General features: G+C 50.8%; 11 protein-coding genes and 1 long non-coding RNA gene across 12 annotated transcripts; 6 read left to right on the top strand and 6 right to left on the bottom strand.

Annotated features, from left to right (window-relative positions):
• Positions 1-7,343: 7,343 nt before the first annotated feature.
• On the top strand, positions 7,344-11,190 carry TSPAN1 (tetraspanin 1; the record flags this gene model as incomplete). Its single annotated transcript, XM_084266152.1, has 7 exons — positions 7,344-7,400; positions 8,443-8,649; positions 9,013-9,087; positions 9,771-9,869; positions 10,202-10,342; positions 10,801-10,884; positions 11,137-11,190. 7 exons carry the CDS (start codon positions 7,344-7,346, stop codon positions 11,188-11,190), a joined length of 717 nt encoding a protein of 238 aa, XP_084122278.1.
• A 6,255-nt stretch (positions 11,191-17,445) lies between these two features.
• POMGNT1 (protein O-linked mannose N-acetylglucosaminyltransferase 1 (beta 1,2-)) lies at positions 17,446-31,265 on the bottom strand (the record flags this gene model as incomplete). The annotated part of the gene is made up of 21 exons (XM_084265893.1): positions 17,446-19,847; positions 20,138-20,247; positions 20,699-20,834; positions 21,008-21,052; positions 21,418-21,482; positions 21,643-21,768; positions 22,064-22,192; positions 22,486-22,558; positions 23,121-23,179; positions 23,325-23,366; positions 23,512-23,595; positions 25,005-25,080; positions 25,379-25,449; positions 25,930-26,057; positions 26,529-26,627; positions 26,905-27,022; positions 27,686-27,799; positions 28,215-28,280; positions 28,588-28,703; positions 29,087-29,195; positions 31,155-31,265. The coding sequence occupies 21 exons, from the start codon at positions 31,263-31,265 to the stop codon at positions 19,745-19,747; spliced, it is 1,980 nt and encodes a 659-aa protein (XP_084122019.1). The 3' UTR covers positions 17,446-19,744.
• A 1,325-nt stretch (positions 31,266-32,590) lies between these two features.
• Positions 32,591-36,849, top strand: LURAP1 (leucine rich adaptor protein 1; the record flags this gene model as incomplete). Its single annotated transcript, XM_084266056.1, has 2 exons — positions 32,591-32,782; positions 36,169-36,849. The coding sequence occupies 2 exons, from the start codon at positions 32,591-32,593 to the stop codon at positions 36,847-36,849; spliced, it is 873 nt and encodes a 290-aa protein (XP_084122182.1).
• A 319-nt stretch (positions 36,850-37,168) lies between these two features.
• On the top strand, positions 37,169-38,802 carry LOC311193516. The gene is made up of 2 exons (XR_014617393.1): positions 37,169-37,368; positions 38,421-38,802. It is a non-coding gene; the product is annotated as an uncharacterized lncRNA (long non-coding RNA).
• A 17,169-nt stretch (positions 38,803-55,971) lies between these two features.
• RAD54L (RAD54 like) lies at positions 55,972-143,709 on the top strand (the record flags this gene model as incomplete). Its single annotated transcript, XM_084265871.1, has 22 exons — positions 55,972-56,007; positions 56,628-56,767; positions 56,820-56,964; positions 124,196-124,368; positions 124,957-125,128; positions 125,268-125,351; positions 126,382-126,501; positions 127,270-127,330; positions 129,059-129,194; positions 129,983-130,052; positions 132,469-132,757; positions 133,136-133,260; positions 135,088-135,238; positions 137,011-137,137; positions 139,230-139,304; positions 139,589-139,719; positions 139,822-139,932; positions 140,070-140,193; positions 140,512-140,590; positions 140,678-140,857; positions 142,214-142,377; positions 143,508-143,709. 22 exons carry the CDS (start codon positions 55,972-55,974, stop codon positions 143,707-143,709), a joined length of 2,895 nt encoding a protein of 964 aa, XP_084121997.1.
• Positions 143,710-144,392: 683 nt separating this feature from the next.
• LRRC41 (leucine rich repeat containing 41) lies at positions 144,393-152,929 on the bottom strand. Its single transcript, XM_084266372.1, has 10 exons — positions 152,833-152,929; positions 152,660-152,746; positions 152,174-152,244; positions 150,268-151,414; positions 149,621-149,866; positions 148,558-148,722; positions 148,114-148,212; positions 147,525-147,647; positions 146,533-146,608; positions 144,393-145,316 (listed from the first exon to the last, which is right to left on the bottom strand). The coding sequence occupies exons 1-10, from the start codon at positions 152,918-152,920 to the stop codon at positions 145,082-145,084; spliced, it is 2,337 nt and encodes a 778-aa protein (XP_084122498.1). The 5' UTR covers positions 152,921-152,929; the 3' UTR covers positions 144,393-145,081.
• A 284-nt stretch (positions 152,930-153,213) lies between these two features.
• Positions 153,214-154,563, top strand: UQCRH (ubiquinol-cytochrome c reductase hinge protein). Its single transcript, XM_084265997.1, has 4 exons — positions 153,214-153,342; positions 153,430-153,453; positions 153,695-153,856; positions 154,309-154,563. Exons 1-4 carry the CDS (start codon positions 153,301-153,303, stop codon positions 154,339-154,341), a joined length of 261 nt encoding a protein of 86 aa, XP_084122123.1. The 5' UTR covers positions 153,214-153,300; the 3' UTR covers positions 154,342-154,563.
• A 958-nt stretch (positions 154,564-155,521) lies between these two features.
• On the top strand, positions 155,522-158,923 carry NSUN4 (NOP2/Sun RNA methyltransferase 4; the record flags this gene model as incomplete). The annotated part of the gene is made up of 6 exons (XM_084266427.1): positions 155,522-155,623; positions 156,025-156,452; positions 156,607-156,761; positions 156,900-157,054; positions 157,660-157,784; positions 158,506-158,923. The coding sequence occupies 6 exons, from the start codon at positions 155,522-155,524 to the stop codon at positions 158,777-158,779; spliced, it is 1,239 nt and encodes a 412-aa protein (XP_084122553.1). The 3' UTR covers positions 158,780-158,923.
• A 665-nt stretch (positions 158,924-159,588) lies between these two features.
• Positions 159,589-169,360, bottom strand: LOC311193651 (vitamin D3 hydroxylase-associated protein-like; the record flags this gene model as incomplete). The annotated part of the gene is made up of 15 exons (XM_084266553.1): positions 159,589-160,110; positions 160,663-160,808; positions 161,069-161,177; positions 161,633-161,672; positions 162,129-162,172; positions 162,577-162,676; positions 162,856-162,953; positions 163,843-163,968; positions 165,003-165,127; positions 165,347-165,387; positions 165,858-166,064; positions 166,449-166,582; positions 167,274-167,417; positions 167,750-167,863; positions 169,151-169,360. The coding sequence occupies 15 exons, from the start codon at positions 169,358-169,360 to the stop codon at positions 159,985-159,987; spliced, it is 1,764 nt and encodes a 587-aa protein (XP_084122679.1). The 3' UTR covers positions 159,589-159,984.
• Positions 169,361-175,416: 6,056 nt separating this feature from the next.
• LOC311193650 (vitamin D3 hydroxylase-associated protein) lies at positions 175,417-187,037 on the bottom strand (the record flags this gene model as incomplete). The annotated part of the gene is made up of 15 exons (XM_084266552.1): positions 175,417-175,669; positions 175,963-176,108; positions 176,976-177,084; positions 179,300-179,339; positions 179,991-180,034; positions 180,571-180,670; positions 181,350-181,447; positions 182,188-182,313; positions 183,083-183,207; positions 183,839-183,879; positions 184,318-184,524; positions 184,850-184,983; positions 185,305-185,448; positions 185,791-185,904; positions 186,828-187,037. 15 exons carry the CDS (start codon positions 187,035-187,037, stop codon positions 175,541-175,543), a joined length of 1,767 nt encoding a protein of 588 aa, XP_084122678.1. The 3' UTR covers positions 175,417-175,540.
• Positions 187,038-189,645: 2,608 nt separating this feature from the next.
• FAAH (fatty acid amide hydrolase) lies at positions 189,646-199,924 on the bottom strand. Its single transcript, XM_084266416.1, has 16 exons — positions 199,745-199,924; positions 199,334-199,612; positions 197,972-198,085; positions 197,178-197,321; positions 196,743-196,876; positions 195,433-195,639; positions 195,033-195,073; positions 194,359-194,483; positions 193,976-194,101; positions 192,784-192,881; positions 192,324-192,423; positions 191,967-192,007; positions 191,115-191,154; positions 190,558-190,666; positions 190,084-190,229; positions 189,646-189,992 (listed from the first exon to the last, which is right to left on the bottom strand). Exons 2-16 carry the CDS (start codon positions 199,493-199,495, stop codon positions 189,864-189,866), a joined length of 1,716 nt encoding a protein of 571 aa, XP_084122542.1. The 5' UTR covers positions 199,496-199,612; positions 199,745-199,924; the 3' UTR covers positions 189,646-189,863.
• A 31,511-nt stretch (positions 199,925-231,435) lies between these two features.
• On the bottom strand, positions 231,436-253,142 carry DMBX1 (diencephalon/mesencephalon homeobox 1; the record flags this gene model as incomplete). Its single annotated transcript, XM_084266266.1, is given in 6 exon segments — positions 231,436-231,836; positions 232,300-232,654; positions 233,858-234,036; positions 238,156-238,321; positions 252,964-253,035; positions 253,038-253,142. Coding segments are annotated over 6 exon segments (1,278 nt in total).
• Between the last annotated feature and the right edge of the window lie 9,634 nt (positions 253,143-262,776).

The following is a 262,776-nucleotide window of genomic DNA, read 5'->3' as shown; positions in this document are numbered from 1 at the left end:
CCCTGGATGAAGATGTAGAATTTCAGATTTGGGTTTTTTTTTTCCCTCCCCCAATGCATTTTTAAATATTCCCCCAGAGAGGCATCTTTCCCAGATGGAAAGGCTGTGCAGCTGTCGACCTGCTGCCCCCCCAGCTTCTCACAGGACCCCCGTGGAGGAGGGATGGATGGAGGGATGAGGAGCAGCAACCACGGAGCCGTTCATCTATCCGGCTGTCCGTCCATCCATCCCGGCTGTCCATCCGTCCCTGCTCGGTCCATCCCGGCTGTCAGCCACCCAGAGCCCTCCCGTTCCCCACCCCCCCTCCCAAAACCAGACTTACCGGGCGCAGCGGCTGCCCCGGCGGGAGCGGAGAACGGGAGCGGAGGATGAGAGCGGAGCCGGCTCGGCCCCGCCGAGCTCCGGCGATGATGTCAGCGTCCCTCCTCCCCCTCCCCGGTAGCCGGGTACCCCCCCACCCCTGTCACCTCCCCCCGCCGTGCTGCGGCGGGGGGGAAGCGTGCCCGGCTGCCGGGGAGGGGGGAGAACCATAGGAGTGTGTGGATGATATCATCCCCGGATGCAGCATCTCTGCTCCCAAATTGCCTCCGCTGTGGGATGGGGGGTGTCTCCATCCATCCTTACAGATGCTAAGGGCAGGGGAGGACCAGCACCCCATGGATACCCCCCCCCCCCACACACACACACACACCAGACAGCTCTCCTTGCCCCAGCACCCTGCCCACCCACAGGCAACCCCATCCCTTAACTGGGATCCAAGCCACTCACAGGATGGGCAGGAGCTATGGAGAATTTCAGCCCAGGGATGCCCCAGTTCTTCACTCTGCTCCTGAGGATTTGCCCATAAACACTCCTTGGGCCCAGGGTAAGGACTGGGCACCTCATGAAATGGCACAAAGTGATGCTGCAAGGGCTCCTGCACGCAGCCAGGCTCCTTAAAAATTAACAAGGCAGCAGTTAAAATAAAATGGGGCAGAGAAATTTGAGGGAGATTCTTGTGTTGGAAGGGCCAAGCTCAGCCACACCAGGGACAGGCAGCCAGCCCGTGGCAACAGCAGCACGGTTGCATGCAGCAAGAGCATCAGTTCTCAGCTCATTTCCAGCTGGGGTACACCCATGCTGGAGGCACCTCTGCCCTCAGGTGGTCCACATCTCCTTGAGTCTCCACATGGGCAAGCCGGCCAGATGTTTGATTGTGAGGCTCAGCATGGCCATTCTGATGTTCCCAGAGGTGCAGAGGCTTGGGTTGCTTTGGGTTTTTTCAATCCTTGCTTCTCATGCTGATTTCTCCAAGCTGGCACTAGCTTCTTGTCTTTGCTGCAGGTTGGGCATCCTAAAAATAGGTGGTACCTAAAACATAAGCTGTGGGAAATTCACACTGGCTGAACCCAGGCCAGCACTGGAGCAGCGCAGGGGGGGCACAGAGTCCAAGAGGGCACCCCAGATACTGGGAAACAGAGGCACAGAGACCAGGAGATCAAGGCAGGAGACATACAGCCCTTCTCACCCACAATTTCAGCAGCTCCCTTCCCCCTCCCTTTCCCCACAGCACGTGGCCCAACTGTGCAGGGCAGCAGCATCCCAGGGGATTTCGGTCCAGCTGCCTTTCCTTGGGCAGCACACAGCCCCCACCACCCTGGGTCCAGCCAGGCTGATGCCCTTTGAGGGATTAAAGGGGTTTTTCTCTCCCACACCCCACTCCTGCTGCCACAGCAGCTGGGAGGGAACTGGAGTCACTTCTGGCAGCCAGATGCTGCCCCCCCATCCTGCTTCCCTTCCAGGGGCTGCCCCACTCACATCCCCTGTGCCTTATTGGGGATGATGGGGGGTTGCTGAGGGCCTAAACCCCTGTTTGGTCTCCCCAGCCTGACAAGCTAAACAGGGGCAAGCACAGTACCATCCTCCCAGGAGGAGATTAAAGCTGGGGAGGCTGATGGGTGCATCCACAGCTGATATTACCACCCATCCTACCCTAGGATCAGCCCTACATACAGGCCAGAAACTGACACCATCCCAGAGCTCTGGGGCAGGGGAACACCTCAGCTTCACACCCACCATCTCTTCTCCCCAGGCTGCTGGGTGGGATCCCTCACTCCCAGCAGCACACATCCTCTCCTCCCAATGTACCCCAGGGTCTCCAAGCCCAAAGGCACCATCTCCTGCTAGAGCCACCATCTCCCCATTGCCAGCCACTCCACTGGATGGGGCTGAGCATCACCCCAGCCATCCCCAGCACAGCCAGCTCCTGTCCAAGGGTCCCTTCTCATTGCTCCCCTTCAGAGACCCCCCCAGAACACCCCTTACCCACATATCAGCTGTGCTGCAGGAGGATCATTCCTCAAACTCAGCCACCTCAGGTTGCTCCCACCTTACCCCAGAGGGGTGGGTGCACCCCACAGAAGGGCAGACAACCTCCAGACAATGCTCTGTAAAGAAGTGAAAAGCACTTCAGACCTTCACTGCTATTTATTGAGCAAGCAGATGAGCTGCCTGCCAGACCCTGATTAGCTACAGATCCTTCCTAATTTGCCTAATCAGCCGTGCTCATTGCAGTGGGAGCTTCACCTTTGACTTGACTGTCTGTTGCTCTTCTGCCAGGTGTGTGAGAGGAGGCATCCTTGTTCCTTGCACCTCACCTTCCCCTTCAAGCTCTCCTTTGCTCACTGTCCCTATAACCAGGGATGGGCTATGGCAGGAAGAGGGACACATCTCCTTGCTGGGGTCCCTGTGCCCTGCTGCAAGCCCCTCTCCTCCCCTAGCTGCAGGGACAACCCTTGATGAAAGCACCTCCAGGGGATTTTCATCAGGCATCAGCCTCAGCTGCCTGCTCCATCCTTCCCAAAGCAGCAGGGAAGAGGAACTAACTTCCTAACTATCTCCTACCCCTACTTCCTCTTCTCAGGGACTGCCCAGTGCCATCCCATCCAGCCCTGAGAGGTACTGGCTGCTCTGTCCCCATGCTTCCCACCAGTGGCTGGGGGAAGTTAGCCACTGTGAGTAAATAGAGCATAAATAGAGTTGTTAACGTGCCCGGCTGGAGGAAGTGAGGCTGTGAAACCGGGCTGAGCCCTTCCCAGCTGGAGAAATCAGAGGCAAACGATGTTTGATATCTGCTGACATTTTGGAGTTGGCATTTTTTGTTTCATCTGTTTCCCTCTTTCAGAGGTTGCCACACTTTGCTTCTCTTCTCTTTAGGAGCAGGAAAACATCCTCAGTTTTCTCCCAGGGTGCCCAGGAGCAAGCTCTGGCCTCTGTGGGTTTGGGTTTAGGAAGAGACAACTGCTTCTTCAAACAGCCTCCCAGCTCGGTGCCTGCGGGCAGCCAGGAGCCCTGTGCTCCTACAGCCACATGCTGCCACATGCTGCCACTGCCACTAAACTGCCAGGCTGGGCTGGGGGTACACCCAAGCTTGGGGAGGGGGACACTGGAGAAAGCCTGAGGAATTTAGGGGAAGGCTCAGGGCACGGCCCGGGGCTGGTGAGGGGCTCTTTCCTGTGGCCCTCCACAGGGGTGAAGCTTCACAGCAGAGCAGGTGCCGGCAGAGAGACTGCTGTGCCAGGCAGGGAGGGCATCCCAGCACAGCACAGTCCCTCATCACCACCTCCCCAGGCAGCGGGCACCAGCAGAGCCCAGCACCAAGCTCTGACCCAGCTGGGCCAGGTCCTGCACCCTGACCTATGGTGGGAAAAAGCTCCATTGACTGGGCAGCCCCAGCTATCCTTGCTGGCAAGGTGACAGCGAAGGCTTCACAGCCTGGCTCTTGTCTGCAGCAGCCTCCAGAGCATCAGCGATCGTGCCTGGGGTTGTCCTGACATGACCCTGCAGCACAGCCCTCTGCATCCCCCAACACACCCAGCTCGGCTTGAGAGCAGCTGGCGCCTCTGCATGGCTCTTGTTAATTAATTCGTGAGGGATTTACCGGCCTGGACACATGTGAGAAACAAGAAAACCTGATCTGGAGGGGTGCTGGAAGGCAGCCAGCGGCAGGGCAGGCACGGGGGTGGGGCTGGGGACATACACACGACTCACTGCAAGGGGTAAATGCAGAGGAAGAAGCTCAGCCTGACACACAGGCAGGGGTATGTCACCTAACCCCCCTTTTAATTGCATTATTAACATGCAGCTGGATATGATGTCATGATTAAAATCATCTACGTAAGGTGCAGGGCTGGATCCTTACCCTGAGGGGCTCATGATGGGGTGTGTGTGTGGGGCACTGCTGGGACAGGCTTGCAGCCCCTGCTTACTGCTCCTCGTATTTCCACCCCGTGGTCTGCGTGGCACGGATCCCAGCAGCAGATGAGGCAGGTCCCTGGTTTTGGACTGGAGTTGTGGTTTCCTGCAGAAACGGGGAGGGTTCCCCTGAGTGGGAGCTGCAGCCACGGGGAAATCAGTGTGGCCTCACTCCCCAGTCCCTGCCAGGCTGGAGAATCGGTGATTTCCCCAGTTCTCCAGCCAAAATGCTTTGAGTCCTTTCAAAGCTGAGAGCTGAAACATTTCTAGATGTCCAAAACTTTTGTCTCCCATAGGTTTTCATTCCCCCTCCCCAGGAGGTGTGCAGTGATGGATTCAGCACAAATTCGCAAGATTCAGTAACTTCCCTCTGCAAAACCAGAGCTGGGTTCACCTCCAGCACATCGCAGTGTGTCCATCTGTCCATCACTCTCCGGGTGACTGGATGCTGGGCAGACAGATGTCTGCCAGCCCAAAACACACATCTGAAAGCCCTTTTCAAGGTGCTCACCTGGCTGGGGCTACCCCGAAATCCAGTCAAGCCTGGTCTGGTGTCTAGTCTCTGTGGCTGGCGCTGCTTAGGGTTTGTTTACTGGGAGGGGAACCAAGGCATGAGGGGGGGGCGATGTCCCCTGGTCCCATCTGAGTCCCTGTGGATGGCATGAAGCCAAGCAAGCTGGGCTCAGCACCCCAATGGCCTCCTCACTGGCAGATTGCTCAAGCTTGTTAGCCTTTATGAATTGATGCAGGAGGCTGAGCGGGCTCCAGCAAGCCCCACTGGCAGGAGGGCTGCCCAGGCCCCCCATGCCCTGCTAGGTATGAGATGCCAGTTTGTGTTCCCCCCATCCCCAAGCAGATGCTTTGTTAGCATCACAGGCTAATTCACCTGTACAGAGGGATGGAGGCTGCTCTGACATCCCACCTCGGGGCGCCCAGCAGCTGCCTCGCTTGAGCCCAGAGTAGGAGTCTCCTGATGCGGGGAGGGAGGGATGGGGAAGGCTGTGCCTGCAGTGAGCCCGGCTGCTAACTAGAGGAACCCAAAGCCCAGGATCATCAGCAGGGTGGAAATTCATCACTTGAATGCTCCAAGATACAAACAGAAGAGAATGGAAGAGGCACAAGGCTGGGAGCAGAGCTTGCAGCAGCTTTTCCTCAAAGGAGAGCCAAGGGAGGGGTGCTCGGTGCAGCCACCATGGCTGGATCCTGTCACCAGGCTCCCTTGAGCATGGACCAGTGTCAGGGCTGGGGACAGAGGACCTTGGGGTAACCGCTCATGGCCACTTTTGAGCTCTCAGCCTCCCAGGGCTGTGTTGCTGGGGAGGATCTGTGGTACCCACATGCCTGGGGAGAGGCATCCCCCTGCTCCAGGGAAGGGGATGCTTGGGGTCCGGCTGGGCGGCGTGTGGGGATGGGGACAACAAGGTGGCCATGGGGCCCTGCTAGGCAGGAGGGATGTGGGAATGTCACTGGGCTTGTCCTGCTGTGGCCAGGCCAGGCCTTCCTGGAAAGCCAGAAAATCCAGCCCCAGCTCCCTAATGGGGCTCAGATGGGTGGCGCTGGGGAGTGGCCAAACCCCAGGCTGCGGCACTGGGTGCTGGGGAGGCGAGTGGAGCAGAATATAGATCATCTTTGATTTCCCCCATGGTTGGGATGGTTGGGAATGAGGGCAAGTATTTACATATTTGCCAGAAATTATTTTGGGGGCAGGAGTATTATATGGGGTCAGGCTGGGATAGGGCAACTCTTGGGAGAGGGGTAATACAATGGGGGTCTTCATGTGCGTTTAGGGACATTCCTTTGGGAGAGGGATGAAGGCTCAGCCCCTCACCCTGAGTGACTTTGTGGCAGCAGTGGATGGGGAGCTGCAGGGGAGGGCTGAGGCTGCAGGCAGTGAGGAGGAAAGGGTTAAAGCCCCCAGCTCCAGCACAGGTTGCCCAGAAGGTTGAAGGCTTCCCCAAAACGCTGCTGGGCTTTGGCTGGAGCAGCAGGGCTGACTTCATCCTGCTGAAATGTATCATTATGGTCAGGCAGGGAATTCACTGTGAAGTTTTGGGGGAGCTTGGGTGTGGTGTGGGGTGTGCTGAGCACCCAGAGCCTGCGTTCACTGCTGCCCTTGCCGAATGAGGGTTCCCCAGCCACCTGCATCACTCGGGCTTGGTTTGGGACACATGGTGGGTGCCAGGGAGGTAATCAACCCCAAGACCCTGCCCCAAAGCCATGCTAGGTGGGTGAGGACCACCCCCACGGTGAGGCCCGGGGCTGCAGCTTTCCTCCACGTGCTGCTTTCCCCCTGCTGCAGCCCCGCTCCGCGGGAACCAGCCCTGCTTCCACGCGTCTTTCCAAAGAGGATCACTTTTGGCAGCCCTTGGGCAACCAGAGGTCTCTGCAGACCTGCTCCAGCCTTGGCACCTGTTACAGGTGACACTGTCCTCTCCTGCCATCGCCCTGCCGTGTCCCGGCCGGTGAAATTCTGCCGCCCTGCCCCCTGTTCCCCCTTTGCCAGCTGCCCCTCGGGGCGGATCCGGGTGCCCTCCTCCGCCTGCCTCAGGCTTAGCCCCGGGGACTGGGGTTTGGAGACATCCCTGCCCGAGCTCACGGTAGCAGTGGGACGGGGACACCACATCGCCCACGCCAAGAGGCCCCGGCGATGGGCACGGCCGGCCGGGCTGTCCTGGTGCCCCGGGGCGGGAAGCTCCGGCGGCAGAGGGCAGCAAGTCACCAGCCACCCAGGGGACACGGGTGGCTTCGCCACCTCCAAGGGGGTGGCCCCGGCGGGGCCCGGGCGGGGCGGGGGAAGTGGTTGGGGGGTGGGGGCTCCAGAGGCGGGGGCGGCCCCGGGACCGCACCCGCTTAAAAGGAGGCGGCCCGGGGCGGGGGCGGCAGTGCGGGCTTGGCCGGGGTGCTGGGAGCTGCTCTCTCCTCAGGTAGGCTGGGCTCGGGTTTGGGTAGTGGAGCCCGTGGGTTGCCTCTTCCCCCCCACCCCACCCTGTCTCTGGGGAGCCCCCGAGCTGCCCTCGAGGGGGGCTAAGCCCTGCTCGCAGCAGAGCTGTGGTTGTTATGTGCTGGGGGCTCCCCTTTGTGACATCTCTCTGCTCTCCCCAGGTGCAAAGATGGGGTGCTTCACCTTCATCAAGGTTATGATGATCCTTTTCAACCTGGCCATATTTGTAAGTGTGCCTCAGCTGCTGTCCCTGCCCGGAGGGGCTGAGCCTGGCGCTCCCTGGGCACCCCCATCAGCCCTGGGGAACTGGGATGGGGGGCTGGAGTCTGTGAGGGCACCTCCTGGGTAGCACCCTGGGCTGGCTGTGGGTGGGTGAAGCCTGCCTGTGTGGGCTCTCCTGCTTCTCTGTGTCCCTTTCTGTGAGAATGGAGTGGGCAGTTGGGTGTAGGTGGGACTTGTGCTCCTGGGACCTCAGGATCAACTGTATGCCCCAGGGTGGGGGGCCACTGGGTCCCCTTTTGGGGGATTTCTATCTCTGTAGGTGAGCAGCCTGTGTGTGCCACAGTGACCTGTGGTGTTGGAGGCCTGTAACTCAGAGCATAGGGTAGTGGAGCTCCTGAGAGTTACCCTGGGTCTGCAGGAGCAATGGAAACACCTGGAAGGGGATGTGGTGGGATACAGCCTTGGGAAGGGGGTTGGTGTGGAGCCTCCAGGTGAAATGCTTCCTCCTTAGAGCCCCTGGTAGGGCTTGAGGCTGGTGGGGATGGACAGGCAGCTGGAGGGCAAGGCTGGGGCAGGCTGGAGGAAGCCCAGGTCTTTTCAGGAGCATGTGAGCATTGGGTGAGGGGCTGCTCAGCCCCTTTCTGGGTGAGGGGGCAGGTTACCTGGAGAAAGGAACTTGTGGCAGCACGATGGTGACCCGGCTCTGAGCTGATCTGCAAGGGCTTCTGTGGGGTCAGGGAGCGGATGGTGACACTGCTGGCTTGGCTTCTCTGCATGGAGCTACTTGCCCCAAAACCCTTTGGGCTGGGCAAGGGGACAGCTGTGACACAGCAGCAGGGGATGTGCTGGGGGTGGGCTGTGTGGTGGGGTAGTCCCCCACCTGGCTCCCTCAGGTGTGCAGTGGGAACAGCCCAGGCTGCCCCCAGCAGCCACAAAGTCTTCTTTTGGTACAGCAAAAACTTATGGAGGGGAGAAATGCCTGTACCAGGACCTTCCCCAAATCCCAGATCTCTGCCTGGGAGCTGATGTTGTCTTTCTCCTCCCAGCTCAGTGGCGGGACGCTCCTGGGTGTTGGCATCTGGGCCACAGTGGATCAAAAGTCGTTCCTGGATATATTTGGATCACTGTCCTCTAGCATCCTACACGTTGTGAATGTGAGCTACTTCCTCATCGCCATTGGTGCCATCCTGCTGGTGATTGGCTTCCTGGGGTGCTACGGTGCCCAGAAGGAGAGCAAGTGTCTCCTAATGATGGTATGGACCTGACACCTCCTTATTGAGCCTTGTTTGAGCTGGTTCTCTGGTGGGGGGAGATCTGAGGGATGCATTTATCTGTGGAGATGTGCTCCTTGGATGTTCCCATGTAGTGGAAGGCTGGGTGGTCCTTGGAAAGGTCCCTCTTGGACCGTGTCTGGAGAGGTCAGCCCCATGGAGATAGAGGGTTGGAGGACCCCAAAGTTGTTCTGCTTCTGCCTTGGAGCAGAGCTGAAGGCAATGAAACAGGGCTTGAGCCCTGAGGTAGAGACCTGCAGCCTGTGGGAAGCAGATGGGTTGGTTCCTGGGGATCCTATGGACTCTGACTTTTATTTTGATCTCCCTCCCCTTGATGTATCCTAGTTCTTCTCAGTGGTGCTGATCATCTTCATTGCTGAAGTTGCTGCTGCTGTGGTGGTTCTGGTCTACACGGGTCTTGTAAGTGGCATATCTGAGTCTTGGGTTGGGTTGATCTGGGGGAAAAAGGGAGACTTTGGGAGCCCGGCAGTGCTGCCTGTGGATGGGGAAGGTGACAGGTGGGCACTGCTGGCTAGCACCAGTTATATGGGCAGGCTGGGGCAGCCTGGCTGGGATGAGGGGGATGGGAACAGGGATTCTTGGTGCCCTATGGAAATGGGGGTTTGGTACAAGTTTCACCCACTTGCTTTAAAATGCCTTAGTCCAGTACTAGCTGAGGCTTGGCACCTCTGATGGTGGAGGTACTTGGGAGAGGAAGTCCCTGATGCTTCATGCTGAGGAAACTCAACCCCTTATTAAGCACCTGAGAAACCACCTGGGGAGAAAAGTGACTGTTCCCACCCTGTGGGCTGTGCCTAATGAGGCACAGAAGTCAACCACAGGGCAGGCGTCATTCCTGGCTCACTTGGTTACGCTGCTTATCAGATGACTCAATGGCTCAGTGGCCTCGGTGCCATAATGTGTTTGTTAGTGGGGAAGGGGCCAAGATGTCCTTGGCCCAAAGGGACAAGGTGTGACGGACTCCTGGTTGTGCTGGGTCTGGCTGGTGTCCTTCCTGCGGGCTGAGACCAGGACAGGGGCTGTCAGCTCTGTGGTGCTCCACAGGACACTCTCTGATGGTGTTTCTTGGCATCCTCTTCCAGGCAGAGACACTGCTGACAAATCTGGTGACCCCTCTCCTGAAGGAGAAGTATGGGGTGGATGACCGTCTCACACACAACTGGAATGTCACCATGAAGGAGGTGCGTGGAGCCCCCTCCTGTGGGTCAGGATGCTTCTGGTGGTGCACACCTGGGTGGGTCAGTGGGATGGGGACATCATAGTGGTCTGGATGTGCGGATCTATCACCACCTCATTGGTGTCCCAGGTACCTGGGACCTATCTGCTTGGGATTTAGTGGTCCTGTTGCTGTAGAGTCTGGTGTGTGGAACAGAATCCTGTGGTCCATAGAAGGCCCTGAGCACCACTTTCCCAGAGCTGGGATGAGCTGGATCAGTGGGGTCCAGACTGTGTCCAGCCTAGGAAGGAGACCTGCAGGATGCTCTCTCCATCCCTTCCTCTCTTTCCCTCATAGGTTGGTTGCTGTGGCCTGAATAACTACACAGACTTCACCAACTCCACCTGGTATCACATGCATAACACCTACCCAGAGCCCTGCTGTGGGGACAACGTGCAGCCCTGCAATGAGACGCTCGCTGCGGAGAAACAAGTCCAGGTACGGAGGCACCAGTGGCTCTCTCCTTCTGTCAGAGGCTGGTTTGGGGTGGGCCCTGGTGTGGGAAAGGAGCCCATGTAGGTCCTGTGGCCCCAGCTCTGGATGTGGTAGTCCTGGGGGATGTTGTGGTGGCCTTAGCTTGAAGCAATGGGACAAGCAAAACTGCTCCCACTGCTCCAGCCCTGAGGGAGCTCTGCAGCAGGTTGGCATGCCTGGAGCTGGGCATGAACCACTCTGCCTCCCTGGGTGGCTTCCTTATCCCGTATCCTCCTCCCTGCTACCCGCCCAGAACTGTGCTTTGGCCTGAGAAGACTTGCCCCTTGAAGTCCCCTGAGCTTCTCCATGGCTGTGCAGCTCTGGGCTGGAGAACTGCACCTCCCTTCCTGGGGATGCTGTTCCCAGGGGTCAGGGGGTCGCCAGCCCTTACTCATCCTCACCTGCATGGTTGCCTTTTGCAGGGATGTTTTAATAAGCTCTTGGACGAAATCAAGACTAATGCAGGTGTGGTGGGTGGTGTGGCTGCTGGCATTGCTGCCTTGGAGGTGAGTGCCTGAGCATCACTGAGCTCCTTCTACCTGGGGGTGAGCGGTGGGGCTGGGCCTGGCCTGGGTGGCTGAGGGGCTGGTGGGGGCTGGTGCAGCCCTATGGACCACCATCTGCCCCAGCCTTCTTCCCTGGGCACACCCGGCTCTTCCTCTTTGCATGTGCTTGGGATGGGTGCTATGGGCTGTGACCCAAACCTGGGCTGGGGGGGGACACTTTGGGGGGGCTGACTTGCCTCTTGTCACCCCTAGGTTGCAGCCATGGCAGTTTCCATGTACCTGTACTGTCACCTGGATCAGAAATAGCTGCAGGAGGAAGGAGGATGGCCTGTCCCTCCACCACACTGGGGTGCACCTGTGGGGTGTCATGTTCTCAGGAGGGGTGGGTGGACCCCATTGCTCCCTGGGCCTGATGCTGTCCTGTGCACTGTGATTTATAGCTGTGTGTTGATCTACTGAGCTGGGATCTGTAGAGTTCATGTGTATATTTTTGTACTGATATGGCATGCTTGGGTCTGTACATAGTTGTGGGGGGGAGGGGGGTGGGGATGGCTTTCTTTTGAAGGGACAAGGAGGGAGCTGCTTGGTCTGTGTGGTGGATAAAGCAGCACAGGGGCTGATCAGGGCTGCTGATCTGGCAGTGGCACAGCCATGTCTTCCTTCAACCCTTGCCAGCATGTGCAGTGACTTTCCTGCATGATGGGGGTGGTGGGGGGGTGGAGGGCTGGTACTGGGGCTGGTCCATGCCCCCTTGCCTCACCCCATGGAACTGGGGCTGATACCCAGCTGAGGTGTTGCAGGTGCTGACTACACCCTCAGGAGGGGGTGCCCATCTTCTGCCAGCCCTGTCACTGAGGTGCCCCTGAAGTGGTGCTGGCTGGTCCCTGCCCTGGCATGAAGCACAGTACTGATGGCCCCAGCCCTGTGGTGGCTGGGGCTGCCCTGCACCCCCTGTCACATCATGGCCAAACCCCTCTCCATGTTGGAAAGAAAGCCAAATAAATTTGTCATTTTGGAGATGTAATTTCTGGAGTCTGAGTGCTGCCTTCAGTAAAGAACCGGGGGGGGTGGGGGGGGGCGTGGTAGTGGGGGGAGCCCTGCCTGCAGCCCCCCTGTCCTCCCAGTGCCACACACCTCACCTGCTCAGGTGTGTGGAAACAAACACCCTGTGTTTCCACAACAGCTGGGGAGCGGCAGGGGCCTTGCAAACCCTCCCTGCCCTCAGTACTCTGCAGCCCTGGGCCAGGAACAGAGCCATGGCCTGGCTTGAAAAGTGGGGGGTGGGCTCTGGGGCTGTTGTACTGGTGTCCCTATCACCCCCAGGTACTCCTAATCGGGTGTTTGGGAGGGGTTCTACCAGTCCCATCTCCAAGCATCTTTGTCCAACACTACTTAAAGTCCCTCAATGGGTGTGAAGGGGAGAGTTCATAGGAGGGTTTCCAGCACCCCTGCCCCCCTCCTTTCCCCAAGCACCCCCTCTGCTTTCAGCACTGGAAGGGGATCCTGCCTTGAGCATCCACTCACTGTGACTCAGTTTCCCCATTTCAAAAGTGAGGCCAAGGCTGGTGGTTTGGGTGGTGGGTGTTGAGGGCTGTTTCACCCCATTTTAGACATGAGGCTCCCTTCTTCCCCAGTTAAGGGGCAGAATGGGAGGGTTGTGTGCTGGTGAAGGACGTGGTGATTAGCAGTGGGCCAGTAGGCCAGTGTGCAAACAGCCTCCTCTGTGTGCTGCATTGCTCTGTGCCAGCCATGGCCCACCCCCCTCCCCTTATCAGCTCCTGCACTGGGTACAGGGCTGCACCAGGGCACTGCTGCAGCTCCTTGAGGCCTGGCATCCCCCCCAGTGCCACCCAGCACTCTGGCTGGAGCAGCTGGGTGGCCAGAGGACTGGCAGAGGGCCCTGCTCTGGGTAACTCAGCCTTGGGGCTGCGGGTTCTGGCCCTGCCCTGCAGTAAGGTGTGGGTGACGCTGACAGAAAATCGCCTTCTCTTCCTCCTCAACTGGAAGGTCAAAGTCTCTTTTCCAGCATAAACTGCTGACCTCACAACTGATGTCAGGACTTCTATTCCTCTTCTTCCTCTCTGAGCACATGGGAACCACCTGCTGCCTTGTGCTGCCCAAAGCCCTTCCCAGAGGTGGTGGTGTGCCCGGGAGCCACAGCGATGCCAAACGGCACCAAGCACTGCCCTTGGGCACTGCTGGGCACACCTGGCCTGGCTGTATCCCCCTCTGCTCCCTCATTTTGGGGCTGCTTTGCAAATCTGGCTTCTTTTGCTGTCACCCCCATGGGGTGGAGTGGGCTGGGGGGGTGGGGGTGGGGGGTCAGCCAGCCAGGAGCCTCTTCCCTGCTGCAGGGTTTTTTCAGAACAGGGCTGGCAGTTTCTGTGGTGTTGAGTTTTGGCAATAACTCTGTAACCACCAGCTGGGTTCCTCCCCTCCATCTGCCTGGGAAACTCGAAGGACCAGTTTCTCCTCCCTGGTGCGATTCTTCCCATCACCCTTCCCGGGCTCTCTGCTCCCCTGGCAGACAAAGGGCGGTAGCGGTGGGTAAGCCAGGCTGGTGCAGCCTTTCTGGTGCTCCTGCTGAGCCCCTGCCCTCTGCTTCCACCACCTGAGCTTCTGGGAGAACAGTTCATCCCAGATGGTTCACCACCAGCCCACACACCCCTCTCATCCCCACCAACCCGTGTGGGTGTCACCAGGTATCTCCACACACTGTAACCCTCAGACTCACCCGACTGCCCCAGACTGGCACCCCAAAACCTGACACTTATGCCATTGGAGAGCAAGACCAAAAATACTGTGGGAGCACATAGTAGCACAAAAACACTTCCTTATTGACCCAGGGAAGGTGTCCTTGGGCTTGAGGTACACAAACAGGGTGTGTGCTGGGATAGGGGTTTCTCTTCTCCACCCATGAGAGAAGAGAACAGAGAGTGGGGGACAGCAGAAGGGTAAAGGCTCCCTGGGCAGCACCCTGCCACCTGCCTGAGTCTGGGTCACTGCTGTCTCCAGCCATGCACCCTTGAGTGCTCCCTGGCTGTGGGCTCCCAGTGTGGGCAATAAGCCCTGTGTGGGTGCCAGACACCCGCACCAGTGTGGGCAGAAACCCTTCAGGACAGAGGTCACAGTATTTCCTCTCCCAGTCGCAGCCTTGGGAGAAGCCCCGGGGGGAACAGCAGCTTTTGGAGCCAATGTGGGGAATTCCCCCTGCCCGGGCAGGCTCTGGGCTGAGCTGCTCCCTGGGTGGCAATAAGGAAAAGGACAGCGTGTGCTAGAGGCTGGGCTGGGTGGATCCGGTCCCCCCAGCAGCCTGCTGCAGGGTGGCATGTTTAGGATCCCTGGGGACACAGGGTGGGGAAAATGAAGGGGTGAACCTCCCAGTTGTGTAGGGAAGACAGAGATACCTGCCTTCCAGGCCTGGCATCCCCATGGGGTGCTGGCTCTCGTCTTGCCCCACCACGATGGGTGCCCCACACGAGCCAAGTCCTAGGAGATTCACAGGATGTGTTCACCACCAGCATCACCTGCCCTGGGACACACCATGCCAAGCCCAGCGTGGCAGAGGGGTGTCTGCTGGCCGGGAGCAGGAGGAGGAGGAGGAGCAGCTCTTTGGGTTTGTGCTGCTAGATGGAGGGAATGGGAAGCCAAAGCAAACTAATCCGGTATGGGCTGCCCAGGAAGTTCCTGCTGCAGGGGATGTCCCCCACCTGTCCTAACAGGCTGGCCAGGATGTTCCCGGATCGGGGAGGAGAGAACGTCCTCAAAGGGCACAGGCTGGCCTGGCATCACTCCCTTTGCCAGGCCTTCCTCCCCTTCTCTTCCTCCTCCTCCTCCTCGCCACAGATAAACCACCCTGTGTGCTTTCTGGGCAGTGCCCTGACCCGGTGACTTGCCGGGCTCTGAGCGGCGGCACGGGCAGGGCTGTTCCGAAGGCAGCAGGAGCCCGCGCTGGACACGGGGCATTAATCATTAACACAGCGCTGGGCAGGACGCGGCGTAACCACCAGCCCAGCAGCAACTTTAGGCTCCCAGTTGAAGATTAATTCGCTGTTGGGCGTTGTTAGAGCTGCGTTGAGGAGCTGGGAGGGATGGCACGGGCTGTGTGCAGGGGAGGCTGTGCACCCCCACCTCCCTGCCAGCCAAGGGGAGAGGCCAAGCAGACCCCCTTCCTCAGAGCAGCGTGGGCACCTTGGCATTGCAGGGTGCTCTCAGCACCTCAGAGGGAACTGAAAATTTGGGATCAGGTCCCTGAGATGGGATGCAGGTGTCTTGGGCAGAGTGACACTGCCTCCCTCTCACACAGGGATGGGGCCAGCACGTCCCAGGCACTGTCATCCCTCCAGCGCCAAGATCCCTCCATCCAAGAGGGCCTTGCCTGTTATCCCACAGGATGCTGGCTGGAGGGTGCTTCTCCCCATCTGTGGGGCACAGAGGGACCAACGTGCCATGGGACGGGTCAGCCTGGACATTGTGTCCTACATCCAAGCCCATCATCAGAGCACAGGGTCCCTGCCACAGAGGGGACCTCTTCCCCACCACAGAGGTCCTGGCCAAACAAGCCTAATACATCAAAATAACCACCAGAAATTATGCAAAATTCCCCTCCCCCGGCAAGCTCTGGAAAGGTCAAGTTTCATGCCAAGGCTGTTTTGCTTTTGTTTAATTATCAGCCAGTTCCTGGGACATGGAGCAGCCCAGACAGGTTCTCCTTTGTACAGCTGCACAAAGCCAGGGTGGCCAGGCTGCGGGGGGGCTGCGGGGGGGCTGGGAAACTGCAGCTTGGGCGGCACATGTAAAGCTGGTGTCGCATGGGGCTGAGCGGTGGGAGCTGGCACAGCATCAGGCTTCCTGCAGGGAGTGGGTGATGGGCCAGGTGCCCGACTGGCTCCCAGACACCCAGGGATGCTCCAGCACCTGCAGGCTCAGCCAGTGGGTGAGTGGGACCCTGAGAAAGGGCACAACAGTGAGTGACCTGGCTCCTCTAAGAAGCCACCCAGGGACTGAGATCCTTCAGGCAATGAACCATGACATCACCGTCACCCAGGAGTCAAAGTGCTCCAGCAGCCTGGCACCAGTACTCCCTTTCAGGGGGTTAACCTGCTTTTAGCATCACCCCTCTGTTTCGGGGGGGGGGATGTTCTTATGAACATATCAGCTTGCAACTACCAGCTCCTTAACATGGGCAAGGTGTGGCAGATCTCACCCCAGAGGTCTCTGCCCATGGGCATCCATCCCAGCAGCTGAATCATCCCCAGCACCTCACAGTTTGGCCTTGGCAGAAGGCAGATGTGGAGAGGAGGCTGCCAGGAGGTGAGAGCCCAGTCCAGCACCTCTAAATTCCTGGGATTGAGGAAAAAGCCTCTGGGAAGGGGATGTCACACTCAAAAGCTGCGCTTGGCCCCAGGGAGGGAGAGGCAGCTGCCTGGGAAGAAGCAGTGTGGCTGCTGAGAGCAGGAGGCAGCTGGTACAGGATGTGGCTGGTCCATGCTGGTGGCTAAAGGTCTCCTGTTGCAGTTTTGTTTGGGTCCTATGGTCTATGCCCCAGCAATGGGTGCACCTCCCATGTTCTCAGGGTTCCCTGCCCCATGGGGGCAGAGACTGGGAGAGGACTCTGGGGCCTCCTTCAGACGTCACCCACACAGGGCAGGCCCTGTGGCTGTTTTTCTCTCATGGCAGGACCAAGCCTGCTCCTCACCTGGCTTTCCTTTCACCCCTGCCCACACCTCAGGGCGAAGGGAGGAGCAAAGGCTGCTGTGCTGTGGAGGTGGTTTTGGTGGAGGTCCCTCCTGCAGCCCCTGCTTTTGCTTTGCCATCCCCAGCCACAACCAGGGAGAGGCTGCACAGCTCAGGAGCTGGGGCAGAGGGTGGCAGGTCCTGGGGTGGGATGATATGAACTGTCCTGTCCCAGCTCCATCCGTGGCTGGTTGATGGCAGGGGTCTGGTCTCTCCAGATACAGTGGCCTTTGCTGCTGCTGTGATCTGGGACAGGTGGTTCTCTCTTCCAAGACCCCATTTCTCTCAAAGGAAAGAAACCCAAATCCACCAGAGAGGCCAGAAACGCAGCCCAATCCCAGGGAGCTCAGGCTGCTGGATGGTAGGGGGCAAGCTTTGGGGCCGGCAACTCGCTGTCCCCCACCCCAGACATGCAGCAGCTTCACCCTGATGACTCCCAAGACCAGACCAGTGGCTAAGGCTGAGGGGCTGTTGCTCTGTGGACAGTAGCTGGGGGTCCCATAGGGAGCACAGGGGCTGGTCACCCCAAGGGAGAGTCCCTGGGCAGCTGGTTGGAGTTTCCATCAGTCATGGAACTGAGGATTAAAATAAATACAAGTGATAAAGCTTAAGAAGGAAACAGCTTGAAAACTTGCCCCAGCCTCTGGCACAGTGGGGCATGGAGAGCCTCTGCTGGCAGGGCAGCCAGGGGCAGGGGCCTAGGGTCACCCTTAGCACACAGCTCACACCCAACCTGGATGCCCTGGAGGACAGGGCTTTGTCCTTTCCAGGCAAGGGGTCCTGGGCCATGCATGACACCAGCCATGAAACACAGGAAGCTCAACAGCTTTGCAATGTTTACTCTTGAAAAAATAATTCAATTCAGAAAGCAGCAGCCCTGGGGATGCCCACGTACCCAGCCCTACCACAGCCACCACCCTGGAGCCTTGCTGGAGGAACAGGGAGGGAAGGATGGATGGAAAACAGCCCCCAGCAGGCCCACCATGGTGAGGGAGAGCTCAAAGCCCACCATTCAGGACCTGCTGGCACTGAGAGCAGGGAACCACGGCTCCCTGAGTGCTGCAGTGTGGTCAGCAAAGGCAGGGCCAGTGCCTGGCTGTAGAACCACCTTGTCCAGCCCCAGGGGGAGGCCAAGCCTGAGCCCTGCCAGAGAAGGGGGAAAGGAGGTGCATTTAGCTTCAGGGAGAAGGGAAACAGGGCCTTGGGACCAGGGATGCCAAGGAAAGGGCAGCATGGTAGAGTGCTGTGGAAGTTTTTCCAAAGCAGAGTATAAGGAGGGAGCTGCTCTCCCTGGGAAGGAGCAAAGTCCCTTTCCCATTGCACTGAAAGGACCTACTTCACCCCCAAGGGCCAGCACAGAGGGCCCTCACAGTATAAACTACCTGAGGGGCAGTGCTGAACCCAAGCCCAGTACCGCAGTCTCAAGGGTGCCACCTTGCATTCTCCCCTTGTTTCCCTCCTGCATCCATCCCACTAGGGTTTCTGGGACAGGCATGCTGGGACCACATCCCTGGGGTCATGCTGGAGCTGTGTTGTGTCTACAGGGCTCATTTTGGCCACAGAAGAGCCAAATTCCCAGGTTCACAACTATTCCTGCGCTGGGCAAGGGAGGAAGGAGGGGAACAGGGGATGGAACTAGGGGAACAAGAGTCAAACCTCCCACGCCTGCCCCCATGCAGGGTGGGGGCTGCCTGCTCTCCAAGCTGCCTTCCTGCTATCCTCCCCTTCCCACAAACAATAAATAAATAAGTTAGTGTAGTGTAGACACCCACGCTCAGATCACAGTGACAAAATGAAGGGGAAGAGCCTCTGCGACCACAGGGAAGGGGCTGAGCAGCAAACCCTCTTCCCACGGGCAAGCCAGAGCATAGCACCCCTGGCTGAGGTCAGGGGACCTGGGCAGAGGACAGATCTCTTGCTGCATGGGTAAGATGTGGAGGTATACTGAGCAAGGAGACTAGGCCTGTCTCCAGTGGGGGGGGACACATTAGTAAAGAGCAGCTGAGGATGGCAGGGGGGCCTGGGGTCCTTCCTAAGGCACAGGAGGGGATATAGGGACCCCCTCCCTCTCCATGAGGGCTGTACCACAGCAGGAGAGCCATGCTGCCCACCACAGCTCAGCTCACAGCTTCCCTGCTAGCAAAGTACCACGGTAAAGGTGCGGATTCTGGAGAACAAGCCTCTGCCTTCAGCAGGAGCTGGGGGTACCTGGCCAGGGAGGAGGGACAGTCAGGGTAGAGTACCACAGGTAAGGACCACGCCAGGGCACAGCAGCATCTCTTGCTTCAGAGGACCTGGGTCCATCCCACCCCTGCAGCTGGGGGAATGCCCGCTGGCTGCTCCCATCTCGCTCTGCAAGGCACTTTCACCCCCCCAACTCCCATCACTTGGGGGGCAGGGCTGCTCCCCACAGAGAAGGTGGGGGAGGATGGTCTAAGCCACAGCACACAGCCTGGTCCACTTCCATCTACAGTCATGGCCAGCTCTCAGAGCTGCAGAGAGGGAAGGAGCACACAACCACCCTTGTGCTGGGTGTGGGGTGTCCCCTACACACCCCGCACTGAGTTTGTCTCCTCTTCAGTATCGTCCAACCCCATGTACAGTCTTCAAGGTGCATCGGTTGTGCAGGAGATGAAGAGATGGTGTAAGATAACCGTCTTGGCCACCATCTTCCCCACTGGGCACGGGGCCAGCCAGGCAAGAGTTAATAAATAACACCCAGCTAGAAGGCTGCAGCACCTGTCCATGAGCTTGCTGCCTTCTCGGGACTCGGGGACCAAAAAGGGAAGCAGAGGCATTTCTGAAGGTCGCCTCTAGCCCCCAGCTGAGCATCCTTCCTCCAGCCTTGCCCAGCTGGAGGACAAGGGGAGCAGAGTTAGTAAAGAGTCTGTGTTAAAAAAGACCAGTTCCTGGGATGGGGGGTGGCGTATCTACATACCCTGTCCCACGAGAGGGAGGGGGAGACCACAACAGGGGCGCCGGAGGGAGCCCGAGGTCTCGTTCCGAAGCCTGAAATGGGAGTCTGTGTCTGGTCACCAGCCTCTGAGAGCTGCTGCCAACTCTGTCTCTGCACCACAGAGGTGTCCATCTCCTCCCGGTCCCCCTCGCTTCCCAGCTGCCAGCCTCATGTCTGCTCTGCCGCAGCAACCGCTGGCACTGCCACCGCCCCCTCCTCCTTGGCGGGGGGCTCCATGTAGATCGGTGTCACCGATGAGGGCTTCTTGGACCTGCAGGTGAGGAGACTGGATGGGAACAGGTAGGGGTGGTGGTCTCCCTCAGGACCTCAAATCCCAGCAGCCCTGTCAGCCTCCCTGGCACGATCTCCTTCCCACTGGGACATTCTAGAACCAGCCCTAGGACACGTATCCCTGTCCCTCCTCCCACCACAATGATTCAGAAGAGGGATGGTATGCCCCAGGATGGGGCTGGGAGAGAAGCAGGTAATACAGTGCCCTGGGCAGGGGACAGTGCCATGGGGGAGAGGGGAATAGCCAGGTTACTGTGTCCCAATACTCACGAGTAGGGGGAGGCAGGGACCCCCACCACCAGGAAGTGGTTCTTCTTGCGGAAGAGCCGCCACAGCCCTTTGTGATTCCCACGGACGTCCAGGTCCCAGATGTGGAGGCACTAAGATGGTGGGGAGGAAGGAAGAGGCATCAGAGCCTAGGGACAGATACCAGGGCCTGGTGTCCCCTGGCATGGCAAGAGCCACCACCCCACCCTCATCAAGACACAGCAGAAAGGATGGCACCCTGGTTAAGGCAGCACCTCTCCGGCCATCAGCAAGAGAAGAAGGGGAACCTGCTCCCATTCCTGCCTCAGGGCAAGTGACAGAATCATTCTGACAAGCTCAGGTCCTGGGATCCCACATAGGGAGATCCTACGACATCTCCACTGAGCCAACATCTGCCCTGGATGACCCAGTACCTTCTGTAAATGCCAGAAGCCTAAAAACCACCCGAGGGCAGCAAGAATCCATTTGCTGAGCCGCATCCAAGGCTATGGACAGACCCAAGAACAACAGGCAGATGTTTCCCAGCAGTGCAGGGGTAAGGATGGGCCATGTCAGGAGCCTCACCTTGGCAAGCTGAGTCCACGTGGTGAAATCTGCTTCCTGCTCCATCCTGATGAACATGACATAGACCTTGCCCTCTGTATCAGGCACAAAGGAGTCCTCACAGGGGTTCTTGCTGTGGTCCAGGACCTCAGCCTCACTGTGGAAACAGAACAGGGGGAGGAGACCCCACTTTCTCCCTGTTCCCACTGCAGGGTACTTCAGATAGGCAAGCAGTAGCAGGGGCTGCCATGGCCACCTCCACCCCTTTTCTGTCCCAGTTGGTTCACCCATGGTATCCCATGTGCTCCCAACCTCCCTGCAGGCACTTACCCCAGGAGCCGATGAATTTCAGTCTCATAGGCATCCTTCCTCAAGCTGTTGAAGGAGAGAACAGAGATCAGGGCAGAGTCACATAGTTTGATACACAGGGATCATCCCAAGACAATCCAAATTTAAGACTGGACCAGTGTAATACAAAAAGGCAGGTTGGAGCCAATGAATAGAGAGCAGGAACTGCCATGCAGCCTGGAGGATGTGCCAGTAAGAACGTGACCCTTCACCATGTCCACCATGAGCACAGTGTAGATGGACCCAACCTCCCAAAACTCAGTGCAGAGGCTGGCATGCTGGGGCTGGAGGTTAAGGCTCTTGATACAGAAGGGATATGTCCCCAGCACAAGGGGACAAGGGTTCAGGTCAAACAACTGTTTCATCCAGATCTCATTCTGACCAGCACTCACCTCTCCACATTTTTAAGCTGGACATTTGGAACTGTGTTGAACTTGTGCTTCTTGAAATAGGCTTCCTGGGGTGGGGGGGAAGAGAGAGGAGGGAAAGAAAATGTGGTTCAGCTGGGAGCCAACAGTACTTAGAGGTCACCTCAAGCATCCCAGCTACCTAGAAAGGTGGCAGAGACAGGGCTTAGCAGCAGGACAGGGGCTTGGGGGCTGAGGGAGGTCACTCACGTGGAAGTAGCCGTTCATGTTGAGCCCCACGATGCCGAAGTGGTAGGAGCGCGAGATGTCGGGGATGATGCACTCCCGGCCCTTACGCTGCTCTGGCATCCGCATCCACATGTCCCAGTCCCAGAGCTGGGGAGGGGAAACTGTCACTAACACTTGAGTTTGGGGACGTGTTTTGGTAGTGTGGCCATTCAGGGAGCCTTCTGGCTGCCTGGGCTGTGCCAGCCAGCTCTGTGGCTGGTTAAGTGGCTCTCAAGTTACAGTCTGTCCCAAATCCATTCTGCTTGGGCACTTTTCCCAGCAGAAGCTCAGGGAGAGCCGGGGCCCTGCCAAGACCTGCACCCACAGCGACTGGATGAGGATCAGGGGCTGCTGATGGGCAGAGATAGGGGTGCAGAAGACAGGGTCCCTCCAGGGTACTCACCTTCTCAGGGGTTGGCCACTTTGGCTCCAGCTCGTCCTTGTAGAGACTCTTCCGGAGCACCCAGCCCAGGCCTGGCATGGTCTCCACACGGTACAGGAGCGAGGGGTCCTCAGCTGTGTGCTCATAGCCCTGCAGTGTTGTGGGGAGCATTGAACACCCTGAAGGCACCCCTACCCTGCTAAAATAGGAGGCATCCTGCTACATGGACACCTCCAGCACAGGGAGCTGGGAACAACGACTGGGAAGCAAACATCAGGGACAGGGTGGTGACTTCCAGTGGCACTTCCGAACAGGGAAGACAGACCCACATAGGATGATGGTGGGGACAACACCCTGCGTTACAGATGGAACTTGGGCCCCAGCCCAATTTGGGAACACTGCTGAACAGAGGTGTCCCTGCTTCACCATCCTCCCTGACCCACCTGGTCGTTCCAAGCTGAGATGCAGTACAGGCTCTCATCCTCCTCCAGAAGGTGTATTGACTGGCTCAGAAAGCTGAGAAAAGAGTTGCACAGTCTCTGGTCAAACATCCTTCCCTCAAGCAAACCAAGGCATATTCTCCACCAAGGGACAAGCCACCCCCAGCTGCTGGGACTGTTTAACCCATCTCATGGGCTGAGAGGGCTGATGTTGATGTGACATCAGGGGAGGAACACCCAAACAAGCTAAGCTGCATCTCACCATGGAGAGGGGACAATATTGTCTCCTGTTTCACAGTTTCTCCTCCTTAAGAAGGAACAGGAGCCCCATTAGGCATTGCCTCTGTCCTCCTGCTATAGGGCAGTGCCAATCAACATGTGTAAATGAATCAGCAGCCCTAAAAACCAAACCAGGAAAAGATCCCAGACCCTGAAGGCACTCTGCACCAAGTGCCAGGACAGTGCATTCCAGACATGACCTCTGTGCAGGCAGAGCTCAGTTACAGCTGTTGCCTGGTCACTGCTCAGCCTCAGAGAGGTGAGCTACAGCATGGCAAGGATCTGGCATCTCCTGAGAAGCTACAGAGCTCCAAGGAAATGCCCCACCCAAACAGGAGCTCAGGGACCCACAGCTTTACCTGAAGAAGTCAACAGAAATGTCAAGGTCTTCTTCCAGAACCACAGCGAATTTCGCATCCTGCAGGGCAAGGAGGGGCGTCAAGGATAGAGCAGAGACACCAAGTGTCCCCTCCCTGTGCTGTGCCCTACCCCACAGGGCTGATTCCAGCTCCTGTGAGATGGGGTGAGAAGCTGCACAGGGCCTGGGCAGAGGCCTTACTCACCGGGAACAGGTTGAAGGTTGCAGTCAGGCTGGCTTTGTAGTGCTACAAGACAGATCATTGCCTGTGTTACCAGCAATCCCTGGGTCACAGGGAGGGGTAGCCTGACACAGGTGTAGGGCTAAACCTGCCTCCCTTGGATGCTACCCCAGGTTGCAGGAAATAACCTGGAAAGGGAAGGATCTCTCACCTGGGACACTCGAGCATTTTTAATGCTGATAGGAGTGTGCTGGATTCCTGAGAGGCCAAACAGCTCCACAACATCCATCGGCTCCTGCCATGGGAAGGTGCAAAGGTCATCACATGTGTGGGTCTGGAGACACTGTCCCCACCCTCTAGCAGTGTCACATCTCTAGGACACCAAGAACACACCTGCAGGATCTCCCATGGGTGGGTGTCCTCCTGGGGGCAAGTGAGGCTCCAAATGATGCTCTGCTGAAGACCCCACAGCAAGGAACACACCAAACCCTCTTAAGCCCTTAAGTTTCAGCATACATTTCTGTTAGCCCTGCTAGTATGCAGACTCAGAGTTGTATCCACAAATACCTGAGAAGCCCAAATCCCCAGTCATCCATGGGCAGTGCAGAAAGAAAATGGGTACAGCCAGGGAAACCTACTAGCTGCTTAATGCCCAGAGACAATCAACTTAATTTTCTCTCACAGTTGCCAAGGAATGGACCTCTGACCATGCACCTCTGCACTGGGCTCAGAAGTAATCCACATGTGGGCTGACATACCATATCTCTGCCCCAAGACGGCCCCAGCAAGACCTTTTCCATCCTCTTGTTGCCCATCCCACCTCCTACTCAACAAATGGGAGTAGGAGCTCCCATTATGCCAACCATTTTCCCTTTCCCTGGCATCCACCATGGTAGCACGAGCATCCTGGCTGCCCCCTTGTAACTGAGGGATGCTGTTCCAGTTGCTATGGCAATGGATGCTGCTATCTTTAACCACTCTGATGTGCTGCAGCAAGCCTGCATAAACACAGCAGCCCCACAAATGGGTAGTGGTGGGAGAGGCCTGGAAGGAAACGAGCCTGTTCCCTTCCCCATCTCCATCACAAGGCGACCGGACTCGGGCTGCTGAGAGATGAAGGCCAGAAAGCTGCTGAGACCTACTGTGGTGACAAAGGCCTGTCCCAGAGCACATCCTGCTGCCAGAGAGCCAGGGCTTGCAAAGGGACCCTCTGGAGCTTTGTAAAGTTGAGCTGCCAGGAAGGTCTTTGCCCTCTGAAGAGCCAACTCTCCTCTATCTGGCTGCAGCTTTCATAAGCCTTGTGAAAACAGACTGGTTTGGGTCTCTTCACCTCTGACTGAGAGGAGAGCTGGCCTAGTTTGTTCTGCTTCATGTGAAGAAGCTGGACAGGCAGTGTTACACCCAGACTGGTGATAGTCTTTAAACAAGAAAGGAGGGTGAGTAGAGCTCAGCAGGACGCCCTCATTCCTGCACACCAGCCCCTTCCTGACATGGGGATGGAAAATCTGGGCTTTGGGAAAGGCAGCTTTACCCACAGCCATGGCTTGGCTAAGCTGACTGACTCTGCAGGGGAGCAGCTGAGGAGCAGTGTGAGCCACAGCAGGAGGCAGGGTGAAGGGGCTCCCAGCCTGCCACCCACCAGGGACCAGGTCAGCGACTCACAGTCTCAGCTGGGGGACCAGGGACCTCTGGGAATGCTCTCACCTCGTAATACCCATCAATGAAGACTGTGATCATCTGTGGATTGACGCCCTGAGCCGACAGCAAGGAGCGCAGCATCCTGGGGAGAGAGTGAGGGAGCTGAGTGCACAGCCCCAGTGGGCCCAGGCTGCTCAGCAGAGGGGTACAGTTCCCTTGGGGTGAGGGAAAAGGGGTTGTAGTGAGGGGACAGCAGCTACTGCCCTTGGGCTCTTCCCTTTCCCACAACCAATCACCCTGGGATCTGTCCAAGCAGCTCTGCCAGCAGATGGTACTGCAGGAGGAGGCTGGATCCTGCCAGCTGCATGAAGGGAAGGGCCTGTGCCATGCCTGGCCTTGTGGCACAGAGCAGAGCAGCTGTATGCCCTGGAAACACTTACCTGTACAGGTAGTTGGGGCGGTTCCCTGCAATAACAGCTACAGGCACATCGAAGACTTTATTGTCTTTGAGCTGGAAGAGAAAAGTGTCAGTGGTGCTGGGGGAGGCCATGCCACCAGAGCTACACTGTCCTACCCCTTGGCTCAGGACCACATGTACCATACCAGCTTTCCTCCTTCATCCCACCCAGATCACAAATCCCAACTCACATCCACTTGGAGATCTTTGACCAAACCCTTCAGCACTGTGCCAAGGACAGCCCAAAGGCCACCCATTATAGCTGTCCTGCCTCCAAACATACAGGCTCTGCTGCTCACCTTTAAGTCCTTAGAGCCACGGTAACCTAGCAGCTCAGGGCAATGTCAGGCAAGGGAACTCCCCTTCCCCAGCACGGCCTGACCACTCACCTTCATTCTGCTGGAGTTAAGGGCCTGCCCAGGGGAGTTTTTCACCACTTAAGGACTGGGCTCTGCACCTGAGCTACAAATGCACCTGGTCCAGCCCAGCCCTCCCTCCTGGAGCCTTCCCTGAATACTCTGCCCCTGCACTCACAGGATCAGGGTTGAACTCGATGGGTGTGGGGTCTTTGCAGCTGCAGACACTACCATAACCTTCCACTTTGCTGCAGAACCTCTTCCGGCGGTGGTTCAGCTCTGTGTCAGGCCAATGGCACTCAGCATCTGGAGGCAGCAAGGAGAAGAAACAGACTGCTCACTGCCATGCTCCAGGCTGTACTGCCACATGGATGGCTCTCTCAGCCATCATGAAGCCAGTCCTTATTACTGTCAACCACAGGAGCAATTCCGAAGCCAACCCTACCATATGGTCTCTCTGAGCAGCAACTGGTCGTGCTCAAAGCCAACAGTCAGAAAAGATTCAACAAGGCCTGGTTTGGAGAGGTGACAAATGGCCAGACCATGTCACCCCTTCTCCATCCTCACCCATCTCAACAACAACCATGTCTGGAACTGTCATGGAGGCGGGAAGGAAGCTGGCCCCGTTTTAAAAGTTATGATCCCCATCTCTAGCAGCCTTCAATCCCTCCTGGGATGTTGGTAACAGACCTACAGCTGTGACTAAAACCCCCCAGGAGGGGTGGGCAGACATGTCACAGAGTTACCTGGCACCACAGAGCAGATCTTACTTCCTACCTTCCACAGATGTCAGATGAACTTCTGTCTTCAGCAGTACAGGGTCACCCCACGTTGAGAGGGCAGGCGACTTGGCATGCTTCTCCCCGTAGACTTCTCCTGGAGCAGGGACAAAGGGTCAGGATTGTCTGGATAGGGTCTGGATTGTCTGTGTCAAGACATGCCTGACACTTGTTTCCACTGGCTTCTGGCAAGCTGCTGAAGGGACATGCTTTGTCTCCATCCCCTCCCTCATCCCCCTGGGAACAGAGCTGCTGCTTTCTGTGACTTGTTCCCTGCTCATACAGCACACTGGGGATGGGCTTAGTTTGCCTTCACCTGGCTTCCCCCCCAAAAAAGGAGTCACAAACCCTTTCCCAGCCTGTGCTAGACTCACCTCCCTTCTTCCCCACAAACGTCCACATGTCTCTCCAGCTCAAGAATGGTGCAACTTGGCTCCCCAGGCTTTTCAGGACATTCTTGGCTGTGTCCTTGAGGTGAAAGGAGCCTTCATCCTGGAACAAAACACAGCCCTGCAGCTGAGGTGTGGCTCCTGATGCAGACAAGGAAAGTCTCCTATCAATGCAAACGAGGTGCAAGTCCCACTCCTACCGAACCTGCCAGAAACCCTCAGGTGCTGGTTCCTAAAGTCTCTGGGCCACTACACCTGCTGGTCACATCATGACCTGCAGGAAGGTCAGAGGAGTTACTGACCCCTGTTTCCTCGAGACCAAGTTGTTCTCAAGCACGGCCACGTGTTCAGCAACACTTGACACAGTTAAACCTAAATCCTGAAGGAGCATGGTGCTGCTCAGGTGCAGCCCAGAGCCAGCACAGTCCAGACTGCCCCCCAACAAAGCCTGCAACTGGGACCCTTTTGAGTGCCACCACATCCTTGTATTTCCTCGTGCCCATTCTCCACCTAACCTCTTGTTTATTGCTGCAGGCTCTGATATCTGCTCTTTGCCTTCCTGCCTTGCTGGGCACACAACCCTGTCTGTAGTAACAAGAGGGAGCGAGGGGACAAGGGGGAATGATCCAGCCAGGGAGGCGCAGCTTGGTGGAGATGTGACTTAGTCCTGGGAATGCCTGATAACATTCTGGAGACAATGTCCCAGGCAAGCTTTAGGTCATCCTGACTCAAGTTGACTTTTTCTTCTGACACTAAGGTCACATACCTTAATGGTGAAGATCAGGATCCGGCCCCGAGCAACCATGTTGAGGAAAAGCACCATGGCTTCATCTTCATGGGGAGAGTAGGTGTCAAAGACCCTCTTGGCCATCACATGACCCTGTTGGTATTCAAATGCCACATGCATCTTTAAATGCTACATAGCCAGGACACATAAAATTATGGAAATCTGTCCTGGAAGTCCCCAAGCAACCCAGTGAGTTACTTCTCTGGTATGCCCAAACTCAGCCCTCAGGCCTTCACACACAACGTAAGTGTGCTGAGGTCCACGGGACAGCATTACCCAACCTCACAACTCCTCTCTGACCTGCTCCCCAAAGACAGCTAGGCAAGCACAAGAGAGCCTCTGCAGGACCCTGTGGGTGGCCAAGTTGTTGCTCTGGAAGCTACAGGCAAACAAGCACTTGGGCACCTCTCTCCTGGCTGTCCTCTGCCACAGGCACCCAGCAGTTAGAGAGCAAGGACATGCACCCCCCAGCAAGCCAGACAGATGCAGACGTGTGGGGATGCTTTACCGTAGCCTGATTTAAGACGATGACGTGGATCCCTCTTCCCTGCTCCCGAGCCTCATCTTCCAGGACCTGCAAGTAGAGGAGCAATGAGAACTACATGCCAAAGCCTCTTACTCCCTGCTCATTCAGTACAGCAGTGCCCCCAAATCGGGGGTAAGTCTCTCTCCTGTGAGATTTGGGCTTTGCTTGTGGCCGTGATGGATACCAGAGTAGAAGACAACGTGGGACAACACCTCTGCAGTCCTTTAGGCAGGAGGGGAATCCACTCTTGACCTTTCAAGCCACTGAAGTGGCCTCACCACCCACTGCTTGAGGCTTCACCCATTCAGCTCCACCCATCCTCTGCTCACAGGGCCACTCAGCACCCAGCACTTACTGTTGTCCCATCCACAGCCACGTAGACCTTCGACCGGCTGGAGTACACCTCAACATCCAAGACCTTCTTGTTGCTGACAGGGTGCCTAGGGACCTCCACATTCAGCATCTCATCATCTACAGGGGAGAAATACCCAGTCTCAACCAGCCAAGGCACCTCTGGCTTGTCCAATCAAGCCTCCAGTAGGTCATGGCCACCAGGTATCCCAGCCCAGCAAGCCAGGGGTCAGAATCTGGGAGGAAGGCAGGTAAGGGAAATCCAAACCAGCAACAGGTGTGTCCTCAGCTGTCCCCATATATACCTCTGAAACCAAATGTGCTGAAGCCTTGAAAGCCAGACCAGGAATGGGAACAGCCTTTTCTATTCACTTTTATTAAACCCACTGCACAGACCTCTCTTTCGTGCTGTGACTGGCCACAAGTTTGCCCTGACCCAAAGCCATTGCTTCCCTCCCTCTGATTTCCCTGCTGTCAAAGAAAAGCAAGATGCTGCCTCTCACCATAGTCCTGTGCAGACTCCTCTTCTTCCTCATAAGCAGCTCTCCTGGTGTCCAAGATCAGCTTGATGTTCACAATTACAGTCACAAGCAGGAAGAGGACAGCACCTGTCTGCAATGTAGGATGCTTTGTGTTACCAACTTTTAAAGTAACAACCCCAAGATCAGGCTACCTCCTTGGCAGAGGCTGCAAGCTTCCCTTGGGGTGCCCTGCAAGGCATCAGAAGCATCTGCCCTTTGCCTTTTCCCAGTGGAAAACAGGGAAAAGAGAAAGAAATACAGGTGACTGAACTTTAGGGTGAAACATTGATTGGCTGGAAAGCAGTGAACTCCTGATACACAAGAATTAGCATGCTTCCAATGTGTCCCTGCTTCCAGATCCATGAGCAGATTCCTGCTAAAATACTGCATCAAGCTTGAGGGTCCCTGAAGGGAAAGAGTTTGGCAATTCAGTTACAGTTCCCACAGTAAATTTAACCTCTGTGCCTCCTGCAGCATCACTACTCTTGTCTCTCCCTCTGCAACTAGAGGAGGTATCCAGCATATTTGGAGGGAGAGGAGATGCTGTGTGACTAAAGCAAGGCAAAGGCAAGAAGCTGAAGTCTGACTTTGGGAAACCAGAGTGTCAGGGGCTGTGGAGAACAGGCTTACTATCTTGGATGCTGACACAGAGGGCTATGGGAAGGACTGGGCCTGTGGAGCAGCCTGTGGGGAGCCCCGACACAAGCATCACTATCACCCATGACCCCACTGCTTCCAGACCAAGGGGAGGGAGAAAAAGACTACAACATTTCTACAAGCACTTCTATTTATTACCACACATCTTGATTTTCTCTTCCCCAGTTTCAGTCTTTTTCCCATTATTCAGGCACACCATGAAGCAGAAACTACTCCAAGCTGAAAGAACCTCTTCTGAGACAGAGCCACACAGGAAAGCTCAGACCACCAACATATCCCACACTGGGAAACGATCTACCTGCAAGGTCCAGAGGCCTTAGAGCTGCAGTGCTGGCAAGGGATGCAGGATGACCTGAGCTGAAAGGCAAGGCCTCAGCTGAAGCAACTTCTCTTTACTCGACCAAGGGAGCTTTGTAACCCAGGGTTCCAGGTGAGCCTTCACGGTGGAAAGGTGACAGCAGCATGTAGGCCCAGCCACTGCAGACCTGGCTACTCCATGTCTTTGGCTCTAGCTTAGATATTTCAAGCTCAATTTTCAGTGCTGTGTTTTAGGCCACAGCAGTGCCATGAAAGAGAGAGATGACATCAGACCAGCTCTAGCACACTGCCCCCAGCACGATGAGCAATGCCTGCCTGAATGACCAGGCCTGCTCCCAGCAGCCCAGAGGACACAGCACTGAGCAGTCTCTCCTTCCCCTCAGAGCCCTCCTGAGCCTTCATCCTCCCAGGCACACGCAAACCCCTCCACCGCTTCCTCCCACAGGAAAGCAACTGCCAGATTTCACCGAGCTCTGCCCATTTCAGAACCAGCCCCTTTTCTGCAACTTGCTGCCATGGGGCCAAACTCTTCCTGTCCTTGTGCCCCCCAGACACCCCCCAGGACACTGGCTCTGTCAAGGATTAGCTGTTTTAGAGCATAGGCAACCAAGCTTGTGGCTTTCCCAGACGCCAGCTGCCTCTGGGGCACGAGATCCCATTACTCAGCTCTATTTTTTCTATCCACCTGTTGTGCCTCACACCAGGTTGGATTTACAAACTGAATAGGGCAGGGCTGGCTCCCTACTGCAGGCTGAGTCCAGCACAGGTCCTGAACCAGGAGGGGAGAAATCAGTGAGGTTTCTAGCCCAAGGACACCTGGATAATTGTATCTCCTGCTGCTGCCACCCAAGAGGTCCATTTACACCTGGAAGGAGCTGCTAGACATGGCAGACCCTTCCCAACATAAGCACAAAGACACTGGGTGTAGCTTTCTAGGGGTCAAATCATGCTTCCCCAGCATGTTAGGTCACCCAGCACTGCCAGTGGACCCACCTCCACCCACGCTGCTGCTCATAAGCTTGTAAACCCTATAGATTATCCTCACTAATCCACCATGGGCCGGTGGGTGACTCACCTGGCACAGCTTCCGCAGCGCACGCTGGTTCATCAGCTTGTACTTCCAGGCAAGGTACCAGCTCCGCTTCTTGTGGGGCTTGATGGTGGGGTTGGGGTTCCACTCGTCCATAGTCACAGGGGCTGGCACAGGGGCAGCCGCGTGGGGCAGGGGTCAGGATGCACTCTGCTCCGCTCCTGTGTCCATCAGGGCTCCCTGCGGGACAAGACAGGTGCAGGGTAAGGGAGGTGAGCACTTTCAAACCTTCTGCCCGGCAAACATGGGGTCATGAATGACACTCCTGCCACAAGCAGAAGCCCCACTGAGGCTCCCTGGCTGCCAGTCCCCAGCCCCATGGGGAGCGATCTGCGAGGCCAGGCAGCAGGAAGCCCCTGAACCCAGGGGCCAGGGAGGATCTCTGCTCCAGACCAACTCCTTAGCGAGGCTGCTGCGGTGTGCTGAGCCCACTGCCACCCACGAGCTGGTGACAGGCCCCAGCCCAGCCAGCATCACTGGGCATATGGGTCCTGGGGGTCCCTGGTGGGGACAGGCACCATCCCCACTAACGGGGACGCGGCTAGCCTGCATATGGAGGCCAGAGCGGGAGATCCTGGGGCTGCAGGGCTGTCCCCGGGTGGGCCAGGCCCACCACACCGGGCCCGGTGCAAGATGTGGAGGCCTGGCAGAGCCGGGAGCCTGGCTGGAACCTGCAGCAGGGCCAGGCGGGGAGGGGGAGCACCGGCTACGGGGCGGTGAGCACCCCGCAACCCCCTGGGTGGGGAGAGGGGGGGAACCAGAGCCCTCGAGAGAAGGGCAAGGGGGCCACGGCGAGGCGGAAGGGAGGTGCGGGAGTATCGCAGGGGGAGCCGGGCACTGGGGGAGCGTGGGGGGCCAAGGCTACGGTGAGGGGTCGCGATGGGGAGGGAAGAGCCGAGCATCCGCAGACGGAGGCGGTAAGGAGCGGCGGCCCTCTCGGAGAGCGGCAACGGGGGGCGGGGAGGGGCGGGCAGGAACTCCGGGGCGGCGGGGAGCCCGGAGAGGAACCCGAGAGCGGGGCGGAGGGCGAGCACCGGCCGCGCTACTCACGGTCCGCGCGGGGAGGCGGAGGCTGGGGCGGGCGGGGGGCGGGCGAGGCCCCGGCTCGGCTCGGGACTGCCGCCGCCCCACGAGCCCTCAGCGCCAGCGGGGCCGCGCCGCTTCCGGCGCCGCAGAGAGGCCGCGAGGGGGGGGGGCGGAGCCAACTCCGGCCCCGCCCCGGTCCCTGCCTCCCCCGCCCCGGCGCCGCTCTGCGCTCCCCGGCGGACCTCGCCGACGCGCGGCCGCTCCCGCCCACCGCCAGGCAGGTGGAGGCGGATCCCGGGGCGGGGCCGGCCGGGCCGGGCGGGGCGGGAGCGGGGCTCGGGCCGAGGTGACAGCGCGGCCGCCGCCCCGCGCGGCGCTGCCGCCGCCCCACCCGCATGGAGGGCGGCGGGGAGGCGCTGCCCGCCGACCTGCGGGAGCTGGCCAGCAAGGTGGGACGGCGGCCGCCCGCCGGGCTGCTGCGGGGGTTGCGGGCCGAGACCGCCCCCGCACCGCCGGCGCCGCCGGCACCGACCCGCGGCTCTCGCCTGCCGCTCGCCGACCGCCTCCGGGCGCTCCGCCTCGAGCTGGTGAGTCCCGCGCCACCGGAGGCTCTGCCTGCCGCCCCCCGGTAACCGCACCGCTCCCCGGGGTAACTGCACCCCCCTCCCCCCGGTCACCGCCTGCCAGCCCCCCGGTAACAGCCCCCTGATAGCGCCCCGCGCCCTGCCTGCGTTTCGGGGACGCTCCCCCGCAGCAGCCCCCCGTTCTCACGACCCCTCGGTCTTTCTCCGTTCCCCGGCCCACGCAGCTTCTACCCCCGCACTCCCCCCCACTGCTCCGGGCTCCCCCGGAGCGTCCTACCCGCCCCGTCCTGCCCGCCTCATCACACGCACCCCCGGACCCCGGCTCCGGCGGGCACCGGGGTGTCACAAGGATCGGGATTTAGGGCAGGGACCTTCGCCAAGGGCACGGTGGCTGGTCCGGCCCTGCCACGTCCTGTTCTCCCCCTGCCCTTCCCCAGGGTGACAAGGCACAAGCATCACCGGGAGCTTTCCCGGGGCTCTCCCTGCCCGGGGCTTCCTCGGAGGCTCCGGTGGCAGCCTTTCCCGGGCACCGTGGGAGTGCCGGTTGGCGGCTTTCTCGCCTCCTTCTTTTCGTGGAGGGAGCAAATACCGGCGGTGCCTGCGCCTCCGGGAAACGTGGCGAGATTGGGCAATGGGTTCAAGTTCTGCTGGGGGAAGGGATTCTCCCACGCACATACGAGCTGAGCGAGCGGGTGGGAACGAGCATCCCTCTCCACAGGGAACCAAGCGAAAAGATGCCCACGTCCCTGCCTGCCAGCCCCGGGGCTGGGGACCCACCCAACCTGAGCCCGCTCCACCCACGCTTTGGCCAAATCGGTGCTCCCCACGGGTGTAAAAGCTTTCATCCTCCATCTGCTTTCATCCTCCCCTCTGTGCCGGCTTCCAGGCTGAACTGTGACCAGAGGAGAAAGGTCTGCAGGCCCTGGGTTGCTCACAGGGGGAGGAAGCAGGGGTGGTGGTTGCCCTGCCCAGGTGTAGGCAGGAGCCAGCCCGTGGCCTGCAAGGCCTGGCTTTGGCTGTGCCTTACTAACCTCGGCTCAGAGAGGCTTTGCCTTTCTCTGCCCTGGCTCTTCTCTCTGGCTGGTGAAAATGCAGGGACACATCACACCCAGGTCAGCCGCCTGGGAATGGCACTCGGGTACCCAAAGCCCAGCATGGGACCCCCCCTCCAGTCTCTCCATCCCCATGAATGGGAACCGAAATCCCACCCCCCAGCAGAGACCAGCAAAACCAGTGCTCAGAGGGGAAACTGGCCTGAGAGGGGTGGTGGGAGGATAAGATACAAATTCCCACTCTAGCCTCCTGGTCTGAGGAGGACTATTTATCCCCTGGGGCTAGGTGTCTTGGAGGGAGAAGATACCTGCAGGTTTCTTGCACACTGGGGAGGGGAGCGGGACTGTATCCCCTGGGAGGGGGGGGGATATGCTGTCCCTAGAGAACATGGGGAGGAGTGTGACGGTCTCCTTTGAAAGATGGGGGAACGTTTCTAGATGTGGGGGAGGATAGTGGTGTGTGATGCACACAGGGAAACTGAGGCACAGAGCAGTGCAGAGTGTCACATCCCAGAGCAGGGATCCAGGTGGGTCTCCTCTCCCTGCCCCGCCACAAACTCAGGACCATGGCCACTTTCCTTCCCTCCAGATGCTGCTGCTGCTCTGGGTCTGGATGCCAGCAGGCACCGCATGCCCTGTGGGCTTTGGGATGGGTGTGGGCTTGGTGTGGGGTACCCATTGCTGCATCCAGAGGAATATAGAGAGCAACTGGACCTATGTCTCTTCCTGCACTAACCTGGCTTTGCTGGAGAAGGGGTTTCTTGGGGTGTCACAGGGGTGGTCAGGCTGGCCTGAAGTAGCAGCATATCGCTGCCCAACTCTTTCCAGCAAACGATAGGGAAAGTAGGGAGCGTTTCCCCTCCCTCTGCTTTCAGGGTGGCTCCCCCAGCATCTGTGACAGCTGCAGTTGCATGAGACAGAGAAGAATGGGGAAACCCCCGTCAGGGGTTCCCAGCCTTCCTCCTCCCGCATCTTCCTCTGGCCAAGGCCAGATGCTTTAGCAGTGCGTGCAGAAAAGTCCGTTGTAGGCAGTTTTTGAAATAACTTGCCTAGAAAGGAAGTTTCTGCACTTTGAAGCTGGCTCCTGCCCCAGTTCTGGCACACTGCTGCTATTTTTTATTTAAATCCAGCTTGAGGAGCATGGGGAGGGGATGGGGGTTGGTGTCGGGTCTCTACAAATCTTTGCCCCCTCTTTTAGCGTCCTCTGGACTGAGGTGTCATGTGCCAAAACCCTGGCTGGAGTTTTCCCAGGCTCCTTCCTCAAATCCTTTTGTCGCTGCGCTTGCCATGGGACCGGAGATGGGGATCCCGAGAGACTGGCAGGTCACCCGTGGGCGGGTGGGTGACTCTGAGGGCACCGGATGCTGGGGACCGGGCGCTGTGCTTAGAAAAGATCCCAGGGGACCCCGTGAATTTCCATAATTTCCATAATTTCCATCACAGCTTCCTGGTGCTGGGGACATGGTTTGTGTTTTAGCAAGCCCACAGGCATCAGCACCTCCCAGGCTGCCTGTACCTGTCCCGCAATGCCTTCCTCTCCCTCTCGTCCCACTGCTGCCTTATTTTATTCCCTTTCCTGGCAAAATATTTGCATCCTGAGCAGGGGAAATCCAGTGGCTTTTGGCGGCCAGTATCACACGGACAGGAATGTCTTGGCATGCGGGGCTTTCCGCTAGGAAAACAGATGTTTCTGCAGCAACTGAAGTTTTGCAAAGAGCTTCTTTCCCTGGCTCAGAGGGGCAGGAGTTGGTGAGATGAGTGGCCAGCAATGCCTGTTCCCCCCTCACTGTTCTCCCCTGGTTTGGGAGTGATTTGGGACTTGGGCTCCAAACCCTCCTGAGTGACATTGTCATCAGGCTTGCATCAAACCCTAAAAGGAGGGAAGGAAATGCATGAAGGAGCCTGGTCGAAACAGTCTGGGGAGGTGCTGACAGTCCAGACAGATCCAAGCAATATCCCTGCACGTTGCTGCCTGGTCCCTCCTGCCCTGCCAGCTGCTTCCCAGGGCTGGGGGGATGCTCTGTGCTCATATCTGCACCCAGTGCCTCCCATTCCTTGCTCTCCCCTTAGGAGACAGCAACATAAGCGCCCTGGATTTATTTCCCCAAGGGGGTTGGTAACCGATGGGTTCCCATGGTCTTGTCCCCAGGTCTTGGATGGGCTTCCCTGAGATGTTTCCCTGCAGAGTGTTCCCCCGCACTGTGCTGTTCACCAAGCAGCTTGGGAGACCACAGTGACACCTCTTCTGGGGTGTGCTGGGACTCGGGTCCCTCGGCCACCCAGCATGACCTCGTCCCCACTGCTCAAAACCCCTGCGCTCTCTGTCTCCCCTGCCAGGCTTACCTGCGAGCAGTCGATGTGAAGATCTTGCAGCAGCTGGTGGTGGTGAACGAGGGCATCGAGGCGGTGAAGTGGCTGCTGGAGGAGAGGAGCACGCTGACCAGCCGCTGCAGCAGCCTGGCCAGCAGCCAGTACAGCCTGGTGGAGAGCCAGGCGGCCTCGCGGCGGGGCAGCTGGGACAGCCTGCAGGATCCCAACGACAGGCTGGACAGCATCTCCGTCGGTAGCTACCTGGACACGTTAGCGGATGACATGGATGAGTATTCCCAAAACGCCGTTGAAACCGCCGCTGCGTCCACACCGGGCAGAGCCCTGGTCAGGGCGGAGCAGGATTGGGTCAGGATCGATCCCGAGAGGGGTCTTGCAAAGCAAGAGAAGGGCAAAGCGGAGCACGAGTGGCCCCACGTGGACCTCTCCCCGCCTGGGCTGCCCCAGGATCACCAGTTTACTAAGGAGCCCAACGGGTATTTGGGCCAGGAGCCGCCTTCTCTGGAGCCAGGCAGAGACACCAAATTGCTGTCGGGGTCCGGGGAGAGGCTGGGGAAGGGGAACCCGGGTGGGAAGTCTCGGAAAGCTGAGGCTGACTTTGAGAACTGCAAACTCAACAGCAAACTGCACCTGGAGTACGATGCCCACTGGCGCTGGCTCCAGTCTCAGGATGATGTGACGTTCTTGTAGCCCATGACTTCACCTTCCCAGTCCAGCTCTCCCAACTGACCGCTCTGCTTCACTTGTCTCTGCTTGGGGGAGTTGGGGCGGCTGGGGAGGAGGGGGACAGGCTGGTTTGGTGGGGTTGTGCTGTTCTTCTGACCCTCCTGTCAGCATTTGGTGATGCAGCCCTAAGGGATGGGGTGCCCACCCTGCGGTGCATTTCTGGGAGAGGTGAGATGAGATGGGTCCCTGTAAATTTAATCCTTTGCTCTGGGGTGGTGCTTGCAGGTGGCTGATCACTCCTCTGGTGTCCTTGATATTGGTGGCGGGGAAGGGTTGGTGGGGAAACCTGGGACAGTGGGACTCCTGGGGCCTCTCCCCTCTAATCCTCAGCCTCCTGTCTGCAAAATCTGGGGAGCCTTTCCAGAGAGGACAAGCAATACTCCCATGCATCCACAGCTTGGTGGCACCAGCGTGCAAGGTGCAGGCAGGACCATCAGCAGGGCATCCCTGTCGGATGTGCTCATTTCCATCGTCATCTTACAGGTCAGTGTCCGTCCAGGGCAGAGCTGATCTGGGGCACCTGGAGTTTGGCCACAGCATATGGTGGATGCTAAAACTCCCTTCCCTGGCCAGGCCTTGCCTGGTCCCTGTGAAGCCAATCTGGAGCATGACAGGGTGGTCACTGTACCTGCTCCCATTGGGCTGTGGAGCCTTTCTTTGTCTGTGCCCTGCAGAGGAGGGATAACTCTGCAGATTTTCCTCCACGATGTGATTACACAAGAAGGGCAAAGCAAGGGGTGGGAGGTGGAGATCCAGTTCTCCCAGTTTGTTTCTGAACTGTCTCCTGCCTTGGGACCATGTCCTGCAGGCACCCCAGGATGTGGCAGCATACTGAGCTTAGACCCCGAGACTCCTTCCCCCTGGCGCAGCATGATGGGTATAATGCCTGGGGTTCTCCATCTGTGTGATGAATGGTGCCAGTTCTCTGCCCCCTACCAGCAACCAGAAACACAAGGCTCCTCTGCCAGGGTGCATTTGCAGCAACACTGCTCTGGAGACCTCTTCTCTGTCCTTTTAGCCTTGGCTTCTGCCTGTGCCTTTTACTGTCCACCCACCATGCCTCCCAGCAGTCTCCTTGCTCCTTGCTGGCTTGTAGAGCATGGCTTGCAGCTGGAGCTGCGTGCGAGCTTGGGCAGGACCTGCTGCCTTCACCACATGATGCAGGGAAGGACCTGGGCATAGGCCCCCTGCTTCAAGGAGAGGGGCTCTTCCACGCTGGCTCTTTCACAGCCCACAGGTGCCTCTGTCCCTGGCTGTGTGCTGTGATGGCTTTGCTCTTGCTATGGTGCAGTTGTTCTGCCTGCGCAAGTTGCAGCCTGTGTCTCCTTGCTGGGGTGGTGGGTGTTGGGACAACATCTCCCAAACCAATGGGAAGCCAAGAGAGAGAAGACTTGTGACTCTAGATGCAGATGTGAGCTGGACAGGGTTAGGAAGGTGGTCAGGCACATGAGAGGTTCAGCTGTCTTTGAAGCAGCACCTACAGTGGAAACTACCCTCCGTGCTGAGACCCCTGAGCACCCTCCCTTCCCCTGCAGACCCTCAGAGCTTCCCTGGGAGAACATGGCGAGCAGGACAACGTCCAAAATTCCCAGAGATGGCACCTGCTGAGGACTTGGGGGAATCCCAGCAAACCAGGACCGGGTTGTGCTACACGAGCATCCCATGTGCCTGCTGCAGAGCAGCCGTGCTCGGCTTGCTGTTGCCTCTGAGCAGCTCATGGCTCCCTGCGTAGCTCCACCACTGCTGCTGAGCCACCGTGTCCCCCAAGGCTGGCTGTCCCCCGCTTTCCTTCCAGCCCTGCATGCGATGAACCAGCCGAGGGGCCCGTGGGGAGACGGGGTAACTCCTCCAGTGCTGTTAAAATCTTTCTTGACAAAAAATACCTGGCTTAATAAATTGGTTGCGTTTCTTCCAGGCCATGCTGGTGGTGCTTTGCCGAGCCCATGGGGGTTTCTAGGAGAAGGTGACAGCTTCCATCTGATATGCCCTCCTGCTGCTGGCCGCTCTGCAGACAGGGCAGGTTTAGCCCCTGGTCCTGAAACACACATGGACCCCGTGTCTGGGAATCTGTCCCTTCTCACACCAGGGTGGTGACACCTAAAGTCATGCTTCCTGAAGCAGCTGAGAACTGGAGCATGTCTGCTGGTAGTGAGGATGCTGGTGGGACTGGATCTCCAGGACATGGGGCATATTGAGCTTGGCTGCACTATGTATTCAGCTGCAGATGGCAGCTTCTCCCTTCCTACCCCAGATTTTCCAGGGCAGCGCTTGCTGGGATGTGTTTGCCAGCCCTGCTAGCAGTGCTGGGGTCTCCCTTTGCTTCCCTTGTTCCGCCTGCTCCACCCAGGACACGCAGGGTGGGTCTGGGTGTAGGGGCAGAGACTTCTCCAGCCACAGCTCTGATTTCAGGCAGTTGGGATTTGCTCCTGGGTGGGTCCCTTTAAAACCACTGGAGCTGGTGCTCATGCAAACATCAGCCTGTCCAAAGAAAACGCAAGCTGCTTATCCAGGCCTGCCATCCCAGCCTCAGTATCCGCTGCGGCTCCTGGCTTTCAATCCATGAGCTTTTGCAGATGGATGCTGGAGCCAGCAGGACTCGGCAGGATTTCCCTGTTTTCGGCTGGGATGAAGAAAAGAAAATTTAAAAAAAAAGATTTAAAAAAAAAAAAGAATAAAACCTTAGAAACAAAATGCCCAGCCCATTCCTCTTCCAAACCCTGGAGCCCAGCAGTTATGACTCTGTATTGCTGCAGGGTCCCCGATCAGCCTTTGCTGGGGCTCCCCTGCCTGGGCATGGGCTCATCAGCTCAGTTTACAAGAGCCAGAGTAACCCCATAACCCCAAAATATGGCTATTTTCCCGAACCCTGTCCCTTGGAGCTGGAGGGATGGATGTGACCTTCTCCCACAGCCTTCCTTCATCCCTGGCTCGGTGGAACAGAGGGGTCATCTACCTCCAGGCATTTTCCCAGGCACACGTGGAGCCATCCCACCCTGGAGAAGCACCCTGGGGACCTCCATCTTGCTGAAAGGTGGATGCAGCAATGGGGTGCAGAGCACCCATGGGTGGGAAACAGCCAGCAGACCTGCAGCCTCTCTGCTGGCCACGGCCTGGGGAGGAGCTGTCTGCCTGGCCCTGCCTGTGGCTGCCCTTGGGCTGTTCTTGGGCTGCTCAGCGCCAGTATCAGGTAAGAAAACAAGCAGATAAAGCAGGCAGGATCCCAGCCAGTGCCAGAAAACACCCACCTCTGATATAATAAAAACACCAGCAGGCCAATTTATTTATTTTTTTTTTTAGATATACGCAGAGATTAGACTATCTTAACGAGGCAGTAAAACATTTTAACAGCTCTCCCTGCTAGTTATTAAAATGCCCCCTGGGTTTTCCCCTCCCTGCACACAGCTTGGCTCTGAAAGGACCTGCCCCCTGAGTCCTGCAACCCTCTAAGCAATTTGTTTATTCCTACGGGAAGCCAGGGTGAGAATAACCTTTTTCCCCAGGGGAGAAGAGGCTGGTGCCTGTGGGGTGGCATCCAGCCCCTCTGCCAGCCACTGTGGCCTTTGGTCTGGCAGCCCTGTGGCCCCACACAATCCCATGGGCTTGCTGGTGCATCGCTGTGGGGTGACCCAGGGAGTGGGGTAATCTATGGGTGCAAAGCACAGCCTGTGGGGTTGGCTCCTGGCACCCCAACCCCCTCTTTGAGGCTGTGCCTTGCTCAGTGGTCAGACGCTGGGAGGAAAACTCTGTGTATTAGGGCTGCTCTCAAATCCACCCTTTGGGCTGAGCACAAGCACCAGCTTGTCTCAAACCTTCCCACTGTGGCTCTGCCTCTGGCACCGTCTGCATGGAGATGAAAACATGAGAAAGGTCCAGCTGAAGCAAGTCTCACCCAGGTCTGGCAGCATCCTGTCTACTGGCTCCCCTGAGCTGAGCACAACTGCCATGCAGGGTGCTGCCTGAAAATTAAACCCCTCCAGAGAAAGTTTTCAGCCTGAGCTGGTGATCCCCAGGGTGAGCCACACGATGCCCAGATCATCTCCAGTTCAGGACAGCATTCAGACCCAGTCCTGGGGGACCTGGCACCCAGCTCTCCTTCACACAGCACCCTCTCACCCAGCCAGCTCCCCACACCCTGCCCAGGTCCCTGGGTACAGGTTAGATCAGCTCGGCTGAGGGTTCTTGTGTCCTGGGTTTTCAGCTGGTTTCTAGCTTTTCCTTCCCACTGTTCCAGGGCTACAGGTTTCCCAGAAAGAAGCCTCCTTCAGGTTTTGTCCAGAGAAGGAGGAGATGTTCCCCAGCGCCCGTCTCGCAGTGTGTGCCCAACCTCTATTACACACCGGAGCAGCCACACCAGGCCGGGGATGCCCTGACTGCTCCAGGGCGGTTCAGGTGCCAAGCAGGACTCCACAGTCACCCCCTGCCTCCTCCCCACTTGTAAGACCCCCCCAGGGCCTGCTCTCTGTGCCAGCAGCTGGGTGACTGGGAGGACAGTGAACGCAGGGACCAAGCTGGAGTGCAAGCCAGGAGCCAGCTGAGCCTTTGGGGATCACCACCCCCCCCCCTGCCCCGGCTGTTCCCTGCCCAGGCTGGCAGCTGGCCAGGCCTTTGCTTTGGAGACTAATCCTCCAGCTTTAAAGCTTCCCGGCATTCCTTGGGAATGAAAAACAAGCGTGACCGCTCTGGGTCTCGTGGGCGTGTGGGCACGGGTGGGTGACGTGCCAAGGGCAGGCTCAGGGCCTGGGGACGCTGGGTGAGGAGAAGGATTGGTGGCACAGCTCTCCTTTCCTCCTCCCTGGGTGGTGGGCACCCACCCCAGCCCTTCAGGGTCCCTTCTCCTTTCCACTTCCACTCAGCCAGAGTCCCCCCGCTTCCCAGACGGGGCTGGGACCTGGGCTCATCCCTGCTCAGTGCCACTCCAGGGGCGATGCCAAAAGCTGTGTGTGTGGAACACCACACGCCAGCGACACCAAAAGCTGCGTGTGCCCAGGAACTGCCTGTGCTCCTGCTGCTGTGTCCCGCCCCCAGCCCTGCCCCTGTCCCCGGCGGGGAGGGGAAGAAAAATCTGAATTGCTCTTCTGAGAAATTAATCTGCTTTCACCCTCTTAGCGCAGCCTGACCTAGAAGAACCCCTCTAACCCCCCTGTTTCACTCTCCCCCCGCCCCCCCCCCTTCATCCCCGTGGGGTGTTTAAAGGGTAAATTACAGTAAATGTATTGCAAAGAGGCTGTGGGAGACAGGCCAGACCTGCAGCCGAGGCAAAGAGGTGCAGGCAGGGGCTGGGTGGCTTTAGGTCTCTCCTGTGAGACCCCCTGGCCCCGGGGGTTGGAGAAAAGTGATTCTGCTGTGGGCAGTGAAAAAGGAAAGGTCAAAGGTTAAAAGATGTGTTGGGTTCCCCTGGCAGGGTGCAGAGCCAGGGGGACTTTTGGCTGGAGAGAAGTAAAAGCTGAGCTGCTTACAGGAGAAGTGGTGTGGCAGCTGGGAGGACAGCTGGGACTGGCAGGGGTGGCAGGGATGCTGTGGGGCCAGGTCTGATGGCCCTGGGATGCACGGCCACCTTGCAGAAGGATTGTCCCCTCTCTTGGGATATGTCCCCATCAGGGACACAGGGGAGCAAGGATGGGGACCAGGACCAGGACCAGGGGACCATGTCCCTAAATGGGAGAGAAGCAGCTGCATCACTCGCTGTCGGCTGTGGATGGACATGGTCCTGACAGGGCTGGGGCTGAGGGTTGCGGGGACATGACAGCCCTGGCCACTGGAGCAGGGATGGGAGGTGGAATATGCCTCTCCCAGCACACACCCTTGCCCCATCATACCTTCTGGCACTTCATTTCACATCCCTTATCCACAGTCACCTCTGTCCCCAGGGAAGAAGCCCGGATGGCCCAAATTACATCTCTGGCTTTGTGGGTGTAGGTAAAAGAAACCAGCCACCTCTGCACCAAACCCGCCCTGATAAACACCAGAGCTCGTGTCTCAGGGGTTACATCCAGGCAAGGAGCTTCATCAGCCTTTTAAAGCTCATTGGCAGCCCTGCACAGGGCTCTGCTCCTGTGCTGTGGGGCCAGCAGTGCTATCCCCCTGCCTCAGTTTCCCTCCTATAAAAGTTTGGGGGGGAGGGAGGGGTGTGGAATTAGAAATCCCCAGTCTCTCCCAGCTCCTCCTTCTCCTCAGGGACTTTCTCATGGCTGTACTGAGGGGTTGGTTCCAGCTCTACAAGTGTTAAAGCAGAGTGAGGAGGCCTGGCTACTGCTCTGATGCTCAACCATGCATCTCTGTATGTCTGTGCCTCCTTGGCAGAGTGCTGTGACTGGGAGGGGGATCCAGTGCCTTCTGCAAAGGGGTTTTGAGCCCAAAACTGGCCCAAGATGGGACCTGTGCCCTGGAAGAGAGGCGATACCAGAAACCAAAGGTGTTTGAGGGAGTTTTTGGGTAGCAGCCTCAGTTTTGGAGGCTGAGCCCTGGGCCTTGAGGCAGGAGGCTGCAGGTGGTGTGAGCAGCAGGGATTATAGCTGCTAAAAATAGTGCTGACATCTCTCACCCCTGCTCCCTAAGGCGCTTAGGAGAGGAAAGAAGGACTTAAAGAGCAGCCTCCTGCACTGAAAGGGTGCAGTCCCTGGAGCAGTCAGAGCAGCCAGCACCATCAGCCAGCTTCCCCCTAGGCACCCCTCAAACCCTCCCCCAGGCAAAGCACCTCCCAGTACCTCTTCCCAAGGACCTTCTCCCTGGGACCTGGTTGTTGGATGGCCAGACCCTTGTCTCATGCTTGGAGGATGTGGGGGACAAGGATAAGGCTGAGGGGGACACGTGATGACAGCCCATCCTGCAGTGGGGGTACTGGTGGGTGAGGAGAGTGGATGAGGTTGCTGTACTGTTTGCACCGGCTACCAAACAGGTCTCCCTTCCCCATCCTTGCAGCCTCACTCATCCACCTGCCACACCACTTCAGAGGTCCTCTGAGGGTGCTGGAGATGTCCTGCAAAATGCAGCCAGCTGCAGGGGCGCTGGCTGGGGTGAAAGCCATTGATTTTTTGGAGGGATGGGGGCTGCTTTCAGCCAAAAGCCACTCTCTGCCTCCAGTCTCTGTATGTGAAATGGCTCCCTGGCTTCTCCGGACTCTGCAACAGGCTCTCAAGCATCCTCAGAGTTCAGCACTAGTGTGGTGCCTGGTGACATATTTGGGGACAAAACAGGGGGAAGGCAGGTGCCAGGACACAGCGCCAGGGATCTCTTCTTGCATCCCTGCCAGAGAGGGGCTCCAAAGGAGGCTCCAGGCTCCAGGAGGCTGAGGAGGGGTGCGGGCAGAGGGCACTTCCTTGCCAGCCCCTTCCCAGCCTTGAGCAGCCCTGTAGACCCCGGTGCAGGTGGCCACAGGAGGGAGCTTGGCTCCTTCCTTCTCCTTCTGCTCAGAGGACAGTGGCCTGCGGTGGGTGACAGCCACGCTGGCCCCGGATGGCAGCTGCTGCTTGGTGCAGGAACATCTTTACAGGGTCAAACCGCATCTTGTGGTACCCAGGATGTCTCAGGAAGGGAGCAAGAACCGGGCTGGAGCAGAGGTGGTTGCCTCCATCCTCAGGAAAGCCTCCACCTTATTTCCAGCAGCTGGTGGGCGATGGGCCCCTTGTGCAACCACTGGGGCTGCTGCCTGCAGCTGTGGGGGGACCAGTTGTTCTTAGTGAGTGGCATGTCCCCGTGGCAGGGACTGGTCCCTCTGAGAGCAGTGCCACTGCCAGACACATGGCCTCACTGTCCCCCACAGCAGTGGGTGGGGACACCTCATCTGGGTGCCCCCGATGCCCAGCCATTAGATTTTGAAATGGCAGGGGAGTGTGGAAACCAACCCCCCACCTCCCCTCGCCGTGAAATCTCCCGTTCACCAGGAATCTGGACCTTCCCAGTTTTCCCAGCCCACAGCCAGCTCTGGTGCTGCCACTCCCAGGGGCTGACAGACCCAGGACCACCCTCCCGCATCCCCCCGTGCTGCTGTGGCATCGCTGCCCAGCTCCCCTAGACATCCCCAGTGCAGGAGCTGGCTGTCAGCTCCCAGAGTGGTGGCATTACAAACCCAGGGCCGAAAAAAATGCGAAGAAAATGGTGGCAGCAACGATGTGTCTGATTGGAAATGGTCAATTACTGGGGGAGGTTCACGGTACCGTCGCTACTGCCTTTGCTTGCTGCAGTGTGGACCGCTGGTAATGGCTGTCATTAAAAGCCATCAGAGCAGCAGGTTGGAACCACATCCATTTTCCATAGCTGCTTTCAGAAGGGGAAAATGGCCTCTGTTATTAGGGGTGTGCTGGGGAGGATGGGCTCCTTTCCCTGAAGGCAGAGCCCCAAATCCTGAACACTGGGGTTTTTTTGCTGGGATTGGGTCTCTGGGCTATCAGTGTAGCCTTTTTTTAAGTTCAGGAAAGACGGAGAGATCAACGGGATCTTCATAAGGAAGAGGCACTGGGACCAAGAAACGAGCTTAGTCTCGGTGCTTCTGCTCTGCAATACAGAGAGATGATGAATCCTGGTTTAAAACCCTGAGCAGGACAAGAGCTGACCTTAAAATACCAATGAAACCATCAGGATGCTCACACCTGGGAGCTTATCCCACTTGGTTGGGAGCTCACCCCCCACCTTGGCTGCTGCTGGCTTCCCCTGAGACCCTTAAAAAGAGGGTTGGGAGGGGGTCTGCCTGGAGTTAGCATTGGGGAAGGATGCCTTTGGGCAAACAAAAGGGGCAGGACGGTGCCCTGGCAGGGAAGAGGAAGGCACCCAGGGAGACAAGGAAGGTCTCTTCTCCCCTCTATCAGACCATTCACACATGTCTGACACCCACATTTCTCACGCAGCTTCCCCATCTCCTTTGCCCTTTTCACCACCCCATCCCCAGGAGAGCCGCATGCCAAAGGACTCCCTGGCCCCTCTTTGGCTTATTTCTCTTGCGAGCTTTGTTTGGTGAGTGTATTTTGCATTGGGGTTGGGTTTTTTTTTTGCTATTCACAGGGAAAACAGGGAGGCCATGAACCCATGGGCAGATGTCAGGGTACGACTGACAAGCCCAGGAGAAGGGGTGATGCTGCCTTCCCTGGCAAGGTCCTTAGAGGCTGGAAAAACTGGGGCGAGGAGGGCTTTGCTTCATGGTGCTGGCTCTGCCCATCCCTTCCTCTTGCTGCCCGGTCCTACAAGTTGGCTGCTGCATCATCCTGCTGCGTCATCCCGCTGCTCCATCCTGCTGCTCCATCCCTCCGCTCCATCCCGCTGCTCCATCCTGCCTGGCCTGGCCACCAGGCCAGTCACGTCTGCTGTGGCAGGTGGCAGGTCTCGCCGATGGCAATGACCACATCCTGGGGCTGGCGGTCCCGGCGTCGTGGCGCCTCGGACATCTCGCTCATCTCATTGACGCTGTTGCTGATGCAGTTGACATCGCTCTTGTTGCTGTTGTCATCCGGGCTGGGGCCGAAGATCCAGTCTGGAGGAGGGAAAAGCACAAGACAAGCCCCTGGTTAACTCTGGATGGCTCCTGAATCAAGGCTGGATGGGAAATCGCTGCCCCCTGCTACATCCTACCCTCACTCCGGGTGTTCACCCTCCAGGAGGGTCCTTTCCCCACCCCTGCCCCTCCAGCCTCTTTCAGTCGCCCAGTACCGGGGTCTTTGCTCTTCCCAGTGCTGGGCTGGTTTTCAGGCTGCTGGTTTCTGTAAGCTCTCTGTGCAGGCAGAGTGTCCAGAGAGCAATTGTTTTTTTCTTGGTTTTCCTTTTTTGTTCAGCTCCATCACCACTCCAGCAGGGTAAGCTGGTTGTGCATTGGAAGGGCAGGAGAAGAACCACCACAGTCCCCCCACAACTACCATGGTGCCATCAAGAGTGGTTGGGGAACTAGGTACAGATGTGCTCCAAAGGCTTTTGGGGAGCTCTGGGTCTGCCCTGAGGCCCAGCTGAGCTAGCTTTCACTTGCATGGTCCCTAGCCCACACCAGAGTGTGAGCTACTCATCAAAACCCTTCCCCAAGGAAATCAACCAAGCCTGGAAGGCTCATTTGGTCTTTCTTTTCCTTTATAGCCTCCGTTTTACTTGCATTTACTGGATTTAGACCAAAGCTGAACACTCCACTGGCTGCTTCCCAGCCTGGTCCCGCAGCCCAAGCTGAATCCATGCCACCTGGACCCCCTCCTCCTGTCCCTGAGACCTCCCAGGCTCACCCAAGCCCCTGCACAGTTGCTTGGCGTGAGGAGGATCCGGAAGGCAATAACAAGATTGCCTCTCACAAATACTATTAAAGGGCTCGGCTTGCTTTCCTTGACGTCAGCCGTAAAACTCCGGTGGGAGCAGGGGCTGGTCCGGCAGGGAAGAAGGGGAATAACCTGTAGAAAAAGAAGTGACAGGTCCCCATATATCCTGGGAGCTGCTGGGTGAGGGTTGCAATGGGCAGTGAAGACCAGGGCTTTGCCTGCCTGTGAGGAAGGGAGGTGGCATTTGGTGACCAAGCAAGGTACCTCTGGGGGCATTTACAGGCAGCAGAAGCAGCCGGAGCTGGGCACAGCACTGGGATAAAGGTGGAAAGAAACACGGAGGACGGGTGTTTTGGGAGAGTGCTGGGGGTGCTCAGCAAAAGCCACTTCCATGGGGACAGGGACGTGGTGCATCCTCACCGAAGGGGAGGTGGCTGACCAGGGAAAGCGGCTGGCGGGAGGCTGCCGCAGGCTAATTCCCGAGTAAGTGCGGGCTGGATTGTACAGGCTAATCCCAACCACTGCTTCCCTGGGAATTATTTCTGGAGCCTGCTGGATCTAATTACCCGGTAATCTGCAGGAAGATGTAATTAGGCTGTCATTAGAGGGTATTTACTGCGATGCTTTTATGATTTGACTGTGTAAGTAAGGAGTGAAGTAATTACACAATTACACGTTATTTGTGGCCATTTATGGCCTGTAACTTCAGCGGGTTGCCATGTGCAGAAGAGGGGATCGAGGCCCCGTGGAGCTGGTGGAGGATCTCCCGCAGGCAGGACCCTGGAGAAACAGCCATAAAGATGTCAGTGCCCTTGTCTCCCCTGCCAGCCCCCCCCCAGCCGGCTCTGTCCCAGCCGTGCGTGCTCCTCCCCAACTTGCTCAGGCTGTGGGTGAGAAACTGGGGTACCCCTGGGTCCCCTGTGGGATGTCTGGGGAGGGATAAGGGTGGGGAGAGAAGGAACCTGTGCATCTTTGGTCCTCTCACTATAAGACGGACATCAAGGTCCTTGAGAGTATCCAGAGAAGGGCGACTAGACTGGTGAAGGGGCTGGCAGGTAAATCATATGAGGAGCAGCTGAGGGAGCTGGGGATGTTTAACCTGGAGAAGAGGAAGCTGAAGGGAGACCTTATCACCACCTACAACTACTTGAAAGGAGGTTGTAGAGAGGTGGGCGATGGTCTCTTCAGCCAGGTGACAGGAGATAGGATGAGGGGGAATGGCAAGAAGCTGCTCCAGGGCAGGGTCAGATCAGATGTTAGGAAAAAATTCTTCACTGAAAGAGTTGTCGGGGCCTGGAACAGGCTGCCCAGGGAGGGGGTTGAGTCACCTTCCCTGGGTGTGTTTAAATAAAGGGTAGATGGGGTGCTCAGGGATATGGTTTAGCATAGGACAGGAATGGTTGGACTTGATGATCTTTAAGGTCTTTTCCAACCTTGTGATTCTGTGATTCTGTGATGTGATTAAACGTGGTTCTGATGCAGAAGGACCTTTGCAGGGGGTGGGATGCACAGCCTCATGTCAAACACAAGCACACTTTAGAAACCTCAGATAATGAACCCCGCAGGGGGTTGTAATTGGGTGATGGGGGTTATGAGGGGCTAGGAGGCCAGGGACAGCAGGACCAACTGAAGGCAGCTGAAGCCTTGAGCATCACAACAGGTATTTCGTGCTCCATGGCAGGGGGGTCTGCATAAGCCACAAAAATCGGACAGAGTTGGCACCAAGAGGAAAATGAAATCCTCTTTTGGAGCAAAGTCCTCATTCAGATTCACACATACTCTAGCTAGAAGGCAGACAAACTCAGGCTGAACCGGTGCATCCAATGGACCTGGGGCACCTGAGGGCAGAGCTGGGGAGAGCGGGGGTGCCACAGTGTGCTCCTGGGGCAGTGGCACCCCTGGGCCCAGGATGGTCACACTTTGGAGGTAAGGAAAAGCATCGCCTGCCCCTACCCAGCCTCTGTGAGGAGCTTGTAACACATGCTGCAAAATCAGGGCACACACACAGGCACGTATGTGGATGTCTTGGATAAAAGGGAGGGACAAAGTGACTTCCTCAGCCAGGCTGGGGGGTGCAGCACATAGCCCAGAGACACCCCTCCCAGTTCTTTGGGTTCCTCTGAGGCTCAGCGTGCCTGCTGAGGTCTGGCAGGGTGAAAGGCGAGGTGGAAAGTGCTGAGATAGGGTGAGATCAATAGGGAGCGATTGATCCAAAGCAGCTGGGGAGAGGAGATAGGGTAGACTGGGTAAATCAGGAGCTGCAGAATGGCATCTCCCCTTACAAAGCAGGGTGGTGTGGCACAAAGTGTCCCTGCAGTGCCTGAATCTTTGATAGCATCCCTGGAAGCAGCACCCTTGGGACATGCTGATCCAAGGGGGCAGAAAAATACTGTTCTGGGCTGCCCAGATTTCACAGCACTTTACCCCTCCTCATACTGGTGGAATGAGGGATCATTCTTGCTTGGAAACCCCTTCCAGCGCAGGCAACGGGGAGCAGCTTCCTGCTGCCTGTGTGCACAGGGGTGCAGGGATGCTCTTCATCCAGTCACATCCCAGTGGGTTGCACCAGTTTGTTGGTGACAGGATGGGATGTCCATGAGACACTTCAGCCACTGAAAAGAGACATCCCTGACAGGAGAGCAGGAGGAGGTGGAAGAAAGGGCTGGAATTTAAATGCAACCCGGTGGGTGAGACATTCACACTCCCTGCAGAGATGGGAACAAGTAACGGAAGAGGAAACATGTTAGGTGAACAACCAAACTCGTGCTCTAGTTTCACTTGCTTTAAATGGAGCTGGGCGTGAAAACAGCTGCCAAAAAAGCCCTTTTCCCAGCAGCAGGAGCAGAAGACCTCTTTCTTTGAAACAGGTCCTGACCCAGCCATCACTTTCATACTCTGCAGCAGGGCAGGACCGGCTGCGTCCCGATGGACATCAGTTCAAGGGTATCCCTCACGTGTCTGACACGATGCAGCGGTCACAGCTGGACACTGTTTCATTGGCAGGACAGACTCTGCTTACTCATTAGAAAAATCAGCTGATATCTCCAGGTTTGTTCTGCTGGAAAAATCTCTGTCTGCCTCTGTCAGTAGTAACCTGTTAGCCAGAAGTCCCCCTATTCCTCCAGAGTCATGTCTTTCTAAGTTACCTCGCTATTAGAGCCCGTTCCTCCCCTCCTGTTAGGCAGACATTTCTGAAGTTAGCTGTGCTGGCTGAGGCAAAACTGTCCTGCATCCTGACATGGGACACGCTGCTTTGCTGATGGATGGGTAAGGTCACTGTCCCTCTGCAAAGCTGTCACCAGCATCAAGGGTCTGATGGGGAAAAGGGGTGACATGGAAATGGCATTCCATTAATCATGATATTCTCTTTAAAATAGCTTCTCTGAACTAGTATAACTCTGGAGTGAGCCTGGATTTGACTCCAGTCCCATCTGCAGCATTGCTGCTCTGGAGCGCAGGTCTTGGAGCCTGTTGGCTAAAGTGTGGTACGTGGGAGGTGGGATGTTGTGGGGGATGCTCAGGTTTGTTGCTCTCTGCATCCCCCAGACTCAGGCATTCACCATGGAGGCAGAGCAAGGATGGCCAGAGGGTGAGGAGCCGTGCTGAAGTCCCAGCTTGAGGAAGTCCAACACTTGCAGAGGAGTAGAAAGACACAGTCCTCAACCCAGGGACGCGATGCAGCCATCACTGGACCATGCAATGGTGGGAATGGAACTGCTACTATGGGATGGCACATCCCCGAGGCCAGCCCTGGTGAACCCCCAGCAGCACTGTCCAGGAGCCATCTCACTGCTCGTGCTTTATGCTTCGAAGGTCTGGTTGTGAAAGCAGCTGCCCAAAAGCGGGGCCACTTCTGCCTGCTTTTCACAGGGCCAGATCGCTGTGGGGCTTGCCTGGCCAACAGCTGCAGCCCACAGCCACGGGGATGCCAGGGCAGATGCAGGGATGGGGCATCTGCCCATTACTAACCCGGTGAAAGCCACCCTGTGGCAGCCGCTGGTAGACATCAGCACCCCTAAAACAGTGGCTAAGGAACCTCTAATGAACCACCATGCACCAAAAGGGAAACTGAGGCAGGAGGTTAGTGTCAGAGGTGGGTTAGCACCAAGGTAAGGAAACAGAAGGGAACCTGACGTGGTTTCTTCTCACAAGTTTGGGAGGCAAAAACCGAAAAGAGGACATAATTCCTCTCTGATGGGCTGAGGTGCTATCTGCAGTCCCTGCCACGGGCTGAGCTATCCTAAGAACCTTGTGGTTCTGTGTGGAAGCAATTAAAAGCGGATCCTGAGTCCCGGCAGGATCACCCAGCAAGTATTTTCAGCAGCACTACATTCACACACAGTTTCTCTGTTTAAGGAGATGGTTTCCTAAAAGCCTGGAATGTGGTGGGTGGAGAGCATAGAATCATAGAATCATAGGGGTTGGAAGGGACCTCGAGAGATCATCGGGTCCAACCCCTAGATAAGGCAGGAAAATAAAAATATGGCTGGTGGGTCTAAAGGGCAAAGGAAAGAAAGACTCTGCTCAGAGACTGGCTTAGGGTTTTGAGCAGTCCTAAAGCCATTGACCAGCACAGTCCCACAGGCTTCAGGGAACCTGCTCTGCCTTACCCTGCTGAGCATCTGTCCTGGGGCCACTCCTGGAGGAAAAGTTTAATCTAGGTCTCCTCCAGAGATCAGCAATGCAGAGGAGATCTCAGCTGAACTGGGTGACCCTGGCAAGGGACTCCCTGCAAAGCATCAGCTCCCACGCAGACCAGCAGACCCTTCTGCATGTCTCCCGTGCAGGCAGTGGGATGCTTTCTTGGGGACCACATGCACCTCGGTCTCCATGCCAACCGCTTTGTTTCCAGTCAAACTTTCCCTCCTTCTTCCCCCTTTTCTTTTCCCCCTCTTTTTTTTTTTTGTGGTGTGTTTAAACAAGGGCGATATTCAGTGAACTGCTGGAGGAGGGAGGGCGGGCTGATTCCCGGGGATTGCAGTAATTAGGCGCTTCCTACGTTGGCGACAGGCTTGTCATTTGCCAAGGTGGCACTTCGCTGCAGCGCTGTCTCCAGCAGCTCTCCAGTGCTCAGGAGTTAAGCCGCTTTCCCAACGTTTCGACCCAGATTGTCTTAGCTGATAGTCAGGTCCCATCCATGCTCACGCAGAAGCCATCCTCCCGCCTCAGGGGGTTGTATCCTCCCTGAGCAGAGGTGCCTGAAGAGTTTTGGGAAAGTGGCAAACACGAGACTTTGTCAGCTCGGAGCAAACAAGGAGGGACTGGGGACAAATGAAGGTATTCCAGGCTTTCCTCGACCAGGTTTCTCCTGGGAGAGCTGAACACGGTCCCTGTCAAAGCCCTGTTATCCATATCAAGGTGCTGTGAGGGATGAGGACAGACAGGATCCCCACCCTGGACGTAGGGGAACTCTGCCTCTTCCCTCTCTCACAATACATCTTTCTCTCTCCTCCGATACAGCCTCCCATTTTCCGCTCCTCTCCACGCCGCTGGGCATCGCAGCAGCGTTCATCTCTCCCCAGGGATGCCTGGACAAGCTCTAATTGAATTTTTCGGAAGCAGCTGTGAGAGAGGTGTTGGCATGTCAAATGTTTGGATTTCGCAGGGGGAAGGCTCTGCCAGGAAGAGCTTGGCAGCATCCCAAGAACCCCTCCACCATCCCAAACTGAGCCCGGTGGTCACTTCTCCTGGTCTCTGTGAGTGAACGGGGCTGGGTGATGCCTTGACTCCCCCCAGCCATGTCCTACAAGCTGATATTGAGGAGTCAGAATCATCCTTGATGTCTCCAAGTGACTGCTTAACATAGTGATTAACTATTCACACTTTAATCTCCCCGAAACAGACTCCAGCCCTTTGGCATCTTCTTTCCATCTCTCTCTCTCTCTCCTTCTAAATATGATTAGCACAGAAACACTGATAGCAGGGGTTGGTTCTGCTGCCGAGTATATAAATCCAGGCGTTGTGTTAAGGCAGCTAATAGACCAGCTTCTTATTTACTATCCCTTGGTCCCTCTGTCCTGTCCCTGAAGTCATTTTATGCAAACTCATTCAAATGAAACCTTCTCTTTAAAGGCTGCTGCTTGGCAGTGTTAACAAACAGAGTCTCGTCCGCTCTCCTCCGAGGACTGGCTCATTTTAAGCGTATAAACGGTGTGAAGACAGGCCTAGAGTGCTAAATAGGACAAGCTGGAGGCGGCCTTTGGCACTGAAGGGTGCTGCTGGAGTTTGGGAACTGCCTTCTCCTCCCTGCCTGGCTGGGGCAGGAGCTCACGTCAGGATTTGTGATTGTAACTTGGGAGAGATGTCACCTCTACCTGGGACAGGGAGGATGCTCAGTGAGGGCATTCAGCTGGGAAAGGGCTTCTTCCGAAGCTGTCCCTGTGCCTGCCCAGCCCTGGGATGGCCACGGTGCTGCAAAAGGCTGTGGAAGTCTCGTTGCAAAGGGCTTTGTGAGGGATGGGACATCCCGCAGACCCCGTCCCGCACCGAGGCAAAAGCAAAAGGTGCCCAAGGTCACCAGGGAGCGTCGGTGCTGCGCTGGAAACAGCACTGCAGGGATGCAGGTGCCTCCGACCATGGCTTCAGCTTCTCTCTGTGCCTGGGGGGCCAGGGTATTTATGTGAATTTTGGCCCTGCTTTGCAGTACCTACCCAAGGGGTGGTTTTCAGCCACATCCGTACTCTCCTGCATCAGGGACCCCAGCAACTGGGGCAGGGGTGTCTGCTCCATGGAGGCACTGTGACTGAACCAGCTTCTGCCTCAGGGAGGTTTCTAACCTGCTCTGACCTGGCCCTTTGAGCATCTCAGGGCAGGAGCCTGTGTATTTTTAGGTGCTGTCCCTGCTGCCTACCTTTGTTGGGAAGACAACGCTAAATCAGATGAGTGGCAGAGCCAGGAAGCTGCTGATTAAGTGTTATATTTAACACTTTAAGACAGTATCTGTTCCCTTCCAGCTGGGGCAAAGAAAGACTCCGCAGCAGCAGCAGCTCCCTGCCATTTTCCTGGCTGAGCCTCATGAGAGACCCCTGGCACTGCTCCCTGCCAGGAGGTTTGACCCTTCTTGTCCCAAATACCTCCTCCCCAAATGCCCATGTCCTAGATCTGCCAGTACCTGCCAGGTCAAGACCCCCTGCCCCTGGTCTTGGCTTGCCCTCCCATAAGCACAGCATGGGTGCTGCCTGTTCTGAAGGCACCAGCTGGAGTTTTGGATGGGGTGTATCATCTCCTGCATCCCAGGAGCATTGGGGGAATTGTGAATAAACACATGGATTTTGCTCCAGATGAGTGTGATCTCCTTCCCACTGCAGAGATGGAGCCTACAGGGCTTTGTCCCTGTCTGGGGGAGCAGGTTCAGAGCAAGGGATGTGCAAAGGGATTTCAGCCCTGCTCCCCTGCAGAGGACATTACTCCCCAGAGCTTTTGGAGGGGAGAGGGTATGCACATATGCAGGAGCCAAGAGCTTAAACCCCACTGTGGATCCCTCCTGGCCCCCCATCCAAGCTGGAAAACTGCCACCAGCTCCCTGCAGCAGGGCCCTGTCCCCAAAAGGACACGGCTGGAGCCTGGGGGCCAAAAGCATTGAGGATTCAGAAGGGAATGAGCACATTTGCACTGCCCAGCACCACCAGCCACACCAATTACAGGACAAACATTAGGAGCACTGCTGAGGACTTGCAGTGAGCAGCCAGGCACCTCTGCCTGCACTCCTGCCTGCCCACGATGGCTGCAGCCAGCGGTGTGACACGCTCCCGTCCCCCGTGCTGAGGGACCTCATTCAGCAGCAGCAGGAAGTAAGGGAAGAGCCAGGAAGACAGATGTGATGGAAATGGGCACTCTCTGGGCTATCACCTGACAGATTTGCTTCAGCAGCCTCAGAGGCCGTGACGGGTGCGCTGGGTGCTGCACGAGGGCGCTGGACTGCTGAGCTTTGGTTCCTGGGAGTTTATGGATTCAGGGGTGACTGATACAGGGTTAAGCTTTTCTTTCACAGTGCACTACTGGGTTGTTACCCTGCACCCAGGTACCTGCTGCCATGAAACTTCTCATCTTGGAGACCTCTAATCCAAGCTCAGTTGAAAGTGGCCGATGGGTTTTGCAGTCGTTCAGCAGCACAGACGGATGCACATACACACTCATACACAGACACACAAGCTTCACGTCTTTAGGAAAGGGGCTAAACCTAAGGGTTTTCTCTGGGGAGCTGATCACCATAACACTTCAGTTTGGAGAACCCAGCACAGCAGATAAACTCATGCTCTGGTGAACGTGGAGGGGTCCAATCTTGGTCTACAACCCACTCAAATCAAGGAGAGACACCTGCCAGCATCCCCAGGCTTTGTGCCAGGCTCTTGTGTGACCACATGCATGCAGCGCGTGATGCCCACACTCACCTATAAAGTCGTGGATGAGGTCCTTGATGAGATGCCCGACAATGGCGTATGCCACTGCTACCACCACCAGAGCTGCCATGAGAAGGTAGAGGACAGCCTTGGGCAGAGGAATGGCGTCTCGAGGAGGGGGTTTGTACTCCTTGTAAAGCTGATCATTGTCCGAGTACGAGTACTGGAACAAGTGGTCCAGGCCAGCTGTGAAGTTGCTGGAGTTCATAGACTGGCTGTTGGACAGGTAGTTGTCCTGCTCGGGGTCCTGGAGGACACTTACCACCGAGCTGGTGGTGGCTTCCACTTGCTGTACCAAGTTCAGAGTCTTGTTAACGCTGGGGAGGATCTGGGAGAGGAAAGTGCTCCAATCTTTGATGGCACTGATGTTGCAAATAATCATAATTGCAATGAGGAAAGAGATCTCCAAGCCCAGGAGATTTAGAAGAGAGAGAAAGAGGTGAGACTGGCTGTGCTTACACCGAACCATGTACCGCAAACTGGGCAGAGCAGGTTTTGCTGGGGTAGGTTTCTCATTTGCAAATTCTTACATGATCTGCTAGGGATGCATCCGTGCTACGTCGATCCTCACTCCTGGAAATTCCCACAGCAAACCCCTACGGGCATGAAGTTCCTTGGGAAAAAGTCGGTGCTGGAATGATGTTGATGGATATCATTTTTGTGCCTCGGCCGCCTCTCCCTGATGCTACTCACCGACGAAAACCGGGGAGACGGGATCCTGTAGGTATTTTCAGTCATCTGGAAAAGGAAGATAAATCGCCCTTCTCCAGCTCCTTTTCACAAGCGATGGTCCTTGGAGAGGCAGAACCCCCCCCCTTTGCCGTCCCACAGGCTCCGTGCAGGCGTGCGGTGCCGTGCCTCTCCCCGGAACGCTGCCCGAAGTGTCCACACAAAGAGACACGTACATCCAAACCCCTCAAAGTTCAGCTGCTCCGGGTGCGTGACGGAGCTGGTGGCACGCAGCTCCCGGCCGGGCCAGCCTGGCTTTCAGCAACTTCTTTTCCCGGCATCTCCTGATGGATTCCTTTAATAAAAAAGACAAAAAAACCCCAGTGAGAGACCGCAACGGCGACGGCGGGGAGCCCAGCCCGGTCTCCGGAGGGCTTTCGGGCTTTACCTTAAGGACTTCCCTCTGCGAGAGGACAGCTCCGCTCGCCTGATGATGCTCCGGCGGGTTTCATTCAGCGCCCGGCTCCCGACGGACCTTCCCGCAAACAGCGGCGGATCCGGCGCCGTCTGCGAGGCGTGCGGGCTGTGTGTGCGGTGTGTGCGTGCTGTGTACACACTCCTCCCCTCCCGTCCCTTCGCCCCGCAGCCCCGCTCGCTCTTCCCCGCCGCCCCGGAGCCGCCGGGAGCCCGGCTCCACGCACAACTCCCCGGCGTGCCGCGAAGCCGGCAAAGCCCGGCCGGGAGCGTGGGCTCAGCCTCCGCCGCTGCCCCCCGCCGACTTAATCCTTTCGGTGCCAAAAGACGTGCCTTGATCCGGCCGCTGGATCTTCCCAGGGAGGCGGAGGGGAAGGTGGGGAGCAGCCGGAGCGTGTGCGTGGGTTCACTGGCGGGGAGAGAGGGAGGGAGTTGGGGGGGGGCACGGCCGGCGCGTCCCAGCGGCAGCCCGGGCTCAGGCAGCGCTGGGGACGGGTCTGGTGTCCCCTCGGGGACGAGCCCCCGGCTCCAGCCTGGCCGTGAGTGCTGAGCACAGCCTTTGTCTGGGAGCTGCGCCGCCGGCAGAGAGAAATCCAATCGCGGGCGCTGCTGGGAGGAGGGCGGACATCATCAATCCCACCACCAGCATCCCAAGGGAATGATGCTCCCCGCAGCCCTGCTCCCTCTCCCAGCCAAGTTTTGATTCACAGAAAGCCCCGAGGATTTGGGGCTGAGCTCCCAAACCAGCTCCCCTCGCTGGTTAGCTGTCTGTGGAAGCTGGTAAGAGCCAGCCTGTCCCTGCTCACCTTGATGATGGGGTTAAACTGGTCCAGGTTCCCTATAAACACATCTCTACATCCGCCTTGGCTGTGGGATTTGACTGGGGTGCTGGCTTGGTTTGAAGGTACTGGGACTTATTTAAAGAGGAGGAGGAAGAGGAAATCTTGCAGAGAGGTAAATTGTCTTTCTATATTTGGAGGTGAAAATAAATCACAGCTCCATTTTTCACATCTACTTTTTTTAAATTTTTTTTTCCTTTGGTGCAGCTTCCCCATGTAAGAAATAGCTGTCACAAGGGCAAGGAAACCACCCCATTAGGCTTGAATTCAGCCAAATGGAGCTTCTGAGAAATAATAGCAAAAGATTAACTTTTTTCGTGTGCGCGTTGCCAGCCAGCAGCAACCCTGCCAGCTGCCTGGGGGCTGGAAGGGGATGGAATAAAATGGCAACATCTCTCTCTTACAATGAAATCACCAGGGCTCAGGTAGGCAGATTGTGCAGCTCAAGAGCAAGGAAAATGTGGAGGAAAAAGCTTTTCTGCCCCCCTTGGAGTGTTCACGCACCAGGTTGCAGTGATGCCTGTCCCACAGGACCATTTTACAGGGTCTTAAATTTCTTCTCACAAGTGACAAAGCTATGTCTTGTTATAGCAACACATGTTCTGCAGTGGGACACATCCTGGTGTCCCCCTGATCACGATGCCTGGGGTTGGAGCTGCCTCCAGAGCATGAAGCCTTAGGGATGCTTTGAGGGCCAGGGCAGAAGCCAGGACCTATGGGCAAACATCTCCTCTCTCAGACTCTGAGTCCTGCCACACCAGATTTTATGCTTCCAGGAGGGAAAATGTGGCAAGATTATGTATTTTAAAGAAACTCTTCAATGCAAGACAAGTTTTGGGCTCCACACAGGGGTACCACAGTGCAGTCTAGCTTCACCCTGGACCGGAGGCACATCTTTGGCTGGGGTCCCAAGGAGGAGAGGACAACCCCTGGGATGTGCCCACTGGTCCTTGGGGACTGAAGCTGCTCTGAAGCTGTATTTTCACCGCAGCTGTTTGGTGTTAGCAGTTGCCATGGCACCAGTGCATCAACCGGAGGGAAAGGGAGAGTGTCTGGTCTGGGCTGAGCCATCCCTGTGGCTTGCTCTGGGTGCCACCGAGCCAGGCACGCTGCCACCACGCTGTGCCCCTTTTATTCCCAGGAGGGGATGGAGCGGAGCGATTTGGGGCAAAGTCTTTGCAAAGGTGTTTGTGTGTGTGTGATTAACAAGAGGAACTGAGGGCAAAAAGGGATTTTCTGGCTCTGGAGGTCTTAAGGTCCTCACCACCTTCAAGTGCTTTAATTGCACCTGGGTTGGAGTCCCCAGGGAGCTGGGTCAGAGTCTCTGCCCTGTGTGATACGAGTCAAAACAGCCCAAACAGAGGAGGTCATAGGTGATGAGGGCTGTCTGAGTGAATGCCTGGACAGGGTTGCATGGGGGAGGCTGCCTCCCCACCATTAAAACCAGGATGGTAACAACACTTTCTTGCTTGCCATACCATCAGCCAACTGTTTTTTACTCCTTTAAAAACAAAAAGGAGAATGTACTGAGACCTGGCTGACTCTTTCCCCTGCCCAGTGCCTCACAAGTGCCAGCTGAAGCAGCCACAGTACTGAGCCACTTCTGAGCCCCTGCACCCCACTGAGCTGGGGCTGTCAGGGCTTCTCTGCCTTTGGGCACCCTTGGAAAGCGGGGACCCCCAGAGACCTACTCTCAGAGCCTGCCCAGACTGCTCGGCAGTTTGGCGGTTTGGATGCTGATGATCCTGACCCTGCTCCCCACGGCCAGGGGCTTGCAGCACATCTGGCACAGCTGGAACAGCTGGCACAGCTCTGTCTCCCACGCCTCACAGCCAGCTCTCCGGGAAATGCGTGGCAGTGAATCAGCACGTCGGAGGATGAAGCAAACCGTCAGCTGGTGGCCCTCTGCTTGTCTGGGGACAGCTGGTGACAGCAGCCCCAACCTCACCCCAGCCGGACAGGATGAAGGGCAGCACCCCTCCGTCTCCCAGACCACCGCTGAGCACTTCTGGGAAGAGGCTGGGAAAGCACTTGGGGGAGCTCTGAGGTCTGCTGCAGGCGCTGAATTAATTAAAGGGGCTTAAGGGTGAGAGAGAGAAAACTAAACCACCCTCCACCTTTTGCATTTCCCTTCACTGGAAGTAAAGGCGGCCTCTTCAATTCTCATTAACACCCATATCAATTCAAAGTGACTAAATAGATGCTTAATTGTTTGTTACACACCCTCTGCATCCTCTGTCTGAAAGGGAGGCTTTATTTCCACGATTACAGTTTCCATCCCATTACAGAGGGAGAAAGCACGAGGAAATACCAAAGTGTGGATTTTAATAACCTTATATTTCAAACTGTCTGTTATTAAAAAAAATATATAATGTTTGCATTTGCTGTGATGGGGGGAAGATTAAAAGGATTGCCATGGATTCCACTTAGGGAACACTGCTAATCATTTCAATAAATCACTTCAAATAAAAATCACAATCTCCACGATTCTACCCAAATGCCATTTGGCAGAGGGGTTGATTATGGGAGCAAAATGAATTTCAGAATTAGCTGCTTGTCCTAATGCAATTGGACAAATTAAATTTAGGGATACACATATATCCAATGGCATGGGTATCTCATGCAGAAGAGTGGTGTTTTGGCCCATGGGAACAAGAACAAATAATGTTGTAGTGGGTCAAGAAAGCTCTTGTCCCTCATGATGGATGCTGAGTGTTCGTTTCAGCTACTTCCTCAGTATTTTTATTTTATGGCTTACTCTCTACGTAAATCCAGTCAGAGCACTGGTGTTTTATTTCCACACAGGCAGGATCAAACTGACTACTGGGACATGCCTTTGATGCTGCTGGTGTCCGTGCAGAGATAAATACTCCTGCTCTGACACATTGCGAGTGATGCCCTGAGCAGACAGTCTGGTTTCTTCTCTGTGACTGGGACCAGACCCCAAGGTTTGTGTGGAAGGTGAAGCCTGAGGTTGTCCCACAGCCTGGCTGCTACACCACAGTGGGAGATCTGCCCCTGCCCACGGCTGTGTTGGTGGTACGTACAGGTTATGGAGGCAATGGGCTGCAGATGTGGCAAGGACTGTCAGGTGCAGAGTGAGCCCCAGGGTTGGGGAGCAGTGAAGGAGCTCATTGCTGAGAAGTGTGTCACAGCACAGGAAGGCTTTGTTCCAGAAAGTTGGCTGAGAACAAAATCAGGAGGTGCAGCTCCAGCCCAAGGTGTCCATCTGTACTTTTGAGCAGGATGTCTGTCTACTCAAGGGTGATTTTTCATTCTCAAGGGCTTTTTGGTGTCTGTCATGCCCTGGCTGCCAAGACAGCCCAATCCCCACCAAAGATGCTGCTGCACCTCTGCAGCGGAGTATGAAGCACAAAGATTTACACCCTCATTTGGCACAAGGTACAAGGGTCTCCACAGGACTTCTTCAAACCATTCAAATTTTAGCTATGCAGGGTGACATCGATATTCCTCTCTAGATGCTAGCTCGTGGGGCTGAGCAGCTCATAGAATCATCATGGAATCACAGAATCACAGAATCACTTAGGTTGGAAGAGACCTTTTAGATCATCGAGTCCAACCATAGCCTAACTCTGACTAGTCCCCCCCTAGATCCTGTAAGCACTTCATCTATACATCTTTTAAATTCCTCCAGGGATGGTGACTCCACCACCTCCCTGGGTAGCCTGTTCCAATGCCTGACAACCCTTTCAATAAAGAAATTCTTCCTGATACCTATCATGCCTCAGGCTCTGCAGCCTCCCCATGGATGAGGCATGCTGACCTTCATCCATCCCTGGGCTGGTCGGATGCTCTTCCCCATCTCCCTGCTATGGTTGTGCACAGCTGCTCTGCTACACCCTGGAGCAGCAACTTCATTTCCAAGCAAATCCCAGACCTGTTCCAAAGTTTTGTGGGCAATCTTCCTGCATGACCAGAAGTTGTGAAACACAGGCTTATCCCGGATTGCCATTCCTGGCATTCCTCTCACCCAGCAATTTCTGCTTGGAAAAAAACAAACAAACAAGGAACAGCAGCAGTTTTTAGCAGATGAATCAGAATGAGCTATCTTTATCTACCTATAAATAAGAACACCTTTTAAAAAATACTTTTTTTTTTTAGATGCTGTATTATTCATGCTCTCAAAGCTGAAGAAGTCCAGACTGTAATAACAAATGACATCCAGCACATGCCGCATTAAGCACGATGCTTAGGAAGACTCTTCCCTATCTGCTGCCTGGTAAACAAAGTGGGGTTTTAACTCTGCATGTGGCACCATCTCAACGGACAGCTTGGCTTATTCTACTTCACTTCCCTACCTCAAAAAATGTCAATGGGCTTGAGAGGCTGGAGGCATGCACAAAAATATCCAGCATTAAAAGCTTGCTTTGGGAAAGAAAAGGGAACATTTCTCAAGTAAACAAGTCCAGGCCATCAGGACTAATTGCCATGGTAGGGAGGTGGGAGGAGTAAATTATGTGTTCTCTTTCCATCCCTAGAAAGCACTGCTTGGCCACAGAACAGGTAAAAATAGCTGAAAATTATTTGCAGGTCTTAGCTATGGGTGATTCTGATACATGTGGGCCAAACAGAACAGGAAGGCTTCATCCCAGCAGGTGGAAAAATACTCTTTCCCACATCCCTCTCCACAGCTTCACTATCCTGAAATCCAGTGGGAAGGTGAGCCAGGCTGTTGGCATCCAACACCTCCCAAAGCCTCTCCAAGAGTTCTGGAGGGAGAAAGAAGCTGTCAGTCTCTATGTTTTCTGTCTTCTCTGCTGTCTACACCAGATATATAGAGCTAAAGTAAAAGAGTCACCGGCTGTTTCCTTCAAGCAAAATGCTGTCGAATCCATATGGATGCAAACCCTGCCTGAGTCTTCAGTGAGTGTGAAAGGGCATGACTGAGGCATTGATCCCCCTGCTAACACGTGGGCTCCAGGATGGAACTTCCAGTGTTGAAAAGTAGCAGGTAAGGTAGAAATGCAGAAATGAAATGAAATGTAGCAAGGCAATGAGGAAATCTTACCTCCTTGCTTAGGGACACAGGTCAGTGGTTGGACTTGATGATCTTAAAGTTGTTTTCCCATCAATCCAAATCCATGAGTCTGCACCCCCCTACAGACACACACCTGGGGGCTGGGGGTGTAGCTCTGCTGCTGTCTGTCCCCCACAAAGTCTTTGCTCTGGTGTTTCCTCCTCCTAGAGCAGGACCTGCTTCTATCATGGGACCTCTGAAGTCATGCTGATATTTCAGGTGCAGAGGAAGAGCTGAGTAGGGTTGAGCGTGTGAGATGCAGCTGGGTTGGCAGGCAGGTTACAAACACACTCTGTGACTCCTGATTAATCTGCCACCGCGTCCCAGAGGTGATGCAGAGCTCTCTTCTGCATTGCAGATTGTGCTCCCACCGTGCCCTTTCCCCACCATCTTTCATAACCCTTACCTGCCCTTTCCAGGCACCCACTCAGCTCAGCGTCACGCAGTGCATTGCATGCCCACTCCATACGTTGTCATCTGCTCCAGTTGTTTCTGTGTCTGCAGACTGCTCCTGTACTCAAAGTTGGGAAATCCACCCCTGGGGCCATGTCCTGGCCACCTCTGCCAGGCCAGGCACGCTGGTGTTGAAGGACATCCCTTTCTTGTGCTCCAATGTGATGTGTGCAGATGGTTGCTCACGGCTGAGACCATCCGGCTGCTATAGGTACGTGGGTGCTGGAACAGAGAAGAGATGTGGGGCACAACCTGGGCTGAAGGCTGGAACTGGATTATAGCACCCCACTTCCGCATTCAGGTCAGGGAAGATGAGAGAACTCCTCAGGAACTGCTGCAGCCCCGACTGAGTGGCAGGAGCACGAAGAAGCTCCAGCCTGGGCTGAGCTCTGCTGTGTCTCAGCAGGGACATTGCCTGGAGCACCCTGTGGTGCTCCACCTCGAGCGGCGACACTTCTCTTGTCAGCAGCAGACAGTCGTGATTGGCTGTGGCAGCAAAAATGCTCCCTTACTTTGGGACAGGATCAACTCAGGAGCAGAACCAGCGAAAGTCAAAAAATATGTGTTGACAAGTATGGAAACCACTGTTAACCCACCCACAACCAGAGGTGTGACCGCATCCCTTCCATCTGCATTTTGTGATGAAGTGATGCTCGCTGTATTTTAACAATGGGCTCGCCTGACGCTACCAAAGAGTAACTCAGCCAGGGAAGTGTTCCCTTCTAGGAGCTGAAACCCCAGGAGAAGGCTGGATTAAGACCGACAATTAAATTCATAATGAATGGGGAACGGTTTTGTTGCAGAGGCTGTTAACACACAGCCATGTAGTCCTTTGATCCTGCACTTTACTGCTATGAGGATATTAAACGTCCACTAATGTTCCATTAAATAGTCCAGAGCTCACCAAAGCTCTTGGCTTTCAAAAAAGTTGATTGCATTGCATGTTCTCCTGGCTGAACCTGCTGTTCTGAAGATGAAGCTGGTCTCTCATTAGCAAGGAGCTATGCAGTCAGACCTTGTCAAAGAACCACAGAATGTTAAGGGTTGGAAGGGACCCCAAAAGATCTTCTAGTCCTTCAGTGTCAGGTTATAGTTTGTCCTGGTGAATCCAACTCGAGTCTTCTTCACTGTATTTGGAGTTCACATCTTGCTCTGTCCCATCAAGCACAGAGAGCTGCCTACTCCCTTCTTCCCTGTAGCGCTCTTTGATGGTTGCGATGGACAGAGGCATCTATAGATTAGTGTAAAAGTGACCTTACATGCTTTATTTCTTTTGTCAGAGAGGAGAGAAAAACCTAAGCCACATTCACTAAGTCCATGCACATTTAGACATTTCAGGAAGAGCAGGTGAGGGGTGGAGCAGCAGCTCCTCTGTTCACGGTGCTGCTGAGCTGCGGTGAAATCACACACACAGACCTTGTCTCCAGATCGGGTCCCTGCTGAAGATGACCCTGGGATGTGACCTCTGAGGGAGCACTGACACTGAGATTTCTGTCTCTAAACCAAAGCTGGCTGTGGGGCTGTGCCCCAAGGGAAGGACATTCACAGTCAGACATTGTGAGCCTACAGTTCCCATCCTCAGCCATACGTGTCTGCTCTGTTGCCCTGTGCAACCACTGCCTCCTCATGTCAACAGAGCAAAAGCCTCACCTTTACAGAGCTGAATGCACCCTGTGCATTGCATCCCACTCCCAGCCCCGCTTCCCTGCCCCGAGGCATGCTGCACACAGACCTTCTGGCCTTAGATTAGTTTGGCTGTCATGTTTTTCCAGTGCCAGCCTCTGGGAAGAGAGCAGACAAGCAGCCCTCCATCCCCACTGCTGATGATTTACAGCCTTGCCAACAACTCCGGGGCTTCCAGTCACCACGTGGGTTAATGGCTGCAACCAGAAGACTTTGCAGTTTGGGGCTTTCCTGAACAACTGTCCCACAGGCACCTGAAATACAAGTGCCTTTCTTTGATTATTCTTTTGTCCCTCTCAGTCCAAGGTCAAAGCCAAGAACAATACAGACAAGCAATAGTAAAACACAAAAAAGCCCTCTGCAAACCCCCCTGTGGGGCTCCAGAGCACAAGTGTATTTTTATTCTTCCCTTGGCTTTCAGAGGGAAGCTGGGAACAGCACCTCTGTGTCACGGCCGGGGAAGCTGAGGCACATGGTGGCTGAGTACCAGATCCCAAACTCATTCAAAACAGGGACTAGGTCATCATTGGTTTCAAATGATGTTAATTCTCAGACAGCCAGGTGAGATGCCCAGTCCACTCGCTGTAAAGGAGCCTTCCTAGCTGAAAACAAGGCCGTTTCTTTAATGAAGGAATGAAGCAGTACTGGGAGGGAAGGATGTGTGGCAGGGGAGCAGAGCCTGTGCGAGGAGGGAGGGGGAAATAGAGAGATCTCATATCTGAGACCCCAGCATTAATTCATATGTTGATGAATGCCATAAATTAGATTGCAATCAGCCTGCATTCTCCGGGGACCTATTCCACACACCGAGGCAGAGCCGAGTCTGTTCCAAATCCAGAGAACTTCTGTAGACTATGAGCACGGTTCCTTCCTTCCCCACCCCTCAATAAATAAATAACGTTGGAAAAGAGGAAGGTATTAGCTGTGAATGGGTTTTAATTGAAGCAACGGTAAATTAATGTCATAATCTTTAATTAGCAGAGACGCTTGCTGGAAATGTAGTTTACAGGAAACTTGCTCCTTTGCTTGGAAGTCACTGGAAGGTCCTAGCGATGGGGTGAGAAGGGGCTGTGGTCTCTGCAGTCTTGTAAATAATTCATGAAGGCCCAGGATGAAAGCTCTTGGCTCTTGGGGTGAAGCAGCTAGAACAGGCAGAGGGTCTCACAGCAGATGCAGATCCCAGCTCCTGGCAAGCCTCAGACCAGCTTCTGGCTGCAACTAAGAATCAAGCCAGAAAAAATGATTGAAGTCAGATGATGGACGGGTTTGATGGTCTGAAGCTGCGGTTATCCATCACACACACAGCCCCTCGCCAGCTCCTGACCTTATCCTGAACCTCACCACTTTCTGCAAGCAATATTCCCTGTCCTTTTGTTTTATGCAATCTCCTGAGATCCTCTGGATCCCCTCCTCCTGCTGTCCTCCATGAACCCCGGCCCACGCAGGTCCCAGAGTTCATCTCCCAGTACAGCTGGCTTAGTGAAGGTGGGCTGGAGAGTTTTTCTGAGCAGGAAAGAGAGTAGACAACCGTTGTAACTGTTATTCCTCCTCCTACACGTTCTGCACTGCAGGATGCTCTCTCACCTCAGGACACTTTCCAAGCACATCGCTTTGGGAACAGACAGGTCACAAGGGATCCTGAGGCAATTCTGGGAGCAAATCACGAGTGGTTGAACCGGAGACATCCAGAGGTCCCTTCCACCCAACATGCCTTTGAGACTCTGAAACTAAATTACCCTGTCTGGAGCTCCCAGTGAAAGACATGGCTATTAGTCATGAGTGGTGATTAAGGACAGCTTTAGGTACAGAGACCCAGAATCAAATCATAGTGCTTGCTTCTCTGCTCATCTTCTCTCTGTTCATGCCCCACTTCTTGCCTGCTTCTGCTGGGATGAAAGCAAGTTTCCTTTCATCTCAATTCCTAGCAGAGCTAGAGTTGTCCCAGCAAAGGGAATGTGAGCTGGTTCTACTCCTGAAGTCTGTTGACATGTTGCTAAAAAAACCCCGCAATTGCCAGGATAGGAGGAAGGAAAGGAAATGAGATTATGTCTTTCCCTGCTGAAAACTTTGTGGGGTGTAATTGAGAGAGCAAATCTACCTCGGCAAATAATTGGTGCCAGCTAGAAAGAATTAGCTTGACATGTGAATCCCATGTTGGGTTTGTTAAACCAGTCACAAGAAACCAAGTCCTCTCCTGGTAAGAAACCTGCCCTTTCCTGAGGGCACTTTGCAAAGAAACTGCAGGGAAGGTGTTCCCTGTGCCCTTTAATCAAACACTGTCTTCAGACTTGATGCCAAGTGTGGAGAACACATCTCCCAGGCCTCAGTTTCTCCTTGATAACAAGGGAATGGCACTGAGGGTTAGCCTCTCTCACTCCCATAAATAAGGAGAAGGAAGCAAAGCTGAAGAGAGATGCCTTTCTGGACGCAGCAGGGAGCTCCTGTTTTCTTTCCCCTTCATTAAATGCCGTGTTTTCTGCTAATGAAGGGGCCATCCAGAGCAATAATGAAACTCTTCTCGCATCTCACTGTTTCAAATGCCACTTCCCCTTCCTGTGCTGAGATGAACCCAGGCTTCAGCAGCTCCAAGGGTGGGCGCCTCGCTGCTGCCTCACTGTTTCTCTAGCAAAATAAAAGCAAAATTAGTTCCCCACCAGGAACTGCAAAGCACCCATGCAGGGGGTTGTTTTGTTCATCCCCTTTTCCCCTACATCAATAACGCCTCAATCTCCTTCCTGCTGGGCTCTGTCACGTGCCGCCTTGCTGGAGAAGGGCAGCGTGGTGCTGCCGTGGAGCTCTAGGGCTGATTTCTCCTTGCATGGTCTGCCCTGTCTGTATTGCCTCCCTGCTGGGGCCCAGATGAATCTGTGCTTTGCATTCACCTTTGGGTTTGGTTGTGTTTCTATAATGTATATCATCACCAGGATACACCATCCCCAGGTACCCAGAAACCTCACATCTCTGAGGTTACCCAGGACCCCCAAGCACATCTCAGGTGCCCAGCATCCCCTCTCCATGCTAGAGGGGACTAGATAGAAAGTCCCCACAAATCTATGAGCAGCCTCACTTTTCTTAAAGGTTCAGCAGCCAGTGCCAGCCTCCTGCAAGTGCCTGGGAGCTGCACAGGCAGGCGATGCCCTGCAGAGCAGCATGACCAGCCAGAGGGTGCTACAGGAGACAAATGTGCCAGGTATCCCAACAGTCCCAGGTGTCTGCCCCTCAGATCTTTTTGATTTTGCACGGGGTGCAGCAGCCTTTCTGCCATGAGGATGGGTGGGGATAGCAGTGGCTTCTGGAGTGACTGTGCAGACACAGCGGATGGTCTAAGTGTCTCCTCATCTATCATCAACGAGAAGTTCAATTACAGCCTATTGGGGTTTTCTCGATTTGCCAGTTAATTAATAAAATCTGCATCGCAGATGAGTTCTATTTACATAAGAGCTGAAGGAGGCAAGTCTTCATCTTATTTAATAGCAGTGAATATTCAGATGTCAGATTAACTCATTACTCTCGGTGCCAAATTGTTATTTGCTCGGTTGTGTTTCAAAGATACTCTGAACTTCCACTTTCCTATTTCAAAACAGAGGCAGCAACAGGATCTTTGTTTTCTTTGGCCTTGGTTGTTTTTATTGAAACAACTTCCAATAAGCTGCAAAATTGTTGCTGTATGAAGGTAGGGCTCCCAAGCTAGAACAGAAGGTGCCTAAAGGGGCAACGACAGAGACCTATTGAGTCATGGACAGTACAGAGCTGGAAGGGAAGGACTGCTGTCTTTTCCTTGTAACTAAGTGCTTCTGAAAGCCAGCAGGCAGTAGATTTGACACAAGGAAGCACTTTTTCACATGGAGTGGGACTAGTTCAGGGAGGGATTCAACAAAGCATGGGGGAATGTTAAACCCGGTGAGCAGAGAATGGCTTCTGGCTGATGATGACCCTTGAACCACCAAAGCTGGGAAGACTGGGTCAAGGTCACTTTGTGCCCTGTTTCTGTTGATTCTTATGCAGCTGCTGCTCTGAGAAGGACCTGGGAGTCCTGGTTGATGACAGGTTGGTCATGAGCCAGCAGTGTGCCCTGGTGGCTAAGAGGGCCAATGGGATCCTGGGATGCATCAGGAGGAGTGTGGCCATCAGGTCAAAGAAGGTGATCTTCCCCCTCTACTCTGCCCTGGTTAGGCCCCACCTGGAGTATTGTGTCCAGTTCTGGGCTCCCTGGTATAAAAAGGACAGGAATCTCCTTGAGAGAGTCCAAAGAAGGGCCACGAAGATGATTAAGGGCCCGGAGCATCTCCCCTATGAGGATAAGCTGAGTAAGTTGGGGCTGTTCAGTCTTGAGAAGACTAAGGGGAGGGATCTAATTAATGTCTATAATTATCTGAAGCAGGGGATGCAGGGGGAATCAGCCAGCCCCTTTTCAGTGGTCTGTGGAGACAGGACAAGGGGCAATGGCTGCAAGTTGGAGCACAGGAAGTTCCGCACCAACATGGGGAAGAACTTTTACACAGTGAGGGTGACAGAGCCCTGGGACAGGCTGCCCAGGGAGGTGGTGGAGTCTCCTTCTCTGGAGATATTCAAGAATCGTCTGGACGCCTGTCTGTACAATATGAGCTGGGGAGCTGCTTTGGCAGGGGTTTGGACCCAATGATCTCTCGAGGTCCCTTCCAACCCCTATGATTCTGTGGTTCTGTGTTGATCTGCCTTTGAAGTTGCAATGAGCAACATCTTAAGGTGAGGACACCACTAGCCAGTCTACCATACAGAGTAACACAGCAGAGGAGAGAGCTTCCCTTTGGGTGTAATTCAATCTGACCTTTGTTTGTTAGTGCCTCAGCATTGTCCTTGTCTGATGAGCTGCTTGGAGGACTGAAGAATTAAGAGGCTGTGGAGGTGCCAAAAGAAATTAGGGAATATGATTGGGAAGGAAACCTGGGAAATGAACCTTGCTTTTTAATCAACGTACCAAGCAAAGCAGGGCTAATCAGCATTAATCAAGTAGAGCTCTGTTGTTAGATGGAGGCCCTGATTTAGAACAGGGGGCTCTACTAATGACCCAGCAGAAGCAGGAGAGTTTTTCCACCTAGAATTCCCTCATCCAAGACAGTGATTGATCTGCTGAACATGTATTGTTCTGCTTTCCCAACTGCACAGCAGCTCGGGCTCTGCAATCCTTTCTCCTATTTGCAGCAGAAGTGCTGGGTGGCCTCCTCTGGAAGCGAGTCACATGGCAGCAGCCACACGCCAGGCAACGACACGGCATCCAGAGGGACTGAGGCACTTTTGTTTTCATTATTCAAGCAGCATGTGGGCGTGCATGCCTCTGCCCTGGCAGCAGCAGGCATCGGGTAGGCAGAAACCCGCACCTTGTGAGAGATGCAGCTCCCCCGGAGCGCAGCCACCGCCCCACAGAGATGCTCAGCGAGCTCTGCAGGTGGTTTTGGGGAGGCTGAACATGGGGATGCTGAAATCAATTGCCTGGGAGGTGCCTTCAATTCAGTTCTTCTTAAGCCTAAATTGGACACCTACAACCTGAGCTATACTTAGTCTGGACAGCAAGGAACAAGTGCTGTGGGTCTGCTTTTACCTCCACAGGTTAGAGACTGCCCCAAAGGGGCCAAGGTGGCCATGTCTATGCCAGCAGCTAAGAGCCAGGCACTGTTCCATACTGGGTCATTCTCTCTCATCATTAGCTCTCCCTAGCACTGTTTTGGCCCATGCCAGTTAACACCATTGGCCAGTGACTGGGTGTAACTATGGGGACAGTCAGACCAGGGCCTGTTCCTGTATGGCAGCATGGATGAAGCCACCCAGCGCTGAGGAGAAGGGCTTTTGGCTAGATCCTCAGATGTGGGCACCTGTCACCCACCAGAACCAGGCCTGTTTTATTTAGGGTGCTGTGTAAGACAAAGGGCTGTTGTGTTGGATTCTGTCTTTCTAGGCAGTGGGAGACACTTCAAGACGAAAGAGGGGCAGGAAAATGGAAGATGTGGAGAAACTGAGGCACAAACCAGTTGAAGCACCTGCCTGGGATCAGTGGCAGAGCTATGACCTCTGTTTTCCTAGGATGCGTCAGGTCCCTCTCCACACCTAAATAAGTGGATTTCACCTTCTGAGGTCACATCCTGTGCTGGATTTCAGTAAGCATCACGGGTGCTGCCTCTGCTACTCTCACAATTATTTACCAATGATTACTGTCTGTGCTGTTAAGCCTGGGTGTGCAGGCAATAACCTGGAGGCTGAGCACAGTGGGGAGGCTGAGACACACTCTGCTTTCCAAACAAGGCAGCTATATTTTTTGGAGTCCTTGTTCCATTCCATTAGCCAAATCCTCCCCCTGCCTTGCCATCCCCGATGTTTGAAGTCTCAGGCATGAAAGCAAAGAGAAGTCAATCAGATGCACAGAGGCCTATTGGAGATAATTGCCAGGCTGTCTCCCAGAGAGTCTTCCCTGCTCAGCTGGGTCAGCTGGGGTGGGGAACATCTTAAAAGTGATGCCACCAACTTCTCTGTGATCTTTTCTTCCTTCTGAGCACAAATGGGCTGAGAACAGCTTCTGAAGAAGGCATGGAAAAATACAGTTGATCTTGAGGGAGTCGGGCAGATAGGCCTATTGCCTGCCAGGGAGGAAGGGGGGGCTGCATGAGCGGTGTGACAGCTGTGTATGTGCTCAGGAGGGTTTTTGAAGAGGTTATGAAGAAGTCAAAGTCAGGTTCTTCACATAGTCTTCATCATGGCTGGAGAATGAACAGCAATGTGCATCATCTCCAACAGCAGAGGTTCAGACTGGTTATATATATCCTCCTTACACAGCCCAGTGATGGGACAGGTGCCCAGAAGGTCCATGCAGTCTCTGACCTTGGAGTACTACTGTTAGACCTGAGCGGACAAAGACCTGAACAGCCTGGTCTGATCTCAGAGCTGACCCTGCTTTGGGCAAGTCAGACTTAGAGACCTCCTGAGCTCCCCTCCAACCTGAATTATACTACAAGCCCAAGAACACATCCTTCTCTGTACCCAAGGGGACAGAGGGAAAGAGGAGGTCGAGGGATTGAGGCTGAACACCAAAGAAAGCTCTTCCAGAAGTAGGGAGAGGTAAGTATGGATGTGCCTTGTCATGGAAAAGGGAGTTTAACCATCATTGGAGGTTGCTAGGAGCAGACAAGATGCATGTGGATCAGTGTGGGCAGACAATGTGACCTTCATGTGTGAGCCTGGGGCTCTAAAGTGACCTTCCTGCTCCTCAGTCATCCCAGCACTGAGCTGGACCTTCTTGAAGATGAGAGCTGCTTCTCTGCCTTTCACCTACAGCACCCTCGGGACCTTAAGGTTATCATGTCTTTCTCAACCTCCTCTGATCCTCTCCCCAGGTCTGCTGCCACCCTCACATGTTCCTTCCCTCAAAACCAGCACCAGCAGTGCTTCCTAGCAACACCCCCAACGCTTTGCACAAATCTTCACATCGCCTTCTAGAAGTTACCTGTGTGCTGCATTTTTTTCCAGGAATTTCCCCAGTGCTTTCTTAGGATGTCCCATGACATTTTCCAGGAATGACCCATACTGATTTCCAGGAATTTTGTAGGATACTTTCTAGAAATTTCTGCTTTGCTTTCTCTGGGTGTCCTGTGGTGCTTTCCAGGAACATACCACACGTTTCCTCAGAATTTTCCAGAGTTCTTTCTAGGAAAATCCATGTTGCTTTCCAGGAATTTGCCTTTAGCCTTCTAGGATTGTCCTCAGGTGCTTCCTAGGAATTTCACATGTTGCTTTCTAGAAACCCCCAGACCTTTTCTTGACATTTTCCTCAGTTGCTTTCCAGGAATCTCCCCTCTGCTTTCTAGGAAAATTCAATTATGTTTTCCAGGAACCTTTTCTTCCCTTTTGTGGAATTTCTCCTTTGCTTTTTTGAATTTTCCCAGGATGCTTCCCAGGAATTTTTTTGGTTTCTTCCAGGGAATATCTCAGCACGATTTTTAGGAATTATCAAATTGCTTTCCAGGACTTTTAAAGTTTCTTCCTAGGAATTTCCACATTGCTTGCTAGAGATCTCCCCTTTTCTTTCTAGGAATGTCCCATGTTGCTTTCAAGACATTTATCACGTTGCTTTCTGGGAATGTCCTAGGGTGCTCACTAGGAATTTTGCTAATTTTTATTTATTATCTCCCCCCCCAGAATTTTCTAGGATTCTTTGTAGGAAGAAGTCTTTGCTTTCTAGGAATTTTCTGTCACTTCCCAGGATTTTGCCAGGATGTTTTTGTCCTAGAAAACCCTTCTCTGTTGTTTTATTAGACCCCTTTTGGCTTCATGCCAGTCTTTTTGAGGCTGTTTTCTCAATATTGGCATGGGGAAGTGGCTGAGGTGGCTCCCTGGAGGCATTTTTCCTTTCTTTCCCCCTCTGCTGCCTTCTGTGTGGAAGTGTGCTTGTTACAGCAGCCTTGGGGGCAACTTCCTTGCTGTGTTCCTGTCATTGCTGTCTTTGGGGAGACCTCAGAGATGCAGGTTTCCTTCTGCCACTGCTGCCTGTGAGCCTCTCTCCAACTCCCTTCCTAAGCAAACACCGGTTTGCTGCTTGCTTTGGGAGGTGACCATGCCCAGAGCTGCTTGCAGTAACTCAGGTGTTGAAGCATCATTTGTTGAAACAGTGTTTGGGCCTCCAGGTTGCTGTTGTGAAGAGCAGGAAAGTCTTCTGCTTCAATAAAAACAGTGCTGAGGAGACTTCTGCCACATGATGCCGAGGTGGCTGCTTATCACTCCAGTCATGTCCAAGCTGCCCAGGTGGAGTGACCATAAAGCATGCTGAAGAAGGCAACGGGATCAGCAGGGTGAGAGATGTGGAAACTACCAGTTCCCGTGCGATGTGGTGCCACTGATCTGCTAAGGAGGTGATGTGGTTTGCATGTAATACCTGGAGATGAAAGATGGGCTGGAGATTTTAAGGCATTAGCCAAGTCCTGGTGCTATGAGAGGCAACAGCAAAAGCCACTGTGAGATCCAGAATTGGTCCTGTAGCTTCAAACCTTTGATGTGATGGTGATTTAGTCAGTGACCTTGGGTGTGACCTTGGTTTCCCACCAGCTTTTTGGCTGTGGCTGAAATCAGGGCTGCTGTGCCTTTCTCTCTCCTTGTCTCTGTTTGTGTCAGAAGTGTAGCAGATTTATTGAAGCTGAAACTTTTTGTGGGTAAAAAAAGAACAGCTTTGACAAATGTCTCAGTTAAAAAAGAGCCCTCAAGTTCTTGAAAAGTCCCACTTTGACAACCAAGATTTTTAGTTGCCTAATTTGCAACACCCTTGTTCTGCAATTTAAGCTGATTATTAACAGCATGTTCAGAAGCTACTGAAACAAAACATTTTAATTGGCTCAAACCAGGTGGTTTTATTTTAGTTTTGTTTTGTTTCTAATTCACAGAACCTTGAGATTTTGATCTTTCATCTTCAGCTGGAACAGGAGAGAAAAAAGAAATCTCCGAAAGCTTTATGAAGTAAACCCTTTACCCACCACTCTGAGCACTGGTACCTGGAGGAAAGGCTTGTGTCTTTGTGCCTTTGCTTGTCAGGAGACTCACCAAGCCTTCCTCTCCCCCAGGTGAGTAAGAACTGTGGCTCTTGCTGGGTGCTGCTGTCTTGCAACGCACTTGGCTGTGAGATTGGGAGGCTGAGGCGTGGGCAAGGCTCAGCTGCTCCTGTTGGTAGGTGACATCTCTCAGTGTGAAAGGCAGGTAGGTGGGGGCAGTAATGGCTTTTTTCCCCCCAAAACTTGGATTTCTAAGGTTGGTGGTAGAAGTAGTTTGCCTGGGGGAAAAAGAGGTGAAAGACTATTACCCTTCCTCCCTGATCGTGCAGGACTAGGCTGCCTGGGATGCTCGTGCATGAGAGTGCTGAGTCTCAGAACCCTCCAGCAGTGCTCCCCATGAAGTAGGACCAGATGACCTTTTGCTGTACTCATCCAAGTGTGTGCAGTGCAGCTCCCAAGGCGAGCATGACGGATGTAAATATGCAGCTCATTTGAATGCGGAGCCTTCCCTGATGAAGGAAAGCACTCGGGTGTGTTAAGGGGCAGCTATTTGTTTTCCTCAGCCCCCACTGAGCTTCCCAATTAGCCAGAGAACATGTGATGAAACTTCCATCAGAGCAATCACAAAAGCTCTGTGCTGTCCTGCACCCACTTGCTATGGGGTGGCATGAGGAGCAGTTCTTTCCAGGGAGGGAAACTGCCTCCTAGTACCCTGGAGAGAAAGCCCATTGGCCTCAATGTCTTGATAGTTGCTTGACTCATGCAAGTCTATAGAGCAGGGGTGTAGAGAAGATGGCCTGTGCTGGAGTATCAGGTGAGGTGGGTAACTGCAGTGGGGTTGGGGGGACTTTCTGGTGCAGTGAGCAGCTGATAGGGGCAGTGTGCTGGGATATTCAGTGGGGAAGATGAGGTGGGACCACTCCTTGACCTGGTGGGATTCCACGTGGGATTCATGGAGAAAATTCAGACAGGACTTTGACTTAATATTGGGCACAATGGGTGGTGTAGCAGGTCTGTCAATGTGCCAGATTTCTGCTAAGACCATCTAGAATCTATTTTACATAACCTGGCATTTCATAACTCTTAAAATTCTCTCCTATGGTTCACTTAATGGCATGCAAAAACACAGACTTTGGAAGGAGGAAATGAAATATATATAAAAAAGAAGCAAGTTAACAACCTTTTAATAAAAATTATACACAGGGCTTCATGGCAGAGGGAGGTGTTCATTTCCCAACTGCCTCACTTAATATGGAAATAAAGGGCAATCAATCAGAGCCAGTCACACCCGCAGCGCAGAGCAAGAAAAGACGGGGCTGATGGTGTGGGGGAAGACACAACAGAAAGAGGCAGCTCCAAATGTTGCATTTTAATGTTCTCTCCCCTGTAGCACTCTTTGCCTTTTATGTAGTGCCTCTTTTCTTCCAGGACTGCCCAGGAAGCTGGCACTCGCCGAGGGGTGGGCAGCTAGGTGTGGGGGGCTGTGGTGGGCACGTGAGCTGGGAGTAGGACCTTGCCACAGTAGAAGCTGGTTGTCCTCACAAGTCTCATTCTTCAGGGAACAAACTCTCCCAACTGTAGGAGACCTGACCCCTGCTTGGAGACAGAGGATTTTCTCTGAGAAACAGAGATTTGTGTTTCATCAGTTTCTTTCAAACCCCTGGGATCTCTCTGCGTGGGGGCGATTTGTGGATTAACACTGTGTTTTCAAGCCCAGGTTTCCAAACCATATGACAAAAAATGACAGCGATGCCCATGACAATGCAACCATGCTCTTGAGTATCTCCATGCTGGGAGACAGAACTGTAGTCCAGCCAAGGGACAGAGGTGACAGTGCTTAGCAGAAGCTTGACATCAATTTAAGTAATGGGATTATCTGGAGATGAAGAGGGAGAGGGAAGCTGGCTGGGAGAGGTGAGCGTCAGGGCAGGAATGAAGAGGGAGAGCTGTGTGCTGTCCAAGGAAAACCTGCTCCCACGGCCAGGACTGGTGATGCCTCTAGACAGGGCACCAGTCCCACTCTCACCCTGCTTCCCAGTGCCACGCTGGGTCCATCTCTTAGGAAGTGAGCTGCTGCAGCAGCCAGAGAAGTGCTTTGATGCTCTAAGCCTGTCTCCTAGAAGCTGTGAGATATGGTCTCAGACCCCTGCTTTTTCCCTCAGCCACTGACAGCCCCCGTGACCTCTGGAAACTCACTTTCCCTTTCCCATGCCTTGATTTCCCTGGCCTGTAAACCAGAGCTGATTATTCCACTTCCCTCAGCTTTTCTGGCTAGTTTCTAACAGTTTTCAAGAGGGCCTCTTTAGCAGAGGAAACAAAGCCATTTTTGACTGTATGGCAGTAGCAGGGCAAAGTTTATCTGACTAAGGAGGCCAGGAGGAGGATGACAGGCAGAAAGCCGAGCAGAAGCAGGTCAGAGTTTCAAGCTGTGAATGACCCTGGATTTATTCTTCCCCCCACCCCCCCTGTTCCTTAATCCTGGCTATTAGTTTTCTGCCTGACACAGATGATTATTTTCAAATATCACAGTCATTTGGAAAAGAACGAAATCTTTCCATCCGACAGAGAAATCCCCCTGAGAGGAGAGAGCAACCAACAGCACAGAAAACAGCGAAACCAACTCAGCAGGTTCAAGCAGGCTGAGAGTAACAGGGAGCAATCTGGCATGGAGCGAGTTCAGAGGACTTGCTGCTGTGCTTCATGCCTGGATGCCCAGCTCGCATCCAACTTCAAAACCTCCCGCTGCTGCCTGCTAATAGCATCGCTCCCGCAGCTTGTGTGAGGTCCAGTGCATTAGCTCTGAGGATGAGATCTTTGTGTTGGGGATGATGTTTAGTGATATTTTTTTTAATTATTATTATTTTTTTTAAGGTATGAATGGAGGTGGGCTTGTTTCCTTTTTGGCTTGGTTGACAGGAGACAGGCAGCGAGTGAAAAGCAACCAGTTGTTGACTGTGATGTTGCTGTGGAGATGTTTAACTGTCATTTGGGAAGCCTTGGCTGCAGAACTTAAACTCTGCCTTCATTTACACACAAGCAGCCATTTGGGTCATGGGAGTGAGCAGAACTCAGTGACAACCCTAACCAAGCAGGAGCCCAATGTGGTCAGCAATGTGAGCAAGAGTGCCTGCCACCTTATTCACTTAAAAATGGATTGGGTTTGACCTGAACTCTGGAGGCATACTGCAGTGTTGCTGTGGAATGGGTTTCCCAACCAGGACATCACTTTCATGTCACTTTTAATCTACTTTTGCAAAGGTGGCAGCTCAGGGCAGACTAGAAATCCATCCCCACTCCATCCAGACAGCAGGTCCTGTAGACAGAGCAAATTCCCTTCGAGCTGCTCATGAGACTGTACCTGGGCAGAGAAAAATAATCCGGATGCAAACGTGAGGGGAAGTAGGGAATCATGCAGGGCTCAGTTGGAAGTGTGCTGCATGTTTAGTGGGAAACCGACCCACATGTGATCCCAGGAGCTGGGGCATGACAGACCCAGCTGTGACTGGGATAACCAGGCAGAGGAGCTTTAGGGTTGTGATGTCCATGGAGGGGGAGGCCAAGGGAGCAGAGGGCCAGCAAGGTGGGCACCCATCAAAAGGTGGAACTCCTTGAGTAGAGCCCAAGGAGTGGGAGGTCCTGGAGAATTTGGAGGCAATGAGGTTGGGAATCTCAGGGAGTGGGAGGTCCAGTGAATGGAGGCCTGGGAGATGGAAGCTCAGCGAATGGGAAGATAAGAAAGCAGGAGGCTCAGCTGCTCAGGGGTGTAGATTGGTTCTCCCAGCACCAAATAAAAATATGGATGGAAAACAGATGTTAAAGGGGATGATAATTTGGTTCCAATGAGCCTGTTCACAGTCTCAGAAGTAATCCCACTGTGCCCCCAGCATGTCTCTGCACAGCCAGGGAGGCTTTTGATCTGCAGGATATTTCAGTTATTTATTTTCTGTTTTTTGTTTTTTTTATTTTTTTCTTTGAAAATGGGTTTGGGGTTTGGTTTTTTTCCTTCCCTCTGATTCAAGAATCCTCCAAAAAGTGCATTTTGGGAATACCATCTTGGGATGTTTCCAAACCTTCATTTATTCCCTGCAGCATGAAACCAAGGCGGAAGAGGTCCCTTCTGTGGAGGAGGCTGGTCTGTCCCCGCTCCCAGCAGCAATGTGATGCTGAGATGTCAGACCTGCCGTGAACACCACCCAGCAGCACCCTGCAGAACACTGTGGGCTAGTGGAGGCTGAAATTTGCAGCGCTGGTTACTGGGGTGAGCAGGTTGGGTACAACCTTGTACTGTTATTCTTCCAGGTGCCATCTTCTCCCTGTCTTTCCTTTTCCTTAGTGTCTCAAAGGATGATTGATTAAGCTGTATGGGGGGCAGAAGAGAATTCCTCTGTAGTATCCATGTTCCTAATTAGTTCCTAATTAGTTCCTAATTAGTTTACTAAGTACATAACAAGGTGCCACAGCAGTAGTATGGATTTAGTTGACCTTTCAAGTTGTAGAGCATATTTATTCAATGCCAAGATGCCAGAAAAAGCACACTGTTGTGGTTTTGGCAGGGCTGGAGTTAATTTTCTTCCTAGCAGCTGGTGTAGTGCTGTGGTTTGGATTTAGGTTGACACTAATGTTGATAACACACTGACATTTTAGTTGTTGCCAAGCAGTCAAGGGCTATTCATCTTCTCATGATGCCCTGCCAATGAGAAGGTGGGGGGTGCCTGAGAAGCTGGGGGGGGGGACACGGCCAGGGCAGCTGACCCAACTGGCCAAAGGGATATTCCACACCATATGACGTCATTGTCAGTATATAACTGGGGGTTGGCAGGGAGGTGGTGTGGCTCAGGAACTAGTTGAGTATTGCCTTTGGGTGGTGAATAACTGTGCTGTGCGTCACTTGTTTTGTATATTTTATTATTGTTGCCTTCCTTTTACGTCCTATGAAAGTGTCTTTATCTCAACCCACCAGTTTTACATTTTTTCTTTTTGAATTTCTCCCCATCCCACTGTGGGGGTGAAGGAGGGGGGTGGAAGTGAATGGCTGCGTGGCTGGTTTAGCTGCCTGGTGGGTTAAACCACGACACATGTTAATTTTTCTTGACTCCATTATATATGGGCTTTCCAAGGAATGGTGTTGAAGAGGGTGCCATACAAGGACAGCCAGGAATGTAGAGGGGCTTGGATGAAGCATAACCAGTATTCATCTCCCAGTGAAATCTAGTTTGGAAGGATCATTAAGCAGAGAGCTGAGGAGCGATGTGACTTTTGCACAGCTCCTCATGGCCAGTTTGAAGATGGTGAGACACTGACCACAGGAATGGTTCCACACTGCTTTTGATCTTCTTGCGGGGACCTTCTGCTGTGGTGTTTGGGTGCTCAACAGTGAACAGTTCCTGGAGAAATGGGTGACAGACCACATAGGTCAGGCGAAGATCTGCTCTTAAAGGGACCCCATCAAAGTGATGAGAGATTTGATCTAGCTCTGGGAAAGCCAATAAATCCCAAAGTGCCAATAGGCATCTTGGGTGCCTTTAAATAGCCAAACCAAAGTCCATCACCAATTAACATGTAACAGTAACAAGGATGCAGCTGTCTGTGCTGTCAACACAGGCTGTTGTCACACTCTGGATGCTGTGAGCAAAAGCCCTTGGTTTGGTGGGCAGTAGAATTGGCACGAGGTCTCCTTGTCACAGTGGCACTAGGACACTGGCAAATGTTCATGCCTTGCTACTGGGAGCGATCCAGGTCCATCCACAACAGCTTGTGCGTATGAAGATCCCTGTGATGAGAAGTGTGTGGTGGGGAGGCAGGGATATCTCCAGCTGGGATTGCAGACCACCAAAAATGACAGCTCTCAAAATTAGTTCCTTAAGCCAAACAGTGCAGTGCCTTAATCAGGGCAGCACAGCGTGTGTCTGAGGAACTGTCTTGGACTCCCAGCATTTGCTGTTACATATTTTTAGCTGCTTATTATCCATCTTACATAGCGGTGACGAAAAATGTTTTCTGGAAGAGGGACACTGAGTTAGTGGCTGTGCAGGCAGCACAGCCCAGGAGTCTGACAGCAGGACAGCAGCCCTGCTGACATGTCCCAGCTGAGGCCCCACAGACAGGGTCTTGTGGTCCCCTGAAGTCTGGACCTCTGTGTGGATGAGTGATGCCAGACAAACACAGTCTGTTGGTGGAGGAACCCAGCAGAGTCCCAGATGGGTTCATCAATGTGACCAGAGCCTGTATGATGATATGTGGTACCAAGAGGTGTGGAGAAACCACAGACAGAGGCCAGTGGGATCCTGGCCAGGGCTCAGGCTAAGCAGAGCTTCATTGCTTCGCAGGAGGAACAAGAGGTGACCATCCGTGGTGAAGCAGCCCAGCAGGCAAGCTGCAGCGAGGCAGGGTCTATCCACAAAGCCATAATGCAGCTTAGTGATGCGATCCCAAAATAGTCTGCTGGTCCAGCGAGAAACCCTCTCTAATTCAGCCTGTGTGTTTATTTAAGGAGACATTTCCTTCAGCCCGGCTTCCCCAGCTTCAGTGACCGAATAATCACCTGTCAAGTGGCTTCCACGGTGACAGACTGGAGGAGGGAGCACAGAGCAATGAGGAATCATTGCTCCAGGTGATTTTTAATATCCAAGAGGGAGCGGCAGACAGGAGAGTGATGGGAAAGCGTGGACATTGGCAACACATCTGCCAGGAGCTGCCTGTCCTGCAGGAAGACAGATGGGGTTTTTGGCACCAATGAAAGGGGAGAGAAGCACCAAAGGTTGAAGACCTGCCCAAGGCAGACAGGGGAGAGGACTGTCTCTGCAGTCCAATGGGGCTTGAACAGACCCTTTGATCTGGGATAAGAAGGGATTGGCAGGAATTGGGCTTGATGATGGGCCCAGGTCCTTACAAATTTTAGCCAGGTTTGTCTAAGGAGAGTGAGGGCAGAGCATGATCGGGTTTTCTCTTAGTGGGACCCACTTTTCATAGCCAGCAAAAGGACCGGGAGCAGCTTTGTCACACGTGGGATCAGCTTCATCACACGTGGACTCAGTGGTACGTTTCTTCTCATGGTCCTTCAGGAGCTTTGTTCCAGTCTGCAGTCCGGGTGACTTCAAGGGTCTTGCACCCCAGGCTCCAATTCTGAACTGTCACTGCAGCGCAGCCCAAGTCACTTTTCCTGGAGCAGAGCTCTCCCTGCTTCTCTGTGGCCTCAGCAGTGAGGTGTCAGGTGGGAGGACTGCCAAGGCAAACTCCCCTAGATACTCCCTAGGCAGACACCTTGTTTTGCTGCTTGTGCCGTGCTCCAACCCAGCAGATACACAGCGTGTTGTGTCTGTACAGGCTGTGCAAAGTATGGTCTCCTGGGAGCATCTGAGGGTTGGCTTTTAATGTGGCTGAGGGATGGTTTTGCCCTGAATCCCCAAATCCAGTGTTTCATTTCACACAGTGGCTAACCCATGAAGAATCTCCAGTTACTTTCATTGCCTCCTGCGGGATGTATTTGTCTGGCAAATGTCAGCATGACCAGTCCCATTAATGAATTCTTCCAGAAACACAAATTACACCCACACTTTTTTTTTTTCTTTCCCTAAATGAACACCTTCATTTCTGCCATGACCTTAGGAGGAGGTCGTGCTTTATTTTGTTTTCCTTTCCCAACCATCCAGGGAAAAAATACTCAGATTTCAGGGCTGACTGTATCTTGGAAATGAATTTTCTATTTCATTATCCTACTCAATGGCTCTGAGAAGGCATGATAAGAAGTGAATTCTGCTCTCTCTTTTATTGCTGGTTAGCAGTAAGCTATTAACAGAAAAAGATCTGGAAACACCCCTCGCTACTTTAAATTTATTTTTACTTGTCTCTTCAGGGCCTGATTTATCACTTTACCTTCCCTGGGGCTGTGAATGACCCATCACCAGCACCCTGCCCTGCTCCCCCCTCACCCCAGTTCAGGTGCTGAGGCATCCTGCCCTGCTCTGAGGGCCACCTTGGCTCCCGGCTCGCTTTTCCTGCTGCTCCTGGACACCCAGCCTGCTTTTGTTTCCAACTGAATTGTCACTGGCAAGCACACAAATATAAATGTTAGCTTGAGTGTTTGCTGAAGAGATTAAGTGTCTTTCCACCCCCTTTTTTTGGTTGCCTCTATCCCATTAGGTGACATGGCTCTAGCTAAGCCCCTTCTGCCAGTTAAATGGGTGCTGTCCTGCCCCTCCCCTGGGCACGAGCTGGACTTTGACCTCTAAAGCTGGTTCTTCTTCTCCAGGAAAGAACAAGTGGGTTTTTTTTTTTTTATTATTCTACCTTTCTTCCGAATCAAGTATAGGACAGGGCCATAGTGTCCCTGGTCTGATGGAAGTAGGTGTGTACCCAGTACGTGGAAGTGCTGGGGCTTGTTCATCCCCACACACCCTCTTCAAGGCTGTGTGTCCCAGAACATTGTATGCTTAGAGGAGTTGGTGCCACGCTGTGTTTGTAGGAGAGACACTGCTGACACCCAGATCCTCCTCCTGGGGCAATCACTTTCTGTATTGCCATCCCTCTGTGCTCCAGGGTGTAGCTGTGGTCAGGGCCCCCTTAGGCCTGCACACATTTGGGCTGAGTCTCTAGTTTTTCACTAGCCCGGACAGCCCTAAATATTTGCCTAGTCCAAACCTAAAATGTCTTAAATAAAACTTTCCAAACTGTCCTCTTTGTGAAATGCAAGATGGGCTGGTCCCAGCCAAGAGCTTCTCCTAGTACACTGGTATAAGAGAGCTTCTTCCACTGGTGTCCTGCTGGTGCCATGCTCTTCAGGCAGCGAGTGCCACAGCCCTTGCTACCTCTGCTCATTTTACTATTAAAAGGACACATGGAGGAGGGTGGGGGTATGCCTACCTGTCCTTCAGCAGCAGCACTGGAAAATATTCATGGTTAAACAGGATCTTGCTTCCACCCAGGTTGTGATGGGTGATCCTGGTGGTTTAGACCCAGTTGGCAACTAAGAACCACAGTCATGCACTCCTTCCCTCCCTCCCCCTGCCATGGTGGGATGGGGAGGATAATCGGCAGGAAAAGGCAAAACTTGTGGGTTGGGATAAGGATGGTTTAGTAGGGCAGCAAAGGAAGAGGAAAACAGCAGCAACAATACTAATAAAAGAATACACAAAGCTGGTGACGTGCAGCTAGTGATATGCAGACAGAGTCCCCAGGGAACTGGCTGTTGGCCTTACCCTGCCCATTCATGAGGGTTGGAAATGTCACCTTCCCCGTGTGACCATGCCAAGGCATCAGCCATCCAGGGTGTAGGAAGTGCTTCTTGGTTCTTCTTGGCTTGCGGCGTGGCTTGTAGATGAAGAAAGATCATCTTCCTAGGCCTGCAGTCGACTGGCTTTAACAGGGCTGGAGCTTTTCTTCCTGGGGTTCTCAGCTGTTCAGGCCACAAAGACTAGTGAGAAGATCAGACTCACATGCTCTCTTATTCCAGTCTACCACTTCAGTGAGCAGGTTATGTGAGGTTCTGTGACTTCTTTCAAGGCAGACTCTCTCCCCACCCTCCCTCATTTGCACCCAGTCGAGTTTATTGCTCACAGACTCTCTAGCCTGAGACTCCTCTCTGATTTTCTGCTCCAGAGCCCCCCACTGGGTGCTTTCCGGTGCCTCCCCAGCTCCCTCTATAATCAGATCAGCTTCCCGCAGGGATCCATGGAGGGACACTCATTCTCGGTGTCTGACTGATTGGGTTTGTTTCAACACAGGCTGATTGTGGAAAGGTTTTCTTGGGGCTGTGTGGTAGCTCTGCCTTTGGAATTGGAAATGCCCTGCTATTTCAGCAGTTAATCATGTCCTTTTGCTGATGAGCCCTGGCTGAGCTTTGTGCAGAGGATTTTCTTTGGAAGGTTTTTATTGCAGGTGGTGTGGTGAGGGTTTTTTTGATGTGTGTGTGTGTTTTTGGTACTTTCTCCTATTTGAGGCTGGCTGCAGGAGGTAACAAGAAGAGTGGAAAGCATCAACCTGAAGCCAAATGTCTTGGCTTGACCTCTGTGGTCAGATTCCTTGGGGAAGATGTGCCCCTGGGGCTGACCTACTGTTTTCTTGCGTTGCAGCTTGCATTTTGAAGTAGCTCTCTCCTGGATCAGAGCTGGTTACCTTTTTAGTGATTCTCGTGCAGGTTTCTTCATGGCTCTGTCCTCAGTGGTCTGCTTTATCAAGTTTCATTTATCCAGCTGTATCCTGACTCAGTTTCTCTGCGTTTTCTATGGCAAATCACACCTATAGTTGCCTGCTCACACACTGCCCAAAGGCATCAGGTGATGGCAAGAGTGTTGAGCTACGAGCCCAAGCTCCAGCTGGGCAGAAGCTTCCTGGCAGGGTGGCTGAGCTCAAGACCCTGTTAGGTCTTGATCCCAGATCAAGGACCAGATCCCACCTCAAGTCTGGAAGAATCTCTTGGTGTTCTCAGTGTAGTGAAACTTCTTCCTGCACTGGAAACATTTTGGTCTTCTAGAAGGCTGCAGAAATCCAGTCCTCTACTTTCCCAGAAGGAGGATGTGTTCATTAAAGCCGACCCTGCTCCACACTCAATATCCAGCCAGATGTATTCCCCTGATGGGCTCTCCTGTTGTTTAAACCAATGGAGTCTAGGCCTTCTCCCAGTGAGCTCAATCTCCTCTCTGTTGTTTCTATAGCAACCTCTTACCCTAAAAAAGCCTGAAATCCCTTTGTAAACACTGTGTGAGGATGTGCCCACAAATGCACGTGGGAGGGAGGATGGCAGGTGCCCCAGAGCCCAGAGGGGCACCCGAGAGGAAGTCAAGAGTTATCTTGTACCACTCTGGCTTTGCAGGCAGATTTGAGAGATTTATTTTTGCCAGCCCAGCTGGTGCTTTAATAACTCTGCTGCTGTTTTGCACTCAGAGGAAAAGGGCCAGAAGACCTGTAAGTGGCTGTGGCTCTGGGCCACTGCAGGACCTTCATGGCCTGGACCTGGGCCCTGGCTCACAGCACTTGACCTCCTCCTGGCATCCTTTCATGTAAGGAGGCCTTGATCCAGCATCCCTGGACAGCAATGGAGAAGTTCCCTTGAGTTTAATGGGAATGGCTGTGGTACAAGCAGGGCCCAAACTTTCTCTGCAAGGTTGTGAAGCCAAGTACAACAGGCCATTGGAACAGAAACAGAGTTTGTGAACTCAAATATGGCCCCATATTTGTGATGGACTGTGTCATGGTTTAACCCCAGCTGGCAGCGGAGCACCATGCAGCCGCTCGTCCCTTCCCCCAGTGGGACAGGAGAGGATTGTAAGGGAACAGTGAGAACTTGTGGGCTGAGATAAAGGCAGTTTAGTAGGTAAAGCAAAAGACACACACACAAGCAAAACAAGACAAGGAATTAATTCACCCTTTCCCATGGGCAGGCAGGAGTTCAGCCATCCTCAGGAAAGCAGGGCTCCATCATGTGTGACAGTGACTTGGGAAAACAAACCATATCACTTAGAACCCCCCACCCCTTTCTTCCTTGTAGCTCCCCCACTTACATCCATCATGTATCACAGTTCCTCTGAACTTGACTTTGCTGCTGCTCTCCTGTTCCCTGTGGATCCTGAAGTCCTTCCTCTGGCTGAGACACAGCATCACTAGTGCGTGCCGAACGCACCTGTTAATAGCTATTATTCCTTATTTGCCTGATGATGGTACACAAAGGCACCAAGCTCGGTGCCAATATGAACAGGGTGATCACACAGGTCTGCCTTCAGGGTTACAGACATTTGTCTTGCCTTTGGCCATGTGTGCCTGGTACTGAAGTCCTTTGAGTTCCTCAGTGGCTGTGTGGGACTTAATTACTCGGGGATATTTTTCTACCCTTGTCTGTGGAATCATCTTTTTCTAACTTATACCTAAGATAGACAAAGGGGTGGTATAAAGCCCACACAAATGCTCTGAAGAAAGAAGTTCTGGTCCCCCATCATCAGTGACACTGGTAAGTAATGGATGGACACCCACAATATGTTTATGGAATGGTTTTAGTGAGGCAATAGAGAGCAACTCGTTTTCCCCAGCTTGCAGCCAGTCCAAACCCTCTGGAAGCTGAAATAAGTGTTTGATCACCAGAAGAATTATTTGGCCTTCCTCTGGCATTTCCTGATAGCCAAGTGAGGACAGCTGAATACGTCAGGAAAACACATCTCTACAGATGCTTTTCCCTGGCAGGCATGGTTGACCACACTTGTGGGTAAGTTGATGGAGTCCCTTCAGAGCCACTTCACAAGTGGTGCAGAACCACAACCCCTTCTCAAGAAGGCTTTCCTGGAAGTCCACAGATACTGATTGTGCTCGACTTTAATGTGCCAGGGGCCTGTGGTTCTGCCTCTGTCCTGTCCCATTGCAGCACCAGTTGTGTGAAAGGTTTTGGGGATGGGGAAGTGGTGGTTTAGCACTTAATTTCATTGAAAGGAGTGGAGGGGTTGGGGAGCAGAGGAGCAGAGAGCCTCTGTGGTGTAGAAACACAAACAACTGGCATGAAATGATGCTGATTATTCATGTATTAATTGGAAAAAGGAAAAGCTCTGGAGGAGGCTCAGACTGCTAATTTCCCTCCTGAGACAGACACAGAATGGTCTCTTAGAGCAAAATCGACCCCCTGGGAAGCCCTCCCTCAGCCCAGCTGAGGCCATATTGTTAACACAAGTGCAGGGAACTGGTCCTGGGTTAATGTGACTGGTAAGACAGGGTGAGGTGACAGCATCCAAATGCTTATGTTTCACCTCTCTCTGCAGCATCGGGTTTGTGTGGAAACACAAAGCCACCCTGGTAATACTTGGATGTCAGCCCAGACACTGTCACCAGTTGCTCAGCCCTGGAATGGGGCTGGTGATCTTCACAGGTAGGGGTCTGAGGGCTGATGGTTAGAAGTAAACCAGGAACTGTTGCCTCTGCAGGTGAAGAGATCATCCTCATGCTAGACTGAAGCATCAGACCCCTTCCCAGGCAACCCTCACTGCAGGGAGCCTTGTTTGTTCGCAAGAAGATCTCTGCCAGCTGTGAGAGGCTGGAAGGGGAGCAAGGAGGAGAGGATACGGTTGTTGCTGGGAGACAGGGAATGACAACGGTTGAAGTCACCCTCCCTGGTTTTTCATGTGGTTTTGTTGGGTTTTTTCCTCTCACAGGCTTGTGACTGTCTGTACCTGTGAAAAATGGACTCTGAAAGTCAATACACAGGAGAGGGAGGTGTGAAAATCCTGACCTTGGAAATGCTGTGAGTGTGACTGTTTCAGTGACTTCATTTATTTTGCTGCTTTACTTTAAGGGTATGCTGCTGTGTAGTTTGAACCCTGGCCAGTGGTTCAGCTTGGTTTTAAGCCTTTGGTGTAGATTAATCTTTAGGTCCCACTCCTTTTACTTTATAGTTGCTTATTGCCTGTCTAAACAGCGTGGTACTGGGATGGGCTCTGCTCCAGAGGTGGTTTGGGCAATCAGGGCTGTCACCATAAGGAAGTCGGTCAATCCTTGAACACCATCCTTTGTGCACAACACGCAGCAGCTTGGCATGGGCTGGGGGTTAAATTGCTAGACAGGGTGAAATCCTCTCTTCTGCCCTCACTGAGAGGACAGGAAAGCGTAAATCATGGCAATAGAAACTGAGATTTTACTAGAGGAGGGGCAGTTAATGAAGGTCTTATCTGCCTCACCCAGGATGCTCTTATCAGAGCGATCTTGCTTTCAACAAGGAGTGAGTGAAGCAGCAAGAGCAATGCTCCCCCGGTTACTTAAACAGGCTGTTTGCCTTATTAATGAAGGGAGAAAACATGAGCAAGAACAAACTGCTCCAGCCCTGCTGTTCAGATAAGAGCCTGCACGTGTGTCTCACAGAGTGATCTCACAGTCAGAAGCCTGGTCAGGGCTGTGAAAGAGTGGGCTGAAGTGACAGATAAAGCAAGAGCGAGCTCCAGGAAGTCAATGGAGAGGGCTCCCAGCTCCTCAGGGTCCTGCAGTGTGAGGAGCAAGGGTTCTTGGCTGCGCAATGCCCATGGCTTGGACTGACTTCAGCTTTCCATGGGAAACCCTCCCTGTGCTTGCCAGTCTGGCTGCTTGCCTGGATGAGTGCTGGGGTGATGGATGCTGGTTTGGATGTCACCCAGGCAATGCAGCCTTGGTCTTTTGCTCCCCGGCATGCAGCATAGCCTGCAGTCACGTGTGAAGGCTCCCTGCTTCTCCCCTGGGCTGTTAATGATGGACAGCCCTGACTCCCCCAGAGAAAAGCTCACCTGCTTCCTCAGCCAACCCACGAGAAAACTAGCAGTCCCTGGGGACAATGAATGGAAGAATATGGAGTGATGAGGTGGAAAGCCTTTCAGAACCACTGGCCAAATAGGTCTCACTGGGAACAGCCTTGTTAGCAGCAGGGCTGAGTTGTCAGTGGTTGGAGGAGTGACCATGAAGATGGCTGATTAACTGTTCAAATCCGGACTGGGTCCCTGGAGAGGAGCATTGTGCAGCTGCTGAACCTGGGTGAGGATGATCCCTGTTTGGTCAGCGCAGTCTGGAGGTCCTGGAAAAGGTCTAATGAGTCTCTCTGGGACATAGGAGACTTCAAACCAAGGCTTTAGGAACTGCCTGCCACACTATGGCAGGGCAAATGGGGCCAGAACACTTAGCCCCACACTCAGGTCTTGTAACTTGGTGCCAGCTCCATCCTGGACCAGAGAACCAGCCAGATATTCCCCGAGAGCAGAGCTTAAAAACCTCCTGTTTTCCTATGTTTCCCTGCAGTCTTAAAAAGCATGAGGTGAGGTGCTCTCTGGTGTCTAGAAAGAGCTGAGATCTCCTCTCCTAAGCCTGTCTCAGCAGGGTTGTCACTGGGGCTCTGCCCCATCCTCCTGCCTGTCCCGGTGGCACGTGCACAAACTGAGTCTTCTGGCAACCTCCACCTGAGCTCTGTGGGTTGAAATTAGCTGACCAATTCAAAAGTGACGAGGGTGGGCTGGCACACAGGCAGTTACACATGGTGTGCTGCTGCCTTTCTTTAGAAAACCTGGTTAATAACTGTAATAAAGCCAGCAGCTTTGCGCCTCTGGTGATGTATCAGCATGCTGTCACGCTCTGATGGCAAAACACTTCAATCCAAGCAAGCAGAAGGTGATGGGCCTGCAGAGAGACATATGTTCCTGCTCTATTATTTTTATTGTTCTTAATAGCAGTGTTTCTGAAAGCCCTCCATTTCCTGATCCCACCTTTGAGTGACAAAAGCCGGTCTCGGTACGGTGAGAGGGCAGGAGGAGAGACCCAGAGGAGGCGGGCGTCATGGACAACCTTTGGCAACAGCCAGTTGCTGTTCAAGCTCCACGGCTGCTGCGGGCAGAGCAGGTTGTGCTGTTGAGATCTGAGTGTTCCCTGAGAAACCATTTGCTTTGTGTTTAACCCTCTCCAGCTACCAGCAGCAAGGTGTGTTGCGGAAGCCCTGACACATTTTATCAGCTTGTCTTTTGTACAAGCTGCCCTGAGGAGGACCCAGCTCCCAGCAGATTAGCGATCGACCATCTGGACTGACTTACAGGCAGAAGCAGCACTGGGGATGGTTTCTTTGCTGTCCTCCCCGGAGCCATTCTTGGCACCTTCCTCCTGAAGCACAGACATCTTGATAGCCAGTGTCAGCTCAACTGGCATCATGGACTGGGATGGTGAGAGAGGACTTTTAACCTTTCCCTGCTGCCCCCAGCAGTGTGAATACTCCCCAGCCAAATTAGGAAAGGTGGTGTAGCCCCCCCAGCAGCTTGTCAGAGTGGGATGTCTTCAGGGGTGCAGGATTGGGCTTCCCTCTAAAACTGTCCCTCTTGCTGAAAGTTGACCAGTTCCTCTCTGCGAGGGGTGACCAAACAATTTAGCTGAGGCAGGGGCTGGTGTCCCTCCCTGCAGGGTCACACCAGCTCTGAGCGGCACCCAGACCCTGGGACTGTCACCTAGGTAAGGCAGTAATGTGCTCTGTGCTCAGAAATCCTCAGGAGCTGCTAAATCCGAGACCTTTGGAGAGCTCAGAAAGAGGCAGTAGTATCGGTGCCAAGGCTTTTGGCCTGGCAACTTCTGCTTCCAAGTGTGGCCCCGCAGGGGCAGTGGGGAGTGCACCTGGCCCTGGGCCCTGACGCAGTGCAAATCGCTGGTGTTTTGTCACGTGGCTGCTTCTCGCTCCGCTCTCCACCCGCGGGAAGATCCATCTCTCCTGCAGATCATAACAAAACAGATTGAGGCAAGAGTTCAGAGGAAGAAGCCTGTCCACCCAGGGAACCCTGTAAATTGCTCTGCCATCTCCCCAGGAGAGCAGGGGGGATACACATGTATTTGCTCTCCATTTCCAAGGCAAATGTGACGCAGGGAGGTTCGGAGGCAGCGAGACAGGGTTCAGGAGAGAGCTGCCTGTGTGGGTGGAAGCGCTGACAACCGGGAAACCTCCAGTCTAATAGAAAATGCAACCTGATGGATGCAGTTAACAGCGAAGAGGTCTGGGGTTTCAATGCCTGACAATCAAACGTGTGTGTGGGGATGGACAGGGGACTGCTGAGAAGAGTCCTGATCCAGCAGCTCCCGTGTGCATGCCAGAGCAGGGCCTGCCTGGGGGGTCTTAAGGCTGAGCCTGTGCCTAAGTGATGGTTTGAGCAGAACTGATGTGATGTGGTGGAAATGGTGCAGCATCTCCTGTCAGCGGTTGCTCTCCCCCAGTAAGCTCAGAGTATTTCCTTTCAGATATACTAGTGCAGGGGTCCCTGCCCTGCTGCAGCCCATCCTTTTCTGCAGCAGAGCTGCAGGGCAGCGCTGCGCCTGGGCCAAGGCTGGCTGAGCACAACACACAGCACCATCTACGTGACCTCTCCAACCTTCATGGGCCACAGCCGGGGCTTTTGGCTCTGTTTTCCCTGCTGGTCAATGCAAAAAACGACAGGTCCTTTGCTCTGCAGAATGCTCGGAGCACCAGCAGGAAGAAAGAAACCAGTTTTGTCTGCACAGAGCGAGGGGGAGAGGGAGAAAATGAAAGGCTGCGTCCCTGGCAATCTGTGAGCGGGGTTGGTTTCAGTGATCAAAGGTGACATTAGAGCAGTGCTGGGAGAGGAGCCGCTTTAAATAAGTGGGTTTCATCTTAATTGCATCTCTCTAAAGCCAGTGTAGCTGTTGTGCAAGGAAACGTTTCTGAGCCAGAGCCTGATTGACAGGATGGAGCAAAGGAGGAAAAGGGAAGGGGGAGAGCATGGCTGCGTCCCCCGCCTTCAGTGAGGAAGGCTGGAGGAGGCTGAGGCCTGCTGGGATGCAGTGGTACATGTTTTCCTGGCACTCTGCTGTGCTGGGGTCTTGGTTTCAAGACCTGCATGGGGAGAGCTGACAGGATGATGGACCCGAAGGGAAGAGCAGAGGGTCTTGCATGGAGGTCCCAGAGACAGCAGGCAGCCCAGAGGGATTTCTGTCCCACGTCACATCCGCAAAGGAGGAAGGATGAAACCAACAGTGTCTCTTCTGCCTGCCTAGAGCCTGGCTCCTGCAGCTGCCACATCCACAGGGACGTGAACAGGAGCTGAAGCCTCCTCTGGCTCCAGTGCTGATGGTCCTTGGTCACTCCAGCTGAGAGGTCAGTTCTCTCCAAGTGCCCACCCCCAGGCATCGTAGAGATCTCCCATGCAGACAGAGGTAACCTGCTCCATTGCTGGCAGGAGCTGCTGTCCAAGTCCCCAGGCTTTGTGGTGCACCAAGCAGATCTCCAGCATCACTGTAGCCCACCCCCCCCAAAGCCTGCGGGGGTCTCTGCTCTCTCTAGGCTCCACCCTGCTCTTTGATTTTGAGCTGGTGATAGACAGGTACTCTGTGCCCCCATGCAGAAATATCCCTCCACCTCCTGAGATACAAAAGCAGCTGATGGAGCATGGGTTAATTATCTTGTGTGAATTAGCAGGGGCAGGCAGGACATGGAGGTGTGAGGATAAGGAGAAGGATGGCACCTGCAGAGTGCAATCCTCTGGCTCAGCCTCCTGAGGGGATACAATTTCATCACCATAAATACCCTCTTCTGGCTCTCCTCCTTCCAGCTAGGCTGTTAGACCTAGGGATGAAGCTCTCTGGAGCAGCTTTAACTCCATCACAGACCTGGAGATTCTGGTGGTGGGAGAGGTAAGGTGAAGGTGGTGGCTGTGGGGACCAGTTGCCTAAGGGGTGTTTAAGCCAAGGTGCCATGGGGGTTACTGGCGTCTGGGAGAGCTCATCTCAGAGGGCTGTGAGTGATGGGAGGATGGAGCTGGGAGGGGAGATGAGACAGGAGTGCACTCTAGAGTTGTAAACTGGAAAGAGGGTGGGAAGCAAGGGGCTACATAGAGACCTGAAGGGAGTTTTGGGCAAGTTATGAAGTATTTACTGGCTTTTGATTTTTCCAGCTGGCAAAGCTGTCCCTTTCCAGTAATATTGCTTTGCAGCAGCTGTGCTGTGGCTGAAGGGCTAGACCTGAAGCTGCCATGAAAGCAATGGTGCTTGTGCTGGTCTTTTATAATCAGCTTGCTTCCCCACTGGCTGCTTTTAGAGTTAGAACTGTTGGGTCTGTGTTCTCCTATGGCTCACTAGAAGTTGAGAGTCCCCTGTGGAGGCAGAGCTGGTGGGTAAATGGAGTGGCTCTTGTAGACCTCTTTTTGTCTTGGTGCATCATGATCTGGAGCACTTCTTGCAAGGCTCTCAGCCTTCAATGGCAGTTGGCAGTTGTCTTCTGGAAGCTGCTTGGTGTGTGAAACTCCCTGAGACCCTGGGGCACAGCACTGTGGTGATCCATCCACAGCCTGAAACAGAGCTCAGAGGAGGTTTGCTTGTTAGATCTCCATAGTGCCCTGGAGAGTCCTTCACCATCTGTGGGAAAAAACGAAGTAGAGATAGCAGCAGGGATAAGGAGCTGCTCCATCCCTTGGTGAAAGAGGTGGCTGCACACCATGGGACTGCTGTATGATCAGCTGAAGCCAACTAAAACTAATGAGCAGTTGATTAGTATAATCACAGCTCCACCTGCCCTTTGGGGATTGATAGGGTATTTCCTAATCAGCTACAGGAAAGGGGTCCAAGGATGAGGAATTTGAGAAATAACTCAGTAGGTAGGAAGGGGACACTGGTCTCTTGTATGTGTTGAATGCGGTAAGAGGTGTTCTACTTCCTTATCTTTATTTAAGCACCCTGATAATTCTGCTGTACAATTATCCCCTTTCCAGGAACCAAGAGCTATGAGAGCCAGCAAGGAGCATGGTGGGACTGTGGAGTAGGGGCTCTTTGGCAGGCTTGTGACATTTGCTGTGTTGTTGACAGGGTGAGAATTTTGATGTTGGTCATCCACAGAAGACTGAGAGGATGGTGTTTGGTGCCTTGGGTTTGTTAGCAGCCTGGAAGCATTTTGTCAGAGAGCACTTCTGCGTCTCTGTACCATGTTTTTGCTGAAGATGTGGCTGTGTCTGAAATGGGGAATGCTTTGCCCACTGCAGGAATGCAGCTGCCCCCAGGAGTAGCACCACATTTCACATCCCTGAGAAGTGCTTTAAGATTCAAGCCGTGGCACAGGCTGTGCAGCCTCCCTGTGCCTCAGTTTCCTCCCTGGGTTTGATTGCTCCGAGGAGCTGCCCAGAGCTGGCCCTTCAGTTGAAACCACCAGACCTCCCATAGCTGGGAACTGCTGCCATGGGGACAGACCCTTGAGCTGTGGGCTCTGCCAAAGCTCAGCTGGGAGAGAAGGGCTGAGCCTTTTTCCCCAGGAGCAGCTTCGGATGCCTTCACCCTCAGGTGCTGATATTTGCTTTCCCCTTTATTTGTAAGCACCTTTGGCTTTCAAGCCCATTTCTGCTCCCCTAGCCTGCCCCTCAGCCCCCAAGCCCAGCTGCCAGCCTGGCTCTGCCCGACAGAGGAGGATGGGGACGGTTGCATAAGCCACACACTGTCCTCCAGCCTGCTCCCGCATCGGCATTCATGCTGCGCAGACCCTATTATTGGGCTTGCAAATGACACTAATTTCCCTTCCCAAGCCCTCCCTATAATTTAGCAGCAATGTCCTGTACTCAGATATTATTAGCAGTGTCTTACGTGAACAGTTACCCTCTTTCTGTTGGCGGGGGGGAGATAATGAACTTGATCGGGACGGCAGACCTGGCCCAAGCGGCTTTGTCTTTATTTTTTAATTGGGCTGGTTGGCTGGGGTTGGAGTGGCATTAAACTGGCTCTGCTTAAGCCAAGCTCGTTCCTCCCTAGCTGTCACCATCAGCTCAGAGGGGATCCCCAGACCTCTGCGCTACAGGAGCAGGGTGTCTTAGGAAGTGACCGGTGAAAGCAGCGGATGTAGGGCTTTCTAACCTCCAGGTAGCTGGGATCTATTTACAGACCCATTGCACCTTGAGAAGCTCAAAGCCACCCAGCTCTTTGTTATATCCCATTCCCGTAAGGTTTTATTGTGCTGGGCTGAATAGAAGGTGACCTTGAACCTACGACACACCACACGTACACCTGCGCATGCTTTGTCAAGAGCAGAGAGAGAAATGCCCTGTGGAAAGATAAGCTCCGAATGTGCTGACCTGCCCCACCCCTTGGCTGCCCGTGCCCTGAGCAGCTCAGCCCATGCTGTTCTGCCTTCCTGTCCTTTCCTGCCCCTGCCTTGGCTTCCAGCCACCAGCCCAGTATGGGACGCTATATGGGGAATTTCTGGTGGCTCCACATCCATGTGATAAGAATTGGCTTGGCCTCCAATTCTTCCTGCTTCTCCACCATAGATTAAACACATATGAGCATCCAAACACAGACATTGTCCCCTACTTTCTGGTGGACTCCTGACCCTGCTTGGAAATGGTTGTGCAATTGATGCTGTTAATGGTTTTCTGAAGGTCTTCTGCCTTAGCAGGTTTAAGGGCCGTGGGCAGACCCTGCTGCTGGGTATGGACAAGGGTCAAATCCTGGGGAAGGAGGGCAGCCAGGGGAGAGAATGAAGCCGCGAGGTGCTGGGCAGGAGCATTGGAGAGCGCTGCTGGAAACTTGGCTTTGTCTCCCCAGACACTGAACAGAGAACATTTTCCTTCCTCCCACGTAGTCACAGGAGTCTCTCACTGGTGATAGATGAGGAACTGATGCTCCAGCTTTGTTAATTTTCTGCGTGTTCTTGTACCCAGCAGTGCCACGCGTTTGCAAAAAGGATTTGCATCTGGCTAAGTAAACATATTAGAGATTCAGTCTATAGAGGAAGACTTAGAAGATCATCTTCTGTTGACCCCTCTCTTCCTGATTACCAGCCTTCCCTTGAGCAGATGCTTGGCTCCACAGCAGGGATCACAGATGCTGGCTTTTTCTCAGCTCAGTTTCTGCAAGAATGTAATATTCCTGATGATAATTAAAGATAAAATCTAGGGCTTTGCAACAGGCCATCTCTGCTGCTGACCCAGGAACTTAATCTGAAGCTTAGCAAAGGTTTTGCTAATTTAAAACCAGGAAAGGCCATTGGGCTGGGAGGGAGAAATCCCCAGCCAGAATGAGTTGGATCAGATTGAGCTGTTATTTCTTCTGGCTTTGATTTAGTTCTCCTGGGAAGACACCCAGCCGGGCCCTGCTCCTTCTCCCTGTCACCTGAGGTTGCTCTACCACCTGGCTTCAAAGCTTTGGTGTTCACAGAGATCTCTTTGATATATCATGTGTTCACCTGAGACCACAAAAAATGAAAGGAGGAGGAGGAAGAAAGTGAGGTGAAAAAAAAAACTCTGTGGGCTTTGGAAATGTGTGATGGATGTGTCCCCTGCCAACTCCATGCTGGACTGGCTGTACAAATCCTGGAGGCTTTGGGAAGAGCCACCCAGCTACTCCTGAAAGGATGCAGGCTGAGCAGGGAGAGGAATGCACTGATGTCACTAGAGTCTCAGCAGCACCTGCCAGTCCTTGGGGAGCTCTTGGCACTGGGCTGAGGGGAGGGCCCTTCCCATGGCAGAGCTGAGACCCCCACAGCTGTGTGGCCAGCAAAGCTCCTGTTGCTTGTGGGCAGGTCCTGTCCTGCTTGGGCACTGGCCTCCTGGCCAAAGGAGGCTGGAGAGATCATCTGAGCAGGAGGCTTCATCTCTCCTACTTTGTACCACATCTGGTGGTTTGAATCCAGCTAAAAATGTCTCTCACAGAAGAAATAAATGTGTCTGCCTGTGATTTGAAGTGACCAGAAATTGCAGACCACACTGTTCTCCTGGGCAGGTTGCTCCATGGGTTGATCCGTACTAGTGGAAACCCCCTGATGCTCTGGTCACATTTTCATTCCTCTGACTTCAGATGGGATCCTTGCAGCCCCTTTCCCTGCTGGAACCTATAGTGCTGGGAAGGAATGTGTATGGGACAAGCAGATCACCTCATTTTGCTCTGTGGAAGGTGACCTCTTTGGTTACAGGGAGCCAAACCAGGACCCCAGGCAGGAGGCACTGATGCTGGGAGAGGGTGTTGGGAGTTTCCCTGCAGTATCACAGCTGTTGATCTCTATAGTGTCTGTCTGGAAAGATGTGGTGGTGCTGACAGCTTCTCTTTCTTGGCTGAGATGCTGCTGGGGGGTGGATAAGCGCTAGTTTCACTGTCTCTTGGTATATTAAGAAACCTCCAAAATAAACAAGTGAGCAAGTGGAGGAGGTGAGCTCATGCTGGTGATTATCCCCACTCTGATCAGAGACACTCTGTAATTGCATCGTCTTTGTTGGAGATAATGAGGTGATCTGTATCACTGCTGGAACTGGCTGGGGTGATGGGTGGTGGAGGGGAAGGGCTAGGCAAGCCCTGCCACCTCCCTCCTGTCTTACCTGCTGGCCAGCAAAAGCGATTTTCCCATGGAGTGTACGGTGTCCAGAGGAGCTGTGCATCCCTCTCTGGGTGCCTTTTTCCTGCTGACAGCAGCCGGACCCTTTCCCTGGCAGCAGGGTTTTATCTCTGAGTCTGTGTTGCCTGTGAACCTGTATTTCCCACCAGTGCACTGATTGCTGATGCCTCCTATCTCCCCAGGGCAGAGGTGGACATACATTCCCAACAAAGATGGGCTGTTTGCCACGCTGCCATCAAGCACAAGCACAGGGTGGAGCAGGGTCTTGCTGAGGGGCAGGAGATGTTGTTGGTATCCATTGGAGGTCCCTAATTTTTCTGATTTGATGATAGTGTGGCCCTGGTAGGTCTTGGTAAACCAGAGGGCAAACCACCTTGACTCCAACTCTTTCCAACTGGGAACATATGAAAAGGAAGGTGCCCCCCCTCCTCCTGCTCATGCCTCCCCTTTGGGGAAGGCTGCTGAGAGGATGAACCCCAAGGAGCAGGGACATACAGAGATGGCTGAAGGGAGTCGTGAATGCAGATAAATGGATCCTGGTGCCCTGTGGCACTAGATTTATGAACAGAGGACATGCCTGGATAGATAATCTCTCAGGATGCCTTCCCCTCTTGTTCTCTTCAGTGTACTGATACAAAGATCCTTTGCCTATTCTCCTGGTGACCAGTGCAACCATGATCAACCATTAAAAGGAACAATCTGCTGACCTGAATTTTTTCAGCTGCTATAAACTGCTTTTAATGTTGCTCCAGCCATTTACACCAGAGTCTGGCCTTTAGTGCCTGGAGTGAGGGGGGTGGTGGGGGGGAAGTATTAAAGATTCAAATCAAATATCACTTTTTCTCTTTCCTTCAGCTGGAGAACAGCTCGTCTCAAGGCAACCAGTGCTTTTCTCCTGCCAAAAGACTCACAGTTATGTATGTGTCTTGCAGGCTACCTTATGATCCTCTGGTCCTAATGTCTAAGCAAATATTTGGAGCATTAAATCTAAGGAGGGGACAAGACCATCAAACCATAATAGTGAGGTGGGTGAAGAGGGACTGTTGTGTGGATTTCCAGGACCCTGAAAAAAATTCCTGCAGCCTGGCAGCAGATCATGCCCCAAATACTGCTGATGAAACAGGTTTGAGAGGTGTGGAGGGATGGGAGCTGCTGCACTTTTCCCTGGGTGGGTTCTGGGCTTCTGGAGGTTACAGAAACTGCGAGGAGGGATAGTCCTAAAACACGATGAGGAGATTTCTGCTGAAGCTTGGGCTGTGAACTTGGGACTGGATCTCAGCCCTGCTCTGTGGCCCTGGGGAGTTACACGTGTTTGCAAAGCACTCTTGAGAACTCTCCTGTTGCTGCAAGAAGTTATTAGGAAAGGACAAGAGATCAGGAAATACCTCTGAGCCACTGTATAAATCCACAAATGTGAGTCTTGAATATTGTCTTTCATCCCCACACTCAAAGTCCTTCATATCCAAAGGCACGGCAGAACTGGGAGAGGCAGCAAGGATGGCCACTGGTGTGCAGTTTGTCTTTACAAAGAGCAAGGGAGATGTTTGGCCTTGGAGCCTCTTTGCTGCATGCAGTGGGTGCACCTTGGCAGATCCTGTGACCACCGTTCTCAACAGATGGGTGGAGTCCATACTGTTATCATGGGAGACAAGCAGAAGGCTCTCATTGCAGAGCTGAGGAGGGTGGAAAGGGCCACCGGGCAAACAAAGCAGGCAGGTGAGATGTTAACACAGATCCTACTCCAGAAAACAAAACTCTGGCTTTGGGGGAGAGGAGCTCTGAGCATGGCAGCCTTTGCAAGCACGTGTTTCTCTCTTGGCTGAAATGTGCTTTAACAAGTGCCACAGGCAACACGGGATCTTTTCTCCTTTCAGATTCTCCTAATCTGAAATCAAATGTCTTGATTGGGCATAACAAGGAGAAAATGGAAAGTCCATGGCACGGGGCTGATGATAAGAAATCTCTCTCTTGTTCTGTCTCAGGGACTTTGCCAGGCACACAGATGCCACGTGAACAGCCACCATGGTGTCTCTGAGTTTGTTCCACTTGGGAGATGGTGCCTGCTCCCCCAGTCTACAGCCAGAGTATTTCAGGCAGTGGAGCCCAATTACCTTACACGTTGAGCAATTTGGAAGCGATTTCACGCTTCCTGGGTGTACCAAAGCTGTGCCCGCAGAACCCGTCCTTTTGGAGCAAGGATGCTAAACATCAAACAGGACTCCAAGTTTCCAAAGTCTAATTTCCCATTTAGCCAAGGCAATTAAAAGCATCACCACGTAACGCTGCTGATTCTCCCTTGCATTTTTATTTGCCTGTGTCCTTTAAGAGATGGCTCAGAAGCAATCATATCCGTCCCGCAGCGGTGTCCTACTGCAGCGTGAACAAACCCGGCTGCTTGCCCTGTCAAGGGCATCTGAATGTCTCCTCCATAATTATACAGCCCTGAAGAAGATCTAAGAGGCTCTAAGAGGATGTCCTAACCCACCTGGGGAGCCACTCTGCAGGCCCATCTCCACGCAAGATGTCTGTTCTGATGTTGGTGTAGCCAGCAAGGCAGCAAGGGAAGGAGGGTGAAAATCAGGTTTGAGGATGGAGACATTGATTGGAATGAGAGGGTCCTGAGAAAATGGACCCCAAATCTTCTTGGAGATGTCAAGTGAAAGGAAGAGAGCAATGGACACAAGTTGTGACCACTGAAATTCCAATTGGATGTAGGGAAAGAAAGCCACCCTCAGGATGGTCAGACATTGGCACAGGTGCCCAGAGAGGTGGTGATTCTCAGTCCTTAGAGATATTGAAGACTTGACTAGATGAAGCCAAAGGCAACCAGACCGAAGTCAGCTCTGCTTTAAGGGGTGTTGGATCAGATACTTACAGGGAGGTTCCTTCCAACTTATTGGGTTTTTTTTCTGTGACCTGATGAACAATTCATGTTTGGGTATGACACCATCAGGTCTGAGAGATACAGTCCTGGCATTAATGGCCAAAGCTGTCCACAGTTGGAGAACTTATGAGAATCTTTACCCAGTGTCCTGCTGGTGGATACATTCCTCCAGAGAGGGTCAGAGTTTTCCTGTGCCTCCCTGGAGCTCCCATATAGCACCAAACTTCAGAGCTGTCACTAAATCTACTTGGCTGAGGCCATGGGATGCTTGTGGCCTCCCTAGCCACCAGAGATGTGATGAGTGCTGGCTGGTCTTCTCTGAGCTCTGATGCCTGGGCTGTAGGCAACGCTGCCTGCTCTGGAAGGGCAGTGGGTGGCACAGCAGCACCAGGCAGGGTTGCAGGGACACATGCCTGAAAACAGTGGTGCTCCTGCGTCAGGCCAGACAGGGCAGGAGTGTCTCATGGCATCAGATTCTTGAGAAATGGAGAACAGTACAGATGACCATAAAACAGGTGAGAGGTATCTGAGTGGGATGCTGAAGGTTCTCCTGAGAGCAGGATAGACATAGCCCAGCTCTACACCAGTGTGTGAAGTTTGCTCGCGGTGCAGATCCTCCCTCTGGCTGGCCATTCCCCAGTCCCTGACTGTTCCTCGGGGCACGTCCAGGTATTTACTGCCAGTGCTGGCTCTTGGGCACTTTGAAGTGTGTTTCCTTCCATTCAATTATCTCTGGAAGCCGTAAAGTGCAGCGGCAGAGGTGGCTGTATCATTCCATTTGTTCCCTGGCAGCCGACAGGTTTTTAACCAAGTAATTAAGGGTTGGTTTCGCTTGTACCTGAGAATCAACCAGTGAGGCAGAGATAAGGTAATAGCAACACAGCAGGTACTCTGCTATTATTTCTGGCTATGAATTAATCACAGACACTACAGCGCTGCGGATAAGTGCATTGATCATTTGCTACAATAAGAATTTCAACCAGTTACGCTCTTTTTCCTCTCTATAAATACTTTGGAGACTGCAGACACAATGAGTACGAGTCCAGGCTCTTCCCAGAACACTAACAGCATCCATTTAAAAAAATATATATATCTCCAGCCCTTTATTTTGTGCCTGCTGAAAAGCCTGTCGCTGTCACCTGCCCACATCTGGGGTCTGCTGAGGGAGACTGAACTCTCCAGTTCACAGGAGGATCCAAGCTGTTCCCTCAGAGGGCCTGGGAAAGATTAAAGGCAGCTGAAAGCAAATCACACTGGCTTGATGAATGGCGTTTGGGTGCTGGTACTCTTCTTCCTTGAGAGCTGTAGTGTGAATCTCGTGTAAACCAGTGCTTTGGATAAAGCCTCAGGGAGCCCAGGGAGTTGTTGGGTGAGTGGAGAATCCCTACCTGCCTTTCTGCTTTGGTTTTTACAGCTCTGTGTTGGCAGTGGGTGAAGCTGCAAACAGGGAAATGAGGTTAGATGGCCCCATAAGGCTCAGAGGAAAAAATGTTGAAGCAGAATGGATTATTACTTTTTAAAGCCAGGCACGTGGGTTTGGTCCCTTGAAACTCGTTCTCTGGGATGAGGAAAGGTGTGAAGCTCAAGAATGGTCATTCCTTTACCCAGAACAGAACAAGCCTGTCTCTTGGGACCTTTAACACCATATACCATTTGTTCAGTTACCCTGTGACTGCTCATGAGATGGTCACCGTGGCGTGAGCATCATGGGGGAAGGGATGACATGGGCACACATGAAGCCCTGCTTTGTCACTCCTGCTTTCCAGAGAAGCTGTGCTGATGCTGCTGGGTAAACAGCCTGACATGCATCCCAATGGACACAGCTCTGGCCTGTGCTCAGGACCCGGTGCTGCCCCCACTGCACACATGGGATGGGCAGCACAGCTCTGTGCGTGAGTGGGAACGGGGACAGTCCAGTCAGACCAGGACCATCTCCAGATGGCTGCTGTTGCATGCTTACATCCTCGTGTGGCTTCCAAGGAATAGGAGTGATTAAACCCAACTGTGGAGGAGCCTCAGTGTGTTTCCCTTACCCCTAAGTAGGTACTTGAGGGAGAAGTCCATGATGTCAAGTTGGTGTTCTGGGCAAGTTTTTCCCCCCTTGAAGGAAGGATGATCTACTCAGAGGTCCAAACAGATTCAGAAAATCAAAATTAAATTCTGTGCAGACTCCCTATCTCTTACTGAAATAATTAATTTCCAGTTTGTAAGGCTCTGGGCTTTCTTATGCACTTGGTAAAACAGGACTAATGATCTTTTGTCTGTGTATTTACACTGCAAACTCTTCCACGTCAAGACTATCCCCTAGTCTTCCCCACCTGGGAATTAGTGCCCTACAGATGGAAACTCTGTACATGATGCTTTGTAGCAAACAGCAAAGAAAATTCCCATACGTCCCTAATGAATAGGCAGGATTAACTCACTCCAGTTTCCCACCCAAACAAATACAGGAAGCAGCTGTCACAACCAACACACCTTGCAAGAGCTGAAAAATCTTTCCTAGCATGGGCTGGATTGCCAAGCTGAACACTGACTTTTGCTGCTTTCCCAGCATGGGTCAAGAAGTATGTTTCCTTTAGATACTCTGATGTGTTTTCTTTTTAAGTAGCTAGCCTTTATTTGAACTTACAGTTTATAAATTTTATTAATTAAATTAAGAAGACCAATCATTCCAAAAAGTGCTGATGTATAATTTTAAAATATTTTTAGAGCCATTTTTAAAAAGAAACCAAACCAAAAAGAACATGGACTGAATCAAAGTGCTTTTTAATGGTCTTTTTTTGTGTGTGTCTGTGTGTTTATTTGTTTCAGTCAACCATCAGCAGGCTTTGGCAAACAATTGGCAGAATGACACACTTTTCCCACCTGTGGATGGACTCTTATTACAGCAACCCGTGGAGTGGAGGAAAAAGATGGGTTCAGTCATGCTAGAATTACCTACTTGGTAGCAAACACCCATTGTTTATGTGAAATTATTTCCAGGAGTTAACTGGGACTTTAACTCAGTGCTGAATAAGCTGCCTTGTTTGACAGGCAGCACAACACAGGAAATGCCTTGACATGCAAGTGGTAAATATTTAAATACTGGTTTTATCAGCAAACAGCCCCTGGGCCAGAAAGGGATTGCTTAGTTTATTTGTTAAAAGTTTTCCTTTATTGGATGTAGATGTAGAGAGAAAAAGAAGAAAACATGTCAGGAACAACGATGTAGCTGCCCAGACATCCCTGGAGGATCCAGGCTTAGAAACCTTCCCTCATCATCAAGCAGGAGGGACTCCAATGAAAAACACAGAAATTAGTGCTGGGAAGTTCTTTTGCTTGAGCTTAGTGTTGGTTCTCCCAGAGATGCTGGGGTTACAAATAATGCAAATTAAGAATAAAAAATCAGAATTCTCCTGGCCAGCCCAAGATAAGCTGTATCTTCTGTTTATACATACTCTCCTCACCCTTTGTAATCCAGCTCTGGAGGATGGCTCTAGCATCTCTTGGGCCTCTGGTGCTGAACAACACGTTGGTGGGCTGGCTGTGACACATCTGTCGCTGGAATGGATATGCCAGGGCACAGATCCCATCAGGATATTCTGCCCTAAATATCCAGAAGGGTGGGAGAGAAGCCTGAGCAATCTTGAATAGTACAAAGAAATAACAATTAGTAAGTATATTGTGCTCTTCCCCCTCCCAAAACCAAGAGGGTACCAGTGGGAGGATCAGAGGATATGAAACAAGCAGAAGGCTTTTCCACACGTTGTGCTGTTACTTTATGAGTGTTATTGCTCCGAGCAAAAGCATAATAGATCCAAAAGCAGCCTGAGAATTTAATGGGAGAAACGTTCTTCAGGGCATGTTAATAGCTGCATGTCAACTTCCAGTTCAGGAGTCCACCAGCTGCAAATTGGTGAAAATAAGGAAGAAATTCCAGGGAAGGATCACTCCAAACTTGTTTCACCCCTGCCAGACCCCTGTTAGAGTCCCCATACCAGTGCCAGGCACAGGGGCATGACGAGATGGACTTCTGTCATACCAGTTTTTATATCTAATGTTCTTAACCAGTGATGCTTTAATTCCATGGCAGAACTTTTCCTTCCACAAGGCTGGAATTTCTCACCAGGACGTGGCCAGTCCATTGCCAGGAGGAAAGCCAAAGAGGCTCAGACCACCAAGCCTTTGGAAGACCAGGCCCCCAAGATATGGTTTTGACTTAGAAACCATGAGCACTGAGCTGAGCTTTCCTGAACCAGGCTTTGCCCAAAGCCCATGCTGAAAAATTTTCTGGACCCATGAGAGCAAGAAACTTGTATTTTCTTGGTATTAAGCAACAAAAAAGTGCCTGCCATCCATCCGTCCATCTATCTATCTATCTATCTATCTATCTATCTATCTCTCTCTCTCTCTCTCTCTATATATATATATATATATATCTCTATATCATCTCTATATCTCTATCTCTCCATGTACCACAGGCTCCCAAACATCACCTTGAAACCAACCCAGCTCCTTTCTGACTTAAGCCTGTTGCCCATCTCCCGGCTGAAGGCACCCAGAGCTACTGAGTACCATTCTCCTTGAGTTTGCTCTTCCCCTTTATCTCCCTCTCTCCTAAAGATACGCTCCCCGTGTCTTATTTGCATTTGTCTGGCTTCATCTCTCAGCCATTGGCTCTTGTTCCAGCTTTCTCTGATAGATTAAAAAGCTCTTTAGAAACTGGTGTTTTCTTCTGCTGACGGCACTTATGCACTGTAATCAAATCACCTCTTGACCTCCTTTCTGATAAGCTAAATAGACTCTTTCAAAGTCTGGTTGAGATTTCTTTCTCTGGCTCTCAGATTATGTGCAAGCTTTCTCCTGCAGCGCTCAGCCTGCACGCAGCGCTGCCGGCCTCCTCCCGGGATGGGGAGGGGAGGAAACAGGGGTTTTCATGGAATGGGAAGAGTTGTCTCATGGCTGAGACTTTGGGTCTGGCCTTGCTGCAAGGGCATCTTCCTGGTCCTCAGCCTACCTGGTACCCACGGTGTGTTCACCCTTCATTTCCACACGCCACAGATCACCCTTCATAAAATCTCTGCTGTCCTATTTAGGGCACAGATGGCCTCAGCACACGGCAGCCCCGATTCACAGGCAGGAATGCTTCTCACAAAGCAGAGGTGACCTCCTGAAATGTCTTTTGTGGACTTGGGACTGAGCTGTGCTCCAATACATTTGATGCTTGCTGCTCCTCTCTTTGGCTGTCTGCTCCATGAGCACATCTTCTTCCTCTCTTTTCCTCCACCCTTCAGTACTCTGCACCCTTTATGGACCTCCAGCCCTTCTTGGGACACAACAGCAGCATCCTCACCTTGCATACCTCCCTTGTAGTGGTGTCTCTCCTCCCTCAGAGCCCTTTCTTTGCCGCAGGATGACCAAGCATCTTCTCTGCAGTATTAGAAGAGCTGCTGGGATGTGAAGATCCTCATTTCCACAGCCAGATGTTTTCAGCTTTTAGTTTCTAGCTCCATCGTTATTAGAGATCCTCCACTGCTCCCACAGCCTCTGTATTTTTGCAGCGCTGAAGCGAGGAGCCCCAGATTTGAAGCCATCCCTCAGCGTGTCAGACTTGGAATGACTCCACTGGCTTTTCCCACCGCTCAGAGGCATTCAGAAGGTATTTAATTAAACCCACATCAGAGAGCTGTTAGCACGCTTTCTCCAATTAGCAAGGTGGAGAGGACTACATGTCATGGGGGGAAATGAGAGGACATGCAATGGTTTTGTTGCCTATGCCTGCCTCAGTGTCACATTAATTGGCACTTTTCTCCCGATTTGAGGCAGAGCTCTGGGCACAGAGAGGTCACAGCATCACACTGCAATCCCATCCCATTTTCTAGTTTCCTCTCTCTCTCTCCCTCTTTAAATATGACTGAAAATTTCCTCAGACACCTGAATCATGTTTGGATCTGTCTGCCAGGGCAAACAAAAAAGGAATATTAGTGACACTCAGATTGCTCCTAGATGTAGAGTTCTTGTAGGATCTCTCGTCTCCTCTTCCTCACCTGCTCTCTGTGTGTGCAAGTGTGTTGGCTTTTTCTGGTTTCTTAACACATGCCCCACTCCACGAATGGCTGTGCATCAGCCTCAGGTGGACTTGTGGCTGCTCAGGCCCTCTCTGTATGGAGCAAGTTGAGTCAGATGGCAATCCACCCTGATGCAGGTTCTGCCTCCACAGATGCCAATGTGAACTTGCAGGGAGCCACAGGGATCAGATGAAAGGAAAGATGCCTCTTCAAGAGCCTCAAGAGGAGACTTGCCTAGCAGAGCTGCTCCCCTGCCTCCCCCAAGGACCTGTTGGCTCTCAGGATGTGTGTGGTACTCAAGCCCTTCAGATACACTGTCACACCCCAGTACTGTGTCCCAGCTGGGAATGGCACAAGCCCTTGGTTGCCGTGAGACCTTCCTGCTGGTTCTAGGTGGTCAGTTCTGCAAGGGTCCCAGCTGTGGCACAGGACATAAACTTCTTCCATGTCTAAACATCTCCAGGTACTTAATGTCCCACTCATTATTCACCTATATGTACTTGGAAACAATGCTTTGGAAGAGTTGCAGGTTAAGACTGGTTTAGGTCTACAGCTGAGGTAGAAATGTTTGTCTTTTCAGTAGGCTCAGTTCTTGTGCGTGTTTGTCATGGGTCATTAGCACACTGTTGGTTTAGATCTCTAGAAACTTGTGCTACCTTTGGACTGTGGTGACACACAAAGATGGGCTTGAAAGGTGCAAGAGCTCTTTCAGACCTATTCGGTTCCCCAGGCCAGCATGGCAAAGAGCAAATTTAAGTAGCCAGCACGCTGGGGTGTGATCAGGGCAGCACTTAGTGACATTTCATGATGAGACATCATACCCCACAGCCTTGCATCCCACTTAGGATCCAGCTAGTGATGCCAGTGCACAGTGTCAGGATGACTTGTGGTCAGCACAGAGCGAGGTGCAGCTCTGTGACTCAGGACCTGGAGAGAACCACATGCCAGGACAGGTTAAATAACCAACATCCTGCTTCCTTGGGCCATGCTCCACAAGCAATGACACAGCACTGCCATGGAACATCCCTGTTTTGGAAGGGGCAAGGAATCCAACTGTCATTCTAGAGGATATGGAAAGAAATTTAGCAGCTCTCTTCCGTGACTTCCAAAATCCAAGTCAATCCAGGCTGCTTGGAAATCCTTACAAGGATGCCCTAAGGGTGCTGACATCAGCCCTATTTTTCCTCCCACCCTTAAATACAGTTACAATTCCAATGACACAGCAAATCCTCTGCTATCAAAGCAGGGCACCGGGTTTTGTTTATTATTTGCAAATGGCAAACCAGCACATTCAAGAGAGCCCAACCTCACCGTGTGAGCCCACGACGGCGGGGACATGCTGCTATGACAACATGAGGCTGAATCATCCAGACAGACAAGACACACATAATTGTGTGATCACCTGTTCCCACTTGTTCAAAGGAAATTTTATTAGCGCTGCTGAAAGTACATTAGAGAACAAAGCATAAAGCATCCACACATCAATCAGGGCTCAGCTAATCAATGCAAGCGCTGCCTGAGCCTGGTGCCGCACTGTTCCACCACTCAGTGTTACACGGGCTTCAGGACAGCGTTTACAGGAACTTGTGCCTGCATGTGAAGGATGAAGAAAAACTCGATTTTCTACTAAAATGAAACACTTATGGGGTTTGGATTGTGCTGAGAACACCAGATTTTTGATGGCAGTATTTTTTGTGGTCAGGGAAGGGGCAGCCTGGATCCAGGACGATGGTTACAGGGGGAGTGTGGCTGACAGCAAGCATGGCTTTTAACATATTTGTTAAAGACCACAGCAATAATGAAGAATGGGAGGTGGGAAAGGAGAGCTGGTCTGTTGTGTTACAGGCAAACAAGAATACTCAGAGCCATCTAGGCTCCCATTCTAGGGAGGTGATTATGAACCTGTACTCGGCATTGGTGAGGCCGCACCTCAAGTACTGGGTCCAGTTCTGGGCTCCTCACCATAAGAAGGACATTGAGGTCCTGGAGCGAGTCCAGAGAAGGGCAACCAGGCTGGTGAAGGGACTGGAGGGCAAATCATATGAGGAGCAGCTGAGGGAACTGGGGATGTTTAGCCTGGAAAAGAGGCTGAGGGGAGACCTTATCACCACCTACACTGACCTGATAGGAGGGTATAGAGAGGTGGGCGATGGTCTCTTCAGCCAGGTGACAGGTGATAGGACAAGAGGAAACGGCAGGTTCAGATTAGATATTAGAAAAAAATTCTTCACTGAAAGAGTTGTCGGGACCTGGAACAGGCTGCCCAGGGATGTGGTTGAGTCACCTTCCCTGGATGTGTTTAAAAAAAGGGTAGATGAGGTGCTCAGGGATATGGTTTAGCATAGGACAGGAACGGTTGGACTTGCTGATCTTAAAGGTCTTTTCCAACCTTGTGATTCTGTGATCTTTCACTCAGTCTGTGTGTGTTTATGCTGGGCAGGTGCATTAGCCACAGCATCATCCATTCTCAGCTGGTGAGAGCGCAGTTCCACTTGGTTTCCTCGCTCCCGAGTTTCTCCTAACATGAGGGCACCAAAATGATGACTATCTAATTGTAAGAATGCTTCACTACTATTTTTTTTAGCCATATAACCTCTGGGCAGCACAAAAATCAGTTAATATCAATTCCAGTGTATCCCTACATGCACTGGCACTCTTTTTTTATGCTCTGTCCTTTCCAAATTTTTTGGAGGTTTTGCTTCCTGAAGTCTTTCATACTTTAATCTCCTTCACCCAGAAGACTCCAGCAGGTACAAAGGGCCGCTCAAGTGGAAAGCAGCCCATTGTATTTATTAATCACACTCCTTTTGAATAGGTGGTCAAAACATTCCAAAGACTTCTCTTTTCTTCAAGCATTTCGTTAAGATTTCAACACTCAGTGAAAAAAAAAAAAAGCCATTTCAATAGGTATTTACAGCACTTGAAGATTTTCTACCAGTAGCATCCGTGGTATTTTTACATGACTTGGAGAACTTTCCCCCAATGCTCCTTCCTGATACTGCCCAAATAAATATCAGTAGAGTTCACCCAGAAGCTGACAGGCAGCATTGTTGGCAGCAGCAATAAGAGCCAAGATGTTTTCCTCTGTAGATATTGCATATGCATGAGTGTCTCACTGAGAACATTTCCATCTGCTCCATGGTGAACGGAAGATGTGGGTATTCCACGAGAGCCATGCTGAGACCACTCAATCAACCACTAATAAAAGCTGCCCCAGAGTAATCTGAAAACAAGAGGTTCAGATGCACAGCCATGAAGCGCTGCTGAACGAGCCCATGCTATGCACCAGGGCTATTCCCTTCAGTGACAGAGCAAAGCATGAAAAGCAGCATCCCTTCCCACTTTCCTCTGTGTGTGGCACTGATGTTTAGCCAGGTGCAAGGAGAGACTGTTTGAAAGTCAGCTTGGAAAGGCAGTGAGGAATTAAAAATAAATCCTAAGAGTGAGGACACTGAAGCATGACAACGGATGGGCAGAGAAAAGCAAGACCTCTCCCTGTCTGGAGATGAGCAGGCAGTGAGGGCACTGAAAACTGGATGAGTAGCCATGCCCAGGGGGTGATGATGAGCAGCACGGCATCTAGTTGGAGGCCAGTAGCTAGCAATATACCCCAGAGGCCAATATTGGGCACGATCTTCTTCAACTAATGACCTGGATGATTAGGCAGAGTGTATGTAGTCTTAGTAAGTTTGCTGATGATACAGAACTGGGAGGAAAGGCTGATACACCAGAGGGTGATGCTGCCCCTAAGGGACCTCGATAAGCTAGAGAAATGGGCTGACAGCAACCAACAAGAAGTGCAAAGTCAGAAGAAGGGCACCTGAGGAGGAACTACCCCAGGTGCCACCAGTACATCCTAATGACCAAGCAGTGGAACAGGTTTCCCAGAGAGGTTGTAGTCTCCATCCTTGGAGATATTCAAAAGCTGTCTGGACATGGCTCTGCGCAAAGAAGCTGTACATGGCCCTGCTTCAGCAGGGGGGTTTGGATAAAATGACCTCCAGAAGTTACACAACCATTCTGTGGAGGTTTTAAAGGGCAGGTTAAACAAACATCTTTTCAGACTGATTTAGGAGGATAGACTAACCTTGTGAAGGCTCTAGCTGGATCCTGGCTGGGGCTGAGAGGACTACCTTCACATCAGGTTTAAGTCCACGCCAGTTGGCAGTGTCTCAGACTGCCACTGGAGTAGATCTGGAAGCTGTGTTCAGTGAATGACTGTGCTGTTAACAGGAATCTTCAAGATCAGATAGTGCTAGGAGATTTCTGCCTCAGATCAGAGGAACTCTTGATTGCTTTGTTAGCAATCTGGAAAATAAAAAAAGATTGGATCTCCTCAGCTTCTCTGTCTCCACCCAGAAGATCATTATCTGCCTGCATGGCTGTAGAAGAGCAGGGGGACCTGTGAACATGGCTGTGACCTCTTTGCCTGTTTTTAGCACTACAGATTCTAGTTAGAGAGACAATTCATAAGGCAGGAACCTCAGGAAAGGCAGGAGCCTCTTGAGGCAGGAGCCTCAGGAAAGACACCAAAACGCAGCCCTACAGCCTTGCACTGCTTAGAAACCTGGGGTCCCCTTGCCACAGGTTGAGGGCACCTTGTGCCTTTAAACCAAGTTTCCTTCCATGGCCTGGCAGACAGATACAAGGATCTGGAAAGGGCCGACTGAGCTATAGAGAATGGATCTGTCTTAAATCTCTTCCTCACTCTCCCTGGGAAACAAAGCTGGTGAGAGGGCAGGTGATGGACACAGCATGAAGTATGGGGGTGGCTGTCATTCTCCTACATCATGTTATCGGTCATCTCCTCTCCCCCACCAGCCTGAAAGATGGAAAGATGGGATTCTACCTGTCTCAGTGAACAGAGCCAGGGGAACACACACACATACAGTGGAGGACAAAAATAACCTAACCTGGCAGAAAGCAGACACGCTGTCACACCTCCAAGGGGAAAATTGATACAGGCTCTTGCTTCTGTTTCAAAATCAATTTCAAGCCAGTTCCATGAAAGAAATGGTGTAAAGGGCATTAGGTCTGGCAACAGAGGCTGCTGTTCCCAGGATGATGGATGGGAGATGAGTACAATTACCTGGATGCTGAGAGCTGGTACACAGCCTCTTCTGTTCAGCAGGGTCTGGCTGTCCTTCCCCATCAGCAGGAAGATCAAAACAAACTCTGCAGAGCCTCTTGTGGGGCTGGGCCTGTGTCTGCTCCAGCTATGTTGGAGAACAGAACAAGGAGCACCAGTGGCAACTGCTCAGAAAGGACTGTCTGTAATGTTGTTATCAATGATGATCTGCCACACATCGGTGCAAAAGAACTTCCCTTGCACCAGCAACATAGTGCCATGGCTGCTCTCCTGCCCTCAGGTCCCCACCATTCCTGAGCTGCTGGCGTACAGTCTCATACAGGGTCCTGCAGAGGGACCTGACCTCCCTAGACGAGAGCTGACACCTCCCAAATGGTGTACCCTATGTCTTCCTTCACCTTGATGGTGCTGATGTCAGTAGCATCAGCGACAAACTCTTCACTTGGTTATCTACCAAGAGGTTGTTGTAAGAACATAAGGCTGTGCTTGCACTAGTTGTGAGAGGTGATGTCCAAGTCATGCCCACATCAGTCAAGCATTGAATCTGATTCCTTCTTCCCAATACCCTGGAGTTGTTCTGCTGCTCACCCCCAAGGCTTGGTTACACCAGGACTCCCCAAGGGACTTCGGCATGGGCAGTCTGTTGGCAGCAATCCCACTGTTCTCTATTCCTGCCATCCCCTCTTCCAAAATCAACATCTTCCCTTCTGCACCTAATGAGAGGAGGAAAGCAGAACATGCAAGACCAATTTCTACCCACTTGCAGGTGCCACTTCTTTCCTTTGAAGGCTCACCTGGAGTTGGCATGGACAGCGCAGCCATCATGAGCTTGTGGAGAAAGAGATGTGGAGGTGCTGGCACCATCTGCACAGCTGGTATTCAGTGGGCCACCCATAGGATTGCAGAATGGGGACACCTGCTTGGGGGTTGTGTGATGCTCACAGAGCAGCAGGGAGAACCAGGTGGCCTGGAAGAGGCCTACATGATAAAACAGACATAGCCTTTTAGCCCTGGGCTTTGACTTCTGTGGAAGAAGGAGACATGAAGGGGCACAGCAGGCAAGGGGTGATGGTCCCCTCCAGTTGACAAGGGCTTTCCACTGGCTTCTGAGCTCTGCTTTTGTTTGGAGGTCAAACTGGAAATGCCAGAGAGTGGAAATTCAGAAGTTGTCACCGACTACTGCCTGTGGTTTTTCTCAGGTCAGCAAAGCACGGGGATCTATAGCCAGCTTTAGGACACGGCACCTCACGTTATTTGGTGAAACTAATGAAGTCTAGTCTTTTTTTTCCCTTCTTTTTCTCTTGAAAACTGGAATGCTTGGGGAAAACTGTATCCTCTGTCTCATGGCTGCAGGCAGCTCTCCTGAATAAGCTATTGTCAGGCCTCGGAGATGTGAGTCAGAGCATCTTTAATCTCTGGGCGGGAGCGTTCTCCATGGCTTTCATGCTTTGGAATAAATCTTCAGAGACGTTCCCAAATTAAGCATGATTCCTTTCTAATCTCCTTCCTCTCCCCATTTTATCAGCCAGGCTCAAACACATTCAGCATGGCCTACTTCGGAGTGAACTGATTAATGCAATCGCTTCAGGTTTTAGGAGGGATCAGTGCTTATGGCAGGGGAAAGGCTCCTACTGTTGCCGGCAGCCCCAGCTCGGCAGCGGCTTGGGAGGCTTATAGAGATCTGCCTGTGAGCAGAGCTGACAGCAGAAGGTGGCAGCGGGGATCACATGCTCACACTGGCATCTTCCAAACTCCAGTGGGAGCCTGCTGAGTGTCCAGGCGATTCTCTGAGCTCTCGAGGATTGGAAACTGCATCATGCTGCATAACGTGACTGGTGCTTCCTGGGCCTGGGGGAGATGGAGAGAGGGGAGCTACTGGTGTGCAGAAGGGATATGCTGTGCTGCTCAGAGGCATCCCTTCCCTTCCTGCCTCCTGACAGCAGCCGGGTACCACAGCCTCTGCTTCCTCCTTCAGCCAGAGGCAGCTGAGCAGAGGATGGCAGCTCATGCTGCTCAGCTGCAGCTGGCACACATCTGGCATAGCAGAGAGGGTTTGGGTTTGCATCACTGCCGTGTGGGATGCAGGCCTGGCTGTAGGATGTGAACAGCCAGAGTCAGGGAGCAGTTGTCGGAATGTCACACTGCTGCAGGACAGGGGGAGAGAGGGACACTGAAAGGGGGGTGGTGAAATGCTGTGGGAGAAATGCTAGCCCTGGATCCATATGTGTGTATTGATGCTGCTTGCTGGAGAGAAAACTGTTCCTCTTGGCTCTTGTGAATCAATTTCTCTGATAAAAGATGCCATCTCTCACTTGCCTGCATTCAGCTCTTGCAAGTCATCTTCTGTTTGGTGGAGGGGCTCCTCATGCACAGTGCCCTTGGATAGCCCCTACGAGCCTACAGCCAAATAGACAAAAGCTGCACAGTGATTAGCTGTGTTTTACAGCTGAGAAGCTGGAGGTGGAAGAATTATGCGGAAAGGAATCTTTTTCCGCATCTGCAGTTTTGAAGTAACAGGATTAAACTGAAAGAAGGACAATTTAGATCAGATATAAGGAAGAAATCCTTCCCTGTGAGGGTGGCAAAGCCCTGGCACAGGCTGCCCAAAGAAGCTGTGATGCCCCTAGATCCCTGGTGGAGCTCAAGGCCAGGCTGCTAGTGGAGGGTGTCCCTGCCCATGGCAGGGGGGTGGAACTAGGTGGGCTTTGAGGTCCCTTCTAGCCCAAACCAGTCTGTGATTCTGTGATCCTGAATCCAATGTTACATTTGCCTGGGTCTGGGAGGTATGGAAGCATAAGTGTCCTTTGATTTGTCACGAGGCTTCCCAGGACCAGAGAGGGACAGGCTACAGTTTTTGATGGTGAAATGAAATAATGAAATAATAACTAAAATATTGAAGTAAAAATTCAGTACATTTTGGATGGGTAACACCAAAATGAGACATGCCTGCAGAAAGATGAAGGGCATGGAGCTCCATGGATGTTGACGGTGGAGGGGCAGGAGAGGCACAACTGAACAAACAAACAAAAGAAGCTTCAACAGATGTCAGCCTCCTGAAGCTGCCTGTTCCCTGCCTCACCTGCAATCTCTGCCTTTGCCTCCTCGAGCGAGGTGGCAAGGAGCCCTGCCAGCTCCTGCCTTTGCAGTCTGGCCCATGTGTCTGCAGTCTTGGTTTTTTTCTTGATTGACAAGAGTGGAGGACCCTCATGCTTTAGTGAGTGTATAATGGCTGCCTTGATGTCATTTATTGAAGCTTTGGAATAGCTGTGCTTTCTAATTACTTCTTCCCGCCTGCCTGAAGAGCACCTTTTGCTTTCAGATTAACTTCTTGCTGTCTCTTTGAACTTGTGCCTCTGTACTCTAAGCACCCTGGGTTTTGTGAGATCAAGGCAGACTTGGGTAAGGCAAAAGGCACGCAATGATCAAGGGGGATTTTTTTTTCCCCCTGTTTCTGCACAAGAATGTGCCAAGCTTCCTGATTAGACTGTGCATGGCACAACCAGCTGACTTAAAATCCTTGTGCCTTCAAAAGCCACTTTCCAAGAAGAACAAGATATTAGGCTGCCTTTAAAGGGGAAAAGCCTTCTTCCTGATGTTCAGAGGAGCATTGCTAGTGTCCAGCATGTGCATCCATGTGCACTGCACATATATTTTAGACATGTGCGGTGGCATCTTTGCTATGGCAAGCAGGGAGAGTTTTGGTCTGTGCAATAGGTGCTTTTGATGTGAGCACAGTTTTGCAACTCAGACTGAAAGGGAGGATTTACTCCAGACAGTCAGATGTCCTCAGTAGAAATGGCAAAGTCCAGATCCAGACTGAAATTCTCCTCTACATAGTGGGACAGTGGTTTGCATGAGTTTAAATTAGTAACAGTCACATTGTTCTTCCCCAATACAGATTCAGCAGAGTGGTTAAAATGCTAATTCTCTGTAGTTTAGTTGTGGCATGGAGGAAAGCCCTGAAGTTTTCCTGAATACAGATAGGAAATTTAGGCATGAACAATAATCTGGAATTTGCAGCATCCTTATGATCCAGAGCAAATGGGGCTGGAGTTTCCCTTAGAATCATAGAATTATTAAGGTTGGAAAAGACCTCCAAGATCCTCTAGTCCTACCATCCCCATACCACCTATATTACTCACTAAACCATGTCCCTAAGTACCTCATCCAATCTTTCCTCAAACACCCCAAGGGACAGTGATTCCATCACCACCCTGGGCAACCTGTTCCAATGCACAACCATTCTTTCTGAGATGAAATTTCTCCTAATTTCTAACCTGAACCTCCCCTGGCACAACTTGCAGACAAAGCCTTGGACTTTGTGCAGCACCATAGCACACCAGATAAGTTGACAAACAGGCATACTTTCTTCTAAGGTTTGTATCCTGCCCATCTATTTCAGGATGATGGTGGTCTCCTCAGTGACAGTGGCTTCCTTTTGGAAATGTAGAAATTAGGTCAGGAGGGAGGTCTAGGGGTCACCTCCATCCAAAACATAAACCCAGCTGAAGGGTGTATTACTTGCTCATAAAGATTGCAAAGGTGGAATGCCATCCCTGTGCAGACAGGTTTATTTTTCCTCTTGGCAAGGCTTTCCTTAATTTCTAACCTATGTTCCCTTGGACAGCAACTGAAGCTAGCTACTTCCTTTCTGACCTGTTGTGATGGCAGAGAAGACTCCCTTCTTCACAAGAATCTATGGCAGATTTACAGGTTGCTCTCATATTTCCTTTTCCTGACACTAAAACAACTTCAGTCTTTCCCACTCCCCTTTGATGCTTCCTGTTTTCAAGGCCCCTGATACCGTTGGTCACTCTTCTTGCCTCCTGACACACTGAGACTGGGTACCCAAAACCCAGCATGGTATTGAAGCTGTGTACAGGGAAAAGATGCCTTCATGTATGAGATGGCTTATGTCGGATGATGCACCCTGGGATGTAGCAGAGCTCTTTAACAGCTGCACATGAGGTGTTTCCAGCAGCTTGGGAATGAAGAATCCCTGAGTACAACCTCCTTCCATGCTAGAAATCAACTCTTCACTGCTGCTTGCATATCAGAACTGCTCAGAGCAAACTACAAAACCCTGACATAAAGCAGGACAACTGACCTGGGGACAGACAGGCTGAACAAGCACAGCCTGTTTCCCAGGGAGTCATTCCTGGAGGCTGAGCTCTCTTTGGACTCCACAATGCCCAGTAAATGAGATGTTTCATGTGAGGGGAGGTATTTCGCACTTAGCAGAGTTTCTCTCTCCTCTCCCCAGCTGCCTGTTTACTCCAGGCTTGTCAGAGCTGTGTGTCTCATCACCCTGTGGAAAATTTGGTGCCAGCAGCCAAAGTATTTAAAAGTTATTAGGGAAAAAAAAAGGAAAAACCCAAAAAGAGAGAGAGAACAGTGGCATAATTCTGCTTCCTTAAGAAAAAAAAAAAGCTTTAAAAAGATGAAAAGTATTTGCCTCAGCTTTCTGCAGGCTCTACTTAAGCAGCCAGCTGGAGAGAACTTGGGAGAGCAATTCCAGGAGCCAGGAGCTCTTGGTGTCAGTAAAACCTGCCATGGGACAGCCGAGCTGTCTCACCACAATCCGCTCTCCTCTGCTTCAGGGCAGTTTCAGGCTTTTTCCTAGTGTTTTTTTGGAGATGAAAGTCCCTCAGCAGCTTCACCCATTTACTGTGCAAGAGAACAAATGATTGCCCACAAACAGCAAGCGAATTCCTTGCTGGGCAGGCCCGGTTGTGGCATTGCTGTTTTGTTTTACTGCTGCAGAGCCTCACAAACGAGCCCTGTGACCACAGAAATGCCATAGCTAGCAGACCAAAAGAGGGTGTAAAACCACTGAGGATGACAAACCAGGTATCACAGCTTTTGGAGCACAACTTGGAGGCTGACATGTGGGGCTGAGTGTCTACAGCATGGCTGGTTTGGAGAACATCCACACCCAATTCCTCCTGTCCCCGATGAATGCTGTGGGCAGAGCCTGAAGGTTTCCAAAAGCTCTGGCCTACACCTCTTCCTTTTTGAGGCTCTTTCCCCTCTGACTGTAGATGCCACTGTGTAGCCACCACTCCTGGATTTCTTCCATGACAATCCCAGGGCACTGAACCTGATGGAGGAAAACTTGGGTGCAGTTTCTCTGTGACTGGGATGAAGGTGCTGGAGTGTCCATCATCTTCAAAGCTCAACCAGACAAAGCCCAGAGAAAACTGATGTAATCTTTGAAGTTGGTCCTACTTGGAGTATGGGGTTGGACTGGTGACCTCCAGAAGTCCCTCCTCACCTAAATGAGTCTGTGATTGCAGGCACAGTTTGACTCATGGTATGACTCGTCTTTCTGGTTCTCAGGTCTCCATCTCTGGAAGATGAAAAAAGTCACCTTCCTAGTTCTGCATTATCCAGCCAGCCAAAATCATAAAGCAGAAAGGAAAAAATAAAATACCCAATCCCTTTTTTCAAGGCTGGGAAGATTGTTGTGCTTGTCAGACATTTCATTTTTTATGACATTTTCACTGAATTTTTTTTTCTTGAAAATGTTATTGCTTTTTAGCTTGACTGAAAAGCCTGCTTTCAGAGAGAACTTCTCAATAACCATCTTGATAACGTTTTCTGTTGTGGTTTGTGGGGTTTTTTTAAAGGAAAAAAAAAACCCCCACGATTAAAAGCACTCATTACAAATTCTGAAAATCCCTCACAGTCTGCCTGTCTTGAACTCTGCAAAATGAGAACAACAGATATTCCTGTATTTTTCACAAAACAGTTTTTCCTCTTTATTTTTTAAAGTCTTTCCATTCAGGCTGTAAGCTTTTCAGGGCAAAAATTGCCTCTTTAACAATGTCATTTTCCAGCTCCCACTTCTCCAAGGTTTTCAATTTGGATGGGAGCTCTAAGTCAGATAATCATTCAAGCCCACAACGCCTCTGGCTCAAAGCAATGCTGACCATTTCAGGTCACAACTCCACACTAAGTCTTCCTGTTTATTAAAGAGCTAAGTTTTTGGAGCTGGGGTTGTTTCTTCTCCCCTCCCCCCAGTACCTGAGTTGGCTCCTGCCCTGCTTGTTTTATAAAACACAATTCAAAAAGTGAATAATTTTTTTTAGAGGGGGATGGTGCAAGTTCTCTGCTTTCCATGAATTGCAGCGATCAGAAATGATTATCTTAGTGCCTAAGAGATGTGTCACGTCTGCCCCTTCCCTTAACACTTACAAACATGTATCATGTTGATGAATTTAGATGGTCATTTAAAGGCAAATTGCTTGTCCTACTTTTTGCTTCTTATTGATTGTCATGTAATTAACTGATTCATTTCGTTAATATAATCCAGAGTGCCTGCAACCCACTTAATCAGCAGAGCCTGATCAGAAGACTGGGGTTTAATTAGACTGCACTAATTGCCCCAATGAAATGATGTTCCTCTGTCCTCAGCCATTACTTATAGGAGTCAGATTATTTTTTTTCCTATTGATATTTAATCAGGGGCAGAGAGAATAACATTTTGCCTCCTGCCAGAGGAAGGATTTCTATAAGCCAAGACCAAGCAGCTGGGAGACCAGTCACACATGGTCAGAGGTGACACATCCCTTATTAGCTATCCACCCAGTGAGACAAGATGTGTTTAAGGTTGCGTGGTCCATACTGTGAGCTCTCAGGCTGGCCCTGGAGCTCACTGGAGCCATACAGGCTCTGAGGCAGCTTGGTAGTGCAGGGAGAAGGTCTGGGAAGGGCTACATGCTGCCACAAAAATCACCTGAAAACATTGTTGTGTTATACTCAGCTGCTGCCTCTCCCCCTTTAAATAGAGGAGCTGAAACAGTTGGAGACTATGGACCCTTCAGAAGATGTCTTCCAAAGGAGGTACTGCCACCACCCATCAAGATGTTTTCCTCAAACCCAGGTATCTGCACAGAGGAGACCTCTGCTGCCAGCCAGCCTTGCTCCTGGCCCTTGGAAGTTGTATAAATGAGAAAAATCATATGCAGGGGCCAAACCGTTCTCCATGGAGAGCCAGTGCTTGGTCTCAGTAAAGCTCAGGCAGCTGGGAGGGAAGCAATTCCTCCTGCCTGGGAGAAAAAACCATTTTCAGAAAAGCCTCTTTGGGTCATGCAAGCTGATAAGCAAATGCTTTTAAATGTGGTGGAGGGTGCTTGGTAGATGAGCTACATATTTTTAAAGTGTGTGTGTATATGTATACTATAGTTTCATATATATTATGTCTTTCAGTATTTGCACCCTGGCCATGGTGGATGTCTCTCTGTAGGTCATAAAAATTACATGATGTATGTAGCTGTTATGGGAAGATGTTTGTGATCCTATTTACTTCAGTCCAGGTCCTGCAACTGGATTTGCATAAAGGTATATTTATACCCATGAGCAGCATAGAATCATAGAACAGTTTGGGTTGGAAGGGACCTCAAAGCACACCTAGTTCCACCCCCTTGCCATGGGCCGGGACACCTTCCACTAGCCCAGGCTGCCTGAAGCTCTGTCCAACCTGGCCTTGAACCCTGCTAGGGATCTAGGGGCATCACAGCTTCTCTGGGCAGCCTGTGCCAGGGCCTCACTGCCCTCACAGGTGAAGAATTCTGTCATACTATCTAACCTGACTCTACCCTCCTTCAGTTTAAAACCACCATCCCTTGTCCTGTCGATGTAGCCCCAAAGAATTCTGTTGGCGGTGCTGGGTGAGTGGTGGGGGTCTCAGCAGGATCAGGGGCTGTCCCTGGTCCAGAAGGCTGAGATCTGCCCTTGGATTTGTTCTGCAGCTCTCTGAGTGCTCTGTAAATGCCTGAGCTTGGCAAGGAAAATTGCATCTGATTGTAAATTTCTTGCAAAAATGGACCTTCAGCAGGGCTAAACCAATTTGCAAAATCAAGCTGAATTTGGGAAGTCATTTTGGCCTCCCCTCCTCCCCTTAAGGAACAATGGACATGGTTTTTTGGAAGTGCCAACACAGCTTGTCTCTGACATTTCCCAAAACCAGGTTTTTCAGTGTTTGCAGGTTGTGTTGTTGGCTTGCCTGTGCTTGTAAAGGTGAGGGAGATAAGATGGGCTAATTAGCTTGTAAACAAAATAGAACATTTTACTTTGCATCAAATGAAATATTTTGGGTTGCTGAGTCAGACTCATGCATGTTTAAAACCATTTTGGCAAAAAAGTTAAATTAGAAGCAAAGGTGGTGTGGGGGAAGTACCCCACCATGGGGACAGCCTTCCTCTTCAATGAAGTGTTGGCTCTTGAAAGCAGTCCCACGGAGTGGGAAGCAGCTGAAGCACTCAAGTTGCAGGGGGGAATATCACACTGTACGTGAGCCTCTCCTTCCAGACACTCTATAGCTGGTGCCATGAGCCTGAAAAGGAATCAGCTGCTTAATGTCAAATTAGGGACAGAGAGATGGTGATTAGTACTGGATGCAGCACCAATACTGAAAGAGAAAACCCAGGGCTTAGTCCCTGGAGGACATTGTAGCATTACCTGGAGGCCACCCATCTTCCTGCCTCCCTGTTCAGCCCATGTCCTGTTCCTGTCTTTGCTCACTGGTCCCTTCTTTACCTCATGGCTTTCAAGCTTGTGGCATGGTGCAGAGGTGTCTGGCTGCGAGGGGATGTCATCTCACAAAGGCAAGGAGGTATTTGGAGAGGGAAGCACCAGACCCATGAGGAAGCAGGTGTGTGTGCAGCACTGCTGGGGCTCAGAGCTCGCTGTGGAGAGTCTTCCCTGCTCCTCTTGCCTTTGCTGCTTTAAAGAAATAGGATGTTGTGGGTCTTGTTTTGTAAACAAACCTTTGCTAATCCTGTTTATCTTTTCTAACAGTAGTAAGGATTAGGTACCACTGGGGCTGAAGGGATGGCAGTCATAAATGAATCAAAAGAAACTGTGAAATCTAATATGTGATGGGTGATGGAGAAGGGCACCGAGATGGAAGTGGGCAGTGGTGGCCTGGCTGTGCCACCCTGCTGTGGGACACAAGAGCCATGCCTTTGGGTGTGCTCACCATGCAGCAGGCTTCAGGCTGAAGTGGGTGCTGTATGGCTGCAACAGAGGGTACTACAGGGATGGCTTCGCTGCCAGGCACAGCTCAAGCATTGTGGCAGCTCAGAGCCAGACTGCTGGGGGTGGGAAGCCTGTCAGCCCCGACTCGCATCAGTCTAGACTCATGACTCTCTTTGCATGAATGTCACCTGGAAGAAAACATGCTGAAAGCAGAGGCAGTGCTGGGATCTTTACTGCTGAGCCTCTGTGTCTCTCTGGTGTGCAGCCTGGCTGCGTGTGGAATGGCTCCTGACCTCTGGAAAGCAAGGAGGTTTTTCTCCCTGAAGTTAATATTTTTAAAGCACTTAATGTTTCCGCTCTCACTAAGTGGCTTTGGTGGAAGGGCAGTTGAGCTGTCTCTGGCAGTGATGAAGCAGGATCCCAACTCCAGCTGACATCAGCTTGCTATGATCGTACTCAGTTTCCCTCTCGTGGCTTCCAAAGGAATTAACTGGGAGGATATTAACTAATTGCTTTCCCAGCTGAATATGGCCAAGCTGTGCTGATGCACGGGGAAATCATCCCGCAGTCCCAGTCCCTTCAGAGCTTCACCTGAGGAGATCCAGGTGGCACTGCTGAGTTTTGTTACAGCTGGAGCTCTGCCCTTCATATCCTGATTACAGTTTTTTCACCTCTGCTTTTCATTGCAGAACATCCGAAGCGGTTAGATGAGGTCTGAGGTGTCCTTCCATCAGGAAGCATTTTCTCACATTATCTCTCCCTCACGCTGTTTTCTCCCTGCCACAAAGGTCACAAGCTCTCTTGGGCTGGACCTGTCCTTATTCCTGCCTGCAAAGAGCTGGATACAAGGCTCTGGTCCTCGCAATGTGTTTCTTAAAAGTTTTCTGTGGGGAACTGCGGAGGACTCGTGCCCCACAACAAAGGAAGGAGCCTCAAATTAATTAAAAAAAAGATGTAAAAGAAGGAAGATCACGCAAATTAGGAAGGTCAATGGGGAGTCACTGTATCCCAGGGACTGGGTGGAGTAGTGGTCCCACTGTGGGGTGGTGGTGGCTGTGGCAGTGCCATGCGCTCATACTGTGGTGGTGGCTGGGGGGCAGGCCCTGTTTGATGAATTTATTTTTGTAAAACTATTTTTTTTTGGTCTAATCCTGTAAAGTCCCTGAGGAAGATGTTTGGCATCCTCCCTTCTCCTTGCTTGTACTGGAGGGACTCAGCATCCTGCAGAGACAGCAAGGGAAATCACAGGATTATTCCCCATGGTGATTATCCTGTGATCTCTCAGGGCTGTATAAATGGGAGCTGATTACAGCTAGAAAAGGGAGTAAATTGTGTAATTAGAAAGGGGGAAGAAGAGAGGATTTAACCTCTGCTTGAAGGTGCCAGTTTGGAGAGAGGAGTGGAGAAAACTGTGTTGAGCTGTGTCCCTGCTGGGACCCACAGCTCTGTAAAGGGCCATTGCTGACCTTGTCGCTGGCTGCTCCTGTCACCTTGGGCAAAGCCTTTGGACTTGACCCCTGGGGAAAGAGTAGCACATTTCTTTCTACTCTCTCAGCTAGTTCCTTTGGAAAGAAAGGGGATCTCTCTCGTGCATGCCTGTCTCACCCCAGGCTTGCAGCATGGTCAGCTTATGAGCAGACTGGCTCTGCTAAGGAGTTAGCATCCCCTCAAACTTCCCTCTGAGACTTATCATGAATGGTTAGAAAAGAAAAACTGTTGCAGGATGAAGACCTCAGTGGTTCTGCATTGGGTGCAAGATGTCCAAGATCTTTCTTGTCATGCTACACAGAGCAGGAAAGAGCATTTTGCTTCCCTTTCCTCTTATTATTGACCCAGCCTGGCCTGGGCCAGAAAATGTGTCTGTTCCCATTGCAGGACAAAGAGCGCAGCAGAATTGCTCTCAAAGCCACAGCGAGGGAGGTTAATGTGAATATTATTCATGCCAGGAAAAATAGCCAATTACCTTCCTATAGAACCACTCTCTGCCCAGTGAGCCAGTAATTGCAACATCTAACATTCGTCAGTGAGCTCTCAAAGTACTTTGGGAATAAAATACTGGCAAATGGATTTGGACTTAAAAGAGAAGGCAGAAAAAAATAAAGATATGGTACTAGAAATGTAGGAGGTGTAAATGGCTGCAGAGCATCTCTGCCCTCTTACACATCATGTCCTAAACATGTAAGAATTTGGCTTTGTCTTATATCCGCTCTTTGGTCCTTGTTTTAGAGGTGCGTAACTGTAATAACAAAGATGTTTAATAAACTGAATAGAGAAACAATAACTTGAGGTGGGGATACTGCCAAAGGGGCTGCTTGTATTTTGTGATGTTTAAGAAGGTTGGCAGTCCAGCTGTAGCGACTGAGTTTACTTCCCATGTTTACCCATGAAACAACCAACAAAAGGGACATCCATCCTCCCCTTCTCCTTTCCCTCCTTGGAGGAAAGAAAACCAAGGTCTTTTTAAGAGCTGTGGTGCATTGCATATTGAATTTTTTGCTTTGCTGCACTGCCAGCCACGTTTCACTCCCTGCCTGTCCCTCAGATGGCTTCTTGAGAGTTGACAGATCTCCCAAGATGTATTAACGCTTGCAGCTGCCAAGGCCTGAAAGGCTCTAGAGGATGTACTTGCAGTCCCACAAGAGGCATGTCTTGTATCACAGGCTGAGGGGGAAACTCATCTTCAGGGATCCTCCCTGCCAATGCGTGAGTTAACTGCATGGATCAGAGGATCTGGCTTGTTTCATGGAGTTTTTTGGGGGTTTCCCCCTTGTAGCCAGAAGAACTTAGCTGCATGTCTCCAAAACGCTGTGGTTGGGCAATTTGTAAGAAGTCTGTCCTTTAAATTGCTTGGTGAGCACCAGTCCTCATTCATCATGTCAGGTGTGATCCATGGAACAGAACAGCCTCGCTTTTTCCTGAGGACTAGCCTGCCCTTCTCACTCTAGGAAAACAAAGCTACCCTCAGATTACTGCTGCGCTGAGTTTGCTCTTAACCCTGAATCCCCCTCCCCAAATACCCTTCAGGATGCACCAGAGGGCTTTTCTCTTTGTTCTGTGAGTGCAGAGATGGTGGTCTATAACCAGGGCTGTAATTAGGTTCAGCTACAGCCTGAACAAAGAAGTATATAAAGTAACATATTGTTGGGACCCAAGTGCAGGAACCAGCGCTGAGCCTTGCCAAACCTCACACTGCCGGCCCCTGCCCATGGGTCCAGCCCATCCAGGCCCCTCTGCACACTGTCCCTGCCCTCCAGCAGATCCACACTCCTGCTCAACTTGGCATCATCTGCCAGCTTAGTGAGGGCATGCTCAGTCCCCTTGTCCAGATCACGGATGAATTGGAGAGAGACATCCCCTGTGCAGAGCCCAGGGGACCAGACGCTGACTGGATGTGCCTCCATCCACCACAGCCTGTCCAGCTGTCCAACCGGTGCCTTGCCCAGCAGCCAGCCCATCCACCCAAGCCCTGAGCAGCCAGTTTCGCTAGGGGAATCCTGCGGGAAGGGGTGTCCACAACGGGCGTGCTTCACGTTAAAGCTCGAGCTCTCACCCTCACACCTTTGTGCAGATGCCTGTCTGTCAGTCAGCCTGCCTGTCAGCCAGTCAGTCAGTCAGTCAGCCTGCCTGTCAATGTCAGTCAGTCAGTCAGCCTGCCTGTCAGTCTATGTCAATCAGTCTGTCAGTCTGCCTGTCAGTCTATGTCAGTCAGTCAGTCAGTCTGCCTGTCAGTCAATGCCAGTCAGTCTGCCTGTCAGTCTATGTCAGTCAGTCAGTCTGCCTGTCAGTCTGCCTGCCAGTCAGTCAATGTCAGTCAGCCAGCCAGCCTGCCTGTCAGTCTATGTCTGTCAGTCAGTCAGTCAGTCTGCCTGTCGGTCAATGCCAGTCAGTCAGTCAGTCAGTCTGCCTGCCAATCAGTCTATGTCAGTCAGTTAGTCAGTCTGCCTGCCAGCCAGTCAGTCAGTCAGTCAGTCCGTCCGTCCCCCGCCCACCTTGCCCCCTCCCCTTGCCCCCTCCGCAGCGCCCCGAGCGAGTCGATGCGGCTCGGCGCTCGCCCGGCCATGCCTGTTGCCTCGGAGAAGGGGCGGGGCGGAGCCCACCCGCCGCCTTTCCCGCCTCCAGCTGGGCGCGCGCGAACCGCTCGGCGCGCGGGACGATACCGGTTCCTCGTTCTCCTTCCCCGTGAGGCGATGGTGAGTGCGGGGCGGGCGGGGGGCACCGGGGCTGGGCCGGGCCGGGCCGGGCCGGGCCGGGCTGGGCTGGGCTGGGCTGGGCTGAGGGGCCGCGGGGGCTTCCCGGCCCCTCACGGTGTGTGCTGTGCCTCTCTTTCAGAGGAGGAGCCTGGCTCCCAGCCAGCTGGCCAAGAGGAAGGTGGGCGACGCCGAGGAGGAGGAGAAGGACCGGCACCTCCCGACGGTGAGCGAGGCGCCCGGGACGTAGCGGCCTCGGCTGGGGGTGGAGGGGAGCTCCCGCGCCCCTCCGCGTCGGGGCTGGCCTCGCCAGGCGGGGTTGGGCTGGGCTCGGCCCCCGTGTGACGCCTGGCGCCTCGGCAGCCATGGCAGGGGCGTGCGGGGTGGCGGCGGGCCTGCTGCTGTCAGGTCAGTCCCTGGTGCCAGAGCGGAGGTTGTTACCGCCCCCGTCCTCTGGGGATCCAGGGCCAGGCCCCAAGTTTATGCTCCACCAGTTGGGAGCAAACTTAGGTCTGGACATGTAGTTGGTAGAAGAACTTCGTTGTGTACGGGTGATGCTTTGTGGTTATGGAAAAATCTGTCCCCGGGAGAGCGTTCAAGTGTTTTGTGTGAAGGCTGGTAACGAGACTGATGTTTAAAGACAAATCAGACTGTTAAGATGCTGCGTTCTATGTCATACAGGTCAGAATCTCACCTAGTGTGTTCTGCCCCTTTTTCTGTGCCAGCAAGTGGTTGAAGCCATGCCTCAATCTCACTGTGCTAAATCAGGAAACAGATCAATAACTTATTTATCTTTGTGTCTTGCAAAGTGTCTGAAATTCAGGTTTCAGTGCTTTCGGCTGCATAACAACAGATGCTGTGGGAGCCTCTGGGGACTTTCATGTGGCTTGTTCCATGCGGTTGACCCTTACTTTTTGTCCTTCTGCTTTTTTGGGGGAAGACGGTGACAACAGGACAAATCTTAGCACAAACAAGGCTGCCCTTTTACAGGTTATAAAGCAGTAGCTATTTTCTTAACTAGGGGAGTATTTTAACCTTCATGCAGGTTAAATGTCAGGACCTGGTGACCTTGGTGGTGTTGTTGGCTCTGTCCTTTAAAAGTAGCAGTGAGTAATGATCGTGTCTGTTCAGAGATGCTCATCTGGCTGGGTGGATTGTCCATGTGGTTGGGTGCTTACTGAGTGTGGCAGCGATGCATCTATCTTCTGGTCTCACCAGATGCCCCCAAATTGTTTTGTCTCTGTCCTGTTTTTCAGACTCGTAAGAGACAGAAGCCCGTCAGTGACACGGAGAGTGGAGAATGTTACAGGTCGCCTTTCCGGAAACCCTTGTCTCAGTTGACCAACAGGCCTCACTGCTTAGATAGCAGTCAACATGTAAGTGGGTGTTTCTGCTGGCACACCATAGCGAGTGGGTTTCAATATGGAGCTCATTCCTCAAGGAATTCCAGATTCTTCCATGGACTCATTTAATTAGAGGCGTTGATAAAGTGCCACAAACACCTAGAATCTCTAGGAGAGGCTTTTGGCTAGCTCCAGCCACTTAATGTTGAAGGAGATGTGGTGGGTGAATTTTCTGTAATGGAAATCCTGAATAAGAGGGTTCCCTGGGGTCTAGGTGAAGGACCATGCTCAAGGACATGTGTAGCTTTCCACACAGATAGCTCCAGTGCTGTTTGCTTGCCTGGTTCTCTCTGGGCTTACACTGCTGGAGATCAGGTGCTTGACTGGCTGTGTGCTTGCTGGTTTGGAATGTATGTTTCTACAACAATAACCCAGCTCCTTTACAGGAAACGAATTGCCTGACTGAATGACTGAAGCAGGGGAAGCAATGGCATTTAAAGAAGTGAATAATGCCAGTGGATTTGAGAAGATGGGAGTTATAAAAAGTCAATTTCACGCATTAGGAAATCCAGAGGAAAATAGTTTTGAAAAGCAGGGCTGGTGGGGGGAATTGTACTGGTTTGTTACTTTCTTCCTTTTGGATACGGGTGAAAATAGTTGGAGTTGAAGCTTGAATAGATTGAATAGAGGGACTCTCAGCACTTGGCAAAATTGAGTTCTCAAAAAAATGTCCTGGGCTTGCCTTCTTGAGCAGTCTCTGATTTCAGACTTCTAAAGTATGTTTTCTTTCTGAATTCCTAGGAGGCTTTTATCCGCAGCATTTTATCCAAACCCTTCAAAGTCCCCATTCCAAATTATAAAGGTAAGATGAGGAGGTTTAAGGATTGTCTGTGTTGACTGACTCTGGTAAAACTGATGATGCTCAGGCCTGTCAAATATATCTGTGGGGATTATTGTTATTTTTTGCACTGATACGTCTGTTCCAGAAGTCCTGACTTAATTTTGAAATAAAAATACTGGCACATTAGCAAAGTCTTCATATTTCTTCCTAGTGTTTAGTTTGGATAATCCTGTGTTTCAGAATTGGATTTTGTATTCTTACTGCCATGTATTTGATGTAGTGCCAGAAGATTGTACACCACATTGCAAATACAAAAGTAGATAAATTCCAAGCGATGAAGGTTTCTCATCTAAATAATACCCTAATGATACTAACAGGCAGAAGGCTGTAGGTGAGAAAGATAGTGTGTGCCAGTTTTCTTTCTACTTGGCTTGGTGTGTTGAGTCTCAAGGTGATCTTCAAAGCAAGGCAGTTTTGAAGTTCAAAGCCTCAGCTGGTTTGAATCAGTGACACATGAGATCTCGGAAACCAATGGTCCTGTTCTTTTCCCCTTTTTCCCCCTTCACCCTCCAGCTAAAAATTCAAATGCAGATCAAACAGCTTCACTCAAACTTTAGTTAGAAAAATATGTCTCTAGGCAGACACTGACTATGAAATGACAAGCCCCAAAAGAGTTTGACAGAGTTAGCTTGTGGAAAAGCAGATTTGGCTGGAGTCAAACAGAACTGTAACTGGGGAAGCTACTCTCTCTGACTGTTACCTTCCTCTTTTAATTGGGAGATGAGGTTGTTTCAGGTGGGTTTTTTTCTTGGTGTGCATGTGCTGTTGCCTCAGCTTGTGATACACTCTGGTTTTGCAAAGAGCTTTAGCATGTAGTGGGGAAATTGACACCACTTGATTTGCTTGAATATTTCCCAAGCAAAATCAACCCTGGGAGCACAGTTGCCTGAGTTTTGTTGGGGAAAGTAATTTCTTTGCATCTTCTTTTTATGTTCATTTCCAGTCCAAAGCCATGAGATCCAAATATAATTCTAGGGAAAGGAAATCATCTTTGGTTTCTGCTTTTCATAGAAATGGGCTCCAAAGCCAAAAATCTACTGTAGAAAGCAATACCCTAGAGTAGGTAATGGCAGTATGGTGCTAACTGTGATACTGTAAGACTTCATCACCCTTACAGATCAATTTCTGATCTTGCATAAGAGATACAGCTCTGCCTATGTCTGGGTTGGGTGATCCAAAAAAGAGCATTTGACCCACTATATATTATGTATAAGGGAATATATTTACTGAGCTGCTGTGTACGTTCTAGAGTCCTGTTATCTGTCAGACAACTAGAACAACCTTTGGGTGCCAGGAGTAGCTCCAGTGCCCAGAGATTGCTGAGGTTTATGGTTGGATTGCAGTGGCATGGGTATGGGTTGAGGCCTTCACTCACCTTGCATGACAGCTTAAACTGTTTTGTGCCAGCATATGGCATCTGCTGCACCCAGCATGGCAGACAGTGCCATTGTTCCATCTTTGCCTCTGCTTCTTCATTTATTCTTTCTTGCTGCAGAGCTACCTGCTGTGTGCTGGTAGAGTGCTACCAAACAGCAGCCTTGTGTGGGTTTGCTGTCTGCACCAGCTGTGCCTGCATCTCCACTCCAGCGCCCGATTATGATCACATGTAGGAACAATGAATTACTCTTCTGCAAGGCTCTTCTTGTTTCCAGGAAGAAGTTGTTCTCTGAGTTGTGTCTTTGCTTGCAGGGCCGCTGGGCTTGCGTGCGCTGGGTATCAAACGGGCAGGGCTGAGGAGTCCACTCCATGACCCTTTTGAGGAAGGAGCTCTGGTTCTGTACGAGCCCCCGCTGCTGAGTGCCCACGACCAGCTGAAAATAGACAAGTGAGTCATCACCTGGTACAAATGCTTCAGCTCTGACTGGCCTCCTTCACCGTGTAGGTTTGCATGCTTCCTTCCTAAAAGCGTCTGAGCTCAGGTCTGCACATCAAGGGAAGCTTGATTCCAAGTATTCTGCCTCTGAATTGTTTCAGATATGGTAACAATGAAAGAAGGGATGTACCTGTGCCAGATTGTTTGTGTTCTTTGACCGGCTGTTTCATCTGATCATCAGAAACTTAAGCCTGTTGTGGGGAGTGAGGATGCACAATGGAGAGCCTGCTTAGAAAGTCTTACAGCTTAGTCGTTAGTCAGGGAACATCAGCATCTAGGAACAAGCAAAAGGAGAAGACTGACAGTCACATGTTAGACTGCTTAATAGGTTTTATTCTGAAATAGTTCCTTTTGGGCTGCTGTTATAACTTAGAAGGGCTGTCAGCTGGACAGAGGAGGGGTTCCTCTCCATTAATGCGCTTCCAATATTGTTATTGAAACAAGGAAAATAATTATGACTTTTCAACTGTATCTGTGAACCACATTCTGCCCTTGTTTTAACCACAGCCTGAAAACATGCTTTCACTGATGTTTTAGATTGTAGATCAGGCCCCTGTGACTTCATTTTCAAAACTGAATTAATCAATTTTTCACTTTCTTGTTGGCAGTTGCTTCCCTTGTGCCACTGGGGAGTCCTCAGTATAGGAGTGAGATTTAAAAAAAGACCCAAACAACAACTAAACATATGCTGTGCTGAGTTCATTAATCACACTGTCTTCTTCCTTGACTGCCTCCTGCAGGGACAAAGCACCTGTCCATGTTGTGGTGGATCCTGTCCTCAGCCGTGTTTTACGTCCCCATCAGAGAGAAGTAAGTTTTCCATTGGGAGCTGAGAGTATGGCTGGAGGAGTTTTGGTGCATTTCAAAAAGCTGCAGTTCCTCTGCTGGAATTGTTACCCACCAACTGCAAGGTTTACCCAGACCTCACAAACTCTGACAATCTAACAGGCTCTAGTGTGTTGCAAACGCGAAGTGAAACATTTGTTTTAACCATCCTCTTAGAGGCCAGAATGCTGCAAATATTCTCTGTGCTGTGTTAAGCAGGAGAACATGCTGGGAGTATTACAGCTGTCCTGTTTGTCCGTAAAAATGTTGAAATTTACTGCTTTCCTGTGGGTGTGAGCTTTCTTTTCTCTTGCCTCTGATCAAGCAGGGTCAGGGCAGTCCCAGTCTAAATGTGATGCTGCTGCACAGGTGTGTGTACAGGTCAGGTCAGCTTATGGTGGAAACCAGGGAGTTTCTGTGACCCTTGTGCGTTGGTTGCACAGGTCTAGGAAAGTGCATTGGCTGACTTTATCACCAGGGATACCTTAGGAAAACATTGGGTTCTGCAGGGAGATGGGATCTTGCAGTGTCAGGGCTTTTTCTTATCATGAAGTCTGGAGATGTAGCTCTGCAGAGTGCAGCTCTGTGAAAGGGGATGTAATACTGTTGCACCCAGTCTTGAGTTGGGCAGAGCAGACTGTCCAACAGTGTGTTTTGCTGGTCAGGAGAATTAATTGAATTGAATCTGCAGTCTTTGAGCCAGGAAACACTGAAGGCCTTCTTTCTGGTACCATGGTTCCCATCACAGTGTGGAGTAGATTCCCGCCTCGTTATGTTTTATTCAGAGGCTGCCCTTTGTAGGTGTGAACTGTCCATGACCTACGGAGACTTGGAATTCACCAGAAGAGAGTGCTGAAAGATACTGTATGTCATAAATATGTGCAGCATCACAATATTGAACCAGTACTAATCTCCAAATGTCTTGCTAGGTATCTGGACAGTTTGAAGTTCATCTCAGATGCAGTATATTATCATTTAAGCCTAGAGGCAGCACAGATGGAAGCTGTGATTGCTGATCTTGCAGGCTAAGCAGGTCAAGCTGGATGTGTCCCTCCATGGGAGATCTTTAGATGGCTCTGAATGTGCTGTAGGCTGCTCCTAGCTTGTACTTTTATCTCTGAATTGGAACTGAACCTGTGACCCAGTGTAATGCTTGTCTCTGGCTACATAGCTGGAGGCACTCTGGTTTTGGGTAAGATGCTGCCTGGTGGTGCTTTTGTCAAGTAGTGATAGTTATGTTGGTGTCCTAGGCACACTGGGTTTTGACAGCTAGATATCTGATAAAACAGTCTCTGTTCTAGTCTAGCAGTAAGGGTTTGCCTGCTAAGATTCCTGTGCTGCTTTACTCAGGTGATGCTCCCAGGCTGTCGGGTGGCATCACTCAGTCATGTTTTTGCCCACTTGCTGGGAGGTTACCCGATGGGGTGTCCAGCCAGCAGTATATTTCAGATTTGTTCAGCTGGCTTAACAACATGTTAAAAAAGTTTATTTAAGGGTCTAAGAAAGAAAGAAAAAGACTTGACAGTGCAAGTGAAGGTGCTCCACCTTCCAGCCCTAAATAGTGGAGCACAGAGGGGTGAATGCATCTAGGTGTGTTTAAGTTGTGACCCTCAATCCCTGCTCTCTTGCCACAATGCAGGGAGCTGGTACGTTCCCAGGCCAGTGCCCCAGTTTTCTCTGACTCGAGCATCACATGGTGAGGAACATTTTGCAGAGTTTACCTCTCTTCTTCACCATCCCCCCACCTCCCTCCAGCTTTTTATCTGCCTTGGTGATGTGTCAGAGTCTAATGCAGGGCTGAGCTCTTCTCCCCATGTGACGTGAGCTCTAACCTCAGCCCTGTGTCTTCTCTGAAGCTAAATCTGCTTTGGACCTTGAGCCCCTAGGTGAGTCATTGTGCATCCTGGCAGAAGTGATGAGGGCTTCAGAGGGTATTGTAGTAGTTAATCAGGCAGCAGAAACAATTCTGCTCACTCTACAATTCTGTGGTTTTTAAACTACCTAATTGGGTAGTGTTAAGATGATTAACCTGTTTGCAGTGATTGATGCAGGTTAGCTGGTGGCCTGGGCCTATCTAATGCAGCCAAGGGTGGAAATGTCTGGGAATTCACGTCAGGAAACTAGCTACAATTGTACAGTTAAAATGTAGTGAGATTTCATGCATGTTATGAGGTAGATGTTGGCACCAGAAACGTTCCAAAACAGATGTGACTGTATTTTATCTGTGTGTCAGGCGATTTCCCTCTGTCTCATTAGAATGCTGCATGTCCCCAGGGATCTGCTACGCAGATCTGCTGTTTGTTGTAGTGTCAGCCCTGTGCATTGTGGTAATGAAGCTGTAATGAAATTGTCATTCTGCTGGTGTCCCCATCCTGCTCTGAGAGACCCAATTTTTTGGCAGGGAGTAAAATTCCTGTGGGACTGTGTGACGAGCCGTCGGATCCCCGGGAGTCATGGCTGTATCATGGCAGATGAAATGGGGCTGGGCAAAACCCTGCAGTGCATCACCCTCATGTGGACGCTCCTCCGGCAAAGTCCAGACTGCAAGCCTGAGATTGAGAAAGCCATGGTGGTGTCTCCCTCCAGCCTGGTGAGAAACTGGTACAATGAAGTAGAGAAATGGCTGGGGGGAAGGATCCAGCCACTGGCCATTGATGGAGGCTCCAAGGAAGAGATTGACCGTAAACTAGGTACAGAAACGTTTGCAAATGGTGCGGTTGGCTGGCTTAGATCAGAATCTTGCATTGGAAGAAGCCTACAGCAGCTGATGTGAGCATCTCTGAGCTGTCATTAGAGCTCTGGGGAGTGTTGAAAGTCTCTCTACTAATGTATACTAACTCTTTGCTTCAGTCAGAAGCCAGAAAAGGAGTGAGCAGAGGGAGGGAGAGGGATGGAAATGAGAACAGTTGTGGGGAAAGGAGCATGGGTATATGTGGCTGGAAGGGATGCTACAGAGTAATGGAAACAGCTTTTCTAGATTTTTAAGGCAAAAGTTTTGACTACAGAACTTGAGCCCTTTCCTATTAATTTTCCTCATCCCTCTCTTTTTCCTCTTCCCCCTTCTGCAGTTGGCTTTATGAACCAGCGTGGCCTGCGAGTGCCCTCACCCATCCTGATCATCTCCTATGAGACCTTCCGACTCCACGCCGAGGCATTACAGAAGGGCAGCGTTGGGCTGGTCATATGTGATGAGGTACCAGGGAAATCTTTAAGGAGAATCTGTTCCTGGTAGCTTTTTGAGATCTGGGCAAAAATGACTCTGCTTTCTTAAAAGGGGGAGGGCAGTGGGAGACAAGTTCCAGTTGTTGGCAGCACCCATTCCTGTGTTTGAGAGGCTCTGGATAACCTCCTTGTCCATACTGTGCGAACCTGAACAAGAGAGGGTGTTTTCATGAGCTGAGATATGAAGGAGATCCAGTGGTGGTGTAATTGTGGCCAGTTTGTAGGTCTCTGGTGGGGGGGAACGCAACCTACAAGGGCTCTCTCAGCATGGTACACATTAGCAGAAAGGAGGTCTCTGCCTCTGCAACAGGTCTTACTCTGTTGGGATGGTAGTGTCCTGACTCACTGATCTGGTTTTCATTTGTTTGTGTCTCTCTCCTAAAGTGATAAGTACTTTGTTTGGCCTGGCCTCACATTCTGGCTCTGTTTTGAGCAAGAGGTTGGACTTGGAGACTCCTGAAGTTTCTCCCAACCTGAATTATTCTGTGACTCAGCGTGCTCTTATGTGTAGTGTTGGCTGCTTTATCTGGCCATCTTATTCTGTGCCTGTGGGGGAGTTTGAAGGGCAGTCCCTTGGCAGGACTTTCTTCCTCTCTTTTCTAGTCTCCTACTCGGGGCAGAGGTAGGAAAGCTGGGTGAGGAGTTACTTCATGTGGAGCTTGTTCAAGAGAAGACAGACTTGGCTTGTCTCTCTGCTTGCTGACTGCTTTATCTGGCTTTGCCAAGCCTGTGTTGTCAGGCTCTGTGTTCACATGGCTGAAATGAAGTTTTTTCATTTATCGTTCCCTGTTTGTGGGTATAGGTAGTGAGAGCCTGAGATGCTCTGAGGGACAAAATAAAACAAATGCCCTCAGCTCCTTGAAATGATCATCCACTGTTGAGGTGGCCTCTGCTGCCAGTTAGAGGGGATTTGTTAAATAGTGGTGCCACCCAGTGGTTCAGTTCTGTGTTTGCTACAACAGTGTTGAGAGGAGGTTAAAAAGAGTGAGGAGCACGTCTCCTATCTGTGGCTGTGTAGTGTTGGCTGCTTTATCTGGCCATCTTATTCAGTGCCTGTGGGGGAGTTTGAAGGGCAATCCCACGCCTCAGTGCCCCTAGGATGGGGCCAGCAGCTCGTCAAACTGGGAATGCAGATCCTTGGCCTTGAGTCTTCCGTATGTTCCAAATAAATACTCAGCTCTGGCACTTAGGAAAAGCATCTCATTGCTTAGATTTTGTCCTGTGACATAGCACTCAGGTGCTAATGAAAGTTGCTTTTCCCAAGCATGGGAAACGGGGCCTGTATTCAGATTAGCCCTGTTAGAGGTGTAGACACTCCTGTGGTTAGTGTGCAAAGGCATGGAAATCCTCTGTATAGGTGGTCTGAATGGCTTGAGATCTTAACCTTAGGTGGTGCAATGTTACTGGTCCAGAGTTCATTGCCCAGTGTTGGTAGCTGAAGGCATCTCCATCTTCGAACAGGAAGCAGTTCTTACAATTAGGCCATGTGGTAGTTTTTATTTGCATGGTAGTCCCTCTTGCCCAGGTGTGACTCAGGTGTTCCTGGTCTGGTGAGCTTGTAACGTCATGTTTCCTCATGTAATAGCTTCAGGTTTCCCAACAGGTTCTTGCTTTTGAAAGTAGCCTGTTGCAACAGTTGATCAACATACAACACTTAGTCCACTACCAGGAATGGGAAAAGTGGCGAGATGCCTTGTGGGACAGATGGCATGTCATTGTTGAGCAGGATCTCCAAGCTGCTTCCCATCAGGGCCACTGATGGGACTTGCATCTTCATTCCTCTTTCTTTTTTTCAAAGGGCCACAGACTGAAGAACTCTGAAAACCAAACATACCAGGCTCTCAACAGCTTAAATACACCCCGGCGAGTCCTTATCTCAGGCACCCCTATTCAGAACGACCTGCTTGAATATTTCAGCCTGGTGCACTTCGTCAATTCAGGCATTCTGGGTAAGATATGAATGTGAAAGCAGCAACCAAGACATGAGTGAGAGGGAGGATCATGTACAGGTTGGAGACTTACTGTCCTTCAGTTAGTATCCAGAAAGTTTTGATTGGAGTCCCCTGTTCTTAGAGCTCTGCTTCAAGATGATTGTAATTTATAGTACACCAGTCTAACAGGTATTTTGGAAGGGGAATTAATTATTAAAGTAAAATAATTGATCTTGTGATCTTATGTAGCTATGCTGGTCAGCCAAAATGTAGGCTAGGATTTGTTTGACAGCCCGTGGAGATACTGTAGGAGTTGCTGGGCAGGAAGAGCCAGCTTGTAATGCTATTTCCCACAACACTCACAGGCTATAGAAAATTCAGAAATCTAAGCCAGTAATAATGTCTTTGTAGGAGATGTTCTGTGGAGGGGAGGGTTTGACATGACATGCTCTCTGCCTTGGGTACAGAGGTAGCCCAGGAGACAGCTTTTCCTTCTTCCTTCCCTCTCTTGTATCCATCTGCCAGAGGAGGCTGAAGTGACTGGTGTACCTTGTGGCAGTTAGGCAACAAAGCCTCACCTTCTGGCAGTCTGCCATGCCACTTCCAGATAGCCTGAAAGAAAGTTGAGGATGAGTCTAGTGTTTGGAGTTAAGACTGCTCTTGGCTTTTAAGGCAAAGGAGGCCTGTGAATACGGGGTTAGTTTTATCTGAGATGGAAACAAAAGAGTCTGGCAGAGAGGTACTGATTGGTGTTGAGTGTTCAGTGAGCTTCTACAATTGCTAGTAACACAATGAAATATTCTAACTCAAACTCCTATGATCTGCATATGTTTGCAAGCTCCATTTTCATTTCAAAGGTAAAGTAGTCTTTGCATTCTGTCCTGCATCACTGAGTTAGGAGCAGGTCTGCTGCTTTGCAGTGTGGAGCAGCTTGGTTTTGTCAAGAGACGTCACTTTTTCTGTCAAGGAATGAAAACAACCCTTCTGTAAATCATTCCCTTGTTGCTGTAACTCACCACCCATTTTTGTCTCAGATTGCTTGGCGTCCATTCCAAGAGGCTTCTCATTAATTCTAGTGCATGCACAGCTCTGGATAAACAGCATTCATCAGATTCTTAGTCTTACAAGCAGCATTTGGGCTTTATCTCTTTCTGTTTGGCTGTTCTGCGCCCAGAATTTCTCCAGAAGATGATGGGATGGGGTGGTAGATGTTGTACATCTGTTTTGTTCAATGTGATTCAGTTTTGAGTAGTTACTACAGGGAGTCTGTGGTTCTCCTGCCCCTTTGACCTGCACTTTGGGCAAGGCTAGCCTCCTTGTGCTTCCAGTTTGTCCCTTTCTGAGATGGGATTAACGCTGCAACTGCTGCCAGCAAAGCTGCAGATACGCAGTCATTTTTCCCTATTTCAGCCTGTGACCAGTAACAAGCAAATGATTACAGATAATTTTGGAACAGGCACACATAATGCCTGTGCTGTTGTTTTCAAGGACAAAATCTGGGAGTAAAACTGTAGCTGGAATGTGAACGAAAACACTACAGGCCTGACTGGACTCAGGTTTTACTGAAGTTGTATGACCTTTGCCAGAGCACTGTTGTTGGAGTGCAGATAGATTTGCCTCCCTTGTTTGAATCTTTCCTGGCTAGAAAGGAAAACAAATCATACTGATGGGGCAGGGGTTTGTGTTATCTGCTGGGCTCCGTGCTTGTGGTATGATAACTGGGGCTGTGGGGGTACTGACCAAAAGTTATTTAGTGGCAGATGTCACCTTTTCACTTCTCTTTTGTACAGGGACTGCACAGGAATTTAAAAGACATTTTGAAATTCCCATCTTGAAAGGCAGAGATGCGGATGCAAGCGAAGCTGATCGGCACAAAGGAGAAGAGAGGCTTAAAGAGCTGATCAGTATTGTGAACAGGTGAACTTCATCCATCTCATCTTTGCAGAGGTTTTGCATAAACCCTTGGTGTATACTGGTGTGCTTCCGAATTAGTTGTAGCTGTAATGAATTCTCTTGCCAATTATATCTATTCAGGAAGTGATTGTGCAAGTATTTATTGCTTAAGAAACCTACATAGCATGTAGCTTTAGTCTGATAAATAGCACACTGAAATGGCAGTTAGCTGCAGTCACCCCCTGAGCAAAAGTACGCAGATACTGAATCATGATTTCACTCTTATGTTGCTGTTTTCTCCTGGGATCTGACTAGCCAGGCAGCATCTTTTCATTTGTGTTAACATAACTGCAGTGTAGACTGGCTCAGACTTAAGAGCTATCCGGCCCAGATGTTGAGTAACAGACAGAAAAAGTATAAGGAATGCAGCACAGTTCTGCTGTTCTGTTGATTGCCCAGGTCACACAAAAGTCTAACTCACGCTTCCGCAGCTGTGTTGGCTCTGTAGGGCCAATGTGATTAGATTACTAGTGTCAGAGATGGGACTTTTCATCCCCAAAAGGCACCTCTGTGATGTAGAATGCTGTCTTGTTTCTCTTTGGTTGATACTTGGTATTTGTTTAAACCTGCTTTCTTTTCTCTTGAATGCAACCAATTCATCCACATCTGCTGGCAATTGCTTGTCTCTCTCTAAAAACTCCTACTAGGGACTCTTTTGGATTCCCAGCATTGTTGGTGTCTTTTTTTAATCTGAGCTTTTGCAGCCGTCACAAATACAATCCTGCACTTCATAGTCATGGTAAATTGAATTTTGTTCCAAGTAAACCCTCCCTATAAAAACAGTCCTGACCATGACTCCAGTCAGCTTGCAGAAGCTTAAGGGAAAGGAAAGGTTGGGAGAAGAGCTTATTCCATCTTGAGGTGCATTTATTTCTTTTTATAATTGACAGAAAAGGGGTGTAAAAGTGTGTTCAGGAATGCCTCTGCCTGGCTATGTTGAGGTCTGTGTCCTTCCCTTCATTATGCAACAGCATGATAAATAAATAGGGAAGGTGAAACAGAAGAAACAGATGAATCAATGGAATTTAGTAGGAATTAAAAATGAGATGGTGCTGTAAAGGCATGGGGAATCATAGTTAAAAGGCTGGAAGGGCCCTGAAGATGATGGTTGATCCATCTTGTTGTTCTCATGTAGAAGGTGTTAGACCTAAACTGTGCCTTACTTAACCCCACCCAGCACTGAAGACTTTACAAGTACCCCAGGACACCTTTTCCAGAGCATTGCTGTCTTTGCAGTTAGAAAATGCTCTTAATGTGCAACATAAATCTTCCTTACTGCAGTTTAAGCTTGTTATTTTTCATCCTGCTGCTTATGGGTTTGGAGACTAGATTATTCCTTCCTTTAACAGCCTTTGACAGATTTTGGGGCTGTCATATATCCCTGCTATCTGTCTTCTGTAGGTTTTGTAACATTGTATTTTTGATGTTTCCTGGCAGAACTGGGTTTCTGCATCTCTCTTGTATTCTGGTTGCTCAGTTCAGCATTTTTTCTAGTTTGTACCCTCTTCTAACGTGTGGTAGAGCTGTTCCATTTCTAGAGCCCCTTTGCTGAAATCTTGGGCCAGACAGAAAACCCATCTTGGCTGAGGGCGGCTATGAAGTTGTTACATGAGGGAGCTGCCTGCTTGTACTTTGGGTTATGTCCATAGTGTGCGGTGGTTAAATCCTGTCCTTGTTTGCTGTCCACGTGACTGGTCTGTTTGTAGCTCAAATTGAGAATGTCCTTAGTAGCCCGAGGAAAAGCTGAGTTTCCCTTGTAAGGGGCTGGGCTCTGTTAGATGGAATCATGCCTGATATCTCCACGTCTCATGAACCAAATTTGGATGTCTCACACAGACAGTGGCTTATATTGGGTTCTGTAGCATGGGATGATGCAGCCTCTTAGTGTGGCCTTGTGTGGGTGATGGGTGTCTGGTCTTTGCCATGTGTTGGACTGTCACGGTCTTTTGGAGATGACATATTGAAAGGATTGTGTGTTGAGCTCGTGAGGAGTAACAATGTTAAAATGGTGTTTTGATGATGTCCAAGTATCTGACTTTAATTTTTCTTCTTGCAGGTGTTTAATCCGAAGAACTTCAGACATCCTGTCCAAATACCTGCCGGTGAAGATTGAGCAGGTGGTCTGCTGCAGGTACCTGAGTGAAGATTAAGCAGGTGGTCTGCTGCTGTGTACTCTGCCTGGGAAACAGGAAGAGCAGCAGGAAGGACAAAACACTTGCAAAAAGCCCTTCAATACTTATGCTGACTGCTTCTGTCTAGGAATGCGATTGTCACCGTTGGCCATACGTTGCTTTTCAGTTCTAGGCTGTCCATGCTGTAGCTAAAAAAAAAAACAGGCTCTGTAGATGGAGGAGGAAGGAGAATGGGGTTGGATTGGGTGCAGGCTGAGACTGCAGAGCTCTTGTTCTGTTTCAGACTGACACCACTGCAGGCTGAGCTGTACAAGAACTTCCTGAAGCAAGCCAAGCCAGTGGAGGAGCTCAAGGAAGGCAAAATCAGTGTGTCATCTCTCTCTTCCATCACTTCCTTGAAGAAGCTCTGCAATCGTGAGTTGTTCCACTCGCATAATGGGTTTGAATTTTGCACTGTTGGTGGGGGTGTTTTGAGTCTCCATTGTGCACTCCACTCTAAGCTCTTTGTTTTTTCAGACCCTGCTCTTATCCATGATAAGTGTGTGGAAGAGGAAGAAGGTTTTATGGGAGCCTTGGACTTGTTCCCTGCTGGCTACAGCACCAAATCTGTGGAGCCTCAGCTTTCAGGTACTGGGGAACTCATCACTACAAGAGTGCTGCCTATCACAGGCAACCATGAGACTGTATTTAGCATCTTATCAAGTGCCCCTCCATGGTCTAGAATTTCTGCTCTAGCTTTCTTCTTTCTTTCCTTTTTTATTCAGGAAAGATGTTGGTCTTGGACTACATCCTTGCTGTTACAAAAAGCACCAGTAATGACAAGGTGGTTTTAGTGTCTAACTACACACAGACACTGGACCTATTTGAAAAGCTCTGCAGGAACAGAAGGTTTGTCTTCAGGCTTCTTTTGTTTAATTCTACAAGACTGTACTTGCAGCCTGCACTGTAAAGGAAACTGGCTATTTTTAAAGTTTCTATCAGCAGAAACTTGTGATCTGTCTTTTACCTCAGATGTTCCTGAACTGGAACTTAGTGTGGTTTGTACTTTGGCTGCTGCAGTCACTCAGCAGAAAAACTCTGGCCCTCTGCAAAAGCTCTTAAAGCTCAAGTCCTTGTTACAAGGCTGTTTGTGAAAGATTTTCCTCTTTCAGGTGGGTGCTGCAGAGGTGGCAGCAGCCTGATTGTAGCAAATGCTGTATATTTTAGGTATTTATATGTCCGTCTGGATGGCACCATGTCCATTAAAAAGAGAGCGAAGATTGTGGAACGATTCAACAGCCCCTCAGTAAGTGGAACCTGACAGATGTGAGCAGCTCTCCTGCCGATTCTGAATGCTGAGAGTAGAAAAAATATGGCCTGCTTTTTTCCACAGAGCCCCGAGTTTATCTTCATGTTAAGCAGCAAGGCAGGTGGCTGCGGTCTGAATTTGATCGGGGCTAACAGACTGGTGATGTTTGACCCAGACTGGAATCCAGCGAACGACGAGCAGGCCATGGCTCGCGTGTGGCGGGATGGCCAGAAGAAGACATGCTACATCTATCGACTGCTTTCAGTGAGTCTTGCTTCCTTTGCCTCCTCAGCGTGGAGTTCTTGGTTCCAGCCCAGACTGCAGCTGCTGTGTTTGGGATCAGAAGGGGAAAAGAACCCTTTTGTGTTGGTTGATCGGAACTTAATTGCTTTCTACACTTAGATGTGTTGCCATGGAAAACCAGGAAAGTTCAAGCTTGGAGGGTCATTACTGCAAGCCTTGGTTTCTAGTGGTGACTGGCTTCTGAGAAATAGAAATGACTGCAGCTTTCCAGATCAGGTGTTCCTTTGAAGTCATTTGGGCATCTGAATTCTTTCATGGGGTGTCTGATGCCAAAGCTGCTGTCTTTGAGTCTGGCAGCAGTCTGGTTTGGTTGGGTGGATGTGTACTTAATAAACAGCAAGTACATTCCCAGAATTACAGCAGCTTTTGGAATGGGGCTACCAGTTAGCAGATGGGGTAACAGCTCTGTAAAGGAAAAGCCCAAAAGAGACTTCTGTCTTCAGGCTACTGGAACGCTTTGCCCAGCAGTGCTAGTGATTACTGCTCAGAAATGTCCCCTTTCTGCCCTTGTTTACCTTGGTTAGTTCAGATAGTGGGGATTTGGTTTTGGGGTTTTTTTGGTAAACTTATGTTTCTTGATCAATTATTATTTTACTTGGACAAAATAGATGTTCTTTGCCCATTTCTTTCTTGTAGTGTTCCACTTTTCCTGGCTGCCCCCAGAAGCAGGAAGGTCCTTTGCTTTTTGAACTAGCAAACTGGTCTACAAACCATGACTCATCACCCCCCTCCTTTGTATTGCATTTGTTTGCAAAACAGACATTTTTCTCTTACAGTTTTGCCTTTAAAATTGGCATACTGGGCTTTTTGTACATCTGTTCTGGAAGTAGTCATCTCCCTCCAGACAGCAGGTGTGATTGATCTGCGTGTGGGAGAAACAGCAAATACTGCTGACGCTTGTGTTACCTAGGGCTAGCCTTTGTTGCTGTATTCTGGGGGAGGTTGTGCTTGTTTGGGTTGGGTTGTGTTTTTGTCCAAGTGGCTGTAGCTGCTCAGCTTCTTTCCTTCCTGTCAGTACAATCTGGTGTGATGTTTGAGCTCTAGCCACAAGTGGCAGCTCCACTTCTTCCTCATCCACATCTCCATTGGATCCACTCCTTTAGCCACAGTGAAAAGAGAAGCAGAGGTGTTAGATCAGCAACCAAATAGACCGTGGCTGGAGTGCAGCTAGTAAAACCTGCCTGACATCCGTGTTGGTCTGGCAAGGCACTCAGTGGTCTGGTAGCTTACTGCTGTGTGCTCTGTGACACTTCCTGAGGCAGTGCTCCTGTAACACGTGTCCCAGCTGGGCTTCATCTGACACTTTTTCTCCTGTAGACGGGGACCATAGAGGAGAAGATATTCCAAAGGCAGACCCACAAGAAGGCCCTCAGCAGCTGTGTGGTTGATGAAGAGCAGGATGTAGAAAGGCACTTCTCACTGGGGGAGCTGAAGGAGCTCTTCACATTGAATGAGACCACCACCAGTGACACCCACGATAAGTGAGTATACTGAATGACTGACAGAAAAAAAAAAACCTCCACAGTTTGGTCTACTGATTCCAAGGTTCCTTAAGCAGCAGGAGGAAGCTCAGAGAGAGAGGACCTCAAGTGTCTCTGCCTCTGAAGCTGTTAACCACCTGGAGATAGTGTCCTCCCGTTTTGATGTCTTAGAAAAGCTGTGCTGGCTGGACAGATGAGCAAGCTGTCTTGTTGCTGCCTGTGTTTGGAGGCTGTGAAATTCAGCACCTAATGAAAAGACAAATTGATCACAACTCTACAAATTGGTGGAGCCCAACTTGGTCCTTCCTTGCTGCTCTCTTCCTAAGTGGACTGTGCTCTCCAAATGGTGAGCTGCTTCCACTGCCAGGGCTGCTGTATCTGCTAAGAATTCATGAGGCCAACCCAACTGTTGTTCTGGGGGCTAAAAGAATCCTCTGTTATCTGCCCTTCTCCCCAACCCCTGAGACCTGTGGTACTGGTATTGCAAACATGAGAAAGAGGACAAGGGGTGCAGGAAAATGCTTCCCTGTGATAGTTAAGTCTCGTAGTTCAGGCAAGAAGTGAAAAGGATTAGTTTTAAGCTGACTCAAAGCTTAGCTCTGTGTAGGTCTGCATGGCAACAAGCCTTGCTTTTTGTCTCCTTAATTGGCAGCTCTGTAGGCCATCCTCAGAACAGCCTTAGCACGACCATGGTGGGAGCCAGCATGGAGTGGATTGGACCATGGTGTGCTCTCATGATCTGGGGAAGGCTGCTGCAGTGCTAAGAATGTCTCATCCAGGCAGTGTTCCCTGGAAATCTGCTCTAAGCAGCATCCCTCACCTTTTGGGGGAAACTCCTCCAGAACATCCTCTGGGTCCAGCTGGACCATTCCCAAATGGCTAAACATTCAGTGCCATTACAAAAGAGAACCCTGGTGTTCCCAAAATGTGAGAGTCATTCCTTACCAGCTGCACATGCCAGGTGTCTGTGTGTTCACATGCAATGTGAAGTAATTAATCCTGTCTGAAAACACAGTTGCAAATGTCACAGAAGGGGAGTCAGTCCACATGTTAGTGGGCTGCATTTTTAAAGAACCCCTGTGCTAAAGAAGTGGAGGAACCTTGCACTGACCTTGTGCTGACTCTTCCAGGATCAAGTGTCATCGCTGTGTGAATGGCCACCAGGTACGGCCTCCCCCTGAAGGCTCTGACTGCACCTCTGACCTCTCCCAGTGGAACCACTGCGCTGACAAGCGGGGGCTGCAGGACTCTGTGCTGAAGGCTGCATGGGATGCTGCTGTCACCTTCACTTTCCACCACCACTCCCATGAGGAGCAGCGAGGGATTTCCTAACAGGTTACTGTCCCCTGTGGGGGCAAGGGCAGGCTGCTGTGGCAGTTCACCTCACTTTAATCCCTTTCAGGGAAAGGGGCAGTGGGTGGCAGTGCGGGCTGGATTGTTGTGTGGCTGCAGAATAGCAGAACACTGTCGTTTCTGTGCAGCTTGGAGGGCTGTTAGCGTTGGTCAGTCTACTGCAGCAGCAAGGAGTCTGTGGCTTTTTCTCTGCTGTTCTATCATGTGCCTGAAAAATGGCCCTTTGTGAACTGGGAATAACAACCTCGTGTGCTTTATCAGATTCAGCACAGGTTCTTGTGCTGTTGGTGCCTTCTATTCAGCCAAGTTCTGCCCTCAGGTTCAGGTGAAGCCTGCACTTCTGCAGCACCTGATGTGCAGAGTTATGCTTTTTTCCTTGACCGCTGTGGCTGACCAAAAACTGATCAGAACTTGGAGGATCAATTTCTGCTGTGAAATGTGAACCTCACTGATTACTCAGGAACAGGAGGATTTGTACATGGATAAAAAATACCATCTTGTGTATAGAACATCTGGCCTGAAGGATTATGCAGTCAGTAGGGAATTGGGCACTGTGAAGGTAACTCCATTTCTAGAACCACTTGCTTTGTTACGGGCAAGATCCCCTGATCTAGCAGAGCGTTTTAATTGGATCATGTTACAAGCCAGTAATAAAATTCACACTTTAGTACATTCTGGGTCTTAATTATATTTTTATTACAAAAATGTTATAAAAGAACAAACTATTCAAAACTTCTGTTGAATGACTGCAGCCACTGGAGGGGGCAGCATGATTCCAAATAAACATCAGGTACATAAAGAATTATGGGCTTTTTTTTGGCTTGTTTTCTACTCCTTTGAAGTGGAAGGAGGAGGTTTTATTTCACTGATCACAGAATACTTGATGTTGGAAGGGAGTTCAAGGTCATCTTGTCCAATGCCAGTGCTCAAAAGCAAGGTCACATGGAGCTGGCTGCCAAGGACCAGACAGGCAGCTTTTGAGTCTTTCCAATGAGGGAGATACTGATATGATAGTCTGAAACAACATGACACTTGTAACACCACCTAGTGAAATTAATATCTGCTTGTTCAGAGATGTGCAGGAAGTCACAGAAGCTCATCTGATGTCGGTCCCATTTAAAATACTCAAACTGAGAAGACAGTAAGAGTTACATTGCTTGAAAATAGAGCTGTTGACCCACACAGTCTTGTCACTTCACTGTGTTACTGCTTCTTCAAATGAAAAGTGACAAGAACAACTGTACCTCACTTGAACAAGGGGAAGAAACCCCCACCTGTGCTATGAAGTACATCTCATTGGTCTGGGACTGAACTGTGTAGGTTCAAGCTGATGGGTTTGCTCCTGTGTCCATCACATGACACTGATGTAGTCAGCAAAGGCCTGGGAGGAGTCCCACGAGTCATTGACCACGCTACACACAGCTTTGAGACGGCGAAGTGCTTCTTGAGCTGTTTCAGCATCCTGGTCCAGCCAGTTTTGGAAGAGGCGGAGGTGTGTGAACTGAATCTGTCCCCCTCGCTGCTGGATGTGGCCTTCCAGCCTCTTTGTAAACTCCAGGAGCCCATCAGGTTTGATGCAGTTGGAGCTTTCCAGGGAAAGGACAAAAAAAAAGCCATTAAGAGTCTCTGCTAGAATTTGAGCAGCTTAAATTACTGTTCCTTCAAGCAACTGCCAGCACAGGTACTTGAGGATGTTGCAATGCAAACTACAACTTTCTTAAGCAATAAGAAGTGTGAGTGGTCTTTCAGTTTTGATAAGAGAAACAACAACAAAAAAAAAACCCACCCAAAAAACAAACCCCAAACAATAACTGAAGTACAGTAAGTACGAAGGGCTGGAAGCTTTAAGCTGGTAACTGCTCCCAAGTTAAATTCATTATCCTGGTCTTACTACTGACTTAAGTAGACCTAGCTGTGGCCTGAAAATGCTGCTGGACCCAAGCTGCTGGCTAAGTGGTAGCAGATGCACTTGAGTCTCCTAGCAGCTGTCAACTTCCTGGTCACAGTGCAAGCCTCAGATCATTTTTCTCTTCCTTCTGAGAAAGTCTGTACAGCATGAGTCAGGTCCTGGTGCTTCTAAGAGATTAAAAAGTCATTTCACCTGCATAGATGTGTAACTTAAATACAAAGTTGCACCGTGGATTTAATCCTGGGAGAGGCAGAGTAACAATAGGCATTCAAGCCTGCTGAAGGAGTGGCCATGGTTACACAGCCAGACCTGTGTACTCAGCAACCTGAGCCTTAGGATGTAAAGACGGTGGGGTGATCAAACAAAAATTTGTAAGTATGGCAGAAATGCCACCCTCCATGTGCTTCATGAAGGTTACTGCCTGTCTTTGTGGCAGCTGAGGCTCAAGAGGAGGGCATAAATTCAAAAGTATTGAAAGAAATGCAAAGGCACTCAGGATCTGACAGAGGCAAGGACAACATTCTCTACCTATTCCAGGGAAGCGGGAACAGCTATTCACACCAATGCCTGTGTATAAATGCACAGAGGAGTGTTACTTCTATCCTACAACACAGGACAGACTTGCAGCAGCCTCCCAAGGGAGCAGCAAACCAAAGTTGTTCTTAAGGTGGAGCTTGACTCATTCATAAAAGGGACAGCAAGGTGTGACAGAGATGCTGGAGGTCCCTGAGGCTGAATGTACCCACTGCAGCTTTTCTCTAAGCTTTTCCCGGGCTTTTCCCTTGAGGAAGGAACAAAGCCATGTTCAGGCTGCTTCTGCTGTCTAAGCCCAGTTCAGCCCTGACCCTCCCTCCCAAAACAAGACATTAAGTATGTTTCAAGCAGCAGAATACCTGACATCCAGCTGGCAGAGAGAAGAGGAGGAATCTTCGGAGAAAATATCTGCAAGGGCAACCAGTCTGTGGTTCCCTGAGAGAGAGGAAATGCAGTTGTTGGATCCAAACTGGGAACAGTCTTAAATATTTAAATGCCCCAGGGCTGAGATGGTAGTACAGAAAGGAGGCTGTAAGCACATGCATGCAGCAAGGAAGGGTCATCTCTGCACCCTCAGTTTGTCTCCCCTCAGGGGCCTAAAACAAATTTACCCCACTAAGCAGTGCTCAAGACCATTGAAACATTTACTGACAGGGCAGTTGTTTCACTAGAAGAATCCTGGTTTTACTTAAGAAATCAATGTGCAGCTTTGTTTTAAAAATGGGCAATAAAGGATTAAACTCAAACCTCTGAAATTAGGCGTGTTTCAAGTGATCCCAAGCTCTCCCATTTCATTTCCTTAAAAGACCAGAAAATAATATTCTGGATTTATCTGAAATAAATTCCTCACACTTCTTCTCAGGTTCTGATCCAGAAAGCCCTATCATTTCTAGAAATCCAGTTCCATTTCTTTGACACAAACCCTTCCTTTGCTTATCCCCATCCCTCCAGTGGCTGCCAACAGCTTTCAAGGCAAAAAAAAATGCCCAAACTTGGGCAAAACTTGTGCCTCCTGATACGACAGTACATCTGCTGCTGGATGTAGAGCCTGAAACAGATCACTGTTCAGTCAAATCTAAATATCAAATCAAATCATTGATAACTGCTTGTGCTGCAGAGAAAAGGAACTGTCATGCCAGTGCAGCACCTGGGCTCTCACTACACTGCCGAATGGAACTGAAATTCCCTCTTTGAAAACAAACTCAACATTCCTTATCTTGTGAGCTGTTTGTGCCCGTATTTTCAGCACAGAGGTCACCAGCTCACACCAGTCCTATCTCCAGCCCCTGAGCTATCTCCCAAGAGACCTGATCCAAAGTCAAGGCCCCACAGCTCTATGCACAGTACGCACCGAGGCGGTTCCCGGGCAGTTTGAGGCTCTTCAAAGATGAATTCCTTTTCACTGTATTGATTATTTCTGACAAAAATTCAGCAGTGGAGCTTTCAAACAGCCGGCAGAAGGAAAACGTGATTTCTATGAAAGAAATGACAGTATGTGAGGACTCCCTGGGTGTTTCATCATTCTGTAATTACACCCTGCAGCCAGCTCCAGCCCTTAATCTGTATGCAAGAAGAAAGCTTCTGCAGCAGTGGATTGCGTGACAGCCCTGCTGCTCTTGTCACAGGAAGAGAGCAGAGATCACACCCAGGGAAGTGGCTTTGCCAGCTGACCCAACTGAAGGCTAATGTGCTCTGCAGGTTAGAAATCTTTGTTTTATAGCTGCGAATAGAGACTCTTCTCTGCAGCACATCAGCTTTGCAGCTGCTCCTCTCCGCTCTGCTGGCAGGCAGAACCGGGTGAATTCCCACTCTGTCAACAGCTGCAGATCTGTGCCAGTGACATGTGACTAAACCTTGAACCATTTGAAGATCACCTCTTAAACGTCAGCCAGCTGCCTGCAGCACCTTTCCAGACACCAGCACCCAGGAGTTTGCTGTACCTTGCAGGACAGGATCCTGAAGCAAAAGCAGAACTTCTTTCTGGTGCTCAGCCAAGTTCACATCATGAAAGCTCAGTTTCTTCAAATTTGGATTGTGCTCTAAAATCAAAACAAATTCTCAAGGTAAAGTACTGTACATCCTTGGGATAAAACAACCCTGATCCAACTACCACCTAATGCCCAGAAACCAAGTTGGACCGTGGATAATTTGTGTGGGACTGGGGGTAATTAACAAGGAACCATCCTGCAACACAGGCTCATTCACATGCTCAGCACAAAAAGCAGGATAGTTGACACCCATTTCCATTTCTCAGGACGCTTCACGGATGTTCACACTGAAGAAGTGAACCCACCTAAGCCAGTTTCATGCTAAAGGACACAAGATCACAGCAAGGAAGCTATGCTGTATGTCACAGCGATGCTACGTACAGCTTCACAGAGTACCTCTGAGTGCCTTCAGAAGGAGCCCGAGCTCCGGGGCACAGGGCAGCGTGGCACTGTCAAGGGACAACTGCTGGAGGGACTTCGAGGCCTTGAGCACTGGCAGCAGGGCAGCAGTGTGCAGAGGCTCCCTGGGGAATCGGATCTCCAGCTGCTCCAGGCAGCTCTCTAAGGGAAGATAAACAAAAGAGCAATGAAAAAGCTTGGTCTGGAGTGCCCGTCTTCAATGTAGCACTTCAGTGTCCTAGAGCAAGTACCAAGTCCCTGTGTGCCTGCCAGGACTATCATTTTCTTGGCAGAAAAGTGCCTGTGGGACACGTCCTGCCCCAAAGAGCTCTGTGGCAGCTCAGACCTACAGTAATATAAATCCCTCAATGCTCGTTTCAGGACTTCTGCCAGACCACAGAGCTACTGATTCCTACTGCATTCTGGCAGTGAAACAATGCTTGAGAAATGAGTATCCTCCCAGAGCACAGCTCTTCACTGACCCTGTTTCATACGTACTCAGGCTTTGTTCACTGCTTCTCTTCAAGGGCTAACCAGGATGATGAGAGACCCATGAGCTGAGAACACACTGCTATAGCTCTGCAACTGTAATCCAGACACTTGGAATGCTTTGCCATCGCCTGTGGTACTGTGATGATCAAGAGATGCTTTTCCTCTGTTTAAGGGTCTAAGGCTTAGAGCCTCACAGTCAGTGGGGAGGACTAAGCAGAAGCTCCCAACCAATTCACAGATCTGGTGGGATACGCTCCCCACATCCCTGTTTACGCTGCATGGACTGTCGTTGCTGGCAGTTGATGACTGGCCTTGTACAAAGCTGATGTCACAACAGGAAACAAAACAGTAAATAAAGTAATAAAATACTTTGTCCAAGACCTGGGCACCACAGAGCAAATCACAGACTGGAAAAGACAAACTGCACCCCATCTCAATCAGACAGGTGAGGCTGTAATTGCTTAATTGCACATCTCTTTATCTGTGTAGAGGTCAAATCTGCGTGATAAGCTTTTATGGCCCTATCTGTCTGCCACATCCTGATCATTGCTCAAAATCTGTTTCCTACCTGGGATTTCTGCCTCGCTGCAGCTTGGATTCCCCTCTGGCCTGTTCCCTTCCAGCTGGTTTTTGAGGTCAAAGCTGACTGAGAGCGTGTGGAGCTGGGGAAAGGCGCTCAGGATGCAGCGAACGAGCTCCATGCAAGGCATGTGGGAGAACATGTCGCTCAGGCGCACCACGCGGAGCTGGCAGTCCGAGTGGCGGGAGAGGGCCCGGAGCCCAGAGAGGATGCAGAAGATGTTAGCACCCAGGCCTGGAACAGCATTTGTACAGAAAGGGGTTAGCTGTGCCTGCACAGGCACCAACGGCTGAGCAACCCAAGTCAATCGCTAAACTCCCAGCCTTCTTTATCCATACGTTCTTAAGCTAGAGCAGTGACAGTGGATACGGGAAATGGAGATCTGGTTCTTCCCTTTGCCCTCTCTAGATGGCATTTAAGCACACGGCCAGGGGCTATTTTGGGGCAGAAATCCTCCATTCTCTCCCTCAAACAAGTCCTCACACTCATTAAACACCTCTACCAGTCCCATTCTCAAGATCAGGGACTAAAACATTTGCAATGCCCACTGCAGTAAAAATAAAATCAGGGCAAAACATGAGCAGTGAGTCAGAGCGTTAGAGCAAGGCTGGAAGTAATCTGTTCACACCACTAACCGTTGTAAGACAGAACCAGGTTTTCTAAAGTCACCCAGGAGCTCAGCAGGTTACTCAGAGTCCGACAAGTGTCTCCAGTCAAAGGAATGGAGAACAACTCCAGGGTGGACACGCTTCGGAAGCGGTGAGCAGCTTTCAGAGAAAAGATCCCAGCAGATCCTCCTCTCTTCTTACAGCCAGCATGGCCAGCGCACAGAGACCTGGGGGAGGAACTAGTCCAGTTCTCAGCTTTTTCTCCCTCTGTGGTGCTGTTTTTGTCTAATAACCCCGAATCATCCTCTCTAGCAACAGTAAACACAAAATCATACAGGTCCTCTGGGTCAGCATATGGTCCCCTGCTTCGTCTGAGGCAGCGACGCTTCTTCCCTACCGCAGATTTCAGCCGCCTGCGTGTCTTCCGAAGAACGGGGTGACGGGGCAGCTGATCTGAGGCGCAACAAGATCCTCCCTGAACAATGGTGTGGTTACAGGACACCTCGCTGCTTGCCTCCACACACGCTTGGTTTTGCAGAGGATGACTTACTGGTCCAGATAGGACAGAGTTCAGGCAAGCACCAGCCCTGCACCTGTTCAGCTCCGGGGCCCTGGGGGGTCCCTTCTGGTTCTCTCCATCGTTCCAGTCCCTCTCATCACAACAGCCCTTCTCTGCTTGCTCCTGTGCTGAGTCCTGGCTTTGGGCTTTGTCCTGCTCTCTGCAAAGGCCACAGGGGCTGCCATGATACATGATGGCATTTCCCAGGCGCCAAAACCCAGCGCTCATGCTCAGAATGAGAACAAGAAGAACGGTGTCAGGAACTGGCCAGGAATACATGGACACCTGGCTGACGGAGCCATGGTGAATCAGTCGGTGAAGAAGTAAAACCAAGGAACGCCTGATGGACTGGTCAGAGGAGAGGAGGTGCTGGAACTTGAGGACCTGCAGGGAGCCAGCCAGGTTTTCAAGCACTTTCTGGTTGTGCTCAGCAGTGAGCTCCACCGCACCCTGAAGCATGTTGCAGAGGGTAAGCTGGGAAACATGCGGGGAGCTGTGGAGCAGCGGCGAAAAGTGATGGTCATTGAGACGCCAGTCAGAGGAAACATCCAAGACCCCGTGAAGAACGTTTGAGAAGAACGTTTCGAGGAACTTCTTCCTCCAGCAGGTTATATTCTGCAATGAAATGGCCTTAGAGTCAGCCAGGGTGAGACCTATTCAAAGGACAGTGTGAACAAAATGTCACCCACAAGTTGCTCTTTGCTAACCTGCGGCATCCAAGAAAGCCTACTACTGCTAGCACAACTGAGGCTACCTTCCTGGTTCTTGACATCCTTCTTGGAGCACCTGTTCAAAACCAATTACCCTCATTGCCATCTCTTCACCCTGCTGCTTACCCGATTTAAGCATACGCAGGGGTTTGAAGCTAAACCAAGTTTCCACCTATTAAAAAAAAAAAACAAAACCCAGAGCATTGGGAAATTTTGTTCCTGAGCATCTGTTTCTAGGCTGGGATTAAACAGTCTGGTAACCATTCCTCGGTGATACCAACTCAGGGGAGATGCTTCAGTTTTCCTACATAAGGCTATTTTTCCAAACCCTTCTGTAAGTATTTTTCTCATGCTTGCTAAGACATCAGCAGCCAGCACCAGTGGAAGATACTGTTTTTATGCTCTGTTTGCCCAGGAATTATGTCTCTGAAGACAGGATTTATTTTTTCAGCAAGCTTGTACACTATGGTTCCCTTTATGAATCCTGTCTTATTATCCTGGGGTCATCTTGGTCTTGAGCTCTAGGAACACTTATGAACAAGTGCCAGCAGTCCCTCAGAGACAGCCAGCAGCACCAGCAGGCTTAGAAACAACATCTGGCAGAAGACAGCAGAAATGGGGTGCTGGCATTGTGCCCCTTCTCTCATCGTCAGCATCTCCTCACCTCTGAGTTGGGCGGCCTGGTTTTCATCACATCGTCCCACAGCTTGCGCCAGATGGGCTGCGTCGAGAGCCCTGGGGAGGGGTGGGGGCAATAATCAAGCAGGTGCATTCACCCTTTCACCCCCTACGAGTGCCCCGCACAGCTCCCTGACCCCTGCAAGGGCCGGTGCTCTGCGGCCAGGGCAGACCCCTGCCTCTGAAGGGACACGACTTGAGAAACGGCTGGTTTCGCAGGTCCTGGAAAGGAGCAGAGTTAACGTGGCGCCCGCCCAGCCACAGGCCGGGGCTCGAGGGTTTGGCCGCAGAGGGCTGTGCCCGCCCGGTGGTGGGGACTGCGCACCGGGAGTGTTCCCCCCTCCAGCCCGGAGGGGTTCGTGTCCCCCCGGGTCGGGGCATCCCCCCAGCACGGGAGGGGCTCTACCCGCCCCATCGTCCCTCCCGCCCCAAGATACCCTCGAGGGCTTCTCGCCGTCCCCGCCGGTGTCACCTGCTCTCCGCGCGGCGCCCTCGGCCCGCTCCAGGCGGAAGACGGTGAGGAGCGGCAGGAGCCCCCGCAGGAGGTGCCCGGGCAGCGCTGCAGAGAGCCAGAGGGAGACGGCGGCAGAGTGCGGGCGGGCCCCAGGCCCCGCACCCCGCCGCCCCGCGCCGCCCGCGCCTTACCCCAGACGTCCCGCTCCAGGGCCCCCATGCTGCGGCTCACCGCCGCCGCGCTCAGCGCGAACAGGCTGCGCGGCTCCTCCGCCGCCATCGCCCTGCTCAGCGCCTCCGCGCCGCTATCTCGGGAAGGGACGCCGGGGCCCCCCAGCGCGCCGCCGCTGCCGTGTTGGGAGGAGGAGGGAGCGGGCGGCCATCTTGGGGAGGTCGCGTCCTACCCGCGGGGGGCCGGGCAGGCCGGCAGCGGCAGCCAGGCCGAGCCGACCCGTCCCCAAGGTGGCGGCTCCCGGGAAACGGGGCAAAGGGGAGGCGGGGGCGGCGCGGCAGCCGTCTCACGGCGGCCACGGGGCTCAGCCGCCGCCCGCCACGTTTGGAAGGGAAGCGCTCCCGGCGCCCCGCGGGCGCGCTTCCGCCTCCGGGACAGGTCCCAGCGCTTCCGGCGGGTGACCCTGGTGAGTCCTTCTGGGCGCCGGGATGGGGCTGCGCGACACGACCGTTCACGCCGGGGAGCCTGAGGTGAGGCCGAGCCGGCAGCGCGGCGCGGGGCCCCCGCGGGACGCGGGCGGGCGGTAACGGCCGTGCTTTCTTTGTTCTTTTCCCCAGGAGGAGGAAGAGGAAGAGCTGGTGGTAAGACGGGGCCGGGCAGCCGGCAGGCCGCGGCGGGGCGGACCCGGGGAAGGGGCCCGGGCTCCCGTCGCCGCTTCGTGCTGGCGCTTCGCAGCCCAGCGGGGAGGCGGCCGGAGCCCGGGCTTCGGTGCGGATCCGCGGCGCCCCGTTAAGGCGAAGGCCTCAGCATGGGGGTGGGGATGGTGATCGGAGGAGCGATTCGGGGTCTCCCCGTTCTCACGGGGCGGCCCCGCGTGCGCAGGATCCTCTGACCACGCTGCGGGAGCACTGCGAGCAGACGGAGAAATGCGTGAAGGCGCGGGAGCGGCTGGAGCTCTGCGACGCGCGGGTCACCTCCAGGTCCCAGACGGAGGAGCAGTGCACTGAGGAGCTCTTCGACTTCCTGCATGCCAGGGACCACTGTGTGAGTGCAGCACCGGGAGCAGAGCCACCTGCTCGGCTAGGCTGAGCAGCTCAGGTGTGAGACAGGATGCTCTTCAGTCAGTCAGAGGGAGCTCTGAAGAACTGGGAGCCTTGGTGGTTTTCTTGTTAAATGTTTGGTTCCAGCTGGCATTCATCAGGTTGTTAAACAATTAAATAAGCCAAAGGCATTGTTTCTGCCCTGCAAACAGCACTCCACTCTTTCAATGTTGTATTTGCCATCTTAAAGTTAAACCTTTTTAACCTGAGCTGGAGCTTTGTAAGAAATCTCAGCTTGTTTGGTTTTTTGAATGACTTAGGGCAAAATGAGATGAGCAGAGGGCTGGAGGGAGGCTCTGTGTGTTAGTGGCCCAGAAAACCAGGAGGTAGATGGTAAAACCCTGCTGAATGCCAGCCCCAAACTGTGGGTAACTGAACGCTTTGACTTTCTCTCAGGTCGCTCACAAACTCTTCAAGAACTTGAAGTGAAGGTGGGAGTCATTGTCCATCTGCTTCCACAGCCCATGTTGGCGGTTCTTGGATCCACAGCACGTTCATTCTCTCTGCCAAGTATAAACGAAACGGCTTCCTGGCAGCGACTGAGCGTCCGTGTGTCCCTGCGTCCGTTCTCATATACGGTGCGCGGCCACGCAAAAAACATGTTGATGTTCTGTAATTTTCCATATTAAACATTGAGTTCCTGTGGAAGTACCCTCCATTTGTTTTATGGTTCATGTGCTTCTGCTTGCATGGGGTTAAGATTAACTTGGTGGGGGGGTCAGAGCCCAGTTTGTGGGGGGAGACTTCTCCTCACCCACAGAAATGTCCTTTAAGTGCAGCTGTGACATACAGTGGCCAGAGCCTGATCCCAGAAGTAAGAATTTTTCTGTTTGAAGGCACAGAGATGTTTCCGAGCCCCACAGGACCAATACTGTTCACACAATAAGCTCTATGTTAAACTGAAGGGAGTGGCCCTTTTCTAGGAGAGAAGTTTCCCCCGTTTTGGGGAAAAGGGCTGTACCTCACCATCACCTGCTGCAGCCAGTGGCTGGAAGGGCCTCTGGGCCACAATCAGTTTCGTATTCTTGCCTGGAGCAGCTGGACACATGGCTGCAGATGGGCGCAGGGTGATCTCAGCTGCTCAAACCCTGAGCAGAGCACAAAGTGTCACCTTGGAGGAGCTGGAGCCTTTCTGTGCAGGTGCCTGGTCCCTCCTGCTGCTCTGGGACTGTTCCACAGAAGCTCGAGTTCACACCCTGCCTCTGTCTGAGCAGGATGTTGGTACCACACAAACCCGTGTTCTGCGGGGCAGCAACTCCTCTCTCAGCCATTCCTCAAGGTGACAAACCCGCCTTTTCGATCCCGTTATCCTGCAGCAGCAGCCCTAATCCCTTTGCCAGAGGCTCGGAGCGCTACCAGGGCAAGGGGAGTGGGTGAATACCGGAGCTTTGGGGCTTTCGGAGCGCCGGAGAGCAGGCGCGGGGCTGGGGCGTGGTGCCGCGTTGCGGTGTTTCCGCGGCAGCGCCGGTTGCTGCGGGCTCCTTGGCATCAGACACTGCACGAACCCAGTCCCCCAGGCCCGGAGAACCCAGGCGGGCTCGGAGGAGGGCGGAGCGGTGCCCATGCCGGTGTCGGTCCCGCCCCGGAAGGCGCTGGGCGGACGCGGGACATGGCGGCGTTGGGCGGGCGCGGGCGGGCGGCGGCAGCGCTGCTGCGACGGGGACTGGGACCGGGGCCGGGGCCACGCCGGTACCGGCACAAGGAGAAATGGGTGAGCGGGGCCGGAGCGCGTCCCTGCCCGGCGGCCGCCGGTCCCGCCGCGGGGCTGCCCTGCACGCACGCCCCTTTGTCGAACCCCCTGCCTTTCCTCCCCGCTGATGCTCCCGCACCTCACCTCCCCCTCCCTCCCTTGCATACTCCCCATCCCCATTCTGCCATTCCTGGTGCCGACCCCTCCCAGGGAACCCCACCCGCGGGTGCTGGGGGCACGGACCCTTCATGGGGCCATAGAACGCCCCCCCCCCCCCCCCCGCCCCTCCCCCGAGACTTTCGGCCGCACAGAACGTGGTGCTGGTTCTCCCAGAAAAACACCGGTGTCGGGGTGAGGGGGGGATGCTGGCATGTTGAGGTGTTTAGTCTTTTAACATCTCTGTTATTTCCCCCCTCCAAAAGGCCACCACGGCCCCCCGCATCCCACCCACGCGCCTGGCCCTGCACCACTTCGACGTGAACTACAGCCTGCAGCTGAAGGACCTGTGGCCCTCGGTCCGCAGCAGCCTGCTCTGTGAGCAGAAGTACGGGGCCCTCCTCAACAACTTCTCTCTCTCCAACTGCGTCACCCAAGAGCTGGAGCTGCTGAACGCTACAGATTTTGTTGCCGAAGCGCCCAGAAAGGCACAGCAATGGCAGCGGGGTGCAGCTGTGGAGGAAACAGGAGGAGAGGAAAGCAGGGCCCAGGAGGGGTCTGGTGAGGGCAGAACAGTGATGCAGGCAGAGGTGATGACGCAGGCAGAGACATCACCGCTTTTTGCCTCCATCAGCCCCAACATCAAGTGTTACACCTTTCCCAGGGGTGACATCACGCGCTTCCGCCCTGCACGGTGAGACATCCCCAGGCCAGACCGCCTGCTCTCTGTGCCGGCCTCAGGGGCTGCACGTGTGTGGGCACACGCTGCTTCTGTACCCCCAGACTCGCTTTCTTTTCCCCTCACACACTTGCTGGGGGGTTTTTATGTGCAAAACTGTGATTTCCAGGCCGGACACCCTGGGGCTCCTCGACTATTATCTCATGGACGCAGCATCTCTCCTGCCCGTCCTGGCGCTCAACGTGCAGCCGGATGACTTTGTCCTCGACCTCTGTGCGGCTCCAGGTGGCAAGACTCTGGCTCTGCTGCAGACTGGGGTTTGTGGTAAGTGGTGGTGGGTTTTCCCCATCCCCTGTGCCCATTAACATCCGACCGTTACCCGTTCCTGGCTGTGGGAGTTGGTTATCTGGTGTGGTTTTGTGAGAGTGACGTTCCTGGCTGTGTTGGTCTTGTCCTCTTCAGGGCACCTGGCAGCCAACGATGTCTCCGTTTCCCGGACAAAGCGGCTGCACCAGATTCTCCACAGCTACGTTCCCAAAGAAATTAGGGAAATCGTGAGTGTCACGTCCTATGACGGGAGGGACTGGGACCAGCTGGAAGGTGGCACTTTCCATAAGGTAGGTGATTGGGAACCAGTGAAGATAAACCCATCCGGGTGGCGTTCATCCTGTTTCAGAGGAAGACAGCAGCCTATCCAGCAGTACAATTGTGTAGTTTTCTGTAATTGTATGCAGAGAAAGAGATGAGACTAAGCCACAAATGGAGTGATATTTCCCCTTGCTCTACCCTTCCTGCAGGATCTGTTACGTGGGGGCACCCTGATTTGTGTCTCTTACCTATCTGTGTATAGTCCTTAAAAGATGCCACTTCAATCCATTGCCTGTGAGGGGTTAAATCTGGAGATGCCATTGCTCTTGTTTCTTGTTCCTCAGCCATGTCCAGCCACGGGTGCTGGGTGTGTTGCCCTGGGAGGTGTCACTGTGGGAGCTCTGGCCATGGTGGTTGCAGCTGTAGGTGCCACAGAACCACATACCAGGGAGCCCCACAGGGTAGAAACATTACGTTAGGACACGTGTGTGTGTGGAGTTACCCACCACTTCTGCGCCTCTGTGTGTGTTTGGGGGTGCACACCTGCACTCGGGCTGGTACCCAGGGCTCGGGGCAGGCTGCACCATGAGACTCGCTGAGCTTGACCTGGTCCCCGAATTGTGTGCTGCTGCAGGTCCTGGTGGATGTGCCCTGCACGACGGACAGGCACTCTGTCATGGAGCAGGACAACAACATCTTCCACAAGAGAAGAACCAAGGAGCGCCAGATGTTGCCAATGCTGCAGCTGCAGCTGCTGATGTGAGTGGGCTCAAAGATGTGTTTTGGTGCCATTTGCGTTATGAGAGTGGCTCTCCATGAGCGCTGAAACCTCCTCTTGCTTTACGTGTCCCCACCCGGCGAATGTTTTCTGAAATGGCTGTAGTTGAACATATCACATCGTAGCAAGTGTGAGAAGGTGCAGATGTTCTCAGTCAGATCCCACCCCTAGCAATAGCTGCAGGATGTAGGGAGCAGGTCTAAGGAGCGTTGTCCTTTTCTGTGATGATCGCCCAGGTCCCAGCAGTCAGACCCAGAGGACTCCTGAGTGTCTGTATCTCCAAGGATGTGGGGCTCCTTCGTCACTCCATCGTGCTGGGAAGGCTGGGTGGGCCGACCAAGCTGGGGCAATAAGGAAATTGAGTAGAGAGTCCCATGGCAGCGCTTGAACTGTGAGGGCCTCTTCCCTGTACGTACTCTTACCCCATTCCCATGGAGGGGCGTGCAGGATTACTCCTTGCTGGGGCTCTCAGGTAGCATCTCCTGCGTGTAGGTACTGTATCAGTCTGAGCATCTGTTTGACCCCTGTTGCCCTGGTCTAAAGCAGTCCAGTGAGACTGCTCAGCCTGTGGGTTCAAGGAGGTTTGTCTCTCACCTCCTAGGAGTTACGTGCTGGGCTTCCCAGTTTCGGTGTGTGGGAGTGCTGGTGTCACACACAGCTGTCTCCTTCCCCTGATAGCCTGTGTGTTTATCTTGCCTGCAGGGCTGGGATCCTCGCTACCAAGCCGGCAGGAGAGGTGGTGTATTCCACGTGCTCCCTCTCCCCGCTGCAGAACGAGTACGTCATCGAGAGAGCGGTAGAAATTGCAGAAACCCAGTTTAACATCAGTCTCCACGTTGAAGACTTGAGCCGCTTCCGGACGCTCTTCCAGGACACGTTTTCCTTCTTCGCGGGCTGCCGGCTGGGGGAGCTGGTCCTGCCTCACCTCACAGCCAACTTTGGACCTATCTATTTCTGCAAATTACGTCGGATGTAGAAGGGCTGACAGGCTCCGTGTGCTGGCCAGCAGGAAGCACCCTGAATTTCCAGGGAAAGAACACTGCTTTATATTTATTTTTCTGTTGTTTTTTTTTAAAAATGCCCCAGAGGAAGCCTGCTGTTCCACTGCAGATGTGGAGAATAAATGAGAAAGACCTGCTGTGGTAGGTCTTCGGAATACTTCACCTGTTTGAGACTGAGGGGTCTGAATTAGGAAGGAGAGAGAGGTCTTAGCAGAGGGAGCGATTTATCCGCCCGCCTCAGGATGGGGTAAATGGCCCTGTGTGGATGCTGCTCTCTGCTCCTGTCTGACTGCTTTGATCATACCTGAGCAGGTTTGGGTTAACAAACGCCATCTGGGGAGCTTGGCCTTTCTGTCTCGGGTCTCACTATCCATATAATCGAGTTGCTTCTGTCTCTGCTTCTCTCCTAGCTCCAGAAAGAGCAGCCTGAGGTCCTGAAGTAAGAGATTCCTAGGAATGTCCCTGCTGTGAGGTTGCAAGTGTGCTTGGGATGCTCGAGCTCTGGTAGTGGAAAAGGCTTGGTGCTGGGAAGAGGACAGTGACTATTGCCGTGCCTCAGGGATAGGAAGGCTGTGTCCCAGCTTTGTCCCAGTTGAGTGGGAAGGTGGGAACGCTCCTGTGCTAGGTGCCGTTCAGTGTTCATGGGGAAGGTGGCTATAGGATTTGAATAGTAACTGTATTCATGTAACCAAAACCATTCTTGAAGAATCACTGGGAGTTTGTGATAAGAGTTGCTTAAAAGCCGCATTTTTATTTTTTGGGAGAAGAACACAGTGATGGGGAGACAGGGCTGTGGTCCTTACATGGCATCCCACAACTACATCCATTTGCCAGCAAGAAAACACTCCCGAGCGTTGGTAATCCTGTTCCCTTGGCATTGCTGTGCTCCTGCAAGAGGCAGCATGGACGAAAATGAAGGTGAACCCCTGTCCCCATCTGTCCTTCCAGGGAGGTGCAGTTGAGAGATTTATCTTGACTGAGCCCCACTTAAGCTGGTCCTGCCTCTCAGTTCCTTATGGGGTTGTGCTTACTGGCAGGGTGGAGGGCTGGGAATTAAATGGCTTTTCCTTCCTCTCTCCCTCCCCGCTGTAACCTTGGCGCTTCCAATCGCAGAGGAGAAGCTGTGCAGCACCGTGCCTCCTGCCTGGCTGCTGGCCCCGCAGACATGGGGCCCCAGAGGCTATGCTGCTCTCTTCCCACGGCTGAGGGTCTCCACCTCCTTCATCAACCGGAGACACAGCTCCTCCTGCCACGGCAAAGCCACACACTGCACGGCCACCGGCAGCCCCACAGCTCCTGCCACGGCCTGTGGTGGGAACACGAGTGGTGAGGGGTTACCTGGGGTGTGGGGGGGTGTAACTCAGACCTCTAGCAGCTTTTGGAAACTTGGTTCAGGCAGGTGGCTCGTTCTGGAGAGCGGGGAGATCGGGGGCTGAGCCTTTGCCACCAAGCAGAATTGCACCCTGGGGCAGACTGAAGGCTCTTGCTGCTTGTGGGATAGAATGGGTTGCCAAATCTTGGGCAGCTTGTTTAAGACCACCCCCCACCCCCAGCCAGCTCTGCTTTGAGCTCTCTTGCAGACAGGTCACTGTGCAGCACTCTGGGCTGTGGCTGTCACAAGGACCTACTCCAAAGGAGCCTATAATCCACCCTGGGGGTGCTCCCCCAGTCCCTGCCTAATCCTTGGTGATTTAGTTTCTGGGGGTTGGGGAGAAAAGGGATTTGTAAGAGGTATAAAAGGATGAGGTGGGGTTTCTCACCCTGTGCCCACATTGATGGAGCTCTTTAGGAGCCCCTGATTTCAGTGAAGTTATTACTTAAACATCCATCAGCAGTCTGCCACTTTCATGGCACATACCTCTTTCAGTGTCCAGTCCCAGGGGTCATCACAGCATCCTTGGTAAAGCTTTAGCTCTTCCTCATCAGCTTCTGTCACGGTGCTGACGGGTACAACCCCAGCAGGGAAGTTCAAGACATTGTACAGCATCGTGGAGGAGATGGCAGCTGAGAGAAGCAGAGGAGAGAATGCAGGTAGTCACAGCCTCCTGTTTTCCTCCTAACTGACGCATCCCATGTTCACTGAAACTCCTGAGAACCAGCCGCTGCTGCTGGCAGGAGAGGTTGTGCAGGGCAAGGAAGTTCTACTGCAAGAAACAACTGCCACCAGATGACTTCATGCACGTGTCTGTCACCCATCTGCTCAGATAGCTTTATGCTAGGTCACAACCACTGTGGTCCCCTGGGAATCCCCCAGGCTCACTTACTGAGGAGTTTGCCAGGGTAGCCCGTGGTGAAGGCAGGCCCCAGGACAGGGCACAGCACAACGTCCAGCTGGAGATCCCTCCACCGGGCGATGAACTCGGTGCGGTATGCCTTGGGGAGGAGAGGGGAGATGACATGGAGGCAACTTCCACACCTGGAGCATCTCAGCTTCCTGAGGGTATGCACCAGGCTCTGGCATGGCCAAGGAGGCAGTGGCAGACAGCTGTGCTCAAAGGAAGAGGCGGGGGAGCGTGTAAGCATCTGCCCCCACAGCATGTGGCCAGGATTTTGGAAGGTCCCTCTTTAACCGTCCCTGCCCCCAGAAAGCAATCGTTCTGGGACCGTCAAACGTGGGCGGTTGGGAATGTGGACAACCAATGAAGTCCCAGCTGGGTTGAGCCTAAAGCCCATCTGCCTCATTCCTGTTTCTTTCATGCCTTTACCCCACCTTGTCCCCTCCCCAGCACCCTCCTGCACAACCCCTTTCCAAACTGGTGACCCTCTGACCTTGCCATAAAGCCTCAACTTGTAGCCAGATGCCAGAGAGAAAAGTCCTCAGCACGTACCTCTATTTGATGGTGGTGATTCCACATCTCCTTCACTGACCTGCAAGGGGAAATTGTAGTAACATTTTTAAACTCTGAGGGGAAGAGGAATTGCTTAAATAATCCTCCAGGCTCACTCCGGTGATTTCAGCGCCTACTTAAAACAACACATCTTTCACAATATGTCTAGAGTTTCCTTTGGCCTTCAGCCAGAGCAATTCAGCAACAAATATCTGGAAGAGAGAAGGTTTCTCTTGTGAGAAGCTTGTCTCGGTACTTGTCTCCGCCGCAGCCTTCCGGTATGACCTTATCCACCCAAGTCCGTCGCTCCTTTCAGGATATTGCTGCAACACTGGGCAGATGTGTTCCTCAAGGCTTAAGCCATGTCCAGGATGCATGGACAGCCCCTGCAGAGACCAGGTCATCAATCCAGTTCCTCCCACCACTGCCATGGACACTTAAGAGGAGAAAGCACCGTTCATTTTCACAGACATCCCCGGGGATGATGCCATCTTACCTCATTCCACCCAAGGCACTCAAATAGTCAGCCAGGCGAGGAAACTGGAAAGGCAAAAGGTGCCCATGAAGGGGTGGTGTTTGGGTGGCCTCCAACACAAGGACAGAGCTTCAACCTCAAGTCCCTGTGCTGCAGTAATCACAGTGCATGAATCTCTTCACACGCTGTTCATGTCCAAACCAGGCACTGCTAGGCCCAGCCTTTGAAGAACCACTTGCTGCCGATTCTGCACTAATCTTTTACGGCTCTTGGCTGCTCCTCTCATTTCCCTCTGCACTGGATAAATCCCAGGAGGGGTCTAGCAAAGACCTTCCAAAGTGATAGCATGTGCCCTGAGCTGAAATCCCAGTGCTTCTAGTTAAGGGTGTCTCTTGGTACCACCACGCTTTCAAGCATCTCAAGGCCTTGCTGACACCACTCTGCCTGGCGCCTGAGGCCAGGGACTCACCAGAGGTTTAAGAATCAGAGCCAGCAGCTTCTTCCCCAGCCTTGGGATCTTGCAGCTGTTCACCTGTGGTTTCAAGCTTGGATCTACGATACCTCCTGTGCTGAGAGATGACAAGAGGCAGGGATCATGCCTGAGAGGCCTTTTGCCCTTTCTCAGAAACCTGAGTATCTCCTGTTTGGGGTGGGAGAGGTGGTCTTATTTTGCCTGTGCATTCATTGTGCTCATGGGCATGATGATGGAGGTGTTTCACACCACTGCTTGCAGAGGGCTTCTACTTACAACAAGTCCAACCACACACGGCCTCCATCAGCAAAAAATGTCTTCAGAAACAATTCATTCATGACATAGTGGATCCGTGGTGGAGAAAAGGGCACCAGCTGCACCAAAACACAAGATTAAGTGGCAACCTGAGGATGTGAATAATTTCCAAGGTCTGACTGGATATACTTCAGAGGCAAAACAGCACCTCCCTGGGCCCCACACTTTATCAGCCCAGGCATCTCCCTGTGGGATTATTCCTCCCTGAGGACCATTTGGCTCAGCTCCAAGATCTCCTATCTGTGTGACCTGTTTTAGGGAACCTGCTTTGGTGGAGGGAGGGGGGCAGACATGATGATCTCTGGAGGTCCCTTCCAACCCCTACAGGTCTGTGAGTCTGTGAATCTCTTCAGAGCTCTTTCCTCCTCCTTCCTGCTCTGGGCAGTCACTGAGCCAGAAACTGCACCAGTCTCCTGCCTGTCCTGGCAGAATCCGCATCTCTCAGACATGAACTCACTTGGCTGTGAAGAGCACCACTAGCATGTTTACATGGGGAGGGAAAGGCATTTTCCAGTCCCAGGTCGCACAGTGGTCCAGGAAGGACAGAGGGCTCCATTGACATTGGAGACAAAGGAGGAAAACACCTCTCGGAAAACTGCTGGGAAGGACACACCTAGAAAATGCTGGGGCAGCCTTCCAGGGTCAAATGAAGAACTGTATGGATGCTGCTATCTGGTGGGAACCACAGTCAGGACAAGCAGAGGCAGATTCATTACATCCTTGACCCCCTGAAGGCACAAGCTTGCTAATTGCTGGTGCTGTTTCCCCATGAGGTGTGTGTCTGCACTGTGTTATGTGGCTGTAGTAACTTCATCTCCTACCTCTGGTAGGTCACTTATTCCACAACTGAGCTCAGGAGCTGTGTCTGCTTTCTGAAGGGGGACTTGAGCAGTGAGAAGCAAAGCTGAGGACACCTTGGGGAGAGGAGAGTGGGGTTGTTGTGCTCACCTGGTGCCCGGCAGCCTGCAGAGCTCCCCTGGTTTCCTGCACGGCTCGCCGCATGCAAGGGGGCAGCAGGAAGTAGCCATCTGTGTCGTAGTACCCGACCCGCAGAGGAGCGGAGCTGGAGTACACCTGGAGCAAAGAACCACCATGTGAAGGTTTCCAACCCTGCTGGGGGTAGGACAGCCCCATGCTGAAGCCCCCTGCAGAAGGGGATGAAACCTCCAGATATCTGGCAGTAACTAATTTCCTGGTTTGCTGCTTGTAGTTCCCCATTAGTTCCCCTTTCCAAATGTCCACCCTGCCTTTTCCTCCAGCCTCCCCTTCGTCCCTTCCAATAGAAGGGATTAATGTTTATATCTGATCAATATTTATAAATATCTGAAGTGTGGGAGACAGAGGGAAATGGCCAGCCTCTTCTCAGTGGTCTGTGGGGACAGGACAAGGGGCAATGGCTGCAAGTTGGAGCACAGGAAGTTCTGCACCAACATGCAGAAGAACTTTTACACAGTGAGGGTGACAAAGTCCTGGGACAGGCTGCCCAGGGGGTTGTGGAATCTTCTTCTCTGGACATATTCAAGACCCATCTGGATGCCGACCTGTACAACCTGTCCTAGGGAACGTGCTTTGGCAGGGGGGTTGGACTTGATGATCCCTGGAGGTCCCTTCCAACCCCTACAATTCTGTGATTCTGTGAGAACACAGCCACTCAAGACTGGTAAATTCCATCACTGGTACAAAGAATAGAGGTGGACACCCTATCCTTTGTAACCCCCGAAGTTTATCTGCTGCAGAGGGAAAGGAAAAGTCCTCAGTCAAGAGGTTTGCTGCAGGAGTTTCTGGTCCTGTCTCATCTTCCCCTGCAAATCTCTGGCCTTTTTGCTCCTGCTATTGCCTCCCTCCACACTCTTTTCTGGGGTCTCTCAGTCTGATAAACTACATGCCAACTGAGATGGCAGAAAGGACTAACATATTTTAAGGATTAACCTATTTTTATGTTAACTTATTAACCCTTTTTCTCCTAGTAATTACGAATTGTGCCCTCAAAGAGAGTTAACGAGTCCCTGGAAACGGATACTGTAAGGATAACCGGACCCTTAAAGAATCCACACATTGAGCATGCAGCACCCCCAAAAGACCCAGGTCTTGCTGAATTAAGGACTTACCCCCTCATTGAAGGGGATGGGGGGCACGGTGGGGTCCAGCCAGAACATCTCCTCGCAGAGCAGCGCCTTCATGCACAGGGCCAGGCTGTCCACATCCCTCGCCATCGGCCCCAGCGCGCAAGGAACTGGATTGGGATGAGAGCAAACATCCACGTTAAGCAAATGGGTGTGCCAAGCACTGGTCTGCATGGCCACATTGGCTGCAAGGGATGATCAGGCAACGAGGTGAGATGTTTCAGATGGTCTCTGGTTAGGTCTTTCCTACCTCTGGCTCTCCTCAGGCCTATAGGATGACATAGGACTCTTCACAGAGTATAGAGAAAAGCAATTAAAAATTCACATACCTGCCAGGATCCCACTGGCTGGGCTACCCACTCCTGACAGGCTGTAGGAGAAATAAAACCAGGATATTACTGTTTCAGATACTGAGGTATTCCCAGGAGGTCTGGAAAACGTGGTGGGATCTTCAGTTCAGGATCCACAGCAGAAGGAAGTTCTTGAAAGTATTTGAGTTGAGAAAGGGAAAATTTTTTTCAAAATGAAATTAAACCCCCCCCCAAACCTAAATGCCAGCAAACCTCAGATTTTGTTTAATAAAAGATGCTCCATTTTGGTGTCCTTTAACCATTTTAGCCCAGTTTTCCTTTTAACTCCAGCTCAGATTTGCAATGACAACACTGCCTTTTCCAACCAAAACCTAACAACGCTTCTCCCTGGGAGAGGCTTTGAGCAAAGCCAGCCAGCCCTCAAAAAACTGTCTTCTCTTTTCTCCTGGGCACCTGCTGAGCACCTTGGCCCTTCTGCTGGCAATCAGTGGCTCCTTGCAGGGTGGGGAGGGCAGACTCCAGCACCTACCTGAGCCTTTCAGCTGTGGGTTTGAGCCCGCACAGCCCGCAGAAGCTGGATGGCAGGCGGATGCTGCCACCGATGTCTGAGCCGATGCCCAGGATGGAGCCTCCCCCTGCAATGAGAGCTCCCTCCCCTCCCGAGGAGCCCCCAGGGCTCTTCTGGGGGTTGAGAGGGTTCAGGGTCTGGCCGAAGATGGGATTGCTGCAGTCATAGCTGGGAAGAAGAAAACAAGCAAGCAGACTGTCAGGAACAATTTAATGACTTGAGATTCTTGGCTCTCCCTTGCAGTGAGCTTACATGGCATAGCCAACCCCATCCTTGCATCCCATAAATCCCTAGGGACATGGCTTATTTCCATAAGCCTCCTCTCTCCCTCCCACACATAAGTGTGCTTGATTTCTGTTATATCATGGTAGGATTATTTCCTCATAGTCTTATCTGAAAGCTATTTTCAGTTGAACTGAGATTGTTGGCAGCTGATGGGAGGGGGACTCATCTAGGCAATGTCTCAGGAGGCAGGAAGGAGCCTGTCCCAGGGCTACAGGTTTTAGCTTCAGGACAACAACCAGCGGGAAGATTTCTAATGATGTATGTTACTTGAAGAGGGATTGTGGCACGTTGGTCATGGCAAATGGGATGGCCCCCTGCTTCTTCAAAACCTTGACTAGGACGCTGTCCTCCTGCACCGGAGGGCCCAGGCATTGCACAAGTCCACAGGTCACCAGGTGTCCCTGCAGATAGCAGAAGCGACAACAGCCACAGTCAGTGCAGTTCCCCTGAAGTTTTGGAAGGATCGTCTAGTATCTCCTTTGGGAGAGAGACACTGGATGTTCAGGTTGGGAATATACATCCCTGGCAAACACAGTGTGATTCCTTTCCAGTCACCTGTGGTGTACAGAGCTTGCTTTGGGCTTAGAGCCGTCTTAACTCTGTTGGTAAGTCAACATGGAGGAGACTGCCTAAGAAATGCAGCTCAGGAGTGTGCGGTCAGTCCTCATCAGGGCTTGTCTGTGAGGGGGTCCCTGGTGCACCTCATGGACAGGCCCTTTGCTAAGGGTCTCAGTGGGCAGACTACAGCACAAGGATTTGAGGTTAAAGGTTCCTGCTACTAACTACTTTCTAGAAGCTGAGCTGTGTTCTTATCCCTGATACTGCAAACCTCTGAGTAGAAGTCTGAGTTACGGCCCAAACCACCATGTTGTATAACTGTTCACACCCTGGGATTTTTTGCTGATGGAGGCTTCTAACTGCCAGTGTTGGACCCACAATGAAATGTGGGGCTGCAGGCTCAGACCCACCCAGGTGTCCTGTGGTGTAAGCAGGGAGGGATTAGGCTCCTTCCCCATTCTCTGTGTCCCACCACTTCAACTCCCAGCCCAGCTCATGATGTGTCAGACACTTCATGGACACAAAGAGAAGCACCTTGTGGCTGATGTGATCCTTGATGCTGACAGGGATGCCATAGAGCAGCCCTTTCTCCTTCTGCTGTTGAATTTCCTGGAGCTGCTCCTCACACTCTGGGATAAAATGTCGCAAGCAGTTCGTCTGCTGGGTCACTGCCAGGGCCTTTGCCGGATATATGGAGGAATGGGGTTAGCTAAGAACAGTGTCATTACACAGCTGCATTTAGCAGCTACCTGGATCTCCAGAACAAGGACTAGTGGCTTGCCATGAGTGGTAACCCCCCTCCCCAGAGCATCCCACCTCAAAGGACTTTGCTGGGATGGCTCTGACCCAGGAGACAGAGATATCTCTGCCTTTTCATATCTTTCTCCTGTTCTGTATTAATGACTTGTCATAATCACCAACTCCAACAAGTCTTTTCAGCCACCAACCCACACACCATGGCATGGAGAGCCATAAGTCATGTGCCCATCACACTGCCGACAGGCACTCACCTTCTCTAAGTAGGTATAGAGGACAGTCCTGGGGGACAGACACCCTTCCCGTAGTCTCCTAGTGAGTTCCAGCAGGGGCAGGGACAGGATGGCATCCATCTGGTCATGAGGGACCTGCAAGGAGAAGATGAAGGGGATGCCAGGACAGCAACTTCAGTTACTATTCGGCTCAGGGGCAATAAGTCTCTTAAGTTTTGCCAGCATTATCAACAGACCTTGCTGGAAAGGTGAGCCAGACCTTATGCTGCTGAGTGCTTCATCCTGCATTTGGATGTCATGAACACAATGCAAACACATAAGTCCAAACATCAGGACCTTCCTCCCGGCACCGTGGGACTGACTTGACCACTGAATAAGGGGTAATCTCAGCTGAACAAGCACAGGTCTGGGCAGAAGTTACCAAAGCCCTTGTGCACGAGTCTCAGGCCAGCCCTTCACCCCTCAGAACAGGGGGAAACAGTGTGGGTCAGCCCGGTCTGAGGACAAACATCTAATAGCTCAAGATCAGCAAACTGCAAAGTCATCAGGAGGGACTCACGGGTGGGTAAGGTCTACTTGGGTGAAGAAGACTGGAAGTTCTTAGTGCCACCAGCTTTTTTTTTTTCTTGAGGTTTTATATCTTATTTATAGATATATATATTTAAGAAAAAAGGTTGTAAAGATATGTACTGCTTGAGCAGGTGTGCTTTATCTCCAGATATGTTACCTGTGTAAACATGGACTGGTTTAACCAGTACCTACTCGGAAGTGAATGGAGCATGAAGGAAAGGTGGTTAGAAATCAGTGTTGCAGTAGGAATCCAGTATCACATCCATGCTGACTGGGGACCCTGCCTTATTTATCCCCATGTTGTGTCCTGGTTGCTCCCAGGGGACACCGAATGACCTGTGCTTCATTAGTGTTAAGTTTGGCCAAGTGTACTCTGGGCAGCCTGCTGGGAATCCTAGTGAAAGCTTTTGAAGACTCCCCAGGGGCCATCCAGAAGCCAGGTTTTAGAGACAAAGACACAGGGGTGTGGACAGATGTGTAAATTTAGAGATAGGAAGAGGAAAAAGCTTTCTTGCTTCTACTCATAAAGGCAAGAGGCATCTCTAGATCCCAAAGTGGGCTTTGGATAAATGAAGGTCCAGTGCTTCACCACCTGTGTTGTCCAAAGCCTCTTCCCAGTGAGTAATTCACAGCTCCCTGGCTGTAGACTCTTACCACATCTCATCCAGCTTGAAGATAGTAGTGATCTCCCTTCCTCTCAAGGCAGCCTTTCCTCTTGCTAAGGGCTGCTGGCACATCTTCCCTGGACTCCTTGTTATAAAAGCTATGGAGGCATGAGCTGGAAGGAGGAGCTGAAGAACAACATCAGCAGACACCCTGGTGGGACTCATACCCCCCAGAAGGATGGGTTACCTGCTCCCTGAACTGCTGGACAGCCTTTGCCATTTTCTTCACACCCTCATCCCGGGTCCTCTGAGCCTCTTCCATTTTCTTCTGGATCTGCCTTTTGCTCAGCCATTTCCAGACCACCAGGGCTGCCGCTGAGCCACAGAGGAGAGCGAGGGCAGCACAAGGATCCACCTCCCTCTCTGGCAGGAGCTGCCTCAGCTGCTGCTGGATCATAATGACCTTCTGGTCTCCAGGAATGGAGTGAGAAAGAAAAGCAAGGCAGGAGCAGAAGACCTTGCCTGCCTCCCCAGACCTGTCCCTCCTCCCAGCCCACTGTCATGGGTCAGCAAAGAGTTTGTAGGTTCAAAGCTGACCCCTGCAAAGCTGTCTTCAGTGGAGCGTGCAGTGGAGAATAATTGACTGGGAAAAGGAAAAGGTGAAGTTTGTCCAGTGAACTTTGGGGTGTCTGGTTTATAGGGGCTTTCTGGGCTGCAGGAAGTTCTCCACTGGGGAGGAAGGGCTGTGGGATCAGCTGAACAAAAGAAGTGAGGAAATAGCTGCTGTCATATTTCCTATGGAGCCTCAGAGGACAATAGGAGAAGGGGAAAAAACAGATTGAAATCACAAGACTTCCCCGCACAGGGACAGGGAATGGTGTAAAAGGATACGTAGCTGTGGGGTACCCACTTGCTCACCAAACCCCTTAGCTTATGCTGCCATGGTGGTCAGAGGCTATTTCAGGAGTCCCATGGCCTGGGGCTCAGCACTGCCATGATGCCCATATACACCAGGAAAGGCTCTTCCACCCCCTGACAGAGCATGCTGGCATTGCCTTAGGAGTGGAAAACCCCACAGAATTGCAGATCAGAAGCAAACTATTTCCAGCAGACACTGGGACAGCTAGCGTGCGAGGCTTTTCCAGCACAGAGGCCTCTCTCTGCAACTACACAGGAAGCATGTGCTGAGCTGAAGGCAACAAGCCAGCCAACATCAGCCCCCTAACAAATGCCATGATCTGCCTCTGATCTTCCCTCCTGGTTTTGGATGGTGGGTTCTCCTATGGGTTCCACCTAGAAAGAGTGGGGCTTTGGCAGCTAGATTGTGTGTTACAAAACTGCAAGGTTGCACAGGATGGCAGAAGGCCAAGAACCTAATCCTGCTCCAACAGACTGCGGAACTGCATGTGGAAAGGGAGGTGAAGAGCCTTTTCCCGTCAGGGCTAGGCAGCACTCTAACACTTGCTTTGTCATCCATTGTCATGTCCAGTCTAAGTGGTTATAAAAATTCAACTGTTGTTTTCCGTAACCATTTGTGTCAGTCAGCCTCTTCTTCTCAACTGGGAAGTTTATGAAGGACTCTGAAAAGCATTGGCTTGGGCACCCTCTGAGAAACAGCCTGGCACTGACAGCAATTGCCATGGGGTAACAAATTAAGCTGGCCTTTTACTGTGTTCCCTTGCTCAGGGGATGTCTCCACAGCTCAGGCACTGCTGGTTTTAGGAGAGCAGCAGCACAGGGACATGCCCACAGCCCATCCAGCTCCCATCCTTGCAATGCTCTGTCCTGCCCTTTAGACACTTGGCAAATGTTTAACAGACACAGTCAGCCATGTCCAGCTTGATGTGGCCTTGCAAAGGGCAGGTTATCAGCAGGCATAGCAGTGTTTCCAGGTGGCCAGAGGCTCCTGAGGAAGTCTCTTTCCCCTAACAACGCTAGGCCATCTCCACCTCCTTTGTGAACCAGAGGTACAGCTTTTCCTGCCACTGCAAGGCCACAGGTGGCATAGCCATGAGCAGCCCCACAGCTTCTACTGCGGCCTGCAGAAGGCATGCAGGCATGGCGAGCCATGGAGGGAGTGGGGGTTGAATCCACCCTCAGCACTGGGATGGTTTTGAAGTCAGAGCCTGTTTTGCACCCTCCAAGTAGACCTGCTGAGGCACTCCAAGAGCCATATGGAACTGAAGAGTCGGCGCCACAGAGGGGAGCTCACAGAGGTGGCTGGGCTGGGTCATGGTGGGTGGCCCACATCCAGGCAAAGGGGGACAAAGCATGGGAGAAAAGTCGGCTGAGAAGGACACCACTGTCTCCATGGGGAAACTGAGGCAGGAAAATCAAGGGATATCCCAAATCAAATCTCAACTCCGTAGCAGAAGAGACAGACCTGTCTGACTCCCAGGTCGGTGTTCACTCTTCCACATTGCAGGGCTGCACACTGAGCAACAAACTGTTTTTCTCGCCTGAATGGATCCAGGCCCAAGGTCAAACTCACTGTGGAGTTAAGATGGAAGCCTCTTCCCTTTGCACAAGAAGGGTCTCAGAGCCTGTAGCAGCCGCTCTGGGATTTCATCACAGTATCCACGACATCTCCTTCACTTTGGGCCATCACAGAAAGCGGGCAGTTAGACCAAATCAGATGGGCCTTTCCTGTCCCCAGCATGAGCTTGCAAAACCAAAGCTGTGCTGACTTGCTGTTGTCAGTGACTTCAGCTCTCAAGCAGCCTGGATTTTAACAGAAATTTTCAATAGTTAAACTGCCTCCCCTCTAAATTGTTAATAAATATTTTGAAGTCTGCTTTGACTCCACTGTGATTGAAATGACGAAGAACAAGTCCTGACAGTTGTGTCTCATGTTCATTTTGGTTTTTGGAACCAAATGCTTTTGGTTGTGATGCACTTTTCCAAAACAGTTTACAAGCGAGGTATGTTAGCTATGCTGCTCTGAAAGAATTTTAAAAGACATTTCACAAAATGCTGAATTCAAAGTGAAATGGGCTGGTCCCCTCTGGAGAAGTCGTTCCAGTTGGCTCAGAGGGCTGAAAAAAATATTTTCTGGGAACTCTCCAGTTTCTGACTCATTTCAGCCTGGAATATGTATTGGGAGCATGAGACTTTCCTCAACTCCAATCCAACTCCACCAACACTCACAGAACATAACAGCTGGTAAGAAACTTGCTGCTACTTAATTTGCACCTTTCTAACCACTGAGGACATCAGTTGAGAGGTGAGGGTCTCTTTCTATCAACCCTTTTTCATGTTGGTGAGCCAGGACCGTGCTGGCTCTTCCCAAGTAAACTACAATAGGATGGGGAGAGAGACCTCCCATTCCAACCCTCACACCTCTGGCAGCGGGAGCTGCTTTCTCTCCTGACCATCCCATCTTCTTTCCCACTTTTGTGGGCATTCCACTATCTTCCTTGGTCCTTTCCACAACCAAGTGGCTTGTACAGATCCTACTTACAGTTTCTTCAGCAAGGAAGAGACACCATCGGCAGAGATGCTGCAGAGAGTTGTGAGTTCTTCACCAGAAGTCCAGGAGCATTCCTACTTCTTCCATCATGCTCAGTGTCTTGCACAGGTCTGACCCCACCAAGTAACAGCAGAGACTTCAACAGCTGATGGTGAAGGACTGGGATGTTCTCAGCTGCTCCATGGATGGGTGCAAAGCTTACAGCAGGAGGTACTGGTCTTACCATGGGCAAGCAGGGCAAGTGAGGAGCCAGGTGACTTTAGAGCGAAGTCAGGACAGTAATGGGGGAAAAAAAAAGGATGAATAGAGCAGATTGAGGCTGTGCTTGGAGAAACAAGGATCTGTGCAGCTAACAGCTGTTTCAGAAAGATGTACTAACCCTATTCTTGTGTAAAAAACCCACTGTTACTTCAGCTACCTCCTCCCTTGAAACTTGTTGGAAATGAAAGTCTGGGACCCTGGGAGCACAGGTGTTTTTAGTGCTCTCTGCCCCTTCCTGTCACAGAGAGCTCCATTTGCTATGGATGTTGTAAGGGACTGATTGACCTGTCCTAACAACTCATGTTCTGCCAGTATGGGTTCTGCTGGAGAGTTTTATTTGCTCCCGATGTTGTGACTATACAAAGTCTAACCTGCAAAGTAAAGAAAACAAAGCCCTGCAAAATAAGGTAATACTAGTATAAGAATAATAAATAACAAACCTGGGTTAACTGATGACTCAGCCTCGCTCAGTTATTTAACTGCCCAGCCAGTGAAACCCGGGATGAGTAGAACAGATTTCAGTTCTTAGTGAAACTACCCCAGCAAAGACCGCAGCCAGGATATTGTGCTAGAGATGAGAGAAACAGGTGCAGACAAAGCCCTTTTGGCCCAAGCAGTGTTACTACCTAATTCTCTGAGACAGACTAAAGCCTGGACTTCAGTCAGAGCCAGGTGGCTGGACAAGCACTCTGCAAACACACGCTGCAGGTCTCTGAGGGGCTGCACAGCCCTGAGCCAACAGCTTCTGGGGAAGGGGCTGCAGAGGGGCTCACAACACAGTGGGGCTGTGCTGGTGGGTGTGAGAAGGAGCCAACATTCTCTCACCAGCCCAGGGGAGGTCTGGAGGAAGAACTCTCCTGGAGACCTAAAGTTATGCCTTACAAAAGGGTCTTTCCCTCCCTGAGTTGCAGTGCCTGAGCTGGCCAGGCTGCTCTCAGCCTCACCCTCTCCACTTTTCCTCCACGTTCTTGCAGCAGTGCCAACTGACACGATGGATAACCTGCCTCAAGAAAGACCCTGAATTTCACTCAGCAAGGTTCTTTGCTCTCTGCCAAGCTGAGGCTCTTGGGTGGTCTTTAAATTCCTAAACAGACTCCTACAGCTGGTCCAAACCTGTATCTTGTCTCCCCGATGCCTTTTCCACCTTCTTCTGGACCTGTTCTCACATCATCCACCTCAGTGCCAGGAAAGCTCCAGCTAAGCTGCAGACCAGGGCTGAAAGCACCCATATGCTCTGCTTCAGTATCTGCAGGATAGTAGTGAGGACATACATCCCTTCGGGTGCTGTGGGATGCTGAGATCTAGTGGCTGGCAGGAAAGGGGAGTGTGGAAGCAACAGTAAATCCCTTCCAGATCCACCCACAAAGAGCAGCTGGAATGCAGAGCACAAGCATGCATGGGGAAATTCCTTTTAGAAATAGGACCCTCTCACTTTGTTCAGACTTGCAAAGATGTGGAGGGGTAGAGGAGCAAAGGATGCTGTTCTTTCCCTGAAGAACAAGGTCTGTGCATGTCCAGGCCTCCCAGTGCTCTTCCTAGCCAGGAGGACCACCTGGAGAGGTTACCTCTCTTATGGTCAGCTCCTATCTTCCCTAGAGGACAGCTAAATATGCTTTCCTCCTGCTCTGAGATAGTCACTGTAATTTTGCAGCCTTCCATCAGGCAGGGGCTCTGTGGCTGGTGCCACCCAGCAGCAACCTTGCAGGGACAGGGTGTCTTCTGGGAGCAGCACTGTGCTGTGGATCTCCTCCCTGTTCCATGCTGAACAGAGGGTGGTGAGCCAAACAGAGGAGCCAGAACTCACTCTGTGACTCAGACCTGCTTGTGACCATGGGGCAGCTGCTAGATGACTGCAGCATCCTTCCAGAGCCCCAGGGAGGCAGATAAATAACAAGAGTGGTGTCACCCCTTGGCTCCTGTGGATCTTTCTCCCCGTTGGGGAAATACTGCCTCCAGCCCCAGCGCTTGGAGAAGGCACAGATCATCACTAACACTGATGCCTCATTTCAAGGCACACTTGCTCATTCAAAGCATTTCAGTCTCCTTCATCACCCCCCACCTTCCCTTCCTGCCCCTTCCTTTACCGTGAGAGCGAAGAACACATTGAGAAACTGCACACAATTGTCACGGTAACACCGGAAACACCAAACCGCACGAACAGTCTAAACCCAGCCACAACAATGCTTAAACTCAGGCTTCCCTGAGTTCTTATCAGCAATTGAAAAAAAAACAAAACCCAAAACCCTAAAAAACATTACAAACCCACAACCAACCTCCAGCAACCGTCTTCTACCATTGCTTAACTGGAAGAAACACTGAGGAACCAGAGGAAGGCAGGAAGGCAGGAAGACAGCCCATTCACCATTTCACACAGCTTATGCTTAGACAAAGACAATTCAGCTTTCTGCTACTCACTGCACAGTTAAACCAGGGAGCTCACTGGCACTGGTGTGAAGATCGAGTAAAGGAACTCAGGAAGGGCTCCCCCCGCCCAGCTTCACAAAGGAGACCTTTCTTAGCAGATACTAAAAATGCTGGGCTGATTGCAAGTCTTTATCAGAAAATCTTAGACAACCAGTGTCAGAGCCAGAGAGGGGATCCTGCCTTTACTGGGCTATACTCTCCCACAAACATCTGCTCCTGCCCACAGACAGCATTACACTGTAGTTACTGCACTCCTTTGGTCCTTTCTTTTGTGGGTTTTTTTTTTTTACTCAGTTTAACCCTAACAAAGGAGGACAATTTGGACAGAGATGATTTTTTTGCTGACTATTTTTAAGCAGCATTTATTTCCAGATTCAGAGCCTGCAGGCTTCAATCTACTTTGCCTTGTGCTTCAGGCAGAAGGAAGCTGGAGTGAAGGTCAGAGAATGGAAAGCTGTCACAGTGAAGGCAGGTTCCAAGAAATCACGCTCTTCTCTTCGTGCCATGAGTAAGTGTCTCCACCTCCTTCATGAACCGAAGGCAAAGCTCCTCCTGCCACGGCAAGGCCACGCACTGGACGGCTACCGGCAGCCCCACGGCTCCTGCCACAGCCTGCAAAAATGGTGTTGAGTCAGAGCACTGGGGGTGACACATGAGGGAGTGCTGTCTTTGGGCAACATGGGAGGAGGGACAAAAGAAAGACGTGCAAGGGGACAAGCATCAGGCCAGTGTGCAGCAGCCCAGCTGCACTACATTCAGGGTCAAAGCATGGTATGTGCAGCTGCATTACTAAACAAGCTCCCACTCTCATCAGGAGATGCAGAGAAGCTTTAGGACAAAGTGCCAGTGGTGTCACCATGCCCATTGTAGCTTCCTACTAAGACTTAAACTCTCTCCCCACTGACCTCTTTCAGCCTCTTATCCCAAGGGTCCCCATAGTGCCCTCGGTAATGCTTCAGTTCTTCTTCATCAGCTCTTGTGACCGTGCTGACCGGCACCACCCCAGCAGGGAAGTTTAAGACGTTGTATAAATTGGTGTAGGAGGTTGCAGCTGGAAAAGATCACACAGAGCATGAAAAATGGTCCCATTCAGTGTGCTGTGCTAGCAATGACTTTTGGGTGATCATTTGAGTTGCAGGAATTGTGGGCTGGGGTGATTGGACCTGAAGAAACAGAGGAACCCTGATGCTTTCAAAGGGACTTTTGGTGAGGTTGTTTGAGGGCTGCATGGCTGCTGAGACTAGAAAGCCCCATATCTTAGCCTGTCAGTCAGGTGAAGGATAGATCTACTCCAGGAGAAGAGTAGCATTTGATACGATTCTGACAGAGCCTACATCTATGTCTCCCATACCCCAGGGATAAATCCCAGCTATCTTCTCAATATAATCCAGATGTCCTGCTCTGTAACACCATCTTGGGGATATTTGGATTGCAAAGAGCTATTTCTAGAGACAGGGAGACTGCTGGAAGCCATAAAAACCCCAAGTCATAGGCAACAGAGACTTTCTGCTATTTGCCAAGTCTTGGGAAACGTCAGATGGCCACATTAGAAGAACCTGGCCTTATGCTAAGGTCTACCATCCTCTGTCAACTATTCTCACAGGCACATGCTGTGGTGAAAGAGTAGCTCTTGGGCTTTCCACAGGACAGGCAATACAGGGAAAACTCACCCGGGAATGACTGGGACAGATATGCTGCTAAATGCTGCCCCATAATAATCCAAGCACCTGTAGTTTAGATGAGGTGGGGGTATGAGAAGACCCACCCAGAGGGGACCTCTCCTTTGCTTTCTTCCCCAGAGGGAAGAGCAGGCACCACACATGGTTTGGGGAGTGTCCAAGAGACCAAACTATCTTGCTCCAGCTCTGCCCACAAACACCACCATGGATGCATCCAGGGGCATCTCAATGGAGATTACCAAATAGCTTCCCAGCGTAGCCATGGTTAAAGGCTGGTCCCAGCATGGGACAAAGAATCACATCCAGCCTCAGCTTCCTCCATTTGGCAATGAATTCAGTGCGGTAAGCCTAGAGGGAAAGACACAGGAGATGACAAACCATCTGACAGCAGTGGCAGGAGAATGCCCACAGCATGGGAAAAGGAGGGGGAAAAAAAACCCTTCATGGATACAACTGAAACATCAAAATCTGAGCCATGCTTTGAAAGAGCCAATGGATTTTGTTCTTCCACTCTTGGCTTTCTTGCCAGAGTACCGTGTGCTGCCCAGACCTAGACAGTAATGCTAGGGGGGCATCTCAGAGTTGATTTCTTTGAGTATTAACCCAATCTTTCTCATGAACAGTTCTGTTTGAATCTTATCAAATAGGAGATGAATGATAGTTTGAAGAATTACGTCTGACTGACTAAAATGTCAAATTCCCTAAAAGCTTTGGCTGTTTTGGTAGAGGAATCTAGAAGAGATGAATTCAACATATTTTCATGAAGCCTTCTTTCATTCTACATCAGGACACAGGAAAAGAGGCAGCAAGGACAGCTAGGCAAGCCTGAGGTCTTTACCCCTCAAAATGCAGGAGGCACAGCTTCAGGCTCATACTATATATCCAAGAGAGATTTGTACCCTGCTTTTCCACAGCAGTGCTGAACATCAGGCAATGAATTAATCCATCCTCAAAGAGCTGTCCCATTTTGTCTTAACAAACATACAGAGATGGACCACAGTGTGCCTGCTTCTGCAGCCATGCTCTGGCTGCAGGGACACATTTATCTTGTGGCCCAGGCACTCTTCTACACAACTTTCTTACCCCTAATTATCTTTTTAAGAGTTTTTCATGTGTCTCAGAAAAGCTGCAGCCACAAAGCTATTTTCTAGTCTGACCTGAATTTTTATCTGCAGCCTGACATCCTTCCTGCTAGGAGTTCAACAAATAAGCTGGGTTTCCTGGAAATACAATCAGTGTGGCTAACCTGGTTTTTTTTTTGTTCTGAGAGAAAAGCCAATTGCTAGCCAAAGAGTTTTGAATCAGCTTTTGTTTGCTGTAGATGAAAAAAATGTGAGTATGGTTTCATTGAAGTAAAACAATCCAAAATATCCCTGAGGCTGACAAACCATGTTGAGTTTTCTTTCTATTTTTGGTTTGTTTGTGGTGTTTTGCTTTTGGTTTTGTGGAGTTTTTTTTGGTGGGGTTTTGTTGTTTGTTACTTGGGTGTTGGGGTTTGCTTTTTTTTTGTGGGGATGGAGGAGGTTGGGTGAAAGAATCTGTTTTCATCTAAAAGCAAATAACAAATACCCAAGCACTCCCATCAGCCCAGGGACCAGCCAGGTTTGTAGCTTCTCCTCTGCCCTGGGCTCTATCAGACCTGCTGCAAGTGGGGCTGCGTGGCCATCGAGTGACTGGCACTGATGGAGGCTGCGCGGTGTGGGCTGGGGGCACGTTTCTTCTTGAGGAGGGTTGTGAGGGTGTCCCAGGGAACACAGACCCTGCCTTGTGGAACATACAGCTTATTCAGCCTTGCAAAACACCAGCTGAAAGGGGATATGATTGCTCTCTATAAATAGAGTAAGGACAAGGGCGGCAGTGGAACATACCAGAGGGGCGAGGCGTTATTTAAGCTCAAGGACATAAACTGGAAAGGAATAAACAGCATGGAAAATATGAAAGTTTCTAACTATCAGAGCAGGGAAGAGAGGAGCTTACCAACAAAACCAAAAGAAAACGTAAAACTCAGCTGGTTTTAAAGAGGAACTGATCGGTCTGGGTGCAGCACTGGACTCGGTTGCTCGGGAGAGCACGTGCTGTCCCTCTGTTCCTGATCCCAAATGAACTCATTCAAAATCCTCCTAAGCCAAAGAGTTCTCAGTTACAATTTTCAACTCCTGAGGTCTCTGCTCTATAGCTCAAGTGTGGTCTTAGCTAGTGACAATAGCACCTAATGTCTGAAATGAAGGATTTGCACCAAGAGAGGGAAAGAACAAAAAAATGAAGCCTCATCTGTACTGGCTGCTCTTGTGTCATTTCTGCTTAGAAAATGCAGGGCAAAGGATAATCTTTCCTCCCCATCCTTTAGTGTAAATAGAGCCCTTCAAATGAACATCTGTTGCTCTGAGCTCTTATTGCTCCCTGCAAAGAAAAACCCAGCTGCTTTATTTACACATGATCCATTCCCAACCCCAAATACATCTCAGAGCTGTAAGCAATTGCTAAGAAACTTTGGGGCTCTCTCACTATATTCAGTAAGGGGGGAAAAGAAATAATAATACCCCACCCCCCCCCCCCATATTACCGCCACTGCTCCGTGCTGATCCCAGAGGTTTTTGGCAGACCTGGAAAGGTGGCAGAATTAATCAGCTTTGGGACTGTGGCAACAGAAAACAATTAACAAAATGCACAGGCAACCCATTGTTATGGAAACTGCACAATCTTTCTGGGACCGAGCAATAGGATCGCCCAGCTGACCCCACTGGGCTCACACAGGTACATCACAACAGCCTGTGTTAAAAGCCTGCCAGCACGTCCAGGCGCTCTGGCACCTCAGCAGAGGTCATGTCACTCTTCTAAATGCACTTGCCCCTGGTTTGGTGTGTTTCTGCCTCTCTTGGAGGGGCAGGCACTTCACACCACACTGCACTCATGTGCAGAGAGCTCCACATTAATTTGGCATTTGATGCTCCGGGTACCAGAATCCACCTGCTGTAGAAAATAGCCTCTATCTGCCTGTGCTGATCTCCCAGGAGACATCCTAGCCCTGCCAGGATGAGGATCCTCAAGCTCCCAAACCATCCCTGGATGCATACCCTTAGGTAGCACAGTACTAAGCCCAGGTGGTGCTGAGGCCACACGTGATGATCTGGCTCAGCCTGTGCTGCACAGCCCCTTGACAGGGGGTTGCACAGTGAATTGGCATCTACCTGCGTGAACTGGTGGACACATCCACGTGCATCCCCTCTCTCTAGAGCTACTTCAGTGCTGCTTACCCCACTCCACAGAGAGCGTTGAGGTCCCGAGCAATGCGTGGGTACTGGAGGGAAAAAAAAAATTGGGATTAGTCAACAACAGCTGAAATAGCTGGCTACCATGTGACTGCATTTTGGACACAGTTCTTGCCCTAGCAGAAGTGACTCTGAAGAGCAGATGTAGTTTCCAATGAAGTGGTTTTCCTCCCATATGAATTTACAGTTTAATCACAACAACACATGCCCTCTAGACCACACTGCTAGCCATGGAGAGCATCCTCTGGAACTGAGGATGCTGTTTAGATCCTTGCCAGTGGCATCCCCTCTCAAGACCCACTGCTGGGTGAGCAGTGTGGCTCATGGGTTCCTGAGAACGGCTCATATTTTGACCTCCCCATGCAAAACTCACACAGAAAGCTGTCAGACCCACTTCCTAAGTTCAGCCTGGGTTAAGGCAATAAGCGTATTTAAATATATTTCACTGTGAAGCCCATCAGGCACTTCACATGGAGCAGCACAGCACTCTCAGAGGGGAGCAGCATGCAGAAACTTCCTCACCTTGCAGATTTTCTACGTCACAGATACACGCCCACACACTTACTATGGGTTTCAGAAGGATAGACAAGATCCTTTTCACCAAGGTAGGAAGCCTGTAAATATTGAACTGGGATTTCAGGTTGGGATCCACGAGGTCTCCTTTGCTGGAAGGGCAGAGAGTGAAGAAGTCAGGACAAGCCACCAGTGCCGGAGCTACAGCAGCAGCAGTCCTGTTTCCAAATCAGGGTTTGTCTTAAAGGGGAGCTGCTAGAAGACAAAATCTGCCTGTTTCAATCCAGAACACTGAAACAAGAGATGCTTGTGGGATTCAGATGCTCAGATGTCAATGCTCACTGCAGAAGTTAGGGAAAGAAGCACCGGACTGCCTGTGCTGTCAGTGCCATAAAGGCTCTGGAGCACCTTCCAGCCATGGAGCCATGTACGACCCTGGGCATATCCCCCCCTCAAAGTGAGCAAGCAGCTGGGTGGGTATTTGGCTGCTAACTGGAGCTAAACCATTCCACCTCTGGAGGAAGTTGTGTCATGTATGACATTTCCCATCACAAAGGGTTAATTACACACACAAGACCAGTTGCCACAGCACCGCTGACACACTGTATCTTATTACCTACTGTGTCATCCACGAGTGAGAGCTGCTCTTGTGAGCTCCTTGCTGCTCTTGTGAGCTCCTTGCTGCTCATGCAAAATTCATCCTGCCAGAAATCGCTCCTCTGCTGCCCACTATTCAGTTGGCACCCACAAGAATATAAACACTCCTGATGCAGCCACCAGCTATTCAGTGCCAGGTCTCATGTCCCACACTGGAAAGGGGGCTTTACTCACAAGCAGTCCACCACGTGAGCAGCACCATCTGAGAAAATTCCTCTGGTGAACAGCTCGTCTACCACGTAGTCAATCTTGGGTGGCGCAAAGGGAACAAGCTGCAAGAAAACCAGCCCTGTTCAAGAGGTGACAAAGATGGAACCATCAACAGAGCCCTGTGTGAACCTCCCTGACTCACTGGTGAGGTGATTGGGAAGCGATGGGAAGCCTCCTTGCTGCTGTAGGACAGCAAGGGATCTGGGTTAGCAGCATCTGCCCACTGACACTTCCTGTCTCTAAGGCATTAACACACATTGTGACCTGGCACAGGTCAGAAGAACTTCTAGAGGCTTCAAAACACCAAATATTTTTAATTAATTTGCATTGTTGGAAAAACTCCTTTATAGAAATTCCCACTGGTGGAACCGCAGAATAATTTAGGGTAGAAAGTGTCCCGGGGAGTGGGAGGGGTGGGGGGTGTGTCAACTGCTCCAACCACCTTCACACCCACCCACCAAGAAATCTGCATACTGCACTTAACAGCTGAGGGATCATGGAAGCTGTGGTGAGCTTGGTGTTTATAGGAACATCAAACATGAAGGAAAAAACAGTGCTTCATAAAAGAGTAACTTGGAGATATCTGAAGGCAATTCTCCTGTCTGCTAGGCCAGGAACATAAGCAAGATTGCTTCAGTTTGGGAAACACACTGTTGCCTGTGCCTTCCTCTTCAGGATCCTTGCAGCAGGGAAGGACATTGCCTGTTTTACAGGCAGCAAAAGCAGAGATGGGAAGTGACTTGTCCAAACTCTGCAAGGAACAGGATAACAGCTCCAGACAACCACAGACATGAGAACCCACCGTATGCCCTGCGTCCTGGAGAAGCTTTCTGGTCTGCTGGATAGCCCGTTTCATACTGGGTGAGGGCTGGAAGTAGCCGTCTCCTTCATAGTACCCAATCCGAAGTGGCTTTGAGCTGGTGTAAACCTGTGGGAAGAGGAGCCATTACTTGCACACAGGAGACGTACAAGACTGGACCATTCCCAGGGCTCATGGAGGCAGCAAGTGAGATCTCCTGGGTTGGAGGAATGATGGGAGCAGTAGGGCTGGTGGAAAGCTGTGTTGTTCAACGTACAGGCCTGCAAGAGTGGTCCTTGGCATGGTCTTTGTGACCCCACCTCCTACAATGTGAACGTGTCCCAGCTTTGAGAGAGCGGATGTGAAGCACCTGTACAGACCACGTGCCTGGGACACCTGGCTATGGAGAGAGTTCAGGGGATACTCCTCCAGGGCAGCAACAGCTCTGTGTTGTCTGGGTGTCAGGGACAACTGAAAGATCCCAGGATCCAGGTCCTGAGCCAGAAAGACACGATGAGATGGCAGACACAGAGAGCTAATGGCAAAGAGCAATAATTTCTTAGGACAGTGAGCATTAAATCAGGGTCTCTAATTAAAGGGGTGAGGGGTAAATTCCTCTGATCAGGAGAAATCAACTCCTTTCAGGATTGGGCTAGGATGGATCCAACAAGCTTGTTTTGGACATGTCCAGGAGGGGAAAGGGTCAGCATTTGGCTGCCCTCAGTAGGGCAGGACAACCCAGATGCTTCTTGTGGTTGCTCATGCTGCTGCCTCCTGCTCAAGAAGACACTTCCTCTGGCTCCTGTGCTACCTTGAGACATGAAACCAGGCAGCAACCTTCCCAGATCTCACTTTGTTCCTCGGCAAAAAGAGGCATGGGATTGCCTCTGAGCCTTACCTCCTCATCAAAGGGGAGGGGGGGCACGGTGGGGTCCAGGTGGAACATCTCCTCACAGAGCAGTGCCTTCATGCAGAGAGCCAGGCTGTCCACGTCTCTCGCCATCGGCCCCAGCATCCCTGTCACTGCAAACACAGAGGTCCCATCACTGCAGGGAGGTGGGTTGGTGCTATCTCACAGTGCTGTCTTACTGTTAGGATCACAGCATGGAAGATTTTCCATCAGGTCAGGGAAGAGGAACAGGAAATGAGTGTAATGTGCAAGAAGCGAGCAAGGAGATCCAGCAGGAACAATCTGCAAGTCTCAGAGCAGATAAAATCCACCAAGGCTGACCTTCCAGGCCAGGATTCTGCAGGCACAAGGCCCGCTCAAGAGGAGGGAGGACTTCAGCCCTTCTGCCAACAGCAATATTGCTTGGCAGCAGCTGAAGCCAGCAGAGTCTCCTGGCAGCATCTCCAGTGAAATATCCCAGGCCTTTGGTACGCGTCTCATGTGTCTCACTGCTACACACTGCACAGCCCAAACAGGCAGTGCTTCAGTTCTCCTCAGATTCAGCTAACACCAACCACCACCCAGAACAGAAAAAACGCTGCAAAAAGGTAATGGCACAAGGCAGGTCCTCTCTAATCAATCACTGGTTTTGGCTGGTCACAAGACACATGACTGAGCATGCACATCTGCTGCCATTTCATCAGGAGGAGGAGATGTAAGAAGTAAAGGCTTCACAGTAGTAGCATACTACCTGAATGGACTTACCTGATTTCATTCCTGTGATAGAAGAAACCACACCCAGTTTGCTAGGAACAGAACAGGAGAAGCAGATCAGTAGCAGCTCTTGCTGTAAGGCAATGTACAGACTTTCTATTTGGCCCCGAGTCAACATCTAGAAGGGCAAAAGGTCCTACAAAGACTTAGTGTTTTCTAGGGACTAGAGACAGTTTTTATAAGCAAAGCAAGGAGTGGAAAAAATCTGAAAAGGAGATGACCCTGTTGCTTTCAGCATCCTGGCCAGGGAGATAAGTCAGTAGAATAAGCCTCTGCTGTGTTAACAGATGGAGATCACCCCAGGCCGTCAACACAGCCCTTAACCCTGCTGGCACAAGGAAACAGGCAGGTTAGGGTGCTAACTGAAACCTGCAGGAAGCCACGGATGCTACTGCAAAGTTTGATGTGCTGTGGGGACACTTCGCAGCCTTAATGGTGGCTAGAAGGAGAAGATAGATGTTGGGATGTACCTGAGCCTTTCAGCTGTGGGTTTGAGCCCACACAGCCCGCAGAAGCTGGATGGCAGGCGGATGCTGCCAGCTACATCCGAGCCGATGCCCAGGATGGAGCCTCCCCCTGCAATGAGAGCTCCCTCCCCTCCCGAGGAGCCCCCAGGGCTCTTCTTGTGGTTCAGAGGGTTCAGTGTCTGGCCGAAGATGAGATTGCTGCAGTCGTAGCTGAGGGGAGGAAGATCAGCAGGTGAGTGAGGTACTCCTGTCTCTGCAAACCATAAATACAGGGCACACAGCATCCATGCAGGGGTGAGCATGGAATTAATCCCATGGGAAGAATCAGTAGAAAGTAGATTTGTTGAGACAGCTGGATTTAAGAAGGAAGAGGCATCAAGCGTAAGATAAATAATTTCATATTGAACTGGGGTGGCAATTAACTCAACATGCATCATTAGCTTGAAAGAGGGTGGGAGCTGGTGCACACGGGCCCACTCTCAGGCAGCAAGAGTCACATCTCACAACATTTTCACAAAGGTGAACATGTGATTACTTTATCATCGTCTGTGGGATGTTGGTTTTCACGAAGGGGATTGCCCCCTGGCTCTTCAGAACCTGCACAATGACACTGTCTTCTTCCTTCACTTGGCCCAGAAACTTCACCATCCCTCCAGAGGAGACATGGCCCTTGGGGGTGGAAAGCAAAGAACATAAGGTGTCAGGAAAGATGCTGTTTGGAGCTGTGACAATAACAGACACAGGTCCTGATGGCTCCTGTGACAAAGTTCCCACTTAACTTTTCTCATAGACGGAACAGGACCCGACTACCCCAGGGAAAACCAGATCAGAGCAAGTTACAAATTTCTGCAGAGATTTTCATCAGAAGAAAGGCAGGTTTGCTGGTCCCACAATATTTGGTAAGAGGGAACTCAGACAGTGCTGAGAAGGATGGGACATGCTGGCCTATTCCCAGCCCCAGGCCAAGAGACAGAGGAATTAGGGACGCACCTTGCAGTTAATGTGGTCCTTGATGCTGACGGGGATGCCATAGAGCAGCCCCTTCTCCTTCTGCTTCTTCACTTTCTGGAGCTGATCCTCGCAGCCGTGAATGAAGTCTGTCACGCAGTTCACCTCCCGAGTCACCTCCAAAGCCTCTCCAGAACAGAGACAGGTGAATGGATGGACAGAAGGGAGGAAACAGTACTTAAACTGAGTTTTCAAGCTGAAAATTCAGTCTCCTCAAACCACCAGCATTCATCATCCAGACCTTACCTATAAACTTTAGATGTTTCTTGCTGGGATGATTTTCTGCCCTGAACCTCTGTCCTTCTTATTTGCCCATAAACCACCCTTCAGACATCACAGTTCTGACAACCTGTGATCCCCAGCACTGCCTGTTCTCTCACCAAAACGAGCTGGGTTTTTTTTTAATACGAAAGCCTCCATGGCAGATGAGCCCCACAGCATTTCCCCCATGCTGGAGGCATCACTCACTTTGCCCATGTAGGAGTAGAGGACACTTTCTGGGGACAGGGACCCCTCCTTCAGCTTCTCTGCCAGCTCCACCATTGTCAGCGAGAGGATGTGCGTGGTCTGGGTGCCTGGGTTCTGCAAAGGGTAGGAAGTTGGGCGCAGGGGGACACAAATGACAGAAAAGGTTGGTGTTCAGGCTGCAAATCCCCATGTCTAACACCTGCCCAGCAATGATCCCGAATGGTGAATTTTAGAAGACGTTCCCTGTAGAAGCGCAGGCCCCCCACAGAGCACAGCACGTGCTGGGGTGGGGAATTCGCTGACAGGGAATTTGCTGAGTCTATAAAACTAGAATGAAAACATGCAGAAAAATGCCTCTTGGCTGGAGAGTTGCATGAACCTGCAGGAGAGGTTTGACCTGTCTCTGTTTACTCTCCCGCAGGCCCTCACCTCCCCTTCTAACTCACAGGCAAGGTGTCATTAACGGAGGAAAAAAGGACAGGAGGAAAAAAGGATGGGAGGAGCAGCAGGGATTGCTTATGGTTTACAACAAATCCTGAGTAAGGACCTGATCTCCTAAAATCCAGGTGCTTCGTTACCTGGGCACAGGCAGGAGAAAATGTCTTATTTACTGATGTGCAGATTGTGGAGACATGTGAAGCCACCCCCTCCTGCCCTTTACTTTGAGGATGATGGGGCAGAGAGGTCCCTGTGGAGGGGCAGAGATGAGAAGGAGGAGAGAAGAAAGTCTCAGCAGTAGGGACAGATGAGGAGAAAAGAGCATAGGGAGGTCTGGGGAGCTGATTCAGCTGGCCCCAAACTCTGATCCATCTTTTGTTCTCAGGTTTGTATTAAGAAACTCTTCCTTTACGCTGTCTTTACGGAAGATGTTTCTGTGATCAGGGAGGGTGATCACCCTCAAAAAAAAGGTAATGATCCAAAACAAGCATATGCCCTAACCAGCATTCACAGTGGGATCAATCAGCACTCCCCCCTTTCTTTGGTTACCCGATATACAATCCCTTCCTCCCAAACACACTTCCCCCCCGCCCCATTACCTCTTGTTTAAACCTGTGAGCTGCCTTCTCCATTCGCTCCAGGGCCAGATCCCGTGTCCTCCTTGCCTCCTCCATCTTCTGCTGGATCTGCCTACGTCCCAGCCATTTCAAAAGCCCTATGGCTGCAGCTGAACTGCAGAGTAGAGCTGAGAGGGTGCGGGGGTCTCCCCACCATGAGTCTAGGACCTGCCACAGTTGCTCTCGGCTCATGAGTTCTCTCCAGTTGTGCTCCAGCTACAGACACCTGGGTCTCCCACCTTATCCTAAGGAGGGCTGAGGAATGCAGGCTAAGTAGTTGCCTGCTGTGCAAGATCAGCTCTGAAGCAGAGTTGCCTTAACAAAGTCCAGGAATGGAATTTTTAGACCATGGACTTTGAAAGGGTCTGCCTGCTGGAGAAGCACCGTGGGATCAGGCAGAGAAGCAACATGCTCAGCTCACACTGGGTTTGGAGTGGGGGGGGTATCTCCCAAGGTTCTGTCTCCCCAGGACCCTGGCTGCTGCCATACGTGGCTAAGCACAGGGAACAGAGCTAATTAATCAAGCTGAATGTCTGCAAAACCCAGGCCTGGACTGTCCCTACTATACCCACCTCTAATAATTAGCACTTAAGCCCATTAATTAGAAGTGCTCAGCCATCCTGTCTATCCCTTGGGCCACAGCATGTGCGGCCCTTTGAGCCTGGGGTAACGCAGCTCTGCTTGCACTGGGAACCTAGTGCTGGGCGTGAAATTGTACCTACTGGAGATGAGGGCACTCAGGAGATCAAAGAGCATGAAGGTGCAAGGACACCCTGACCCTGGAAAGGCAGCTTTCTGAAGAGGCCCTCAAGGTGCATGACTGCTCTCTGTGGTTTTCAAGCCAAGCCCCTTCTGGCAACCCAGACCTTGGGTAAGCAATTTTAGGAAATTCCCTCTGATGGGCCCAGCACCCTACCTGCTTTCCAGTTTCTCAGCCACTTTCCAACCAGCACAAGGCAAAGGAGCTGGACCACAAAGCTTTACCACATCCCAGGAGCTGCCCCTTAGCATGGGTGCTCCCCACCCCCAGGACTGTCCTGGGGCTTAGCGTGGAAAGGAGGGGCTGAAAAAAATTAAAGCTTCTCAAGGATCTGTCTGCAAGCTCATGCCAAAGGAACAGGGGGTGCCCCTGCAAGTTCATTGCCAAGATGCAAGGCAACATTGCTGTATCTGGAGAAGAGCTGGCTCTGCTCAAGGCAGAGGGTAGCAGTGCTTGTAAGGAGGCTTTATCCATTGCTCTCTGGTGGAGAGGTCTTGTTTGGGGACCAAAAGCTAGTGACAGTGCTGCTTTTATCTTGCCTGTTAAAGGCACATCCCACGGGGTTGTTCCTGTGGCAGCAGGGAAGGTCCTTGTTGAAGAAGCAAAACCTTGTAGAGAATCTGCCTGCTACTTAGAAAGATGAGGAGGACCCCCCTGTTGGGCCAGGGTGGAGAGCAGTAAGAGCCAGACAACTCAGGGTGGAGGTCACCAACCTCTCCCTGCTGACTTGTGGGGCTGTTGGCTTCATTGCCCCATCCCAGCCTTTAGTTTCAGTGCTGTCACACACACCCACCTCCCTCTGCCCAGGCTGGAAGCAGCCTGAAGCTGGCCCCATCTGGCAACCCCAGGGCTGCACAGCAGCTTTGCCCTTGCTGGGTGCTGTGGCCCTTTGCACTGCTCACTGGAGGTCTTTGCTCACAGCTTCCAGTGAGTTTACTGGTTCTGGTCCACTGGTGTCTGTGCAATTTAGACTCCTGCACCCTGCCCACCTCCGTGCCAGTGAGACAAGAGGTTAAACCAACAGAGCCACGCAGCGCTCAGCTCTCCTGAGCATGGACACATGGCCTTGCCTCCCCTGGATTAAGCTCCTCCAGGCTTGAACTTTGAAATTCAGACAGATGAACCTCATCCAGTATTTCCTGTGTGAGCTGAAAACACTTGCAACTGGTGAAAAACTCCACCCCAGATCTTCTGGGTCTTGACTTTAAATAGCATTCAGTCCTGGGATGCCTGGAGCTCCCTCCCTCCCTCGTTCCAAGCTGGGCTGATAAAGGCAGCTTTCTAGGCTGGGATAAACTCCTCTGCCCAGCCATTGAAAAGATTTTGCATGACTGTCTGAAACAATACAGTACAAAAGCCAAACAAATTCTGCCAGAGCTTTGTTATGATCAGCCTGACATGGCTGCATTGAGAAAATGCTTCTCCCTTCCTGGAGCACCCTTGGATACCCGCCAGGAGCATCAACATGCCAGTCCTGGTGCTGGCAGCTGCTAGTGGCTGGAAAATCCCACTGGAAAACCTGGTGTGACATCCTTGAGCTTACACGGGAGGAGAGGGTGAGCAGGGTAGGCTGGCTGTCTGTCAGACCCTGGCACCTCGCTTTACCCACACGCTGCCATGAGCTGTGGCACCTCTGCCCTGGGGAAAGCAGGAATAAGGTGTCTGAAGGACACTGGAGTTCACGATCCCTCCAGCTTTCCGCTCCGAGGCTGCGTGCAGGGTGCCAGCAGCTCTATGTTGTGGGAAGCCGTCCAGCTCCCTCCCTGCTCGCCAGGGCCTGCAGGCAGACTTTGGCCTTGGACTGCTAATCTGTGGCAGGGGAAACACCAGATTTCATCCTCAGGGAACTGAGGATGGAGGGGAAAACCCCTGCTCCTACATAAGCCCATGTAGAAGGTCCCAGGCAAAACCAGTCCCTGTGCCTCAGTTTCCACATTTGTAAGAGAAGGATCATGTTCTTGCACTGCCCTGGGGGTGTTGAAAGAGTTATTAAAATCCACCTCAACCCCCCCCCACAAACACAGAACAAAAATAACAGACTTTCTGATAACAAAAAAATACTGTATTAGGACTACAGTTAGAAGTGCTTCACCACCACGGAGCTCGCCTCATTTTGCCCTTACAACCCAAAACCAGCAGCCAGCCCAGCCACCACCGCATCCTCACAGAGGGGAACACAAGTCCCGTGGGTGAGTCAGGCCAAAGGATGACCTGCAGTGATGCCAGCTGGGACCCTGCTCCAGGTGAGCGTGCGGGACTCAGAAGAATTCATTTTTCTTTGTGCTGAGTGTCTCCACCTCTTTCATGAACCGGAGGCACAGCTCCTCCTGCCATGGCAAGGCCACGCACTGCACAGCCACCGGCATCCCCACACTGCCATGAAAAGCCTGTGGCACAAACAGAAGGGAAAAGGGCAGAGGGATGTCTAGGAAAAGGGATGGGGATGCTTATGTCCCTGGAGAACCTGGTGCTACTCACCTTTGCCAGGGTCCGGTCCCACCAGTCCTGAAAGTACCCCTTGTAGCTCTTCAGCTCCTCCTCATCCTCATCTGTCACCAGTGTGACAGGGACCACGCCAGCAGGGAAGTCCAGGGCATTGTAAAGCATGGTGTAGCTGACTGCCACTGTGGGACAGGGAGAGCTCACAGGACCAGCATGCCACAGGGAAAGTCTTTGCCCCCTCTCTGCATGTGAGCATCCAGCTAGCAGGGAACTTGCACTGGGAACTCAAGGGCTGTGGGGTGAAAACCCACCCCTTGTCTATCACACTCATCAGGGGATTATTCTGGGTATACCCCACAGGCTGGGGCTACCCCAAGAGCCAAGCTCTTCCCACTGCTGCCCAGCACCTCAGGGATATGAAGGGAGAAGGAAGAGTGCTCCCCATTGATACTGGTGGACTGCCACAGCAGGGGCATGCTGGAGGCCAAGGTCTGCAGTCAGCAGTCCTACCTGAGAGCTTCCCAGGGTAGCCTATGCCGAGAGCTGGGCCCAGCATGGGACAAAGCATGACGTCCAGATTCAGCTTTTTCCACTGGGCGAGGAACTGGTGACAGAACTCCTGAGGAGGAAATGAACTGGTGGTCAGCGGGGTGGATGTGCTGTCCTATGGCTGAGGCTCTCCCTGGGTGTCCTTCCCCAAGAGCATCCATCAGTTGCAGGTGAGCTCTATCAGGCCTGATCCTACTATAACCCAGCAACCCAGGTCAAGAGCCATCCCACCACACAAAACACCCTCCCCCCTGCTAATACTGGAGGTGGGGGAAGAACCGAGTGTGGGGGCAAATGGTCTGATATGGGATTGTGAACACGTCTACACTTCACCTTAGTTTTAAACGTACCATGAAATGGCACATCCAAGTAAAAGCTGTTCATTAGTGATGTATGCTCCTACCTCACATCACCAGGGACTTGATCATCTCCTAACCTCAGTGGATACTGAATTTGCCTCTTCCCAAAGAAATATAAAACAAAACCCAGCTATCTAACCCCAATTTGCAATGCTTTACCTCAATTTCATGATGAAGACTCCAGACTTCATCCACTGTGCTGAAAAAGGAAACACAACCAATGAAAGGCATCGAGAGGGGCTGCAAAGAGCAGCTTTAGGGGCAGGAAAGAGCATTCAAAAGGAGATGGGCAACAGGTTAGCTCTGCTCCTGGAGCTGCAGCCAAGGGAAGAGAGGACTCTGGCGAAACCCCAGCTTCACTTGCAAGGGCTGGGGGTCTTACTGCTGCTTCTGCCCATGATGGAGGGCTAAAGACTAATGGCAGGTGTGTGCAGCACTGCTTTGGCCCAAGTGTCCAGCCCTACTACTGCCCTTATGCCGAGGAGGGGGATGCCCAGGCTTGTCATTTCTCAAAGGCCAGGCTGTGTGAGACAGACTGATCCTTTGGTGTGGGGACAGACATAACCACCTTGAGGGCGCAGCACAAAACACACCCTCATCACTGCTATGGGATTCAGGCCCTTTCTCACCATTCACTGCCCAATGCTGACTTTGCAGCCTCCTACACAGTGAGTTCCCCTTCCTTCTGTCTCACGGTGCCACCACAGCACAGCACAGCAGATGCAATACCCAGTGCTGAAGCTGACACTGTCATTCATTCCCACAAGCTTCATCCAGTTCTCAAACAAGAGACTAGGAGCCCCAACCCTCACTCCCATCCCTGGTGCTGGGACAGTTTGCCAGACCCTGCAGGGTTGTGGTGTTGAGATAAGCTGCTCCCGGTTTGCTCCCACCCTTGTCCTTCCTCACACACATGCAGCTGGGACAGTGTCCCTAACATAGCAAACCCTGCTGCTCTCCAAGTCAGAAACACAGCCCTTCTCACAATTACCCAGGCTGAGATTTACTCACTTTGTTCTCATGCTTCTTATGATACCTGACAATCGAGGCACCTGCAAAGCAGAAAGAAGAAAAAAAAAACCCAAACCACACCAAAATCATTGACATTGAACCCAGCCCTGTCCTCTGACACAGCTCTGTCACAAATATAAGCTGTTGACTCTGTGCTTGAGGGCAGGACTTGTGGACTTTCCACGAAGTGGGGAGAGGAAGAACAGAAGTAGCATCGCTACAGTTTGGATGTGGCTAAGCACAGCCAGGAAGCAGCACCCAGAGACTTATCTATGCCACAGTCTTATAGCAATAAGAGATGAGTTATTTGCCACCCAGTGCTTAACCCCATCTAGGGTAGGAAGAAATGGACCTTACAAAGGGTTTGGTGATCCAGGAGAGGAGAGATTTTAGCCAGCGCGGTGACTTCGCCACCCAGAGGAAGAGCCCCAAGCTGCCGTTCTCCAGCTCCCCTTTGCTGGAAGAGAGGAGGGGGTTCAGCTGCTTTAGGAAGAAAACAGTGGACCAGCTTCTGTAGATCCAACCCCTCTGAACAGCCCAAAGTGGCAAAAATAGGTTTGGTCTATTCCTCTGGGCTCTGGTGGTTCTCATGGTATGTACAGGACATCAGCATCCAGTTTCCCTTCATCTGCCAAGGGCAGTGACGATCCCCAAGAGACTCGAGGTTAAACTGAACCACCTGACAATAAGCTGCCCAGTACCCACCATTGCCTGCGCCCAGCAGGCCTGTTCCCTGTATCCAGATGCTTAGCCAGACCCCAGGCCCAGTTTCATAGGGAGGCACTGATCACACCGAGCTGCTCCAGGCTACACTTACAACTTCTTGATCAAGGAGGCACCCCCATCTGCAAACATTCCTCTGACGCAGAAGTTAAAGACCACGTGGTCCACATTGGTGAGCTCGAAGGGCACCAGCTGGAAGGACAAGAGAAGTCAGTGGCACAAGCACAAGGAATCTGTATCAGGGAAGCCACTGAGGGCTTGCAATGGGCTAAGTTGGGATGAGGTTTTCCTGACAAGCCCTCAGGAAAGGCTCTTGGGCATTTGAAGCCACCAGGTCATTCCCAACCCATCCATCCTCCCCTGAAAAAGCAGTTTTCCCTTTGAGTACCAACTGATAAATCAAAAGATACAGGATGGGTTTGGCCCCCTGATGTCCAAGCAGCTCCAAGGCACAAAGATCCCTCCAAAACTGGCAGTGGGTGACAGAGAGCAGGAGTCTGTGCTCCCCACTTCACTCCTGATCCTTGTGCAAGGATGAGGGGGAGGTGTGCAGCCACAGCCGTGCCTCACACAGAGGAGATGGCTAGCTGAAATGGCAGAGAGAAGGAAGGAGACACCCCAGAAACCTGAGATTCTAGAAATAGGTCTGGGTCAATACGGGACTTCTTGGCTCTAAAAGATACATCATCTCTAACTGTCCTTTTATTTTCTACTTGGGTCCTGGTTTCTAGATACAAAAACAGGAGGTGGCTTTCCATGCAGCATGCAGTAGATCCATGGAACTGCTTGCCAAACGACACGATGCAGAAGAGGTGAAATTGGGTTCAGGATAGACTAAATAAATGCTTGGACAACAGATTATCACAGCCACTGAAGAGAGGTGGTCTGTCAGGCTCAGAAAACATGCTGAGCTGACAGTAAGCATGTGCCACCAGGACCTGCCTCAAGGAAACTGCCTCAGGACCTCAGGGTTGTACAGCACCTAGCACAGTGTGGATCTCAGCCTAAATGCACCCACTCTACAGACAAGTCATGCAGCAGTTTGTCTGCTCTCTAGCGCGTATTATGGATCAAGGCAGGCTCCCTTTTGTTGTTCACCAGCACCTAAAAAGCACTGAGATCCTGCTGAGCAGGGAAATCAAGTTGCAGTATGAAGAATCTCTCTTTTCCATAAGCAGCTATCTATTTCCATCGAAGCTGTGGGAAACTGAGTGGATTCCAGACCCTGCCACAAGAGGAAGGAAGAATAGATGCAGCATGACTGCTGGGTTTATGCAACATCCTACCGTGTGGCCGGCATCCTCCAACAGCTGCTTCGTCTCCCGAACTGCGCGTCTCATGGCAGGACTTGGCATGGTGAAGAAATCGGTTTCGTAGTAGCCTATGCGGAGGGGGTGCGTGCTAGAGAACACCTGCAGAGCAAGGCAGAGCACCAGCTGGGAGGATGTCAGTGGCATCAGGAGCCAACAGTACACCCACACACAGCATCAGGAGTGAGCAGTACACACAGGGTGAGTCTGGAAAGTGGCACGTCTCTTGCCCATGTGCCAACCCACAGCACGTGGCACGTTAGGACAGGTCCTGGAAGGCTTCCATGCGCCACTGACATCTTTACCCTGAGTAACAGCAGCTTTTCTCAGAGACCTTTTCCCCCTTTGAGGTCCTTTACCTCTTCATTGAAGGGAAGGGGGGGCACTGTGCTGTCCAGGTTGAACATGTCCTCGCACAGGAGCGCCCGCATGCCCAACGCCAGGCTCTCCACATTTTTTGCCATTGGCCCCACTGCTGCAACCACTGGAAGAGACCAGAAGAGAACATTCATGATTAGGGGTCTTTCAAGGGCATGTCCTGCAAAAGCAGGATCTCTTGGCATCATTTTGACTTAGTCTAGTGTTGACAACAGTTCTTCTTTGAGAATTGGGCAGGTGCCTTCCCACTGCTATGGACCCAGAGTTGTTATCCATCAACATGTGCCCTGATGTCTCCATTTCATGATTTACAAAATTAAACAGAAGACTTTGTTGATCACAGCACAAGGATAACATAAGATTCCCCCCAGCTTCGACTACTAATCCCCCCTTCTGTGAATCAGTGACAGATGATGCAGCAACCTGGGGTTCACAGGGTGTGTTGAGGTTTATGTGTTACACAAACTTCTCCTCATGGCTCAAGTATGTTCTGGTTTCTCAAGAATCACGTATGGGGGTGGCTCTCTGAAAGAGTCCCTGAGAAGGCACCTGCTTCCCTCTCTGATTGTGTTGGAGAAGGTCCCCCATGACCATCTGAGGGTCCTTCTTACCCCTGCCCTACTGCCCTCCGTGGGGCACAGCCATCAATTCCTACCTGCCTTCTGCCCGAGGACACCAGAAATGATTCCTTTTTTACTGTGAAGAAAAGAGATGCACAAAACACAGCAGCTGAGTAGGGTTCACCATAGGGAAAGGCTTTCTGCCTTAAGCAAGTGATAATGAAAGCACGGCCCGCCCTTCAGAGATGCAGACGTCAGCAGAAGGTCAGGAACAACCACCCCCTTAGCATGCAGACGGAGGTTTCCTCACCTCTGTTGTGGAGGAACCAATGCTTCCTTCCATATACATCCCAGAAGAGGCTGGGCAGGAGGGAGAAACAAGCCCTTCCCAGTTCCTCCCAAGTTTCCCCTTGCCCACAGAAGCATCCCAGCACAGCGGTTGGTAGGGTGGCAGCTGGGTCTCACCCAGAGACATCACTGCATTGCTTGGAGTACCTGAGCCTGTTCCCAGTAGGTTTGAGTGCACAGATCCCACAGAAGGCAGCAGGAAAACGCAGACTCCCTCCTACATCTGTCCCAAAGCCCAGGATGGACCCACCTCCTCCTACAAGTGCCCCTTCTCCACCAGAGGAGCCTCCAGGGCTTCTGGTGTAGAGCAGAGGGTTGAATGTCTGACCAAAGATTAAGTTCTTGCAGTCATAGCTAGGGAGAAAGAGAGAGAAAGTGCAAACAAGATTAATGTAGATATCTGCTGGTGTGGACCCCAGTCACAACAAAAAGACCTTCAGAAATTAATTAGGTACTTCACTGGTTGTTATATTGACATCACTTAGTCTGAGGGAGCTTCCCAAAGCTCCCATGAAGACCACCAGCCTTTTCGGGGCAGCCCCAGGACCTGGATTCACTGCCAGCTTATTTCATTGTCACCAAACCCTCCCCAGACAGACCCAGCAGCAGCACAGATACACTGCGCCTCCTGGAAAGGCTCCCCATCCATGCAGTGCCAAGTGCCACAGGACATCCAAAGTAGCCCACCTGGAGCAGGTCCAGGCCCCCCAGCTTGGAGTGGAGGGGGACACACTGCTGAGCCCCTGCTTGGGAACAGGCTGAATGCCATCTGCAGTGATATTCCAGCACCAGATGTCCCCACGAACTGGTGTGAAACCTGATAATCCCTGGGGCAACCTCTTAGTGTGGGTTTTTTAAAGCGTGGTCAGTCACTGCTGTGGTGCTGTAAGGCATTTCACAGGGCTTGGTGATCACTGGGCAATCCTCAGCCACGCAGGAGCTCTGCCAGAGTTCACTTGGCAGGACACAGGGACACTAGCAGGGGGGCTGCAGAGCAGGGACACTAGCAGAACACACCTGACCTCACCCCATATCAACAATGTCAAGAATGGGCTCACCAGATATGGCAAGAGGTTTGGGAGCAGGATAGTTGAAGGTCGGTAGCTTAACTAGCTAGCAGCCTTCCCCACCCACATGCTTGCACTGTTAACAGGACCACCTCTGAGGGGTTAGTTTTAAAGAAAAGTAGTTTAAAACCACCTTGCACAGGAAAAAAGGGCCGGGATTTCTTTCCCCTCCTACAACCCCTTTTGTTTCTTTACTTCATCTGAAACTAGAATTAATTTTCACCCTGAGAGCAGAGGTGTTTACTCCTTAAAGTAAAACTTAGAGACACTAAGAATGGGAACCAGGAGTTGCTATTTAAAAAGAGATGGGGATTGACTTAGACTTGGTGGAAACCCCCACCTGAGATGAGGGAGGGAGTTTGTGCGGAGGGCAGGGAGGCACCCACCTACCTGATGAGTGACTGAGGAACGTTGGTTTTGACAAAGGGGATGGCTCCCTGTCTCCTGAGCACCTGCACCACCACGCTGTCCTCTGCCGCCGGTTTATTGAGGTTTTTTATAAACCCTAACGTGGAATCATGGCCCTGGGAACACAGAACAACGAGGTTTCCAAATGGAGGATGGCAATTCCCCCTGCCCTGTACTTTTATCTCTCTATATAAGCACATGCATGCATCTCCAGTAGCATCATGCCCATGTTGCATAGCACACTGGTGGGAGATCTGACCAGCTCTCTTTTGACTGATAAAGGAGATGGGCAGCGAAGCTCATCATCTGCCAGGACAGACCATCCCACATCAGCTATGACAAAGTCCAGGTAGACATTGAGGTCACACTTCAAGCCACAGGGGTCTCAGGATACACGTGGTATCACGCTGGCGGTACCTGGCAGTCGATGGAGTCTTTGATGCTGACAGGCACTCCATAGAGCAAACCCGGCTTCTCCGTCAGCTTTGCCTTCCGGACCTGGGTCTCGCTTTCCTGCAGGTACTCGGTGATGCAGTTGGTTTCTGTGGTGATTTGGACAGCCTTGGGGAAAGCAGGCAGAACTCACAGGTGAGACGGAGCCTATTGCACAACAGCCTTCTGCTCTTCCCCTTTTCCCACCTCCCCATCTGGGCAGCTGGTATCAGGGCAGCCCTTCCTGTTCCTTCCCAAGCCGTTTTCATGCCCAGCTCCAAAATGTGTCTGGACACAGCAGGGCACAGCACCTGCTGGTGTGTGACAGATAGGGCCATGCACCCCAGAACACCAAAAGCTCTTCACTGAGCTCTTGGGGTAGCACAGAACGATAACCCCAAAGTGAGAACCCAGGGGGTGATCAGGGCATTATGGCAAAGCAGAGAATGAAAGTGAATCGTTGAGGTTTCACAACCTATCTGGGGGTGCAGGGCAGACAACAGCAGCATTCTGCAACTTCCCTGTAGTGACAGCCGTCCCTGGGAAGGTATGGGCTCCCCCAGGGAGGTATGGGCTCTCCAGATACACTGAGCCTGCAGCTCCCCTCTGTTCCAAACCAAGCCAAGAGCTCATCCCTTGCTTGAACAAAAGCGCAGAGCAGCCCAGCACTAACCAACAAGCGTTGACAGCTCAGCAGCATTTGAACCTTGTGCTAGGCTTCTCCCAAGAAAGCCATCCCACCATGGCTGAGACGTTGCCTCACCACCCTCGCTCCTTACCTTGCCCAAGTAGGCATAGAAGACATGCTCTGGAGGAAGGGAGCCATCACGGAGTTTCTTGCAGAGCTCTGGCAAAGGCAGAGAGAGGATGGAGACGGTCTTCACAGAAGGATGCTAAGGGAAAGGTTGAACAGACATGACACACCTCTATCTCAGCTGGTGGGTTCCTGCTCTCCCCGTAGTACCCACTATACCCCATCCACAAGTATCTGCTGTTCAGTGGCCAAATACAGTCAGTACCTGCCTCAAACCCACAATCCTGCTCCTACCCTGACACCAGCGAGCATGACACGAACCCTGCAAGGCCAGTGATAATGCAGGTTTGCTTTCTGAAACCTTCTCTCCTTGGCCAGACCGGCCTCACCAAGCACCTGCTGCTGAAGACAAAGCCTTTTATAAAGTCTTGTTCAGACAGGTCTCGGTCAGGCCTGGGGGAGCTGCTTGGTGCAATGTTCTCTGCTAAATTACAGTGGGAATCAGTGGCATTGGTAGGCACATTGCTGGACCTGGTGCCAGCTCTTCTCCTGACATCACCATGGTATCCTACACACCAACCAAGGAGCCCCTTGGCTGACAACAAAGGGGTCATTTTTTGAGGGGGGGTGGGGGAAGGATGGGGGAGAGGGCTTGGGGGAGCAGCAGAGATTTCCCAGCCATCTAATAAATATCAGGGTCCCAAGCTGAACCCCGACCCCACTCCAATCACAGGCTGGGGCAGCTTGATGGGACCCCAGTGGGTACGAGGCGGCCGAGCCGGTCCCCTGGGCACCGTGCCTTGTGACCGGTGGCATCGCATCCCGTCCTCTCGGGCTGCGCGGCTGCACTTTGGCCTCTGCTGATAACACAGTGCCTGATAACCTCCCTGCCACCGCTGCGGCTGCCAGCCTCAGCCTGCTGCCATGGCGGCAGAGGCCGGCGAGCCCTCAGACGCGGGGCTGGGGTTTTCTCCTCCCCGCCGCTCGCCTGCGCTGCCGCCCGTTATCCCCCCGCTGCACCGGCTGCCCTGGGAAGCGCGTCTGCTCCATCCCTGCTGCGGGGACGATGCGGCTGCGCCGCCGGCGGCGGGGGAAGGCGCGCACGAATAGATAGGGAGGAAGAAAGTAAAACTAGCTCCGTGTTACGAGCCGAGATGCCGTTTCGCTGCCGGGCCGGCACTGCCCTACCCCCGTCCCGGCACATCCACCCCCCACCCCCCCCCGCCAGCAGCTGTCCCTTGCAGGGGGGACACCCCACCCCGCCCGCAGGAAGGGCTGCGCCAACCGCTCCCCCCGGGGCTGTGACACGGGGAAGGGCCAGGACTAAAGAGCCATCACCGAGGCAGCCCCGGGGGGTGGAGGGGAGAAGCGCGTTTCTCGCACCCACCTGCTCCCGAAAGCGCTGCACAGCCATCTCCATTTTCACCAAGCTCCGCTCCTGCCTCCGCTGAGCCTCCTTCACCTTCCTCCAGAGCCCGCTTCGCCTCCGCCATCGCAGCAGCAGCAGCAGCAGGCCGGCAGCCGAGCAGCAGAGCAGGGGAACCCGCATGGCGGGGCTGACCGGCCGGGCGCCCCGCTCCTCCCGCTCCCGGCGCCTCCCCGCTCCCGGCCGGGTCCAAGGACACCCGCTCCTCGATGGGAAGGTGGGGGAAGAGGGAGGCAAAACCTGGCGAGGATTCCCGGGCGGGAGAGAGAGAGAGCGCCAGCCAGTCAGTCTGGAAAGGGATTTCACCAGTTCGCTGCGGTTCGGGCAGGGAGGGGATTTGGGAGCTGGAAAAGCTCCTGGATAAAAGCTTACCCCTCCCTGTACTGGGTGGTCTCTCTCTCTCTGATAAGGTTTATTTATTTCTCCGTTCCCCGAGCGAGGCTTTGAACTCCCTGTAACGTTTCAGCCTCTCTGGGAGCAGCCTTGGCTAGGAGCATCAGGGAGGAAGCTCCAGAGGTACCTGGCTCCTCCGCGTTTCCTGAAGCCGAGCAGCTGCGTGGGGAAAAAAGAAACAATAAACAGCCCAGCCGGTGCCCATTCGAGCCCACCCCATCAGCGTGGGCGTGCCTGTGCTCAGCTGAAGGCTGTGGCTTCCAACATAGAAATTTGGCATCCCTGCTCAGCCTGGGGAATGCTGGGGCTTTGCCCTTGCTTTTGAGGAAAACTCCAGAATAATTTGTCTCTAGCCTCACATGGGGTCTGTCCTTAAAAATTAAAAAAAAAATTAAAAATCTGCACTGCTTGGAAAACTTCAGGAGCAAATATTTAAAACTCTAGGAGCTGCCAGTTTAGATGCTGCCTGTAGGATTGTGAAAAACCTGTTGGGAACTTCTCTCCCTCCCCTTACCTCCCAGCAGTGCCTAAGCCACCCTGGGCAGATACTGAGCTAGAAAATGCAGTGGAGGGGTACATGACCCCAGACCTGATTTTCCTGGTGTTACTGCTCAGGTCACTGGCTTTAGTTTAACCTTCCAGCCTCAGGGCTACTTTAACAGAACCCAGGAGGTTTGCACCAGAGCCTGTCTCCCCAGAGCGAGATGCTGTGCTGCACATACACAATGTCCTGGCACTCTCTGCTGAAGGATGTTGAAGCCTCAAAAATACTCAGCGCTCACTGATCTTGGGTGGCCTGTGGTTTCTTACTCTGCATTTGAGGATGAGCAGCTCCCCATTATCTGGGTCAAGGAAATTACATGCAAGAACAACGTATTTCCCTGCTGTTTTACACTCTTTTTTTCTTCCTTCCCTCCCACTATTTCAGTCTGTGGGGCTCGCAGGATTAGACAGTAAGTCGAGCTCCCAGGAGCACTGAAGTCCTGTGCACAAGGACTATGTGGGGCACAGGAATCTGCAGGGTGAGCGGGGTTGGTGGGGATGCTTTTGCAGTGAGCCAGAAGGATGAGATCAGCTTAATGTCAGTGAGAGCAGATGCTGTGATCCTTATTCATTCTTTCCCTCCCTCCCTCCCTGGAAGCTTTGACTCACCTCGGTTGTCCTGGTCTCACCCAGTGACAGCACAAATGCCAAAATCAGGCTGTTTCCCTGCAGGCAGTATAGACAGGTGCACCTCGAGTCTTTTAACAGAAGAACAAGAAAGATTTGAACAAGAACATTGGAGAAGCAGAAGTTTAAAAGTTTAAAACTAGTTCTGGTGGAAGAGAAAAATCACTTCTCCAGCCCTCTTCCCCCTCAGTTTAAAACCTTGCTTAAAATCTCCCAGGCAGGAACAACTGTCTAATTCTGCAGTTCAGCTTGTCAGAGGGAGGAAAACAAAATACAGCAAATCCCCAGAGCTGCTGCTGGAGATCCTTCCTCTCCTGTACAAGTGTGGGTGGGTAAATAAATGGTGTTGAGGCAGCAGGCAGGACAGCAGCAAAGCTTAGGATTGCTGTTGGGGCTTGCCAGCTCCAGAAGGTTAACCCAGGGCACAGAAAACCTCAAAATGCACCAGGTCTCTGCTGTGACCCAGCTGCCAGCAGAGGTGGGACAGAGCAGAGGACAGGCAGGGTCCAACATAGGCAGGTGGTGTGTGGGACCACCTAAGAGGTAAAATTGGTCTGGCCTTGCTCCCTGTGGGCTGGGGGGGTCAGCTGCTGGCTTGTGGGGTGAGTGATGCCCTGATGTCCCTTCAGGACACCAGCTTGTCATTACCAGATGAGCAAGTGGAGATTTCCTGCTGTTATGTCTGTACGACTGCTCAAATGCTGCAGCGAAGGGGGCTTGAATCTTGGGGTGCTGGAAACAAGGATGGATCCTGCCCCTGGACCTCCTGCACTGCCTGGCAGGTCTGGAGCCTGAGGTTAAGGGAGGGTGAAAGGATCAGCTAGATCTGTAAAAACCTCCCTTCCCCCTTGTCTGCAGCTGGGTGGATACCACCACACCCCGCAAGATTCTACAACCCTGTGGTTACTGAAGGAGAGGCAGAAAGGCGTCATCTTCTTCCAACTGTGACAAATCACACATGGATCAGCTCAGGCTGAAGGACTAGCTACCCCCCATTCTTCAACACCAGAGCAGATGCCAAGAGCGTGGCAAGCACACAGCAATGTTTTCCGTAACGCTCTCTTCTGGCATCCAGAGCTGCAGCTTCTCAAGCCAAAGGTTTAGGTTTCCATGACCAATAGCTGCATGCTTCTACAGATATTTCTGGGGTGAATCAATCCAATTCTAGCACTCGTGGCCCCCTGCGGCAGGGAGATCCACAGTTTATCCTCGTGATCCAGGGAAGCATCACTCCAGTTTGCTGTTCTCAGCTGATTCCATTTGCTGCCCTTCATTTCAGAGGCAATAAGCAATCATTTGCTGTTGACCTGGGAATTTATACACCTCTTCCATTTTGTCCTGTTGCTTCTAGACTGTTTCTCAGAGGTTAACAACCTGCTTCTGCTGCCAGTCACAGCACACCCCAGGATCTGGTTCTCTGGAAGATCCAGACTTTGTTTACAGCAGCAAGTGGTTCCTCTTGCTTCATTTCTCCTCTTCTTGCAGGTGTCTGGCTCTCTGAGAGGAATTCATCAACGTGATCTGCAAGAAGGTGAGGCAGCTCCTCTCAGAGCTGGAGCTTAACCCTTATCCTGTCTCCATCCTGGTATGCAGCTCTGTGGCAGCCCTCCTGCTGCTCACCTGGGCTGTGAAAGACCTGATGAAGAGAAAGTTTGTCCAAGTTATGCACTGTGTAGAGACTCTGGAGAGGGTGGTCCAGCAGCTCAGGCAAGAGGTAGTGTCATGTGGGAGTGATTCTTTTTGAGCCTGCAAGGAAATCCCGTGTTTCTGCCAAGTTGATCACTTGGTGACACCTTTGTTGTTCCTGTGGTAGTCATCTCTGCTTGTAGAAGGGGCTGTTTCTCCTCATTGATTGTGGTCCAGTGCTCTGCCAGCGGGAGGGCTGGTTGCTCACTGATCTGCTCCAAACTGGAGTATCTAAGGCACGGTAAGCAGATCGAACGTACAGGTTTTTGCCAGCTTTGTGGACTCTGCTCTGGAGCAGGTTAGGAAGCATTGGTTTATTTTTCCTGCCAGCACAGTGGAGGAGGAGCTGACCTGGAAGAGGACCAAGTTTTGTATGTGCAACTCACACTTGCACAAGCTCTTTTTTGCTCCTTGTGCGTCCAGCAGCTATTGCTTGTTAGCTTGATGGAGAGTAAGGAAAAGTTGAAGAGGTCACAGCAGTGGGGTCCCTGGGATGAGGAGGACCCTTTGGGAGATCCCTAAGATTGCTATAGACACCTCAAGCAAATAACTGCACCTTGCAAGCACTGGCATCAGGCTCTGGAAACCTCTCTGTACAAATGGGGTTGTGGAGACCCATCGCTAGTGGTGCCCATGTTACAGCAACCTGAGTCCAAACAGCTTTGTGTTTCATGTGAACATTAAGAAATACAGAAGGGGAGGGGAGGGGGAAGAGAAAGAAAATTTAAGTGGCTAAAATTACTCCTGTAGTTGTTTTACACAGCTGAATGAAGATAATTGTATTGGCAATTGTGAGTGATTACAGTATTATCTGCCATCAAAAAAGTTATTTTTTTGAACACTAAAGGAATTAATGATACATAAAACTGTGCTTAGATTGAGTGCATTCATCAGCAGAAATGCCTCGTGCTGGCACTGCTGCACTGTAATTACTCCAGCGCTGGGAGAAAGAGAGCAGGAGATAGGGGGGCTACTGTGGATGCTGCCAAAGATGTACATACATTTACACGCTGAGCACATCTGGTACTTGGGGAGGGGGAAGCAGAACCAGGGCAGCAAAGGTTGTGATGAGGGGACAAGTTAGGCCCCTTCTTTTTCTTGATTCTGCATTACAGAGCAAAGGATAGGGGGGGTCACCTCTGTATTTAAAATTTTGCAGGGTGAAACCAGCGTGGAGAAGATGCTTAAATGATCCTCAGAATTGCAAGGGATGAGCCCAGACTTTGTAGGATGCTGCCTCGTGGTGTCTGAATTGATAAAGCTGTTCCTGGGGTTACAGGGGACCTTCTCATCCTTGAGGGACTGGTGGTGGTGGTGGGAACGGCAGGGGTGGTATCCTCAAGGGACATCTGCTGTGCCCATTGTGCTGCTGCATTGGTGGGGCTGGGACACTGGGTACCTCTCAGTGGGGTCAGGGTGAGGAAATCTAGAAGAAATGCTCCTCACCTTGTGCCACACCCTATGGCCCTTCAGCAAGGAGACAGGATAGTGGCAGGGGGTGTGGTATGTGGGGCTGTTTGCAGACTCGTGTAGCCCAGGAAAAGCTGCTAAGAGGGACTGAGAGCTGTTCAGAGCAGCAGGATGCTTCCCATGATGCAAAGAATTTGGAAGAGCCTTGTAAGAGATGGGCAGTGGGTTTGCAGCCCCTTTATGGAGCCACAGTCCCTCTCCAGCAGCACTCGTGCTCCACTCAAAGAGGGAATCTTAAAACCTTCCACGACCTCCGTGTTCTTGTGCAGACCTGCTTTCTGAGCCGTGCCTTGAGCCAAATGAAGAAAGAAAGAGGAGCCCAGGCGCTTTCCAGCCCGTGAGGGAACACTGGCCAAGGCAAGGTGAACATCCCTCGGTGCTGCGAGAAGACATCGCTGCTGGATACATTTGGCCTTTCTGGTGTGAGCCACCAGAGAGCAGGATTGAGCTGCTTGCCTGGCAGGAGTCTCATGCTCGAAGGCTTCAGCATCCTTAAACCCCGCACTACGTACCCGGCACCCGCAAGGAGCGTTGGACGAAGCAGAAAGCCCTTTTTTTGGCTCTTTGGGTGATGGGGCAGCCCGAGCTTTCGTGGGAAGCAGTGCTCTGGTTTCAGGCGGTTTTAAGGGCTCTTACAAAATGATGGGAGTTTTGCTGTTGGTCCATCTGGGCCAGGTTGGTTTTGCCAAGGGGGGACATCCCCACAGGGCTTGGCTCTGCAAACTGTCCGTCCTCAGAGACCTGCGACTCTGCTGCTGCCAGGGCTTGTTGCAGTGTCCAGGACTGTGCCTGGAACCTGGCAGCCTGCCTGCACTTTTGAATGAGCAGGAGCATCTCTACCTTCTCTGGCTGCATATTGCAGAAAGAGGGAAAAGAAAAATCATAATTATTTGTGTTTTAAGCCCCACAGGACAAGTTTTGAGGCCAACAGCAGCCCCAAGTTTAATTGTGCCAGTCTTCCCCCAACACAATGTTCTTCCATAATTTGAAGGTCAGGATTTAAGTGGGCTCCTGAGTTGTACCAGGGTCCTGAGCTCTCATCCATCTCTGACTGTGACAGGGCTGAACCCCGACCTCCCTGGCCACTGGTACTGTGGGTTTCCTTACCTGGAAAAAAGTACCCAAACCCTTTTTCTTTTAAAACGAGAGCCCTGCTTTCCGAACGGGCCAGGAGAGGGAGACAGGCAGCCAGCTACTGCACAGCCCAGGTTTGCAGCTCTTTGCCGTGGGATGGGAGCAAACACACTTAAACATACACGTTGATTTTCCTAGAGGGGAAGTTTTGTCTTTGAAGCCCCAGGGTGACCTGAAATTTCCATTCACACAAACAAGATGGGCATTGGGCAGGAGGGGAAACTGAGGCACAGAGCAGACCCATGCCTTGGGGCAGTTGGTTGGTGGCATCTTTCTTGAGGACCTCCTGGGTCCTGTTGCAGGTTGCGATTGCTCTGTGTGAGTTGGTGTAAACCTCCCTGTGCTCTGGGTCTGGAGGCATCCCACCAGGTGGGCTATGGGGGGCCATTTTACTGTCACCTTGGATGTCATCCCTATAGGGACACACAACTTATGCGACGCTGATGCAATTCCCGCCCTGTCTGAGCCCAGTGTTTGGTGTCCTGCACAACTACAACCGGTGTCTGGTTCAGATCCCTTTTGGAGAAGAGGTGGGAACCCCTGGCTGGGGGTGAGCCATGGTTGATGAGCTCCCCACAGCATCATGGAAGTATGAGGTGCATGAACGTGCATGGGCAGTGCGGGGGGGGCCCTCACTGACTCCTGTAGGTCATCTTCCCAGAGTGATCAGAAAACAGCAAAGCTCTGTGGCCCGTGCTCACAGCAAGTCAGTGGATCGATCAGCCCATATTTTTCCTCTCCCCATGTTTTTTCCTCTCCCTCTCATCCTTCCCAGGCCGGCGCCACCGAGGGACTGGTGAGATCACCCCCGCGTTTGAAAATAAATAAATAAATAAATAAATGAATAACCAAATAAAAATGCTGACGTGGAGAAGTCAATCAGCTTTGTGTGGCCTTGTAATATCTCATTTTATCCGCGCCACGCTTTATTAAATTCTCATAAACCTGTCAATGAGGACAGATACCATTTCAGTTTACCCCATTAGTTCTACACAATGACATCGAGGGAGAGGAAGACGGGGAGGTGCGGGGGAGGCACTCGGAGCGGAGAAAAGAGCAATGAATTTAAAGAAAAGGGGAAAAAATGAGAGAGAGAGAAAAAAAATCCCAGAGCCGAACTCGGCTTCGTGACAATAATGTAATAACATCGGCGCCCAGGGAAAGTAATTGAATTAAGTGGCTTTTGTTAATGGTTTTAAGATTTAGAAGTGTAAATAATAGTTAGGACTCTTTAATGGGACTCTGGTTTTAGGTAACTGCAGCCCTGAGAATAAGAAATGCTTTGCTGTTTAATATGATGTCAGATAGTTTTGTTACTCCTCCGGTTTCATGCCTGCAAAGCATATTTTGCAGTTTTAAAGCCGGGTGTGTTTATCATCTTTCCTTTCTAACTTCAGACGGAGCTTAATTCGGGAGTATTTGCATGAACCCTTCTTAGCCAGTCCCTATCAGTTATTTGCACCACCAGGAATAAAGTATTATTTCTCCCGAGCTGCTTTGGAGAACTTCCTGACTTGCAGGGTTACTCGGCTCCGAAGCCTCCCGTCTATTTACATGTTCATTAAAGGCAGGCGGCAGCGGGTGCTCTGCGGCAGGGCCGGACTCGGCTCCCGGGAGTAACACGCTGGGAGCAGTGACGTTACGCCGGGCTTAGGGCAGTGGGGATGGAGAATCCAGCCGACAGGTAGGATGAGCCGGGCGATTTAGAAATGACTTTCATGGGAACTCGTTCTGCTTAAAATATTATTGGATTTTCATTTAGGAACCTATCAAAGTGCAAGAATAAAGTCTGAGCTGCCTAACCCACATAGGTCTAAACAAACAGGCCTCCCTTCTGCTCCGGGATCTGACGGCTCGCGGATTGGAAGGAGTCCTTCGTTAAGGCACAGGCTGAGTCTCAGGGAAACCCACTGTGCCAGGCGGAATAGGGGGGGCTTTGCATTTAATTCGGGCTGAAAATCTTCCCCCCGTTGCAGGGTGAAGGCGGATGCCTGTCCTGGCACTCCCCAGGCTGTGCTGCAGGGATGCTGGCTTCCCAGCTTGCCCCCATAACGCTGCCCGCTGCTGCCTGGCCCGTAGCCGCATGGGGACCTGCAGCTCTGCTCCAGATGTGCAGGGAGGTGAAAGCTCTCCCATGATGGCTTTTGCTCCAGCCCAAAAAGCGAGCGAGCAGCTCTGCACACACCAGGTCACACTGATGCATCCTCAGGGGAGCTTCTGGTTTGCTTCACCCGTAACCTGTGGTGCTCCCTGCTACTGAAGGGCTTCAGCTCCACTTCAGAGGCTGGAGGGGCTGCTCCATGGCTGCAAGCTGTGCTTTCCATCCCATGGGATCTCAGGACACTATGCAGCCTTGAAAGCCTTCCTCTGCCACCTTCATAGGCTTGGGTAAAAAGAGACCCTAAAAGCCCCAAGCCTGAGCCACGCTTGACCCCACTCACATGAGCAAAGAGGAAGGTTCTCAGGTCGTAAAGGCAGAAGTAAAGGCTTCAAGTTGCACATTTTCCCCAGGGGATTTCTTATGTAGATCGTGGTGTGGTTGGTTTTTTTTTTGGGGGTGGGGGGGGGCGGGGCGGGGGGGGAGAGCGACGTGACACACGTTCAGTTCCTCTTGGAGAATTTGAGGTTTCTAGCTGCTGTCCATCTGCTGCATTGCTGTTTGGACCTAAGCTGGTGTGGAACAGAGAGGTTTGTTTCTTCCCTTAGGGAGAAATAAAATAAGAATGAGAATAATATTGCAATTAAACCAAGAAAGCCCTCACTATTATCCCTCAATTAGAAAACCAAACCACCCTATTCATGATCAAATTCCTAACAGCAGCCCCCGAGTCAGCAGCTTCTCTCTGACAGGTCCCTTGTTTACTGACTGGGAGAGGCAGCTTCAGGCTGGGCTCCTGCCCTGGGCGCTACTGTGGGTGCCACATCCTAATGTGGGGTGCTGGGTCCCAGCACAGCCCTTTTCCTGTGGTGGCTGTAATGCAGACGGGGTCCTTGGCTTTCCCTCCTCTGCTGTTCAGTGTGGAAACGAGAGGGATGGGCGGTTGGAAATGTGAGGGATTGGTGTTTTCTGTGCTTCACTGTTTCCCAGCAGAGGTGGGCTGCAGGCTCAGCACCTGCCTCTCCTCCGGGTATCCAGCGGGGATGCTGCTGTGTCCTCAAACAGGGCAGGATTTTTTCTCCTAAGCCAGATCCCTTGCTGGGGAACAAATGACCTGTGTTAGGGAGAAGGGACAGACACCTGGGAGAGGGCTCACATCCTCCTCTGCCCCACTGCAATGTGAGGGGCAACACTGGCTCCCTGCTTGGATGGGAGAGTCAGCTTTGACTGTAGTCCATAGCTCTGCTTTGCAAGTTGGGGTGACAGCAATGCAGCAGGACAGCAGCTGGAAAGAGATTTACACAGCCCTATAGACAGGTAAGAACTATTTAATGCTTGGAGAGCCATTAAATAATTTGCCACGGTAAGACCCAGGCGATGCTATTTTCTGCAGATAAAAAGCAGGTTATTTTTCATTAGCTGCAAAAAGGCTGTTGGTGGCAGTGAAACTTGCCACCGGGTCTGTAGCTCGACACAACACAAGCAGGTATGAGCGATACCCTAAAAATAATTGAAATCCACTGAGGGTTGTGTTCAGCTGCTTTTTTTTAAAGTGCATCAGGTGAAGCAAAATAGGGGTGGGACAGCTCTGATACAGGAAACTGGTGCCAGTGGATGGGGAGGTTTCGTGTGCAGGTACCTTGAATAGGAGATGGAAGTATGATGGAGCTGCCAAAAATGCATGTGGATGGGAGCTGGCCCTGGCTGCAGCAGTTTGTCCAAACAAGGCTGAGTTTCGGTGGGACCATCCTGGGACTGTCTTCACAGACAAACTCCCTGCTCAGCCTGTTAGAAGGGAATGAGGGAAGAACAGCCCTTCGAGCCAAAGAAACTGGAGTCCAAATGATTTACATGGAGCATGAGGGGCACCAGAAGGGCAGGCAGCCCAGAAAATGAGATTATAAACTATCATCCCCTGTTACACGCTGGGATGTGGCTACAGGGTGGCCCTCTGGCTTCATTCGGGGAGGCAGCCGTGGTCTAGAGGTGAAAGCAGAAGGCTTTTGTCTCCTCGGATTGGAAAATCCCCCATCCTGAGGAGTGTCTGAGAATCTGTTCGGGCTTCTGCTTTCCCTCCTCATCTATGTGCTGTGCCTGACACCTTTAGAGGCCACAGAAACACCCTAACCAGTCACTGTCATATCTTGCTGTGCCCATGGTGCGGACTGGAGATGTCTGTGGTGTCAGTGCAGGAACGGCAGTCTGATGAGGAGATGGTGTGAGGGAAGAAGCCCTTCCTCCAGCCATCCAGGTCCTATGGTGCCTAGCACCTGGGGTGGACCTGCTCCTGCAATCCATCTAGTGGCTCTGGGGCTGGCAGTACCTGCAGGGCATCGCTCTGCTTTAACATTCTCTGTTTTTGGGGAAAGGAGAGGAGAAAAGAACCTGGAAAGGGGATACAGGAGCCCTGATGTGGATGCACCAAGCCGCTTAAACTGATTTAGGGTTCAGTCAAGGCCAACGTTGCATCTGAGCCAAGAAAATGCAAAATAGCTCATCTGCTCACGCAACTGTGAGACCCGCTGGTGGAGGCTTAGGTTCTTAATGTTCCTCACCTCCACGATGTGAACAGAGAGGAGGGGGGAAGGAGCACTAAAAGGAGCCCTCAGAAAAGGCAGAGCCTGGTGTTTAATCTGCACTGGCATGGAGGTGGTTAATAAGATAATCTCCGGGCCCTCTAACACAAAGAGAAAGTGAGTTTTCTGATCCATAAAGGATCAGTCTGCAGGAAGCCCCATCAGACTCCTCGGCGTGAAATTACACCGCAGCAGGGGGGTACAGTCCTGCTACTGTACAACATTAAAGAGATGAATTAGGACTTGACATTCATGTGCTTAATATGCCTATTCCTGGCATTATCCCACAAGGACCAGTCACCACCAAGGACTTACGGTCACTGGGCCTAGGAAGGTATTTAGGGTTGCTCATTTACTTGCTTCCAAGAATGGGGGGCTATCTGGCTTCCCTATCTAATCCCTTGGCATTAGGAGCAGGGTGGGGGAGCACAGCCGGGCTCTTCTATCTCGCAGCAATCTGGTCTGGTGAATAAACACTGGGTGCACCCTCGTTTCTTGAATAAATCACAGCAGTCCTCTGGGCTGGTGTGTGTCAAAGGAGGGGAAAAAACACAGCACGCATAAAATCACGACTCAGAGTCCTGAAGAGGCTGAGGAAGGGGGAAAAGAGCCTGCCTCCCAGATAGCTGCTGCTAACAAAAAAAATAAGAATTTGATTTGCTGGAAAGGAAACTCTCAGCAGATCTGTATCAGAAATTATTCAGGCTTGGTTAGGCCTCCCCAGTGTTAAACTGGCCGGAGGTGTGCCTTGGGCAAACACGGGCACTCCAAGCTGTGTTACTGAACGGGCTTTGCCAAGAAGCCAGAGCTTTTCCAAGCCCCAGGTCTGGGCTGTGTGAAAATTCCTGCCCGTTTGAACTCTGAGCCAGGGCAGAGTGCTTTGGGTTTGCTTTTTATCCATGAAATATTTCGTTGAGAATGAAATTCTAGGGGGGGAGCAGGGAGGAGGAGGGGGAAAACCTACTCCAAATTCTGGAAGAAATAAAAAGGAAAATGTTGGCCACGAGGCTGAATAGTTCTGTTTCTGAGCTGATCGTTTTCCAAGAGAAAATCCAAAAATTTGGGGCTTTTTTTTTTCAGAAAGTAGCTGTCCTGCAGGAAATTCCTAATTTCACGGGCGTGCCGCACTTCTGGCAAGAGCCCCTGGGATCAAACTGATTGAAAAGCCATTTAATTGGAACTGCTTTAGAACAAACTAGAATTTGGCAAGGTTGGTTGATGGGGGGAAGCATGGACAGGCCCAAGAGAAATAAACGAGAAGCAGAGTCCTCCCAGAAGCTGATTTTGCAATGGTCTGGCGTGGAGAAACGGCGAGAGCTTCCCCGGTGTGAGGACATCCCTGCGGCTGCGATCACATTGTGTGGCACGTGGGTGTTTTGTGGCCCATAAATCCTGCTCCTCTGGCTCTCCTCTTCAACTGTTTTCCCTAGGGAAAGGGAAGCGGGAATACAGTGGGATCCTGGGACTCATCCAGGCATGGGAGTGATGCTCAGCCTGACCGTGCTGAGCGTGAACATGCAGCATCAGTCCTGAGCCTGGCTGTGAAATAAAACCCCACGTCTCTTGTGTTGGGCACAGTGGATGCCCAAATTTATAACCTATTTCTACAGCACTTTTGGATATGGACACAGCCTTGCTTGTCCCACCTCAGCAGGGATATAGTGGAGAGGTCACCAGGCAAATTAATGGAAAAAATGTGAATCTGAACTCTTGAACACAAAGCTGTGGTATTGGTATGGGGTCTGTACTACCATGTCCTTTTCCTGGTTTCTTCTGCTCACTGTTAAGCTCATGGTAACCCATGGGGATGGAGATGAGGATTTCTAGGAGGTATTTGTTTCCTTAGGCTCAGACTTCGCAGGAATATTTTTCTACTTAAACATAAATCAGGGCTAACATTGTCATGGGTGAAATCAAATCACAATTTATAGCCAGATATCTTTACTCTTTTCCATGTGACAGATGGTTTGGTGCTGTGCTCATAAATCCTGACATCAAGCCAGGAATGGAGGTCCTTCCTGGATGTATAGACCAGTATCTGGTGAGTTCAGTTATCATCAGATAAACAACAAATGGAGTTAATGGTTAAGGAGGCTGAAGACCCTGTCTCTATGGACAAGATGTGCTCCCCCCAGTTGTGATGTGTGGTCATCACCCCATCTCCCCAGCCCTCAACAAACTAGTTCTCAAGTCCAAATAAACACTTTCAGGATGAAAAAGGAAAGGAGCTGAAAACTGCCCGACAGTTTGGTTGTCCCATTGTCCAGACAGTGTTCCCAAACCCATTCTGTTGATTTAAAATGAATCCCAAGGAAAACATCCCTAAGTAAAACAATGTGGGGAGCCTGATGGAGCACTTCTCACCTGAATATAAATCCCCTTTCTCCAAAAGAGTGACAAATTTTTTTAGTGTGCTTGCCTTTTGTCTCCTGTGAAATTAGAAGTCTCCCACTGAGGGTTGGGTTTCGTGTCTGGGTCACAGTTTCTACAGAAAGGAATTTTCATTAGGGTCTTGGAAACACTTAAGCCTCCCTGTGCAACTGATCTAGCTGAGCTTTTCATAACCAGCAGGACCATGGATGCCATCAGCAATCAGGGGTGAAATCTCAAGCAACCCGAGAAGGAGGTATGAGCCTTAGGATGAGACAGGATCTCATAGTGAGATTAACATGGACTCGGAGGGTAATTAACCACAGTAACTGTTTGCTGATGGTGGGGTGGGGGGTACCTCCTTGTTGCCAGACTTTAGACTGGAGGATGGATTCCCTGTTTTAAGGGGGAGTTAATTCACCTAAGTCCTTTGGCTTGTGACATGCAGAGTGACAGACCAGATTATGAATCTGGAAAGGAGGTCTGGGGACCAGCCTAGCAATAGCTGAGTCTTCAGGCCACACAAAGTGTAAGATGTAAATAACCATTCCCAACATATCAAATGACTTGTGAGAGTGAGTGTGTCCCGAAGAGACATGAGACCTAGAAATGTCTCACAGGGCATAAAGCCCCAGATACACCCTGATCAGCAAAATTTGAAGAATATATTTCTCAGCCTTGGACTTGCCCTGTTTTCTGAGCACTGGTTCCTGCAATCCCTCACAGAGATAAAGCAGGCATATATTTAAAACCCCTTTTGCTTCTCTCTCTTGAATTTGCACATCAATAGTCCTATTTTTTTAATCTAATTTTATTTTTTGATCCTGTTTTCCAGTTATTCTCATTATTTTTCTCAGGAATCTCTCCAAAACCAGACATGCTGTTCCACCTGATGTTTAATCAGAGATGAGTAGAGAGAAGTTGCATCCCCTTGTCCTATGGGCTCTACCAGGGCTGTCCATGGTTGTAAAAGTACCTCATGGGTATCATATGGCTTAGATCAAGCAATTACACTGAAAATCTGTGACAGCAGTTGTGTAGGCTGAAAATGGCACAATCTTTTGTGATATTTTTCCCTCCTGTTGATTGTGATGAAAATGTGGAATGTGTCTCCTCCCCACACGCAGCTTTCTCTGCAGAGGAGAGATGCCAAACCCACAAAATGCATTAAAAGAAAGCAAAACAACTGTTGTAAGGTGGCTCTCTTCATCAGTGTTAACTAAAACAATTTTTGACATATAATTGCAAGAGAAAGGAATTGTAAAGACTCTGCTGTGGCTCTTGTCCTGATAATGGGTGATGATCCGTTGCACTCCAGCTGAGCTCTTGAGGTTTGGGGCAAATCTGATGAGCTGTGAATCTAAAGCATCAATGAACGTACAAGGATATTCAGCCTCCTTTGACAAACAGAAAAACCAGAATTAAGAATGTGAAGCTTTTTCTCCAAACCACATGTAATAGGGTAATGGAGACAAAGGCAACTAGACAGGCATCTTTGACTTCCTCAAGGCCAAGGCTGCCCTGTTTCCTACGTGAAAGTTAATCCTTTAGTGTGGGTGGGAGGAGCTCTATTTTTAGGTCTCTATTCTTTTATAGCTGATCAGTTTTTTTACTGCCTGGAAGCCACTATACAGTCTCACAGTACTCTTTTTACAACAGCTTTTTTTTTTCCTTTTTCCCCAAACAGAACTGCTTTTTAAATATTTGGCAACTGAGGAGCGTGTTTAGGTGGTGCTGGGACATCCCTGGGCTCTCCAGACCCACCTTCTGCCTGGAGCAAGTCTGTTGCCAACACCAGGACAGGTTGGCCATGGCTGTGTCTAGCCAAGTTTTTAAATCCTCCAGGACACCAGGGCTGTGCCACTGCCATGGTCAGGAATTCATGTTTAGTCCCAATCTCTCAAGCTGTGAATGGTGGCTGCTGTCCCTTGTCATACTATCATCTTATAGAAGAAAAGTTTGGCTCCATTGTCTTTGTGCTCTTCTTGAAGAATGTGAGCTGCAGCTGCCAGAAAGGGTTGGGGAGACAGTGCTGATGGAGCTGGTGTGAACACAACTGTGGACCAGAGCCACCACAAAAGATGGGGATCCTGGGAGAGCTAACCAGAGACTGCTTCTGCAGTGCTGGGGATGACAGCTGTCCAAATGGTCTGCACTCTCTTTAATAACACAAATTGCCTGTGATCCTTTTTAATCACAGTATTTAGAGCAATAATTGGGGTTGGAAGGGTTCTTTGGAGGATATCTAGTTCATACCTTATCTTGGTCATACTAGGCAGCATCTGAGGTTGGAGTTGGTAGGGACCCATTCTCCTTCATCAACTATACAGTAAACTGAAAGCAAGTCCTTGGTTTCTAGAGGACTGAAGTGAGGCAGGATGGAGACACTGGTGTCCTCAGAGTCCCACCGTTTCCATAGCCCTGGAGCTGTAGCACACAGTGCTGTTTCAGTTACACTGCAGAGTAGACCCACAAGGCTGTGGTCTGTGTGACAAATATGGAAGCTTCTCATGGGCTCCAACGGAAGCTCCTTCTGTGCAGGAGTTGGTGACCTACATTGAGAAGCTCTTTAGGGCAAGCAATGGGACTCAGATGTCTCTTCACACTGAAGGTTCCTGCTTTTGGCAGGAATTTCTGGGACCTCCCAAATGATGTTCGCTCATTTCATCCTGCAGCAGACTTCTCGTGTGCTGCTGGACAAGCCTTCTCAGCATCTCCCAGTTTCTGCCTCCTACCAGGAAAATGTCCTCTCCTTTTCCCACCTCCATCTTCTCTGTTTAGGTGTTGGACCTCTCTGAGAAAAAGGTTCTTTTCACACCCAACGGCTCTGAATGGTGTTTTGCACTGCTGGGCTCTCATCCTCCCAAGGCAAAAAATAAAATAAAATAAAATAAAATAAAATAAAATAAAATAAAATAAAATAAAATAAAATAAAATAAAATAAAATAAAATAAAATAAAATAAAATAAAATAAAATAAAATAAAATAAGATAAAATAAAATAAAATAAAATAAAATAATAACTCCTCAAGGAGGATAAAAAAATAAATCCTAAAAATAGCATGCTGCTGAGCAGGTTTGTGGGACTGCTCCACAGAGAGCCAGCAAGGCAGCCCTTAGGAATGCAACTAGAAAAAGGATGCAGGGCGAGGGGAGAGACAGCCCTTCCCAGTGGCCCCCACCTGCCCTTCTTCCCCCTACTGCGTGAACCTACTGTAGATTCCTTGAATTTCCCTTTGATGTTTATCTCCCCCCCAGTAATTCTATTTGGGGGATTTGCTGGAGCGAGGGTTAGAAGAATACAGCTTGGGATAGGGCGGCCGAAGGGCGAGAGAATGTTAGAAACAGGATTAAGATCATATTCTACAAGCGGTTGTCAGCTGCTGAATAGGGCTGAAGTTTCTTATCGGGCCAGGGTGCCAGAATGCCTTTGGATTCTTCTCCCCTCTTTCCCTCCCCTCCGCAGGGCTTTCAGCATGGTAAGGAAAGCACAATCGTTCGCCCTGAATGGGGAGGTGGGCTCTTGCAAACGTCGCCCCACGGCGCAGAAGCTGGGAGAGGGGGTCAGGGGATTGCTGGGGGTGTCGTGGGCAGGCAAGCTGGTTGCTTGGGAAAGAACTATCAAACCAAACCAAACCAAACCAACCCAAAAAGGTGATGGTGGTTGGTGCCGAAGTGGCTGGAGGATTTTAAGGTGTAAATCTCTGTATTAGGGGGAGAATATTCTCTTTTGAGAGCCCCAAGCTCAGTTTCTTGATTTTTGTTTGTATTTTCCATGGGATTTCATGGCTTTCACTGGGCATTTGAGTTGGTTTTGTGGGGCTTCTTTTTCTTTTCTTTTTTTTATCCTTCTGTTTTTAGGTGGGATTGGCATCCTGGTGGGAACTTAATTGGAAATATTTGGGGCTTGCTTCTGAATGGAACAGGTGATAGGAAACAGAAGGTCCAGAAAAGCAGAACAACTTGGAAATAAGGAAGGGGAAAAAAACAAACAAACAAACAAAAAGTATTAATTTGAAGACCAACAGAAGCAAAAATACATCTGAAAAAGAAGAAATCCTGGAAACCTTTGAAGCTACTTCTACATAAAACAAAAATACAAACATGTTGAACTTGCCTGAGCAATGGAAGCAAGTAGTATGAAATTCCCCTGGGAAACAGTCATGGTCCCATTTCAGAAGGGGAAAAGCATACAGGTTTCTGATGGCTCCACCTGTAAGATGCTTTCATCTCTTTTACAGGTTAGTACCTTATAATAGAAAGGGTTTTGAAGGGGTCAGCGTCCTCACCTTCCCCAACCTGCAACACAACAGATGGACCCGTGTGAGTCCTCTCTAATGTGTATGTCCCAGTAGAAAAGAAGTGTTTCTGGTAAGTTATTCAGGTTCATTTAGGGAAATCTGGGTTTCATTTGACTAATGTGTTTAGTCTTTGTAAATGTGGAGTGTTTTTCACATGTTCTGCACAAAGCAAACAGAAATCTTGCCATCATTTCTAGTTTGTTTTGGAAGAGGAAGTTTTGCAGGTAATATAATTTCTGGGCTGATCAAAATAGCTGGGAAAGGAAGAAGTCAGCTTTCTGGGTTGTGACCCCAAAACTTTGTCAGGAGACCTGTTAACTAACAAGTGCTCTGCAGGAGCAATAGAAACCCGGCAAGAAGAACAGTTTTGCCAGAGTTTGCAGTATTTGGGGGGGGGGTGTGTGTGTGTGTGTGAAAGCCAAAGGGGTTAAACCCCAGCTCCTGCAGCCCCACGAATATGAAAGCATATTAAAGCATCTCTGCTTTTAGATGAGTTTTTCCCTTGTGGTTTACAGAAATTTGACAGCTGAATACTGAAGTCAAGGAGTCCTTTATCTACAGGAAAAAAAAAAAAAACTCATTAATTATTTTAAAGTCTCAAGAGTAACTTTCCTGATGCTCATGGTCGGCTGCACCATGACACTCGAGTGAAACATTTTGCCATGTCCAAAAGCAACTCGGTTCAGGGAAGTGAAACAGTCCACACAAAATGATGCAAAACAAATTAGATTTTTTAAATTCCTCCGTTTTTCATCGTCCTTAACAAATAATGCTTTCAAGTCAAACTACAAGGCTACATTCTGTAGCTCTTATTGATTTCAATTGGAACTTTGCCTAAATAAAATGCGCCCGCTTTTTTTTTGACTCTTTAAATCCATCATTCCTTGCTATTACTCCTAGACTTTGTCACATCACTCCCCCCCTACCATCAGCCCTTGTGCAATCTGCTTGCATGCCATGAGAGTCCTGCCCCAAGGAGCTGACAAACTGCTGTAGTTTGGCACTTAAAGCTCATGTTTCCAATAATCCCCGGTCATTCAAAGTACCAGAATATGAACAATCACTCCCCATTCAAGGTGAGCACAGGAGACAGGGTTATGGGAGCAGAAGGGAGCATCACAGGGGCTGCTTGGGCAAAAGAAGCTCTGTGGTCAACATCTCTGTGTGTCACTTACATGTTCCTTATCCCATTCTGCTCCTGAGTCAGTCTATTTTATGTAAAACTCAAGGGTTTATCCAAATGAAAGCATCATGAATAGATTATGCCAGTTAAAGGTGGTGGTGTTATCTTGCTCTCACAGCTGAGGAACAGAGAGCACCCTCAAAGCCATGTAAATAAATTGCAGTAACTCCATTGGGGTGACCCAGGAACCTCCTCAATGCTTCTTCCCCCACAGACTGCTCCCCAAGGGCATCCCTGAGACTCGTGAGCCAGCTGCTTCTCTCCATTTTGCATTTGTCTGTGGTTGTACCAACTTCTCCTGAACACCCATGTCCGTGTGAAACTGGAAGATGTTGGCACCAGGTCTCCAAGGAATTTTCCGGGGGAAAAGCACAACTTTTGAAAGCCAACTGAATGCAAAGCAGGACTAGATCTGGCTCCTTAATATTCATCATTCCAGTGTTGCAGCAGTGCCTCTGCCTCGTGCAAGGGGAACTTTATGTCCTGTCCTACCCTGTGACTCAAGCAGATAAAGCAATATCAAGTATTTATTCTAAAACACCCAATAATGTATAAAATCTGCGTGGCCCTTTTAATCTCATTTCTTGTCTTAACCAGGGTTGAGACATCATAGTACAAGAGATGGCACCTTTGAAAGAGAAGGAACCTTTTCAAGAGTTGCTGGGAGGTGGGCTGTTACCCCAAACCTGTAAAAATGGAGATGGGTGAGAAACTTGCCTCTGCATCATAAATTTATGGTGCAGCTGTCTGCCCTCAGCTCCTGCTCGGTTTGGCACTGCTGGTATAGTACGAAGCGTTTTTCATTGCATCACTCAAAGTAACCTCATGACTCACCCAACTAGAAACACAGATACTGAATTTCTTTCCCCATGATGCTGGCCTGTGCTGTGGCCATCCTAGCTGAGGCTGATGAGCTCAGCGATGGCTACCAGTGGCAGCGAACAGCTTGTCAGCACTAGGTGACAGTCAGGGCGGCAGCTGGGAGCCTGCAAGGGGGACAGGCATCTCTAAACACATGCTTAAACACGGTGCTATTTGCCCAATAATCAGTAACATCGAGAGGGTGACATTAAACAAAATAATAAATTGTGCACCGGGCTTCAAATTGGATCCCTTTTTTATTTGATTTTGCTAGGATTTATTCCATTTGACAAACCATGCTGTTTAGAATACAATAGTGGCATAATCACAGCCCGGGGCCCTCATTCTTCAAGATAATGGGATACTTATTCATCTAAGGCAGGTACAAGTCTGTCCTTGGCTTTTCATTTTACAAGATTACTTGTATTTCTGTCTCGTTTGCAATAGGTGATATCTGTCAGAAAGCAATTTTCACCCAATTTGGGGTTCTTAATATTTTGTCTTTAAACTCCTTTGTTGTTGATTTTTTCTTTTTTCTCCTTCCCCTCACCCCTCAGCATGCATTTGGCAAGGAACCTGCCTCCCAGCCGCCTTCCTCCCCCTACCCTGCCCTTCCTTTCAAACAAATAAATAAATAAATAGCATCCCTGGCCCTGTTTACATAGCTCAGCGATTTATTAGTTAAGCGTGACAGCACAGGAATTTTTCAATGTGCAAGACGTCCTGGCTGGTGTGTGTTCCACTTCAGTGTCAAGAGAGAGAGAGAGCCGTGCTCGCTTTTGTTTGGCCTGACAGCCTGAAAGTTCAGCAGATAGGAGCCCCTCGTCCTCCGTGTCCCATTCCCCCCACCCCCAGAGACGTGCCAAAAAGCAGCGTTTTAGAAGCCAATGGGAGGGGTTGAGCTGAGGTTCCCAGTTAGAGGCTTTGAGGGCTTAGCTTCAACATTTTGTTTTGCAAGTAAAAGGTGAATAAGAAATGGGTTATCTGTTTTTAGCAGGAGCAGGGTGATTTTTTTTTCAGTTATTGTTGGGAAATGAAAAAACCCCACTTAATTGGTCCACTAGCATGGTTCTGCTTAGTGCTGAGAAGAAACATTTGTTTTTTCAGTTAAAAATGAAGTGAAATAGGGCAAAACATGTGATAATCTGTTTGGACCTATAACATATTTAGATGAAATTCTAGCTGAATTTGGGATATCAGCCCTTCCACATTCACTGTGTGAAAAGAAGTTCTCCTCGCCCTACTTTCCCATTTCCCCTTGCTGACCCCTGCAACCTCTTGTGCTGCTTTTGGGTACCACAGGTTAATTTGTCCTTCAATGTTGATTCTGAGAATGCAACAGCTCCATCTGGGTTGATGCTTTTATTTTCTCACCACTCTTCCTCCTCATCCTCTCTGACAGCTGCAGGAACGTGGGCAGATGTGAAGCCCCGTCCCAGCCTCGACTCTTGTGCTGAGACCTGACAGGGACGTGACACATTCCTGCAGGTAACGTAGCCCTGCGAACGTCCTGGGAGGTGGAGGGATTTAAAAACACAGGTGAAAGCAAAGCAAACAAACAAAATTGGGGGAAAGGGGCTGAAATCAAAAGCTCATCTCTCATCTCTCTTTGTTTAAGCCAGTTAGAGGAGCTCCGTGCAACGAGGAATTACTTTGAGGTAACTCAGACACCTTTCTTTTCTCTGTGGGTGTCTCTGAAGGCAAAACTAATTCACTACTTCTGCTCCATCAGGTCTCCCCTCCATTGTTCCCCACTAATGTAATTTTTTTTGTGTCTTACTTCAGAAACATTCCTGCCTGAGTAATTGTCTCCAGGACAGAGAGTGGGGAGAGGAAATTAAGATGTGATATCTCATGTTTCAGAGTGGATCAGACGGCCTTTTTTTCCCCTTTAAGGTGCCTTTTTTACCTTTAAGGTTAGACAAACACGTTGGATGGCTTAGCTGGGGGAAGAGGGAGCGGTGGCTGATCTTCAGGAAGTTGTGATGCTTCTCTCCTCTCTTGACACAGCAGTAAATATGTCCTTACTTCTACACATGGGACCGTCTACAGCAGGTAATCTCTTGGGGAGAGAGTTTCATCTTTGGTGGTCTCCACAGGGCAATTGGCAAGAGGTTTTTACTAGATGGTCCCAAATTTTACTTAGCAAAAGGAGGAAACTAGACGATGGGAACTGTCAGATGAGTTTGCTTTTTGGTGACATGAAGCAAAACTGAAGCTGACACACAACCTTTGAGTATTTCTTTTTTGCCTTCACCAACCACAAGCTGCAGGGAGCTGAGCCACTTCCACCAGGCGAGTGATTTGTCTTGTTATAGGAGAGTTCATTTTTTAACTAAGGAACGACAAGGCTGTACACATGAAAATCCATCAACAAAGGTTTTTCCAGGGTAGCACAGAGGATTTCAGGTTTTTTCCACTGTGTTTCCCAGGGCAGCTGTGGAGACCTGCATGGAGATTTTTAAGCTGGCTTCAGCATTGCTTTGTTTTTCTCACATGGAGTCCTTGGAGAGATGGTCTCTGGTCCCTGACAGCCACCATATCCATGGCCACCAAACCACTGAGATGGGTCACTTGGCTTAGCTCACAGAGCCTTTGTGGTCCTCATGAACTATTAATTGACTCCATAAGAAGGAAATAACAGGGAAATTAGCACAAATATTGCACTTGGGATTAGACTGTGCTTGCAGGTGCTTTTGTGGTAAGGGGTGCATAAATGATAGCGCCAAAGTTGGCCTGGGAATAGCAGGTGCCTCACCTGAGCTTCCTGATGGTGGTGACCCCATGGTCCACCCCACAGACAACCTTTCATGTGGCATAACTCCAGTCACATCCCTTCCCTGTGTCTGATACCACGCAACTTTTAGCCTCCCAGTGTCCCATGGAAAGGAGCTCCCCCAGTTAATGATGCACTCTCTAGAACAGGATCTCCTTATTTTGCTTTGCAGGTGATGTGTGTCTGTACAGTCGGCACCCCGATTCTCCCCAGTGCAGGAGGAAGAACCCCACAGTTTGGAGGCTTTTCAAGCTGTGGGTGAGCTGGGCTGGACAGTCACAGTGTGCAGTGGGAGGGGAATCAGCACTGTGCAGATAGTGTCACCAACACAGAGCACTTTGTGTCAGTTTATATCATTTTTACTCTGTTATAAACCTACCCAGATCTCTCAGCCATATCCTAGAACGGACTGGTCATTGTGATGTGTTTTTCCACTACGATTGCTGTAAAAGACCATAAGGAGATTCTCTCCAAGGAGATGAAAAATCCCACCAACATCATTGTTTATTGGACCTTTCACTATGTTTATTGAAATAACCTTGTACCCCTGTTTGTCAGGTCACCTCGAGTCACCTTGAGGATAAGGTGGATCCAAAGCTTTGATATTTCACTTTACTAATGCAGAGAAACCCATGCCTTCCTGGTGGACTGAATATGCTTTTTGCCTGTGTGTGTGAATGAATTACCTTTGCTTTAGGTCCCTGCACTCCCTGCTCAGGACTTGTTGGGAAAGTGACTTGCAAAACCTTGCAGAATGGATGCTGCTGAAAGCTCAAAGGTCTGAGGGAATGGCCTCCTGGAAGTCTGGTGGCTTCCAGGAAAAGCAAACTTGGGAAAGAGACGGTTTGTCCCAGTGATGCCCTGCTTCTGGCAGGAACACATCTTGGGGCACTGGTCTGTGAAAAAGCAGCAGTATTTGGGCTGCAAGGGTGCAATAGAGACACCCTGCTCCCAGTCCTGCAACACGGAGGGGAGACTGGGACTAGTCGCAGGTATTGGCTGAACTTTCCGGATGAGTCCTTGGTGAATGAGGGCTTGGAGGAAACTATTTCATTAACATCTGTTGATTTCTGTGGAAGTCAGACAGCTAAACAGCTTTCAGGCCATGGATCTGGGAAGCCTGAGAAGCTGGGAAGCCTGGTGTAGGCAAGGTGCAGTCCTGCCACTTCTGCGCTTGGGCAGTATCCTGCCACAACAACAGGAATGAAAGCGTTTTCCTCCATCAGCTGCAAGAGGCAAGGGATTGGCTGCGGTCTGATAGTGGGGCAGGGTGTGGGGGGGCTGGTTTTCACCCCACAGCCCCTTCCCAAGCAGTCACACTTGCTGGGGAATGCTGGACTAACCATACCTGGTGGTGGCAGGGGGGCACCCGAGGAATGGAGCTGATGAATTTCCCAGGGCTGAGCACAAATCCAGCCTACGAATTCTTGAAGCCACCAAGTCCAATGTACACTAAAACCCCAAGTGATGCACAGGCAGACACTGCAGGTATGTAAGTCACTTAGGCATCATTAATATTTGCTTTGTCAAAGGCCAGATAAGTCCCTCTGACGTGCCTTGCAGCAGGTTAAAATAAAGGACCATCGTGGTCCCTCCTGGACCTGCAGCTGCTGAAAAGAGAACCAGCCCCAGCGTGTAACAGGATCTTCACTGCAGTTCTGGGGCTTGAATAACATTACAGTGACTTTGCATAGATTTTTGCCCTTTAATGCAAATAGGGAAATGATTTTCTAATCAAGTAAGATAAGGCTGAAACATGATAGATAGAGTTGGACTTGTTAATGAAATATGAAGAAGTAGCCCATAGCTCCATAAACTGTTCTTAAAAATAATGCAACCTTTTATTTTATTTTTAAAAAAAAAAGAGTTTATTTGGCTAACAGTGATGTGAGAGACCCTTGATGCAAATCTTGGTAGCAAGTGCATTGCGATGAGCAACTTGAAAAATATATATGTATTTATTTGCATTGATATGTTTATATGGCTTTACATACCAACTTAGTCAGGAAAAATTGAATAAAATGTCTCAGGTCTGGGAAATGAAGAAGAGATTATGAAAAGCAGATTTAATATAGCACCGTTTTTTGATGTTTGTGGCACATTTCATCATATTGCTGGAGACACCCAATTACACAGCTTGCAGAGTAATCAGCAAATGGGGGATCTGAGGGCGAATATTAACTGTGGTCTTTTTTTCTTTCTTCCACCTTCCTCCTCCTCCTTTTTTAGTGAATATTATGTTATGCTTTATGGAAATGGATCAAAATGCCACATGTGCAGTTAATACTGAGCTCTGGAGCTCTTTCAAATCTTATTTTTTCCCCTCACATTGTATTTTTCTGGAACAAACCTCCTGATAACTTTAGGACATGGTTTTTTAAGGCCAAAACATCACCTTGAACTTCCTGCAAGTTTGGGTTCCAGTTTTAGCAGGTGGCTGACTTTACCTCATTGACCTTGCATGGGGCAGAGAAGGGAGCACAAAAACAGGTCCTATTGTTAATTGCAGATAACCACGTGCAAGGACGTGATCATAGCTCATCCATTCATTTCCCTCTCGGTGTAGGCAGGAATTGACTGAGCTATTGAGTGGCCTTGAAGGTCACAGGCTCTCCTTATCCACAGGGTCTTTAATATTCAAAGCAAACCTATGATTGCAGTGAAAAAGGAAATCTGGTGATTAATATTCCCCTTATTGTGGAAATAAATAGCAATGCTTGCAGTCTAGGACGATTGTGGCTGGCTGATATTTTGGGTGCACATGATCAAATGGTCCTTGAAGGTACTGATGGAACCAGGTCAAAAAAATTAGAACTAAAAATATTGCAGGCAGGGGATTTCCCAGGCTTTGCCCGTGTTCCCACTGATCCTGGATCTCTGCCTGCTTTAAGAGAAAGTCACTTTTATGGAGAATGTCAGAAAAATTATTAATTGTTCTTAAAGATGTACTTGCTTTTCCTTCCTGATGACGTTTTCCTTACTATCTTTTTCCCTTTACCATAATTCTGCAGGTAGGAAAATAAAGTAGGAACTCACATTGGTGTGGGACAACATTCTGCAATCGAGTAACATAATTCTCTTCTGAGAGCTTCATTATCAGATGACTTGAGGAAAATCTCAAGAAATTCTTTCCATCAGCTTCATCAGGCATCAAATTAGGCCTGTAGCTGAGATGGAAAGCCCTTGGCATCGCTAGCAACCTTTTGCCCAAACAGAGGTTTTGCCATGTAGGTTGTGTTCAAACTAACCCTGAGGGAGCAGCAATGTAGGAGAACAAGCTTGTGGAAAAGCATCTCTGTCATCTTCTCAAGCACAGCCCACCCTGGCTTGCTTGCCCTAGAAAAGGGAAGGAGTCTTCCATCAAAAGAAAAGAAACATCTCCCAAATTGCAGGAGCTCGTTTGAGAATGGTCAGGTTTATCCCGCACCACTGCCTTTAAAGACAAGCCCTCTGGGTAGGTCTTTCCCATCACTGCCCCATCAGGCATGAATTTACCTCCTGGCTTGTGCTGCAGGATGATGGGAGGGCAGAGCACTTGCCTTGCAAAAGATGCTGCAGGAATTTAGTGACATGCAGCCAAAGAGGCTTTTCACCCGCCACCCCAGCTGTACACAGTGACCCCAATAGCAAGGAGCATCATGATGACTGGGCACCTTCTCATGTAGACAGCGTGCACACCGGTACCTGCCCCACACCCCACGGCCAGGTCTCCTCACTAGAAGAAGCCTCATATGCAGATGCAGATGCAGGCACAGAACAGGGCAGCTTGCTTGCATTGGCACCGCTGCAGATTGGCTTGAGCAGCTGCTAATAAAGGATTTGCAAGATAAATTTTGCTTGATTTTTGTTTCTCTTTTATTAGCTGAGTATGAAAACAGGCAATAACTTTACAGGAAGCAGGACTGGCACAATTGGTACATAGCATCATGCTGCAGCTTTTCAGAAATGTATATAAACTCTTTTATTTTTGCCTCTTCTTTTTACCTATCAGAATAAATAAATATCATACACATTTGAATTCCTCGATAGTGAAGTCTACAGCACAAGGTCTTACACTACAGCTCAATTTTACAGCGATCTGTACAGTGTGTTACTTGGATTTCCTTTTTGTTCTCCTTTAAAAAGCCTTTGTTTCTTTGCAAGGTGGGTTTGACACACAAACACGGTTACACTGTGGAGCGAACGGTACGCCTCAGGTCAGAAGCTGGGAGGAGAAAAAATAGCAAATTGATTGCCTCCTGGCATGAGAAAATAAACCAAAAAGTTATTTTCCATTGCACAGACACATCTAAACTTCCCTGGTATGAGATGGCCCCGCTCAATCCGTCGAGCCGTTAGAAAAGGCTTTGGCCATTTGTAGGGCACCAGATGCACTATTTAACTCTCTGTGGGTTTAATGTGTGTCTCTCTCAGGCAGCTTTTGCCAAGGGCTTTTAGCTTGGAGCCCAAATTATTAAAATAAAATAAAAAAACCTGTATGGTTTTGTTAGCATGTGACATATCTAATTAATTCTGGGGCTAAATTTTGTCCTTAGCTGTGGCATTGCTCCACTGGAATCGGCGTAATTATTCCTCTATGGCATCACAGCAGCTCAAAGCAGTGGCTGGGTCTTACTTCAGGAATGCTGGCATTAATGAGAGCCTTCACCCATGGGAGGCACCCATATACAGAAAGAGGGGACGTTAGCACCTCAGCTTTTGCATCCCTTCCCCAGGCAGCCTGAGGAAGCCCAGGACAACATGGGTGCTGCTATCTGTGCAGCTGGGAACAAAACAAGCTTTCTGCAAAGTCTGTGGAAAACAGAGGACATTAATCATTGCTGGGCTGTTTGGTAACGCGGTGGGAAAGTCGCGCACACGCATCAGAGTGGGGGATATTTTGTGTGTTAGATCTTGCTTTGCTGGGAATATTTTGGGGTGGGTTGTTTTGTTTCGGTTTGTTTTGTTTTCTTGCTTATTTACCCCTTCACTGTGGATTTGGACTGAGAGCAGACCTACTCAGAGAAATACCTTTTCTTTCACTCAATAGAAAGCACAGGGGATGTATTGCGTTGCTCTAGAACAGATCATAAAACATCAGCAAGGGGCACATGGAGGGGTAAGGAGGGAGGAAAAGAAAAATCAACACAGCTCGTAAAAAACAGCAGGAAAGTTCTGTAATTGACTTTTTTTTTCAAGCTTAATTGAGTTATGTTTCATAGCTACTGTAATTAAACTAATAGAATATGTTGGATCTGGATTTGCATTTGCTTCCTACGGAGGTTTATTTAATCCTTTGTGTATGAAGTGTTCAGAAGTGTCCTGAAGTGGCTCAAAATTGTCGTGTCAGTGGAAGTACCACACATGGCACACAAGGACAGAAATAGCTCCAGCTCCTGCCTCTGTGCCCACTCTGTTTTTTCTTCAGCAAAGCTGAGCATCAGTTTGGCTGGCTGCAGTGGCAAGAGAAACCTAGAGCTGGTTAAAATTCTTCACAGGGTAAAATACCAAAATGAGATGGGTGTGTGTGGGGGCGGTGGTGAGACCTGCTTGTTGATGGTTATTTTCATGTTTGGGAGCAGATTTGTGTTTCCTACACAGCAAACGATGATATTTGGTGGGGTGAATACAGGCAAAATTTGCCTCTCTCTCTTTATTCCCCTATTCATCATCAAGGACATTTCCACCTTTGCCAAGCAAATAATAGAAAAGAAGAAAAAAGGAGAAAAAAGAGGCTCCTTTTCCACCTCCCAGCATCATTGCTGGATCTTTTCTCACTGTAATATTTAGTATTTCTCCTTCACTGTTTAAATACCTCCTTTATTTTTCTTAATACCTATCAGGCTTGTCTTGCCAAGTAGAAGACATTTGACTGCAAATTCTTACCCTAAATATTATGACCTGTTTTCTCTTGGCCCCTGGTCCTGCGAGGGCTGTAGCTAAAGCCTTTAAGAACTCGGTAAGTCAAGTTTGGAGCTGTAGCTGCTTCACCAAGGAGAGGCAACATAAGCAAAGCCATAGGTAGATTAAAAGACTGGCACAGGAACTCTCCAGATACACAATCTGTTTCAAAATAGGAATTATTGAGATTTGTTTTTTTCCCTCAGTCTCTCCATCAGTGTTTTTAAGAACATCCTTCTCCCAGCTGCCGTGACGTGCTGTGCTGTGCAGTTATTTGGCATTCTTTTCATGCATTTTAAAAAAAAATCAACTTGATCATCTGCATCATGAAATGCAAAATGTTGCTGCTCTTCTTGCGTTTTTCTCCCTGGGGCTGAAACCTGCCCTGGCACCAAGTCGGTACAGCATCCAGAGAAGATAAAGAGATTCACTCCCACCCACAACTCAATAGCTTGTCTGTTAGGATCTCTGCATCACACTCTGGGCATTTTATGCCTGATGGAAGAAACTATGTTATATCCAGCTGCAATGTTTGTTAAAATGCACCAGGTCGCTGCCTGGACAGTGAGGGGAGGAAAACCTCAGGTCGTTCTATTTCTACGACTCCATCAACAACCTCATTTTCCTACGTAGTTGGGGCTGGTGGGAGGAAAGGAAACAAGCAGACCTCACCTTCTTCATTGCACATCAGGGGGGATTTGCAGTTTTTCCCACCTGAAAAAATACTCAGGTTTGTATAAAGTTCAAAGGGGAATGATGCAGAATTGCTCTCTTCGGTCTTGCCTCTGCATACGCAGGCTTGAATTGGACAGGGAGTTTGGCCCTGGGTTTTGTTTTGTTTGGTGAGAAAAAGCCCCAAAACCCAGAGACATTAAAAAATACACAGGAAAGAGTTAGTTTTGACACGTAATTCATGCTTTTTTGCATTTCCAAATCCATTTTGGCTTTACATGTCAGCATATCCCTGTTGTGGATGTTGAATTTTGACCATAAGAAGCCAAAACCCAGACTGGGCATAAAATACTGCAGGGGTTCAGGTGTATTTAAGAAAATATATTTTTTTTTTCATTTGTTTATTATTAAATTTTAGATATTTTCATCCTGATTCAGAATGGGAGAAATAATCTCTGCCTAAGAAATATTGTCACACCCTGATCTGGGACCAGCTGCACTTCAGTCAGCTGCTGCACCATGCAGAGGCAGATGAAGATGATACTGAATGGACATCTCTAAGGACTGATGGATATCTGTCATGACATGGATGTCTCCTCTCCCAATTTGCTTTCTGGACTGTGCTGGCCTCATCCTGATATCCATGGTTTTAAGTTCTTGGTAACTGCTCTAAGCCTGTTGTGAGGATGTCAGCAGTACCACAGGGGATGAAGAGGGTCAGGCACCACGAGGGTTGGTCAAGATGTGTGAAGATGATGCATGTTTTGCACCAAGGTGCAAAAGGTTTCCCTCCAGGGTTTGGGGAGAAAGGTCTCATCTCCCTCTGGAGGATCATGGCAAATTTAGCACTGGCTCAAGCGAGTTTCTCTCCTGCACTCCCTGTCCTCACCTTGCAGAAGCAGAGCATAAATCCACATGTCCTGACGATGCTGCAGTATCCCTCATGACCTACAGTAAGGCTGTATCTGCCCTGATCCAACCTGGCAACACCCTGTCCAGCCCAGCGGTACCCAGGCAGAAGAGAGATGCTCATCTTACCTGGGACAGCACAAGAGCCTCCGTTCTCTCCCAGAAACACCCACCACCATGAGATGCAGTTTTGTGGGCATCTTCTAATATTTAAAGAAGAGCTGAAGTCCAGATCTGGTCTCACTGCCACTGACCACCCTTGTTCCCTTGATCTACTCAGTCTAGACTGGCAGCAGGGAACAACTTCCTAAGGGGCATGAATTAAACTTGAAGTTGCTCTGTTCCAGCAAAGCAGCTCCACAGCTTACAGATGTGCTGCATTAGCAGGAGGCAGAAGAAATAAAGGTGAATATAGCTTTTTGAAGAAGTGGGAGGAGAAAAATTAAAGCTTTGTTCTGGAGTCCTTGGTTTGGGTGACAAGCTACAAAAAAAAAAATTAAACCCAGGACTTTCAAAGGAACTTTTTGGAGACAGTAAATGTGCTTTGGTGGTTTTAATTTAATCAGATTCCTTTGAAAGTAGCAGCCAAAAATCTAATTCCTGTGAATACATTTGGTTTTGGCAAAGTGGGAGAATTCTGTTGATCACAAGGGCTGATTTGACAAAGTCAGAAAAACACTAAAGCAGGAAAAAAAAACCTAAAACTGGAGAGTCTGGCACAATACAAATATTTAAGGAAGGTGTCCCATTTTTCTTGGAAGCTGGTGTGATTGACAAGCTGCCTCCTCCAGAGATCTGCTCTTGCTACAACATTATGAGTGATAAAACGTAATTTCCCACCAAAGATGGCTATTCTTATGTCTCTGTTTGGAGGAGTTGGATGCTTTTTCAAGAGGCAATAGTGCAGTTGGAAACAATCCTTCCCCCCGGTGCTTTAAGAGGTGATTTGACCCCTGTTCCCTGCATGTGAAGCAAGGTGGGTGCGAGAGGGACAGCAGGCTATGGGTCTACTTATATCAAGTCTGGATGAGATGATCATCTGGAGTGAATCAGCACAGCTCTGCCCAGCGTGTTAGCAGCAGACCCAGCCGAGACCCTTGGGATTCAAACCCATCACCTGCCACCGATGCGCTCTGGATTTATGCAGTATTAGAGAGGAGATCTAGGTATCATTCCTGCCTAGCACTCAGGATAACAGCAGTGGGTGCAGAGGATTTATTTGGTTTGGAGAACATCCCCCTCCCATGTTTCGACTTTGCAGGAATGGGGAAACCCAGCCCAGGTTGAACGACAAGTCATTCCAATGGAGCGAGGCTGAATCTGTGCACTGAAATCAGTTCAAAACTGGTGAATTTTGGTTATTTTGCAAACCTTGTACATTTTTGGCAAGTTTACCTATTCCCCCTTGGCTCCAGTGAATACAAGAAGAATACAAAGCCCCTGCTTCTCACCTGCTTTGCCTCCAGCATTCCAGCATTTCTCACTTGTTACACTTTTCACTTGCTAGCCAGTTTCTGAAGCCGCAGTGCTTGAGGGTAGAATCTGGTGCTCGGAGTGTTTGGCTAAACACAGCTTGCATTCATCAAGTTTGTGTCAAAGAACCATCTGATTCGTGGTGTATGAACACACCAGGAGTTCATACAAAGTTTTTATTTTTCTCTATTGTGAAAGTTGAATCAAAATGCTCTCCAGAAAGAAAAAAACCCACAACTGGTAAATAGAGGAGTTCACACTTCACCGAAGATGAAAGAGGAAACAATCTAGATTGAAAATAATCCTGTGAATTTGGCTTTCATTTTTCTCCCCAGACAGCAGCATTTGGCCAATATCTTGTCCTCTCTCCTTGAACAAGTGCTATTAGAGAAGTAAACAAAAAAATGCTCGCCTTGTAGGAAGTGCTTAAACAGGAAATTCACCTTCACATTTCCCAGCTGTTACCAAACTGGCATTAGCAGAGAAGGGAGAAGTGGGGTGGTGAAGTGCACAAACCATTTTCCTTCGCCATAAACACCTTTGGGACACTGACCCAGGAAGAGCAAGTAGCTACAAGCTGAGGTGGGGAGGATGGCCGGTCTGTAACTTTGATGCTACCTACTAAAATTGAGGAGGAAGGGAGAATAAAAGTAAAAGAGGTCACAGTTCTGTAACACTGACAGTAACACACAGGTGATGAGTGCTGTCAACATTATAAACTATATACAAGACAAAGCAGGACTCTTTTCCCAAAGAATGCAACAACAACAAAAAGGGTGTATATAACATAGTTGGCACATTATCATGGGGAAGAGGAAAGGGGGCTTCTCCTGAACATTACGGGCTTAACTCACAGCAGTCCAGAGGACAGTTTATCTGTCTAAACATATATCCTCTCCCCCTTCCTCCTTAAATATTTAGTGAAGACAAGACTGGTAGCAATGTCTGATGCAATTGTGGCGCTAATAAGATGTTAATAAATGTGAAGTTTTCCCTGATAGGGAGCACCTTACTCCAGGAAGAGGTGTGAGTGGGTGGGGGTTCAAGGAGTGACATGTCTAGTGCCAACCTCTGGTGCGTCTCCTCATGGGTAACAGTAGCTCATCTGGCAGTCAGTTGGGTAGGGTGTCAAGCCCAAGGGACGCCGCGTGCTGCTTTGCCCGGAGCCTTAGGTTCTCAATACTTGTTGTTTTACTGTTCAGGCTTGGAAGGGAGCTGGAGGCCTGCAGGATGGGTGAGGACCAGACCTGCTGAGCGTGGGAGAGCGACTGGTAGTACGACTGACAGTGCAGGGAGCTCAGTGGTGCCATGTTGACGTTCATGCCCAAGTAGGGCATGGCAGACGGTGTCCCCATTTCGAAGGAGGAGTAATGGACCAAGTTGTTGGTGGCTGCCATGTGCTGGCGGAACTGCTCCTGCAGGCGGAAGAGGCTCAGGGGTGAGGAGGAGTAGGAGTGAGTCTGAGCCAGGCCACTGCTGGACGAAGGTGTCACAGTCACGCTGATAGGGGACTCTGCAGCAGGAGACAGAGGGGATGGGGGTTATTTCTACATGTTGGATGCAGGTGCTGATCCACACCCCAGTAGGGTTCGGACTGCAGCATAGGCTTCTCTCTTGCATCGGGAGGGTGGAAGAGAGGGGTTGTGTCAGCTCAAGAGGGCTAAGCACATGTCTGCTCCATACTTATCTTAATTCCTAGAAACGGGGCTGACCTCTTTGCTATGGCTTTTCTGCTGCCGCTGGGCACTGTTCTTCCCAAGCTCTAACCTCAGATTTTGCTCTTTCTGTGCTCCTGCTACAATAGGCATCATGCCCTTTGGGGGTCCTGTTTAGTGCTGGGGACAAGATGACAATTCTGGGCAGCCTACCTGCAAGTACCCAAGCCATAGGGAATAGGGGAATTATACCCAACCACCAGCATCCCGCTTGGTACGCCAGGTCCTGACATCAACCCACATCAAGATGCTGCCCCTCACCTGCTTTTGGGCTTGCTCTCTTGCAGTTCAAAGCCTTGCTGTCCACACCAGGGCTTTTGTCCACTTTAGCCTCATCCAAGGTGCTCTTAAACTCCTCCTCTCTGTCAGTCTGGTCCTCGGGTGCGGACTCGCTGGCCGACTGCTCTGACAGGGTTAGGTTGAGGTCCGTGCCTACCTCATTTGGCAGGCTCTGGACCTTCTCAGTGTCTGGGGTAGTGGCCTGGGTTTCCAGCACAGGTGGCTCCATCTTTCCCTCGCTGTGGCTTCCTTCACAGTCCTTTTGCTTCTGCAGTTGCTCCTTCTGCAGGCTACGCTGCTTCTTCCGGAATTTGGCCCTCCGGTTCTTGAACCAAACCTTCAATGCCACAAACAGCAAAGAGGACAACTGGTGAAAATCCTGCTTAGTTCCAAATTCAGCATCACTCAACCTGGGAACTTCAGGGGAGCCCCAAGTAGCACAGTACTGCAAACCCGCTGTGCCCAAATGTCATTCCACTTTGTTGGATCTTAGACCTCTACCCATTTTTCAGTGCACCTACAAATAGCACAACATATGTAATTTTTAAAAAGCCCAGTCTTTATGTTGATTCTTTAAGCCACTCCACGGGGGGGTGGGGGTTTTTTTGGTGGTTGGTTTGTTTGTTTCTAAATTGGTTGGATTTTCTAAATCTAGTCCAGCCAGAATGTCTTAGAGCTCTTTCTGGTGACATTACATCAGCTTACACCACAGTTTCTAAAACCATTCAGTAATAAGCGTACCAAAACTATGGCAGCAACACCCAAAACAAGCTATTACAGGTGTTGGCTGTCACCTGGGAACTAAGCTTAGGAAAGGAGGAGAGAATCCATATTTTTTTAACCTAAATCAGTAGATGTGGATTAGAAGAATTATATTTGCAAATGTTGTTAGTATTCTTTGCTTAGTTAGATGAGGAAACAGAGATTTTGAAGATCAAAATGTCTTGACATTTAAATGAAAGGACCATTTTTTTCTACTACTTATCCACTTCACACTGAAGAACTTACTATTTAGTCTTTCAAAGCCCAGCAATACAAGAACCCCCCTACCAGCAGGTTATGGAGCATGTTGTGCTACTTGAAAGAAAAAAAAAACCCCAAACCAAACCTTGGCCTGAGATGTTACAAATATTGACACTGGTGGAAAAGAGCAGCTGGAATTACTTGGGTTTCTACTCTTCTGAGAAAGCCAGAAAAGCTTTGCAAATAAATAAATAAATAAATAAATAAATAAGTAGACTTCTGCTGATGTTTCTAAAATTTCCCCCAAAGAAATGTGAAAGAACAAATGAAAACCAGTGTACGCTTCAGACAATCCTAAATTTAAAAAATGTGCATGTGGATTAAGAAATTCTTTAGCAGATGTGTGACTTCAGATGATTTTATTCCACTACCATTCCTGTCTTTGACAACTTTACTGCCCCAAAATCTTTGGTGACCCTGGAAGAATCCTGAAAGGTCAAGGGAGCTGTCAAACCTCTGGGAACCCCACTATATTCTTTTACACATCCCCACTCACAAACCCACAAAATCTCAGTACCTGGACTCTGGCTTCAGGTAGGTTTGTGCACATAGCCAGGCGCTCTCTCATCACCACATCTGGGTAGTGAGTCTTCTGGAAGGTCTTCTCCAGTGCCTCCAGCTGCTGGGCGGTGAAGGCCGTACGACTTCGTCTTTGTTTGCGATGCTGGGATCCATAACGTGCCTCCAAAATGATGTCTTGAAATGTACAGCCGTTGGAAGACAAGAAAAGTGGCCAATTTAATTATTGGAATTTGTATGCTGACAGGCGAACAAAGCACTTGCTAACACCAGACAGACCTACAGAAATGCTTTTTTTCATGGCTCTAGATCAAATAAGACAAACACATGCATTTTGCTGGTTAATTGAGACATCCAAGGAGATTAACCCCCTGACTAGAAAGCCTGTTCTGCAGAGTGAAGCTCTTCCTCTGACAGCGGTGGAAAACATTGAGATTCTAATGCTAAGTTTGGATGAAAGAAGCCAATCTACACAAACATCAGTGGGGCAGGACACACAGATGACCAGACCCTTGTGTGGTATAAACCTCTTTCATTAAGAAACACAAGTAAAAACCAGGTGGGGAGATTCACCATTGTAATCAGGAGAGGGGCCCAACATTATGTGCCATGTTCTTGAAGCCAAGACCAGAGCTTTGGTAGGTTTCAACACGGCTATGATGGGGCTGATCGGTGGGAAGAGTCCATGAAACTCGAACACAGCTGCCACTAACTCATTTTGTTGGCTGCAGCTGCCTTAGAAGACATGCATCTTCCCAGAAACCGGGCTAAGCTGGTTCTTCTTTAGTGTCTCGTATGTAGCTCACTGTAGTTTTCAAGGCATGGTAGTGGAGAGCTGTTCCAGGCTCCAGCTCAGGAAAGCACTTAAGCTCTTGTGCTTATGCGTGGTGAGCTTGAAAGCACGTGCTTTACTGAGCGCGGACACTCTCCAGCATCTGGGGTGGAAACACCAGCCAGGAACCAAATCCAGCCCCACTGATTGCAAGCCCAGAGCTCGTGTGCTGAGCTCTGCTCGGTAGAGGAGCTACTCAGAAGGTCTGAATTTGCAAACTATGCTTGCAAAATTGATGGCAGAGAAGAAATTCAGACGGGAAAATCTGAGGCTCGGAGTAAAGGGCTTATTATTTTACCAGAGGCCTTATTATTGCACAACAGTTAGCGAGAATAGAAAGATCTTAAATCAGTGAAAAAAACACTTACTTTATAATGAAAAGAAAAAACCCAACACCCCTTATTATGCAAGCTGGGACATGCTGTGCTACAGCACTGGAATGAAATAGCCTGGCGAGAGGTTTGCTCTCCAAGAGGAAATGCAGAAAGAGCAGTGTCTGGTATCGTTTTTAATTCAGTTAAGAATGTGACTTCCAGTAGAAGGGAGGAATGAACACGCCAGAAAACAGTCTAACAGGGAGAAAAGTCGGTGTTGTCACCGCACAGAGCCAGATGAAGGCTCTGGCTGCTGTTTATTTGCACTTTTGTCACGAGCATCGTGGCGTGAATGTAAGCAATAAACCAAAACCTGCTGGCAGGCCAGCCCCAGAACCACGAAGCCAGGTTCCAAATATGTCAGCTAACAAGCATGGCAAATCAGCTTTGCACCACTGAAACATTCCTCCTCCGAACCTCCAGCTGTTTCATTCTAGGTCAGCATTTGCAGCGCCTTTCTGGGCAACTGCCAAAGCCACGTGGTTTTGGCAACCTGGAACAGACGTGATCAGGCTAAAGGTCTTCGGCCAAATACAATATAGAGTTGGTTGCATGCAGGAGGCTTCTGTCTTTGAGGTATCAGAGCTCTCCGGGAAGTTGAAACACTGGTAATAGCTGCTGCTTTGAAGGCAGGGACACTGTCCTTGGAGCAATCAGAGCTCACAACACAGCCAGGCAAGGAGAAGGGATGTTCCAGGACAAGAAACATGAAGCTACCCTGAAACATTTTACGAAGCTAACGTTTGTGTTCCAAGTACAAGGGATCAGGAGAAAGGACACTGGTTAAACACCCTACCTGCAGGCTGGAATGCTCCTGAATTTCAAGAACAGAGGTTAGACCTACCAGTTCCCCAGAGGCAGCAGCTCTTGCATTAAGTTTGGCCACTCCAACAAGAGCCTACCAGCAATTATTTTAATGTTTTAACTATGTTTTCAGGCTTGGTGCAAGAGGAAGAATATAAATTGCAGGTGAGGCTTTGCAGTTACAATCAGAAACCTCTGTTTTCTGACTTAAGGTCATTTGCTTTTGTGCTGCTTTATTCTGGCTGTCCCTGGAAGGCAAATGAGATCTATAACCCTGCACTGAAAGATATTCAGAAATAACAGAATGTGAAGCAACTGCAAAGGAACCAGCTTGTAGGTATGTAAAGCCTACCCTGCCAATGATAAGCAGACAAGGGAACCGTGGGATTTAATTTGGAAAGTCTTCCAGGTGGGTTATTCATTTTAAAGATAAGAGGTCAGAAACCCAATTCAATTTCCCAGTCAAGAATATGAGAATGGCTTTCTTTTTATTCTGGTTTTTAATCTCCCTCTGCTTTTACCTTAATTAGGGTCAAAGACATTAAGTCCTCCATGCTCTACTGTAAAAGATAGGGGTGATCACAAAACTCTTTCAAGAGACACTTACTTCTAGGAAAGGGGGACCTTGACACCCAGGGTCTGGAAGGTACATTGCTCCCCTCCGCCCACCTACAGTCTGCAAGGGTGAGGGAAGGAGGGGATGGGTGAACAGAACAAGGAAAGTGCCCACCTGTCATCGCTCCACAGCTCAGCAGTAGAGCCAGGATTAGATTCCAGGTCTTCTCGATCCCACTTTAGTTCTATTTTGATGAGGACAGGGACTCCTAGCTCTGCCCTACAACCACCCAGAGATCCCACAAGTCACAGTGAGTGGTCTGAGGAACCATGTTAAGGAGGTCACTGCTAGCAGCTGGATAAAGGACACTGCTGGCATGAAGACTTGAGTCACTTGTGGTTCGTGGATCCAAAGAGTCCAAGACCTTTACCTTATCTTTGCCTTCATGAACCTCCCTTGACTTAAGCCCACATCTCTTAAATTTAGCCCAGTAGAAGTTGTCTGAGTAGACTAATTTTTCCACCTACTCCACTTGCCCTCCCACCTTTTCCTCCCCTCTAATATCAGACAGCTAGAAAGCTATCTTAAACTAGATGTGTAATGTTTAGGCAGGCAGGGGAGACTAGTCCGTTCTGGGAAGGTCTCTAGAATCACATCCACAGGGTTTTTTGCTTTGGCTTCAATATGCCAGTTGTCAGGTCTGGTTACCCACACTGTATCTAAGCCCTGACTGCAATGGTGACATCACAGACCTTGACCGTTTGCATTGCAGTAGCCTTTGATAATCACACCTAGGTCTGGGTCTGTTGTGATAGGCTGAAATGTAGTGCAGATGTATTTTCCCTATCATATCAAATATTCTCAGGTCTCCATCAACTATTTTTGAATAGTACCCCTTACCAAATCAGAAATACTCTCTGGACTTTGCACTTTCCTCTAGTGACAATATCAATAAAGTGCTGTCACACTCGTGCTTGAGCATAGAAAAAAAGTCTGGAGCTCCTGTCCCACCATCATCAATACTGTACAAATAAAGCTCTCAGGGTAGAGTCACATGTGAGTTTCTTCCAGCCTAAAAATGTCTTTTATGAAAGGCAAAATACAAAAGCAACAGATGGACCCAGCAGGACCTACAAGAATTGGAGTTCCCAGGTCAAGGTGTCATGCAAAAAAGAGCCAAATGAAGAAAATTTTTCAGAGAGAAATAGTGTTTTCCAACAATGGAAAATCATTGCAAGAAGGGGCAATGTGGAATAATATGCTATAGTCTGGGATGGTGGCTGTTTGAGGATGCAAGTCCTGGGCCCCTTGGTGGGAGCATCCAACTCACAGCATGCTCATATGCATGCTGCTGTTATTTACTATCAAGAAAGTAGAATTTTCTGCTATTTTTTGTTCACCCATTAAAATATACTTCAGTGTCTCTATAATTCTCTCTTTCCAGTCCTGTACAGTGGGTCTGTGTCCCTCCTCACCCCCCAGCCCCTCAGCCATCAGAGGTCAGCCTGCAGCAAGGTGCAGCCGGTCTGCTGGCAGCAAACTCCAGATGGCACATGTCACCTGCAGAGCCTGGCCACATGTCCAGGGCTGGGGACCACACCACACCAGTAGGCTATGCCACACTCCAGCTCCTGAAGGAGAGTTTCACTCCATGTGAGCAATCAGGGTGGGTTTTTTTTTCCCTCCAGGGAAATAGGGAAAAATAAATAAAAGCCATGAGTTGTTCTTACCAGCCAGTCTCTCTGCCAGGGTGAGGGCGTGCACGGAGGGCCTGTAGTCAGGGGCGTGCTGGGCTTGCTGGGCTGCCTGCTGATGCAGGTTGTACATGGCGCTCAGTGAATTCATGGCGTGGAGGGAGTAACCATTCACTCCATAGTGCTGCATGGCGACATAAACCTGGAAAACAGCAGCCAGAGCAGAGACGTGCTTAGGAAAGTACAATTCCAGTGTCCTGGTATCTCAGGAGGGCTTTGGAAATGCCAAACCCAAACTGCTGCGTGCAAAGGCTCACTTCCAACCTCTCCAGATGTTCCCACAATCCAACAGGTTCTGGGACAACCATCGAAGTACCTCCTAAAGCACCAGACTCACCAGTCTGGCTTCCAAGCTCAGAGATCAGCATCTGACTATGTCCCACTTATGATATGCTGAACAAATGATGAGAAAGGATTGGTTTTCACATACTGTAATAAAATACAGTATTGTTACTTCTAATGAACCCACCTAGCTCTATCCCAGAACTAGGTGGCACTTTGTCCCCATCACTGCTTACAGTGGTCTGTTCCATAATCCCATCGACGTGTTGTGAAGTAACCTTTCTTATCTGAACTCACTCATGTGTAATTTGATTCTATTAATTTTTCTTAAGGTTCTTCTTAACAAAATACAAATTATACCCCCCCCCGCCAAAAAAAAAAAAAACCCAAACAAACCCAAAACACGTCATGTAATAGAAAATAAATCTGCACCATAATAGGACCAAAAATGTTATGGCTAAAATGGGAATCAGGGTTTGCAATAAATACCAACACTTCATAGCTCAGTAGCAAGGAAATTATTTCAGAAAACTAACTCCCTTTTTTCCTACTTTGGGCTCTGCATAGAATTTCAAGCTGTTTTTCCTTGGACCATCTGTAAAACTAAGCTAATATTGATCTCAGCAGCTGAGTGATGCTTCATTCGTCCCTCTTACAAATGATTGAGGGCCTCCAGGATGCCCTTTTTCTAGTGTATAAGGCACCAGAAAGGAAGCTGTGAAACATTTGCCACAAAAAAAAACTTAAACCCCACCATTTACAGCACCAAGTCATTGTCTGGAAAGTCAGAGAAGTCAGACCCTTCAGAGGAAGAGGTCCAGCCAGACTAACTTAAGGAAAGCAGGCGGGTTATCTAGGAAAGCTCTTAGAACATGATTCTGATCACCACAGGGAGGTGGTTTAACTCCTGTGAGTTTAGGAGAAACCTGATAAAGTGAACAGCAAAAATTTGCATTAAAAATTATCTGTTGTTTTTTTCTGTACTGAGGCAAAACCTTCATTGCTGCCTGAGAGAGTCTTTACCACAGAGGGAGAAATGGAAAAGAACTGGTCCCAGTAAGCCCCTGAATTGCCATTCTCTCCCAAACCTCCTTGATGTAGGAAGCACAAACACAGAGTGAGCTTGTTAAACACACAGAGACCAAGCCGTACTTCCTACAAAAAGGAGCTGAATTGTGTTGTAAGGTCTAGCAACAACCTGGGGCATCTTCTGGCTTCACCCTCACAAGCACCATTGCAGTGCCCAGGAACAGAGGAGGGAAGCCACACAAGTGGGCTTGGGCCAAACACTCTGACATGAGCTCATGGGGGTCTTCATTACTCCAGGAAGTTTTCTTGCATGTGATTGTGTGTCATGAATGTGAGTGCTGCCTTTAGAATTATCTTCTCAAAGAGGTTACAATACCTATAAACCAGTAATTTTGCAATATAACAGCCTCACTCCTGTTTCCCCGAGTCCCTTCTGGTCTGCTACCACATCATCTCAGTGCCAAGAGCATTGGTGGAGGGTGACAGACTCAGGCGTGGTTACACCACGAAGATCTGATACACACCCTGATGCCACCTTTGCCTGCTCTGTGTCCCTTAGTTCACCCACTCTGGATTCACTCCCCAAATCTTTATTTTTAGACTAAAAAATAAAAGCTTGGTGGCAGTACAGGACCTATGCAGAATCCTAGAATACCTGCAGTTGGAAGGCACCCACATCCCACCTCACCCTGCACAATGCCAGCTACATCCTTATGGCCCACAGAGAATGTTACTGGTCACATCCTTTCCTCATATACTATATGAGCGTAAGAAAAGAAACTCAACTACATCCTACTTCACAGTAGAGGCAGAGAGTTTTTATATGAACAGCTGATTTATCAAAAAATGCATCGTAGGGTGCCTGAGGTGTATTTTGTAGGTAGTTCTGGAGAGCAGGGAAAAATCAGATCTGCTCTCTTTAATGGTATCCAGGCAATTAATTTTGAATTCTTTTCCAAAATGCCTCATTTCAAAATTTACCCCAGCTTTTAGAAAGGCAAAACCACCCCCAAAACAAAGTAATAACTTTAATCTATACTCTATCAAGGTTTATTTACTCTAACAGGAGAGAAAGGCAAAGCCTTGCTGCTCGTGGCATGTGCTGTGGGACAGGATCACGTCCCAGTGACATGTGCCACTCACATGGCCACAGGAGACATGTCCCATCACCTGGGGAAGACCTGCAGGTCCCCAACCCTGACACTTCCCAGGAAGATTTTGGTGGCATCAACAGCAGCCTCACCCCATCCTCGTCATGGCTTGCTTCCAAAGAGCATCATCCCACTCCAGTCTGCAGCAGAGCACACACCAAGCTGCCTTGGTGGGCAGCAGATCTCAACCAGTCCCCATCAGCAGCAAGAGCTGCCACAGCCAGCCCGAGAGTCAATCACTGCTTTGTTTGCACAGTTCAGGAACAGGACTGGCTTTTCTGGCTGATGCAGGCAGGGAAACAGAGGTTTGCAACTTCATTTTAGCCTCCGCCCTTCCCACCCCTTAACTTGGGAACCAGCTGGCTGGTTCCACCAGCTTTGGGTGGTGGGGTGGAGGTCTCAAAGCTTATTAAGTTCCTGCGTGTTTCATGAAAACCATTTGAGGACACAGAACCTATTAACTGCCCTGGGCTGCTGCCAGACCTTCATCCTTAATAGACACTGGAGAATCCACACCAGGACTCAGCCTTGCCAGGAGATACACAAGGCCAAGAGGGACTCCCCAACTCACAGAAATGCCTGTTCCTTCCCTAATCCCCCTTGCATGCTGCTGGTTATGTACCAAGCTGGCACATTCAGGGAAAAAAACAGAGAGGAGGGGAATTTTCCCATAGCCTTGGTCTTCTGAGGACACTGCCAACAATGTTGTGTCTGGAGTCCAGTATTTCCACTGCTCCAGGAAGATTTCAGTATATTTGATTGTTAAAAGACGCTTTTATGTTCACATGTGTGTCTGGACAAACCCTTCTGGGCAGCCTAGAAGAAATCATATGAATTAAAAATTAATAAAAATAAAGTAGGGCCCTTAATAACGATGGGCTCATGATGGGGGTCAATACCCATCACAGCTTTAGTGGTAAGTGCCTGGAATACTGTGGTGCAGACAATGGGCAGAACTTCCTACCCACTTGTGCAGCAAACGTATCATCCCAGATTCAGTATAAAAAATGAGGGGAAAGAAGATATCCTGCATTTACAGAGCGAGACTGCTCAGCCTAATAAGCAAAGTTAACTGAGACCGTAAACAGCTCCTGTTTATCTGTCAGCTCCAAGCACACTCCAACCCCAATAAATTAAATATTTAAAAGACATCATGCAGCAATTTTTTTTTAATGGAGAAAGCCATTCATCAAGCCACTGCTGTGTTTCACAAGCTGTCGAATAGTGCTTACACTGGTTAAAATAATCTTTATATTTCATTAAGCAACCAAATAAGCTGATCCCTCCCCACTGGCTGTATAGATGGTTTTAATTTTCAAAATCTGCAAATGCATCTTTTATGTCTCTGGGTGGCTGGAGGGCCTCAGGAACAGCTACTGCCGTGAGAAGGATGGGAGCAAAGTTTGGGCTCCTGCTTTTTGGAAGGGTACAGGCTTGAGCAGTCGTTGATACAGCTGGGAAGGTAATGTAGGGAGCATCCTGAAAGAAAAGGGATGCCTCAACCTGATTTTGTGTGTCAAAGATTGTAGAAGAGTTGAGAGCAGTGGAGGAAAGAGATGGGAGCTGAGAAAGGCACAGGAAACCAGTGGGCAGGAGGAAGAATCTCTCTCTAGGGTGATGCTCCCCTGGGTTTGCCCTGACTGGGGCTGTGGGCTGATCCCACAGCATTTGCTCAGCACAAGGGAATGGATGTCTCTGTGCTGTGCCTGGGGCTGGTGGTTTCCTTCTGCACAGCCCCTCAGGGTCACATCAGTGACTCTCCCAAGCCCAGCACCCAAAGACATGCTCTCTCCCAGCTACCCACGCTTCACAGCACCAGGCTGTAAGGTGCCCTGTGCAGACCCTGATTGGGTTTATGCTGCTGCTGCCTTTGCAAGACCAACATTGCTACTGCTGTCCCAAAATTTCTCCTGCAGCTTTTACCTCTCACGTTTTCAGCATGGAAGTCTCGGGAACGCTGTGCTCATTCTTCTTGCCAAGCCTGCAGACCCCCCACGCTGCAGGTGCTGATGCAGCCTGCCAGGATCCAGCCCCACAGAGGAGATAAAGGTCTCCTTCTCAGCTTTAACTCCTGCTGTCCATGAAAAATCCAGGTTTCTCCGTCCTCTTCCTTACTTAGGGGCCAGGCAGTGCAGGTCTCTGCCCATCTCAGACCCATCCAGAAAGCAGATCACACTCTATTCACCTGCTGCTGTTTAATCTGATGTGAAGCAATTTGCACATCTACCAGCCAGGGCCAGGAACTCCATCACTAGGGCATCATGGCTCCCATCCTCCCCTTCTCTGGCAAAACATCAGCTTCCCAGAAAAATCACAGCACAAGATGCAAAGAGGAGAGAACCACAAATTTCTTTGCCAAGTAACCCTCCCCCCCATTCCTCATGGCTTATGTTTGTGTGTGTATGGAATTGGAACAGCTCAGAGAACAACACAGCTTCCAAAAAATGAGATGCTGAAATTTTCTGCAGAGTAGTTTTGTGACAAAACATCCGTATTTCCCTTCTATCAGGGAAAAAAAAACCCCAAACCACAACAGAAACCAACCCACAAAGCCCAACCCAGAGCTGTTTTAACTGCAGCCAAGAACTTGACATCAGGGACATTTTCTCCTCGCATCAATCTCTACCTGGCTTCACCTGCCAGTCACACACAAGACCTTTCACAAAAATACAGAACTGACAAAACTCATTAAGGGAGAAATGTATCGATCCCTGCAGCCTGTAAACTCAGGTGTCACTTGTGCTGGCCACAGAGCTCGTGTCAGTGCCAGAAAGCTTTTCCCCTTGCTCAGCTATTCCAAACAAGGACATCTGCAGCAGCTCCCCATGCTGACTCTGCTCTGGAGGAAAGGAATTTTAAACCAAGGCAGAAGTTTTGCTCAGGTTTTGCATTATTCAGGAGTAAGTGCACACCTCCTTCTCCCCAAATCTAAACTGTGAAAACATGGAGGCATTTTATTCTACAGCTTCTTCTGGCCATTTTTTCCAGGGAAAATTAAAACACCACCCAAAATAAGACTCCTGCCCCTTTTCAAGCAAAAGCCATTGGGCAAGAAGAGTTTGGGCTGGATGTAGGACTCAAAGCTTTGCATTTTCTCTTTTCCCTTCAGCTGGTGCCTCCCAATACCAGGTCACCCCAAACTCAAAAGAGTCCTGAGACTACAGAAATGCTGACCTAGAGAAGATGCTCAGGTGCCATTATGAAGAAAGGGGATAGCACGGTCAGAGTTAAAAAGACTAAATTCTTCTTAGAGGAGACAAGAAGAGGATGCCAGAGCCTGCTTGGCGTAACACTGTGGGGTGTTATGTTGTCAATTGATTAAATCTTTTCAGAAATTGGAGTGGGTTGGTGATGGTGGGAGGGAATATGAGGCCTTCATGTGAACAACAAGCCATACTAAAAAGTTACATCTGGATTTCGACAGCCCATTGGTAGAAATGAATTTGAACACCATAGATTGTGTCCGATGAAGAGAGATTTACCAGGGATGTGTTTGAAGTTTGGCACCACCTGGGATCTGCACCCTGATGCAAGACACAGCTTGAGCAAGGGAAAAGCATCAGTTAAAAAAAAAGTGATGGAAGAAAGAAAAGTTTTGTGCTTTCCTCTGGTGTTTGGGGTTCTGAAGGTGACAAGAAAAAAAAAACCCAGGAGCAGTCCCATGAGGTAGAAAGAAATTCTGCAGCCCGACTGCCTGCTCGGGTGGTACAAATCACCGCTCGTGTTTGTGTGAAGCACAGGAACCCCTTGTTCATTACTAACAGGGAATAACAGCAAATGGTTTGTGCTAACAACCTCCCCCCCTTACTACCCCTGGCAATAAATATCATCAAAAATAAAATCACACAAAATACTCCCCTCCCACCCCACCTCTCCTGGAGCTGTTCTGCTTGATGATTTTATGCTTTGAGTTCCTTGTTCAGAAACACTTTAAATCAGCAAGATAAATAATGAATCTCTGTCTCTGCTTATCTGACAGTCTAGGAAAATAGGCTCACTTTATACACAGACATCGGTTTTATACGTATTTGGTACTAAGTGAATTACATACCTGGGGGGGTTCTGAATAAATGATCCTTGCAAGAGGTTTCCTTCAATCTTTTTTTGGTTGGGTTTTTTTTAATATCCCTAAATCTCTAAGATACATAAAGGTCTGAAATCATGTAAGATAATAACCAACATGTCACAGATCAGTTTTGTTCCTCACGTGAGATTGCTGAATGCCTAAGGAAACAACCTCACTTCTGCAGTGGATGAAATATAAATAATTTGAAACACTGGAACACATCACATTTTCTCTTTCAAACATCAAAGTCCGAGAGCAACATGCACCATAAAAACAGACTTCCAAAGGACTTTTCATATAACTAATACAAAAGAATTGAGAAAAGCTCTCAGAAGACCAAGATTCCTCATTTCTAATCTTCCTACAGTATTTTTACACCTGTGTAAATCCCTGGATTTAAATACAGTTAATTTCTTAGCACAGAGTGAGATCTTAATGAGACCTGGTCTAGCTGAACAAATCACAAAACACCGAAAGCAAAACTTGGCTGATCACACCTGTGCTCACAGCTCATGTTCAGCTACTACTACTGACCTTGGTATAAATGAAAAAGACCTTTTTCTTAAAACCATGAGGTTTGCCAGCAGCTGAAATTCAGAAACACTTTCAGTTAGGGGGACAGCTTTTGGGTGGACCTTGTCAAATAATTGCCTATGCCGGGGCTGCGTTGCTGAAAAGCACCACAACTGTATTTGCAATACTCATTTATTTGTAGCAGATGCAGAATAGGATGTGAAAGGCATCCTGCCGAGACAGGGAAGTTTTATTTTAGGGCCCTACAAACTCAGGCACTGGGTTGCCAGCAGCTGAGTTAACGGGCCCTGGCTGCCAGAGGTAACTCACATCAGTTGCTGTGATTTTTTATTTAAAGCTTTTGTGAAATCATCATTTCCCCCCTCCCCCCCCACACACAGACTCCCCCAAAGCCCCAGATAACAGAACCGAGTGACTGATTAGACAGTTCCCAGCAAAAGACTTCCCAGTGCCTGTGTGCAGAGGCTTGTTTCAAAGGGCAGGCTTGCTAGGTTTTAAATAAAAAAGACATCCTCATAGTCTTTGCTTTAGAGCCAGTTTTAAGGCATGGAGCCCAGTGTTTCCAGTGTAGAGCCAGAACTGGGATCACTGAACATCACTGTGGTGCTAAATCTTGCCATAATTTACTCACAATCAGTGCTTACAGATAAAATCGGTATAAACGCATCTCCCTTCTCTTCGGAGCAGCACTCAACCCTCAGTAAAAGCTCTTGTAATATATATCAAAGCAGAAACATTTTCCTGGGTAAGTAAGAAAAGCTCTTAATATGAGCTTCACTTTGGGTTTAATTTCAAGATCCCATTCTGCTTCCAGCTCACTCAACAGCAAAAAAAAAAACCAACAAAAAAAAAAAAACCCAGAAAAACTGATGTATTTTAGTTTTCTTATGATTAATACCACAACAGAAACCAAACCCTGCAACCCAGATCGACCTCAAGGAGTCTGAGTACCAACAGCCCAGCTCTGCCAGCACTGCTGCTGCAGGCTCCACATTTGTGGATGTGAAGTGCAGCAGCATCCCGACACAGCCAGGCTCTCACGTACCTGTGCTGCCTGTCCCTCCTCATGTCTTCAGACCTTACGGTGTCTCCAGACTGACTCTGACTTTAGGACTCAAAGCAACCTTAAAGGGCTATGCAATCAAACTACTGGATTCACAGCTTAAAGTGTTTAACTTGAGTGTTTATATATTTTTAAAATATATATAAGTATTTCACCCCTCGCCCCTTCCAAAACATGTTTGTCTTACTTGCATTTGGAGGCAGTTCGTCTGGCTCAGCCCTTCCTCTCACTTCTGTGAAAATGGCTTTGCTTAAGGAGCATCATTTCATTTGGCTTAACACTGGCAAAGGGAATTTTCCAAACCAGACAGAGGAAGAGGTTCAGATTTCCACGACTCATCCCTGCGGGGCTGCTGGCAGTACAAGGGGTAGCTCACTGCTTGCTTTGTGTCCCTAAACCAGTTTTGTCTGCAGATCGCTTTCGTGAGTATATTGGCTGGCTTACAGGCAACTCCTTGGGGCTGCTGGTGGGGTTCAGGAATCCCCAATGTCCCTGGATGATGGAGCAATATCCTGTAGGATTTTACCCAAGACTGTCTCGTTAACAGGACCAGGACCTGTGTTTAAATGGGGTTTTTCAAGTCTACAACATTTAGTGACCAGGACCTCTGTCTGCCCTGAGCACCACAACACTGGTGTTACCTACAAAAAGAGAGCGCTCACTGCAAGAAGTGCTGGCAGAAGAGAGACCTGACAGGTAAAGTTCATAATGATTTACTGATGCAGGTAAAGATATTCCCTCCTGCTGCTCTCAGGTGATACCAGCCTGGTAGCTGGGCTGGCAGAAAGGACAACGTGCTTGATCTAGATGCTCCCAGTGCGATGCCTCAGCTGGGATGCTGGGCTTCAAGGGCAGCAACTGGAATGAGGCATAGAAGGAAGGTAATTTCTCCACCCACCATCACTACTCATCAAGCTGGAGCTCTACATTCTGGGCATTAGGCTGCGAGCAGTTAGATATGCACACGAGAAGGAGAGAACAACTTGTCCTTGCAAAATGCAGCGGCTTGTGCTGCATCCTTGGAGTCTGACCTACTTGGCACAAAATTCCTTTCCTAGGTGCTCTTTCAGCTGGTTAGCTGAAAAGCTGCAAGGCTGTGACACCAAGCTGATTTAGGAGAGATCTAAAGAACAAGCAAATGTTGACGGAGACTGGAGCCAGAGGTTGAACCTAGGATGCTTCTGTAAGTACAGCTGGATCCTGGCTCTGCTCCTGCAGATGATGCTTACAGCGCTCAAAACTACAGTCACAAAACACGTAGTGGCAATTGCTGCTACTCAGACTAAAGCCAGCTATAAGACAAATTGATAGTTAAGTCCCACCTTAGTAAAAAGAAGAAAAAAATATCATGAAAGGCAGCTCCAGCAGGCCAGGCAGTTGTGGGGCACTTTGGATACCTTAGAAGAACAGGATGGAAGTTTGAGTTTTCCTTCTTTACAAGCAATAACACTAATTTTCTCCCTACCATTAAAAGAGCTATTTGAGCTCAGTGGTTTTTAGAAGCAGGAGAAAAAGACCTTTGCTGCCTTAAAACAGAGCCCCAAACTGGAGTTAGCCCCAAGGTGCCAGAGGCTGGGGAGCACCGCGGGTGCATGCACTGCTTCCCTTCCCGTAAGCGTTTGGATCCACACACCAAATTAAGTGCAGTTGCCAAGGTAAGCAATATATTCTGGCCACCAGCAGATGAGCTGAGCGCTGGGAAATGGGCAGAGCAGTTAAAACCCAGTGGACATTTGCAGGGAGATGGTCAGTCCTTCAGCAGAAGCACATTTACCCACCTGGGATTAACACCCACCCCGAGCACGCAGAGCTGCTGCCAGCTCGCTTTCACCCGGTGCTCAGTATGGTTGGTATCAAGCAGCTGAAGACGTGAGGTTCTGCAGCTCCTTTGGTAGAGGGAGCATTTTGTGCCTTGAGATCCTTCAGCTTGCTTCTCCCAGCCCAACTGTTTCTCTTTTCCTGGAGGATCCAAGGGGAGTTCCCAAGCATCACTGCCCTCCTCCCTCCCCACACTAAGTTTTAACATCCAGGCATTTCTCATGTATGTTTGCTCCAGCCATGCAGAGGCTGCAAGTTATCCTAAAAAGAGTTGTGCCAGCAGCTACCAGGAAGAAGACACATTGGTATTGTGGTCCACCCACAACTCCAAGCTGTAAACAACCATTTGCCGCTGTCTAGAGAACTGCCAGTCCCTCCCGGTCCCAGCCCTGCTCCCAGCCCTCCCTCGGAGCCTTTCTCCTTCTCAGGAGCTACTTCTGTGCCAGACATCCTTCAGAAATCACAGAGGGCCCGATCCAAACCCTGATGAAGTCAAAAGGAAAGAAAGGGGAAAAGAAAAAAAAAATAAACCCAAAAGGTCAGTAATGTTTGGGTTGGAACAGGTTGGCAGGACAAGCCCCAGGGTTTGGCCAACCTCAGATAACCACCAATTAATTCCTGGGTATTTAGCTGCATTTCAGAATTCTCTACCCTCGTTGCAACAAGCATATTTTGATGGTCATCCTCCCCCCCAAAAAAGTAGGTTAGCTTATCAGTAGCTGTATAGGATTGGAAAATTTGGGTTTTACTGAACACAATGTTCTCTGGCATTTTCCCTACTTCTGTTTTAGCCAAACGAGGTGAGGAAGCTACAAACATTCCTGTTCTGACCGGAGCTGTAGAAATCAACACCGAACTTTTTGAAAGGGTTCAAGCCCAACTGACATTGATCCGTGCCTCGGCAGAATTCCCAACTCCACGAGCTGAATTTTGGGCTGCCTACAAAAAAAGAGATATTTAAAAAAAAATAAAATAAAACAAAAAAACAATCACCGAAAGAGTAACTCGTGTGTTAGAAACCCAGGGGCTACTCCTAGCCAAAGGCTTTACCCGTCGCTGCATCAGTGAAGCCAGGAGGTATCCATATCAGAAGAGCTTGATCCTTGACTTTTCTCTGCAGCACCTTTGTTTTGGCAGGGCTGCTTGTGGCGGTGACGGAGGGGAGAGAAACTGCTCACTGTAGGCTCTTTTCAGCTGATTCCCCTTCTTGTTTTTCAGGATAGAGACATGGAGAACGAGACCGGCGTCAGTCACTGTGCGACCGCATCGCACAAAACTTGCCTGGCCACCAGCCTGCCCTTCTCCCTGACCCGCGAGAAGCTCCTCTGGCTTTCTGTGGTGCAGGTAGTGACCCCAACGCTAAGGAGGGGCTGCATCTGTCCCGACTCTGTGGGATGGAGCTGCGTCTCCTCGGGCGGCAATAGCATCACCGCAGGAGGCGACTCGCGCGAGCGTGAGGACAGCATCCCGTTTAGACACCAAGATCTCTTGAAATTAGCAGGGAAAGCTGAAAAGCCATCCTAACGTATAGTGAGGTACCGTTTTGGGCATTTTTTTTGCAGGGGGTACGTTGGTGTGATTTAATACAGCCTCTCGTCAGTCGCGGGGTAACGCAGTTGAAGGCATTCTTACCCTTTCGGGAATTTTCTGCCCCTGACAAATCTTAGAATAAAAGATTCTAAGAGTAAAAGGGGAAAGAAAAAAAAAAGAACGAAACATGATGTGAAAGCCAAAGGGTTGTAGATCCAAGTATCTCCGGCCGGGGCAAAAGAGGAACCGAGATCGACTTGTATCAACTTACTCATGGGTGAAAAGCGAGCACGAAAGGGAAAAGCGGAACAGCCAAGGTAGCATCTGGGATGCGGGTATCGGGAGGGAGACGCGGAGCAGAGGAAAGCTGCGAACTCCGTGCGCTCCGCTGCGCGGACCAGGGAGGGTGTAAAACCTCTCCTGGATGGGTGAGCCCCACCCTGCTCTCCCCTGCGGTACCCCTCGGGGTTCAGCCTGCGCCCCTCATCCAGGACCCGACTCACGCCTCGTGACTGAGAAACCCAGCACCCACTGGGGACGTGGGACAACCCGGCTGCTACAGGTCACCTGTCCACGGCTTGGAAACTCACAGAGGGGAGGAAAAATAACCCCAGAAACCAGCAGGGATTGTTTCAAGAGCTAGGGAAGGGGGGTGCTGGACGTTACCCCGCAACACACCTCGCTGGCAAGTGGCCCCCTTCTTCCCCGGGACCTGCCGCACCCCCCACCCCCGGCGCAGGACGGTTCCCACCGAGACAGCTAAGAGGGGATTTCGCTCCTCATTTGCTTTGTGCTCCGTGCCAAGGTGAGAGGACAGTGAGAGAAAAGCAACAACAAAAAACCAAAAAACCCCCAACCCTCCAGCTCTGCCTTTGGGGAAGCGAGAGGCTACTGCAGACAAAACTGTTATCCATTAACATCCAATTATCACTTGGTCCAAGCCATTAATTATAAATCAGCCTCCTAATTGGGATAATTAGCTCTCTGCTACTTAATGTAGTATGACTGATGCGTTTGGAAAGAAGGTAATCACTCCATTTGTTTAGCGTTAGGAGAACAAATCCAACTCTCAGGGTTTCATTTCAGCCTTAGCCCCCCATCAGCATTAACAGCTCTTTGCAGCCCCATTAATTGTTTGGGAATCACGGCGGGGATGGGCACACGCAGCTCCGCGGGGTTTCGAGAGGGCAGCCCCCGGGCCCGACCTGCTGGGCTTTTGGAGAAGGGGGGGTAATTACACCGGGCGGGTTCGAACCCGAGCGGGACCCACAGGTGCGATGGCTGCGGAGGAAGCGGGGGGGCTCCGCGCCCCGTCCGCATCTCCTCCCCACGGCGGCCGGGCCTCGCTTTTGGAACCCGTTTAGGAGAGAGCAGAAAAACTTTCCTTCTTGCTTTTTAATTTGGTTTTTTTTTTTCTTCTCCTCTTCTTTCCCCTACGTCCCCTGGATGTCTCATTAATGCCGGCTGCTCGGCGAGCCGCCGATAGCTGCGGGACATGATTAGATATTTATTACTGTCATTTACATGGAAAACTTGAGCTAACCAAGTGGAACTGGAGGGGGCCGCCGGAGGGGACGGGATGAGGCGGAGGGAGGGAGAAAGATTTCTTTTTCCCGAGCGCTGGAAGCCGAGCCGGATCGCAGGGTACAACCGGAGCCCGGCCGGCTGTAGCGACGAGTACGGGGAGGAAGCGTGCGGAGGGTCCCCTCGAGGATGGGGGCTTTGGGCTGAGCCCCCCCTGTGTCCCAGGCTTTGGTACCCCTTCGCTCCGCCCGCATTTCGTTTCCGAAACTACCGGGCAGCGCTCGGTGAGTGCATCCCATCGAGAAACGGGGCACGTTCCCCCCTCCTCTCTTTCTGCTACCAGGCTCTCCAGGGAGACCCTCAGGGACACCAAGGACTCGTCTCGGGATGCGTTGACCCCCTACCCTGAAGTCCCCGCCTGGAAATAAATTAAGAGAGCGGCTCCCCACAGGGCTCCGGGTGGGGCGTCTCTTGCCCCTTCTCCCCCCGCAAAAAGGGGGCATCCACGGCGGGTCTCGCAGTCAAACCGCATCTCCCTTGGGGAGGAGAAACTTTCCCGAGGACCTTACTTTGGGCTAGAGGAGCCCGTGTCCCCTCCAAAGGCGGGAGCCCCCCCCTTCCCCGGGCTGTCATCCCCGTCCTCTCCTTGCCCCCTGCAAGGGGGACGGGTCCCCGGTTCCCCGAGCAGCCGGCCCCGAACAGGGACACGGACTTTTCTCCGCTCAAGTGCTGGCTGCAGCGGAGCCCCCGCCCCCCCCAATCTGTTATCCCATGGCCCGAGGGGCGACTCTGGCGGAGATGTATGAGATCTGTTGCGGTAAAAATATGCATGCTGATCCCCATTTGGTTAGCCCTATAATGGAGGTGTAAATAGGTTTCGACTGCGAAGCCCTTAATTTATCAAGCGAGCCTGACAGCGCAGGTCCGGGATTTATATACCTCTTAAAGCGCGGGGGGAGGGAGACACACACAGTCCGGCCACCCTTGCTCTTTAAAGGCGGATGTCCGTCTGTTTTGCCGTCTAACCTTGCAAAGGAGTGATGTGGGGGACTGATTTTCCCTAAAAAGGATTCCTAGAGCTGCCGGCGTCCTGCCGTCCCTTGCTTTCCTTCCCCTCCACACTCAACTTCCAGCAGCACCAGGAAGAAAAGAACAACAAACCAACCACAAATACAGAGCTCCCCCCCTTGCACCCCGCCTCAAGCGGGACCATCATCCGGCCTTCCCCTCTCTCCCAGCCCCGCTCGGGGTGGTTTCTGCCCCGGGCGAGTTCTCACTGGGCTTCGTAGCCTATTAAAACATCATTATGTAAATAGAGGGGGAGAAGTTGCGCTCTCGCCCCCTCAGAGCCCGGCAGACGGAGGGATGCACTTATTTCACCTTCCCTTGAGCCAGGTTGCACCCCACTCTTCCCTAACCCACACCGGAGCGGGCCCACGGCCCTCAGCCCCCGCCACGTTTCGTGTGAGCGAGGTATTGAGTTGATAGTTAAAGTTTTACCTTTTTTTTTAAAAAAAGAAAGCATAGTATACTCCAAATAAAGAAAAAAAAAAAAAAGGAAGAAAAAAAAGAGGGACAGGAGCATTTAAAATTTGCGCTGGAGCTGCCCTTCCCCTGCGCGCATCCCTGCCAGCGGCTCCTCCACCGGCCTCGGAGTCCCCCCACGGAGAGCTTCCCCCTTCTCACAACAAGCCCCTAAACTCCCCTTATTTCCCCCCTGCATCCCCAACCCACCCGGACCCGCGCTGCCCGGGGGCGGGCGGGGGGGATGTATGTGCGGTTCTTACCTGGGGCGGCTGCGGCGCAGCCTCTCCGCCCGCCGCGGGAGCGGCGACACGCGTGGGAGCCCGGCCTGCGCGGGGAGCGGGCGCGGCGCTGCGCCCCGGCCCGCCCTACTCCATCCGCCCGCGCTGGCTGCGCGCTGCCTCCGCGCCCGGCGGAGCTGCCATCTACCGGGAGGCTGCATTGAAGAAGGTTTTTTAAAAGGAGCTTCATAGCGACCCGGGAGCTACCCAGCAAGATTTTCAATGGTCCTCCACCCTGTCAATCAACACGAGGCTGCTGATACACCCCCTTACCCCCCACCCCCCCCCCTTCTTACCAGTCATTTACTCCAAGCTGAGGTGTAAACGCCTAATTAAATCCCTGAGAGCGGATGGGATGCCGGTGGAGGGAGGAGGGCTAGACCCAGGGCTAAGGGGGGGATGATGGGGTCCGTAAGGCACAGGGGAGGGAAGCCTGCCTTCCCCCCACGCCCCCTGCTTAGCACCACGCTGGAGCAGACCCTGAAGTTTCCCTCTCCACCGATGGCCCCTGTGTGGTAGTGTTAGTGGGGGGATAGTCTCCCGGCGTTAATTACAGAACCGCCACGGCCCCTCACCCTCCTCCCGTCCCCCTCGTTGTCCCAGCGTAGCCTGCTGCATCCCTCGGCTGCTCTTTAAAACTGGGGACGGGACACGACGACACGGACGCGGCGTATAGAGATAAAATTGGGAATAGTGGAAGGAAGGAATCTGGAGGAGCCGGGGGTGGCGGGTCCGCAGCCCGCCCCGTCGGGAAAGCTCCACTCCGGGAGCACACGGGCAGCTCTGCCGGTGCGGGGGGTGTGGACGGGGTACAGGGAGGGCAGGGGGACGGTGGGGAAAGCGGGTAAGGAGGGGAAGCCACTGGGCTTCGGAGGAGAAGGAGAGACCGGTTAGCGCATCCCTCCGCTTTTTAATTAATTTTTTTTAAATACTCTCCCTCAATTATTTTTTTTTGGGGGGGGGGGGGGGGGAGAGGTATAAAAAGAGGAAAACCAGCTTTTCCTTTTTCCTTTTTCCTTTTTTTCTTTCTCTCTCTGCGGGATTTTCGCAGGTACTTTCCCGTCCAGCGGTCGGGCTGGTTATCTGGCAGAGCTCACTAACTGGAGCGGTGGTTGTGTTTGCTTTTCAGCTTTGCCATGCCTTCGCAGCAGAAAGAGCAGTTTAAAGCCTTTAGAGAGATTGCTAATAGATGCCAGCTCCTTGCCTTTAGATTCTCTCCCAGCCCAGGAGGATTTAGGATGGGATTGGGAGACGAGACGCCATTTCAGGCTCCAAAACACCCTGTTTTAAAATGACTGCGGGTAAGAGGATTAAAACAATAATACCCTTCTCTTCTTGAAGGTTTTTTTTTTTTCCTCTCTCCCTCCTATAGAAAAGATTTCTTCTCCCAGAGCAAAACCGTTTAGACAGGAATTAAGGGAACAAGAAAGAATAAGGGGGGTGGGTGTGGGGGGGAGAGGACCTTTTAATTTGAGCTTGATATTTTGTACAAATTCTGACCAAAAAAAAAAAAAAAAAAAAAAGAGAGAGAGAAAAGAGGGCGCCGGTCTGGCTCAGGACACCAGAAGGCTCCAAGTGACACTTTCTTGTATTTATTTTTATCGTATATATTTTTTTTTACTAGAGGTTATGGGGTATCAAGTGATTGTCCCGGGAAAGAAAGGGAAGGGGTGAATCTATTTAAATCTATTCCGGCCCTCGGCCCGCAGAAGTCCCGCTGGCTCCCCACGAAGGAGGGGAGCCCCTCGCACTGCCTTTCCCCCGCACCCTTTAATTAATAACCACCCTCTTTCGGCCGGGAAACAGATTGAGCGAAATCTCGGCGTTTTAATTCCCGCTATCGCTTTTTCGGGGGCGTTTTTCGGGGCGCCGTGTCAGGGTTGGCCTGAGCATCACCCCACAAAGCCCACGGGGAATTTCCCCCCCCCCTTTGTTTTTTAGGGGTGATCCTGCAAAGGTACTTGCCCCACCCCCGTGCTTGCAACCGGCATCTTCGCTCCCCCTCTAATCACAACGAGTTGAAACGGGGGGCGGCGAGGGGCAGCTAGGCGATGCGTTCACAAAATTCAGCGACCCCCCTGGAAACACCCCATCGTTTCCCAAAGCCTGGCTGGGAGCGGCCCCGCGGACCTGTAGCTCGCAGGAACTGGGGCACAAGCCGCAAAAGCTCGGGGTGCAAAAACCTCTCTAGGGACCGGTAAACTTTGCAAGGCTCCTTCGTTTAATGTAGAGGGGAAGGGTCTCCCCGTGTGCCGGGCGGGGAGGAAGGGGGGGTATAGAGGGGGCTGTGCCCGTCGGGGTCTTGGTTGTTTCTGAATTGTCGCTTGCAGCCCGGACACAAAATCCCAACCCTTCCGACCGCGATTTCACCATTGTCTCGCCTTTCTGCTCGCTCAGCTATTAAATACGGGAGATTTTTGTGATACCTTCGATTAAAAATCCTTAGTTTTAATTTCCCCTCTCTCCCCACGAAGAATTAACAAGTTTCTCTCTATCTTCAGAAGATCTTTCCGCGCAGCGACGGGATCGCTGCTCTTTAACGAGCCCCTGTAAAGAAATAACTGTGTTTAATTCAGCGCGTCCTGGCAGGAACGAGTAAATAACGCGTTTAGGGCAGCTCGGAAAAGTCACCCCAGTCTGTCCGCACAACGGATTCATCACATTTACCCCCCGCCCCAAGGTACCGATGCGGGTAAAGCACCGGGCAATCGGTACGAGTTGGGGCGACATCACAGGGGTTTCTTCTCTGAAACGCGGGGAGCCAAGGGTGGGATAAAGGCTGAGGAAGAGGAGAGGCAGCCCCGGCAAGAGGCGGTTTGCGGGAGGGGTGGTGTCCCCCTCCCTGTCGTGTTCCAGCCGCCCCCCACCCCCCGAACCGCCCCGTCCTTCCAGGGGCTCCGCAAACTTGCGGCCGGCACCAGGTCCGACACCAAACCTCGGCTTGGCTGGGCAAGAACCGGCTATTCCCACCCCCGCCAATAAAATATTAACAATAATAACATCAACACCAGTTTAAAAAACCCCAAACAATAAATCGGGGGACGAGCACGGGCAGAAACGGGGCATTTCGGTGTAAGTTTTGCATCGCAGAGCAAAAAGAAATATGAAAATACAGAAATCTGCCAACCTCGGCTTGATCCCGCAATTCAAGGCTGCGTGGGGGGGGAATTTGTTAGCTCACCAAATGGAAAGGGCATCTAACTTTCCCTGATACTAACGGCAGCGTTTTGGCTAACTGGCTGGGTCTAGACATCTACCAAAAAAAAAACCCAAAAAAAAAACCAAACAAAAAAACCCCACCAAAAATCCCCTTTAAAACCCATTTTTTAAATGTCTTTCCTAAGTGATCCGGGAATTTCGGGTTTGCGTGTGGGCTCTAAGCACCCTCACCTGCACGACGGGAGGGACAGCAGCAAGTTTGAATTTGAAAACTGCTTTTTGGAGAAAAAAAAATTGGGCATAATGTCATAATGTTGGAAGAAAATTGTTCTTTGCTCGTTTTATTTAGAAACACGTGTACTCTCTATACTCAGGATATTTTAAACACACACACACGCCCCCCCATCCCCATCCACAGATAATTGCGTGTTTGCATTTGCACAGAAATCGTGGCTGTTCCCTTCAGAAGACCTAAAATCAAAGCCAAGCTGGTTATGTTTTAAACGGCCAATGCATTAACTCCCTCCTCCTCTGTCTCTTTGTTGTTGTTTTGTGTGTGTGTGAATGTTATCACACCCTTTGCCAGGCCGGTAAAACGTACTGGGGACGCGGGCGTTTAATTTTAGGTCGAATAAAGAGAAATCCAGCTCCGTCCTTGGAAGATGCACAAGGAAACAAACTGCAAACACTGAGCAAGCCCCTCGCTCACTCCTGGACCTGCGGCAGACACAGTGCAGGGCGATTTCAACTTGCCTCAAATTATAACGGCAACAAGGTCTTAAAACAGCTACTTAACTAAATCAAGGCCACTTCGCTTGGTTTTGGTTTGGGGTTGAGTTTTGAGTGGGTGGGGGGGTTCCTGCCTTTTCTTTATTTTTTTTTTTCTTCCTTTTTTTTTTTTTTTTTTTTTGGTATGGGGCATCTTTGGGGGGTTTGAAATGTTCCAGACATTGTCCAGTACTTTGTCCCCGACGCCAACCGCATTCGTGTGAGACCGAAAGGGGATTAACTTGTGAACTTTTAAAAATCAGAACTTAAATGAGAGGCAAATCTAGGCCACAGCTCATTGTGGGAACCGTTTCTTAAGCAATTAAAGCGAGAAGAAATTCCTCGCAGCCTTTTTCCTTAAAGCAGCTTTCTGAAGGATTTAAGGAGGACTAGTGTCCGGTCCATCAAGAAAGATTTAAACTGCACAGTGATATAGAAAATCTCCACTTGCTCTTATTTAAAGGGGCACTATCACCATTTCCATAAGACCCTTGACATTGTTTCTTTAATCTTGTTTATAAACTTAAACAGATTTTAAAAGTTTTTTTTTTCTCTCTCTTCCCTACCTCCTTTTTTTTTCTTCCATGAATTCATTGAAAATATATTTGATGCAGCATTTGAAAAGAGACCAAAACAGGCTCACTTTTAAGGATTTTCTGTTACTAAAAAGTCTCAAGCCACAGCTTGCTACATTTCTTCTTTTGCTCTTGGAGGTCTGGAGGAAAGTGAGATTAATGGGAAGTGGAATTTTTAGATATATTTCTTTTTCTTCTTTTGGGGTCAACTGTGCAGTAAAAGTTTCTTTCTCCCCAAATTAGGAGGACACAAAGCACCTTCCCCCCTCCCCACCCCCCGAAATAGGCTCAAGCCTTCATCCAATGTGTACAGTTTAGCACATTTTCCCTTGGCTGAGAGCAGAATTATATCCTAAGCAGCCTCCTGCCATGTCAGGTTTCTTTTACCCCCTTTCTTCTCTTTCTTTGCCCCGTTTACTTGTGTTCTCTCCTCAAATCCTGGTTGTTGTGACTGGTTCCTACCCATATGTAGAGGTCAGCCAGTATTTCATACAGCTTTTCCAGTTCGAGCTACTTACTTGGGAAGGTTTTCTGCACAGCATTGAAAAATACCTGCTAACCTTGTTCCAGTAAAGCCAGTTGTTCTCCCTTAAGTCTTAAAAAGAAGAAGAAAAAGAAAAAAAGAAGTGACCACCTTGGAGTCACCAAAGCTTTTGGTGTTTATAGCTAATTAATAGCCCTAATGATATTTTTCCAAGTCCATGAATACATTATGTTTGCAATCCAAAAAGGCGTTAGCCCCATTCAAGGGTACTTCAACATCTGCTCATTTAAGGGCAATTAATCATTTTGATATATGGTTTAAAATTGACTGCTTCCAAGGGACTTTTTTTTTTGACAAGAATAACAAAGCAATTTGCCAGGAGCCATCTTCTGGACATGTTATTAGCAGAGCCTTCATCTTAAAGAGGGTTTAAAAAAAATCCTCAGATTTAGGTACCTGCTTTAAAGGGAACCCAACACCTTCTCTCTCCCGCTCCCTTTCTTACACCTCCTCCAATTCTTCACCTAGCCTTTCTTTCCTCTGACAAGAGTCAGAGGTCTCTCCCACCTTAGACCTGAAGTTTATACCTTGATTGCAGAGGCATGTGGGCTGATAATTTTGCCCCTTGAGGAGAAGATGAGTTGAATAATCATGAAATACGGAGCAAGCTCAGCTCCTTATCCCATTTCTGCTCTTCCTTAATTGTGATAATAACTAGTTTTACGTGTTTGAGTAAAAATGCTTCATATTCCCTCATTGGCTTCATCCTTTTCTCAAAGGCAGCTAAGGGATTTTTAAAAATAAGTATTTTTCTTTTGCCATTAACTGCAGTTTGTAACTGTAATAAGCCATTCTTTAGTTTAGCCTATTTAGGAAAAAAAAATACCTGTAAGGAATCAAATCTACCAAGAGTATTAGGTGAAAACAGCCAAAGAGATCAATTTTTTCAGCCTCTGGTTCCTGGTAAAAGTGTTAGCTGAGAGAATGTAAAGGGGAAGTCTCTCCCGTGCAGGGAATTTAAAGTATAGTTATGATGGGCAGATCTACTTATTTATTTATTCCATGAATCCCAGCTGTGTTCAGAGGCTCCAGCCAAACCGGGGGCCTCTGCCAGCCCAGGAGCTGCAGATGATGTGAGAAGCGGGAGGGCATCCAGGGCAAAGAGAGATAAACGGGGAAGGTGGTGAGAGAAGGGAAATGAATAAGAGAAGTGATGTGCCCAGCGTTGCCTCCAGTGCCGGGAGCAGAGCTGGGAACAGAGACCTCCCTTGGCCGTGTCCCTGCCCTCCTGGGAGCAGTGCTTTTCAGGGTCCAAGTTCCCATGGGATACCCCACGACGCCTGGGCTGCTCTGTGGCAGAGGCACAGGTGGTTTCCTCCCTGTCTTTTCACAGGCTGCCTAGAGAGAATCAGCAGAAGAAATCTTGCAATAAGACATCAGAAATGTTTTGATTTGATTTAATTTCTAATTTTTAATTTTTTTTTTAAACTTAATACCCCCCAAATCCCCTGTGTGTGTTAACATCTGGGGTGGATTCAGAGCCCTTTATCTATGGCTTTCCTCTGGTCTGGGAGCACCCAGTGCCTGAGTTATACATTGTCCTCATCTAATTTTTATCCATCAGTCTAAAGCCAGGGGAAATGTCTTTGTTTGTTTAAGAAGTGGAAGTGTTCCCAAAAAATGTCCCCATTAGAGAAGATTTGGATTTTGATCAGAAATTTGAAACAATTCTGAAAATAACAGAATAGCTGGGGCAGGGGGGGTGGTGGGGTGGGGTGGGGGGTGGAGGAGGCAAGTAGCGAAGAAATGTGTGTGGTTCTGATTCAACTCTGCTGCTGTGAGGTGTTGCAGCTGCAGTTTAGGTACCAGGCATCTCCTTTCTCCTCCAAGGGTGGAGTGCTGTGGGCAGTGACGTCTCTCAGGTCAGGTGGGAGAGATAGCATGAACAGGAGGTTGGACCATCAACCACCATGTTGCCAAAAAGACCTCTGATAGCTCCTTGGATTTGAGATTTTCTGGCAGAAATTTGCTTCCTCCTTCACAAGGCTTGAGTAATGACAATTTAAAGTCATTCTGGACCCTCCACCTTTTTTTTTCTTTTTGCTGAGAATCTTTTTTACAGAAAAGATGAGCTGAAACACCTGAAAACACTTCCCTGTTCAGCCAGGCCCATGATTCAGGAGGGCTTGAGCACAGGCTGAAGGTTCAGCACATCTGCTGCTGCTGGAGGAGGAACAGGGGAAGCCTGATCTGTCCAGTCCCTTAGTGAAGGGTGGACAATATGGGGTGTTTTTTTTTTTGTATCCGTCTCTCCCATGGATGAATTTAGGGGGAAATAAACTCTTGGGACATTACAATGGTCGTATTGAAACCTGGTATGAACAAAACCACCCACACATCTTCACAGACTGCCTCTACAGCCTGCATCCACCTATTCTCCACGCCTGTTGGATGCACGGTGGGATGTTGCCTCTCCTCTGACAGGTATTTCCTCACCAGAAAAGCTGTTTCTTGCTTCTTTGAGAGGTGGGGAGCTCTCCATGTGGCCACCGTGCTCCAGTTTGTTGTTTCCACCCTGATGGGACTCATGGAAGGAAATGTGAGTGTGGAGGGAGGTGGTGATAGGGTTGTTAGAGCTCCTGGAGCCAGTTCCTCAGCTCCTGAAATGCTGGAAATGTTTTTGAATGGAAAAGACACTCCAGAAAGTTGCTTAAATTCCTGCCTATGGGCTTGGCATGGAAAGACTCTGCTTTCTTGAGCCAGAGCCCCATCCCACGCGAGCAGCAGAGGACACTCAGTCTCTGCTTTGGTTACCTTTGCAGCACCCAGCGATTCAGGTAGCTGCCATTACCTGTGGGGATATTTCATTTGTTTTTCAAGAACACAAGGCAAATCTGTGGGAGGACTTGCTCTGTTTGGGGATGACACAATGGACCTACCTCCTACCTGTGCGGGTACAGGTCATGTAAGTACATTGAGGCAATGAAGGAGTGTCTGACCCTGATTTTCCTGAATCCTTAAGCCAGTCTAACAGCTGAGGTCTAACTCTGCACTGAGGTCTAACTCTGCACTGAGTCCAACATCATCTTCTGCCATAAGCATGATTCTTCTTATCCTTGTGAGAGAGGTTGCTCTTGCAGCTTGTTTGCAGTGAAGTGTGTGCCCAGGCTCAATGTGCATTGAGAGTGTGTTTATCCCAACCTACTCTCACTGAAACCAAAGGAGGACTCTTGGATGTTGACACCAAAGATCTAGCTGTTACTTAACACATCAGACCCAGAATTAAATCTCTCCACCCATCTTTTCAGCAAGGAGTCCAAATACTGGTTTCGTGGCCATCACAAGCTCTGCCTGTCCTGGCAGTGAGGAGGGATGGAGTTCAGCTCCGTTTGGCTGGTGTAAATCCAAAGTAATTTATTCAAAAGCGATGACATTTATCTAGATTTACATCATTTAGCACTAAGTTGGGTCCTGTGGTAACGGATGCTCGGATGCATGACTGCATTTATTTTGTACCTACCTCTGAGCAAAATGATAGATATGTTTCCTGGGGGATAAAATCCATCTCCCAGGCACAAAGCCAGGCTAGACATGTTTTCCACAGGAGAAATCTCAAGGACACGAGAGGACTGGGGAAAACAAACTCTCCCTCCCAGATCAGGAGCGTGGCCCAGCGCCACCTCCACCAGCACTTGTGCAATGGTGGCTGCAGCCCTTGTGTTGTGTTTTGAGTATCCAGGGGAAGCCTTTCAACCCAGTTTCCCCACTGTGGGGATGCTCTGGCTGCAGGCACTGGCCAAGCCAACCCACTAGGATGCCATCTCCTGTGCCACCCCACTGCTGTGGTGGGTTTCTCCAAGGTGGGAACAAAGGAGGGGAAAGGAAAAGAAGCCCTGCTTAGTTTTGGGTAACACATGACATGAAATATGTTAGGTAAACACCTTATTAGAAATGATTTGTCATCCCTCTGCCTCTCTCAGCTGCATGTAACTCTATCTCCAGACTATTATAGTATCAAATATATTTTACAAGAGTTTTACCTACAGGTGACTTGCTCTTTATTACTGGATGTAGGCAAAATCAATACTTTAGTAACTAGAAGATCATTTATTTTGCTTTTTGAAACATTTTTCAACAGTGGGAGAGCAGCTAAACCCCACGAAGCTATGATTAAGAACCACAAACTCTACCTTCCTTTCCTTCTCTCCCTCATAACCCATTTATTGACTTAAACAGGTAATTTCCAAAACCAGAACATCAACCTGAACAGCCACTGCTGGTGCATGGTTTTCTTTTTTTCTTTCTTTCCCCCCCCCCCTTTGCAGACAGATAATTCTTTAAACTTGGGTAATTTCAAGGGGGAATCAACTTAATATAAATGTACCTGTCACTGGTTGAAATAGAAGCAGATTCTGGCCTTTCAATAAGGCCACTTCTGCACTCCCACACTGGGGAAAAATCAAAAATTGCTGGGAACTGATAATGCATTCCTCCAGCTCCACAGCCCTGATGGAGTTCAGTCAGGCCAAATACCCTGGCTGCTTTTATGTGTTTATTTTACCTTCTGATTTGTTTTGAAGGTCATATGATATAAAGATGTTGGAGAGAAAATGCTCGTTGTTTAGGGAGGACTGTCTCTAAGTTGCAGCACTTTGCTGCAGGTGAGTGCCCTGCAAGGGAAGGAAAACCCTGCCCTCAGATGTGCAAGTGGGCAGAAACAAATGGTATCTGTATCCCAGATCAGCCAGGGATTTTATTCACCCTCCTATGAGCTTAGGGGCAGGACATTCACCCACACAGTGATGGGGA

The sequence above is a fragment of the Gallinula chloropus genome, assembly GCF_964237585.1.
Source record: "Gallinula chloropus genome assembly, chromosome: 6".
NCBI classification, from domain to species: Eukaryota; Metazoa; Chordata; class Aves; order Gruiformes; family Rallidae; genus Gallinula; species Gallinula chloropus.
Note: the sequence above shows the minus strand (reverse complement) of the source record. Positions and strands in the feature narration are given on the sequence as shown.

Coding starts and splice junctions, on each gene's coding strand:
- LRRC41 (XM_084266372.1), bottom strand. CDS start 152,920: ATGGCGGCGGAGGAGCCGCGCAGCCTGTTCGCGCTGAGCGCGGCGGCG. Junction 149,867..150,267: donor CCTGGTTCTGTCTTACAACG/GTTAGTGGTGTG, acceptor ATGCTGTTCCAG/GCCTGGGTGCTAACATCTTC. Junction 145,317..146,532: donor CTCTGCCAGCTGGATGTCAG/GTATTCTGCTGC, acceptor TTCCCTGGAAAG/CTCCAACTGCATCAAACCTG.
- UQCRH (XM_084265997.1), top strand. CDS start 153,301: ATGGGGCTGCGCGACACGACCGTTCACGCCGGGGAGCCTGAG. Junction 153,343..153,429: donor TTCACGCCGGGGAGCCTGAG/GTGAGGCCGAGC, acceptor TCTTTTCCCCAG/GAGGAGGAAGAGGAAGAGCT. Junction 153,857..154,308: donor TGCATGCCAGGGACCACTGT/GTGAGTGCAGCA, acceptor ACTTTCTCTCAG/GTCGCTCACAAACTCTTCAA.
- FAAH (XM_084266416.1), bottom strand. CDS start 199,495: ATGCGGGTTCCCCTGCTCTGCTGCTCGGCTGCCGGCCTGCTGCTGCTG. Junction 192,424..192,783: donor GCCTCCTTGATCAAGAAGTT/GTAAGTGTAGCC, acceptor CCTCTCTTCCAG/CAAAGGGGAGCTGGAGAACG. Junction 191,155..191,966: donor ATAAGAAGCATGAGAACAAA/GTGAGTAAATCT, acceptor TTCCTTTTTCAG/CACAGTGGATGAAGTCTGGA.